General features: G+C 40.1%; 1 protein-coding gene across 6 annotated transcripts; it reads left to right on the top strand.

Annotated features, from left to right (window-relative positions):
• Positions 1-59,110: 59,110 nt before the first annotated feature.
• DYRK1A (dual specificity tyrosine phosphorylation regulated kinase 1A) lies at positions 59,111-199,726 on the top strand. 6 transcript variants are annotated; one of them, XM_060098484.1, is made up of 12 exons: positions 59,111-59,423; positions 110,568-110,653; positions 160,379-160,575; positions 166,789-166,908; positions 169,665-169,853; positions 173,264-173,411; positions 177,600-177,886; positions 180,451-180,597; positions 182,925-183,065; positions 191,293-191,599; positions 192,083-192,207; positions 198,639-199,726. In XM_060098484.1, the coding sequence occupies exons 2-12, from the start codon at positions 110,644-110,646 to the stop codon at positions 199,257-199,259; spliced, it is 2,292 nt and encodes a 763-aa protein (XP_059954467.1). In that variant the 5' UTR covers positions 59,111-59,423; positions 110,568-110,643; the 3' UTR covers positions 199,260-199,726. The 6 variants fall into 6 exon arrangements, with proteins under 6 accessions (XP_059954467.1, XP_059954469.1, XP_059954466.1 ...); XM_060098483.1 differs by lacking the exon at positions 59,111-59,423 and adding an exon at positions 60,772-60,862; XM_060098485.1 differs by lacking the exon at positions 59,111-59,423 and adding an exon at positions 87,134-87,453.
• Positions 199,727-221,546: the final 21,820 nt, after the last annotated feature.

The following is a 221,546-nucleotide window of genomic DNA, read 5'->3' as shown; positions in this document are numbered from 1 at the left end:
TCAGAAGTGGAAGGCAAAGGTCAGACCTCTCTGTGGGCAAGGTTAAATTCTTTACTACACAGATACACTCTTCTACAATAATAGAACCCCAATTCTTCTTCTTTCTTTTCTTTTTCAGCCGCGCCATGCGGCACGTGAGTTCTTAGTACCTGCAGTGGAAGTGCGAAGCCTTCAACACTGGACTGCCAGGGAAGTCCCAGAACCCCAATTGTTAACTGAGCACAAGGCACCCAGAATCCAGAATCCCAATCTCGACCAGAATCCCAACCTCCTGTGTGTCTAGTTGTGACGATGTGACTAAATTCTAGGCAAGGGGATCTAAGTGGAGGTGGTATTTGTCACTTCTGAAAAGTGTCCTTAAATGGAGACCATTTCTCCACCCCTCTCTTTCTTCTTGCTGCCTAGATGGGGCTTCAGGAGCTGTCTTAGCCCATAAGGTAAAGCCTCAGGTTGAGGATGGTGAGCAACAAGGTGGAAGGAACCTGGGTTCCTGTTGACTGAGGCACCCTTCATACGGCTGTTGAGAGAAAACATTATATCATGTTTAAGCCAGTGTTACTTTAGATTTTCTGTCATTTGCAACAGGATCTAATTTCAACATTTACTTGAAACTTACTTTCATATCGCTTACATCCAGGTTTGCAAAACTCTTTGCTCATCACTCACTGGATTCCATTTTTCTTTTTTTTTTAAAATGTATTTATTTATTTATTTATGGCTGTGTTGGGTCTTCGTTTCTGTGCATGGGCTTTCTCTAGTTGTGGCAAGCAGAGGCCACTCTTCATCACGGTGTGCAGGTCTCTCACTATCGCGGCCTCTGTTGTCACGGAGCACAGGCTACAGACGCGCAGGCTCAGTAATTGTGGCTCATGGGCCCAGTTGCTCCACGGCATGTGGGATCTTCCCAGACCGGGGCTCAAACCCGTGTCCCCTGCATTGGCAGGCAGATTCTCAACCACTGCGCCACCAGGGAATCCCTGGATTCCATCTTTTTTATTTATTTATTTATTTTTTTCTTTTTGCGGTATGTGGGCCTCTCACTGTTGTGGCCTCTCCCGTTGCGGAGCACAGGCTCCGGACGCGCAGGCCCAGCGGCCATGGCTCACGGGCCCAGCCGCTCCGCGGCATATGGGATCCTCCCAGACCGGGGCACGAACCCGTATCCCCTGCATCGGCAGGCGGACTCTCAACCACTGCGCCACCAGGGAGGCCCCTGGATTCCATCTTTAATCCAATTCACCCACAGGCTGTCAGATGCTCCCCAGTCATTTCCTCTCTGTGGTAACTCTTACGTCTCTAGGACGCTGGCCTTTATCCCAAGTCTTTATCACATCCAGGCATTTCACTTTCCATTTTCAGCTGAGGCATGAGGACAGGAAAGGGATATTTTCTGATTATATACTCATATTTTCCATGGCTAATTGATTGGTGACTAACACCTAAACTTTATATTTAAACTTACAGGTCAATTTTCTTGATACACCTTTTAAAAATTGAAGAACAGATATTTGCTTAATCAGAATGAGGATTTATAAACCTTTCTAAAACCTAATATTTGAATTTTATCCACATTTTATCAAATGTAGCAGTGTTCCCTATGCCCAGTTGCTTTGCACCATGTACACAGAAGGATATATGAATATGCAAGGATACAGCAGGATAAACACTAAGTTTTTAATTTTTATGATTTGGTGTTTTGTCATCCATTGTTCTTCATAAAGACTTCGTCCCAGCTTTTGCAGGCATCTAAGAAGTTAATCATTGAAACATAAAGGATGGGAGTTCCCTAGTGGCCTAGTGGTTAGGATTCCAGGCTTTCACTGCTGTGGCCCGGGTTCAGTCTCTCGTCGGGGAACTGAGATCCCACAAGCTGTGCGGTGCAGCCAAAAAACCCACAGAACCAACCAAATAAAAGAAAATAAAGGATGAACAAATACTACTTCTTAGATTATGAAGACAGGGATTTTATCCTTCCCTTATTTAAGAACAGCAGGACACTGGGACATTGTGCAATCTCTGTCACCTTCTTCACGGTCTACCAGTCTTGAAACTGGAGGCGGGCAGAGGGGGGAAGAAATGACACAAACCCAAAGTCTCACTTCTAATTTGCCTACATTAATGACCTGACTTTCTCATTTTCACGGTAGAAAGCGATATGTGTATATCTGAAATATAAAAGTTAATTTTCTCATTACTGCCCAGTCAAAATCAATATTTAAAACTTCAATATGTATCAATGATGTGATTCTTACTTTGCTCCATTACAAACTCAAGGAGAGAAAAGATGTATAACACCTGAAGAATGGAAAAGTCATAAAGCCTTAGGAAGGTTACCTAATAACCTTAGGAAGGTTGTCTAATAATAATTACTAGACAAGGACTTGACAGGGATTTGTGCCCTCAGTGAAAAAGGCCTCATGGAATCTTCTGGCTGAAAGGAACCTAAGGACTTAATGACATGAGTTTCCTCCAGATGAAATAACCAAGGCCCCAGCGAGATCAAAGTAGATGCCAAAGGTCACCTTGCTAATTTGCAGCAAAGCTGGAATCAGCATCCAAGTTGTTCTCAACATCCTATGTGTCCTCTGTGATGGTTACAGAAGTTTCATATCATCAAGGTTAAGATGAAAGACCTTCTCCTAAGCTGCAGATGTGTTTAGATGTATCCTCAGCAAACAACTGGATCCACTTAACCTGTGCTCTTCGGATTGGAAGGAAACTTGTATTCTGGTGAAGTAAAAGATTTCTGTCTCCAGAATAATACAAAAGCTATTTTCCTGCCAAACCAAATCAAACCAAACCAACGAAAGAACGTGTTGATGTCCAAAGTGCATCAGCAACACAAGCCAGCTAAGGAATAACACTAAAGTCATATCTCCTCTTGTGAGTTGTTCATTCCTTGTGGATGAGAATGACTCAACTTTGTATCTCCTACCCCACTGAGCACATGGTTGGTGCTGAAATTTCTTTTTAATGAATGAAGTATATAAATCATTGCTTTGTTGCCCTAGCATTGTACCCCTTTCAAAAGAAGCACTTAGTAAATAGGTGTCTAATTTCCTGTGCTGTCAGAAATATTGTTTAATCATACTGTTAAAAATAAAGACCTCCAGGGCCGACTGAACTAAATTCTCCAAACCACTAGATGCTCTTTCCTCTTTGGGCCGCTCAGCTGTGCAGCCGGAAATGGATCGTGGTGAGGGAGCTGCAGCTATTCCTCAAATACCCCGGAATGTTGGCTATGTCACAAAGTGTTTGGAGAATGCCTTGGAAGCTGAGAGAATATTTCCAAAGCGATATACACACAAAGATATTTGAACCAGAGAATATGCACTCGAAAATAGATGCATGGAGCGCATCCATAGAATACCAAGTGGGTTTTTTTGGGTTTTTTTTTTGCGGTACACAGGCCTCTCACTGTTGTGGCCTCTCCCGTTGCGGAGCACAGGCTCCGGACGCGCAGGCTCAGCGGCCATGGCTCACGGGCCCAGCCGCTCTGCGGCATGTGGTATCTTCCCGGACCGGGGCACGAACCCGTGTCCCCTGCATCTGTAGGCGGACTCTCAACCACTGCGCCACGAGGGAATCCCAGAATACCAAGTTTTTACCAGGTTTAGGAGCTACAGCCCATTACTGTGAGCCCAAGAATTAAGGTAACTGTAAAACATGTGTTTGCACTCAGGCATGTAGTTTTACCTTGATCTTCTTACAGTAAAATACGTATAAAATTGTGATCAAACTCATAGGCATATTATAAGTGATAAGACCTGATAAAGGACACTAGCATGTTTCAGGAAAAAAACCTGTAGAAACAATTATATCTTTTTAAAAAGACATACAATGATTTTTCACTGAAAACTAGGTATCTTTAGTTGAAATCTGGGAACACAGCTAAGTGCTGGGCCCACACCAGGAAAAATATCCTCTCATATTCTCTGCCAATTCACACAATCAAAAGGATGTGCACGTTTCCTCAACTGACAACACAGAGACAGGTAGGAATTATCTAGGTTTGGAGTTTCTAGTCCTGAGAAGATTCCCACCATATCAATGTGAAAACATGCTGTTTCAGAGAGTTGAGAGGAAATCAAGACACTGAAAGGATCGACCCAGTGGAATACTACTCAGCAATAAAAAGGAACAGACTACTGATCCACACAACAGCCTGGATGGATCTCAGAAACTTTTCACTAAGTGAACGTTGTCAGGCACAAAGACTGCATAGTGAAAGATTCCACTTATGTGAAATTTCTAGCAAACACAAAATTATAAAGACAGTGTAGAATGGCAGTTGCCCAAGGCTACGGGTGGGCGCAGGGAGCAGACAGGCAAAGGTAGCTTTTCAGATGCATGGAAGTGTTAGAAAAACTGGATTGCAGTGATGGTTCATAAATGTATAAATTCACTAAAACTCACCAACCATACCCTTATAAGAGTGATGTTTGGGCTTCCCTGGTGGCGCAGTGGTTGAGGGTCCGCCTGCTGATGCAGGGGGCACGGGTTCGTGCCCCGGTCCGGGAAGATCCCACATGCCGCAGAGCGGCTGGACCCGTGAGCCATGTCCGCTGAGCCTGTGTGTCTGGAGCCTGTGCTCTGCAACGGGAAAGGCCACAACAGTGAGAGGCTTGCGTACCGAAAAAACAAAAAAACACAAAACAAACAAACAAAAAAAGAGTGCTGTTTAAAATTATACTTCAATAAAGCTGTTTTTGTAAAAAGGAGAAATTAAGAGATGATTCTTTCAGGGCCAGCCTGTTGCACAAACAGGTTGCCTCACCTGTAATATTCATGGCAGCCATTGTACTTTCCAAATGTGAGAGGATCTCTCCAAAAGCGGTGCTTTGACATACACAGCTAGATATTGTTATATCAAATCAGGTTTCCAAATTTAGAATGTACAATTTCTAAGCATAATTTTTCGTATATTAGTATACTCACAGTACCAATGCCATGTTCAAGAATGTTAGTACATTGAATTGAGGGAAACAAACAAAAAGCTTCCCTGATTTGGGGGAACGGTGGTATGACTGGGAGCCCAGCTTCACGGGCTTTTCTTGAACCAGGCAGCTGTTTAGGGCAGCTCCCAGGGCAGGAGGAAAGGTATTTAGGGTGTAGACTTAAATGCCTTCACTAACAACTGTGGTATGCTGGCTACACTCATCCCGACCACCACAGAAATGTGGGGCAATTATATCAGGAAAATTCATCCTGTTCAAAGGGCAAAGGATGAATGGAACATTCTGGGGTCAACTTGACTGGTGTTTCTGTCCACAGCAAGTAGTACTCATACTTGGGTGTGCATCAAAAGTCTCCTGACTTGTTAAAAAGTCAGGTTTCCGGGCTGGGGCCTAAGGCTGCCAAACTGGGTGTCTGGGAAGGCAGGCCAGAGTCTGAATCTTGAATGAGCCCCCAGGTGATTTTTATGCTGATGGTCCTCAAAACACAGGTTAAGGAACACTGAAGAAAGAGAAGAAAAGAAAAAGAAAAGAAGAGAAGAGAAAAGAAAGGAGAAGAGAAGGGAAGAGAAAAGGAAGGCAGGAAGGAAGGGAGGGAGGGGAATAGGAGTGCCCCATGAAGGAGGTGAAGATGAAGATGAAGAAGATAAAGGCCTTGCTGCCTAGGTACCTCCGCTGAGTTTAGTCTTAAGTCCTTCTAAACCACCAGCTGTGTTTCATCTCCACATCTTACACGGTGCCCTCTTTACCTGTCTCTTAGCCCTGCTTTCAGGTCAAGGAGTCTCACCTGTGTTGGACTGGAGACAAATAGTAGTTAAAGCATTTTCTCTTTCATGTCCCCCACTGACCCCTACGGGACAAGACTGAACTAGAGGCAGATTAAGCCTTTGCTCACTGACCGGTAGGGTGGTCTTCACCTTGGGATCCCTGGCGAGGAAGCTGCAGGGGATTCTTTGTTCTGAAATGTTGCTGAGGGGGAAGGAAGCAAGAGTCGGCTGGATTTGATGACCCAGCCCGGAACAGAACCCTTTCCCTGGTGGGGACACCTGTTGCCACGTGGGGAGAGAGGAATGCCCTCCTGCCTGCACAGAGTGGTCCACGTGGATTCCTTAGCTCTAGAGATGCTTCTGCTTTCCATTCTCCTTGGCAACAACCCAGCCCGTGGATAGTGGCCCTTGGCTATCTCTGGGAGATTCTGCCCACCCACCAGACCACATGGGTACGCCATGTTTACAAACATGATAGCCATGTTTGTAACGTGTGACCCACTGGCTCAGTCACTGGTGATTGGACCCAGAATGGACACTTTACCCAAACTGGCCCAATCGGAGCCCCTTTTCCTGGAAACTTGCAATTATAACTAAGATATTCCCATCTCAGTGTGGGCTGGTCTCTCATACAGAGAAGGAGGGAAACTCAAGAACTTTAGCATTGCTTTTTTTCTACTCATGAGGAAGGAGCAGCCTAGAAATCTAGGAGGGAGAAAGGAGAGTTGTGTGATGAAGAGGACACCCCTGGGGTGACTGCATTTATTTGCCAGTTCAGTCCCTTCTGGGGCCCAGCTGACCTCCTGAGCTTCATTCAGTCCCCGGAGATGCTCCAGTACTATTGGAATAAAGGGTCCTTCTATGGTTCTTTAATCCAGCTCTGCCCTGCATTCAGAGTCCTCACGAATCCAGGTGCCATCATATTTCCCTTTGGCCATCCCTGTCTTTGTTTTAACTCACATCCCTTCCTTCTGCAGACAGGAAGGCAGGCCACATTGTCTTCCTGATGGTGCAAAGTGAGAGCTTTCCTCAAAAACTGATTTGGTTTGAATTACTGACTATAATATAATATGCTGACTGTATTTGAAATTATGAAATAATAATTAATTTTTAGGTGCAAAAATGGAACTATGAATATGTTTCATTTAAAAAAGCATCCTTGTCTTTAGAGTTACATATTGAAATATTGATGCTTGAAATGATATGATGTCAGGATTTGCTTCTAAACAATCCCACAGGGCAGGAAGTGGGTGAGGGCATAGATGAAACAAAGTTGACCTTGAGCTGATAATTGTTGAATCTGGGTGACTGGGGTTCATTGTACAAATCTGTCTATTTTTCTATATGTTTAAAAGTTTCCATAAAAAGAAATTCTAAAAACACCAATGGGAAGTTTTTCAGGGGATTACCTCTGAAATAACACAAAACTATCAACATTCAAAAGTAGGAAGAAGCTTTTTAAATTAGAGATCTAAACGTGTCACTCCAAAGGCAGTCACCCCTAATGGGAGTGGGTCTCAAGCACCATTCAGCTAGTGTGTGAATAAAAACACACCAGGTGTGTGTGTCCACCCTTCCCTTGAATGGAAATAGCAACTTTGAGTTTGTGTTCAATTCATCTCTGATGATGCAATCCAAGATAAAATATCCAAAGATCTATAGTTTTTTTATATTAAAAAAACTACACACTTCACTATATACTTAGTGGTTTCTATTTTATTAAAAAGTATTTGGTAGATTTAAAAGAAACATTATCTCAAAGTAGAATATTTTCCAAATAGGTTGAAAGCATGTGTGCAAGAAAATAAAGCATCTTGGATGCTCTCCAATAGCTCCAAAAGGCATCTTGTATCTATGCATACCTTCTTATTTAGAGCAGTGAGTAGGAGGTGGAGGTGGAGGATGCTTGTTGAGTATTCCAGAGCATCTGATTTCATTCTCTACATATTCACTATGGTTAAGAGTGGTCTTTTCCGGGGGTGTGGATTTGCGGAGAAGTATTTAAAGTTTAAGTTGTGATTGTCCATTTCACCTCCAACCCTACCCATTTTCAAGGTGGCCAAAGTCAGTTCTCTGTAGGAAAACCCAAGGGAACCATCTGTTCCTTGTATGACCCATTGCTGTCCTGATTATATGGATGCTCTCATGCTGTAGACACATTTTGGGGTGTCTGCCTGAGGCCAGGAGCCCCAACTGCCATGTCCATTTCTTTTCATTGCTCCTTTCCTCCATCAGCTTTATTTGCTCTTTCTATCCATTCAGGTTTACGTTGATTGGACTTTGCAACACTCCACTCCTGACTGGTTTTTCTACTGTAGGCTTTTGTTCTTGTAACACACATGTACTCAAAGCTATTCATCCTACTGCCTTAGTTATGGCTCCTTTGGTTCCAAGCACTGAAGACCCACTCTACTTCATGGAAATAGAAGTTCATTGCAAGGACAGTTTGATCAAAACATACTGGGATCAAAAAAAGGAAAGAAGGGCCTCCCTGGTGGCGCAAGTGGTTGAGAGTCCGCCTGCCGATGCAGGGGATACGGGTTCGTGCCCCGGTCTGGGAGGATCCCATATGCCGCGGAGCGGCTGGGCCCGTGAGCCATGGCCGCTGAGCCTGCGCGTCCGGAGCCTGCGCGTCCGGAGCCTGTGCTCCGCGACGGGGGAGGTCACAACAGTGAGAGGCCCGCATACCGCAAAAAAAAAAAAAAAAAAACAAAAAAAAAAAAAAAAAAAAAAAAAAAAAAAAAAAAAAAAAAAGGAAAGAAAACAAACAAAACACCCAACGAAACCCATTTCTACACTCAAGAGCTTGATGACTGCCTTCATTGCATCTCCAGGTGTTCATGAATTGAATGAGACTAAAGGTTTAGAATCACAAAGATAGCACCTAAAAATCTCCTTGTTAATATGAAATATTTATACCACAAAAATAAAGCTAATAATATAGCTGAGTCAATGAACCAATTAATAGTTGACATCAGTTTTCCATGGAGCCATATTCTTTCACAGTGAGGGTGCTATTAATAAGAAATAAAAACATAGATGAGGCCTCACATCAATACATCCCCAACCCAGGCTAAATTTTAATTACGTTCCAAACTTCAGACCTTAAAATAATATTTAATTTAAAATATTTTAAAGAAAAATGCAAAGGTCTTTCACACTACAATTTCTTCTATGGATTGTACTTCTATAGATGTGACTCACTATAAAATAAAGTATCATACCATATCATATAATTGTTTAAGACTAACACGGTAAAATTGCTTACGGTCAGACATAAGAAGAATTTTGTTCAACCTATTTAGTATGTTTGGACTATAACTTCGTATATTATATAAAGGACTTTTGAATATTTTTGTCCAGTACCCTCAGAAAGAAATACATTTGGATTGTTTTCACCTTTCAGCTATTATGCATAATGCTGCTATCAATATTTGTGTGTAAGTCTTTATGTGGACATATTGTTTTCATTTCTCTTGGCTGCCTGCCTAGCAATACAGTAAACCTTGAATTAAAAGTTATCCAAAACAATATTTAACTTTTTCCCTAAATATTCTGATATTTTCTATTATGTTCTCTCTCTGTCTTGTTTCGTTTTGGCTGCACCGCATGGCATGCGGAACTTCCCCAACCGGGCTAGACCACCAAGGAAGTCCCCTCTCTTTTTAATTTTTATTTGTATTTATTTTTATTTTTTTGCTGTACGCGGGCCTCTCACTGTTGTGGCCTCTCCCGTTGTGGAGCACAGGCTCCGGACGCACAGGCTCAGCGGCCATGGCTCACAGGCCTAGCCGCTCTGCGGCATGTGGGATCTTTCCAGACCGGGGCACGAACCCGTGTCCCCTGCATTGGCAGGTGGACTCTCAACCACTACGCCACGAGGGAAGCCCCTCTCTCTTTTTTTTTAAAAGGTGTTGTTATGAGCCACAAAGCTGATTTCACAAACCACTTATGCAAAGTGACCTGAAGTTTGGAAAACATCGCTTTATTAACAAATAATGACATAGAGTATTTAGTGATAACAAACATCCATGTAGTCACTGCATGGATTTGAAAAATCCTAACGTTTTGCTGTATCTACTTTAGATTATTTTTTAAATTAAAATATTGTAGCTGGAATCAAAGACCTCTTTGTACCCCTCTCAGGTCCAGTGCATCTTCTGCCTTCCCAGGAGCAACAACTATTCTGAATTTGGTGACTATTGTCCCCATGGCAGGTTTTCATGTAACTACTACAAATGTATGGATCCATAGCAATATATAACATTGATTTCCATGTTCATGAATTTAAAACAAATGTTATATTATGCTGCAACTTATTTTCTTTCCTATTATTGTTTTTAGGTTTTATCCATGCTGATGTAGTGTTCTAGTTCATTTAACTGCTATTATATTCTACTGTATGAATATTCTTGTGCCCTTTTGTCCCTCCCACCCTCCCAAAACTTTTTGAGACATTGATTAAAAGAATGTAATTATCGGGCTTCCCTGGTGGCGCAGTGGTTGAGAGTCCGCCTGCTGATTCAGGGGACACGGGTTCGTGCCCCGGTCCAGGAAGATCCCACATGCCGCAGAGCGGCTGGGCCCGTGAGCCATGGCTGCTGAGCCTGAGTGTCCGGAGCACACCCGCAATGGGAGAGGCCACAACAGTGAGAGGCCCGTGTACCGCAAAAAAAAAAAAAAAAAAAAAAAAAGAATATAATTATCACAGGCTTCCCTGGTGGCACAGTGGTTGAGAATCTGACTGCTAATTCAGGGGACACGGGTTCGAGCCCTGGTCTGGGAAGGTCTGCCGCGGAGCAACTAGGCCCGTGAGCCACAACTACTGAGCCTGTGCGTCTGGAGCCTGTGCTCCGCAACAAGAGAAGCCATGACAGTGAGAGGCCCACGCACCGCTATGAAGAGTGGCCCCTGCTTGCCATAACTAGAGAAAGCCCGCGCACAGAAACGAAGACCCAACGCAGCCAAAAATTTAAAAAATAAATAAATTAAAAGAAGGCTCAACATTAAAAAAAAAAAAGAATGTAATTATCAAAGTAGAATCTGATTTACATAAACAGGTCAGAGAAACCACCTGCTTTTCCAAACCCCTGTCTCATATATGTGAGGATCACCGTCAGGCACACAGAATTACCAGGACTATATTTTCTTTTTTTAAAAATGTATTGACTTATAACTCACATACCATAAAATGCACCCCTTTAAAGTAAAAATAAAACAAAACAAAATAACATAAAATTTAGTGTATGTTCATGAAGTTGTGTAAATGTTGCAACTATCGAATTCCAGAACATTTTTGTCATCCCCAAAGGGAAACTCTGCATCCAGTAGCTGTCAGCCCCAATCTGTTCTCCTTCCAGCCCCTGGCAACCACAAGTTGCTTTCTGTTTCTGTGGATTTGCCTATTCTGAACATTTCATATAAATGGAATCATACAAATATGGCCTTTTTGACTGACCAGCTTTTCTCACTTACCATAATTTTTTCAAGGTTCATCCATGCTGTAGCTTGTATTAGTACTCATCCCTTTTTATGGCCAATTAATATTCCACTGTATGGATATACCACATTTTGTTTATCTACTCATCAGTTGATGACATTTGGATTGTTTTCAACTTTTAGCTATTATGCATAATGTTGCTATCAATATTTGTGTATAAGTCTTTATGTGGACATATTGTTTTCATTTCTCTTGGCTGCCTGCCTAGGAATGGAATTGCTAGGTCATATGGCAACTCTATGTTTAACTTTTTGAAGAAATGCCAGACTGTTTTACAAAGCAACTGCTGCATTTTACACTCCCAAGAGCAAAGTATGAGGGTTACAATTTCTCCAGACTCTTGCCAACACTTGTCATTACCTGCCTTTTTTTTAATAACTATTCCAATGATGTGAAGTGGTATTTCATTGTGGTTATGGTTTTGATTTGTATTTACCTAGTGATTAATGATGTCATGCATCTTTTCATATGTTTACTGGCCATTTGTATATCTTCTTTGGAGAATGTCTTTTCAAGTCCTTTTCTCATTTAAAAAAATGCATTATTTAATTTTTTATTATTGAGTTGTAAGATTTCTTTACATGTTCTATATACAAGTCCCTTATTGGATATATGATTTGCAGGTATTTTCTTCCCATCCTGTGGGCTGTCTTTTGACTTTCTTGATAATGTTCTTGGAAGCACAAAAGTTTTTAATTTTGATGAAGTCCAATTTCTCTATTTTTTCTTTTGCTGCTGGTGCTTTTGGTATGGTATCTAAGAATCCATTGTCAAATCTAAGATCATAAATATTTACTCCTATGGTTACTTCTAAATGTTTTATAATTTAGCTCTTACATTCAGGTCTTTGATCCATTTTGAGTTAATTTTTGTCTGTGGTGTGAGGTAGGTCTCTAACTTCATTCTTTTGCACGTGACTACCTAGAGTCCCAGCACTATTTGTTGAAAAGACTATTCTTTTCTCATGAAATTGTCTTGGCACTTTTCTCAAAAATCAATTGACTTTAAATGTATGCTCTATTTCCAAACCCACTATAGCCTACAGTTGTATCTTGGTATCTGCGGGAGATTGGTTCCAGGACTCCCCTGCAGATACCAAAATCCAAGGATGTTCACATCCCTTTAGTGGGCCCTCCATATCCTCAGTTTCCAAATTTGAGGATTCAACCAATCAGAGATCCTGCACTAAGCTTATGATCCTCGGGTTGGTTGAATTCGTGAATGTGGAACCCACGTATATGAAGGGTGGTCTGCATTTCAATGAGACTTGGACCTCCGCTGGCTAATAAACCAGCTTATTAGGGGGAAGAGAAGACAATCAAAACCAGAGGCAACACACACTGCCCTGTGAACCACTAGGAGAAAAGTGCTATCAGTACGACCATTTCACAGGTAAGAGGCTCAGGGCGAATAAACAGTAGCTGTCGATGGAGCGGCGCTTTGCACCCAGTGCTGCCTTCTTGCAAAGCTGGGGTTTGTGACTCCTCTCCCAGGCTGCCTTCCCTCTCGAGGTCTATTAAGGAGGACAATAATAGAGAAAGCAGCTCATTTGGGTTGAACACTTTGTGCGCGCCATTCCTCACTTTGGGAGGCCCGTTGATTGGTAGGAAATGTTTCCGTACCCACTGCGCGAAGGAGGAAAACAGGCTCACAGCGCTGAGTTCTCCGTCCCCAGCCCCTCGCCAGCCTCCACGCTCCATCTCTTTCCCCTCGCATGCCCACACTCACCTTCTTGAGCGTTTGCTGCTGCACGATGTGGGCCTTCTTGGGTGCGACAACGCGACCACCCTTCCTTACGCTCAGTTCCCCCACCGCCAAGGTCCTGCTGTTTGCCTGCCTCTGTGCTTGGAATTTGCGCCGCCCCTGCGCCGAGTCCAGGCAGACATCGGAAGAGGCGGGGCCGTTGATTTTTATTTGTCTTTTAAAGTCATACTTGGCAAAGCAAAAAAAAATTTTTTATTGAACTATAGTTGATTTACAATGTTGTGTAAATTTCTGCTGTACAGGGCTTCCATGGTGGCGCAGTGGTTGAGAGTCTGCCTGCTGATGCGGGGGACACGGGTTCGTGCCCCGGTCCGCGAAGATCCCACATGCCGCAGAGCGGCTGGGCCCGTGAGCCATGGCCGCTGAGCCTGTGCGTCCAGAGCCTGTGCTCCGCAGCGGGAGAGGCCACAACAGTGAGAGGCCCGCGTACCGCCAAAAAAAAAAAAAAAAAAAATTCTGCTGTACAGCAAAGTGATTCAGTTATACATATATACATTCTTTTTTAATATTCTTTTCCTTTATGGTTTATCATAGGATACTGAATATAGCTCTCTGTGCTATACAGTAGGACCTTGTTGTTTATCCCTTCCACATACAATAGCTTCCATCTGCTAATCCCAACCTCCCACTCCACCCTTCCCTCAAGCCCCTCCCCCTTGGCAATCGCAAGTCTGTTCTCTATGTCCGTGAGTCTGTTTCTGCTTCCTAGATAGGTTCATTTGTGTCATAGTTTAGATTGCATATATAAGTGATAGGCAAAGTAAAAACTCAATAGCCATATACCAATCCACACAATTTGGTCAGTGTATTTTACTGGTCTCTAAAGCAGAAAAGTTTGGAAAATGCTAGTCTAATATCTCATGGTTATATGGGATTTCTTATCGTGATGTTAGATGTTACTTATCTGTTGCTTATATTTACTTTCAAAACTTAATGAACAGTCAGAAAAAAAGTGTGGATATGTATCATGTACACATATAGATGAAAAATCTGAAACTACCACCAAATAGAATTCAGGACCACAATGACTACTTTGCCTCAGGAATGTAGTAAGGTAAACTGCCACTTCCTCCACCCTTTGTGCTACGAGTGTTGTATATTTTTACTTCTATATATATATATATATATATATATATTTTAATGTCTGGACATTTCTCATCCGAAGTCCAGACTAGTTTGTTTCTTTTTTTTTTTAATTTTTTTTAAAATTTTTATTTTTTGGCTGCGTTGGGTCTTCGTTGCTGTGAGAGGGCTTTCTCTAGTTGCCGTGAGCGGGGGCTACTCTTCACTGCGTTCACGGGCTTCTCACGGTGGTGGCTTCTCTTGTTGCAGAGCGTGGGCTCTAGGGCACGAAGCCTTCAGTAGTTGGCGGTGCATGGGCTTAAGTTGCTCCACGGTATGTGTGATCTTCCCGGACCAGGGCTCGAACCCGTGTCCCCTGCACGGGCAGGCGGATTCTTAACCACTGTGCCACCAGGGAAGTTCCTACATATATTTTTAATTCCACACTACATTGTTATCATTATTGTGCTAGAGCATACATTCTTGTCATGTGGGGTAATTAGATAAAAATGCCTAAAAATGTTGCTTAAGAGGGTTATAATGAAAACCTTGAGAATCACTGCTCTCGGCAGCCAATTATATTTTAATGAAAATTTAATTATAGACGAAAATCATATTTAACTCATAAACGCATATTTACCATTTCCAGTGCTTTTTATTCTTTTGTGTGGACCCAAGTTTCCATCTGGTATCATTTACCTTCAGCCTGAAGAACTTTCTTTCTTCGATATTTTAGTGCAGGTCTGCTGGTGACAAATTTGGTCAGCTTTTATTTATCCGAAAAAGTTTTATTTCACCCTCATGGGGGTGTGTGTGCATTTTTGCTGGATGTAAAATTCTAAGTTGACAGTTTCTTTTTATATTTAAAGATGTCTTCCAATTGCCTCTGGCTTTTCTAGTTTCTGACAAGAAGTCTACTGTAGTATTATCTTCTGACTTTTTCTTTTTTCCTCTGGCTACATTTAAGATATTCCCTCTATGAGCCAAGATATGGAAGTAATCTAAGTATCCATCAACAGATACATGAATAAAGAAGATATGTACAAACACACACACACACACACAAACACACACAATGGAATACTACTCAGCCATAAAAACGTATGAAATAATGCCATTTTCAGCAACATGGATGGACCTAGAGATGATCATTATTAATTGAAGTAAATCAGACAGAAAAAAAACAAATATCATATGATATCACTTAGAAGTGGAATGTAAAAAAAATGATACAAATGAACTTATTTACAGAACAGACACACAGACACAGAAAACAAACTTATGGTTATCAAAGAGGAAAGGTGGGGTGAAGGGATAAATTAGGAAGTTGGGAGTAACATATACACACTACTATATATAAAATAGATAAACAACAAGGACCTACTGTATAGCACAGGGAACTATACTTAATATTTTGTAAAACCTATATAGGAAAAGAATCTGCAAAAGAATATATATATTCAGATATATGTATATCTGAATCACTTTGCTGTACACCTGAAACTAACAAAACATTGTAAATCAACTATACTTCAATTTTAAAAAAAGATATTCCCTCTATCATTTATTTTTAGTGATTAGATTTTGATACATTTGAATTGGTTTGTGTGTGTGTGGGTGTGTGCGTGTGTGTGTGCGTGTGTGTGTAAGTGAATTTTGTTTGGAGGTCATTGAACTTTTGGGGTCTATGTGTTTATAGTTTTCAAATTTGGAAAAATTTTCAGCCATTATCTTTTCAAATGTATTTTCTGCTTCCTACACATTCCTTGTTTTTTGGGTCTCCAATTAAATGTGTGTTAAATCAGTCTATATTTCCTGTAGATTATAAAACCTCTTTATTTTCCCCACCTTTCTCTCTATGTATTTTATTTTAGAGGGATTCTATTTCTATGCCTTCAAGTTCTCTGATATTTTCTTATGCAGTGTTTAATTTTGTGTTAGTCCAAGCCAGTGAAAAGTTAATTTCATATATTCCATTTCCATCTCTAGAAGTTTCATTTGTTTCTTTTTTATTTCTCACTTCATTATACACATTTATTCATTAAATTCTTTTTTTTTTTTTTTTTTGCGGTACGCGGACCTCTCACTGTTGTGGCCTCTCCCGTTGTGGAGCACAGGCTCCGGACGTGCAGGCTCAGCGGCCATGGCTCACAGGCCCAGCCACTCTGTGGCATGAGGGATCTTCCCCGACTGGGGCACGAACCTGTGTCCCCTGCATCGTCAGGCAGACTCTCAACCACTGCGCCACCAGGGAAGCCCTAAATTCTTAAATATAGTTATATTACTTGTTTTAATGTCCTTGTCTACTAGTTCCTTCATATCCGTCATTACTGAGTGCCTCCCACTGCCTGATTTTTCTCCTGGTTATAGTCACACCTCCCTTGCATATCTAGCATTTTTCAGTTGAATGGTGGACATTGTGTGTGTTACAAAGCAAGAGTGTCTGGATTGAGTTTTCATCTTTTAAAGACTGTTTCAGCTGGCAGTTAGTTTACTTGAGGCTATCAGTTCGATACGTTCAAGGCCTGTCTTTAAATTTTGCTTGACCCACTAAGAGTAGCCTCATTCCAGGACTCCTTCAGACCCTACACTGACCGTTACTCCTCTTGGGTCTCCACTGAATGTTGCCCATATTTCTACTCTGGCTGGACAGATGGAAATGTCTTCCTGCTCTGTGTGTGCTCTGGGTGTTACTTAGATTACAATTCTCTGGTCACTCTTTGTGGAGCTTCATGGGGATTCACTCTCCCCACGCGCAGTCAAGTACTCAGCAAAGACTCGGTGGCGCCTCCACACAGGTTGCAGGAGTTCTTTCTCTGCACAGTGCCTTCCTTTCCAGAACTCTTTCCTGGCTTCAGCCTTCCTGAACTATAATCTGTTTCCTTCAACTCAGCAAGGCTATCCTAACTTGCCTTCCCCCCTTCTCTGCACCACAGCTCAGAACAAGTTTGTCTTCTTTCTCCAAGGGCTCACAATTCTGCACTGTCTGTTCTGCGATATCTGACGGCATTTGGTTTATATATGTTTTAAAGTTTTCTAGTCATTTATGGGGGAATGGGAAAGCTAAACTGGCACCATTTACTCCATCATGGCAGAAAGCAGAAGTCTTATAGATTTTGATATACCACTTTAAAAAATCGTAATTTATACAGCACAGGGGATAAATCCAATATTTTATAATAATTTTTATTTTATTTTTATTTTTTGGCCACGCCACCCAGCTTGTGGGATCTTAGTTCCCTGATCAGGGATTGAACCTGGGGCCCTCAGCAGTGAACGTGCCAAGTCCTAACCACTAGACCCCCAGGGAATTCCCTACAATAACTTTAAATAGAGTATAATCTGTAAAATTTTGAATCACTATGTTGTAAACTGGAAAATAATATTTTATAAATCAACTATACTTCAATTAAAAAAATAATAATAATAATAAAATAAGAAGCATGATCTAAATAATCATTCAGGGACTTCCCTTGTGGTGCAGTGGTTAAGAATCCACCTGCCAATGCAGAGGACGTGGGTTCGAGCCCTGGTCTGGGAAGATCCCACATGCCACAGAGCAACTAAGCCCATGTGCCACAACTACTGAGCCTGCATGCCACAACTACTGAAGCCCGTGCGCCTAGGGCCCGCGCTCCGCAACAAGAAGCCACTGCAATGAGAAGCCCGTGCACTGCAACAAAGAGTAGCCCCTGTTTGCTGCAACTAGAGAAAGCCCGTGTGCAGCAACAAAGACTCACGCAGCCAAAAATAAATAAATAAATAAAAATTTAAAAAATCATTCTCTTTATAAGATTTTCTAATTTCCCTTGGAATTTCTTTTTTGATCTATTTTTTAGAAATGTGTTGCTTAATTTCCAACATATGGGGATGCTCTGTTTACCTTTTTGTTACTGATGTCTAGGTAAATTTCACTAGGGCCAGGGCACATTCTCTTTATAATTACTATCCTTTGAAATTTGTTGAGCTTTGCTTTATGCTCAGCATATTGTCATTTTTGGTAAAGATATTGTGAACACTTCAGAAGAATGGATATTTTATACTTAGTGTTATATACACATATATATAGATATATATACACACACACACACGTGTATACGAATATGTATGTATATACAAATCATGCAAATAAACTGATGTAATTAACTTATGTAGATCACTGTATATATATTTGCATCATTTGCTTTGCTCATATCATCTATATTGTTACTAATTTCTTATTTATGTCACACATTGTATTTTCCAAAGATAGCTACAAAAATATCTTCCATCCCACAAGGTATTCAACAATATATCCTGGCTACTCTTCCCATCCAGAGATGAGGTCTATCACTCCCTTTGAATCTAGTGGGTTTGGGATGACTTCAGCAATAGAGTATGGGAAAAATTTAACTGTATGGCTTCCAAGGCTAGGCCATAAGTGGTGGTTCAGTTTCTGTCTTGTTTGCTGGCACACTTGTGCTAAGAGCCCTGAGCTGCTACTGAAGAAGGGCTGCGTCCCAGGCCACTGTGCCATGGGGACATCAAGCCAAGGGGAAAGACAACATGCAGATGTTCTGGTCAGGAGTCCTAGTCTTCTGAGCTTTACCAGATTTATAAGTGAGTGGGTCTTCAGATGACTCCAGCTCTTAGTCGCTGAATCCCTCTAGCCTTAACATCTTACCAGCAGAGGCCTCAGACATCATGAGGAAGACACAGCCATGGTTACTGTGCCCCATCTGAATTTCTGGCCCACAAAATCTATTAGCATAACAAGAGTGTTGTTTTAAGCTGCTAAGTTTTGGGCTCATTTGTTAGGCAGCAATAGTAACTGGGACAGAAATGTAGGGTCTGGAACTGGGGTGCTACCCATAACAAAAAACCTAAAGCAGCCAGCATGGGCCTTAGGACCAGCACTGGGCAGAAGCTGGAAAGGCCCATGAGGAGACCATTAGTATAAACTTGAAGTCCCTTGAGGAGATATTGCTGTAGGTGGGAGACTAGGGAGGACATTATTAGTGGAGGATTAAAAAAGCAACACTTTTTATGTTGCTATGCTGCAATCCTTCTTTTTTTTTTTTTTTTTTTTTTTTGTGGTACGCGGGCCTCTCACTGTTGTGGCCTCTCCCGTTGTGGAGCACAGGCTCTGGACGTGCAGGCTCAGCGGCCATGGCTCACAGGCCCAGCCGCTCCGCGGCATGTGGGATCTTCCCGGACTGGGGCACAAACCCGTGTGCCCTGCATTGGCAGGCAGACTCCCAATCACTGCACCACCAGGGAAGTCCGCTGCAACCCTTTTTATGTAACTTCATGATATGAAGTTTGGCACACCTATACCCTGTGGTGATATAGGAAACAGAAAATACATCTCATAAACTGATGGATTTGCCTAAGGAGCTATCTGGGCAAAATATTTAAAGGGCCAAGTATTTTTACGTGGTCATAAATGATAGGATACAGAGAGAGGGCAAAAAAATTTTCAAGAAAAAATTTAAAAACTATAAAGGAGCAAGGATTATCAGAGCTTAAGAATAAAAATGTTTCTTATTCCAGTCTGAGCAAAAGATTCTCAAAGGCAGAAAGATAATTTAAAAAGATACGTGCACCCTTATGTTCATAGCAGCACTAGTCATAATAGCCAAGACATGGAAACAACCATTGACAGATGAATGGATAAAGAAGATCTGGTACATATATACAACGGAGTAGTACTCAGCCATAAAAAGGAACGAAATAATGTCATCTGTAGCAACATGGATGCAACTAGAGATTATCATACTAAGTGAAATAAGTCAGAAAGAGAAAGACAAATACCACATGATATCACTTATATGTGGAATCTAAAATATGACAGAAATGAACCTATCTAGGAAACAGAAACAGACTCACGGATGTAGAGGACAGACTTGTGGTTGCCAAGGGGGAGGGGGGAGGTGGAGGGATGGACTGGGAGTTTGGGATTAGCAGACGCAAACTATTATATATAAAATGGATTAACAAGTTCCTACTGTATAGCACAGGGAACCATATTCAATATCCTGTGATAAACCATATGGAAAAAATATGAAAAAGAATGTATATAGATGCATAACTGAGTCACTTTGCTGTACAGCAGTAATTAACACAACATTGTAATTCAACTATACTTCAATAAAAATAAATTTTAAAAAGAATGTATATATATATAAAAAATTTAAATAGAAATAAATTAAAAAAGAAAGAATCTCAGGGCAGATATTAAATATAGGATTTTGTCAGGAAAACATCTCAAAGTTTAGCGGTGATTTTATTAAATTCCCAATTGACCAGACTGCCTAAGGATTTAATCTTATGCCTAAATTAGTGTTTGTTTACAAATTAAAGCTCAATTTTAAAAATTAATGTTTTTTAAATCAAAGTTGTTAGATGCTTCCAAATAATGTTACTCATTTTTGTATATATATGCATAAAAAATTTCTAGAGGCATACACACTGACATGTAAACAAAGGATGCCTCTGGGATATAGGATGAAGAATATAGGAAGGGGAAACTTTTCTTTATATATATCTGTATTTTAAAAATTTTTTCAGTGAGAATGTATTAATTTTATAAAGGTTAATTTAAAATCCTTAATGAATGTAGTAACGTGTGGTTTTATGTTCCTGCCTCACCTGAATCTACAAAGTAGAGTTTAACCTTTATTTCGTGAATTGCCACCTTATGCTCTTTATAGTTTCATTATTTGCTCAATAAATATATAGATATGTGACTGGACTGAATCTATTCTGATGTGGAACATAATTTCAGAGTACTTTTTGCAACCAAACCCTTTATATAATATTTATTGATTTCTTATTTGTTTCTCTTCTAAACGTAGCATGAGTTGTTTTTTAAAAGAGAATGTAGGGCTTCCCTGGTGGCGCAGTGGTTGAGAGTCTGCCTGCTGATGCAGGGGACACGGGTTCGTGCCCCGGTCCGGGATGATCCCACATGCCGTGGAGCGGCTAGGCCCGTGAGCCATGGCTGCTGAGCCTGCGCGTCCGGAGCCTGTGCTCCACAACGGGAGAGGCCACAACAGTGAGAGACCCGCGTACCACACACACACACACAAAAACAGAGAATGTAGGCACTTCCTTGGTGGTGCAGTGGTTAAGAATCCTCCTGCCAATGCAGAGGACACGGGTTCCAGCCCTGGTCCTGGAAGATCCCACATGCCGTGGAGCAGCTAAACCTGTGTACCACAACTACTGAGCCTGTGCTCTAGGGCCCGCATGCTGCAACTACTGAGCCCATGTGCCACAACTACTGAAGCCCGAGCGCCTGGAGCCTGTGCTCTGCAAGAGAAGCCACTGCAGTGAGAAGCCTGCACACCTCATCGAAGAGTAGCCCCCGCTCGCAGCAACGAAGACCCAACGCAGCCAAAAAAAAAATAAAATAAATAAAATGAATAAATTAAAAGTTAAAAAAAAAAATAAAAGAGAATGTAAAAATTTCCCAATAAAGTTGTGAGAACATAAAGATGTCCTCTACTACAGACATTATTTGAAATCATTTTGAAAGTTCCAACCAATGCAAAAGGAGAAAATATATGAGGAGAAAACAAATGGTTATTTGTGGGTCATAGTGTTATCTACTCAGAAAATCTGACAGAATAAACTAAAAATCTATTGGAACCTGCAGTAGAGGTCATTAAGGTAACCAATCCCTAGATAAATACATCCCCATACCAACTACTAAGAGAAAAAAATGCTTCACTTCATTAAAGATGTTTGTCTATACTAGCAGTAACTAACTGGAAAATATTCTTAAAAGGAAAGAAAAAAATCCATTCCCAATAGCAACAAAAAGCTAAAGCAGAGTAAAAGTTCAACATCAAATGTGTGCAACCTCTATGAAGAAAACTGAACATGACCAAAAGACATTCAGAATATATAACCAAGGTATTTCTGTACTTGAATACGAGGGTCACATTTATTGAACACTTATTATGTGGCAGGCACTGTGCTACTCACTTTGTATGCGTTATCACGTTTAATTCTCATAATAGCCCTATGACATGGGTACTATTATCATCTCTGCTTTAAAGATAAAGAAACTGAAGATTCACGAGATGAACTGACTTGCCAAAGCAGAAGAGCTGTCTTTGTCTAGTGCCTGTTTAATCATCGTTGCCTCATGTTCCTGTGTCATTTCTCCCCAAATGGTCATAGAGTCAATGCAATTCCAAGCAAAATCTTAAGAAGAAGTGGTTTTTTTTTTTTTGGCTGCACCGCGCAGCTCGTGGGGTCTTAGCTCTCCAACCAGGGACGGAACCTGGGCCCTCCGCAGTGAGAGCGCAGAGCCCTAACCACTGGACTGCCAGGGAATTCCCAAGAGGAAGTTTTTTGAAACTTAAAACTTCATCTGGAAGAGTAAATGTTAAAAACTGCTAAGATGTCTTTGAAAAGAATACTAATGAGGAAGAAATTGCTCTAGTAGTTCTTAAAATGGACTACCAAAATAGTGTCATTGGGGCTTCCCTGGTGGCGCAGTGGTTGAGAGTCCGCCTGTCGATGCAGGGGATGCGGGTTTGTGCCCTGGTCCCGGAGGATCCCACGTGCTGTGGAGCGGCTGGGCCCGTGGGCCATGGCCGCTGAGCCTGTGCGTCCGGAGCCTGTGCTCCGCAACGGGAGAGGCCACAACAGTGAGAGGCCCAAGTACCGAAAAAAAAAAAAAAAATAGTGTCATTAAAATAGTGTAACAGAGGCAGAGAAACAAACTTATGTATTGACTTGATAATGTTGGTATTTCAACTTTGAGGTAAAGTAAATTCAATAAGTGGTATGGGGATAATTGGATATCCAGCTGGGAACTGTGTAGAATAGACAGCTTCTTCAAAAATAATAAATATAATGAAGTTAAAATGAATTAAAATTCTAAACAAAGTAATAAGAGTACCAACAGAAAATATAGGAGAATACACATAGGGATAGTCTTTCTAAGTGAGACATTAAACCCAGAAACAAGAAAGGAAAAAATATGACTGACTGGATTACATTATCATTTCTGGCTAAGAAAAAAAGCTCAACTTCCCTTCTGAACAGGAAAATGCAAATAAAAACAAGATACCACTTTCTCTCTTGTCAGGCTAACAATGTTTTTAATGGTACTATTTAGTATTAGAGATGGCATGGAGAAAATCCCTCTTTGTTGGTAGAAATGTTAACTAGCACAGCACTTTTCGAGGACAAACTGACATTTCTATCCAAAAATTTTTTTATTTTTCATTTTTTTATTGACATATATATATATATATATATATATATATATATATATATATATATATTTTTTTTTTTTTTTTTGGTGGTACGCAGGCCTCTCACTGTTGTGGCCTCTCCCGTTGCGGAGCACAGGCTCCGGACGTGCAGGCTCAGCGGCCATGGCTCACGGGCCCAGTCGCTCCGCGGCATGTGGGATCTTCCCGGACCGGGGCACGAACCCGCATCCCCTGCATCGGCAGGCGGACTCTCAACCACTGCGCCACCAGGGAAGCCCTATTGACATATATTTGATAGACAATATTGCATTAGTTTCTGCTGTACAGCAAAGTGATTCGGTTATACATATGTATACATTCTTTTTCTATATTCTTTTCCATTATGATTTATCAGAGGATATTGAATATGGTTCCCTGTGCTTATACAGTAAGACCTTGTTGTTTATTCAAATTTTAATACTCATTCCCCTTCACCAAACGAGCACACATTTAGGATGGTAGATTGACTATAGATATGAACGCAATACTGATGTATAGGGCAAAAAGAGAAAACTCTCTCTTACCTCATTCCAGAAGAGTTTTAAAATAGATACATTTTGATAAGATGGGATAAGACTCACATCTATCACACCTTTGTGAGAGACTGACTCTTTTATCAATTTACAATATTCATTTATCTCTTTGTCTTAATGTGCTTTGTCATCAAATTATATTTTATCTTTTATTAATATTGCCACCTATATTTCTTTTTAGTTTGCATTTGCCTTTGATCACCCCTTATTTTCAATTTTTTGTTAGTATGTGTCTTATGAATATGATATTACTGCATTAAAAAATTTTTTAATAGACTTTATTTTTTAGAACAGCAAAGTTTTAGCAGAAAGTAGAGAGAATTCCCACATACCTCCTGCCTCTGCTCATGCTTAGCCTCCCAGCCATCAACAACCTGCACCAGAGGGCTACATTTGTTACAACATGATGAACTTATACATGTTAATATCACTCAAAGTCCAGAGTTTACCATAGGGTTCACTCTTGTGTTGCACATTCTGTGGGTTTTGACAAAAATGTAACAACATATACCATCATTACAGTATCATACAGTAGAGTTTCACTGCCCTAAAAATCCTCTGTTCTCCATCTGTTTATCTTTCCCTCTCTCCTAACCCCTGAAAATCACGGATTTTTTTTTTTTTTTTAATGTCTCCATGGTTTTACCTTTTCCAGAATGTCATGTAGTTGGAATCATATAGTAAATAGCCTTTTCAGATTGGTTTCTTTCATTTGGTCACTCAGTTTGAGAATACTCTTTTTTTTTTTTTTTTTTTTTTTTTGCAGTACGCGGGCCTCTCACTGTTGTGGCCTCTCCTGTTGCGGGGCACAGGCTCCAGACGTGCAGGCTCAGTGGCCATGGCTCACGGGCCCAGCCGCTCTGCGGCATGTGGGATCTTCCTGGACCGGGGCACGAACCCGTGTCCCCCACATCGGCAGGCTGACTCTCAACCACTGCGCCACCAGGGAAGCCCGAGAATACTCTTTTTTTAAAAAAATAATTAATTGTGGTAAAATATGCATAAAGTAGAATCTACCATCACAACCATTTTTAATTGTACAATTCAGTAGTGTCAAGTACATTCACATTATATATATATTATTTTTTCTTTTTTGGCTGCGTTGGGTCTTCATTGCTGTGCATGGGCAGTGTGTGGGCTTCTCACTGCGGTGGCTTCTCTTGTTGCGGAGCACAGGCTCTAGGCGCATGGGCTTCAGTAGTTGTAGCATGCAGGCTCAGTAGTTGTGGCTCTCGGGCTCTAGAACGCAGGCTCAGTAGTTGTGGCACACGGGCCTAGTTGCTCCACGGCATGTGGGATCTTCCCGGACCAGGGCTCGAACCCGTGTCCCCTGCATTGGCAGGCAGATTCTTAACGACTGTGCCACCAGGGAAGTCCCTCATTCACATTATTGTACAAGCAATCTCCAGAACTTCATCATCCCACAAAACTGAAACTCTATATCCATGAAACAAGAATTCTTCATTGTCCCTTGCCCCCAGCTCCTGGCAGCCACCACTCTACTCTCTGTTTCTATAAATTTGACTACTCTAGACACCCCATATGAGTGGAATCCTACAGTATTTTTTTTAATGTCTGGATTATTTCACTTAGCATAATATGTTTGAGGTTCATCCATGTTGTAGCCTGTGTCAGAATTTCTTTTTAAGGCTGAGTTATATTCCATTGTACATATAGACCATATTTTGTTTATCCATTCATCCATTGATGGATACTTAAGTTGCTTCCATCTTTTTGTTATTGTGAATAGTGCTGCTATGAACATGGGTGTGCAAATAACTCTTTGAGACCCTGTTTTCAATTCTTTAGGATATATATGTGAAATGAAATTCATATTTTATGGCACGACAAGAAAAATTTAAACGGGAAAAAAATTTCTTTGCCCTTTGGCCTCCTCTCTCCCCTCTACTGTGAATTGTGTGTCTGCATTATGCTTTGACCAAACCTCCCTATCAGCAGAAATACCTGCTCGGCCATAAAGAGCAGCATTCTCTTAGTACCAACAAGACAACACTTTAAAGGATAACATTCCTTCTTAATCTTGTAAAGGGCCACTATGATCCATGCTGGACTACTCGCTAGCTTGTGTAAACTGTCAATAATATGTCATTTAACGTACAGCTGTCTGTCTCAGAAAACTTACGTAACTGTACATTGGCCCCTAACTGACAGAAAAGTTCTCAGAGCTTTCTGAGAGGCTGTTCCCAGGTTATAATCCTCAATTTGGCTCAAATAAAAATTTCCACTTCTTTCTTAGATCAACTGATTGATTTTTTGTTAACAATACCCAGAAGCAGAATTGCTGGATCACATGATAATTCCATTTTTAATTTTTTAAGGAAACTCCAGAATGTTTTACATACTTGCTGCACCATTTTACATTCCCAATAACCCTGCACAAGGGTTCTAATTTCTCCACATCTTCACTGTGACATCGTACTTTATAAGAAATATATATTTGGTCTTCGTCCACCTTTTCTGGCACAGAACTAAAATCTTTAGAACTTCCTAAGTGATGACAGCAGTATAGGGGTCTTTTGTTAAGCTAATGAGGTGACATTTGGACTCCACCTACGGATGGGGGCTGGTAGCCAGTGGAGTCAACCCGGGGATTAGAGGGTTGGAACTTTCAGTTTCACTGCCCCTAACCCCAGCTCCACTGGGAAAGGAGAAGGCCTGGAGGTTGGATAAATTGCCAATGGCCAATGATTCACTCAGTCATGCTTGTATAATGAAGCTTCCATAAAAACCCAAATGGATGGAGTTTGGAGAGCTTCCAGGCTGGCGAACACGTGGAGATTTGGGGAGAGTGGCGTACTCAGAGAGAACATGAATGCTCCGAGCCCTTTCGCCATACTTTGCCCTAAGCATCTCTCTTTCTTCTGGCTGTTCCCAAATTATATCCTTTTATATTTTTTATTTTTTTTTATTTTTTTATTTTTTTTTTTGCGGTATGCGGGCCTCTCACTGCTGTGGCCTCTCCCGTTGCGGAGCACAGGCTCCGGACGCGCAGGCTCAGCCGTCATGGCTCACGGGCCCAGCCGCTCCGCAGCATGTGGGATCTTCCCGGACCGGGGCATGAACCCGCGTCCCCTGCATCGGCAGGCCGATTCTCAACCACTGTGCCACCAGGGAAGCCCTATATCCTTTTATAATAAACAAGTGATCAAGTAAGTAAAATGTTTCTCTGAGTTCTGTGAGCTACTTTAGCAAATTAATGGAACCCAAGGAGGGGGGTGTTGGAACCTCCCATCTATAGCCAGTGGGTCAGAAACAGAGGTGACAACCTGGACTTGCAATTGGTGTCTGAACTGGGGTGGCAATCGATCTTGTGAGACTGAACCCTTAACCTGTGGGAGCAATGCTGTCTCTGGGTAAATACTGTCAGAACTGAGTTAATTGCTTGGTGGTCAGGCTGGAACCAAGTCCTCCCCTCCCCCGTTGGAATTGGATGCAGCTCGTTTTACTCACCAACACTTGTTATTTTCTTTTTCTTTCTTTTTTTTTTTTTAATTTTAATGTGTGTGGAATCTTTCCCTTAAATAGTGAGTTTAACCCATTTGCATTTAATATGGTTAATGATTCCTTATATCTTATTTTATGTTTTTATGTAAGTACACTTTAACGCTTTCCTTAACTTTTCTATTTTTTATTGGATAAATTAAATATTAAAAAAATTTTTTTATACATTTATTTATTTTTAGCTGAATTGGGTCTTCGCTGCTGCACATAGGCTTTCTCTAGTTGCAGCGAGTCGGGGCTACTGTTTGTTGTGGCGTGCGGGCTTCTCATTGCGGTGTCTTCTCCTGTTGCGGGGCACGGGCTCTCGGCACGCAGGCTTCAGTAGTTGTGGCACATGGGCTCTAGAGCGCAGGCTCAGTAGTTGTGGTACACGGGCTTAGTTGCTCCGCGGCATGTGGAGTCTTCCCGGACCAGGGCTCGAACCCGTGTCCCCTGCATTAGTAGGTGGATTCCTAACCACTGCGCCACCAGGAAAGTCCTGATAAATTAAATTTTCTTTTTTTATCTCTCCCCTCCCACCATCCATAGTTTGGGAAGTTATGCATGCTATTCCTATTCCTCTGTCGACAGCCCTTCATTTTTAAATCCTTATTAAAAGCTCATATTTACGGAATGCTTACTATATTCCAGTCCCTCCGCAGATCTTTTTATATTGATTATTTCACTTAATTCTTACAATAACTCTATGAGGTTGTTTCTAATGTTTAAACAAATTTTTTTATTTTAGAGTAATTTTGGATTTATAGAAAAATGGCAAAGACAGTACAGAGAATTCCTGTATACTCCATACTCAGTTCCCCTTATTACTAATATTTTCCATTAATGTAGTACATTTGTCAAAATTAATGATCTAATATTGATACATTTTATTAAATTAAGTTCATACTTTTATTCATATTGTAAGCAGATAGAGTAGGGGATCCCAGGAAAAGAGACCCAGGCAGGCATGGCTTTCATGACAGAAGAGAAGCCATTTTTTGCTTAAGCCATTTTGTGATCTAAGCCTGGCCACAGTGCTTTCCCTTGAACAGGATCAGTAATGAATGATCTTAAAAGGGAAATGAGAGGGCTGCCCTGATGTCGCAGTGGTTGAGAGTCCGCCTGCCGATGCAGGGAACACGGGTTCGTGCCCCGGTCCGGGAAGATCCCACTATGACGCCGAGCGGCTGGGCCCGTGAGCCATGGCCGTTGAGCCTGCGTGTCCGGAGCCTGTGCTCCGCGACAGGAGAGGCCACAACAGTGAGAGGCCCACATACCGCAAAAAAAAAAAAAAGCGGGGGGGGGGGGAAATGAGAGAAGGCAGGAACTGTGGAAAAGCAGTCAATAAACAATAGTTCAGGGACTTCCCTGGTGGTCCAGTGGCTCAGACTCCATGGCATGATCCCCTGGGTTCGAACCCTGGTCAGGGAACTGGATCCCACATGCCGCAACTAAAGATCCCGTACATCGCAATGAAGATCCCATGTGCCGCAACTAAGACCGGTGCAGCCAAATAAATAAATTTTAAAAAACCCTATAGTTCAGTGTTTGGAACAGAGTTGTATTTCCTCCTCAAGGGATATATGTAACAATCTGATACATACCTTTGAGTTCTGTAGGAGCTAAAGCCTGCATCCAGGTGGAGGATGGAAGGCTGATGTTGACCTTTTCTGACTTCAAACTACTAAAACTTGGACTCTGTGGTCCTTTGCCCCAATTCTATGCTGGATCCTCCTCTGCTCAAGCCCCTTCATGAATATGCATGTGCCCTTAGCTTAAATCTTCCCCAACTTTGCTGTTTAGGGAGACACTGCTTGGGGGAAGATCCCCGGTGTGCTCCTTACTTGCTGCAAATAATAATAAATCCTTCCTTTTCCTGATCTTTGCCTTGGTTGTGTCTTTTAGCTCAACACCCACCAAGAGGCAAACCCAGGTTCTGGGTAACAATATTTCTTTAATTTTTGTCAAATGTCCTTTATCTGGTGCAGGATACATTACATTTAGTTGTCATGTCTTCTTAGTCTCCTCTTGGCTGTGACAGTTTCTCAGCCTTTCCTTGTTTTTGATGACCTCGACCATTTTGATGAGATGGCCCTTAAATTTAAAAAAACCTTTTAAACATGCCTTTCTATAAGCATTTAGAATGAATCAGTATAACTTTTTCCTCTGGAGCAAGGTAAGATCTTAAGCATCTCATGTTTGTAGCAATACTATGAAATTTTAGTTCTAGTTTACCATTAACTTTCTTTTTACATTTTTCTGTTTTATTTCTTAAAAATGCTTTCTTAAATGTCTTAACATTAAGATTTAAGTATAAATTTTACTAGCATTTTTTTCACCACTTTTATATGTTTTGAATTTCCTTCTCTTTCTTGGATTCCTTGTTTTTGCCTGAAGGAAAATTTTTCAGGAAAAATGAATGGGTGATAAACTTTCTGAGTCCTACATGTTCATGTTCTTTTATCTGCAAAATGAAGATAATAATACCTATCCTGTAAATTGTTGGAGATTAGGTGAGGCAAGAGTTAAGCTTTTAGCAACATGTCCGGCACCTTAGAAGCAAACAATTAATGTTAGCCTTTGCTCCTATTACAGTGAGCATGGATTATTTTGTATTATAAAGAAAAATATACACAGACATATACAAATGAGGAAGTTAGTGGCAAGGAAGGTTATAATAAAGAAAGAGATTTGATAGAGCAATAGAGTAGGTGACGCAACCCCTGTGATAAGCATGATAAGTATGGAAAAAGCCTGATCATTTTTGCCAACCACTTTAACCTGGGTTATGCTGTCAACTATAGTCCAGAAAGCCACGTGGGTGTTCAAAGCCACACAGCCCATCTGTCCCCCCGGAGGTCACTGGAGTTTATCAGCTGTTGTGTACCCTTAGCATAAGTCAGGAGGGTTCTGGGGAAATGTCTTTCTAGTTACAAGGACTGACAATTTAGTTCAAAGATTAATAAACACAAAATAACACTTGAGAAGCATATGTCATGTCAATTACAGAATGTGTCTTCCAGAGGGAGGAAAAAAGCATCAGAGTATTCTTTCTACAAACCAAAATTTCTTCAGTTGATTCTTTGTTATTCACGAGCAAGGAGAGAGAACAAATTGTTATGCCTGACACCAGATTTCAGGACTGGAATTTTGTAGTGTGATTCATGTAGCTATATTTAATATTTGCAGAGTCACAGAGTAACTTCTGTTGGAGCCCAGGGATGCCTTCACCCTGGGGATCCCTTCTCTTCCAGGGTTCTGCTTAGAGACCCTTATAGGATGGTCTTGGTACAGCATAGAAATTCATTGCCCCCTTCAATGGCTGTCCAGTGATTCCATCAAGATCAATGCTTGCAAAACACATCTAGGCCTTTCGTTTTAACTTAAGAATGTGTTGCCTGTATAAAGATAACGTGTTTACCTCTCTTGATCCTGTTAAAAGTCTGTGACCAGTCCGGAATTTTTAATACCAGGGCCTCTGGTAGTTTCCTGTGCTCAGTGGGTGGAATCCTGGAACGAGAGGTATACACAGAAAAAGAGAAAAGAAGTCAGATTTTTTAAAATGTGTGGGTTTGTGATCATTAGGGTAGGATATTGTGCTTAAATCTTCTTATGATGTACTTGTAAATGTTGATGGAATAATATTTAAATAACAAAAGACATGGCTTCATCAACTGGTACTTTAAAAGCTTTCACAGGAAAGAGATAAAGGATAATGTGACTAATAAAGGAAATGCTGATAAAGTATTAAAAAGAACAGAACACTTCTGATGGCTTCACACTCCAAATGGAAGCCTGGGAAATAAGTGAACACAAAATAAAACAGCTGGGTGGACTCAAAGAAAATAAGAACGTTCCCCCCTCCCCAACTCTGTACGTTCCTCCAACTAGAAACTAAGAGGAAAAATAAAATTGCTCCAAATCATTATAAGGGAACATTTAAGAATTCTAATATTGTAAATAGACATTCAGGCTGAGTTTTCCATGCAAAGCTAGGACAAGAAATAAATCCTTAGGTATCAACTAAGAGACAAATACAGCAATAAGAATATTTTCACAGGTTTAAAGTAAATCACTAAAAAAAAAAATTGCAAAAACAACGTAATGAAGACATTTTGTCAGATGTCACATACGACAACACATACACATACCTGGCTTTTTCTGAGATTGAATGAGATATAAAGTACTTTGAAACGTAAAACGTTATTCAAATGTATGGCAATGTTAGGGTTATATGGGAAAATAAAAGCATCAGAACTCTTCTTCCTGCTCCCATTTCCCATTCCTTACATTTACCTTAAAATGCAAGAGTTTATTTCTACCCGAGAAACTTGACGGGCTGCCTAATGTAAAATGGGACACACAAAATCTGGCTTTTCCTTATTCTCTTATCATTCAGTTGTGAAAAGATTTGTTTCCCTGGTTGTCATTTAAAAATTGTTTTGGAGAGGTTCAAACAGATATAAAGTTAGAAAGGATCCTGTCACGAAGCCCATGGACTCATCCATCAGCTTCAACGCTTATTAGCTTTTGCCCAGTCTTATTCCATATATACCCCCCCGACTCCCCCAACTCAGACTATTTTGAAGCAAACACCAGACAGCATTATCATCTCAGTCAGAATTCCTAAAAGATTAAAAACTTTTCAGAGAAAATGTGAACCTTAACATCATGAGGGAGACTTAAAATAAGAGCAGTTCTTTAATTTCATCCCAAACCAGTCATTTCCTTCATTATCCTGTAATTTTTTTTTAACAAGTTGTTTGGATCAGGATCCAAAAAAGGCCTATTCATTGTGGTTGATTGATGTATTTCTTAAGATTTAAAACCTATGGGTGCTACACAACATTGTAAATCAACTATACCCCAACAAAAAATTTTTTTAAAAAAATCTATGAGTGCTGCAATGATCTTCCCTGCCCCGCTTCCTACAGGTCTGACCTAGGACTCAGCATTCCACTCTCTGCCTGAAAAAGGGCTCTATCTCTGAGTACCGTCCTCTTCCCTTCTATCCAGAACCCAAAGACTCTGATGATCTAGCAAAGATGTTAGGATCTAGGAGTGAATGAGAAAACTGTTTTAAAAAACCCCTCCAACATTTACTTGTCCTTACCCCTTAACGCGAGCCTGTACTGATCACTGGTATAAGAAATGTGGGAAACATTCTAGGAGAAATTTCTGTGTAAATGTAAAGTGGTATTGTTGGTAATGTTATCATTGCAGAATGTTTTAGAGGGGAGAGCTTTACACAGGAAGTACGAGCAAAATTGAACCATGAGCCATGTTATTACCTTCAGGGCATCCTTAACTTAAACCAGATAATTATTCACAGGCTCAGAAACCTCTGGGACAAGAATCCATGGCTGTAAGCCAAGAGAGAAAAAATTGGATATTTCCTTAATGCCCATTTAAGAGAGGGAAACAATTAGAGAGTAGATCATTTAAGTAAAGGAAGGTGGGGAAACACCATCAAGACGGTATCCAGCCAGTTATTCAATAGGATGATGGTACAAATCATCATGCAACAAATATGGTCTCTTGCTTACCCCAGAGTTTTAGGAATTGGCTCATTGAGTTTTTAGCAGTAACGAATTGGAGAGGTGAGTCAATCTATGCCTCCCACCTCTGTCCTTCTCACAGATGAGAAAATGGCAGCCTAAGGGGGCTATGAGATTTGCCCCAAGTTGACCCACTTAACTGCAGAGTCAGGGGAGAGACAAGCCACCTGAAGCCTAGTCCAGGGCTCTCTCCATCTCTTCTGCCTTCCTTCCATCAGGTTTTAAATTTTCTTTTTTTTTTTTGCGGTACGCGGGCCTCTCACTGTTGTGGCCTCTCCCGTTGCGGAGCACAGGCTCCGGACGCGCAGGCTCAGCGGCCATAGCTCACGGGCCCCACTGCTCCGCGGCACGTGGGATCTTCCCGGACCGGGGCACGAACCCGCGTCCCCTGCATCGGCAGGCGGACTCTCAACCATTGCGCCACCAGGGAAGCCCCCATCAGGTTTTGAGAGAGAATTTACAAAGTGTTTGCAGCAATTTGAAGGAAATAACACCAGCACTGAAGGTGCCTGAGCTCACCAACAGTCTTGAACCTGGAGATTCCCCTGTAGGAGAGGAAGGACTTTCCCCCCACCTTCCTAGGTTCGATAGCTGGGCCTTTGAAATAAACAGATAGCAGGCAGATTGTAAGCAGCAAAGGTGTACACACTTATTTATTTTTAATAGTATGTGCATGGGGCATCGCAAGAAGAAAAGTGAATACTCAGTAAACTGGTGTGATTTGAGCTTCAGTACCATCCACAGGAGAAGGGGAGGACGGATGTAGCCAACTTAGGGGGAGAGCAAAGGATTTTCAGGAGAGAGGAGGGGCCCTTAGAGGAACAGACGGGAGATATGATAGCTTCTGAGGACGTTTGCGTGTGGTGTTGACTTCTGGTCTCTTCTGCTGGGATAACGGTCAGTCTTCCCTGCTGCTGACACTTCGGGCGGGGACACTGAAGACATTTGAGTTTCTTTTGGAGAATCTGACTTTAGGCAGATAGAGGGAGCTCAGAGAAATCTTCTCACTGCGTGTGCTGTCTTTACAGTAGTTTCAGCTCAAAATAATCAATATCCCAAAGCACCATATGTTGGGGTGGCGTGTCCTGAACTCCTTCACTATTTACTAAATATTTGTTGAGCACTTCTGTGTCACAAGGATACTTGGGGGCTTCTTTTGCTTTTAACATCAGGCTTGTTTCTCAGAGTTCATGCCTCACACCTTATCATCAGGTAGATTACTCCGGAAGGCAGGGGGTTTCTGTCGTCCACTTTAGCACTGGGATTTCCATCACTGCCCCTTATTTGCTCTTCTCTGCACCATCCCCTACTGCATCTTCCCCTCACAACCAAAGACCAGCTTGTTCTGTGTGTTTGTTTTGTTTTGTTTTTGGCTGAGCCACGCGCGGCATGCAGTATCTTAGTTCCCTGACCAGGGATGGAACCCGTGCCCCTGGAGTGGAAGCGCAGAGTCCTAACCACTGGACTGCCAGGGAAGTCCCCAGGATGAACTTGTTTTGTACAGAGGGTGGTCACGTCTGGCTGGCAGGAAGGTAAAAAGAGACACCCCCTGGGTGTGCAGACGACTATCTGCCCCTGAACTCTTTCTTTGCTCACTTCAGAATCGTTGTTTGAAAGGTACCTTTCATTATCAACGTGGTCCAACCCCTTCTTCTTGTAGATAAGAACACTGGAGCCTAGAGAGGCGGCCGTCTGGCTCAAGGTCGCCTGAAGTGTCAATGGCAGATCTGGGCCCAGAAGCCAGGCCTCCGCATTTCTCTGTCTTTGCATCTTGCTTTATCACACAGGAGAATCAAATCTATTCAGCTACTAAGGGATTTGTGCAGAAACAACTTCCATTTGTGGTTGAGATAACCGACACAAGAATTTTCAGTAACAGAATTTCTTGGGTAGATGAGGGAAAAAATCCCCACTGGGACAAGTTTAAAATGAAAAGCTGTGAAAACGTATGCCTCTCTGAGAAAAGGTATTTAACCTGCTTCCTGGAGTGACTTGTGTTGGGAACACTTAGTAAGCACATGCTGACCCAATTAACACAGGGAAGGCATCAAACTCCAGCTGAAGGAAACCTAAGAGAGGAGGAATTGTCTTTTTCGGAAATGTACACAGGTACCATCTTCATTTTTTTCCGTTTTACTTTGTATATTAAAGTAATATACGCCCATAGGAACAGTTTCAATAGGAACCTTAATCTAATCATGAGGAAACACCTAGATGTGAGCCATTTTATAAGACAACTAGAGTCCTATCTTCAAAAAAGACAGTGTCATAAAGAACAGAAAAGTCCTAGTGGGGCAGAGATTATTCTATCATTTGAAAGTCCAAAGAGATAAACCATCCAAATGCAAACTCTGCAATCTGATTAAATCCTGGCTGGAAAAAAAGATATACAAACAACACTTGGGGGACTATTGAGGAAATTTGACTGTGGATTGTCTATCAATCCACAGAGGGGATCATTGTTAATTTCCTTAGATGTGATGATATTCTGTGTATGGAGGAGAATGTCCTTGTTCTCAAGAGACACCAGCTGGAGTATTTATGAATGAAGCTTTGTGATGTTTTCAACTCGCTTCAAGTGGTGCAGAAAAAAATGAGGGAGAGATAAAGCGAACATGGAATCCAGGTTAAGAGTATATGGATGCTACTTATTGTAGTATTCTTTAACTTTTATATAGATTTGAAAATTTTCAAGATAAAAGTCGGAGATAAAATTCTAGTGAGGGGCTTCCCTGGTGGCGCAGTGGTTGAGAGTCCACCTGCCGATGCAGGGGACACAGGTTCGTGCCCCGGTCCGGGAGGATCCCACATGCTGTGGAGCGGCTGGGCCCGTGAGCCATGGCTGCTGAGCCTGTGCCTGTGCTCCGCAATGGGAGAGGCCACAACAGTGAGAGGCCCATGTACCGCAAAAAAAAAAAAAAAAAAAAAAAAAAATTCTAGTGGGAAAAATCTCACTACAAAAAATGTGGTCTCCTGTTTCTGCCCACTTCCTGTTTCCCAGGATATCTGCTTTCAACATATTTAGTTGCTTATTCTGGTATGTACCTCCAAATGTAGAAATAAATGCAGATTCTGCTATTTCTAAAATTGCTAAATTTTAGATCTACCTAATAACTTTCTCATATGGTAGGTGACACTTTTAGCTCTTTTGTGGTGAGATCCATATTTGACCTTTTCACTCATGACTAAACGACATAAGGCCATATACTGATTAACAAGTGAGTATATAATGATGAGAGTTCCTGATTTGTAAAAACGACCTTTTTTTAATTTGACTTAATTGCTTTATTTCTTCAGTTGCTTTGCTTTTTTATGAACTATTGTTAAGTGTTTTCTCACCTAAAGATAACAGCTCTGTAAGATCCCACTCAAAGCTGTTTCCCCACAAATCATCTGTATTAGTTCCATATTCTTTCTGAGGACACCTGATGTGGAACTCTCCGAGCACCCATTTGGCTCTGGACTGTGTGCTCCGCAGGTTTGCTGCTCTGCAGTTAAATGGGACTTTCCTTCACCACCACCCTGCGAATTCCCACTGCATCTCTCTCGTGTTGCATCCCAGATTCCTGGATCCCATGTTTTCTTTGCTTCCTTATCTTATAGATATCTGTGTTTTGTTGAGAAGTTGAATTCCATTCCAACTCCTGACCCTTTGTAACCTTTTTCTCTCTAAAAATTCTTGGGATATCTCCTTCCATCTGATGTCCTGACATTGCAGCATGGTGTTCTTTGATGTTAGTCTTTTTCTATTCATCACGCTGGACACTCAGTGGAATTTTTCATTTGGAGACTTGTGTTCTTCACTTCTGGGAAAATTTATTGAACTATTTATTTACTAATTTCCTTCCTTTCATTTTCTCTAGTCTATCTTTCTGGGACTCCTGTCAGCCAGATTGGAGTTTCCACATTGAGCTTCTAATTTTCTTACTTCTTTTTCTCCTGTGGAACATATTCTTTTCCTTCTACTTTCAGAGAGATATCTTTCCGCTCTTTTACTATTTTTTCTTTTTTGCTATCATATGTATTTATATCTATCATATTTTCAGTTTTCAAGGACTTATTCTTTTTCTCCAATTAGTTCCCTTTTAAGCATCCTATTCTTGATTCATGGCTACAATATTTCTCTTATTTTTCTGATATATATTATTATTATATATTTTTTGGCTGTACCGCATGGCTTGTGGGATTTTAGTTCCCTGACCAAGAATTGAAACTGGGCCTTCAGCAGTTAGAACACGGAGTCCTAACCTCTGGACTGCCAAGGAAATCCCCATCTGATGATAGATTTTTAATTAAGATTTAAAATTTTTTTTAATTTTAATTTTTTATTGAAGCGTGGTTGATTTGCAATATATAGCATTTCCCATCTTATACAATATATCCTTGTTGCTTATTTATTTTACAGAGTAGTTCGTATCTCTTAATGCCCTACTCTTGCTTTACCCCTCCCTCTTTCCCTCTCCCCACTGGTAACAACTAATTTGTTCTCTATATCTGTGAGTCTGTTTCTGTGTTGTTATATTCAATTGTTTGTTTTATTTTTTATATTCCACATATGAGTGATAACATAGAGTATTTGTTGTTCTCTGTCTGACTTATTTCACTTAGCATAATACCCTCCAGGTCCATCCACATTGTTGCAAATGGCAGAATTTCATTCTTCTTTATGGCTGAGGTATATTTCACTGTACCACATCTTTATCCATCATCAATTGATGGACATTTAGGTTGATTCCATATCTTGGCTATTATAAATAAAGCTGCTATGAACATTGGGGTGCATGTATCTTCTCAAATTAATGTTTTCATTTTCTTCAGATATATACCCAGGAGTAGGATTGCTGGGTCATATGGTAGTTCTAGTTTTAGTTTTCTTTTCAGAAACTCCATACTGTTTTCCATAGTGGCTGCATCAGTTTACATTCCCACCAACAGTGTACTAGGCTTCCCTTTTCTATACATACTCACCAACATTTGTTATTTGCAGATGTTTTGGTGACAGCCATTTTGACGGGTGTAACTGATAGCTCATTGTGGTTTTGATTTGCATTTCTCTGACGATTAGCAATGTTGATCATCTTTTCATGTGCCTGTTGGCCATCTGTATATCTGCCTTGGAAAAATGTCCATTCATGTCTTCTGCCCATTTTTTAATTGAGCTGTTTGTTTGTCTTTTGATATTGAGTTGTATGAGCTGTTTACATATTTTGGATATTAACTCCTTATTGGTCATATCATTTGCAAATATTTTCTCCCTTTCATTAATTTGTCTTTTTGTTTTGTCAATGGTTTCCTTTGCTGTGCAAAAGTTTTTAAGTTTACTGAAGTCTCATTTATTTTTTATTTTTTATTTTTTGCGGTACGCGGGCCTCTCACTGTTGTGGCCTCTCCTGCTGTGGAGCACAGGCTCCTGATGCGCAGGCTCAGCGGCCATGGCTCACGGGCCCAGCCACTCTGCAGCACGTGGGATCCTCCCGGACTGGGGCATGAACCCATGTCCCCTGCACTGGCAGGCGGACTCTCAACCACTGCACCACCAGGGAAGCCCTCATTTGCTTATTTTTGTTTTTGTTTCTTTTGCCTTTAGGGATAGATCCAAAAAATATTACTATGATTTATGCCAAAGAGGGTTCTGTCTATGTTCTCTTCTAGGAATTTTATGATTTTAGGGCTTATATTTAGGTCTTTAATTCATTTTGAGTTTACTTTTGTATCTAGTGTGAGAAAATGTTCTCATTTCATTCATTCTTTTACATGTAGCTGTACAGTTTTCCCAGCCCCACTTATTGAAGAGGCTGTCTTTTCTCCATTGGATAGTCCTGCCTCCTTTGTTGTATTTTAACTGACCATTAGTGGGTTTATTTATGTACTGTCTACCCTGTTGCATTGATCTATGTGTTTGTTTTTGTGCCGGTATCATACTGTTTTTTCTTTTTTTGGCTGCGTTGGGTCTTCGTTGCTGCGTGTGGGCGTCCCCTAGTTGCGGTGAGCAGGGGCTACTCTTCATTGTGGTGCACAGGCTTCTCACTGTGGTGGCTCCTCTTTGCGGAACACGTGCTCTCGGCACACAGGCTTCAGTAGTTGTGGCACGTGGGTTCAGTAGTTGTGGCTCATGGGCTTGGTTGCTCTGCAGCATGTGGGATCTTCCCAGACCAGGGCTCCAACCCGTGTCCCCTGAAATGGCAAGCAGATTCTTTTTTTATAAATTTACTTATTTTATTTATTTCATTTTTAGCTGTGTTAGGTCTTCACTGCTGCGCTCTGGCTTTCTCTAGTTGCTGTGAGCGGTGGCTACGTTTTGTTGCAGTGCGTGGGCTTCTCATTGCAGTGGCTTCTCTTGTTGCAGAGCATGGGCTCTAGGTGCACAGGCTTCAGTAGCTGTGGCTCTCGGGTTCTAGAGTGCAGGCTCAGAAGTTGTGGCGCATGGGCTTAGTTGCTCCGCGGCATGTGGGATCTTCCCAGACCAGGGCTGGAACCCGTGTCCCCTGCATTGGCAGGCGGATTCTTAACCACTGCACCACCAGGGAAGCACCCACACTGTTTTGATTACTGTTGCTTTGCAGTATAGTCTGAAGTCAGGGAGGGTGATACTCCCAGCTTCGATCTTTTTTCTCAAGATTTCTTTGGCAGGGTGGGGAGGGATAAATTAGGAGCTTGGGATTAACAGACACACACTACTATATATAAAATAGATAACCAACAAGGATCTACTGTATAGCACAAGGGACCATACTCAATATTTTCAAATAACCTATAAGGGGAAAGAATCTGAAAAAAATAGATATATATGTATGTATAAGTGAATAACTTTGCTGTACACCTGAAACTATCACAACATTGTACATCAGCTATACTTCTATAAAAATAAATTAATTAGTTTAAAAAAATTGCTCTGGCAGTTTGGGGTCATTTGTGGCTCCATTGTTCTAGTTATGTAAAAAAATGTCACAGGTATTTTGACAGGGATTGCATTTAGATTGCTTTGCATATTATGGACATTTTAACAATATAAATTATTCCAATCCATGAACTTGGAATATCTTTCCAGTTCTTTGTATCATCTTCAGTTGCTTTCATCATTGTTTTATAGTTTTCAGAGTATAGGTCCTTCTCCTTCTTGTTACATTTATTCCTAGGTGTTTTAGTCTTTTTAGTGTAATTTTAAACAGGATTGCTTTCTTGCTTTCTCTTTCTTTTTTCTTTTTAAAAAAAATTATTTATTTATTTATTTGGCTGCACCTAGTCCTGGTGGCTGCAGGTGGGCTCCTTAGTTGCTGCTCCAGGGCTCCTTAGTTGCAACATGTTAGCTCCTTAGTTGTGGCATGCATGTGGGATCTAGTTCCCTGACCAAGGATCTAATCTGGGCCCCCTGCATTGGGAGCATGGAGTCTTATCCACTGTGCCACCAGGGAAGTCCTTGCTCTCTCTTTCTGATAGTTCATTACTAACGTTTAGAAAAGCAACAGATTTATGTTTATTGATAAAGTATCCTGCAATTTTACTGAATTCATTTATTAGATCTAATAGTTTTTTGGTGGAGACTTTGGGATTTTCTATATACTGTATCATGTCGGGCCTTTCTGGTGGCGCACTGGTAAGAATCCGCCTGCCAGTGCAGGGGACACATGTTCAAGCCCTGGTCCAGGAAGATCCCACATGCCACGGAGCAACTAAACCTGTGCACCACAACTACTGAGGCTGTGTTCTAGAGCCTGCAAGCCACAACTACTGAAGCCTGTGCTTCTAGAGCCCGTGCTCTGCAGCAAGAGAAGCCACCACAATGAGAAGCCTGCACAACACAACAAAGAGTAGCCCCCACTCACCGCAACCAGAGAAAAGCCCACATGCAGCAACAAAGACCCAACACAGCCAAAAATAAAATAAATAAATACATTATCATGTCATCTGCCAATAGTGACAATTTTACTTCTTCCCTTCCAATTTGGATGCTTTTATTTTGTTTTCTTTTCTGATTGCTGTGACTAGGACTTCCAATACTATGTTGAATAAAAGTGGCAAGAGTGGGCATCCTTGTCCTGTTCCTCATTTTAAAGGAAAGGCATTCAGATTTTCACCATTGAGTATCATGTTAGCTATGGGTTTGTTACAAATGGCTTTTATTATACTGAAATATATTCTTTCTATACCACCTTTGATGAGAGTTCTTTATTATGAATGGATGTTGAATTTTGTCACATGCCTTTTCTGCATCTATTAGGTTGATCATTTGATTTTTATTCTTCCTTTTGTTAATGTGGTGTATCACATTGATTGATTTGTGTATGTTGAACCATCCTTGTGATGCTAGAATAAATTCAACTTAATCATGGTGTATGATCCTTTTTTTATATATTGTTGAATTTGGTTTCCTAGTATTTTGTTGAGGATTTTTGCATCTATATTCATCAGAGATACTGGCTTGTAATTTTCCTTTTTTTGTAGAGTCTTTGTCTGGTTTTGGTATCAGGGTAATGGTGGCCTCATAGAATGAATTTGGGATTGTTCTCTCTTCTTCAATTTATTGGAATAGTTTGAGAAGGTTAGGTATTAGCTCTTCTTTATATGTTTAGTGGAATTCCCCTGTGAAGCTGTCCAGTATTGGACTTTTGTTTGCTGAAAGTTTTTTTATTATTATTATTTTAAATTCCAAGTTCAATTTCAGTACAACTGATTGGTCTGTTCAGATTGTGTATTTCTTCCTCATTCAGCCTTGGAAGGTTACATGTTTCTAGAAATTCGTCCATTTCTTTTAGGTTGTCCAATTTTTTGGCATATAACTGTTTGTAATATTCTTACGATTTTTTGTATTTTTGTGATATCATTTGTTATTTCTCCTCTTTTATTTCTTATTTTGTTTATTTGGGTTCTCTCTCTTTTTTTCTTGATGAGCCTAGCTAAAGATTTATCAATTTTATTTATCTTTTCACAAAACTAGTTCTTGGCTTCATTGATTTTTTTTCTTGGTTTCTTTTTTATTTATTTTCTCTCTGATCTTTATTATTTCTTTCTGCTGATTTTGGGCTTTGTTTTCCCTTTACTAATTCCTTTAGAGGATAGATTATGTTGTTTGCTTGAGATATTTCTTATTTCTTGAGGTAGGCTTCTATTGCTATAAACTTCTCTCTTAGAACTGCTTTTGCTGAATCTCATAGATTATGAAAAGTTATGTTTCCATTTTCATTTGTGTTGAGGTATTTTCTGATTTCCTCTTTGATTTCTTTATTGAACCATCGGGTTTTTAGTAACATGTTAATTAGTCTCCATATGTTTCAGTCTTTCCCATTTTTTAATAATTGACTTCTAGTTTCATACCACTGTGGTCAGAAAAATGCTTGATGTACTTTCTATCCTGTCTAAATTTGTTGAGACTTGTTTTGCAGCCTAACATGTGATCTTTCCTGGAGAATGTTCCATGTGCACTTGAAAAGAATGTGTAGGACTTCCCTGGAGGCGCAGTGGTTAAGATTCTACCTGCCAATGCAGGGGACACAGGTTCGCTCCCTGGTCCGGAAAGATCCCACATGCTGTGGGGCAACAAAGCCCGTGCACCACAACTACTGTGCCTGTCCTCTAGAGCCTGTAAGCCACAACTACTGAGCCCATGCACCCAGAGCCTGTGCTCCACAACAAGAGAAGCTACCACAATGAGAAGACTACACGATGCAACAAAGAGTAACCCCTGCTTGCAGCAACTAGAGAAAGCCCGTGTGCAGCAATGAAGACCCAACACAGCCAAAAATAAATAAAATTAAATCTTAAAAAAAAAGCTTATAGTTTAAAAAAAATTAAAAAAGAATGTGGGGCTTCCCTGGTGGCGCAGTGGTTGAGAGTCCACCTGCCGATGCAGGGGACACGGGTTCGTGCCCCGGTTCGGGAAGATCCCATATGCCGCGGAGCGGCTGGGCCCGTGAACCATGGCCACTGAGCCTGCGCGTCCGGAGCCTGTGCTCCACAGAGGGAGAGGCCACAACAGTGAGAGGCCCGCGTACCGCAAAAAAAAAAAAAAAAAAAAAAAAGAATGTGTATTCTGCTGTTTTGGGATGAAATGACCTGTAGTTATCTATTAAGTTCTTCTGGTCTAATGTGTCATTTAAGACTGCTATTTCCTTATTCATTTTCTGTCTGGCTGATCTGTCCACTGCTATAAGTGGGTGTTAAAGTCCCCTAGTATTATTGTATTATTGTCAATTTCTCCTTTTATGTCTTTTAATATTTGCTTTATATATTTAGGTACTCCTGTATTAGGTCGATATATGTTAACGAGTGTTATATTCTCTTGTATTGATTCCTTTATCATTATCTAATGCTCTTCTTTGTCTTATATTATAGACTTTGTTTTAAAGTCTATTTTGTCTGATATGAGTATTGCTACCCCCACTTTCTTATCATTTCCATTGGCATGAAATATCTTTTTCCATCCCCTCACTTTCACTCTGCGTGCGTCTTTAGCTCTGAAGTGAGTCTGTTGTTAGCAGTAAATAGATGGGTCTTATTTTTTTTATTTCATCAGCCATTCTATATCTTTTGATTGGAGCATTTAGTACATTGATATTTAAAGTGATTATTGACAGGTATGTACTTATTGCCATATGGTTACTTGTTTTCTGGTTGTTTTTTGTAGTTCTTCTCTGTTTTTTTCCTTCTTGTTTTAGTTTAGTCCCTTGTGGTTTGATGATTTTCTTTAGTGGTATACTTGTCCTCCTTTCTCTCTTGTTTTTATGTATCTATTGTAGGTTTTTGTTTTGTGGTTACCATGGGGTTCATATATGTTGACCTAAAACTATATCAACATTTTTGTTTGTTTGTTTGTTTGTTTCTTGCGGTACACAGGTCTCTCACCGTTGTGGCCTCTCCCATTGCAGAGCACAGGCTCCGGATGCACAGGCCCAGCGGCCATGGCTCACAGGCCCTGCCGCTCCGCGGCATGTGGGATCTTCCCGGACCGGGGCACAAACCCGTGTCCCCTGCATTGGTAGGCAGACTCTCAACCACTGCGCCACCAGGGAAGCCCCTATCAACTTGTTTTAAATAGGTAGTCATTTAAGATCAAACACATTCTTAAAAATATACATTTTTACCCCCTCCTCCACTTTTTGTGTTTTTGATGTCATATTTTACATCTTCATGTTTATCCCTTTATTAGTTATTGTAGTTACAGTTGATTTTACAGTTTTTGTCTTTTAACCTTTGTCCTAGAATATTTAAGTGGTTGATCCTCTGCCTTTACTATATATTTGCCACTTTGATTTTTGAAAAAAATACTCAGTAAAAGTAGTAGATGGGTACTTCCACAACATGATGAACTTAAATCTCTACCTATATGCAGCATGAAGCTTAACCTCTACCTATATGCAGCATGAAGCTTATTGCCATCCAAGTGGGGACAAGATAAAGATGTCCTGTATCATAACTATTACTTCACAGTTTTCTGAGGGTCCTATTTATGCAAATTTTATTTGTAGATTATATGATTGTTTATAGAGGAAGCCCAAGAGAATCAAAAGAAAAAGTATCATGAAGAGTAAAAGAATTCTGTGAGGGCTTCTCTGGTGGCGCAGTGGTTGAGAGTTCACCTGCCGATGCAGGGGACACGGGTTCATGCCCTGGTCCGGGAAGATCCCACATGCCGCAGAGCGGCGGGGCCCATGAGCCATGGCCGCTGAGCCTGTGCGTCCGGAGCCTGTGCTCCGCAGCAGGAGAGGCCACGACAGTGAGAGGCCCGCGAACCGGAAAAAAAAAAAAAACAAAAAAAGCAATGAATTCTGTGAGGTGGTTAGGTAAAATTTTAATATAAGGAAATTGGTAGGCTTCCTGTATACAAAAGCTAACTTAGCTCAAAGTGGTTTCTATCAAATGCTTTTTCAAAATCTATAGATATGGTCAATTATTTTTCTCTTTTAATATTTTAATACTGTGAATTATTTCAATAGATTTTAAAATGTTGACACACCTTTTAATTCCTTGGACATTGTAATAGTCATACAAGGTTTTATTTAGAATTCTTGTGTTGTCAGTCTCAAAAGGTATTTCTTTGTAGTTTTCTTGTTTATGCTATCATAGTTGGGTTTTTTATTGTACATTAAGCTAATATCACACACACACAAAAGGACTTGAGATTTCCTTCACTTTATAATCTAACAATTTGTATAGAATTGCAGTTATCCATTCCTTTAGGGTTTATTTGATTGAATCTCATGGTTAAACCTCTTGGCATTTTTCCTAAGAGGATTTGTCTGTTTTGGTTTCCTGTCTCTTATTAATGAACAAATAAGCCTTTCTGAGTCACTGAGTTTTAGGTATGCCTCCTGTAGACAGTTTGGCTTAGTGATCCAAACTGAGAATATTTTTTCTGTAGATACCACATTGTTGACTCCATACTATAAGCATACTATAAGAAATTAGTATATTTTCACTTCATTCATCTCCCCTGTCCCTTCCACCATGTAATTCTACTTAAGTTCAAGATTTTAAAAACATGTTTACCTTTATGTATTTAAATATGCTTATACCTCATTTAATAGCTTTAAATGATGTTATCTTTTTTTTTTTTTTTTTTTTTGCAGTATGTGGGCCTCTCACTATTGTGGCCTCTCCTGTTGCGGAACGCAGGCTCCAGACACGCAGGCTCAGCGGCCATGGCTCACGGGCCCAGCCGCTCCATGGCATGTGGGATCTTCCTGGACCGGGGCATGAACCCGTGTCCCCTGCATCGGCAGGCAGACTCTCAACCACTGAACCACCAGGGAAGCCCAAATGATGTTGTCATTTTATCTCTGGTTATAAAAAAATTTTTAAAAACCAATTTTCCATCTTCTTTCTACATTGCCCACACTTAGTTTCTAAGTTATTTCACTTCTATAGTCTTAAGATTTTTAGTGTTATTATTCAGTTTGGTATATACAATCTCTCTGTTATATTCTTAAATGGATTTAATGCTCATTAACGCTTTGTATGTGGTTCTGCTATCTCTTGGTTGGCTGAAGTTCATTCTGTGTAATTTCTTTAAACAGCACTCATGGGAACTACAGATCTAGGTGTAAAATTCTTAGGTTATGCATACTTTCCTTGAGAATGCTAGGAATGCTCATGGAATGTTACTGTGGAAAAGTCTGAGGTTGGAGATATATATATATATATTTCCCCCCGGAGGACAACTCCAGTTTATGCTGTTGTACCAATATAATGATGAATAATGTCCACCCACTTTCACTCACAGGTGTCCCAGTTAGGACAACAAATTATATGGTCACTCTACATATAGATAACATGATATTTTTACAGGATGTCTAAAGAATTATTTATCTTTGAAGACCAGAAACCTTAGAGATTATGTCTTCATGATTATCTTTTTTTGTGAGTTTTTTTCTGGAACAAGGTATTTCCTTATAACCTGTGGTTGAAATTCTCTTTTATTTTTGGAAAGTTGTCTTGAATTATATCTTTAAATATTTTTCTACACTCCTTCCTCCCTTGCTTTTTTGTTTTTTCTAATGGCATGAAGGTTATGCAGGTTAGATCTTTGTCTTCCATATGTAAAACATATTCTCTCTAATCCTTTTAAAATACTTATTCATTTTTATTTCATTTTTTCTTGCTTTCCTCTTTCCTATTCTCTATATGCTTTATTATGTTTTTCATAGTGTTCATTCTCTTTTGTGTTGCTTTTAATTGGACCTTCATTTCTAGGATTACTTTTTCAATTTCTTTTCTAAGCTTTCATTTCTTTGGCTTGTATGGACACTTCCCTGAGCTCTTACATGTCTATTTGTGCTTTTGTATTACAGAGGAAAGAGCCTAATTAGGCTTTTGTAATTCAGTTTTATCTGTTCAGAACCAATTTCACCTACTCTGTCACAATTTTCATCTGCTCCATGGCAGTATTTTTCTATTTAATATTTCTTATTTGCCATTTTTTTCTTTTCATCGTGTACTTATGGCACTATAATTACATAGATTCTATTTTAATTCAGTTTTAAATTATGAATTTTGCTTAAATAAACAGAAGTTTTTATGGACAACAAATTTCAGAAGGTTTAGATGGAGAGGAGCCAGAGTTATGTTCCGGAATATTAGACAAAGTGCTGTGTGCCTGAGTGTACTCTTTCAGCCTTTACTTCTCCAAACCAAATCAAAGATCAGCTCTGCATTGCTGTTCACAATGCTGAGTCTCTCTGCTACACCATCCTCACCAACAAGATGGCTCCTACAAATTATATGACTTTTCCATGTGATTCTTATTCAGTATCACACTCCTTGCTTATCAAGAATCTGTGTCCATTTAAACTATTAAAATCACAAAATGATGACACTGGAAAGAAAATCGAGGAAATACAATGGAGTTATACATTTCTTTGGTTTACCCAAAAGAAATTAGTAAAAGGAAAAAAAGAAAAAGAAACAAAGGGACAAGGAACAGACTGCATAAGTAGCAAACAAATAGCAAGATGGAGGCATAAATTCAGTCATATCAGACATTAAATTAAAATGGATCAAATTATAATTCAAAGACAAAGATCATCAGGCTCAATAAGAAAAGATCCAATTATATACTATTTCACAGAGTTACACTTTAAATATAAAGGCAGAGTTAGGCTGAAAGTGTTTTTCAAGTGCACATGAAATATTCACCAAAATAGACTATACATTGAGTGACAAAGCAAGTCTTAAAAAATTTCAAAGGATTGAAATCACGCTGAGAATTCTCTTACTATAGTGGAATTAAAGTTGAAATCAATAACAAAACTAAGTAGTTATCTGTAAATATTAAGCCACACATTCTTAACCCATGTGTTAAAGAAAAAGCACAATGGATTAGAAATATCTTGACTTGAAATGATAATTAAAATATAATCCATCAACATGTGTGGGGTATAGCCAGAGCAGGGCTTGACATATATTGTTCTAATGTGCAAACTAGAAGACAAGGTGAAAGCTAATAACCTAAACTTCAATCTGAAAAGGCTTAGAAAAATAAGAGCAAATTTAACCAAAAGTAAGTAGGACAGAAATACTTTTAAAAAGGCCCTAAATCAATGAAATGGAAAAAACAGAATGCAATAGACAAGAATCAACATGACCATGAATCAACATGATCAATCTTTATTAAAAGATTAAAAAAATAGTATAATGTTTACAAGACTGTTGAATAAAAATGAGTGAAAACACAAGTTATCAATACCAGTCATGAAAACTTAGATTTCACCACAGATCCTACAGATAAGGAAAGGATAATAAGAGGAAATTAAGAGCAACTTTATGTCAATAAATTTGACAGGTTAGATAAAATGGAGAAATTATTTGAAAAAATCAATTTATCAAAAACTGATACAAGAAGGAGTATAATCTCTGAGTATTCGCATATTGTTTAAAGAAATGGAATCTGTTATTAAAAACAGTCATATCAGACATTAAATTAAAATGGATCAAATTATAATTCAAAGGCAAATATCATCAGGCTACACCATCTATGTAGAATGTAAAATAGAATCTATGTAATTATGTAATCTATGTAAAATAGATTCTATGTAAAATAGATCCTATGTAAAATAGAATCTATGTAATTATAGTGCCATAAGTACATGATGAAAAAAGAAATGGAATCTGTTATTAAAAACAGTCCCTCTATAAAAACTTCAGTCCCAACTGACTTCACTGTTAAATTCTTTTGAAAATTTAATGAAGAAATGATACCAATCTTATATAACTCTTTCACAGGAAGGAGAAAAGAGGAATATTTCCTCACTCATTTTATGAGGCCAGCATAACGTTGAGAACAGAACCTGATGAGAACATTGTAAGAGAGTTACAGACCGATATCTCTGATGAACACAAAAATCTTAAACAAAAAATTAGCTATTATTAACAAAAAATCACTAGCAAAATAAAGGAGGAAAGCCATATGATCCTCTCAATAGATTCAGAAAAGTCACTCAGTGAAATTCAACACCTGTTCATCACAAAAACACACAGTAAAGTAGGAATAGAAGGAAACTTCCTGCATTTGATAAAAGTATCTGGAAAGCCTATGGCTAATATATGAAATCCTAGATCATGAAATACTGAATGCTTTTCCCTCTAGGATCAGGCGAGACAAAAACGTTTGCTATCACCACTTATATTCAACATTATACTGAGGTTCAAGTATGTACAATCATGGGAAAAAAGAAATAAAAAGCACACAGTTTGAAAATGAAGTAAAATATTATTTACAGATAAGTTGTGTACACAGAAGATCTAAAGGAATTTACAATCTATCAAAAGTAATTAATGAATTAAGCAAAACTCTGGGATACATGGTCAATATACAAAAATCAATTATTTCCATATGTTTGCCACAAATTAATTGGAAAATGAAATGGTAGGGTTAGAAAACTGCTCTAAGGAGCCACTCAAACATAACTGAGGACACTTACTTGACACTTACTTATTCCTTGCTAAAACCTGTATTGATCACTGGTATAAGAAACATGAAAGATATTCTAGCAAAAATTTCTGTATAAATGTAAAGTGATATTGTTGGTAATGTTATCATTGCAGATTGTTTTCGAGGGGAGAACTTTACAGAGGAAGTACAGGCAAAGTTGAACCATGAGCAAAGTATGTTATTACCTTCAGGGCATCCTTAACTTAAACCAGATAATTATTCACAGGCTCAGAAACCCCTGGGACAAGAAGCCATGGCTATAAGCCAAGAGAGAAAAAATTGGATATTTTCTTAATACCCACTGAAGAGAGGAAAAGCAATTACAGAGTAGATCATTTAAGTAAAGGAAGTTGGGGAAACACCATCAAGTTGGTATCCAGCCAATTATTCAATCGGATGATAGTATAAATCATGCAACAGATATTCTCTTGCTTACCCCAAAGTTTCAGGAATTGCCTCATTGAGTTTTTAGCAGTAATGAATTGGAGAGGTGAGTCAATCTACGCCTCCCACCTCTGTTCTTCTCACAGATGAGAAAATGGCAGCCTAGAGGGGCTATGAGATTTGCCCCAAGTTGACCCACTTAACTGCAGAGTCGGGGGAGAGACAGGCCACCTGAAGCCTAGTCCAGGGCTCTCTCCATCTCTTCTGCCTTCCTTCCATCAGGTTTTGAGAGAGAATTTACAAAGTGCTTGCAGCAATTTGAAGGAAATAACACAAGCACTAAAGGTGGGCAGAGATCACCAGCAGTCTTGAACCTGGAGGCTCCCCTGTAGGGGTGGAAGGACTTTCCCCCCACCTTCCTAGGTTCAATAGTTAAGTGGGTCAACTTAGGGCAAATCTCATAGCCCCCCCTTGGTTGCCATTTTCTCATCTGTGAGAAGGACGGAGGTGGGAGGTGTAGATTGACTCACCTCTCCAATTCGTTACTGCTAAAAACTCAATGAGCCAATTCCTTAAACTTTGGGGTAAGCAACAGACGATATTTGTTGCATGATGATTTGTACCATCATCCTATTGAATAACTGGCTGGATACCGACTTGATGGTGTTTCCCCATCTTCCTTTACTTAAATGATCTACTCTCTGATTGCTTTCCCACTCTTAAATGGGTATTAAGGAAATATCCAATTTTTTCTTTCTTTTTGTTGGAGCTGGTGTCTATCAGAGCCCCCTCCTCCCCCGCCCTGCCACAAGTCAATTGCTTGGACAGAGCTGGAGGTACAGAGAATGTCTTTTGTAACGTGGAATCGAAATCCAGGCATAGGAAGCAGATGAAGGAAATTTTAATGAGAAGGGAGGATATGAGAATAGTTCTCAAGAACTTAGTGAAGTAAAGAAGGAAACAAATACTTGTTGGATGCCCGCTAGGCTCCTGGTATTCTGGGCTTACTGCCACATGTTTATTTCTGAAATGAGACGTGGGAAGAGGCCTATTTTATGATATTCCCAAGATTTAGAACCTGATTCATTAGGTTAAAAACTAAAGGGACATAGGGTCTATTTTTTTCTCCTAATCACCAGTAATTCATTGTAGAAAATTTGAAAAAAGGCACAAAAAAGAGAAATACCACCTATAATTGTACCACCCTGTGATAAATATTACAAATATTTATTTTAATATATATAATTTTCATTACAAAATTGAAGTCATACCAAATCTACTACTTCATTTATTCTTTTATTATGTGTTCTATTTTGACATGATTTTAAAAAAATATATCTATTTATTGGCTGCACAGGATCTTTGTTGCGGCGTGCAGGCTCCTTTAGTTGCAGCATGTGGGCTCATTTAGTTGTGGCATGAGGGATCTAGTTCCCTGACCAGGCATAGAACCCGGGCTCCCTGCACTGGGAGTGCAGAGTCTTAACCACTGGGCCACCAGGGAAGTCCCTATTTTGACATGATTTGCCACATTTTTTAGTCAAGCCCCCACTGCTGGACATTTAGGTTGTTTCCAATGTTTCAACTTAAGGATGCCCTTGAGGGGAGTTGCTTGAAGGGTGGTGGGTTGGCCAGGGCAAGTGTTGAAAGAAAAGGAGACGTTTAGCCTGAGAAAAACTAGATTCAGGTGGGAAAATCACAGCTTTCTTCCAATATTTGAAGGTTGGTATTTGGAGGAGGAGTGAGACTTGGTCTTTGTGGTCCCAAAAGAGTGGGTGGAAAGCGTGAGGCGGTCAGTTCATGGTGTGTACAGTTAAGGGCCGCTTCAGGAGGTACTGAGTTTCCAGCTCATGAAGATGCTTAAACACAGACTAAAAATCACTTACGTTTACAGTAGAAAGACCTGAGAGTACTGAAAACACAGAAGAAGTGATTTATTCATTATTTTTTGAAGGAAAGATGTCATGGAAAAGACTTCAAAAGCAAAATTTTGGAGGCAAATCTCTTATTATTTATTATTATTTGTATCAGGGCCTAATATTTATATAATAATTTACAGTTCACAAAGTATTAGAAAGAATCCCCCTTTTAAAATGAGAGAACAGGGCTTCCCTGGTGGCGCAGTGGTTGAGAGTCCGCCTGCCGATGCAGGGGACACGGGTTCGTGCCCCGGTCTGCGAAGATCCCACATGCCGCGGAGCGGCTGGGCCGTGAGCTGTGGCCTCTGAGCCTGCGCGTCCGGAGCCTGTGCTCCGCAACGGGAGAGGCCACAACAGTGAGAGGCCCGCGTACAGCAAAAAAAAAAAAAAAAAAAAAAAAAAAAAAGAGAGAGAACAAAGTTAGGGATGCAGGCTTTTTTTTTGGTAGTAGTAGCTTTATTGAAGTATAAATACATACAATAAACTACACATACCTAAAAATAGATAAATAAAAATAAATAAATAAATTAATTAATTAATTAAAATGAGAGAAATTAAATTAAATAAAATGAGAGAACAGATTCAGAGAGGTTAAGTAAACCACCCAAGTTCCTACAGCAGGGAGGTAGTGGAGCTGGACCAGAGGCTCACGTTCACAGTCCCTACAACCGCTCACTTTTCCAGTTTCTGTTATTGCTCTGTTAAGGTCAGCAGTCCCTTCTTGAAAGTCCAGACTCACAGGACTTTGCCTGTGCCCTGCTTCACTGCAAGGCAATGAAAATGTCCCCAATGATTAATGTGAACAGAATGTCGCTGTACAGCTAACAGGTAAGGTCTCCTGTTTGTCTCTTCTACGCCATAGCAGCGACTTCACGATTAGGGGTCTGACAGGTGAGGGCGGGGCTCCTTCCCACTCTAACATCCTAGGATTCCATGATGTCTCAGAGTGCCTTCTGCTCAGGACAGGGCGCCCGTCCCTGGCGGTCGGAATGACTCTACCTGCCACATTATCCCTCTGTCTCATATATACCTTCGACCCTGTCAACTCAGACCCCCGGAACACTGGGCTTTGAGCCTCCACTCTATCTGTCTAGCTGGAAAGCACATAGCCCAGGAAATTATTCCTGTTTCTGGCATCCACCCCGAATCCTTGCCTTCCTCTTAGTGTGTTTGGGCTTGGCGCACTGAAATGAAATGTCAGATTCCCTTTTGGCTCCAGGAACTTGCCCAGCATCATCTTCCGGTGAGCGACTCCCAGATGCACCCCTGGGGGACCCTCCCCACCTGGCCTTTCTAGCAAAGTAAGTCAGCGGGTCCCATGATATTGACCCACTTCCCTGAAAACACCTCTGGGTTTATAACTCTCCCACGCAGGCTCCCTCCCAGTCTGCAGGAAGCCTGCATCCACCGTGGGACAGAGAGGAAGGCCGGAAGCAGATGGCCACCCCCTTTCAAGCCCAGAGTGAAGTGGGCTTCTCTTGCTTTTAACCATTTCCTGGTTTCAGCTGTTTCGCAATTCGATGGTGACTCCATTCTTACAAAAACGTTTACTTGGTTGCCAGTATATTTCAAGCACTGGGGGTAAAAACAAAAAGCCAGGTGAGCTAGGTCTCTGCCCTTGAAGAGCTTCCTTTCCTCCTGGCAGATGGAAAAGGAAACCTACGATGAAGATGCAGGAAGAGAAATGCTTTGATGAGGGAATGAGACCTTCCAAAAGAGAGAACAGTGTTCTGGGGGCCTCAGTTGGGGATGCCTCTACCAAGAAGGCCTGAGGGTCAGATCATGAGAGGACTGGGTGACAAACTGAGGAGTAGGAGTGTTATCCCCAAAGCAGTGAGAGCCCTTTAGGTGTTTAGCAGGTGATATTATACTGAATTTGAGAAAGAGTCCTCTGCGGCCCTGAGAAGGAGGGGGAAGGAGGAACAAGCCGAGAGGCTGGGAGGGGGCTTTTACTCTTTATGTCATTCTTTTCTGTTCTGTTTGGATTTTCAAACCATAAGCTTGAATTGTTATTTTTAAAATAAACAGTCATTATAATGGGATTAGTGGTTCCTTTTGTCTTAGTCTTTATACTCTTTATGTTATAGATTTAAAAAGGAAACATAATAAATAATTTTTGCTTTTAAAATTCTGGAATTGCTTTCAGACATGGGAAAGGACAGGCGTTTTTGTTGACCTTCACAAATGGTTTGGTTATTTGACTCTGCCCTTAAGCTGCTAATAGTACAAGCAGACAGAAGGCTGTTATTTTTGTGTTTGGGATATAGAAGCTAAAAGACTCAGCCACACAGAATTCCTGCCTAAACCTCTGTCCAGTGAGAATGCCCTAATCTATGGTTTCTCAAACTGGAGGTACTTGGGTGAGCTGCGGACTGTGCAGGAACACTGGTTTGAGAAACACTGATGAAATAGAACTAGCTCCATGGTAATCACTAACATTACTGTATCCCTTCAGTGGAATCTTCTTCTTCCAGCTTTGCCCTGCAACAATCTTTCCTCTGGCACTAGAGAAATTCTATCCATTTTAAGATCAGAAGAGAACATTTCCCACTTCTATACAAATCAATGGACAGTTTCTCGTAAAGTTTTATGATTGCCAAAAACCTCACGTAGGAAAATAGGATGGAAATAGCAGTAGATCATCATTCATTTAACAATACAAAGCAAAACAGTATTTATGGTATGCCAGATATGGTGATATAAAGATGAAAATATAGGAACCTTGCCCTAAAAGCACTTATAGTTTAGACATGCAAATACAATGTAATAAACTAATACCACTGCTATACCCACATAAATATCTTTTGCACTGAATTGAAGCAAACAGTGGAAAATAGCAGGAAATGGACATACCAAAAAACACTGTAGGAATATTAAATGAAGTCCACTACATACCTACATTAAAGCGCCAAGAAAATAGCCAAAATTCTCCAAAACTGTTGAGCTAATGAACCACTGAAGTAAGTGGCCTTTGTAGATTTCTGTGTCACTTACTTAATATTTAATTTCATGTACTTAATTGTTTTTCACAGTTTCATTAGGGTATTTTTCCTCAACCTGTTAATTTCAAGGAGGGTATTATATATATGTATGAATCAATATATTAAAGTGTATTTCTTTTCAAGTCTTGCCAAAATGTTGCAAAATACTGTTTCAAGATATCCCCAAACAGTGCAAATATCCAATTTAAACCACAATTTCACATTTTCTATTCAACCTTTATCTTGATGTCACAGAAAAAGAAAATGTTAATGATAATTCATGAAATAATACTGGTAAACATTCTTACAGGTTAGGAAAGTAATGAATATTGTATTGTCCTCCTTTTAAAAAATGACACCATTAGAACCCCATCTTGGGATAAAACAACCTTGTAGGCAACCTCATTGATGCTAGGATAATGGCAGCAGAGCATTTGGTCCCAGTGCCTGTTCAAGAGGAGGCAGGGATGCTGAGGGCAGTGAGGCTGAGAGCAGGAAAGAAGTCTGGGCTAGATCCAAGGAGAGATGGCCACAGGTAAATTGACTGTGGTGATGAATGTCTGGTGTTGATATCATATACTAGCCTAACAACAGCATATGGCCTGCGAGTTTTCTTTTCTTCTTTTCTTCCCCCTCTCCTTTCTCCTCCCCCCTTTCTTCCCTCTCTCCTCCACCTCTTCCTTCATCCCCTCCCCCCTTCCTCCTTCCTTTTTCTCCTTCTCCTTATTCTTTGCAGTAACTAAAAAAAAAAGAAATCGATAAAAATTACAATTGATATATATGACATTATATATTTCCTTTTCCCCCAAATAGGCATAGGATATACACAAGCAGGGCACAAATAGCTAATAAACATATATATACATATATACAAAGAAGATACTAAATGGTCAAAGAAATGCAAATTAAAACAAGAGGGTGTGGTAGAGTGTGGGAAAAAGCCATCTCACATACTACTTTTAGGAGTGCAAATCAGTGAAATCATTTCTGTGGGATATGTTCACAACATGAATCAAGTCTTTTAAGGATACATGCCCTTATACTAAGGAAATAACTAGACAGGCGTGTAAAATGTATATATGGGCTGTTTATGCAGCTTTATTTGTAATAACAAAAAAAAGAGGAAAACGTCCTTAAAAAAAAACTAGAGGAGCAATTAAATTAATTATGGTTCATTCAACTGATGGAATACTTGTAGCTTTTAAAATAACTATCTAAATTTCAATTGATTAACGCAGAAGTTTAGTCACAGCATAACTAAGTAAAAAAGGCAAAAGGCATAAAAGGTACTTCTGTATGTTGTATGTGTGTGCGTGAGCTCATGTCTCCCTAAGAAAATCTGGGAGGACTTATTCCAGTATGAAGCTAATAACAAGGTTTACCTCTGGGTGGTATCTATGAATAATCTTTACTTCTATTGTTTTCCATATTGTAAAACTGTCTGTAATGACCATATATTACTTTTATTTTTTGGCTTTGGACCTCCACTGTAGAGAACTGAGTGTTAACTTTTCGGTCCATTCAGCATACTACATTTGTCAGCTTAAATAAGGCCCCTCTCTTGTTTTAATTTATTTTGTTTCTTTTTAATCTGTTTGATATACATGAATTACTTTTAAAATCAGAACAAACAATAAAGCTTGTATGAGGGAACAATCAAGAACTTTCACTCAGAAGTCTGTGAGAAGGGCAAGGGTGTCCTCACCACTGTCCAGGCATGAAGTGTAAATTGTGCACCTTGTCACCTGGTATGAGGCTCAAAGATAGGATTCTTGGTTAGCTTGTTTATCCTTGGAATGTTTGGGTTATAACTCCCAGTGGGGTTCCAACTACTGAACTTTTGGGCTTAGTATGGTACACCACCAAGAGTGGTCATGAACAGATTTGGAAACCAGCAAAAAAAACCCCTGGCACCTGGACTTAGATCAGTGTATCAGTCTGCCGGGACTGCCATAACCAAATACCACCAACCAGGTGGTATTGTCTCACAGTTCTGGAGGCTAGAAGTCCAAAACGGAATCTTGTTCCAAGCCTCTCTACCAGTTTCTGGCAGCCTCAGGTGTAGGTGGCGTTCTCCCTGTGTCTTCACATCATCTTCCCTGTGTCTGTGTGTTCAAATTTTACTTTTTTATAAGGACATCAGTCATTGGATTAGGGCTCACTCCAATGACCTTATCTTGATTACCTCTGTAAAAACCCGATCTCCAAATAATCTTGCATCATTTTGGTGTTGTGGAAAGAACATAGGCTTTGCAATTACACATGAGTTTAAATCTTGGCTTTACCACTTACTGGTGGTATGACCTTGGGAAAGTTATTTAATTATTCAGGACTTGATTTCTCACTGGTATAACGGGGATGTAATGTTGCTGAGGTTTAGAGTATACCCTGGAATGTACTGGGTATGTGCAGGATGTTACCATCTGTGATTTGGGGGTCTTTGCTTGTAGATGTTAATTTCTATGACTAGATATATTTGTAATACATCTGTCAGTGGACCTGATGGGAAGATTGTCAGATGAGAGCAAGGATTTAATCACTGAACCTAGTCAAGACTAAACTGGCATCTGTACCAGAGTCCTTCCTGCCTACATGGGTTCACATGCTTGGGATTAGCATAATTCACAGGTTACTTTTTAGGTGAAGCCTGTATAAAACCATTTTACAGCATTCCAACCTGGACAGCTTATTTTATTGATCAACGTTGTTTAAGGCTGTCATACTGGGAGGAGGCATGGTGGTGGCGGTGGGGTGGAGGGGAGAAAGGGTGCAGCCTTCTAGATATGAAGACCAGCAATGCCTTCTATTACTGCATGACTATAAGCTCAAGATTCTGCTTCACCCTGATAACCTTCTAGATGGACTTGACTGAAGACAAGGGCACATTTCTTGAGACACTGTCATATTCTTTTCAGGTTATCTAGAAGATTACTTATGCAAGTTTCCTTCATTACCAGCAATAAACATTTTTTAAAATAAATTTATTTATTTTTATTTTTGGCTGCGTTGGGTCTTTGTTGCTGCGCAAAGGCTTTCTCTGGTTGCGGTGAGCGGGGGCTACTCTTCGTTGCGGTGCGTGGGCTTCTCATTGCGGTGGCTTCTCTTGTTGCAGAGTACAGGCTTCAGCAGTGAGCAGTGGCTCACGGGCTCAGTAGTTGTGGCTCGCGGGCTTAGTTGCACTGCAGCATGTGGGATCTTCCCGGATCAGGGCTCAAACCCATGTCCTCTGCATTGGCAGGCCAATTCTTAACCACTGCGCCACCAGGTAAGTCCCACCAGCAATAAAAAATGGACTCAAATTTAATTTAGTGTTAAAGGTTGCAGATGCTTAAGTGTCCTGATAGAAGTGAAACTGTGGTGGATGGGGGTGGGTTTGGCGGTGGGAGCCGGGAGAAGAGAAACAGGAGGGAGGAAGGAGTTGGTTGTATAGGTGGAAGTGTAAGTTTGGGCAGAGTCAAGATTGCAATCTCTCACCCCAATAGGGACACTCTTCGCCACTTCCTTCAAAACAATCGAGTTGAATGTGGACTTTAACTGCATTACTAATTTTGAAAAAGTCGGCACTCTAAAAGAACTTTTGATAGTCATGGCAACTTTTGATACCATGAGAATCAGTCTGAAGTAAGTTATTTGCCTACTTTTTGCCTAATTTATCTTAAGTTTAGTCTGGTTTCTTTCATGGCCTGTGCTAATTTGAATGGTTGCCTTAGTATATCAGGGTTCTAATAACTGTAGGAGGGAAACATTTGTTGGAAAAACTCAAGTGTCTTTTCTCCAGTCACACAGGCTAGAGACCAGTATTTATAACGGGGTTGTTTTTCCTTTTGATTTGTACTAAAAGATTAAAAACATTTTATTTATCGGAGTATAGTTGATTTACAATGTTGTGTTAGTTTCAGGTGTACAGCAAAGTGAAACAGTTAGACATATTCATACATCTGCTTTTTTTTAGATTCTTCTCCCATATAGGCCATAGGGTTGTTTTTCTTTACACCTGTAAGATTGTATCTGCAGCCACTGCACTTATGAACGGTTTAAGCTTCCGAAAAAATTGATACATTATCATAAGATTGCAAAAACAAGCTTAGAAATAAATCCATAAACTGGTGAATAAGAGTAAAATATTATGTATCATATCCTTTTTACCATAATATTAAATGCCATTTTACTAGACTTGATACAAAATATAATTTCAGACAGTGGCTGTCTACTAATTACATAGTAGCCAGCACAGCAGGGCTACTAGCGTACCTAGGTTTTAATGCCTGGGGAGCACACCTCGCAATATTTAGTCAGGAAGAAGGTCTAGATAAAACAAAGATAAACCAAGGCCAGAATATTAATAAATTGTGGGCGGATCTAGAATCTGGAAACTGAGACGGTACATGAAAAAGAAAATCAGGGAGTTGGACAAAGATACAGTAACAGCTTAAGACGATTAATTTTCGGGGAATTCCGACGGGGAAGGAAGGCTGTGCCCGGAAAGGCGGGAGGGGGGGCGGTTGAAATCCGTGGGAATGCCTGGGAGAGCCTGCACAGCCTAAAGTTTTTATGATGGCTCCGTCCATAATTTCTGTACGCTTGCATTGGCCGCCTCAAAGACCGAGAGACAGGATTTAATCAAGGTGTCAGCCGCAGGGGCATCGTGAATGCGGGCGAAGCGTCCGGAATTCCTGAGATGTCTGAAACGCGGAGGCGGCCTCTTCCCCACCCCCCGCCGCAGCCTCCGTGGGCATTTTCCGGCGAGGGGGGCACGCGAGCCCTTCGAAGAACAGCTTAAACCCGCGGACGTGCGCGGCTGGCGCGCTCCCCGGGGATGAAGGTGAGAACCCCCCGGCCCAGGCGCGCGGGGGGTGGGTTCCCCGGGTCCCCACGCGGCCTCAGAGTCCGGCCCCCCTCCCCCCGGAGCAGGCGGGGCTGCGGGCGCACGACGCGGAAGCGCTGGGCTGCGAGGGCGGTGGCGCGGGGCCCGCGCGCGCTCTGCGGGCCGCAGTCGGCGCGGGCGCGGCGGGCGCGGCGGGAGCGGGGCGGGGCGCGGCCGGGCGGCCGGGGAAGAGGCGGGCGCTCGCGCACAGGCCGGGCCGCCGCCTCGCCCTCCTTCCTTTTCCCCTTCCCTACCTCGGCCCGGCCATCCCCCTCTTCTCCCCTCCCCCGAGCGAATCACGCGCCCTCCTCTGACACTCGTAGCGGGCCCGAACTCCGAATTTATCCTTCACGTGACCTGAGGGGGGTTGGGTGGTTGGTTGGGGACGGACGGGGAGAGGGAAAGGAGGGAACGGAATCTGCCGTTACCCGAGCAACAGGCCCCGCCCTCCGGCTTGGGGCCGGGGGGCGGGAGGAGGACGTCTGCACGTCAGCCTGGGTTTTGCGTTTTGATTGACAGTTGCTATAGCGACCGGGTCGGTCCGTCGCCATTTTGTTGGTTGGTTTTTTTTTAAACCCTTTCGCTTCCCGCCCGAATAATAATAAAAAGCCCCATTGGAGTGAGGCGGGGGTGGCGGCGGCAAGAGCGGCGGGGGGATCCGGGGAGACTGCTGCCGTCGCTGCTGCTGATCGCGGCCCGGGACGGGCTCAGGGAGCGGACACCCCGAGCGGGGGGTGCGGGCGCCGCCGCCGCCGCCGCTTCTGCTGCTGTTCCTGCTGCTGCTGTTGGTGCCGCTGCCGCCGCCGGCGAGCGGGCGGGACCGGTGTGAGTGTGAGAGTGTGTATGTGAGTGAGCGTGTGCGAGGACGAGTGTGCGTGCGTGTGTGTGTGAGTGTGTGAGTGTCTGTCTGTCTGTGCGGGGACTCGGGGGCGGGCGGTTCGGGCTCTCCTGGCGGAGGAGCCGCCGCCGCCGCCGCCGCTCGGGCCCCGGCGCTTCTCGCTGCGCAGGTTTGGAGCGCGCGCCATTTTGTGAGATTTACAAAATCCTCCTCGGGAAGAAGCCACCGGCAGCGGCCGCGACTCGGCGCCCGGCCTCGCCGCCGCCGCCCTCCGCGCCGGGCCGGGCCTCGCGGCCCCGCCGCCGGGAGTCGGGGTCCGGGGACTGCGGTATTTGCCGGGGAGGGTGCTGTCGCCTCCCCGGCCCCGGGCGCCGCTGGAACCGCGAGCCGGAGAGAGACTGAGGAGGCTGCGGCTCGGCCGCAGAGCCGGGAGCGCCGGGGGCGGAGAGAGGAGGCCGGGGCGGCGCTGGCTGCGGAGGCCGAGGCGAGAGCGCAGCGGCGAGAGCCCGAGGCAGAGACTCACCGGAGGGAACGGCGCGAGCGCCCCGCCATCGTCCCGGTGAGTGTCCGGCCCGGCCCGGCCGCGGCCCCGGCCCCGCCCGGCCCGGCCCGGCGCCCGGCTCCCCCCGCGGCCTGCAACCGGGCCCGTGCCGAGGCCGGCCGGGCGGAGGGAGGGACCTGCCATTTTAGGAGGAGGCGCCGCGGCCCGGGGCCGGCCGCCGGGGGAGGGAACCCGACAGGCCCGGTCCCGGAGGAGAGGCGGGTGCGAGCGGAGGGAAAGTTGCGGAGGGTGGGAGATGGGGCCGCGGCCTCCCGGGAGCCGGGGCCTGGGGGCCGGAGAAAGCGCCAGACCTTCACTGGTCGCCCGAGCGAAGGGGAGGAGGTTGTCTTCCTCCTCCTCCTCCTCTTCCTCCTCATCCTCTTCCCCCAGCTCCTCCCTCGTCCCTCCTCTTGGTCCCCACCAGTGTGGGAACGGCCGGGGTTCTCCGCAAGGACAATGCGCGGGTTAAGAAAATGGGGCTGGCTGCCGGGCTAGGCGCCGTGGAAGGTCGCGAGCCCGGTCCCCGCGCGGCCCTTTTGGGGTGTGTGCTGGAGCCAGGGCACTCGGCATGCTCCGAAGTTGTGCAGTGAGTGCAAGTGAGCCCGGCCACTCGAGGTGGATTGATGACTTGTTTAGCAGCGGGAGGAATTGGTGGCTGAGGATGCGTAAATTATCATTGATACCTGGGTATTGCAACGGAACTTCACAAGTCTGTTAATAGGCACAGACCCACTGTCGTTTAGAGCCACCGGAGCTGCTGAATAGCTTCACACTTAGCGAAAGGCCCCTCCCTGGTCCAAAATAGTTAAAAATGGCAGAATTAGTGAGTGAGTGACTCTGACTCTGTGCCTGTCGTCCAACCCTTGGATGATGTGGATCTTGTAATCTAGGTGCAGTACTTGAATGCCAGCACCATTTGGTTCTTGAATTCCGCCCAAGTTGTCAGAAAATACACCTTATAACATTGTTTTCACACTGATTTAAAGATTAGGACGAATAGCGCCAGGCACTTTTCTTCAGGGCCTTATGTGTGTTAATTAAGTCGCTTATCCTCCCGGTAGGAACTGTTACCCATTTCACAGATGAGGAAACTGAGCGGTGACTCATCCAAGGTCATACAGCTGGGACCAGGAGTCTGTAGCCAGCCTGGGCTCTTAATCACTAGGGTATAACTCATTATTGTAAATACTGGCAAATTTTGGAGCGATCTGTGTGTAATGACTCAGGGTTCTAACCTAGAGCTTCTGTCCACGTATAGTGTTTTGCATGGAATTAACTTTGTGGTTTGCGGAAGCGGAAAGGAAAGGTTGAGGTGAGGGCCTCTGAATGAAACTAAGTAGTCAGTTTCTGTCCCCCCCCACCCCCCCCCCGCTCCCAAGCAAACTACGTAGACAATTTTTGAATGGAAGGAATTAAAAAATATTATTCAGTGAGTTTTTGTTCACACTTAAATTTAATTAGAGTCATGTAACTATTGATGAGTCATAAGAAAGTTTTGTGCAAAGTTATTTTTAGTTACTTTTTATCTTTGAATACTTAAGATTTTCTCTGTGATCCTTTACACTTTACATATACAAAGTATTTAAGAATGGATATATTTAATATTTTGATTTTGGGGGCGTTTTCATAATTCAGTGGAATTACCTTTAGCTTTTGTTTTGTAAACTTCTCATATCTTGATAAGTTACGAGAATATTTTTTTCAGCTAGAGTATAAATGTGGAAAGAGAATTAAAATTTCAGGTGCTAAGATTTTAAACGGAAGAAGATCGTTTCAAAGAGACTGCAGTTATGAAAAAAGTTCACTCAGTTATATTAAGATTTTTAGTATACATATGACTTACATTTAAAGTACCCCAGCGCTTTTGGAGGATTTGCCTTGGAATAGCAGTGATGTTTATGGTGGCTGTCCAAATTCATTTAGACTTCAAACCTTGCCAAAAAGTTGAGTCCTGTCAATGTCTACAGCAAGTTGTAATGTAAAACTGAGTATAAAAAGTTCATAAGCGTAAGCTCAGAAGTTAATTATCCTGGAAGGAAGGGTCTCTCCTGTGTCTGTAAGGTGAAGAGTCACTCCTTTGAAATCTAAAAAAGATTATGGATTTGAATAGAATTAAGTGAGTGGACGGTCCTTATTGGTAGGGGTGGGAGATGGACTGAGTGATCTAGTGAGATCTTGTGTTTGTTTGGAATATGGAATTTAGGTTTAAGATCGTTTCTTACATTTCTTTTAAAGACTTTTTGGTGGAATTTAATGGAAACTTAACAAACATACATAGTTACTGTGTCCTGGGGATTCAAAAATTGAGTTAATCCAGCCTCTTTTAAGGGCACTAACATTCAGAACGAATGAAGATGTTCCATTGTAATGCAGTGTCTTGTTTGGGAATGTAGATGTTAAAAAAAAACCTGGCTTAGAATTTTTTCCTCCTCTAGAATATTGTCTGATATCTGCCCCTTAGTTTCATTTATGGAGATTTTTTTGTGTGTATGACTTAGAGATATTGCGGTGGGGAGTGTGGTAAGTGCAACAACTGATATTTAAAGAATTTACATAGGTTTTTGTAGAGCTACAAATCCCCATGAAACTAAATTTAAGATAACTTGTTATAATACGTGGTGAGAGTGACCTTTGGCATATGTTTTGTTTTGAAACTGTGCAAAGAAAGAAGATGCTAATTTGTATTGAATCTTGGATACTACTTGAAAACAAAACAAAAAAAAGCTTAGAAGTTTAGAATGCCCAGGGATGTTTTCACATGCATGTTTATGCTTGTCAACTATCTAGTCATGGGGAGAAAACTTGAATAGAAGTAACTTTATTATGTGTGAGAAGGGAGTTAATTGCCTTCTACATGATCTTAAAGATAAGCTTAATAGAAGAGGGGGCTTCATTTGTGACTTTATTTGTGGTAAGGTGTGTGCCAAATTTTCTTTGCTTTAACATTCACTTTTGTCTCAAAGAACTTTCACATTTCCTACATGCCCACCCCCACCCCCACCCGCAAGCAGTTTCTCTTTTTATCCCCCCCCCCGAGAAAAACTTTATCTCAACCCAGCAGAACCCCAAAACTTCCAGAGTCTTTATAAAGAACTTGACTTTTCTCTCCCAGAATTTTAGTAGTCTTAGAATTTTGTTGTATTACTATCAGTAATTTAAACTGTGAGCTAAGAGTCACTATTTTCTGTTGAGTTTTTTGGTGGTTTTACCTCCAGATACTTCTGTGTATTTTCTGTTTAGAAGTAAAGATATTACTTGAAGCTATCAAACATGATCACCTGAAACTTGACACTATCACACTTTGCCCTGTAAGGTGAAATGCGTGACTTTATTACTTTTGTGTGAGCACCTTACATGTATACATAGTGGTTATGTTTTTTGAAGGACTTCTTACCGTATATCATTTTGACAATGGGCAATGTTTTGATGGCTAGAGAAATTATAGTAATTCATAATCCAGGGCATGCACAGATTTGGTTTAAAAATTTTGGGGGGGGTTTTAAAATTTGTGGTTAATTACTTGGAAAAATCATCAAATTATTTTAAATTACTTAAAATTTCTTCCCAGTTGTCTCTAAATAAAGAAATCATTTGAAATCTTGCCTTATGTCAATGCTGTAATGTTAAGCTAGAGCTGTAAAGTTTACCATTGGTTATGTGAAAGTGAAATGTTGACTTCACATGACTAAAGTAATTAATTTAAGGCTCATATTAGGCAATTAGAGACAAGTCTTGTTTCCTAACCTAGTGGCTACAGGCAGCCTTAGTTTCATTTTTTGGTGTATGAAAACAAAATGAGTTGGAAATATTGCATTGTATAAACCAGCTAAATGTTTTTAAAAAGTTATGGTTTTGCTTTGAAATCCTACTTGCAGAGTTGTATAACAAGTTAAAATTCTTCATTGGAGATAACTTATGGTACATTGAACATTAAGATAATGTAGTTCCTTGTAGGCATACTTTTTGCTAATACAGAACCATTTTGGCTTTTCAGCAATTGGTTCTTCTCCCAGAGCTATGTATCCTCTCTTCTAGAAGGCGACTTTTAAAAGTTTGTAATACTGTTAAAGTTTTGTTTGTTTGATGGACATGTGCCCATATCTGATATATAGTGCATAATAGTTTAAAATGTATCTTTACTCTTGATGAATTATTTTCAGTTTTATCTCCCCATAATTGGATTGCTTGTTCAAATTCATTTTGTGGAGAGGGGCTTAGTGAACTTGTTTAACATGGAATGAAACTGGTTTCAGCATCACTTCTATTTTAAATAACATACCTGTTCATTAAATAATCCCCTTATTTCTCTAAGTATATAAAACTTCGACTGGAAAGAGTTTATTATTTTTTTAAGTTTTATGGATATTGGTGGTTAAGGTTGGCAGTTCAGCACATGCATTTGGGTAAGAAGATGCTCAAATTGTGACATCTATCCAAAATCTGCTTGATAGCAAGTTAGAGAGAGCAGTTGAGGAAGCATGGTAACTGTGGAGAGAGTATTGGCCTGTGAGATGGTGCCAGGCAGAGCCTCCTGAGTCAGGCAGGTCTGGAATCTCAACAAGTCCTTCCACTCACTGGCAGTGTGGACTTAAGGCACAGTGATTTTGCTAAGTATCAGTTTCTTCATCTGTAAAATGGGGTTGATGATACTTACCGTGGGGTTCTTGTGAAGACTGAGATGGCACACATACATTTCTTAATAGCTTCTCCCTCTTTTCCTCTTCTTCATTTATACTCATCCTTATGGTCTCAGCATAAATGCTACTTCTTCAGAGGCCTTCCCCCAAACCCCAGTCTAAGTAGGATTCCTTGGCCATGCATTCTTACAGACTCTGCTTTTTTTGACAGCCGTTACTAAAAGTTGCTATACAGTTATTCATATGTACGCATAAGTACATGTACTCATTTATTGTCTGTCTCTCCCTCTCTCCACTAAACTGTAAGGTCCATCTGGACAGGAATAATTCTGTAACCCCAGTGCCTGGCACATAACAGGTGTAGCTAAATGTACATGTACATGGAACGGTGGAATGAGGAACCTGTGTGCCACATCCTGCCTGAGCACCACTCCTTAGTTCTGCAGCCTTGGGCAAAGTAGCTTCTGAGCTTTAGTGTCCTATATCCAGACGTGCAGAGCCCCCGCTGCCTTGCCCAGGATTTTGAGAACGTGAAATGAGATACTGTAATGAGGTGTTTTGCAAAAAGTGTAAAATGCCATATAAATGTAAGTGGTACAGTAGCAATAATTTCAGTAGTGAGGTTACCCAAGAATTTATAATTAGAGTTTCAGCTTTACTGAGCTGGTAAGTAGCTGTTATGTAATATTTATTAGTAACTTAATCTTTCTCTATGCATTAGTTGGAACACAAGATTGGACCTGTGTTCTGACTAAATACAGTGGCTTAAACAAGGAGTTTACTTCTCTCTCATATAAGTAGTCTAAGGCTGATGTGGTGGCTCCAAGATATAGGGGACCTTGGTTCCTTCCGTCTTGTTTTCCTATGCTCAAGGGGACACCATTTCCTGTATAGTTCAAGACAGCTCCTCACCACACTCACAGTCCAGGAACAGGATGTGGGGAGAGAACATCCCCTCTTTAAAGACAAACCTGGAAGTTGCATATGTGACTTTTGTTCACACCCATTGGTCAGAACTTAGGTGGCCACATGTAGCTGCAAAGGAGGCTGGGATATGTGGTCTTCAGTAGGTGGCTGTTTGGCTGAAAATCTGTTTCTACTGAAAGAAGAGAATCGGGGTGGGGGGGATTATGAAACATTGCCTGTCACACTTTCAAATGTTTTGGAAGAAACTTACAGAAATGAACTTTGAAAAGACAACTTATTGCACTAATTAATAAGTTTATATTCCATATTTGCTCTTTTGAGCAAATTACTCTTTTGAACTATGGTATACCAATTGAAATAGACTATCAGTACATAGTATATAGAGTATATACGTAGGTAGTCAGATTCGAAAAAATGTAACTAAACTTCTAGTAGTGAAGGAATTTTGGGTCACATTATTTTACTGACGGTATTTTCTGATAGAAACATGATTCTTGATTGCTGTGACTATTATATGTAAACAGTATTTGAAATCTAAGCTCTTGGATTTAGTTTTAGCAGTCCCCTTGACCGTTCTGTATGTATTTGTGCTCATATCCTCGGCAAGCAATACTAGGATATTGTGATTCAGTATCGCAATATCTTGTTAGGTTTTCAGTAAATGTTTGAATCACTGAAGTTGCAAGGAGGATGATAGCAGTGATATTTAAACATTTTCTGTCCAGTATCTTCCTCTTTATTTCATGGGTTTGACAAAAGAGGAAGGTCTAGGATTCTTTGAACTAACGTATAATTAGGTCAAGTAGAGACCTGAGGAACTGATGGGTCTCAAACAGTTTTCAGGAGAACTTGTCAAAGTTGTGGGATTCCCAAGCTCCGATACTTCTCTTTCTGTAGGTATGGGTGACACTGTAGAATCCCCTTTCTTAATTTGGACTCCAGGTAATCCTGATGCAGTAAAAACATTTTGAGAAACATTGACATAGTTCATCTCTCATTTTAGAGAAGGAAAGGGATGCAGAGAAAATAAGTGACTAACCAGTGCCTCAGAATAAGCAGGTCTGGGGGACTAGCACATGTTTTCCTGCTCTTAGTTCTTTGTTCTTTCTACAGAAGAGGGGACAGAGAATAGAGTACAACTGCACTTTTGATTTTATAGGAAGATCTGTTGTTTTCAAATATGTTGCTATTTATGTGTGAGCTCATTGGTAGTGAATGGTTGGCTCACTTACCTGTCTTCTTAGCCTCTTAGAAGCATAGCCTGAGTTGGTCAAATAAGTAGTTAAAGGTGGGAAGTTGAGGTTTTAATTCAGATGTAGTTAGTGTCGGTGCTGTAGTGGGTAGGGTAGGGTATCTCCAGCATTAGGGTAGATGACAGGTAGGTTTTGACCTGGCATGTTGAGAAGGAGCAAAGGGAGGTCATGTCCTCAAATGATTACTTTCCTTTTCTTCTGGTTTGCTTGCAGTTCTCACTGTTGAATTCATTCCTTTAGCTTAAGGTAAGAGCTGGATTCCCTGATTTAAAGTGGAAATATTCCCAGAGGAATATCCTTTATCTGTTACCAGGTTAACACTTTATTTTTATCATTTAGCTGGCTGTCATTTTAAACATTGGAGAGTAGCACCTGCGCTAATAAGAGAGCTTTTTGGGATGGGGAGGGAAGGGTCGGGCACATGTGCCCTTGCCCAAGGAAGATGAAGGGCATGTTTGAGAAATGTCTGCTTGTGGTGCAGTCCTGGAAGGGTTCATGGAGGCTTCTCTGGTGGCCGGAGGTTGGTAGCATTAGGCTGGCACTTGCTGGCCTTCTGTTGCTAAGGGTGTCCGTAATGGGACTGGATCATTTTGCTGAGGATCACTGGGCTTGATGGAATACCGAGTCATTGGAGTAGGAGTGTTCTCTTTTTCTGAGTGTTTTTTCATCTGTTTAGGGCTCCTATTTGAGCAGTCTTATATCAGACATAAAAGGTATCATTTTGATCTAGAGAATTTTAGTTCTTAACAATCAACAAGTTATGTATTTTCACGATTAAAAAAAAAAAAGATCCAGCCCGGTAGAATGGTGTCGCCCCGCCACCCCCCTGTGCTCCATAAGTAATAGCTATTTAGTTTTTCCTACTAGAAATGTTCTATACATATAAATGTACAACTGTATATGTAAGCATTTAGTATATACACGTCTGTTACAAAGCTGTATATTTAGTGTGATCCTTATTTTTTTTTAGTGTGACATTGTGTGTGTGTGTGTGTGTTTGTGTATCCACTCTGTGTACTTAAAATCAAAAGCAAATGGGATCATGCTAAACACACAGTTTTGCAACTTAAGCTTCTTGATCACCTTAGAAATATTGCCATATCAGGTGGTAGAGTTTCCCTGTTTTTTTAACGGATGGGAAGTATTCCATGTTATGGATGCAGCACAATTGAGTCAGTCTCCATTAAAAAGCATTTAAATTTTTTCCCCTATTTTTGCTATTTTTAAACAATGCTGCAGTGTACATCCTTGCACATGTAACTTTTCTGTGAGCGTTAGCCAGAGAGTACATATTTATAGGGGAAATTGCTGGTTCACCAGGTATGTGCACATTTCAATATGTATTGCCAAATTGTCTTCCAGAAAGTAGCACCAATTTGTACTTCATCAGCAGTGTCTGAGAGTGTATAGTTTTCCAAAATCTCACTAACGCTGGTGTTATCAAAGTTTTAAATCTTTGTCAATTTAATAGGTGAATAGTGAAGTCTAGTTGTTTGAATTTACATTGCTTTATGAGTGAATTTGAGCATCTTACGTTGTACTGTAAGTCTTGTACATTAAATAACAAAGTATTCATTCTTTGTTGTTTAGTTAAAATTGTTCTGTGATTTTCCTTTATTCTGTTGAATGAAAAACTTTCCATAAATTGTAAATGCTTATAAATAAATTTTAAATGCTTATAATTGTACATGCTTTGATAAATTGTAAAAGGGGATTCTTGTTCCTCTTCAACTGAGGAAACATTTGCCTGTCCTCTGTATAAGATATGTGAATTACAGTGGTAGAAACTTTGACTACAAAAGTGAATAAGGTTTGGTGACCTGTGCTGTTAGTGTTGAGATAGTTGTGTGTATACAGGCAAAATTAGCACAGGTAAGACCATGGCTGCTAACAATTAGAGCTACTGCCATACAGAGAACTAACTAGAAGAACACGGGGAAGTCAGACAGATCTGGGCATTTGAGCATGCCTTGTGGAGGAGGAGGGATTGGGAGCTTGGTCTCGAAGAATGGATGGGCTTTTTACAGTAGAACCTGGGGAAGTGACAGTCGGCTGGAAGAAGTCATATGGGCACCTGTGGTGGGTGTGCCTGGAGTATAAGAGTGTGTGTGTGTGTGTGTGTGTGTGTGTGTTATGTTGGGGGAGGGATAGGAACAATTGCAGTGAGAAATGAGAGTTGTGGGTCTTAAAAGGAATTTGAATTTGGGGCAGTTGAAGGTTTTTCAGCAGGGCGATGATGGCAGATCCATGAGTTAGGGAGATGACAGCCTAAGAAGGAAGGTTTTGAAAGGCTCATTCTAGGTGTACAGGCATGAGGAATAGAGAGGGAAAAACAAGACCAAGTTCGGAACATCTTGAGTTCCTAATAATTTAATTTTCAACAGAACAAAGTGAATATTTCTGGATTCAAATAGCATTGTGACCCAGGTTTTGGAGATAGGAGAGAATTCAGCTTTGGTGGCAGTATAGTAAAGGTCATAAGGAGTCGAGTCGAATGACTGGCTTAATGGGACAGTTGAGAATATTTCCTAGTAGGGTCCTGAAGGAACTGTGGAAGAACAGAAGATAGAATTATTATTGTAGTTCAAACCTTCCATTAGTGACAGGTGGAAATAATTTGTAGCACCATTAAAAATGAGCCAAAAAATGGGGCAGTCGGAGAAGGCAGTGTTAGAAGCTGTGATTCTGGAAAGGAACAGGTTGTATCATAGTTCACGGTTTGAAAAGTATAGAGTAGTTAAACATGTGAGGGTTGAATTTATTCTGAGTGTCTTAGTATTTTCCTGAAAAATACCATATTTATTCTGTTTATTTTCACATATGTCGTTATTGGGAGACCAATCATCTAAAAAGCATTTATCTTGTGAGGCAGATAGAGCTATTTATCGAGTACCTACGAGCGCCAAACATGGCACTAGGGCCTGGGAATCAATGCTCAAGTAAAGCCCTCGCCGTGTGTGCCATCATGGAAGTTAGTTGTAGCGGGGGATCTTTAACAGCTTGCTCCTAATCCAGAGTAGGCTTAAGGACTCAGTCGAGAGTATACATGAATTTTCATTAAAGGGAACACAGTCTATGAAATTGAGTAATGTTTGATGTTGCTTTTGAAGGTCAAAATTTTTGTCTCCTTTTAAGAGCCCCTTTGACAGTTAATTTTAGGTTAAAGTTTATTTGGATATAAGTAGGACTGCTGTCTTTAAGACAGGTACTGTCTGCTGAAAAATTTTTTCTGATTTGATCGTTTCTCCTTGAAAAAGAACAGCTGTCATCACAGTGGTGTGTTTTACCTCACCTTTACATCAAAGACATTTATTTATTTATTTGTTTGTTTATTTATTTATTTACGGCTGTGTTGGGTCTTCGTTTCTGTGCGTGGGCTTTCTCTAGTTGCGGCGAGCGGGGGCCACTGTTCATCGCCGTGCGCTGGCCTCTCACTGTCGCGGCCTCTCTTGTTGCGGAGGACAAGCCAAACACATTTATTTTTGAGAGACGTTACTGTGGTACAAAAGACTGTTTCATTAAAGTTTTCCAAAAGAGCAATGGTGAGGAAATTATTAGGATCTCAGCATATTTTGTAATCTAATTTCAATTTTTGAATTTCCCTATAGTGGTTCTGTGGTACAGTTCAAAATGTCAGTAATGCTAGGTAAATTTACCTAAGAATTGGCCTGAAGGCCCACAGCTACTCAGCAGTACTGGAGTCAGCTATGCAAAGGGAAGAAATTGAAGACAGAGTCTTAGGATTCATGGGAGATGTTTGGAAGAAGGCTGTTTGCTGAATAAGATAAAGATACAGACATCTGAAGTAAAGGATGTGGGCATATAGGGAAGGTCAAGGAATAAAATGCAATAGAATGGATAGAAATGGAGGAGAGATCTGAACAAATGGATGAACAAGAATTCTCAGTTCTTTAAAAAAAAAAAAAACCTCTTTAATGATTTATTGTGACTTCTAGGGGAAAGACTAGACTAGTCATAGGACCCCCTACCTGGATGACGTGGCTCCAGCTGACTTAAGCCGTCTTGTCTCCCATGTCTTTGCGTGTCTGCTTCCTGGGCCGGCCATCGTCCCTTCTTTCTTTTAGTTAACTTCTTTTCCTCCTCCATTTTCAGTTCAGATATTACTTTGTCAGGGAAAGCAGACCCCTGTCCTAGTCACCTCTTCTTTTTTAATATCTCATGTCTCCCCGTACTTCTCTTTCACAATGCTTATCACAGTTGGTCATTTTTTTAGTGCTTGTTTTATTAATACCCTCCAGAGAGCAGGAGCAGTGGTGTTTTGCTTCCCCTTGCATTCTGAGAGATTGGCAAGTGTTTGGCGTATGGTGAGTACCAGATAAACATTTGTTGAATGAATCAGTGAACTACGTTTTGGTCTTTACTAGTTGGTCTCAAGGACCAAATGATTACATAAGGGGAATGTACATTTGGAGTAAGAGTTGGACAGGGAATATGGGAGCCTTGAAGAAGAAGAAAAAGGTGAATCCTGTTTTTTTAAAAAATAAGCTTGGAAAACTCTATGTAGCCAGTAAAAAAACAGTTATTTACTCATGGATTAATTAGTGCATATGAAAATACCTACTAGTTGTTAGAAGTTCAGTGTTGGTATTACGGAGTTGAAAGGTTGTGCTTTCTCTATTAAAGGAGTACATAATTTTACTAGTTTATTGAAATAGATACAGTTCTTAGTTTCATTTGGAAGGGTTTTAAATTGTGGAGGGAATCAGGCTGGATGTTCTTTATGATTCTTAGCCAACAAAGTGAGGTTCATTCAATAATTATATCTGGAATGTCAATCCAGCATTTGCAGTAGCTCTTGGGTTCACATTTAAAATAAGCTCTAGCTTTGGCGTCATTTAAAAAGTGATAGAAGGGACTTCCCTGGTGGCGCAGTGGTTAAGAATCCACCTGCCAGTGCAGGGGACATGGGTTCGATCCCTGATCCGGGAAGATCCCACATGACGCAGAGCGCCTAAGCCTGTGCGCCACAACCACTGAGCCTGCGCTCTAGAGCCCGCGAGCCACAATTACTGAGCCCACGTGCCACAACTACTGAGGCTGCATGCTCCGCAGCAAGAGAAGCCGCCAAAATGAGAAGCCCGCGTGCGTCAATGAGTAGCCCCCGCTTGCCACAACTAGAGAAAGCCCGTGCACAGCAACGAAGACGCAACACAGCCAAAAAAAAAAAAAAAAAAAAAAAAGGTGATAAGAAAGTGGTTTGGATGCGTTTTGGCTTTACTTTTTCTTCACGGTTGGACAACAGAAGAAGAAGAATGATTGAGGGAAGGTTCGTTGTACGGATGGATTTTCAAAAGAATTGAGTCTTGTAGTTAGAAAATTACTGAAGCTTTTGATCTTGTCAGGTGAATGATCTTTTTAAAAGCTTAAGAGGGACTTGTTTTAAAGTAGTTCTGAAACCTTTCTCAGGGACTAGTTTCTGTAGTAAATATTTAGAAAAGCAAATATTCAGGTTTTATTTTTTGGCTCTTTGGCCCCTTGCCAGGCCCTTGGGACGTAGCTGTGAGTTAGGTGGACATACATGGTCCCATTCATGGTCATGAAGCTCTTCAGTACGGTTAGAATTCACTGTAGAGAACTCTAAAGGAAACATGGCTTGATGCTTCCATTATCCAGCTATCCATTTGTCCATCTGTTTACGTATTCCTTGAACTTAGTTCTGGTGGCAACATGTTAGACTACTTTATTGTTGCTTCATTTCTCATAAGAAAGGGGCTAAGGGGGATAACATTTATAATACCAATGTAAAATAGAAACTTGGATCTTCAGCTTGTTGGCATTGGCAGATTTTTTTAAAAAAAGAGATGTTCATGTAAATCAGTGAGTTTCTCTTATTAAAAAATAAACTATTTAATAATGGTAACATTATTAAATAATGCTAGTATTGATTGCCTGCTATGGGCCAGACTCTACATATTTATTATTAGTTATTTTAATATTATCAGCAGCCCTAGAAGGTGGTGGATAGTATCTGTTTATAAGTTAGAAAACTGAGATGCAGGGAAGTAAATTTGCTTAAGGTTAATCATGGTAGATTGCTTATGCTGCTTCCAGATAGTAAAAAACCCAGTGAACAGTTATGGGCCCTAAAGTTAAACATTCAGATAGAAAAGAAAAAGGAACATAGAGCTTCTATAACCCATTAATTGAAAAAATAGATAAAAGTTCTGGTGTGCTGGGATTGATGCTTTGTGCTACTGGTTCATTAGTCTTTCAGATAATTAACCAGAACATCTAATAGCTTTCTATGTTTGGGGGAATTCTTCACCTTAAGAATCTTGGTGGGGGCTTCCCTGGTGGTGCAGTGGTTGAGAGTCTGCCTGCCGATGCAGGGGACACGGGTTCGTGCCCCCGTCCGGGAAGATCCCACATGCCGCGGAGCGGCTGGGCCCATGAGCCATGGCCGCTGAGCCTGCGCGTCCGGAGCCTGTGCTCCGCAACGGGAGAGGCCACAACAGTGAAAGGCCCGCGTACCGCAAAATCAATCAATCAATCAATCAATCAATCAGTCAATCAATCAATAAATAAAACAGGTAACAGCTTTTTTAAAATGTCAATTTAGTATAGGTGCTATTCTAATGAAGGCCTTTTTATGCACTCTCTTATTTAATTCTCACACACAAAAAAAGAATCTTGGTGGTAGGTAGACGTCTTCCATTATGAAAGCCAGTTGCTCACTTTCTCTGCATTTTTGGGGGGTTAGGATGCAATCGTATGCCCTGGGACCTCCATTCCACTACCTCAGGAGCCAGTGATTTTCAGAAGCAGGCACTTTGCAGAGTCTGTGTTCTGCGGTGCGAGGGGGATGGCGGCCGCGGCTCTTCTGGAGGCAGGCAGTGGCCGATGCAGTTGTAGCAGTTGGTCCCGGGGTCAGTGGTATCTCTACCAATCCCAGGGACCGAAGCCTGTGTTGTCTCCACTGGACCAGATCTGTGGTGTGAATTTTCGGTGTTCTGGGTTATGTAGCCTTCCAGCCTGGCCCTCGGGGGTTTTCTGTGAGTCGCCTGATACACTTTAATAACTTCCTTTACAGTTTCAACAAAGCTAGAGTTAGTTTCTTTTGTTTGCAACTAAGAACCTTTACTCAGTTGATGCTAATTATGACAATAGACAATTCTAAGGAACTCTGTAGGGTCAGGGTTACTTGTATCTAGATTAGAATTTACTAAGTAGAAGAGTTCACAATATATATTAAGTGAAATACTCGTAAAACACTTTGCTTATTGATTTAATGAATTTGCTGAATTTGAGTGCCTGTTCTAGTCCAGGATATGTTCTAGGTGTTGGAGATACAGGAGTGACAATATAGGGAAGATCCCTGTACTCACAGAGCTTACATTCTATTGTGAAATGTAGAATAAGCAAGAAAGCAAATAACATAACTGACCAAGAGAGATACCTATCATGATAAAAATAAAGACAGGATAATGTGATAATGATGTGTGTGTGTATGTTTAGGAGTTGTATCTTATAAAAACATTTACTTTAAAATTGTTGTCAGGAGTCATGACTTCTGTTTTTTTTTTTTTTTTTTTTTTTTTTTTTGCGGTATGCGGGCCTCTCACTGTTGTGGCCTCCCCCGTTGCGGAGCACAGGCTCCGGACGCGCAGGCTCCGGACGCGCAGGCTCAGCGGCCATGGCTCACGGGCCCAGCCGCTCCGCGGCATATGGGATCCTCCCAGACCGGGGCACGAACCCGTATCCCCTGCATCGGCAGGCAGACTCTCAACCACTTGCGCCACCAGGGAGGCCCATGACTTCTGTTTTTGACTATGGGGCAGTAACATTCTGAATTTACCCTCCAGCTAGGAAACTGGACAAAATACATGGAACAACTGTTTTCAGATATTAAACAATAGGCAGTGCAGAACCACGATCCCTAACAGATGGGAAACAAACGAGGAGGTCCTGTGATGGTGCACCTTTCTGCCTGGAGGCAGATCTCAGTGCAGGGAAGGAGATCCCCCCAAAAGCCAGTGAGTTGAGGAAAGGAAGGTTGGAGTTGGCAGAGGCCAAAATGGTTCTGATTCGAGGAGCAGAGTTCTGGAAAGGAGGGAGTTCTGCAGAGAAAGAGGTCCATACACCTTCGTAGTGGTCCCCTTAAATGCCGACTGAATGCCCATCTGTGGTGCATGTGTGGGGTACAGTTTCATGAAGGAAACGTTTCTGGGGAAGGAGTCCACTGGGAAGCTGTAAGCAGAACCATTTTCTGAGCTCACCCAGGGCTGGAAAATATTTGAGTACTTTCTAGCCAAAGTAGAAAGATCTCATTATATGCTGTGTTGATTGAGAATCCAAAAGGGTCATGTCTTAATGGGGCTAAACGAGTCCTAAAATAAAGGTGACTCTAGATCCGTTTGAAAAAAAAATCTTAGAAACAAGCCTTAAAACGGGCAAACTACAACTGACCCTTGAACAACATGGTTTGAACTGTGCAGGTCCACTTAATATGTGGATTTTTTTCAGTACTACAGTACTACATGATTTGCGGTTGGCTGAATCCATGGATGCAGAACTGCAGATATGGATGACTGGCTGTGAATTTTATACTTGGAGATTTGACTGTGTGGGGCGGTCGGTCAGCACCTCTAACCCCTCTGTTGTTGAAGGGTCACCTGTAATTTGAAAGTAATGTAATTGCCAGTCATTGCAAAGGCCAATACTCTTTAAAGAAACGTAAAGAAACCCAACACTCAGCAGTGTAAAATGTCCAGCATCCAATCAAAAATTACTAGATGTAGGTTAATGTGACTTACGATTAGGATATCAGTAAATTGAAAGCAACCTAGAACTGACATGTTAGAATTAACAGGCAAGGACATGAAAGCAGTTACTGTATTCCATATGTTCAAAAAATCAGAAATTATGAAAGGTATAAAAAGATCCAAATAAAACTTTTAGAGGTGAAAACTAATGTGTGGAATGAAAAATATACAGGATGGCATTAATGGCAGAAGAGAAGATTAGTGAGCTTGAAGACACAAGAGAAAACTCAGGAGAAACAGAAATGATAGAGACAATGGAATTAGCAGACAAGGTTATTAAAAAATGGCTACAATAAAATGCAGGGTCAAATGTCAGATCACTGTGTTGTACATCTAAAACTAATATTTTATGTCAAATGTATCTCAATAAAAAATACAAATAAAACACAGGGTCAGATTGTGGTTAATGTTGACATCTTGGTACATGAGTTTTGCTTAAAAAGAGCAATTGTGACTGCTACCTGAAGCTGGCTTGCTGTGTAGTTAAGAGTAGTTGCAAATCATTATTTCAGCAAAGCACCAGGATATGGCGGAAGAACTTTATTGTGTAACAGGGTGTTATTTCTTGATATGTAACAATATTACCATAAAGTTAGAAACTTAAAAACAAGTACATTTATGGCCTCACAGTTTCTGTAGGTCAGATGTCTGAGCACAGCTTAGCTTAGCTGGGTCTCAGAGGGCTCTGGTCAGGTTGTTGATGGGGCTTTGGTCTCATCTAAGGTGTAACTGGGGAAGGTCTCCCCTAAGCTCACATGATTGTTGGTAGAATTCAGTACCCTGTGCAGTGTTGGATTGAGGGCCTCAGTTTCTTGCTACCTATTGGCAGACATCTGCCCTCAGTTCATTGCTGTGTGGTCCTTTCCAGCGTGGCCACTGCTTTCTCAAAGACAGTGAAGGAGCGAGTCTACGCACTAGACAGATACACAGTCTCATGTATCATAACTGCAGGAGTGACATCCCTTCACATTTCCTGTGTTCTCTTGGTTAAAAGCAAGTCCTAGGTCTTGGTTCAAGGGAAGGGTCTGTGGAAGGGCATGAACAGCAGGAGGCTGTGTTGTGGGAGCCATCTTAGAGTCTGTCACTTACAGTAGAGTGTAGTGGTAAAGAAATGCTGTACATTTGATTGGATGCTGTACATTTTTGTACATTCCCTGGAGTCTCTTCTAGATATCTGGCTTTGAATCCTAGCCCTGCCTTTTCCCAGCCATGAAAACTTCTCTGAGCCTCAGTTTCCCTGTGGGGATAATATATGCCTACTGTTTATAGCGTTGTGAAGAGTAATAGGTGCTTGTAAAGCACTTAGGACTCCATCCTACTAACTCCTAGTCATCTTCCCCATCTCAGTTTAGATGTCTGTGTTCAGGGAAACTTCCCTGACTCCTTCCAGTCTAGGTTAGGTTTCAGAACACCTTGAACTTTTCTGTACCACTGCTTCACACTGTTCCACCTGAGTTTTATACCTGTTAGGTTGATTTATTTTTGTATCTGTTTTCTTTAGACTGAGCTGCTGAAGAGCAGGAGTTGCCTCTGCTTTGTTCCCTGCTGTCTCTTCAGGGCCTAGCATAGAATCACAGGAGGGCCTGTTGTATAGGAAACTCCATAAACGTTTGCTGAATAACTGAAAGAATGAGGTTAAACTGCATGCACTGTTTCTCTGAAACGGCATTTTTAGTGTTACCATACTGTGTTCTTCCAAGTACTGGAGCAGTTAGTCTAAAAGCTACTCCCTCTGTTTCTGGGATGGTCAGGCTCTAGCATGGGAGACTGAGGCATAATAGTCTTAGAACTGTGATTAAAGAGGTTTGCAGAGTGGACGCTAAAAAGTGGTAAAAAAAAAAAGAGGCTGACAGTATTGAGGATACGGTAGTAAAAATCAGTCCTAGTGGATTAGAAGTAGGGTACTCAGTAGAGAGTTCCTCTTGCTGTAAACGTGCTCTGCAGATCACTCCGTGGTGTGGTATGAAGGAAATAAGCTTGGAGAAAATTACCTTCTTGGAGATCCCCAGTACACATTAGCATATTATAGGAAACCTGTTAACACAGTAAAGGCAATCTTTATTAAGCTCGCTCTGAGTACTTTATAAACACACACATATCACAACCTAGTAAGGTATTATTTTCAAATAACTGATGATAAAAATTAGGTTTAGAGGTGAAGTAATTTTCCCTAGTGGTTGGTGAGATACGATTCAAACCAGGTTCAGCCCTCACTCTTAGTTATTATTTTATTGCTTCTGTGGACTATGTTTTAGCAAATATTAATTTCATGAAAGCAGGAATCTTGTACTTTTTTGAAAAAAATTATTTTTTGGCTGCATTGGTGTTCATTGCTGCGCGCGGGCTTTCTCTAGTTGTGGCGAGCGGGGGCTACTCTTCCTTGCAGTGCACGGGCTTCTCTTTGTTGTGGCTTCTCGTTGCGGAGCACGGGCTCTAGGCGTGCGGGCTTCAGTAGTTGTGGCACGTGGGCTCAGTAGTTGTGGCTCTCAGGCTCTAGAGCGCAGGCTCAGTAGTTGTGGCTCACGGGCTTAGTTGCTCCGCAGCACGTGGGATCTTCGCGGACCAGGGATTGAACCCGTGTCCCCTGCATTGGGCGGCGGATTGTTAACCATTGCACCACCAGGGAAGTCTCAGAACCTTGTACATTTTGTTCCTCATGTATCTAGGACTAGAATCTTGCTTATCCCTTAATACATGGCTGAATGAAGGGTTTCTGGTATTATTTTAAACTGTATCTCAGCTTCCCAAGTTGAATTCCATGTAAAACTTGAAGAGAGTTTTGTAGATAGCAGCTAGTATAATCCAATCAGTGGATTACAACAGAAAGTAATTTTGTGTTTTCACTTTGCAGTGATTGAGTAGTTATGTCCCTAAAGAAGAAACATCTATGTAGTCTTTGACTCCTTGTAACTTCCTCTCAGTTACTTTTGAATTTACTCTATTACCCAGCCCTCTTGAGTTTTGTTTCTGAAACAGTCTTCAATTAAGTTCTTTCTTTACATTATTGTTAATGACCTCTCTACAGATCAGATCTTTAGTTTCTTTTTGCTTACTGCAATAATTTTTTTTAAGAATTACTTTTTAGTTTTAATATGCATATAATCAAAATTGAATACTTCCGAAAGGCGTGTGATGAAAAAAGCCTGTCCCCAGGCACACCCTTCATTACTCCAGTCCTGCTCCGTAGAGCGGTGCTTCCTGAACTTTTCCACCTGAGGGTCTGTATGGACAAAATAGAAGAGGCTGTTTGGGTGTCCTGAGGTCTTTAGGAGATCTTGGCACTTCTGGATCATTAGTGGCACTGTGTGCCATGCACACTGGCTGGCAAGCTCTGCCCCGTAGGTAATCACTTTTTCCTCAACTCTTAGCTGTTTCTTCTGCTGTTTATCTATTTCTAAATAATTTGCTTATCAGTTAGGATGCTTTTGGGTGGTAGTACTGAGACCACGACCCAAACTGGCTTCAGTGTAAATCCCAGTTGTAAGTCCAGAGGTAGGGTGGGCTCTAGGGCTAATTGGTTTTGCGGCACAATAATGTCTTCAGGGCGCCTGTTTTCTGTCTCCCCCTTCAGTCATTGGCCGGCTACATCCTCAGATTAATAAGATGGCTGCAGCAGTTTGAGGAGTTGTACCCAGATCCAGCAGTGTCCAGAGAAAGAAAATTATTTTTCTTGTAGCTGTATAAGAATATGGAAACTTTGCCTAGAAACTCTGGCAGACTTACCTCCTGGGTTATATGCCTGTTTCTGAAAGACTCACTAGAAAGGGAAATGGAATTACATTTAGACCAATTAGGCACACGCCTGGAACTGAGCGCTTTCGCTGAGAACATGCCTAAAGGGATGGGTTCTTCATTGAACCTCTCTTCATTGGGGCTTCTCTTCATTGTGGTGCGCGGGCTTCTCATTGCAGTGGCTTCTCTTGTTGCAGAGCACGGGCTCTAGGCGCACGGGCTTCAGTAGTTGTGGCGCGTGGGCTCAGTAGTTGTGGCACGTGGGCTCTAAAGCACAGGCTCAGTAGTTGTGGCACAAAGGCTTAGTTGCTCCGCGGCAAGAGGGATCTTCCCGGACCAGGGCTCGAACCTGTGTCCCCTGCATTGGCAAGCGGATTCTTAACCACTGCGCCACCAGGGAAGCCCTCATGGCCACTTTTAAAAAATTCATAATCCTGTCTACCCCTCTTCCCTTTGATTTTATACAAGCAAACCCAGATATATAATTTCACTCTTGAGTATTTTAGTATGTATCTCTAAAAGATAAGGACTAGTTTCTAAACTATAACCGCAGTAGCATTATCGTACCTTTAAAAGATTAACTAATTCTTCAAATATCCAGTTAAAGTTCAAGTTACCTCGATTGTCTCATAATTATATTTTTAAACAGTTCATTCAAATCAGGATCTAGGTAAGGTCCATAAATTGTCATTGACTGACAAATCTCTTAAGTCTCTTAATCTATTGGTGGTTTTTTCCCCTGTGAGTTTTATTTGTTAAAGAAAGTGTATCATCTGTCTTGTAGTCTTCTACAGCCTGGATGTTGTTGAATGAAACCCTGTGGTGTCATTGATGTGTTCCCCGTCCCTTGTAATGTATTTCCTGTATTTGGCAGTAAGATCTTGTTAAAATTTTGGTTTTTTCTTCTTTTTCTCTGTTTTTTTTTTTGAGAGGTGGTGAGTGGGGAGAATACTGCATGGGTGGTATGTTATCTTTAGGAGGCACAAAAATATCTGACTTCCTGTGATGTTAGTGGCTACTAAATATTAATATAGATCCATTAGTTTATTAGAAAATTTGGTCCTTTTTATATGAACCCTCCCACTTCCCGGAAGTTTTAAGGATCTGATCTTCATCTGTGGTGTTCTGAAGTTTTGTAGTGTTACCTTGTCTATTTTCTATCTGTTTACTTTTTACCCTTATGGGGAGATATTTTTCAACTTTTATTTTCCATCAGGGTATTTTTTATGTTCTCTGCTCCTCCCCCCACCCCCCACTAGCATTTTGTTTTGACTTCATGGTTACATATATTCTTTTGCCTCTTCAAGCACGTTCATATATACGGTTAATTGCCTTTTTTCCCCTTTCATGGCATTGTCTCAGTTTCCTCTGGATTCCTGTTTTTCTGCTTGTTTTGATTTCTGTCTTTGAGTTTTGGCAGCTTTCCTCAAATATCTGGCCACCCCTGGGCTGGTGGCTTATATTTAAGAGTAAGTTACAATAAAGCCGAAGGAAGCTCTTTGTGAGGTTGAGGCTTGTTCACTGAAGGCTTAGTGTGGTGCTTGAGGGACCCATGAATATGAGTAACCCTAGGGCTTTTACTCCAGGGCTCTTGGTGTCTCCTGATTGAAACTGTAAGTCAAATGCCTGGGGGAGAGGGAACGTGTATTCCTGTTGCTGATGTTCTGCAAGCAGAACTGGAGAAGGGGACTAGAGTCCACAGTTCCGTATAGAGACTCTTACTCAGTTCTGTTTTTAGTCTTCTGCCTCAAACCAATTCTCTGTTGTGCTTGATCTTTCAACGAGTAGAGCCTCTGCATTTTCCCCAGAGAGCCTGCATGCCTCTGGTCTATTTGGGGACATGATAGTTGCCAGCCTGTGTAGGGTTTGGGCTGCAATTTGGGGTTTTACTACATTTATTTTATATACTTATTTGTTAAAACGAACTCAGGAAAGTTGCCGGTAAAATACAGATAACTTTTATTTCCTGAATCTTTTGAGAGAGTTGTTGACATGATGTCTCTTTGTTGAATATTGTAGTGCATGTTTCCTACAAACAGACATTCTCTTGCCTGACAACAATACAACCATCAAAGGCAGGAATGTAACATTGATATATTACAGCTGTCTGATCCTTAAGCCTCCATTCAGGTTTCAGCAGTTGCCCCAGTGGTGTTCTTTATAGGAAAAGGATACAGTCAATCTAGGATCACTTAACACATTTTGTTGTCACGTCTCTTCAACTCTTGATCTAGAATAGTCCCTCAACTGTTTTTTCTTTTATGATATTGATATTTTTGAAGAGTACAGACCAGTTATTTTATAGAATCACTCTCAGTGTGAGTTTGTCTGATGTTTCTTTGTATTAGATGTAGGTTAAGCATTTTGCCAGGAGTATCATAGAAGTGATGCTATATTAATTTCATTGCATTTTGTTAGATGGTGTATTATTGTTTTTCTGTTTGTACTGTAAAAAAATTACCACAAATTTAGTGGTTTAAAAAACAGACATTTATTATATTACAGTTCTGGAGTTCAGAAGTCCAAAATGCATCTCAACTGGGCTCAAATCAAGGTGTCAGTAGGGCTGCATTCCTTTTGGAGACTCTACAAAATAATGTTTTTCCTTGCCCTTTCCAGCTTCTGGAGGCTGCCTGCACTTCTTGGCTTATGGCCCCCTTCTTCTCTTTTCAAAGCCAGCAAGTTTGGACCTCGTCCATCTCATGCTGCCATCTCTCCCTCTCACGCTTCTTCTCACCCACCCTTTCACTCTTAAGGACCTTTGTGATTACATCGGGCCCACTGGGATACTTGAGGATAATCTCAATTTTAAAGTCATCTGATTGGCAAATTTAATTTCTTCTGCAAACATGATGCTCCTTTGCCATGTAAAGTAACACGCTCACAGGTTCTGAGGATTAGGATGTGGACCAGTCTTGGGGCAGGGGCATTACTGTGCCTACTACAGGTGGCATATGATTTCATTTCGTTCCATTATTGATGACGTGTCCTTTGATCACTTGATCATGGTGGTGCCTTAAGGCTTCTCCATTTTAAAGTTACTTTTCCTCCCTCTTTGTAATAAATATTTTGTATAGAGATACTTTGAGACTGTGTAAATCTTCCATCAGTAATCAGACTTCTAATTTATTCACTTGTTTTATATCACTATGAGTACCTGATTTTCTGTTGTATGCAGTGGGTTGTAATCCATTACTGTAATTATTTATCTTGAAGCCTCACTTGTCCCCGATTTTGCTAGTAGAAGCCCCTTCCAGTTTGCGTCTATGTCCTTTTAGCATATCTCCATCATTGTTTGGAGCACTTTCCAGGCTCATCTTGAACCGCTATCTCAGCCTTGGAATTGGAATTGGCTATTTTTCCAAGGACCCCCCTCCCTTTAAAAAAATCCCTCTTTTTGAAATAATTGTAGACTCACAGGAAGTTGCAAAAATAATATAAAGTCCCATGTACCCCCTTCATCCAACTTCCTTCAGTGGAGTTTTGTGTAGCCCTACTACAGTATCAAAATCAGGAAATTTGATATATCTGGTACATTTCTGTTAATTGCACTACAGAACTACTCACTTTTCATTATTTTTTAAGCTTGCATTTGCGTGTGTGTATAGTCTTGTGTAACTTATCTATTCCACGTATAGAGTTGTGTAGCTAGCCCCACAATCAAGATAACAGAGCTGTTCCATCACTTTAGAAGAACTCTTTTGCTACCTCTTTGTATTCCCAACACCCCCCTCCACCATTCTGTTTATTCTCCATGTCTGTAGTTTTGTCACTTCAATATGTTATATGAATGGAATTATACAGTAGTAACCTTTTGAGATCAATCTTTTTCACAAAGCCTGATGCCTTGAGGTCCATTTGGTGTTGTGTATATCAATAGTTAATTCTTTCTTATTGCTGGGTAGTGTTCTGTTGTATGGATGTACCAAGTTTGTTCAACCATTCACCTATTGAAGGACGTTGGGATTGTTTCCAATATTTTGTATAATATTATGAATAAAACTGCTTTGAATGTTCGGGGACAGATTTTCATGTAAACATTGTTTTCTGTTTTTTGGGGTAGAAGTTTAAGAGTGTGATTGGTGGGTCACGTGGTGAGCATGTGTTTAGTTTGGTAAGCAATCACCGGACTGTTTTCCATAGTGTCTGTACCACTTTATTGTTCTCACCGGCACTGTATGAGGGATCCAGTTTCTCAGCATTGTCCCCACCATTTAGTGTTATCACTGTTTTTTATTTATAGCTGTTGTTACGGTTTTAATTTGCATTTCTTTAATGACTAACAATGTTGAACATTTTTTCATTTGCTTGCTTGCCCTCTGTATCTCCTCTTTGGTGATATATCTGTTCATGTCTTGCCCATTTTCTGATTGGATTTTTAAAAAAAATTTTAACTGCTGAGTTATGAGAGTTCGAGTTCTTTATGTATTCTAGATACAAGGTCTTTGTTGGATATGTGGTTCGAAAATACTTTCTCCCTGTCCATAGCTTGCCTTTTCATCCTCTTAAAAGAGTCTTTCAGAGCAAAAGGTTTGAATTTTGATGAAGTCCAGTTGATTAAATCTTTCCTTTATGGATCATGCATATGGTGTCAAGTGTGAGAACTCTTTGCCTAGAGCTCTGGTTCTTTTTCATGGAGAATGGTATTAGAAACCAAAACCTGAGCATTAGGTGTGCTTGTCGCTCTTAGGGTGTGGATCTTCTCCAGGTCTCAGTGGACATAGAGAATATGTGTGTGTCCTAAGCCTTTCCAGGTTTCAGGGTACATTAAGTATTTTCTTTGGTATCTCCAAGTGTAGACACTTACTCTGTGCCTTCCTTCATTCTCCTAAGTCTACTACCACTGTCTATGTTTTATTTCATTATCTAAACATTTGTCCATTACTTTCTTTTATTATTATTATTTTTTGACTTCTATACTGATTTTATTTTCAGTGGAGCTTTGTGAGAGAATAATTGTAAATGCATGGACTATCCACTGTGTTGAATGTGTACTTGGTGAAGCTGTAGTATTCCCTTTTCAGATCTTTTTTTTTTTTCAATTTTTAAAAATTAATTTACTTATTTATTTTTGGCTGTGTTGGGTCTTCGTTTCTGTGCAAAGGCTTTCTCTAGTTGCGGCGAGCGGGGGCCACTCTTGATCGCGGTGCGCGGGCCTCTCACTGTCGTGGCCTCTTGTTGTGGAGCACAAGCTCCAGACGCGCAGGCTCAGTAGTTGTGGCTCACGGGCCTCGTTGCTCCGCGGCATGTGGGATCTTTCCAGGCCAGGGCTCGTACCCGTGTCCCCTGCATCGGCAGGCGGACTCTCAACCACTGCGCCACCAGGGAAGCCCCCTTTTCAGATCTTCTTTGTTGTCTTTATTTTTCTGTTACACTTGTCAGCCTTACCCCCCTCCTGCTATAGCTGCTTTCACCCTGGTTGTGCTGTTTCGCCACAGCCTGTAATCATCTGTGATTCTCGTTTCCATGTAATGAAGACCAAGTTTATTAAAATATTCAGGTTCTGTTTATAGTTGGACCTCAGCTTACTTTTCCAGTCTTTTTATCTGCAACCCTACTGTATTTGCTCCACTCCAGAGCTATTCTAAGTAGCTTTCACTTCCCCACACGTGTTATGCTTTCTGCTCTTTTCCTCTCAGTTTTCCTTTGAGGCACGTTGTCTGTGCTAGTTTTACAGCATTTTCTGTAGAGCACAGAGCTTGGCATCTAGTGGGCTCTTGAGGCATTAAATACATAAACAAATGCTGCTTCCTCTAAAATAATACCACCCAAAGTTTTTATTGACCTATTATCATTTTCCAAATACTACCATACAGTATCTCATTTAATTCTCAAAGTAACTCTGTAAGCCATTATTCATCTTTTATAAATGATGCTGAGTGAAATGTCCAAGGTCATAACTGTAGGAGTTAAATTACATTTAACAAATGTTTGTGTACCTATTTTGTGACAGGCCCTGATTTAGAGGCTCGAGAACAAAGCAGGCAAATGTGCCCTTAATAGAACCAATATTAGAATGTTTTCTTTGTGGGGTGGGTTTTGGGGAAAGTCTTCCATAACCTTAGTTACTCATCTCAGATGTCATCTCTTTTAGTTTCTCCTAGCTCTTCTGGAAGGTGGCAGGAATTAGGTAGAAAGAATAGCTGTGTCTTCTGTGTTCTCGTTAGTTCCTTTTTGTGCACAGTTTTATTCTAAGTAGCATTTATAAAATCATTATTTGTATTTGGGGCCTTTGCTAGATTGAGCAGCTATGGGCAGGGATTGTTTTTTTTTCTGGTATCCAGGATGCCTGGCCCATAGTATATCTAACATTCTCAATAAGTGTTTGAACCTATTAATATGAAGTCTTACCCATGGTTGTCACTTACTGATAGCAGGTAACGGTACTTTTCATTACTCATTAATGCCTCTGTGTAAAAAACTCCACTCTGTAGCTTAGCCAGGAGGACATATTCTCAAAGAGGTTGTCTATAGGCAAGTTTTTTACTGAAGTTTAATAAACTATTTGTGGGTATATATACGTCTCTAGTCTGGAGATGGAGTCTTGACCCCCTTTTCTCCTCAGTTTTGACCATCTCGTAGGAGTCCTGAGTTGTTTGTTAAAGAAATGTGCTGATACAATATAAGGTGTCAGAATTTACCAGCCTTTTTCCAGTTCAAGAAGATAAATGATTTCAGATGTAGAGTGTTTACTTTCAGACATTTTCCAACCACATACATTGTAACTTTTCTTCCATGTTTGCTTGCATACAAAATGTTGAGGTTATCTATATTTATTTAATGAACCATGTCAAATCTCAGTGGCTTAAAACAACCAATACTCTTTTCTCTGCTCACAATTCTCCAATTTGGGCAGGCCTTGCCTCCACTCCACATGGTGTCTCCTGGGACTGGGAAGTCTGAGATGTTGGATTCCAGCACACGTGTGGTCTCTGAGGCAGCTTCCTCCTTGTGACTTTTTCATCTGGTTACTGTGGGCTTTCTCACAGCATCGTCTTGGGGTAGTTGAACTTCGTACGTGGTGGTGGATTCCAGAGGTGGTGACTGGATTCTGGAGGTGCCAACAGCGGAAGCCACTGGGACATCTTAAGACTTATGCCTGGAACTGGCATAATGTCATCTTCACCAGATTCTTTAGGCCTAAAGCAAGTCACAGGCCTGTCCAGATTCAAGCAGAGGGGACTGTACAAGGTGTGGACACTGGCCAGAGTGGTTTATTGGGACCGCCAAGGAACTTCCCACCACATGAACCAAGTATTTTTCTGAAGGGGAAAAAGGTGACTTTTCTGTTTTGTTTTTTTATTATCTAATCTGACCAGTTTATGCATTTTATAATGCACTGATGTCATTGTATTCCTTTTTGCTGTAACTACATTCAGATAGCTGTATAATATTAACATGACTTGTCTTATTCAGTTAAACTGTGGTTTGATAATTTTGGTAGGATTTATAAATACAGATTGGGAGATTGGGTAAAAGAGATAATGAGTACTTTATGGCCTTCTCAGCTCCAAATTACACCTAAGTTAAAGTACCATAGTACTAGATAAAAACCCTGAATATGTACTTTGTGAAATAAGTGACGTAAACCTCCTTTTGGGTCACATGTTACAGTCCATAAAATATCTCAAGCATTTCTCCAGTAATCCTGTGATTGTCCTTTGTACAGGAGAAAGAAGAAATAGAATTCACATCTCCTGTAATTGTAGCTTAAGACTTTTCTTTTTTGCCCCTGAACAGATCTCCTTAATGCCGGGAATGTGACAGTGTTTCATTTCATTTAAATAGTTCTCATATTGAGGTCATCCTGTTACTGGGCTTGGGTGTAACAGTGGAAATTTGTCTGAAACATTGTGGCTCATTGACCATATACATTGGAGTCCTCTGGAAAGCTTAAAAGAAATGCAGATTTTTGGGTCTACCCCCAGACTTAGCATATCCAAATGTCTGAAAAGGGGTCTGGGTGATGTGTAAAGTTTGAGGATCACATTTTTAGGTCCTGTGACACGCATTCTCCATGGGGGTGATATCACTCCCCAAGGGGGAGAACTTGTTCTTGGGCGTGTGGGAGTGAAAAAAATCTTAGAGATTACAGTAAGTCAGCCTTACCTGACAGAATCTTATTCCATAATATTTAACTTCTCTCATTAAGGAGAAATTTAATTTAACTAAAGTTTTCTTCCTGGTGATGGGAACAAAGGAGAAAAGGTTGAGAAGCATTGTTCTGTAAGGATTACTCCTGCACAGTGCCTGCCCCACGGCACTTGAGCCACCTCCCCCATCCCGGAACACCTTGGTATGGGATCTGGGTAATTTTTTTTTAATACTGAGGTTTTACCTGCACTAAATAGATTTCCTTCTAAAAATCCAGAGGGGGAAAGCATTTTACTCTATGGAGTTTTGCATCCAGGCAGATCGATCTTATCCTTATGGACAAAGCACTGTTAGAATGGACTCTGTTCTGGGATTTGGAAACCTTTTAGCTTTCTAGCAAAAGCTCTTCCTGTTCTTTAGCTTATTATCACATAGCTCACCAGGATCTCTTGTATGCCACAGGAAAGGAGGCGTTCCTGTCTCTCCTGGGAGTGAGGCAAGTTCCCACGCCTCTGTCTCCTGTATGGTGCAGGCCCCGGGGGGTCAGGGTGGGTGAGAAGGCAGGACCCCAGTGCCCCTGTTCTCTGGGAAGGACTGTAGGCCGAATCCTGTTACTTGGGTTTACTGACTTCTTTCTTTGCTTTGGACTGGGTACAAATGAAAATACTTTTTTGGGATGGGGGCTATTACAGGGCAGTAGCAGAAGCAGAAGAGACGTTTCTAATGTATTACTTTCTATAAGGAAAAACTTCAGATTTTGATTTGAGTATTTCTGGGTCCTTCAGGGTAGCGTTAACGTCTTTGTACTTGTTTTCTGTGTAATTTATCCAGGCTCAGGAGGGTTAAAGGCATAGTACAGCCAGAAGACGAAAGGTCTCTGTAAATCTGCATTCACCTGAAAACACATTGCTTGGCAACTGGCAGATGCTGGGGTAGATTATTTGTTGAATCAATGAATAAAATGAATCCAAAGGTTATTTTTAAAAGTGCAGTTCTTTTTTCTATGATTTTAGAATCCAGGCTTAACATAGTGTTAAAGGGAGAGTGACCTGGGAAGTTAGGAGTCCCAGGGTCCAGTGTTCTTCCTGCCATGTCTTTTAATCTCTAGACTTTCATAGATGATCTTTTAAGAGCCCTTCAGCATCCAACATTTTATTATCAAACACCTTAGAAACATCCTCAGCTGATGTATTAAATAGTTGCCAGAGGGGATTAGTTCTAGTCGTCACGTACACAGTGGCGTGTTAGGGTCCGCGGTGAAGCTGCTGTAGGTGGGAGCCAGCACTTGGATGGCTCTGAGAACACAGAACCATCTCGAGGAGGTGCATGGCCAGGTTGCTGGGGGTGCTGCTTCAGTGGGTCATCCAGAGACACGTTTCTTCCGCCTTGATCATTCACAGTACCCTAGGGGACGGTCCTCCTCTGTGTTGTCCTTGCCCCGACTCACAGGCAGGTGAAGAGACAAAAGTGTTCACTCCTTGCCTTAAAAGACCATAAATGTCACCCCACGCTTTTTTTTCACATTCTGTCCGTGAAAACTTAGTTGCATGGCCATACCCAGCTGCAAGGGAAGCTGGGAAGTGTAACCTAGCAGGGCAGTTGTGTGCTTGACTGTATTTATGGAGGAAGGAGATGGCTGTCTCTGCCACAGAGAGTGGGGATGAAACCATTCAGCCTTCTGAGTCGTACCCTTTTGGGGGAAGCGTTTTACTTAATGTTTTTGTTTAGCAAACATCTTACAATTAACACAAAGAGGAAGTAAATTATTTTGGCACTTGGATAAAAATGCTAAGTAGAGTATATCAAAAGGCAAGTTTTGAAATTAATTAGGACCATAAAACTAACCAGCTCTAACGGATTATACCTTTGTGTCCTCAGAGTACAAGCCAGGTAAAGAGTCGTTTCATCTTTGCTGCATTCTGTGTTCCTAGAAACACCTAGGTGCACATTCAGTCACAAGTGACATCTCAGTTTTCCAGAGGAGTAGCCCATAGTTCACTTCGGTAAACTAGCCCAACAGAAGGAAGCTCCTTCTTAAATACCATCAGGCCTCTTGGGCTCTGAATTCTTGCTAGTTTGTAAATTTGGCCATGTGTCAAAATCGCTTGGGGTCCTTGTTCAAAATATAGGTTCAGGCCCTATCCTCTGGAGGTTCTGATGGTTAGGTCTCTGAATCTGAATTTTTAACAGGCCCCTCAGGGTGACTCTGATGCAGCTGTCAGTGGTATGGGATGTCCACTGCTTTGGATAGTCTGCACCTCAGTTGCCTCACATGTAAAAGTGCAAAATTATGCCTACCTGGTTTCACAGGGTTCAGGGAGCATGATGTAAGTTGTACTTGAAATTGTTTCATAAATTAAAAAGTGTCATAAAAAATGTTACGTGGCATTATAAGTTAAGTCTGTGCCAGGTATGTGCTAATTTATTTGGTACATAAAGTTAAGTGCTCATATCTCCCTTTAGAAGTAAGCTGGGAAATTACTGTGAGATAGAAATCTAGACTTCTTGGTCCTTGCCTAATTGAACAGGGATTCTGGAAAAGTTATCTGCTCAGCATAACTACCAATAGCAGAACAAGGCAGATAATTTACATACTTTTGTTTTAACATAGTGTTAAGATACTGTATATCGACTTGATGGCTTCAGTTAAATACATCTTCATCGTCATCTGTGTGGGAAACTGTGCTCTGTACTTTGGCCTTGAATATGATATAGTCTCTGCCCATAAGGAAGTTACAACCTGGTAGAGAAGACGAGACTTATAAACAAATCACAATACCACTATTAAGAACATTTTCTTCTTAAGGGATGAATTCTACAACTGTTACAGGGCAGGTTCTGAATATGATATTCAGGTGCAGAGGATGGGAGAGCTCACGTAAGGTGAAGAGCAGAGCTTGAGACAGGAGTGACTTCCCTTTTTCTTTCTGCCCCAGAGGGACCAGCCTCGTCAGGTGCTAGGAGAACTCTTCTCTGTCCCCATCTGCAGTTGCCTGGACCTTGGAAGGCAAGTAACATGATGGAGAAGCTTGTGAAGGTTAAGGATACGTTCCCTTCTCTGAAGTAAAGGGAAGTGGAACTAAACGTGGTAATGCAAACCATGTGCTAGGCACTTATGTGTATCACCTTAATCAGTCCCAACAGTTCTGTGAGTTGAGAGCGGCCCTGTCCTTTAGTGGAAGGAGCCTGGGATTTTAACGCCTAGAAGCAGTTGGTAATGTTGGAGCCAAATCTGGCTTATGCATTGATGTTCAAGTAAGTGGCTTCTTCCTGGTGAAACAACTTGACAGGACATGTCAGACTGTTCCTTCCTTTCAGCATGTTAGGTTTGCCTTGGCTTTGACGAGGGCATGACTGCTGCTTAACCCACTGAGATATTGCGGATGGAGGTCTGGGGGTTCATTATTAAGCTGCAGAGTAAAGGAAGGGGAAGTGTGGTATAGCAAACATGCAGCGTATGGTAGTAGGGAATCTTGACAGGAAATATAAAGGCTGATTTATTTGGTAATGTACCAGAAGTTGGGGATAAAGTAGTGAAAAACACAAATACGGTTTGTGCCCTCATGTCATTGACAGCCTAGGTTTGACATTTTAACATTTGCTGTTTGTGATAGAACATGTGAAAGCTTTCTTGAACTGTTACAGGTCGGATAGCTCAGTAGTGGGTTTCACTGAGCATGCAAGTGGTGGGGATTTTACACTATATGTTTTCCAGTGGTTCTGTCTTTTTAAATCTTGAAGGGACTCACAAAAAAGCAGTAAGATTGCAAATCATTCCAAATGAGATGTTGACATAAATCAAGCATACTTTTCCACATCCTCCAAGAATACAAATACAGATTGGAGCATTGTTCATAGGTGACATTTGTAAATGTACATATTTTAAGAAGATTTGAAAATGTCTTTCTTACCTCTTTGTATTAGTTTCCTGTGGCTGCTGTAAAAAAAGCACCACAGAATTAGTGACTTAAAGCAACAGAAATTTATTCTGTACTTGTTCTGGAGGCCAGGAGTCTAAAATCAGTACCACTGAAACAAGATGAAAGCGTCATCAGGCCCAGGGGGTCTCTAAGAGACATTCTCTTGCCTGCCTCGCCTAGCTTCTGGCGGCTGCCAGCATTCTTTGACTCGTGGCTGCATCCCTCCGACCTCTGCCTCCATGGTCGCTCTGCCTTCTCCTCTTCTGCCGGTGTGTCACGTGTCCTCCTGCCTCTCTCATAGCACACTTGTAAAGGCATGTAGGACCCACCTGGATAATCTCCTCATCTCAAGATTCTTAACTACATCATAACCACACCTGTAAAGACCTTTCTCTAACTGTGATAACATCCAGAGATTAGGACGTGGATAGTTTTTGGAGGGTGACATGTTTTAGCTTACACTCCTATGCATTATTTGGAAGAGTAGGAAGTTTGCTTTTGAAATAGTAACTTTTAGATATTCGTAAGTATATTTCCAGCTAAAGTAAAAATTCATGATGTATCTTACATCTTTTCAACATTCGCTTGAGATTCAAGTTTGGGATCCAACTTGCGAGGCATTGCCCCCAGTTTTACCACCTCATGTATCATAACAATGGTTTTGAGCTATTCGTCTCTAAATAGTGGAGGTTATTGTTCTTTTAGAACTAGCTCAAGCTGAAAGTCATAATTTTTATCAGGATTTATTAAAAATGAGTCTAAATTTAAGAAAATGATACAAATTTTTGGCACTCATTTTAGCAATTTAGGAATTTTAATGACTGTGTGAGAAGGTGTGATTGCAGGAGGATAATGAAAAATAGACTATGATTATACTTTTCCTAAAATTGCTTGGTTGTATCAAACTTGAAAATGTGTTACAGTTGGACTTTTTGTTTTTTATTATGCTATACCTTATTTTAGCTAATTTTGGACTGATCATTTTGAATAAGGTATGAACACACAGTAAACAGTGTTGTTTAAAAAAGAAAAGATGGTCACACTTAGAATGGAAGGTACCAATGGAGGGTTTTTGCAGTCCTGAGCCAGTCATGAACATAAATGTATGTGTGTGTATTAATTTTAATACCTGGTTCTTTCTTGAACGTGCCTATTTTTTTTGTCACCCTTAAAAAAACAGACTCTCTTCTCTAATATCTTAAGATACATATTTGGAAGTTCTTTTCAGATAGTTCTATTATTTCTAGTTCCTTGGGTATGAAGTTTGGTTGTTTACCCACTGAGTTTCTCTTGTGATGGAGGGTTTCTTTGTGTGTTTGTAATTACTTTGTATGAGCTCTTCTTCACAGGAACTTCTGAAGGTGTTCTGTGTATCGAGGGAAGTTCATATCTGTGTTTAAATATTTAGAGTCAGTGACCCTTTCTGCTTCCCATTCCCCATTTCCCAAGTGTAATAACGGTAAACACTATCAAGCTGTTTACCTGCCTCCCACTTGGCGCAGTTGTTGCCATATTTTTTTCCTCCTCCATGTGTTACTCCTACATATGTTACAAGTTTATGATTTTAGCTTTAAGCACATTTTAAGCTCCAATTTATGATTAATTTTTGTTTTAAACAATAATCTTTAATTACAAGAAGGAAAAAACACTCATTTATGAAAATTTACCTACTTATTTAGCATTTCTGGCACTCTTCATTCCTTGTATAGATTTGTGTTTCCACCCAGTATAATTTCCCCTCAGTCTGAAGAACATTCTTTAGTGGTTTTTGTAGTGCAGGTATGCTGGTAAAAAATTCTGTCTTTATTTCACCTTTGTGCTTGAAGGTTATTTTAACTGGATATAGAATTCCAGATTGATAGTTGTTGTCATTGAGCATATTAATGGTGGTGTTCCACTGTCTTCTGGCTTCCTTGTGTCTGGTAAGACGTTAGTGATAATTACTATTTTGTTCTTTTCTCTGTGTATACTGTCTTTTTTCTCTCTGGCTGCTTTCAAGATTTCTCTCTTTATCTTTGGTTTTAAGCTGTTTGCCTATGATGTGCCTGGGTGTGGTTATAATTTGAGAGGTTTTTTTTTAGCCATGATTTCTTCAAATATTTTTCTACTGTTTTCTCACTGTCTTTTGTGATTTTATAATTTCCTTTTTTTTTGTAGTTTCAATTTTTCTGCTGAGATACTCTGTCCGTTCACACATTAAAGAGCAAATTGTTCCTTAAAGTTTTTGAACACATTTTCTTCTAATTCTTTGTATAAAATATCTGCTTTAAAGTTGCTGTCTGCTATATCTAACATCTTGTCCAACCTGGGGTTGGTGTTCTATTGACTCTTTTCTCCCCTTGACTGTGGATCACATTTTTCTGTTTCTTGTTTACTGAATTTTGATTGAATACTGTTTTTTTCTTCTTGAGAATGTTAATGTTTGTTCTACAAAGCTGGTTGGTCACCTCGAATTTATTTATGTTTGGTTTTGTATTTTATTACTCAAGATTTATAGAAAGTTCAAAGTTACCTCTGGCCCCTCTAATATGGTGGGACATGACTTCCAAACTGGGTCTTCCTGTGGATCTTGCCTGGGTTTGGTTTTAGACATTATTCGTTTTGGTCTGGAGTAGGCTGTACTCTAAAAGTGTGGTCCTTAGTCTTGAAAGGGGGGAAAGGATGTTAAGGTGTGAATTAGTAAGGGTTCTCCAGAGAAACAGACCCAATAGGAGGTATATGATTTAGTGTAAGAAATTGGCTCGTGTGGTTATGGAGTCTGAGAAAGTCCCCACATCTGCACTTTGCAAGTTGGAGACCCAGAGAGCTGATGGTGTAGTTTTGGTCGGAGTCTGAAGCCTGAGAACCGTAAGAGCTGATGGTTTAAGTTCTAGTCTGAAAACCAGCAGGCTCAAGATTCAAGAGCTGCTGTTTCAGTTTGAGTCCAAAGGCAGGAAAAAGGTTGAAGTCTCAGCTCAAAGCAGTCAGACAGGAGTTCTCTCTTACCTGTGGAAGGGTCAGCCTTTTTATTCTACTCAGGCCCTCAACCACTGGATGAGGACCACCCATATTAGGGAGGGCAGTCAGTCTGTGGATTCGAACGTTAATATCATCCAGAAACACCCTCATAGACACACCCAGAATAATGTTTGACCAACTGTCTGGGCAGCCCGTGGCTCAGTCAAGTTGACACAGTAAACCTCTGTTAAAGAGATCTCCCCACTGTGGCTGGGCAAAGACTCCAGAGTTTCCCATTCTCTTTCATTTCTGTTCTGCTCTCAACCTCTTAGCAGTCACTCTGCACTAAGCTTGTCTCACCTTGTCCCGTGTACATTCTGGTCTTCTTGGGACCCCTCTACAGACTTTTGGAGACCCCTTTCTGCATAGCTCTCCTCTCTCTCTTGCCCTGTCCCCCAAAGATTCCAGGTGCTTCAGCTGTTTGGAACTCTCATCTTTACCTTCACATCTCAGTAGGAACCCATGCTTTGCTTGGATTCTAGCTCCCTCCTCCATGTTGGGAAGTTGTCCCCCGAGAACCAGGGCAAAAAAATAGGGTCAGTGGAGGAGACAATTTTCTTTAAAAATTCTGTTTCCCTGATTATATTTCATGGAGTAGGCAGACTTTTTAATAATGTTGTAGTGATGTGGACCTTTGGATGAAGGTCAGGCCAGAGGGGTGGGCTCTAGCGTAAATTGTACCCCGCTTCCCACTTAGTGTTGGAACCATAGCCAAGGCAGATGCCATGGGTCGCAAGCTCTGCAGATGCAATGACATGGGGCTGTCACTCGTGAGACAACTCTCCCATTAGTGGAGGCCTTCATTCTTTCCTTCGTTTGCCACTTGTTCTCCTGTAACATTCTTCTTACTCTTAGTCCTATTTTCTTTAACTACAGGGAGCGAGGCAAAGTCAGTTCATTCCATCCTTGAGACTTGCTAAGTTATGTGGAGATGTCTAGTCACTGGTCCTTTAATCTTTCATTGTCTTGGCTGAACGTCCTTGGTACTTCCAGATCCCCACTCACCTAATTACTTTCTCAGAAGTTGTGAATTTTCACCGCCCCTCTTACGTAGATCTAGAAATTGAAAGAATTGTGAGCTTCAGAAGCCTTACCCATACTAAGACTACAAATCCAGGTCTCACCTGTCAAATTCTTGGAAAGATTTTTCTGATACTCCCTCTTCCTCAAATCTAAATTGGTTCCTCTCGTTAATTTTCTCTTTCAGCAATCTGTACTTCCCCCTCATAATCGTGAGCATGGTTTGTAGTTATATATATTAGTGTGATTTTGCCTGTCTCCCACGTTGGACTGTGAGTCCCCTGAGGGCAGACACAGCGGCAGTAAATCTCACCCGTATGTCTCCAGTTCTCAGCACTTATTTGTTGAAGAAATATGAATGGTAGATTTGAAACTGTCATCAAGTCATGACATCGTCTGAGTTTTAGGATATCACCTGTGTGTATGCAGTTATTTAAAATTATTTTTCGGTTGTTTCAATAGGCGTAAGTGACGGCATTCCTGAACTGTATACAGAAGTATGTATAGTTGTCCCTCTTGCGACTTTCTGTCCACTCCTGTCCATTCCTACCCAACCACCTTCTCAGTCCCATTGTCCTTACGACAGATACTGCTGTTGAAGGTTTGCAGTTATCTTTCTGGACATTTTCCTGTGTATTTCCATTTATATGAAAAGAAACATAAGTATGCTTATGTTGTTGTTGTACAGATATATGTTTGCCCATATTTCTTTGTAGCAATGGAGTTTGAATGCTCAATTTAAATGGCAATTAAGTATTATTTTGCTATTATCATTGGTTTGATAATCAGATCTTTTCTGATCTGTTTATTTTACTTTCACATACTGTTTTAAGTAAGACACATAACCTCTAGACCTGAGTTTCCACATCTACTAAAGGATTGATTTGAATTAAATGAAATTGAAGACCTCTTGCTCTCAATCTGATACTAAATTCAGTGTTATTGTATAATCCATATGTATTAGCTACCACAAAAAAAAATGTTATTCTTTGTAATTTTGAAAAAACAGGAAGATCAAACATCAGTTATGACTTTGGGTATCAAGAGGAAATTTTGGGGCAAGTTGTTAAAATGTTAAATTTTTTTTTTTCTCCATGACTGGCTAGAGAATGTTAGCTGCTAAAACTAGTAGTGGGATCCATCTGTCTTGTGGACTTCGGCACTAGGGAGTTTGTGCTTTATCGATCCCTCAGAGCTAACTGATGATGCCCTAAAAGGAATTTCACCCCAACTCCCTGAATTTTCACATCACAGCTGTACATTTATTAACACAATAAATGTCCCTGTGAAAAATTTTATAGGAATCAAAGTTTACATAGGTAAATCTTTGTTAGTGATTTATATAAAGCATTTTATGTAAAATAGTTTCCTAAGCAGTTTTAACCCCTATCTCCTCTCCCAAAAGAGAAACAAACAAAAGAATAAAAAAAAGCAAATTTTGCTTAGTCATGGTATGTTTTTAAGTTCTCTGTCATAGAATATCAAATCTTTAAATTTCTTTTAGTTAGCTGCTTTTGTCAAGTATCTCACTTATTTTATAGTTTAAAGAATTGTATTTCTAATACTTCTTTCATATATCACCACTTCTATTTAAAAATTTTTTTTAATTATGGAAAACTTCAGACATACATAAAAGTAGAGAATATAATGAACCTTCATGTCCCTGTCCTCCTGCTTCCACAGTCATCACTGTTTTGCCCACCTGGTTTGCTAACATTTTCAATATAAATAATACCACATTTAAAAATATTCTCTTTAGAAAAGAGGCTTGGTGTTTAAGAGAAAAAAAAAAAACCCTCAAAACAAGAAACAAAAACTATGCCCAAGCTTTATCTGATTATGGCTATTTATAGAGAATTGGTAATTATATAAAATACTTTTTTAGTTCATATACCATTCTCTGTATCAGAAATACTCAGTTGTGCCTTTCGCATTGAAATGAATTAGCAGAGTCATTTGTTCCATCATTAGATTGCAGGTATGACTTAACTGTGCTTATAATCTTGTCTTAAATATTTAAAAAATTTAACTCATTTGTTTCAACAAGGCAACCAAAAGCAGATATTTTTTTGGAGATGATGTAGTTTGATGATACTGGTTTCCTTTCCCTCCTGTATTGAGAGTCAGCTATAGTTGAGGAAGCTGGCCATCTGGAGGGTGAGTTGAACAGGCTGTTCCCACTTTCTGGGGCTAGGTGCTGTCAAGCATATAGTTTGTTAACTACAGTTGAAGGCAGAGTGGGGTTAGGGCCTTAATCATGGTATAAATACCGCTGTGGCAGGGTTGAGGGGAAGTGGTGTCTACTGTAGATGTTGTTGGTGGGAGACTTTCTGGAGGAGAAGGCATTGGTGTTGACAGGCAGAAAAGGAAGGAAGGCTCATGGAGTCTGAGCAAAAAAGTGATGTTGGGGGAATGAGCTTTGTCCCTCGTGGCTAGAGTGTAGATTTGGGGAAAGCATGAAGTAGGAAATAAGACTGGAAAGGTGGAGATAATAATGACAATATAAAATATGACAGTATGAAGAAGTGAACAGGTAATGAGCATTTACCGGGCAGTGCTTTAAATGCTTTACATGTGCTACGTCATCGATAACAGCACTATTTTATGGGGTAATCTTCACTTTGTAGATGAGGGCACTTAGTCAACTAGGAGTTTAGAACTTTGCGTGAGGCCACCTAGTTAAGTTGTGGAGCCAGGAGTTAAACTAGGGCAGGCTGACTCCGGAGCCTGACGGCTTTGGGCCTTGAACACGAGGTTAAGCAACACAAAGCACTTTTTGGGGGTCCTACCATGGACAGTGACCGAGCAGTATATTAACTGAGTTTTAAAAACAAAGATCTTTAATAGTTTATTTTCATGAGCTTTTCACCTTTACTGGAGTTTTAAAAATTGGAGGTACTTAAAGGTTGTTCCATAGTTCTGGCTTTAGCTAGATTCCATGACGACTTTTATGTTAAGATGGAGGCGGAATTTCTTGGACCATTTTTTCCTGATTATAAAACATGTGCATAGGGCTTCCCTGGTGGCGCAGTGGTTGAGAGTCTGCCTGCCGATGCAGGGGACACGGGTTCGTGCCCCGGTCCGGGAAGATCCCACATGCTGCGGAGCGGCTGGGCCCATGAGCCATGGCCGCTGAGCCTGTGCGTCCAGAGCCTGTGCTCCGCAACGGGAGAGGCCACAACAGTGAGAGGCCCACGTACCGCAAAAAAAAAAGTGCATATTTATAAAAGTTGTGATGCACTGAAAAGTGTAAAGAAGACAATAAAAACCATCCAGTCTTTTATTAGCCAAAGACATTCATTATTAATAATTTTATGTATTTTCTTCCAGAGTTTTTTCTATGCTTTTTTTTTAAACTTTCCTGAGACTGTGCTTTGATGAAGATTCTGAGTTCTTTCTGATAAAATATAATGCATGACTTTTTCCCTCATGTAATATAATTGTTTTAAGAACTCAAATGATTACACAATATTTTATCATGTGAATGTACAATAATCTTTGTCATCTTTTCTTTTGAAAATGTTGAACATTTTTATTGTTTCTGATTTTTTATTTTTGATGATGCACTTTTGTTTATAAATTTTGTATTTTTCATCATGAAATGTATTTCTAAAAGTAGAGATTGAATATGAAGCAAAACAGACTACAAGCAGAATGTGAATCAGTGTTACATGAAGAAAACTGTATGTGAATAATACTTAATACCGTGTATAGATTTGAAGATCATAAATTGAGAAATAAAGCATACGATTCGAGCAAGAAAAATGGACTGGGACTGGCTAATTAAATTTGAGAAGAGAGATTGAGTGTCTTGATGTTCAGCTGGAGAAGAAGCTGAGGAATAAGTCTCTGTGCATCTGAAGAGTGTTTTGTAGGCTTTGTATAGGTATTTTGTTTCTTCAGAGTGCATTAAAAAACATGACCTTAAGTTAGTATGGAGGAATTTAGCATACAGTTTGACTCAGGATTGAAAATTCTCGGTATAGTTTATCATGAGAATAATTCTTGGAGATGGGTAGATTTTCACTATAAATTTAGGATTTTATTCTACATAAGGAGGAAGGGGTGCTTGAGATGGCGATTTAAAGGTATAACTAGAACTTTATTTCTAAGATTTATTTTAACATTAGTTCTAGTTTTCTTACCTGTTGTATGTTTCTTTTTTGATATTTCAATATAAGAGCAGCACTACTATGTTAAAGTTTGCAGTTTTGATTGAAAGGACAAACCAGAACAAGAAACAAACAAACAAAAACTCCACACAGGCAGCTAGCAAAACAGCATGCCTGTGTATGTAATTGATTTGCGTGACTGTGAATGAGGTCCCCAGAGTTGAACATCCAGTCTAGTGAGGCCAGCGGAATTTGAAATATAGGTTGGGAAATGTTGACATTAACAAATCAGTCATATGTGTTAGGATTGTGACAGTGTGGCTGCTGATACCCCATGCCAGTCATTTATACAGAATTTCCATTGATCAAGAAAATTCTAGTTTAAGATTTTAAGGTTTAAGATTCTAGGTTTAAGATTTCGTTTCATTACAAATTGCACATTCATTTTAGAAACTTTAGAAGATACTGAAGATAAGAATAACAATTTCCTGCAGTTCCTCTCTCTGGAGATAACTACTATTTGCATTTTGTGTATAACCTGTCTTTTTTTTTTTTTTCTGCACACAGTTATTGTCTCCTTTTTATTTTTATTTTTTTTTTTTTGCGGTATGCGGGCCTCTCACTGTTGTGGCCTCTCCCATTGTGCAGCACAGGCTCCGGACGCGCAGGCTCAGCAGCCATGGCTCACGGGCCCAGCCGCTCCGTGGCATGTGGGATCTTCCCAGACCAGGGCACGAACCCGTGTCTCCTTTTTAAAAATGAATATATTTACATACTGCTTTATAGCCCACTTTTTCTATATAAGACAATATTTCCCATGTTGTTATTCTGTCATTCTAATGTGCTTATTGAACATCTGCTAGGCTATAATAGAAATATGAGATTGAGATTCACCAAGCAGTAGATACTATCACTTGAGTAAGAATATAACATAAATAATTACTAAAATATAGTGGTCGATAAGTAAACGCAAGTTCAGAGGAGAGATTGGAGTGACTTTAAGCTGGATGAGGGAGAATTAAGGTGGTCTTGAAGAGTGGATAGGATTTAGGTAAAGAAAGGGCAAGTTTTAGAAAGGGGGAATGATTTGAGCATTGATGCAGAAGGGGGTTAAGTGGCATTTTATAGAATGCCATGCTGAGCTCTGAGTTCAGGGCAATAAGATTTGATCTAATGTTCCTAAGTTACAGAGGTTGAAAGTCTGTGCTTCAGGGATGTATGTGTGGCAGCTAAAGGTGCGATGAAATGGGACAAGGGATGAGCTGTTTTTAAGTAAAACAGTTCCCAAATCTGGCTGTGCTCAAGAATAACCTGGAAGTGCTTGTTTAAAAAACAACCAGATTCTTGAGTCCTTCTCCACGCTTCCTGAATCAGGATCTTTCAGGGTGGAGTCTGCAGTCTAGTTTTGGCAACCTCCTGTATTGTTTCTGACATACTCTCTGGCCTAGGAGATGCTTAGTTTAGGAGGCCTCTGTAATAGGTGTGAAATAGGGACTGATATAAGGACATGGACCAGGGTGATAACAGTAGGCATGGACGAGAACGGAAAGGCATGAGGCATTTTGAAAAAAGATAGAATTTAGTGAGACCGTTTAGAGTAGCTAAAGAAGCCAGCAGTTTCTAGCATGGTTGTGGTGTCGGGGGCACGTGTAGAGATGGCAGTGTGGGCTGTGTAAGGAAGGGATGAGGATGCCTTTTAGGCCTAGTGAGTTGAGGCAGTAATGTGGCACTGCCCGCAGCATCCAGCAGCTGTTGGACTAGATACTGAGTGAGCGGTCAGGGTAGAGAAGAGAGTCTGGAATTATTAGTTCAGAGTAAATCTTTGAAGTACTTCTTTTAGAGGGAAAGATGTATAGAAAAATGAGTTGGAGGGGCCAGACGATGGAACTGGAGAGTAACACCTGAGTTTGGAGCCAAAGGTGAAAGAGACATGGAGGATGATTGGTACCCTGAAATACAAGATCACACATTTTAAGAATTTTTTAGGAGGTAGCATTTCTCTAAGTTCCACAAAAGTCTAGCAGGGATTTTGTACAACTAAACTCATTTTACTACTCTTAGTAATAGGCTCATTGGAAGAAAATGTAAGCTGTTAATAATAGTGTGTGCTTTTTTTTTTTATTATTTCTGGATCTTGTTTTTCTGTATTTTTGAAATTCAATTCTGTATTTTTGAAATAATTTAAAAAGTGGTTCGTAAAATTATATATAATTATATGTATTAAAGTACACATAATCAACTAAGTATATGTGTGCATGTACTTATGTAAATTAATTATATATAATGTATATTTTATAAATAAAATTGTGTATATATATAAAATACTTTAGAAACATACATATATATAAAAATACTTTAGACCATTCTATTTAGAAAAGTCAGTACTATCGGGAAGGAAAGAGTGAGCAGAGTAGCTTTTTATTGCATTTCTTAGAAACTAGTTATGAGAAGGGGTCGCAGACTATTATTGATTGAATGTATTCTTCCTAAGTGTCTTGTGTCTGATAGATATGCTTTGTTTCTGGAATGCATGCATGCATGAGATCACCCCAGATGTTCAGGTTAGGGAGGGACATGTCACGGGGGGTGACACTAAGCACTGGATCTCAACCTTGTTTGATTCTCAAAGCACCTAGAGGTCGTTGGGCCACCCCTTTTTAATTCCTCTTATGAGCAGGATCGATTTGAGTAATAGAAAGTTTGAGTACATTATGTGTAGGTGATATGAAGCAAGCGCATCGCAGAAGAGATTGAAAAAATTTGTTTTGTTCATATTACTTTGCTTTTAATTCCTATTTACAAAGGGTTCCTGTACTCAGTTCCGACATGTGAGGGGGCGTGTGTGTGTGTGTGTGTGTGTGTGTGTGTGTGTTTTTCACAGGAGAGGGGCTTTTTCACACCAGGCAGTTCTCAGATGGCAGCAGGGTGTCTGAGAATTCAGCCCAATTCTCACACTATCTACTTGGTAAAGGGCTCAGTCCTGTAAGACCCTCCACTTCTGACACCAAGCACAAGCCCAGGTTGTTACCTGGGCGTCTGACTGGCTACAAACTGGAGGTTCCTGTGACCTCCTCCTTAGGTTTGATTCATTTCATTCATGGCTCACAGAACTCACTTTTCTTTTTTTGGCCGCGCCTCGAAGCTTGTGGCATCTTAGTTCCCCAACCAGGTATCGAACCTGGGCCCTGGCAGCGAAAACTCCGAGTCCTGACCACTGGACCGCCAGGGCATTTCTCAACACAAGAATTTGTGTGGATTGGATGTGGGGTAAGCAATAGGAAAGAGATCCTAGATGATTAGGGTTTTAGTTTGGGAGATTGGGGTGTAGTGATACCCATTAACCAAAACTGAGAATACAGGAAGGAAAAGTGGATTTTTTTCCTGTCCTCCCTGGTCATTCCTCTTCTTTTTTGATCAAGAGAGAAGAGTGGGGAAATGACAAATTCAGTTTAATGTGGGGCCTGAGATCAGCGGCTTTGGAGTCTGGTTGGATTTGAATCTTATCTCTCTACAATTCGTCCTGTGTGACTTGGGGCAACTTCACTTCTCTGGGTCTTAGTTTCCTCACCTGTAAAACGGGTAATAGTGATACTTAACTTATGTAATTATTTATGGGAATTAAGTGAATTAAAGGAAAATGTTTATGTGTACATTAAATATAAGATAACTCATATGCAGTAATAACTGGGAAGCAAAATCAAGCTCAGTTCACTGGACTCTCAGAAATGTGGGCCTGAACCTTAAAGGAGCGAGGTGGGCTAGAGGCAAGTTGGTATTTTCAGTCTGCTTAATTCCACATATAACTAAGATAGTACTTAATGTTGCCTTTCAACCAAATCTTAGAAATGAGCCTTCTGGAACTTAGGTCTGCTTATGATAGGGATATTTCCTAGTATCTACTTTATATAGTAGTAGTCACTCTCCAGTAGTGGAAGTTAGGTTCCTGAAAAGTGCTGTGGTCTGAATATTAATGTTTGAGGAACTTGGAGTATAAGAGAATACATGCAGATATGTTGATAGACTTGAAGGTTGAAATAAACCTGTGAAAATCATTGTTTTCACACTCACTAAAGGAGACAAAGGATGACAAGCAAAATAAAGTATCACTGGTAGTTTATATGTTTTTTAAAAAATAAATTATTTATCTTGGTTGTGTTGGGTCTTTGTTGCTGTGCACGGGCTTTCTCTAGTTTTGGTGAGCGGGGGCTACTCTTCATTGCGGCGTGCGGGCTTCTCATTGTGGTGGCTTCTCTTGTTGCGGAGCACGGGCTCTAGGCGCGCGGGCTTCAGTAGTTGTGGTTCACAGGCTCTAGAGCGCAGGCTCAGTAGTTGTGGCACACGGGCTTAGTTGCTCCGTGGCATGTGGGATCTTCCCGGACCAGGGATCGAACCCGTGTCCCCTGCATTGGCAGGTGGAGTCTTAACCACCGCGCCACCAGGGAAGTCCCTATATGTTTTGAATTAGTGGTAGGGTCCCTGTACTTTTTTTTGGTCATAGCTTACTCCTAGAAACTTTTCAGTCTCTGCCCACCAGTCTTAAAAAAGATATTTGTCAATGCGTTACGCGTTAAAACAGATAATATGCCTATGAGTTATTTCCCTCCTGTTTTCCTGTATTTATTGCCATATACGAATACTCAGTGCCTAATTTTGTCTCAGTTTAGCACAGATACAATCCTGGAGAGGCCGGGTAACTTGGTGCTTGAGGTAGCAAAAATTGGGACAATATTTATTTAATCCACTCAGCTCTGTCTTCTTGAACCTTTCCTCTGGTGCTCACTCAGGATTGTGTTAGTTCTTTATGTACAGTTTCATGAGAAATCACATCCTTCTTCTTAAACCCATGTATCAGCTACTTCCACTTCCAGCGTGCCATTGGAGTCATAAATTCCAAGACCCAGGTTTTCAGTCCTTCATGTTCTTTTTATCTTGCCTGAGGCTTTAGTGTAAAAATAACTTATCTGCTATTGGTTTTTACACTCTTTTCATCTTGTCTCCTTAATTTTTTTGTTTTTTTTTTTTTGGTAAAGGGAATATAGAATGAACTGTTACATGCTGTAATCAGAATTTCTCTGCTAGGCTGACTTTTCAGGAGAGTTACTTCTCCATTCCCCTAAAGTGAAATACTTTATACAAATTAATTTACTGCTTATGAGCTTTATTTCATGTTTGGTAGGGTTGAGGCAGAAGAGTGGTGAGTCTAAAATCACACTAAGTCACCTAGATTCTTGTAGGTTTGCAATTTTCTCATAACCACTTCAGTGATTCCTAATGAGAGGCATCTTGGAGTGGTGGAAAGTAGTGAACTTTGGTGTGGGACCAGAGTTCTCAAGCTGTGCCCATAGGCCAGGCGGGTTAATCTCTCTGACCCTTGATTTCCCCACTGTTGATAACAGTGCCTACTTGTACGGTGTGTGTCAACATCTGTGAAGTGTCTCAGCTGATGGTGTATAGCAAATGGCTTTTTCCCTGCAGTTTTTACTCATAATTTCAATTTGATATCATCTTATGCTTTTTACTTTTTTACTTTTTTTTTTTTTTTTTTTTAAGACTGTGACTATTTCCTAGGGATCCTGGGGGAAATCATAAATGTTCCTGGTTTTTAGGATTTCTCTTGAAACCCCGAGTTAGTGAAAGGACTTTTTTCTGTGTATGCCATTTGATCATCTTATTGGGAATTAGAGTTATAGATTTTTTATTTTCCTTGTGTGTTAGGTATCAAAACATTTCCCCCATGACTCCTTTGGCTATTATAATTCTTGAAAATCTATTTCTAAAATTATCTGGAAAAAAGACATTTTCTTCTATCACTTCCTTGCTCTGTTAGTGTAAATGAGCAGAAGTTTATAAGGAAAGCTAGTCACAGAGTATAATTTTAAGATAATCACATTGTAATTTGATCCATGGAATCAAATTTTAGGTCTTTCAAATTAGTTTTCATTTTTTTTAACATCTTCATTGGAGTATAATTGCTTTACAATGGTGTGTTAGTTTCTGCTGTATAACAAAGTGAATCAGCCATACATATACATATATCTCCATATCTCCTCCCTCTTGCGTCTCCCTTCCATGCTCCCTATCCCACCCCTCTAGGTGGTCACAAAGCACCGAGCTGATCTCCCTGTGCTATGCGGCTGCTTCCCACTAGCTATCTATTTTACATTTGGTAGTACATATAAGTCCATGCCACTCTCTCAACTTTGTTTTCATTTTTGTAGCTTGTTATTTTATTTTTTGTAGCTTATTCTTAATTGGCATCTTCTGAACTATCAGAATTGTCCTTTTAAATCTCATTGTGCATTATATTTTATTTTTTCATGTGGGTTAAATTTTTAAAATTGTGAATATATGAATATATGAGAATATATATTGATATAACACGTAAAATTAAAAGGTCATAAAAAAAACTGTATACTTGTACCCAGATTAAGAAATAAAATAATACCTACCAGTACTTCTGAAGCTTGTATCAGACTGATTTTTTTCACCGGCTGCTTATAATACTTCCCTACTGCTTTAGTTATTTTGGAACTAGATACAGGGCTTCCCTGTTAGCGCAGTTGTTAAGAAACCGCCAGCCAATGCAGGGGACATGGGTTCGAGCCCAGGTCCGGGAGGATCCCACATGGTGCGGAGCAACTAAGCCCAGGCGCCACAGATACTGAGCCTGAGCTCTAGAACCCGCGAGCCACAACTACTGAGCCCGCGTGCTACAACTACTGAAGCCCGCACGCCTAGAGCCTGGGCTCCCCAACAAGAGAAGCCACCACAACGAGAAGCCCCCGCACCACAATGAAGAGTAGCTCCCGCTCGCCGCAACTAGAGAAAACCCGTGCACAGCAACAGACCTATCACAGTCAAAAATAAATAAATAAAATTATTAAAAAAAAACAAAACTAGATACAGTTTTTAGTTTTGCCTCAGTTCAAAACATTGTGTCGTTAGAGAATACATCAATACCTGCCATTTAGTTTATTAACTCTTGAGTTAATCTGGATTTGCCATATCATGCTAATGCATTCATTTCAATCATAGTTTTGCCACTCTAGTTTTTTTTCAGATTTGTAGTAATTTTATAAATCTCAGCATGACAGTGCTTTTGATTAGGTGTCTCGATATCCTCCCACCCTCTCTCCCCTCCTCTCATCTCCCCCACCCCTCTTGAGAAAGAGAGATAAGAGAGACACAAAGAGACCGAGTCTGATACCTTCCTGAGCATACCATGCATGTAAACTCAGCTTGTTGAAATTCTCTTATCCCTGCAGATGTGCTGTAGGTTAACTTTATGCAGTGATTTTCAGACAACTAAAAATTGGTTTGTAAGTTTAGCTTCAAAAACCACTTAAGCTCAGTTCCTAGATTGTTCATAGACCATTGTATTGCCTTGGGCAAAATGTGAGCTAAAACATACTGTAAAAGATTTTGAGGACTATGGGAGGATCATATGGTAAGGATAGTAGATGCTTTTCGTTGGCGTCTGATTTTGCTCCATAATTTGTGAATGGCTCCATTTGTGGGGGAAAAGATAAAAAATTCACTGTAGGTTTTTCTCAGAAAAAATGAAAATATGACTGTCTGGATTTGTAAGCTTCTTCTTTTTTTTTTTTTTTTTGTTTAAGAAGATGTTGGGGGTAGGAGTTTATTAACTTATTTATTTATTTTTGCTGTGTTGGGTCTTCGTTTCTGTGCCAGGGCTTTCTCCAGTTGTGGCAAGCAGGGGCCACTCTTCATCGCGGTGCGCGGGCCTCTCACTGTCGCGGCCTCTCATTGCGGAGCACAGGCTCCAGACGTGCAGGCTCAGTAGTTGTGGCTCACGGGCCCAGTTGCTCCGCGGCATGTGGGATCCTCCCAGACCAGGGCTCGAACCCATGTCCCCTGCAATAGCAGGCAGATTCTCAACCACTGCACCACCAGGGAAGCCCCTGTAAACTTCTTTAGAAAGAAAATTGTATCTATAATTGGCAAAGTACATTTGTTGTTCGCTGTTACCTACTTATTGTCATTAAAACTCACATCTATTTTTTGAAAAGTGACCAGCCTGAAGGATATATTGGAATAATCGCTAGAATCTTTATTTAAAGTAATCCAAGATCAAGACTTGAGGAGTTTATCATTTCTCAGTATATGATGGTTTAGTTGCTGCATATGTCAGCAGCAGAATTTGTAACTTACAGAAATTCTTTACCCTTTGCTAAAGGCTGCTTTTCAAATGAGTGTGATTAAATGGTTTTTTTTTTTCTCTAAAAGATGTCAGTTTTAGGGTGAGACCATTTTGATAATCCAGCGTCAGTTGCATTATCCATTGTGCCACCGGCCGACTCATCTTTTCCTATTGAAACCATTGAAGTTGGCAGGGCAAGGTAGCATTGTGACATCTTACAGGTGAAGAATATGATGTCAAGAGCCTGAAGGATTTGAAAATGTGCAGTTCATGGCAAGAGATTTAAAAACTCACATTTTCGTTTACCATAGTTTATGCTAGAATTGTAAAGACTGACCATTTATGAGGGGAAAATTATTAGAAAACTATGTCTTTGAAGTAAAAATCTTGAATCTTGATGATTCAAATATTATTTTTGTAAATAATACTGTTTTGATGCACTACTTTAATGTTCATCCATGTATCTGTCCATATCCCCTTTCCCACAAGTTGGGTACTAATTGGTCACATGCCTAGGGTTTTCCTTGATACCACAGCAGCATCTAAGCTGGAAAAGTGGTTCTCCAGGAATGGAATCTGGAATCCAGGGAATGATTTCAGACACAGGTAGTTCCTAATTTACAAGTAGTTCATACACGTAAACCCCTTCCCTGAGCTGCTCTTTCAGTTGCTGCTATTTGGAGTACAGAATTTGAGCTTTTAAAGAACTTCTGGGGTTCAAAAGTAAGTAGAAGCAGAAATAAGTGAAAAGCAGAAATATTTGGTGGCAGTAAATATAGAGTCAAATCCATATTATGACCCACTTGCATAAAAATGTTTTTCCTCAAACTATCTCAGTAGTTTTTAACATTATTTTGCAGCACTGTTAGAATTCTACCATTTAGGGGTTTATTTGGGCTAACTAGCTAGCATCCTTGTTGAAAACTGCAAATATTAAAGTGAATTATTTCAGCCCTGTTGATTTCTTCCTATCACATACCTGAAATGAAGTACACTGAGGCAATAGGAGCTTTGGGTGGTAATTTAGGAACATACTTAGGGGAAGGCATTGTTGTTATTAGCAGGATGATTGGAATGTCATAATGTAAAATTGAGGGAATTACAGGCATCAGGAGTTGAGAGAGTGCTAACAAGGGAAAACAACCTATTTCAGAATTTGTCCGGATAAAGAGAGGATCTAGAATTGGTTAAGTTTCTATGTTTCTTCTGCAGGGTCCCCCATGCCCATGGCTGGTGTAATTATCTTTTGGGTTCAATAGATGTCTTTTGGCTAGTCTGGGAACTTGGCCAACATAAGCAACATTGTTTCATTAGGAATAATACTTAGTTCCACAGCATCAATTTGAAAAATAGATTTTTAGACCAAACTCATGTATAAGTTAGGTTTCAGCCTGTGCTTGTCTTTGTCTTGTCTGTCATCACGTGCTCTCAGTTGACAATAGCTCCGAGGTTGCTTTTCTTTCCCATCAGTCATGGAATTTGCTGGCCAATCATAAAATAGCAGTGGAAGTAATAAGTAGGAAGTAAAGTGAAAGAATTACTACAGTAAGTACAAGAAGCCACTCGGAGAGCAAAAGAGGGCTTGTGGGCTTAGGGGAACAGTTGGTGAGCAGTGTCTCAGAACTTAATTTACCAGTAACATTGGTAGATTGACATGTGATCGTTCCTATAGAGTGACTTTCATTACCTCTGATAGTAAGCCATGGTGAAAAGTGAATTCACATTTACTGATTTTTGAATTGATGTAGATTACAAAATGTAGATGTTTTTTATTCGGATAAAATTACATAGAATAGTGTAATATTGACAGTTTATTTCATCCCTAGAAATGTGTGAAATTTTTGTTGGTGGTAGTCAGATTTTAAAACTGTTTTTCTCCCTGACAGTTAAATATTTTATATTTTATATATAATTGCTTTTCATTAATGAAAATTATTTTCAAGTAAGCTTAAATAAATGTGAGGAAATGAATTTGCAGTAATTTTATCTCTGTGTTTTGGGGATTGTATTTACATTAGATGTTCCTCAATTAGGGGTAATTGTCGTGCATCCTTATCTCTTATCATAATCTGTTTTTCTTCACACAGTGTTATAGTTTTGCTGCTGGACTCTTCCCTCCCTTCCCCCACCCCATCAGGATGATATGAGACTTGAAAGAAGACGATGCATACAGGTGACTCAAGTTTTGAAATACAGTAAAACTGTGGCTGTCTGAGAGAATGTGGGAACTGGTGGTATATTTTGAATGCGGGAGCTTTCTGATAAACAGCATTAGTGGGGAGAATTATTTAGATCAATAAATGCAAAGATACGTGGGATGTTTATTAAACTTGACTTTGGGAATCAGTTTGATAATCAGCGACAGATAGTGGTATTAATACAAATACAGCATAGTGATTGCTAGTACTTGACCTTTTCAAAAGGGGTGTTGGCTAATACTTTGGCGAGAATTGAAGTATTTCTGTTAAAAATAAATAAAATATTCACCTTTATGGCTGAATGCATGTTCCCCCAGATCCCTGTTAGAAGAGAGCAGATCTTTTAAAGGCATAGGGAGTAGATGTTAGTAGTGTGTCTTAAGTCTCTGACAATTCAGTTAAGGGTATTATACCCATATGTATGATTCCTTAAAAAATATGGTGTGGGATTTTGTTTTTTCTTTCCTGCCTCTCCATCCCTTCCTTCATTCCTCTCTTTCTCCTTTCTTTCTTCCTTTTCTCCTTCCCTTTTATCCTTTTGTCATTTGTATTTATACAAGAGAAGCAGTATAGAAGGCATTTTTGAAAGAATATTTTTGATTGCTTTATAATTAATTGAGGTGATCTTAACTTATACATGGAAAAATGGAGGCTTGTTCCATCTGTGGCTGTGTTTGAGCTCTTGAAAATGTAGTGTAGCTAATGGATGAAGTGTTACTAACTTTTAAACTCGAATGTTCTTAAATCAGGCCGATTAGGAGGTATTTTGTTGAACCAAGTGGCTTATATGCAGACCTGGTCAGAGATAGTCTTATTTGATTTATAAACTGTTTAAAAGAGTGATCTTTAACTGGAAAAGAAGTAACCACATAAATCTTGGATAGATGCTTAATTACTTTATTGGTGAAGGTGTTAAGGTTTTTGTGATTGCTTTTTATTTGGGTGATCTTTGTTTTCTAAAAAGAAAAAAATTACCATTTTTTGACTTCAGCTTGGGATTTTAAAAAATAATGTCTCAGGTGTGCCATTTTGTATGAAGAAATGTGCTTGAATATATATTAAATTTAATTATAGATCAAATCATATTTTACATTCATGAGGGACTCAAAGAATCGGATGATAATTCTTTTTTTGAGTAAAAGGTGTTTGAATAATTATCTCTGTAATCTGTCTCTCGGGTACACATGTATATTTGCCTGTACATATTAGAGGTACACCATGTACACATTCTGGCTGAGTGGCTGACAAAAGCAACGTGATGCTAAGGCTGAATGTCAGTGTCATAGAGGAATAAATAGGAATATTTACAGAAAAAATTATAGAATTTTATGAAGATTTTGTTGTCAGATTTTATAAGTTTGACCTTTTGGTGCAGGAACAGTTGCTCAGCACTGTCAGCGCCCGGATTGCTCCTTGGGCACTCAGTATACTGCACATTGGCTATACCAAGTAGATGCTCACTTTCACCTGAGGTCAGTAGAGGAACAAAGTATTTGGGGGGTATCTCATAGATTTATCCATGAATATTAATGATTTTGGAGATTTTCCCTTAAGAAATTTTGAGGTGGCAAAGTTGCTATTTTATTTCTAGTTTACCTTCATAAGATATGAAGAGTTTCTAAATAACTCTTTTTCTTGAAAGGCTTATGGATGAAATGAAATATCTAAAGAGTAAATCCAGTTTATAAAGGTTATCTAGTTAACTTTATGAATGCTAGAACACACAAAAAATTACAAATACTAGATTTATGATATAATCTAGTCTCTTACTCAGCCTCATAGTCTTTAAAAATTACCAACATTTACTGGCTTATAAAGGAAAAAACTCAAGAAGAAAGATCTGACTCTCTAATATACATATTAGCTGTTGGCGTATTTCCCTTTCAACAGTTTGAAAGTTAATAATTGTTTTTGAATGTAAAATTAACAGCTTTCACAATCATCATTAATTAATGAAGTTTGCTCTTGTTTTACTATGCACACATTTATTCTTCAACGGATAGAATTTTAACACATAAAAGCTCGTAAGGAGTTTTTTCATTGAAAGTTATTTCTAGAATGCTTTTGCCTACTTGAAAGTGAATATTGTTTCCCCAGGCATTCATGGTCCTGACTTTATGTTGGTTAGCTGTGATGATACCTTACTCTCTCATACCATTTCATTTTAGGTGCAGGTTCAGGGATGCTAGAAAGGACATTGAAGTATGCTTTGACTGACTGTCTTTCAAAAGCCACAGCTTAATAATCGATTTTTACTGAACAGCAAGCCAAAGTTAAACTTCAGTTTATCTCTGGTACGTGTGTATATAGGTGTTCCTGTACTTACTTAATTTGAGGGTATTTTTGCATATTTTAAAATATAGTTAGAATGTAAATAAGGTAAAATTAGATTATTTTTTGATTTTTGGAAAAAAATCATTTATGACCAAACATTTTATTTGGCCAACATTTGCTTTGTACCAGGTACTGTAATAGTGTTCTGCTCGTAAGGATCCCTGTACTTAGAATCAAGGAGCGCATAGGAGCACATTTCAATTGGAAGAGGGGGCAGATATATAACAAATTTTGCAGTGGATGTTTATGATAAATCTTAAACACTTGTCTGTGGAATTCAAGCCATCTAGAGTAAAAACAGAAAGCACTCCCTGGTTAATAGCACTTGCAGTAATGGCTTCACCTGATACCTTCATGCCGATGTTGTCGAAATCTACCTTTGTGTCCCACTCTTCTCTTCTGAGCTCCAGACTCGTGTAACTGCCTCCTACATGTCTCCCCTGCACACACTCCCTCCTCTCCTGTTTACCCCTGTTAACGATGAGTGACACCGTTCTCCCCAAGCACACTGTCATCTTGGGAACCTAGGAGCTACTTTTTACTGCTTTGAATTAAGCGATAACCAAATTCAGTTGATTTAGAATGTAGAAATCACTTAGGAGATTAAATTTGGAAAATGCACTGCCTCAGAGATCACTGTGGACATTAACATAAAGGCGTTTGCATTTTTCCAGTTTATTTGATAAAAGGACCTCACCTTCCTTTTATTTTTTATTTATACCTGTTAACATCCAAGGGAACATTAATGGGAAAAGCTGTTGGATACAGCAGTTGATACTGTCCTTTATTTGTTGGGCTTCTTTAACAACTGAAATTGTTTTTTAACAATAGTGATAAGCTAGTCATTTTAAAACTTGAAATAGTTCTAGAGCATACAGAACTGAAACTCTTTGAGGATGAATAACATTGGAAATTTGTTTATTTATTTTGAAAATCAATTCTTTTTTTATATAAAGTTATTTTATTTATTTTTGGCTGTGTTGGGTTTTTGTTGCTGCGCGCGGGGTTTCTCTAGTTGCAGCGAGCGGGGGCTACTCTGTTGTGGCGTGTGGGCTTCTCATTGCGGTGACTTCTTTTGTTGCAGAGCACGGGCTCTAGGTGCGTGGGCTTCAGCAGTTGTGGCACGTGGGCTCAGTAGTTTTGGCTCGTGGGCTGTAGAGTGCAGTCTCAGTAGTTGCGGGCTTAGTTGCTCCGCAGCATGTGGGATCTTCCCGGACCAGGGCTCGAACCCATGTGCCCTGCATTGGCAGGTGGATTCTTAACAACTGCACCACCAGGAAAGTCCCAGAAATTTATTTTAAATTCCGCTCATTTGTTCATATTGTCTGCCATATTTCTATGAATTTAAGTGCTTAAAACCATTTGATGTGGCAGAGTTTTAATTTTAGATTAAAATGTGAGTTTTGTAGGGCAAAGTTTCTATACCTCAGTGATCACAGGAGTATGGCATACTATTACAGAACAATTAGAAATCAGATCTGTATATTTAAATAAAACCAACTTCTGTAATTCCATTCATGTACTGGGGGAAATAAAAGGGTATGTACATTTTGATATTTGGGAGTGTATTGCCCATTTTCCTCCTTTTGGACTTGTTCTTCATGTGGTCCTGCGTGTCTGGTCTTTTTCTGTGTTTTCCCTCCTTTAGCTGTCATTCATTTCTTAACCCTGAGCGGTCTGATTTTGTGCTTAATAATTCAGTGAATTGATGGGTTTTGGTGAACGGTAAATCTAGTGGGTTTATTTTTGCTCTCAGATTTTAATTTTTTCTCCCAAGAAAAAATTGGTAAATACTTGTATTTACCAAGTAATACAGCATCAGTGAAAAAATTTGGAAATTTATAAGAATATAGGTAAGTGGAAGGAAACATACCCAGAGTTCTACTGCCCATTGCACTATGGCACTTTCCCTTCTAGTATTTTGTTTGCAAAGCTATTTTTGATTAATTAAGGTCATCTGAATATCTGTTCAGGTTGGTATGCTTGGGTAGAATCTATTTTTATGTTGTTTATATTTTCTCTTTTATTGCCTAGCATTATATTGTGAACATTTCCCTGTGTCATCAGAAACTTACTAACTATAGTGATCTGCTGTTCCTTTGAACTTGGAGCAAATTCAGAGCATTCAGAACTATAACTTTTTACAGGTGAATTATTTTAGAAATTTATTTTAAAGTATGCTGAGTTGAAACCATTTCTTTGTATGCTCATTTCCTAGTTAAGTTAGGTTTCTCTCTTAGACATTTTTAAAAAAAAACTTTTCCTTTTCACTTCTTTTTAAAGTACTGACATCTGTGCATGAGTGTTTGGTTGTATGTTAAATTATTTCCTTGTAATTTATTCCTAGGAGCGTAAGTATTAGGTCACAGGGCTTGGAAAATTTTAAGGCACTTCATACAGCCTTTTAGAAAGGTGTTTGGTAATATGTACCAGTTTATACTCAGTAGCATTAGATGAATGTTGGTCTTTTAATATACATTTGTGAGCATTGTAATTAAAAACAAGTTTCTAATTCAGCTGGCAAAAAGAAGAATCTTCTGTTTTAGAAAATATAAAAGTGTTAGTGTGTACTCAATGGAGGAGAAAGTTCAGTTGCTTCAGAAATGTATAAAGTGACAAAACTAATATAGTTCAGTAAATACTCTCCTCCCAGGATTCTTTCTAGCAAATGGTTGTATTTAATGCTTTTATGGCATTTGCACATGTTTGCTTACCAGTTTTTGGTCCCAGCTAGTCTGATTCTCAAAGTCAGAGAACCGTGGCTTATCCTGTTTGTGTTTCCTGTGTGTGTCTCGCAGGGTTCCTGTGACATAGAAAGTGCTCAACGAACACTTAGGAAAAAACCACTTTTTGTCATTCTACTAATGCCTAAAAATATCTTACTCTGAATGTCTGCTTTAATAAATTTCTTCAAATGGTTTTAAGAGTTCTGCATTATTTTCCATTTCCTTATCCTTTTATGTTTCATATTTTTATTAAGTTTCTGATTTCTAAGTGAAAGCAATTAATAATGATTACATCATATACGTATCTCATAAGAGAACATATGATATTTATAGAGAAGATGATGGGAAACCTGAGGTTAGCCATGTTGTAAAGTTGAATTTCTTAGACCCTAGTGCCTTTATTCAAGACCTAGGCGAAAGCAAATAGATTCATATTCATTATTTTAGATTTTAGGGACTTACTAAATGTACCTCCAAAAGAATGTTTGAGTTCTGGGAAGATGACAGCAGGGCATAGTTTTTTGAATCTTTGCAGTTTTCCCTAAAAACAGAGTAACCAGGGCTTCCCTGGTGGTGCAGAGGTTGAGAGTCCGCCTGCCGTTACAGGGGACACGGGTTCGTGCCCCGGTCCCGGAAGATCCCACACGCCGCGGAGCGGCTGGGCCCGTGAGCCATGGCCGCTGAGCCTGTGCGTCCGGAGCCTGTGCTCCGCAACGGGAGAGGCCACAACAGTGAGAGGCCCGCGTACCGCAAAAAAAAAAAAAAAAAAAAAAAAAAGCAGAGTAACCAGCACAGCAGAACCAAAAATTCACAGACACTTTCTATAAGACTAGGTGAACAGTATCACTACAAACCCTAATAGAAGTGGGTGGGGACAAATCTCCAATAACTACAAGACCTGCATGGTGTCAGCATTTGTACAGAAAGATGCAGAAGGGAGCAGCAGGAATCTGAATGACCTGAGAATAGGAGAACCCCAGGCTAGCTAACAAAAAGTCCCTGGAAAGTGTGGCAAGCAAGCTGGAGAACAGAAGCTAAAATTAAGAGATGTTTTTGAGTTCTCAGGATACCAGGGGCCCACAGTGAATTCTGTGGGTTAGATCCATCTGGTCCCTATGAATTTTCAAAACTTACCAGTTGAAGTTCCCTTCCTGGTCAAAGTCCTGCACTAAGGAGATGCTGCTGGCAATAGAATCCAAATTAAGGAGGATGAAGACAGTGGGGAAAAGGGAAAAAAGGACATATAACATTGGGGGAAGGTGAAAGTACAGGAGACCTCATTCATGAAACTATATTTCAGTGTCCTTCATTTCCTCTTCGTGAAAACAGAAGAGGACTCTTATTGAAACCGGAAAAGCTACTCCAGTTTCCTAAAAGTTTTTTATTTTACATGAAATAGAGCAACTGACTAGGATCACAGTCAAATTCCCCACAGAGCTTTTGTAAGAAGAAAGGAATAAGGAGAAAATAATATTTTTGCAGACAGTGAAAGCATACTACTAGAAAGAAATGTTAATGAAACAAATGAAAAATATAATCTAATGTTTCTAAATGAACTCAGAGAAATTTAGGAAATGGTACAAATATGGAAGAGCAACATAAATCTGAATAAGGAAATCTTAGAAATGTGATAACTAAGGAAAGAGAAATAAAAGAAAAAATCATTTAAAAAATGAAGTCTAAACTAGAAGGTACACAAGAGTGAAAAAACAGTAGAAAATTTCTTCGGAGAAACAAGATAAATAGGAGAAAAAAAATTTTGACAAAAAAGAATTAAAGAAAAATAAAGAATCATTCTAGAGAAAGTGACATTTACTAAAGAGGCAAGTTTCAACATACAAATAATAAGAGTCTCTGAAGAGGAACCAAAACCATGAAACTTAATAAGTTCTAATAATAATAACTCAAGTAAATTTCCTGAAATTAAAAAAAAATTGCCACTACATTTGAAAAGGGTATGTTGTATACTTGGATAAATCGATACAGAAACAACCAACATGTAGACATATTCTTTAAACATTATTGGACTTTAAAGAAAATTCTTCGGGGTATCTAGGTAAAGACCCAGTTCTTTAACGGAAGAATATTAGATTATCTGATTTTGATAGCAATGCTTTATTCTGGAAGCAATGGAGTAACATCTCATATTCACAAGGAAAGGAGATAAGAGCCACGAGTTTTATACCTAGCTAAATTGACTGAAGTATAAAGACAGCAGAGAAAATATTATGAACATGAGTATGAATTTGGAGGCTGTTCTTTGAGCACTTCTTAAGGAATCTACCAGAGACTAAACTTTGGCAACCAGAGATTGCAGGGACATTGATATAAGGGGAGCTTTAAATAGGTACTTGTGGAACTTAAAGAATGCTTATGAGTGAGCGTAATATGTAATGGCTAGATTCTCTGCAATGAAGATACAGTACAAACAACAACAGAAAAGGTAGAATAAAGTTTCTGATTGCTTCATTGTTACTAATGGGAAATAAAAGAATATTACTTCAAATTGGAGAAGAGGGAGGGGAGGGGGGAAGGTTACTAATTAAGTTTCAGTGGTATTCTAAGTAGGGGAAACAGTAGGTCATACTCCTTCACACCCTAGACACATAGTGAAAAGAAAGGAAAATAGAAGGGATTTGGGTAACCGTGAGAACAAAATACAAAGTTCCAAATCTCACTTTCTTCATATAGGGAATAGGAGGCATAATAATGGTAATAAAACCTCACAATGTAGTGCCGAGCACATACATAGCACATGCCTAATAGATGTGCTCTATTTTAATTATTATTATTCTCTCCCCTCTCAGTTATTACCATACTATTTATGAATATTTAGGGTTTGCATTTTCTTAAGTTTCCCCCTTATTTGAGAATTTGGCCTGTCTTCTCAAATTACATGTTTAATGTCTCAAATTTTATCAGACTTACAGTTAATTCAAATTCATCTCATTTACATAATTTAAAATTTGTGTTGAAGGACTTTTATTTATTAGGCATTGGAATTAATGCTGATTTTTTTCCTACTTATTGGAATTATTCAGAAAGGATTTACTTGCAGGAGCAGGGTAGATAAGGAAAAAATGTAATAGGGGTAAAGGGTTTTTTCTGGGAACCAAGTTATCTGAAAAGCTAATAACATTTTGTTTTTTCATAGTGATATACTTGACATGATTATCTAACATCCATTTTTACATAACTCTAGTAGAAAAAGATTTTGTTACAACGAAAATCTATTGTCGAAAGAGATCTGAAATACTTTAGTTTTCCCTCTTCCCCATTCAATTAAAACACAAAATGTAATTTTTTTCTCTCTTTGAGGGCAAGGACTTTTCTCCTATCCCTCACCTTTTATAGAAGTAAAGTATGTGTGTATTCGTGTGTGTAAATATTCTCTAACACAAATTACATATCATAAAACTCATCTTAGGAGTAAGTTTGAGTTTTGAGTGAATTTATACAGTTGTGCAGCTATTACCACCACAGTCCAGTTTGTGTGTGTGTGTGTGAGTGTGTCTGTGTGTGTGTGTGTGTGTGTGTGTATAATTAATTATTTTATTTTTGGCTGCATTGGGTCTTTGTTGCTGCGTGTGGGCTTTTCTCTGGTTGCGGCAAGCAGGGGCTACTCTTTGTTTTGGTGCATGGGCTTCTCATTGCGGTGGCTTCTCTTGTTGCAGAGCATGGGCTCTAGGCGCACCGGCTTCAGTAGTCGTGGCACGCGGGCTTAGTTGCTCTGTGGCACGTGGGACCTTCCCAGACGGGGGCTCGAACCTGTGTCCCCTGCATTGGCAGGCAGATTCTTAACTACTGCGCTATCAGGGAAGCCCAAGTTTGTATATTTTTAATTAAAAATAATTCAAGTTCAAATAGAACTTCTGTAAAGAAGAAAATAAAAATCAGCAGTAATCCAAATAATCAGAAAAGCACTGTATTTTTTTAGTTTATATACTTTTGCCTGTTATACCTTATGTACATGTGGCTCCTTCACACAGTATTGAAGAAACACAATGGGGTCACATTTTACTTACTTTGTTTAGTCTTCTTTTAAAATTTAAACATTTCTCCATCAATATTCTTTTATAGCATCATTTTTAATGAGTAATTGGTATTTTACAAATCAGTTAACTATTCCCCATTGTTGCTAATTAGTTCATGTTTAAGTGAATGTTACTGTGGTAGTCCTTGTGTTCATGTTTGATTTATTGCCTTAGGTCCAGTTCCTAGAACTTGCACTTATTGAGTTAAAGGATATGTGCTTTTTTAAAAAAAATTTGTTTTTTTTTTGGCTGTGTTGGGTGTTCATTGCTGCGCGCGGGCTATCTCTAGTTGCGGCGAGCAGGGGCTACTCTTCGTTGTGGTGCGTGGGCTTCTCATTGCGGTGGCTTCTCTTGTGGAGCACGGGCTCTAGGCGTGCGAGCTTCAGTAGTTGCAGCATGTGGGCTCAGTTGTTGTGGCTCATCAGCTCTAGAGTGCAGGCTCAGTAGCTGTTGCACAAGGGCTTAGTTTTTCCGCGGCATGTGGGATCTTCCCAGACCAGGGCTCAAACCCGTGTCCCCTGCATTGGCAGTCGGATTCTTAACTACTGCGCCACCAGGGAAGCCCCAAGGATATGTTCATTTTTAAGATACATATTTTCAAATGTCCTTTTAAGGGACAGTTTATGCTTTTCCCAGCTACACAGCAGAATTTTACCACATTCTAGAATCCTGAGTATTTAAAAATATTTGCCAATTTAATAGACAGAACAACTTAATATTTTAATTTGCATTTATTTGAATATAGTGAGATTGAATATGTTTTTATATGTTCTGTGAATTTCCTTTTAATATTTTTTGCTGCTATTTCTCTTGAGTATTTTTTTTTTTAATTTCATTTTCTAAGAGTTCCTCACTGACTCTGATGATATGCCAGGAACCATTCTAAATGATTTACATTTATTAACTCATTTTTTCTTGATGATAACTCTCAGATAGGTATGATGATTACTCTCAGATAGGTATGATGATTAACCCAGCCAGAAGTTAGGTAGCCTGCCCCAGGTCACACAGCTAGTCAGGGATGGAGCTTGGATGCAAACCCAGGAGCTTGACTCCCAACTCTTAACCAGTATATTCCTGCTTTGTTACTTACTTCTCATAATTTTGTAGTTCATATTTGTGTTTTAATTTAATTCATAGTATTATTTTATACAGGAGCTCTAAGTTTTTGTATGGAGGGACTAGGTCTTATTTATTAGTGTCAATGCCTGGAGCATAATCGATTCTCAAATATTTGTTAAACAAATGAGAATAAACCCATTAACAATCTGTTGGTAGTGGTGACCTTTTATTTTGTGTATTGTATATCCTCTTTTACAGGGATTCCCAAGGGCTTCATAAATAATTTACTCTTTGGTTTTGATAAGATACAATAAGCTTATCTGTATTAGCTTCTCTGGAAAGTCTGTGGAAGTAATTACTGCTTTAAAAAGGAACATGTGTTCTTACACAAGCAAATATGAGTGCTGAAGAATGTATATTATCGACAGGGATTTGAATTGTAGATTCAAGTGAAATGAAATATTTGTTTTGAGTGTAGGAATAATTTGATGGAGTTTGGTTTTTGTAGTTTTAGAAAATGGATAGACTTGGCCATTATTTAAAAGGCTTTTTGAATAAATTTTGGTTTATTTTGAGCAGTAAGATCCTCTAAAAGGAAAACCCAAACTAAAAAAGCTGATGTAAAAAGTTAGTGCTAAAGGTTTTGACAATGTAGGTCAGCTACTCCAAAGGTATAATTTAAGATTACACTTCTAAGTGCTTTTTCTCCCTTTTCGTTTGACATCAGGCTACTATTTACTGGTCCCTCTTTAGTTTGGTTGAGGCCTGGGGTGTCCTTTAAACGCTAGTCTTATTAAAAAGTGTAGAGGTCCATATTATTAAATGGATCTATGTTAGAGATTAGAGAGACACACAAATAAGTTTACTTCCATTTTTACACACTGTCCACAAAATATACATGGGATCAAGTACTCAAAAAGCAGACACTTGAAAATGTAAATATTTATCTTGTTAATAGAAACCTAGGTCTGCTTTGTATAAAGTTATAAAAGCTAAAAAAAAATTTGGTGAATGCTTGCCTTTTCTATAACCTCCTGGTTACAACCAACCTTTTTTTCCCCTACTAGTAGTAGTAGTTTTTAGCACATGCTTAACTGACATGTTAAAATCATATTTGTACTTTTCTTCTATATTAAGCATTAATTACTCATTAATTACTAAATTTATGGGCATATGTTAATAAACCTTAATCAATTCTGGAAGTAAAAAATGAAATATCAGTTTTCCTTTTCCTCATTCTCACTCATTAGTGGTAAAATGCCTTTTAATCTTCAGTTTTTAAATTCTTCCTTTGGTTACTTACATCACTTTAAATAGAGCAATAGACCTATTTTATTATTTAAGAAACTAATGGCTGTCGTCCCAGAAAGAGGAAATCGAATAGCTCTCTATGCTACCTTTTTTTCTGCCAATTTCTATTACTATTTTAAAGTTTTTCTGTTATTATGAAAATTTTATAAAATTGATTTAAACCTCTCTTTCTTGACCTGTCAGTTTTAGACAGTTTCTCTTGTTTTCCCCAAGATATAAAATGAGGGCTTTAGTACTCTTTCTTTTTACCTCACAGACAATGACTTTTACATTGTATGTAAGAATATACACGTAGATATCTTTCTTTAACTGCAATTGAGTTCCATGATTTTGTCTTGAGGTTCTGTTGAAAATTAAAAACAGAAAAAGCTATACTGGAAAAACCACATAGTGTATTAGAACCTATAGAGAGGGAGATGTAATACGATGTCACTGAGCTCCTTCCACTCACAGAAGAAATGTTAACACAAAGATTGGAGGTGTAGTGCAATGTCATGATGATTCTTAAAAATGATTTAATTGTATGATGTGCATTCAGTTTTCACTAGGAAAATTTTTTTTTAGAATCTCAGGTGCAGAGTAATTGTAATTTTTATTTTAATAAAAAAGATTTGTAACCCCTATTGCCCAACTCAAGAACCTGAACTCCCTCTGCCATTATCATCTTTTCTCCCAAGTGGGAGGACGAGTGCAGATTTGGCGTTTGTGGTGAGACACTGGACGGACGGCCTCAGTTCAGTGGCTGTGAATTGGGGTCCTGGCAGGAGGTTTCTCATCCTTTCATTTCCAGGGTGGGGGACCCCAGTGAGCAGTATGGAGTTGTGCTGCTCCTGTCTAGCCCTTCCTAGGCAGGTGGCTTAGTGTCTTCTGGGGCATTTCTTTGGCCTCAGCCTGGGGGTGACTGTTCATCTGTGTTTGAGTGTCTGAGTCTCAGTGTGTTGACTGTGTGGTAGACACTTCCTGGAGCTGTTGGGACAGGCTCACCACGCAGCAGGTACTTGTCTGGTAATCAAGCCCACTTCTGCCCATCCTTCTCGTCCAGTTTTCCTTTTCCACTCGGAATGGCACCTGCCACTTTTGCTGTGGTTCTTGGTGTCAGCTTTCAGCTCTGGGTCTTTCTGATACTCTTTGGATATTGGTATGATCCTCTTGGCCTTTTATCTTGAAGAAGTCTGTCAGAACCTTTGGCTCACTGGTATTTCTCCATCCTGTGCTTTAATGAATTGATTCTATTTTTGTGACTCTTGACTGCTGTGTTGGTGGATATTATGGAGGATATGAACCGGTATGCTTAGTCTGTCTAGTGCTGTAGATTTTCCTTTTAAAAGCACCTTCCACCCTCAATATAGGAAACTGAACTTCTGGGTGTGGCGTCGGTTCCTTCTCTTGCTGGTAGTCTTAAAGGATTTTTCAAGCATTACTCCAATTCTGGCTGTCCTTGGTCCTCTATTTACTAGTGAGTTCTGGTAGTAAATATGAAGAACTAGGTAGTGAGTATTCATAACGTTTTGGTGCCTTTTTTGGTTTAGGAGGGGAAGGAGGATGAAGATGGGGCCATTTCCCAAATGTGAATTAGTTGATCCACAAGAGTAGAGAATAGTCCAAGATTGAAAAATTTATGTCTATAATCCAGATTTAAATAACAGTTTACCTTCTATTTTTACAAGCAGACTCGTGAGAAGAGGGGAAAAAAGCATCAGGATTGCTCTTAAGTTGGAGAGAATCTACTGGACTTACTCTTTTTTTTTTTTTTCTTTGTGGTACGTGGGCCTCTCACTGTTGTGGCCTCTCCTGTTGCGGAGCGCAGGCTCCGGATGTGCAGGCTCAGCGGCCATGGCTCACGGGCCCAGCCGCTCTGCGGCATGTGGGGTCTTCCTGGACTGGGGCACGAACCCACGTGCCCTGCATCGGCAGGCGGACTCTCAACCACTGCGCCACCAGGGAAGCCCTGGACTTAATCTTTTGTAAAGGATGTCCAGCTAAACAATATGGTGGCAGCCTCACTTTATAGAATGAGGCATTACAAACTTGACCAAAGTAGTTGCTCAAAAATTTTTGAATATTGTTCCAAATTAGATGGCTTCAAATTAAAAAAGGAAAATTTTTTTGCCATTTTCCAAAACTATAAAGCTACATTGTATTTCTCCCTAAAATGCAAAATTGTTGGTATGGTGTGATTTGTCATTTGAGATAATCTTGGATGATTGGTTACGTGGCATAATAATGGTCTCTTACACATTGAGAGGATAGAGGCTGTTTATATGTCTTGAACATCATTAATTGCAGATGAGAAGTTACTAGTTATATATTCTAAATATGTTTCTTCTTAGAATATAGGGGAGAAAACATAACTGGAATACTATATTTTTAAAAAGTTAATGATTAATTGTATACTTAGAAAACTTACCATTTTCTTTACTAAGAATTCTAAAATACATATTTTATGTAATGAAGTTTCTAATTTAGTGAGTTAACTAATTTTAAACATTTTAAATGTTTAATTTCTGATTCTAAAAGTAGTAGTCATTGACGTTTTCCTAAACTTCACAATTTAAGTAACTTTTAAAAGAACTGCTGATAACTAAACAACATTTAAATTCAGGATGTTTTATCCTAGAGCATCTGTCACCAGGCAGATGATATTTCCTTTTGTCTCTAGGCCCCAAAGGAAAATAAGAATCCAAGGTTTTAATTTTTTTTTCTTCTTCAAGAATGGGAAAATTTTGTCCTATGAAAAGTGTTTAAGAGGTGGGCCAGGAAACAGCCTTTGTTTGTATGGAAAATGCTTTTTTTTTTTTTTTTTAACTGCTGTAGATTGGAAGACAGGCTGGATTAAGATCACTTAATCAATGTGATGGAAGTAAGAAAAGCTTGAACCTGGGAGAAATGACCAAGATACTAAAGATTCATGGGCAAGAGCAAGAGTATGAATGAAATTGGCTTAAAAATCTTTTTTGCCCTTGTCTTTAGGAATTAAAGGAGGCTTGTAAAGGGTTCCAAGTATTTAAAAAACACACCAAATGATATCTAAAGTTTGACCTGAAATGAGATTGCGTCTTTCAGGGAATGGATTAAATGCTTTGGGTTAGTGATTTTCAACCCTTTAAGTAAGCCTTGGTTAATAGATGCTTTTGTCACACGATGGCATGGAGCATGATTCTGAGCTAATCTTTTTTGAACATTTATACTTAAATATATTTTCATATGAACAGCAAACCATGAGACTTACTGGTACCTGACGGATATATTGATTATTTATAGATACTGTTAGAAGATTATTTGGGAGGGCTTTGATTTTCATCTGTAGGATCTTTTGCACTACTTTTCTAAAAGTATAGTTTGTTTATGGAACAAGGGGTTAGTGTTAGACAGTCTTTCAGGTTTCTTCCAGCTTGAAAGTTCCTCCCTCTAACAAGCTGACTGTGGTTTGTGGTTTTATTGGACTTTTAAAATGATTTTCATCCAGAACTGTTAAGTAGAGAGAACATGAGAAGAGATTAGGAGACAAGTATGGGTGATGGATGCTTGGAGATGGTGGAAAAGTGGCTTCGGTTTTCTTAAGGGGGAAGATAGTTTGCAGTGGTAGAGATAGGAGCAACATGCTGTTTTCTTTGACTCTGGTGCTTGAAATCTGTTCTTTGTCTTAATTCAATGTATTTTACAAATGCTAGCAGTCTTTCTGGAGACATTTACAGACATTCTGTGGGAAAATATATTTGAAAATCACTGACTTCTTGGTGTGGGATGATTCTGTACTCCCGTTTAGAAGGAGATAATTGCTAGGATAGGTGGGACAAGCTGATCTATTTTAAAATAAAACTGTATCTTTTATAAAGATACAGTTATAAGGCACAAATGGGAACTGTGTCTCCTTGACATGTTTCAAAGCATTTCTCTGAATATGTGAGATTAAAGAAATTTTCTCAACCACTAAGAGTTGTCAGGACACTGATGCTCTTTAAGGCTATATTTGTAGCTGTTAGTATGTACTGACAGAGTAGAAGTTTTTTTTTTAATGTTTTATTCATTATTAGACATTTTACATATGAATATAATGTGTTTATATTTTGCTCATATCTTGATCTTGGTTCCAAGATATGAGTATTATTTTCATGGTCCCAATTTGTGTATTCTGAGCTCTATAGGTTAACAATTAATGTGGGTTTTATTATTTTAAAATTATTTTGAAACTATATATTAACACATATCATAGCCAAAACCAAAATGTTATTTCTCTTCAGTCTGATAAAGCTTGTTTCAGACAGCTGTTATGCCCACCTTTTGTTCAGGCTTTCCGTAATAGAATAAAAATGCTTTATAGGATTTCTCTAAAATGAGAATCTATTTGAATGTATAGAAAGACATTTACATAATGCCTGCCTTTGAGTAGGTGGGGGAAAATGTTAAAATGTTGATGGCAGCTTCTGATAGAAAAACTCATAGCTATATAGTAAAAAGTTAAAATTACAATACATACACTACATTAACTGTACTCTGTGTGTATTGCCATTGGATTTCATTTGGAGTGAAAAATAGAATATGATTCTAATCCTTTACAGTTGCTGTTAATTTTGCTCTAAACCTGAAAGTGTTAACAGCAACTTGAAAATGTGACAAAGCTCAATTTCATTTCTTGTTTATTGCTTGTTTTCCTATTGGACAATTGGAAGTAGCTCTGCCCTGGCAACTAAAATAGGCTGTTTGCATAACCTAGTTTGATTGGCTAGCATTCCGACTAACAGTTCCAATCATATGGCGTCGGTTTAGTGGTAGGCTATGCTAATTAGCCGCTGTTGCTGGGGTTCAGGATGGTTTCTATGTGCTGTTCTGCTGCGTTGTGTTGCCTGGTGAGAGACATTGATAAATGAGCGTTTAATGATCTGCAGCAGTTCCCACTCACTGCGGGCAGGCGGATTTTAGAACAGAAGTGGAAATAAGGATTTAATTGCTTTGTTAAATACCTGTAACCAAAATATGTGTATTAAATTATAGAAGTTAAATTGTATAAAATCTTTATCTAATTAAATACTTTATAACAGAAAGGGAATAGCGTTGCCAAAATATAACCCAGGGAGCAGCGCTGAGCACAGGTTTTCTAAAACTCTATTCAGTAAAATTGATCTCTTTCTTTTCAGATTAGAAATAGTACCATTGCAAAAAGTAGCATATTGATATTTCTCATGATTTTGACCTTTTATAAAGGTACATGTTTGTTTTTAATAAATTGGTGCAAGCTTTGGGGCAGAATTTATCTTGTACTGCTCATGTAATCTTAGCAAATAGGAGCATAACTGGAACCCCCCTGTTCATGTTCTTCTGTTCACTTGGAAGATCAGGTTGTTATTCACCACCTCTTGTTATTACTATCTTTCTGATTTAAGTCAGATGTTTTAACTATTGCTTGTATTATACCATCTTAGGTTTACATTAAGTTTTTATTGAGTAGTTAGGTGAGAGATTCTGTAGGAAATTAAAAACTCAGTGCTTTGTTCAAAGAACTTAAGAGGTGAAGAGTAAACACATGCAAGGTTAGATGAAAATATAAGACAGTCATACAGAAAGTGCCATCAGTATTTATCTGGAAGAGTACAGGTAAAAAGAAATCACCAAGCTTTTTGAGGATAGGGACATGGGAAACGGGTTGAGTGGTCTGGGAAAGGCTTTTGAGAAAGCCCACAGAACTTTGTTAAGGTTTTAAGTATGACTTAATTCAAATAGCTGGAGAATAATAGGAAGGAAGAACATTTTAGTGTGAAGAACAGATAACAATTGAACAAAAGTAACATTCTGATATCATTGTTATCCAGTATAGGTGGTCACAGTGATTAAGGCTTCAGTGTCTTAGATGTTTCAGTGCCTGAGTTTCTAAGCCAGCTGGTGTTATTCCCTTAAAATAAGAACTGCTGTTTTACTGTTCTAGCTCTAATTTTCTTTGGCTTTTCTTCACTTGGTTTTGTGGCAGCCAGTGCCCTTCACCTTCTGTGTCTGTTGCTTAAAGCATAGGGCTTTGAAACTTTCTTTCCTCCCTTTTTCTTGGCCCTAAAGCATTGAAACACAAGATGGCACCAGAAATAATCCATTTGAGTTTTAGATGTCTATATCAAATTTTCTGAGAAGTTTACCCCTTTAATTGTTATATCTTTTATTTTATTTAAGGGCCTGGTTAAATTAGACAGACAGGCTAATTGGACAATGTTACAGCCTTGCAAAGAATGTAAACAAAAATTAAACCTTAATAGTTGATTATTATTTTTCCCAGGCATATTTACTGAAGATGTATATTCTAAAACAAATGTACACATTGCTCTATGTCAATTATATCTCAATAAAGCTGGAAGAAAAATAAATAAATAAAATAAAACAAACGAATAGAAATGCTTTATTCGTCCCCATAGTCAGAGAGACATAGGCTCCTGCACTCAGGGAGTTTATAATTTAATGGAGGTGGATGAGGTATGTCTTTATATAACTGTATGGTATAGTTATGCAAAGTGGTGAAATATCCATGCTACAAGAGAGGTGGAAATTCAGAACAGGGGGTGATCCTTTTTCGATTGGGACTAGGAAAACATTCTTGGTGGAAGTGGTGTTTCACATGGTCTTAGGAATGCTTATTTGCGCTCTGTATGTCGTCTTTGGTGAAGTGTTCAAATCCTTGTCCAACCTTTTTTTTTTCCTTCTTCTCCTTATTATTGAGTTTTGAGAATAACCTATTATGGATTCAAGTCCTTTAGCAGATACATGATTTGCAAATAATTTATCCTAGTCCATGGCTTACTTTTTCATTCTCTTAAACGTGTCTTGAAGAACAGATATTTTTAATTTTTATGATGTCTAATTCATTGATTTGGTCTTCTATGGATCATGCTTTTGGAAAACTTTTGCCTGATTGTCCCAAGGTCTAAAAAGTTTCCTTTGTTTTTTTTCCTCCCCCTCCAGATTTTATAGTTTTGGGTTTTACATTTAAGTCTGTGATCCATTTGGAGTTAATATTTGTAAATGGTGCTGCAAGGTGTAGCTAAAAAATCACTTTTTCTGCAAGTGGGCTATTTGAAGAAAGGACTATCCTTTCTCCAGTGAATTACTTTTGTATTTTTGTTGAAAATCAGTCTTCCATATGTGTGTGGGTCTGTTTATGGACTTTCTGTTCCATTAATCTGTTTGTCTGTCTTGACACCAATACCATATTGCCTTTATTACTGTAGCCGTATAATAAGTATTGAAATCTGGTAGTAGTAGTGTTAGTCCTACAACTTTCTTCTTTTTCAGAATTGCCATGATTACTCCAGGTCCTTTGAGTTTCCATGTGAATCGTCACATCATTTTGTCAGTTTCTACAAACAAGCCTACTAGGATGTGGGTTGGGATTGTGTTGAATCTGTAGATAATTTTGAAGGAAGGATTGACATCTTAAACAATATTGATTCTTCAGATTCATGCTCACTGTATATCAAGAAAACAGAAGCCATTGATTTCAGAACTTCTTTTTAAAAAATATTTTATATTTAGTTCAAATGATCTTTTCTATTTCCATTTATATATTTAATTCACACAACAGAAGTACTACTGGATATTATTTGCTATATTAGAAACAGTACTGTGTTCTTGTCCATTCCATTATCAAATGTCTTCTTTTTTAATAGAGGTGTTTAGTGCTATAATTTTCTATCTAAGTATTGCTTTAGCTGTTTCCCCCATGTTTTGATATAATGTATTTCATTTTCTTTGAGTTCAAAAAAAAAATTTTTTTTTTTTTTTTTTTGCGGTATGCAGGCCTCTCACTGTTGTGGCCTCTCCCGTTTGCGGAGCACAGGCTCCGGATGCTCAGGCGCAGCGGCCATGGCTCACGGGCCCAGCCGCTCCGCGGCATGTGGGATCTTCCCGGACCGGGGCATGAACCCGCGTCCCCTGCATCGGCAGGCGGACTCCCAACCACTGCGCCACCAGGGAAGCCCCCCCAAAAAAACTTTTAATTTGCTCTTTGATTTCTTCTTTGAGCCACAGGTGTTTAGAGCCATTTCTTCTTTGAGCTACAGGTGTCATTTAGTTTCTAAGTATTTGGGGATTTTCCATACATCTATTACAGCTTTCAGATTTCATTGCCGTCAGAAAACATATTTTGTGTGACTTGATTCCCTTTAATTTGTTGAGATTTGTTTTATGACCCACAATATGGTCTGTCTTGGTAAATGTGCTGTGTTGCTAGAAAAGAGTGTGTTCAGCTGTTCTTTGGTGGAGTATTGTCTGAGTGTCGGTTAGGTCAAGTTTGTGCATAGTGTTGTTGCTATATCCCTACTGATTTTCTGTCTACTTGTACTGTCGGTTATTGAGAGAAGGTTATGAAATTTTCTAGTATAATTGTGCCTATTTATTCTTGCAATTCTATCTTTTTTTGCTCCGTGTATTTTAAAACTTTTAAGAGGTGCATACATATTCAGAATGAATATATCCTCTTGATGATTTGGCATGTTATCATTATAAAATGACCTTCATTCCTAGTCATATATTCCTTGGGTTACAGAATACTTTGTTTCATATTAATATAGCTGTTCTGTCTTAATTTTGATTAGTGTTAGTATGATATATCTTTTTCCAACCTCTTACTTTTTTTTTTTTTTTTTTTTTTTTTGCGTTTCGCGGGCCTCTCACCACTGCGGCCTCTCCCGTTCAACCTTTTACTTTTTTTTCTTTTTTTGCGGTACGCGGGCCTCTCCCTGTTGTGGTCTCTCCCGTTGCGAAGCACAGGCTCCGGACGCGCAGGCTCAGCGGCCGTGGCTCATGGGCCCAGCCGTTCCGCGGCATGTGGCATCTTCCCGGACCTGGGCACGAACCCGTGTCCCCTGCATCAGCAGGCGGACTCTCAACCACTGCGCCACCAGGGAAGCCCAACCTTTTACTTTTAATGTGTTAATGTCTGTATTTGAAATGTGTTTTTATAGGCAGCATATAGTTGAGTCTTGCTCCCCCCCCCCACAAGTCTGCAAATCTCTGCCTCTTGATTATTGATATGTTTCAGTTTAAATCAGGCTGCTATTTATTTTCTATTTGTCCCCTCTGTTCTTTGTTCCCTCTTTTTTTTTTTTTTTCTGTCTTCTTTGGATTAAATGAATATATTTTATTATTTGATTTTTTTTTCTCCTTTGTTGGCTTATTCATTTTAACCCTTTGTTTTTTAATTCAGTGATTGTTTTTTATCTGATAACAGTCTACTTTCAAATACTACTACTTATATCACATCACATTTGGCATATTGACCGTACCATAGGATACTTTCATTTATCTTTTACTGGTGTTTTTACTGCTTTTTCACAGATTCTCTTTGTATGTATGTTAAAACCCCACACTACATTATTATTTTTGTTTAAACAGTTAATAATCTTTTAATGAGACTTAACTAATTAGAAAAATTCTCATACATTTGCGCATGTGATTACCTTTTCTGATGCTTTTCATTTCTTTGTCTATAGGTCCTGTTTCCATCTGGTCGCATTTTCCTCCATTCTCAGTACTTCCTTCAATATTTTCTGTAGTGCAGGTCTACTAGCGACACATTTTCTCACCTTTTGTATATCTGAAAATGTTTGCATTTTATTTCGTTTTTGACAGATATTTTCATTGGGTATAGAAATTCTAGGTGATACTTTTTTCTTGCAACAATTTTAAGATGTTACTCCACTGTCTACTCACTTGCATTGTTTCCTCTAAGAAATCTTCTTTAATCCCTATCCTTGTTCCTTTATGTATAATATGTCCTTTTTCTCTCCTGGCTGCTTTTAAGATTTTCTTTCTATCATTAGTTTTGAGCAGGTGGATTATGATGTGCCTTTGGTGTGGTTTTCTTTATGTTTCTTGCGCTTGGGGCTTGTTGAACTTCTGGATCTGTGAGTTTGTGGGTTTTTTAATCAAATTTGGTAAATTTCTGACTTATTTTTACAAAATTGTTTCTGTTCATTCTCTCCTCTCTATCAGGAACTTTAGTTACATGTATATTATGATATTTGAGGTTGTCCCAGAACTCAGTGAATGTCTGTTAATTTTATATTTTATTTTCTCTCTTTTTAAAAATCTGTTTTATTTTTTTCTGTTTTGACAGCCAGTTTCAGGTGTTGAATAGTCAGTTGGAATTCTGAAATACTTTTTATTGCTGTGTCTTCAAGTTCACTCATCTTTTTTTCCTGCAGTGTCTAATGTGTTTTTTTTAAAAATTTATTTATTATTTTATATTTATTTTTGATTGTGTTGGGTCTTCGTTGCTGCGTGGGGGCTTTCTCTAGTTGCGGTGAGTGGGGGTGACTCTTCATTGCGGTGCGCGAGCTTCTCATTGCAGCGGCTTCTCTTGTTGCGGAGCGCGGGCTTCAGTAGTTGTGTACAGACTCAGTAGTTGTGGCTTGCAGGCTCCAGAGCACAGGCTCAGTAGTTGTGGCGCATGGGCTTAGTTGCTTCATGGCATGTGGGATCTTCCCAGACCAGGGCTCGAACCCATGACTCCTGCATTGGCAGGTGGATTCTTAACCACTGCCCCACTAGGGAAGTCCCTCTAATGTGTTTTTAATCTTAAACAGTGTAGTTTTATTTATACAAGTTCAATTTACGTCTTTTAAAAAATATTTTCCACAGCCCTCTTTAACTATTTGAATATGTGGAATGTAGTTATAATAATACCTCTTTTAATGTCCTTATCTGCTAACTTTAACAGCTGTGTCAATTCTGGATCAATTTCCATTGATTGATTTTTTGTTTGTTTGTTTTTCTCATTATAGGTTATGATTTCCTGCTTCTTTTGCATGCTTGGCAATTTTGATTGTGTGCCAGTCATTTGTGAATTTTTACTTTGTTGAGTGCTGGGTAGTTTTACATACCTATAAATTTCCATGATCTTTTTTCTGGGACAGTTAGATTTCTTAGAAATAATTTGATCTTTTGAGTTGTACTTAAGGTTTTGTATGTGAGACCAGCACAGTGTTTAGTCTGATTGTTCCTCACTACTGAGAAGATAGTACCCTGTGTAATTTATTTAATGCTCTATGAATCTTGATGTTTCCCAGTCTGATTGGTGTGTATGTTGCCTAGCTTGCTGGCAGTCTTTGGCATGCCTTGACCTCTGCTGCATCACCCCGATCTCTGTCTTCATCTTCACATGGTGTTCTCCCTGTGTGCCTGTCTCTTTGTCCACATTTTCTCCTCTTATAAGGACATCAGCCATACTGGATTAGGGCCCAACCTGATGACCTTATCTTTACTAACTACATCTTCAGGGACCCTATTTTCAAATAAGGTCAGTTCCAAATAAAGTCATATTCTCTGGTGCTTGGGGTTAGACTTTAACATGAATTTTGAGGGGACACAGTTAAGCCTGTAACTGCCCCCCTCCCTAACTGCCCCCTTCCCCCAGTGGTGTTTCCTTGAATGTACCCCTTAAAAATTTTTTTTCTTTTTAATTTTTAAAAAAATATTTGTTTGTTTGTTTATTTATTTATTTATTTGGCTGCACTAGGTCTTAGTTGCGACATGTGCGCTCTTTTTTGTGGCACGTGGGATCTTTTAGTTGCAACATGCGGGATCTTCCTGGCGGCATGTGGGATCTTTTAGTTGCAGCATGTGGGATCTTTTGTTGTGGCACTTGGCATCTAGTTCTCTGACCAGGGATCCAACCTGGGCCCCCTTCACTGGGAGTGCAGAGTCTTAGCCACTGGAACACCAGGGAAGTCCCTGAACGTACCGCTTTTATGCTCTTACGTTCTTATCTATGTTCTTCCCTCATTGGAATGTCTCCTTTTCCTTTCCTTTGCTTATCTTAATTAAAAACTACCTACTAATCAGAATTAATGACTGTTTACCTTTTGTTATAAGCATTTACATGGCTGTTCCTTGCAGATACTTGCAACATTTTTGAAGAACTGGAGAGGACTCATTTTGGAATTGTGCCCCAGTTCTTTCTTTCCTCCCCAGTACCGCCTGTAGTACCTTATAATTAGTGGTTACTTGAATTGAGTATATTAATGAGTGTGTCTGAGCAGACAAGTTGTAGGTACTAGGCATTTTACGAAAGATTAATAACTTTAGGAAGGATTGGAGTCTGGACTTGGGGAAGCCATTTAGGAGGTGGTTATAGTAAGGAGCCATGCATTAGTTTATCAAACAAGTACTTACGGAGCCTACTAGGTACAGAACCCTTTGCTAGGTGTTAGGAATTGATAGACCTGTGAAAATTACAGAATCTGCCACTATTCTCCTGGAACTTACTGTCTATGAACAGTTACGAGGTAAAAGAACAGAGAAGATGGATATGAAGGAACTTCCTAAGGAACCCTAGCCAGAACTTAAAGAATGATTAGTCACGAAGGTGGAGGATGAAGAAGAGTTAAAGCAGCATGATGTCAACCCTGGATGAGTGGGAGAATATTGTTAGTGGAAATTTCAAGTCAGGCAAGGACATTCTTTTCTCAGGGGAAAAGGTAAGTTAGTTTGCTTCTGGATAAATAGAACCTCTAAGTAGAAATTGCAGATTGCAGAAAATTCAGAAATGAATAGTGAATTCATAGATGTCAGTCCGGTCTTGGTTTACCATGGAGAGGAGAGAGAGCATGAGCAGTTAGTTGAAGGGAGGGGCTGACAGGGCCGACAGCGGGGCTTTCCTGGGTAGGCGATATCCTGAAAATGTTTGGAGGGGGGAAGAGTGAGAGGGCTGGAGAACCGGGAGGTGACACTGTGATGATCGTTTCTACTGTACTGCTGAGGAAGCTAGGGCACAGGAAGTTGAACGGTGCTCAGGGGCACAGCTAGTAAGTGCTGGGGCTGGGATTCAAACTGGGTATCGCGGCTCAAGGGTCTGTGCTTCTAGGCACTACTCCACGCTGCCTCTAATATTTTTCTTTAAATGTACTCACTTATTTAACACGTTAAAGTTTTTCGTAAGGAAACTATAATACTATTACAAAGTTAGAACATCAGCCTCACTTGTCACTTAAGGAAGGTGGGAGTAAAAATAAATATAGGGAAACCAAAGCAATTCTGTTTTTTTTTTTTTTAAGATTTATTTATTTATTAAAAAAATTTTTTTTGGCTGCGTTGGGTCGTAGTTGTGGTGCACGGGCTCTTCGTTGAGGTGTGCGGGATCTTTCGTCGTGGTGCACGGGCTCTTCATTGCGGTGCATGGCCTTCTTTCTAGTTGTGGGGCGCAGCCTCCAGGGCACGTAGGCTCTGTGGTTGCAGCGCACGGGCTCCAGATTGCGTGGGCTCTGTAGCTTGTGGCATGCGGGCTCTCTGGTTGAGGTGTGCAAGCTCAGTAGTTGTGGCGCGCGGGCTTAGTTGCCCCGCGGGATGTGGGATCTTAGGTCCCTGACCTGGGGTCACATCCTTGTCCCCTGCATTGTAAGGTGGATTCTTTACCACTGGACCACCAGGGAAGTCCCAGCGATTCTGTTAAATTTATACAACTTACAGAATGCATACCTGAAAATAATGGAACTATTTATGATCAGTTAGTAGGTAAGGGATATTCTGCTGGATGTCAGGTTGTTTAAGAAAACAGTGAGATAAGCAACATACGTTTTTGAGCATTTATTGTGCCAAGCATTTCCTCTTGGTGTTGAATATATACTAGTGGATAAGACAGAGTCCTTGTTGTCATGGAGCTTATGTTCTAATGGCTAGAGATACACAGTAAACATCTAAACAAGTAGATGGTTGGGGGTGGTACAGTTTTTGCTAGAAAGGCCAGGGATGGTCTCTCCAAGGGAGTGCTTTACTTCAGTGTCATTTGACTTGTTTCAAATGAACATGTGCCTGTGGGATAGTCTAGTTGATAGTTCCAACCACAGTCCTGCATAAGATCTTGCATCATCTTGCCCGTACATACCATCGATATTTCTTGATAGTTAATGTGGAAGAACATTTTATACCTGAAAGTTTGAAAAAGTTTTCCTGAGCACTAGGCCTCTCAATTCACTCATTTTGCGTAAAATGGATTATACTGCACTTATTTTAACCATCTACTAAGTATTGTAATATCTCTGAAAACGTAGGCATAATAACTTTTTCTCTAAAGTTATTGAACTAAGTTGAACTAAAGTTGAACTAAAGTTGAACTAAGTGCATTACTATTAAATACTATTAAATACTCACTGTAGCGGGTGCAACTCAGGAAACAAAGCAGACAGGTTGCGTTTTTCAAAAATTCGAAATGAAAATAGCCTGTTCAGGTCCATGGGGGACTTTTAAAAAACATTTTAATTGACATTAGTTTTCTTTTCAATCGAGGAGTTAATAGGAAAATTGGTACTATTTTCTAACTATTAAAAATATTAGTATCCTGGAGTTTGAGAATTCATAGCACGAAGGCAGCTTTCAAATCCTTCATCTTTGAATCTGGGTGGTGGTTTAGGTTTACAAAGTATGTGTTCATATGTGTTCGCTCACATGACCCTCTCACAGGCGTTGGAATGACTCATCATCCCCCCTTGAAGGAAGGCAGCCGAGCCTTGAAGGCGGCCAGGGTCACACTGAGAGACAGTGGAGCTGAGGCTAGAACCCGCTTACTCTTCTTAGCACAGTGTTTGCTCACTGCCTGTCCTATGGCACAGGCACTGTAGACGTCACAACTAGGAAGGCCCGGCTGGCTCTCCTCCGTCTCGCTGTTGAAGCTCCGTGCCCAGGATGGGCAAAGGGAGTTGTCCCTCGGTGCCCCCTTGACACCTCTGCTGCACGGAGGTCTTGATACAAGTCACGGCGCCTCTGGTTGATACTAGTCTTATGACTGTCCCTCTTTGTTAGCACTTGTCCTCCTTGTCGGTGACAGTGACAGCTTGGGAGGGGACCAGAGGGCACTTACCATTTCTCTACTCTCCTAGTAGGAGAAACGGGTTCTTCTGTATCCCCTTCCTTCCTGTTAATCTGTGTTTGCGTCTCATGAGGTGAGTTGGTTGAGCCAGGCAGTGATGTTCTTTGAGTGCCATTGTGTGCCCATTCACTGAAGATATGTCAGTGAATGAAGCAGCAGCAGTTCCGTCCTTCAGGGCCTTGTGTTATAGTTGGGGTAAAACAGATAGTAACACAAACACATGTACTATATAAATAAATACATAAATACACAACATTTTATATTATACATGTAGATACATAACATACAGATATATAAGCATGTGTGTGTGTATAATTTTAGGGTGCCTCACACTAACATTTCTGCCTCTGAAGTCACAAGACCCCAAATCCAGCCTATTGCCTCTTTCTTATAAATACACAGCCACACTCATGGGTTTATGTATTGTCTGTGGCTGCTTTTGTGCTGTGAGGGCAGAGTTGATTAATTGCAGCAGAGATTGTGTGCTTGATAAAGCCTAAAATATTCACACTCTGGCTTTAAGAAAAAGTTGGCTCACTGCTTGCTCAAGATTTTGTCAGCCATTGTGCTCGAAGGTACTGGTTCAGCTTCAGAGCTAGAAAATAAAGCTTGATTTGGGAAGCCAACAGAGATGATAGGTGGTTGGAACTTTGGGGCGGAGAGGGTAGTTTCCATTCTCTAGGTGTGGGATCACTGTGGTAGCTCCAAAGGTGGAGGTGACTGAATAATTTGTTTTGAAGTAGGGAACCTATTATGCTTGCAGAAGAGCATTTATTGTTGGTGTTTTCTAGTAAGTGTGAATTGTATGTGGTGATTTAAAAAATGTGTATTAAAATGATGTAATAAGGACTTCCCTGGTGGCGCAGGGGTTAAGAATCCGCCTGCCAGTGAAGGGGACGCGGGTTCGAGCCCTGGTCCGGGAAGATCCCACATGCCGCGGAGCAACTAAGCCCGTGTGCCACAACTACTGAGCCTGCACTCTAGAGCCCGCGAGTCACAACTACTGAGCTCACGTGCTGCAACTACTGAAGCCCGTGTGCCTAGAGCCCATGCTCCATGACAAGAAAAGCCACCGCAATGAGAAGCCCGCTCACCGCAATGAAGAGTAGCCCCCGGTTGCTGCAACTAGAGAAAGCCTGCACACAGCAACGAAGACCCAATGCAGCCAAAAATGAATTAATGAATGAATGAATAAATAAAAATGATGTAATAAAAGTATATATAAATTAGATGATGGGAGTTACTCCTGTTACCCTAGAGTCCCATTCTTCAGAAATATTCGTTATTAAGGGCTGTTTTTTTTTTTTAAGATCGATTTTGATGTGGACCATTTTTAAAGTCTTTATGAATTTGTTACAATACTGCTTCTGTTTTATGTTTTGGTTTTCTGGCCGTGAGGGATGTGGGGTCTTACCTCCCGGACCAGGGATCAAACCCACACCCCCTGCATTGGAAGGTGAAGCCTTAACCACTGGACCACCAGGGAAGTCCCTTAATGGCTGTTAAGACATGGATTTTAACCTCTGTCTAAATATTCCCTTCTACCCAAGAGTTTTAAAAAAATTGATTTTCTGATTATCTTCTTTTACATTGTGACCCCTTAGTTGACTTGGCACCTCAAAATGCAAAGAATTAGAAAGGATTTTAATAGAAGCCTCCCCATCAGTTGATGAGTTGACATTGTAGATTTTTAAAATTATGCTTTCATGCCAAATATTAAAGTACTTTGTACTATATCATCACTGTTCTAAATCTCACAAATTTTAATCAAAATTCTCGTTCTAGTAGAGGGGCCCCATAATCTGATCACCTGGGAAATCTTTGAAAAATATTGATGTCTGGTCCCCATTTCAGACCTAAATGACTCCAGATCTTTAGAGGTTGGGATGTCCCCCAAGCGAGCTATTGAGTAGGTAGCACTTTGTATAATACAACTTTGTTTTCATAATGAAAATTTATTGGAAAATGGTAAGGTTTTACATGCTTCTAGTATATATAGTTCATGGTTTATCCTGGAAAAAAAAATCTGTATACTGAGTTTCTTTGAATTCAAATATTGAACAAAGGAGGGAAATACATATAAGACAGGGATTTTTTCATTTGATTTGAAGATTCACATTAATTCACTCCCTCCCACCCTCTGCTTTTGTACTTATTCATCAAGAAAAAGTCTACCTTCACAAAACCAAAAAGACATTTCTTAACCTTTGGATGGTAGCTTTGTATTAGCCCAGATCCTTACTAATGGGAGGTGGCATACATCTGATCACTGTTTTCAAACTGGGAAATAACGTTTCTTTTAAGTATTTACTAACCTTTCTTGGTAGATATTACTTTCTGTATTCATTATGGTAGGCTAACTGGTATAACAAACATACCCAACATTTCAGTGATTTTACTTTTTTTAATAATTTTTTAAAAACTTATTTATTTTTATTTATTTCAGGCTGCATTGGGTCTTCGTTGCTGCGCACGGGCTTTCTGTAGTGGCGAGCGGGGGCTACTCTTTGTTGCGGTGCGTGGGCTTCTCATTGCGGTGGCTTCTCTTGCTGTGGAGCACGGGCTGTAGTTGCGTGGACTTCAGTAGTTGTGACACGTGGACTCAGTAGCTGTGGCTCTTGGGCTCTAGAGTGCAGGCTCAGTAGTTGTGGTGTGCAGGCTTAGTTGCTCCGCGGCATGTGGGATCTACCCGGACCAGGGCTCGAACCCGTCTTCCCTGCATTGGCAGGCGGATTCTTAACCACTGCGCCACCAGGGAAGCCCTCAGTGATTTTAAATTAGAAGTTTATTTCTTGTTCATGTAGTAGCCCACTGACTGTTGAATCAGGGGATAACTGTTCTGCTCTGTACAGTTATTCAGGGACCAAACTGTGGACATTTTCCTATCTTACATGTGGTGTCTAAAGGTCACCCTGGGCTTTGGCATTCAGTCACTGGATTGGGAAAGAGCATGGAGGTTTACATGGGAGATTTTTATGGGTCAGACCTGGTAGTACCACACATCACTTCTGTTGACATTCCATTGGTCAGAGGTTAGTCACAGGGCCATGCTTGCTGCAAGAGAAGCTGGGAAATGACTGGTTGCCTCAGTAAAGGAAAAAAAAAAGTGCCTTTAGTTACCGATTAGTAGTCTTGTCCACGTGGCAAATGCAGCCACCATAAATATGACCAGCAAGACCTTGATTTAGTCTATGTAATTTTTTCTTTCATTGTTCCTTTTCTCATCCCCCCATGATTCTGCTAAATTACTTCCCCCACGTGCCCGCCCCCCCCACCACCATTTTGGGTGATTGTCCTTCATTGTTCCTTTATGTGTGACAGGGTTCTTGGATGCAGAAAAACTCATCCCTTCCTAATTTGGGAAGAAAATGAATTTAATGGAAGGCTATAAGTTAGCTCGCAGAATTGATTGGAAAGCTGGAGACTGTGCTGGAAAAATAAGTAGGAACCAAAGTGGCCGGCAGCAGAGGACACAGCCAGGTCAGGCCACAGGCCTGGTCTGGCTAGGATGCCACTCCTGGCACCTCGCAGTCAGTCGCCGCGTGAGCTTTGTCTGTCCCGTCCCCACAGTGAGTGTGCTGTCACCGTCGGTGCACCTTCAGAAGTGACTCCTCAAGATGCTCGCTCTGACTGTTCAAACTTGGGTTGCTAGCAAAGCCCTAGTTACCAAGGAGTGAGGAAGAGCGAAGTTTTGTTACTGTTCGGCTTTTATAGTAGGAGGCGTGGCTTTTTTTTGTCTTCTGTGATTTCCACAAACCGTGATGGGTGTCCAGAGACCAAGTGACCAAAAAGTGACAAACGCCTACTTTAGCCCCTTTTCATCAGGAGAAAATGTCCCATATTTTGGTGTAACATAGGAGACTGTTCCAGGCTTGATTTTGCCACTGACCTTTTTGGACAAGTCGTTAAAACTCTCTGGGTTGCAGGTGCCCCCTCTATAAATTGAGGTTGGGAACTTGTTGCCTGATAATATTTGTTCATCCCCTCACTCACTGAATAAAATATTTATTGAGTGCCTTTATGTGTTGGCTTAAAAGAGGTGAGTGAGAGAGACATCCTGGCCTTTCTTAGTTCAGTGGATGAGCACAGAAATCATTCTAATGCAGTTAGGGTGGGATGGCAGCTCATGAGGAGTCCCTTATCCAGATTAGAGGGTTGTGGGCAGGGGATTCCTGTATCTCTCTTTGCTTCATTCACTCATTCATTTATTAAAGTGTCTGCTTTAAGCCTTTGCATTGTTGTATTTTTGAGAATATGTGAACAAATAAGACCAGTCCTTCCCTCAAGGGTGCTAACTGTGAGGGCATGCTGATCACTCCCGCACAGAACACGCTTGCTGTGCTAACAGCAGAATAGTAGGAAAAGAAATGGAGCAGGGAGCAGCTCACTGTAAGATTCTGGGAAGGTTTCTAAGAGAAGATGACATTACATCTGGGTTTTGAAGTTTGAGTTCAAGATTTCTAGGAGCAGAAAAAAGAAGAGAGAGTATTCTAGATAGAGGGAAAACTTCTGCTCAGACACTGTCAGTGCACCTGAGAGAAAGGATGTGTGATGGGGGGACAGGATGGAGGGAATGGTGGGCAATGAGGTGAGAGCTGTAAACACTTCAACCTGGAAGCTCTGAATGTCTCAAGGTGTTGGGGATCTTGAAACTTTTTTAAGGAAGCAAACTTTGACAGCGGCGGGGAGAAGGCGCGGGTACTGTAGAATCCTCCTCAACACTTTCTTCTGAATTGAGATCCTGACAGAGTATAGAACTAAGCAGATGGGTTTGTGAGACATTCCTGAGGCCAAAGTCAGAGAATGTAGTTGGATTGTGTGAGTGTGTGTGTGTGTGTGTGTGTGTGCGTGCGCGCGCGTGCGCATGCGCGTGCACAGGGAGGGGAAATGAGACAGTGAATAAGGCTCTGCGGTCTCTAGCTTGAGTGGATGGATGGGGGGGATGCAGTTTATAGAAGTGGGTTGCCCTTGGCATTCCCCTCTGCTCCAGCCTGGGCAGACACAGCATGCCGTGCTTTCTAAACCGAGGTTCAAGTTAGCCTTGGAATCTGTAACAGTATGCGCTCCAGACGGCCACTACCAGTCTGTCTGAGTTTGTACTAGAGGGGAAACCTGGCTGCCTTTTCTCTGTTGTGAGGGATGGGAAGTGAAGAGAAGACACAGGTCCCCTCCACACCCAGTTTCTCTTTTCCTTGTCTTGTTTTCTTCAGAACACTAATCGGACATTTTTTTCTGATATTATCAAGTTCACTTATTGTCTCAGGGATCCTGCCCTCCCCCCACCAGCAATAAAATACAAACTCCAGGAAGACAGAGACTTTGCCCTTCATCTTCACATTTTTGGCCTGAATGCTGAGAACTTTATCTAGAACAGCACTGTCCAATAGAATATAATGTAAGCCACCTATGTAATTTAAGTTTCTAGGAGTCACAGTTTAAAAAATAGAAAAAAGAATCAATATTAATTTTGGTAATATATTTTATTTTACCCAATATATCCGAAAAATACTATTTTAAAGTTAAAAATTATTGAGAGAGTTTACATTCGGTTATTTTGTACTAAGTCCTTGAAATCTTGTATGTTTTACATTTGTTGTACATTTACAGCCCATCTCAGTTTCAACCAGATGCATTTCAAGCACTGAGTAGCCCTACCTGTGATTAGTGGCTGCCATATTGGACAGCTTAGGTCTAGAGCATAGTAGGGGCTCAGTAAATATTTGTTGAATGAATGAATTAGAAGATAGATTGGTTGTTAAGGGGGCATGTAGAATCCAGGAAGGATTTGGTTTTAACAGTAAGGAAATAGAGCATATTTATATGTTTGACAGAACTGAAAGCGAGAGGTAGATGGTAATAGAGGGGCAGTTTGATGGAGGAAGTTCCCTGGAGGAAGGCCCCTGAGGAGGTGGCTGGAAATGGGGTCTAGCAGCCCAGGTAGGAAGGATGAGAGATGTTCTGCTATCTTACCTCCTTTGAAGAGGTATGTTCTTCAATTATATTTTAAGAAACCCAAATCCAGTTTGTTGAGCATAAATTTCTAATTGGAGTTGTGTTATAACTATTTCTTCCCCTCATTTTAGATATTAGATAGTTGAGAGTTATTTAAAAAATCTTAAAAGTGGTTTCCCTAATGACTTAAAAAAATTGAATCATTATGTTGTACGCCTGAAACTAATATAATGCTGTATGTCAATTATACCTCAATTAAAAATTTTTTTTAATTAAAAAAAGAAAGGAAAAGAAAAACATCTTTTTAGGTGGGAAGTGGGAAGAAGTGTTATGGACATGTATCAACATTCTTTCTTTGACGTCATTCGACTAGAAAAAGAAGTATTTTCTGCGTTAAAATTAACTTAATCAAATCTAGTTTTTAGCATTGTGATTATATTTGGGATTAAAATTATCTGCATTGTACATGTCTGAATTTAAAATAAGGTTATTTCCCCCAAATTATTCCTCAGTCCTTGCATATTTGAGTTCTTAAACAGTCTTTCATATTGTCTCTTCTGTTATGGGGTATACTGTTACTGTTCATTACTTTATTTGAATAATAGAGGTCTGTTTGAGGGTGACATGTGAGCATGGGGGAACTGCTTTCAGTAGTAGTTTGGGATGCTTATGGAGATCGTTTGATGTAACGAATCTGTTCAAAGTGAGGCAGAGAAATTTAACACAGATTTTTAAGGTCATGATCTCATGTTTTCAGGTGTTGATGTTGTAAATAAAACTTTCAAAGACCATTTTTTAAAGTATTGTAATAAGTAGAAATCTTGAATATACCCGTAGAATTAATGGAAAACATCAACTCTTCTAATTTAAAAAGTTTTTAATCTTACTGTTACTTGGGATAATATATCCAGTTATAGTGTTGTACGGTCATTCAAAAAATGTTGCCTTTAAAACAGTTTAGAAGCTAAGATTATGTGCTCTGGGAAACCTAGGTGACTTTAAAGGAAATCTAATGAGGACAAGAAGCTGGTATTGAAGATTGGAGGTAGGCTTTTGACTATATTGTGATGGACACCTCCCATATGTATAGATAGATACGCACAGGCACACCTCAGAGATACTGAGGGTTCGATTCCAGGCCACCACAATAAAGGGAATCACGTGAAGTTTTTGGTTTCTCAGTGCATATAAAAGTTATGTTTATACTATACTGTCGTCTGTTAAGTGTTCAATAATAGCATTATGTCTTTTTAAAAAGTACAGGGCCTCCCTGGTGGCGCAGTGGTTAAGAGTCCGCCTGCCGATGCAGGGGATACGGGTTCGTGCCCCGGTCTGGGAGGATCCCACATGCCGCGGAGCGGCTGGGCCCGTGAGCCATGGCCGCTGGGCCTGCGCATCCGGAGCCTGTGCTCCGCAACGGGAGAGGCCACAACAGTGAGAGGCCCGCATACCGCAAAAAGAAAAAAAAAAAAAAAAAAAGTACATACCCTGATTTAAAAAATTCCAAAAAAACCCCCAATTACAATAGTAACATCAGAGATCACTGATCACATATCACCATAACAAACGTAGTAATAATGAAGAAGTTCAGAATATTGCAAGAATTACCAAAACGTGACACAGAGACATGAAGTGAGCAAATGCTGTTGGAAAAATGGCGCCAATAGACTTGCTTGACTCGGGGTTGCCACAAACCTTCAATTTGTAAAAATCACAATATTTGCGAAGTTCAGTAGAGTGAAGCGCAGTAGAACAAGGCACGCCTGTAGTCATGGTTCTGATTGGGAAATGTGAGCTCTTCTTGCTTTGGGGACAGTCGTATATTCCTGACTGAGGTATGCTCAGGCAAATGTGATAATGTCAAGGCTGGAAGTGACTGGGGAGATGGTTATTCATGGGTGTTCAACCTTTTTTCTGCCCAAGCATCCAGAGCAGGTTAAGTTAACACCTTTCAAAAACAGAGGCTTTCTAGGAAAATGCTTCAGAGATGGGGAAGAAAGGAGAGTGATGTGTATATTTTGAAGAAGCCCCAAATAGATGGTGATACTTCCTCTGTATGTGATGCAATAGGGTATGTGATGGGGTGGGGCTGTTCGTACAGGTGGCATGTTTTTCCCAGTGTCACGTAATTAACCTCTGAATTTGGACCAGAACTGTGGGCTTCTCCTTCCCAGGCCAATTTTTGTTTTTCTCTGCCACACTCTTTTCCTTCTCCTTTTATTGTTTTTGTACACTTTTCTCCTTTCTATTCTCAATAAAGTTTTAACTGTCACGTGCTTGATAGCATGAAAACTGCTGAGATGTACTAGGAAGCAGTCTTTGACCAAGTCATTACATTTAAGAACATGTGTTCATTCAACCTAGTGCCCTTTTCAGACTTTCTCATTGTCACCACTGTTTCCTAAGTCGCCTGGGCTCAAAACCACTGAGCCATTTTTGAAACCAGCTTGTCTCTCATCTTCCATCTTTAAACAAGTTTTTAAGTCCTGTCATTTCTATCCTGTGGTGTCTCTTCATACATCTTCCTTTTTTTTTTCAACGTTAATCTCCTAAAGGCTCTCACAGTCCTTTGCTCGGACTGTTGAAATAAGCCCCTAATTGATTTCTGCTTGAGGTTTCTCTCTGTTTCAATCCATATTACACATCAATTATGATAAGCTTAAATAATAGAACATCTGTTGAGCACTTACCACGTGCCAGGTATTGTTTAAAACAGCGGTCCTCAACCTTTTTGGCACTAGGGACCAGTTTCGTGGAAGACAATTTTTCCACGGACGGGGGGGTGGGTGGGACATGGTTCAGGTGGTAATGCAGCGATGGGGAGCGGCAGATGAAGCCTCGCTCGCCGGCCCGCCGCTCACCCCCTGCCGTGCGGCCCGGTTCCTAACAGGCTGCGGACCGATAATGGTCCGTGGCCTGGCGGTTAGGGACCCCTGGTTTAAAACATTGTCTTTGACTTTCATAATAGTCTTGCGGTTCAAGCACTGTTATTAACCCATTCTGCGGATGGAAAGGGAGGCAGAGATGGAATTATCCAGTCACTCAGTAGCTAGGTAGTAAGTGGCAAAATTGAATCCAGACACTCCAGAGTGTGTGTTTCTATAGTTGAAAACACAGCTGGAGTGCTGTCACTCCTGGCGCCCTTTCTCTGGCACCCTCTTACCTATTTTACAAAATCCAAATCTCTTTTCCTGGCAGAAGGACTCTTTGGTCCAGCCTGCCTTTCTGTCTGTAACCTACTCCTCTGTCTGTGTTCTCCAGCCAAACTTGAAGTGACATTTGAACCGCTGTCTGGAAGAGAAGTGGGAGTTGGTCAGGCAAAGTAGCGGAGTAAGGAGGGAGCGGAGGGTGTGCCTGGGAGAGCCGGGGCCTGGAGCCTGAGGGGGGGCTGCGCAGGCTGAGGCTGCAGGTGAGGGTCGGTCTGGACTGTGGCCCACTTCCAGGTCTTGTCTTTTTCCACAGGACAGTTTCGTGAGCTCTTCACAAGATTCATGGAGACTGAGAACTGGCTTTTTTAGGAAGGTACTTTTGTAAAGCTTGATGTGTGAAGTTTACCTGTTTTTCCTAGATTCCTTTAAAAATTCTCCTCTCTTCTGGCCACAGCCATCCATTTGGATGCATCCGTGGTGCATTTATTTTCACTTGAATTCAAGCAGGTTGTACCTGGGAAGGGACATTCTCAAGCAGGGTGCTCTTTCTCAGCCTCTATCTCTTTTCCCCGCTCGTTCAGTTTACCTTCACTCCTTTGCAAGGGAGGACCTAGCAGTCTCGTCTTGTAGGAGGGGTTTCTCGTGTCTCTTGAGCACTTCCCCACTCCTTCTATCTTTGAGGCGTCCCCTGGTGAGGAGAGTGGACTCTGCAGAGCCTGGATTGTGTTACCACTGACCAGCCATGAGCACGGGGCCACCACATTTAGGGCCCCTGTGCAGCTGCTGGACTTCAGTTTCTTTCTATGTAAAGTGTAGCAGATGCTGTAATGGTGCCACCTAATTCTTGGAGCTTTCGTGGATGTGAGGCATACTGGAACAAAACTTGGCATGGAAGAAGAGTTTAATGAATGTTGTTACTATTTTTTACTTTTATTACTTTTTCTTTAGTTGTGAAAAACTATTGACAGAGCATTCTGGTAAAGGGTCATACAAACCTGCTCTATTCTTACTGTTACTACTGAGGGTATTCTCTTTGGTTTGGAAAAATGTGCTTGTTTGAGAGGTAAATAATGAAATCTCATTGTTATTTACCTGTCGACTTACTTTTTGACTTCTAGTGAGTTTGAAAGTTTCCCCATATGCTTATTCTTGGTTTGTGGGAATTGCATCTTTTGCCTTTTTTCGGGGGGTGGGGGCAGATTTTAGTGTTTTTAATTGTATCGTTAGAGAGCTTTATATATTTAAGGATATTGTATAACACTTTTGGACAGTAACATTTTCCAGACTGTTTTCATTTGGCATGGAACTCAGATGCAAATTTTAAACACTTTTGCACAGTCGATATGGAAGAGGGAAAACTAATGATGAGCTCTAAAATGATGTATTTATTTGCTACATAAATATACTTTTTTTTTTTTTTGCGGTATGCGGGCCTCTCACTGTTGTGGCCTCCCCCGTTGCGGAGCACAGGCTCCGGACGCGCAGGCTCAGCGGCCATGGCTCACGGGCCCAGCCGCTCCGCGGCATATGGGATCCTCCCAGACCGGGGCACGAACCCGTATCCCCTGCATCGGCAGGCGGACTCTCAACCACTTGCGCCACCAGGGAGGCCCCATAAATATACTTTTAATGAAGCGTTCCCTTTTAAAATATTATTACATTTTATAACCTCTGTGAACAGTTAACAGTTTGCTCAGTGCTTAACTTTTAAAGTGTCTCTGGTCAGATAAATATCTTGCCTTTGGGGCATTTTGTAATGGAAAATCCCTGTAAATATACAGTGTTCTAATTGGAATCACAAAGCCAAATGATTGCCTCATTGGATAATTTTAAGTATTATGCTGCAATTCAATATAGGTACCCAACTAAGTACTTAACTAGATTTAAAAATATCTTGTATGTTTAACAGCTGTCTAGCTAGAATGAAAAAAGAGTGAGGAGAGGAGTTATGTGTATGGTTCTCCTCTTTTCCGCCTGGGATCAGAGAGGGAGAGAGTTTTAAAAGTGTTTTTTTCTTTCTCAGCTGCTGTTGCTGTGCCTGCTTTGGGAGAAGGCAGAGGCAAAGATGAGGGAACGTATGGGGCAGCTTTCTTTCCAAAGAAACTTTATGTGCCCGAAACTTAGTAGCATCTCCAGACACTTGTTAAAGTGGCATGGTTGTGGCATAGCTGAAGTGATGGCAGCCTGGGGTAGGTGACATTTCCGCCTGTGTTGTATTCCTAGCGGCCTCTCTCTGTGTTCTGATTCTTCTTCCTGGAGGGGAAGGCAGCTAAGCAGGCAGTGTTCAGCTTTTTAATAGCTTCATAATATTTCAGCTTTTAGATGTGTTGTAATATGTGGTTTCTCTTCCTTTTGTATTTCCAGGTTTCTGGAAGGCAACTGTAGTGTGTATAGGCCCTAGCAAAGTCATGGTCAAGAAATCTGAAGAAAAATCCTGGAATGGGGTGGGGGAGGGAGCATCTTTGGGTAATTCAGGTTTTATATGTATGAACATATTCATACATTATGTGTGTGTATATGTATATACATGTATATACTTTATGTGTGTGTAGATATATGTATATATAAAACATTTAAAGTTTTTTTAGATAAATAGTATTTTACTATGTTTTTGTGTAGGTTTTTTTTAAAAAGGAAATAAATTAGAATCTAACCACCATTTATTAAAATGTGTCATTTAAGCTCTAAACAGGGACTTTTGAGCACAACCTTTCCTTTCCTCTGGCAATGATCTGTGTAACATTTCAAATCCATGGCATTTTACAAAGGAAGGAATACTTTGCGTTTACGTGACTCGACAAGATGATGAGCCATCTCATTTCATGTATGAGGAAACTGACTTATTTGTTACCATGCTGCATTTATGCGGGTGTTACAGCAAGCGAGAGGAAGTCTTAAATCCTAGTTCAGTGTATTTCTATGTAACAAGCTTGAACTTTCTTGGTTTAGTTCTCATTTTACCTGTTTTATAAATGAATATGCTAAGTTTGCCTGTTACAGAGGAATCTGAATCTGAGATACGGAAAGCAGAGCTTCACAAAGGTGGTTATGAGCAGCTTGAGATCTACAGTTATCCCATCTGGATGGTTCCAGTGCTTTCCCTTAACTGTCCCACAGATGACTCTGACCTGAGAGGAGGTGAATGAAAACCCCATCTTCTGACTGAAAATAGGAAGTGGCGTTCATTGAATGCACATGTCACGTTACTGCTGGTTAGGCTGACTTTAACTGTTTCATGTGTTGTCGACTACCGCTAACCCTGTCTCAGGTGATTGTATTTGCTAAACCATAAATAAGGATATGTCATCTGACAAGTACTAGTATGAGGGACATCTGTCTGATAGCCTTGAGCTACATGATCACTGTCGTCCCTTCAAGTTGAAAAGGCACGCTAGACTCTCAGATCGGGCTTACCGTCTAACTGAATGATGATAGTTCCTTAGCTTGCTTGAAAGAATTGTTTCTTGGTTTTAACCAGTATAGTTTGTCAGTTTGAATGACTTACATCATTTTTGTAATACTTTCGGTATCTTTATTTATTTATGAAAGTTAAACTTACTGGAGGCCAGATGACTGCAGTGAACACGTGAACCCTTCAGTTAAACAAGCGTTTAGCATTTATACAAGCATTCTAGTCAGGACCCCAGTTATTTGCTCATTTTCTTTGGTATTAACCTGGATGCCTGATAGAGCAGCCAGCACTGTCCTGTGTAGATCTTCTAGATTCTTGAAAATACTTTTATTCTCACAGTGGTAGTAGATTGTTTCCTTTTTTTAGAATCTTGGTCTCCTTTAGCCCGATTAGTTACCTGTTGAATAAATCATGTTATTCTCATACTGTGGCTAGAAAGAAATGTATGTAAATTAGGTCCTGTATTTATAGGTGACACCGTTTTCGTACTGAGACACTGATATTGCCGGAAAAGGCTGCTGCAGCAGCCGTTGTCTCCGTGCTGTTCCCTCGTGCTGAGAGCTGGATTTTGCTCGTTCAAAAGGCATCTTTTTTCTGCCCCTCTGCAGGGCTGTCCGGTGAAACAGCATCTAAAATTAAACTGTCAGAAACAAGTTTGCTTTTTGTTTCCCCAAAGGACTGGAGTAGGGTGGGGAGGATGGGTTAGAGGCTATATAACTTGGAAACAGTAATGAGCCAACAAGGATCATGCAGCTACCATCGTGAAGATAAACTATTTTTTAAATTGTATTTCCTTCAAACTTAATTTGCCTCAAAAGCATGTTTGTGAGCATTTTGTTCAAGTGGCCATTATTTTGGTTGCTGTGTTTAAGTATGTTGCTTTCTTTAGCATGTAATTTTTCCAGTAAAATTTTAGTTTTAAGTTTTAGAAAAGTTTTGTTGAAGTCATTTACAATCAGTTACCAGTTAATCATACCTAAAAGTCAGCAGCTTGTATGTTTAATTTATTGTAACATAAAAATCTTTTGTGTTGGCATTTCTAAATCTCCTCCTAATGGCAGATTCATATTTATAAATTTGTGAATGTCTGTGCTCTTTCTATACTGCACAGTGAGTTGGTTAGGCAGCAGTTACTTACAGCATGTCTACTGCATGTTGAGCACTGTTCTAAGTCCTAGGGATTCAGTAGTGAACAAAGCTGGAGGAGGGCAGGGGGGAGTGTACGTTTCAGTAACATTATTGCACTGGGAGGTGGACTGGCTTCTCATCCATATCAGTCACTAAGTAGCTACCAGGCCAAGGTAGAAAATCACTGATCTTCATTTTCTTCAAGTGGTTGGAATTGATCTCTTGAAAGGTTTAATCTCGCTTCTAAAATTTCTCTCCAGACATTGTGTATGTTTACTTGTCTTTTGTTTCAGCCCTACCCCCCATTCCTAAAAATTAAGGGTTCAAAGGCTGCTTGACACCTGTTTCCTACTAAAGGGGGAAATTTTTTATTTAGATGGGCTTATTACTGATTAAACATTTTAATTTAATGGACAGTATAAGAAAAAAGGGATTTCTTTTTTTCCACTTGGAATTTTTTCATAGCTGCTGATAACCCATAAAATAACCAGGTAGTATTATCTGTTTTATTTATTTTTTTCTATTTAAACATATTTTATAATTTTAGACTATTGGGAGAAATACAAATTTACCCATATTACGTGTTATATATACTATGTACAGTATAATAATTATAGAGTCCGGCAGCTGTATCTTGAGTGGTTATTTTAATCCTTTTTGTGTTCCAGATGCTATTATTGAAAATAAGTGCTTGACATTTTACTTCAGCTATAAGAATTTGGTTTGCCTTTAGTAACTGAAAGGGTAAAGGACCGTTTACTGTCTTACTTAGGGCTAAGTAAGATTTTCTGTGATCTAGTTGAGGATAATCCGTCCATCTGTCCATCCATCCATCCATGCAGTCTTTCTCAGTGGTTGCTTGAGGGCTTACCACATGCATCCTTAAGTTATAGTGTCTTGTACTCTAGGCACGTGGGCTTCAGTAGTTGTGGCACGCGAGCTCAGTAGTTGTGGCTCGCGGGCTCTAGAGCGCAGGCTCAGTAGTTGTGGTGTACCGGCTTGGTTGCTCTGCGGCACGTGGGATCTTCCCGGACCAGGGCTCGAACCCATGTCCCCTGCATTGGCAGGCGGATTCTTAACCACTGTGCCACCAGGGAAGCCCTGAGCCCCCGTTTTAAAAATACTTCTTTCATCCTTACCCCCTTCAGCTTTCTCCCTCCCTTTTTGAACCATTTCTTCATGTTCTAAATATTCCTGATGAATTCAGTTCATTCTTTCACTGAACAAATATTTATTGAATGCAGGCCACATCCCAGGCACTGTTCTTAGTACTAACGATATCTTACTTGCGGACTTCCATGCAGTTACCCTCTTAATGTGTATTTTTCTTGCCAGCCATCATTAAAAGTGCAACTGGCTACTCCTTTAACGTTTTTCTTCTCTTTTGCTATGGGTATATCTTGTTGTTAGGGACCTTGCAGGTTTCTTCCCACTTAAGCTTGGTTGCCTTTCTGTCATTTCTTAGGGGATTCTGTCTCGGAAACTTGGCCTCGTAAAAGTTTCTGCATTTGAATGTCTTAGTTTTAATTAACTTGAATTATTTTCATTTACTTTTGTTCTTTAATATTGTTCTGTCTCTTTAAAATCTAATGTGGATTAATAACTGTCACAAGGATGGTCTCCTATCAGTATATTAATAAAAAAAAAATTCAAGTTAGCTACAAGTGGCGCTACATGTGGGTCTTAAATCAGAGATAAATGATTGTTACTTTCACTCCGGGTCTTCTCCCAGGCTTTTCTGTTTGGTGTTTCCTCTGTGTCTACTTCTGCCTCTGTCTTGCCGTCTCTCAGTCTCTGAGATCTGTTCATGGAATGTTTCTCTCTAGAATCAGTGCTAATCTCTAGTAGTGTTACGGTCTCTAGTTGTTAAAGTTTCTTTTTAGAACATAGTGAGGAAGCTGCTTCATTTTTAAAAATTTATTTATTTGTGGCTGTGTTGGGTCTTCGTTTCTGTGCGAGGGCTTTCTCTAGTTGTGGCAAGCGGGGGCCACTCTTCATCGCGGTGCGCTGGCCTCTCAACTGTCGTGGCCTCTCTTGTTGCGGAGCACAGGCTCCGGACGCGCAGGCTCAGTAGTAGTGGCTCACGGGCCCAGTTGCTCCGCGGCATGTGGGATCTTCCCAGACCAGGGCTCGAACCCATGTCCCCTGCATTGGCAGGCAGATTCTCAACCACTGCGCCACCAAGGAAGCTGTCTGCTTCATTTTTTAATAAACTATTTACCAACATTTTTATGAACTTTTAAAATTTATGAAGATATGCTTATGGTTAAAAAGATCCATAGAGTTCAGAAGGATATAAAAAATGAAGACAGGACCTTACATGCATACTTTTCTCCAACTTGCCTTTTATACTATTTGGCAGCAATTTAAAATATTACATTGGAGTTGAACTCCAAGAAATGATTTTGAAGCAGAAACTAACACACCCTTGTAAAGCAATTATACTCCAATAAAGATGTTTAAAAAAAAAGATAATTCTGAATTAGGTTTTATAAGTTTATCATTAAATTAAAATATCTGCTATTGCAACATGTATTTATGATACATTCTTGGGCTAAAATATTATTTTTAATTTAGTTGAATAAGGGTTATATATAATATGGCAGAACAGGTTAAATTAAACCATATGAAATTGCTGTTTTGTAGGCCAAAGGAGGTCTAATATCAGCAATTTCATATAGTTCAGCCTAATTCTTTATCATCATCTCTGTTATAGGATGAACTGAGTCTATTTCCTCATTAACATTTAGATTTAAAAAGGAAGATGGGGGCTTCCCTGGTGGCACAGTGGTTGAGAGTCCGCCTACTGATGCAGGGGACACGGGTTCGTGCCCTGGTCCGGGAAGATCCCACATGCCGCGGAGCGGCTGGGCCCGTGAGCCATGGCTGCTGAGCCTGTGCATCCGGAGCTTGTGCTCCGCAACGGGAGAGGCCACAACAGCGAGAGGCCTGCGTACCGCAAAAAAAAAAAAAAAAAAAAAAAAAAAAAGAAGATGGAAACTTCAGAAAGAATAAAAACCATGGTGATTTGCTTAATTATAAAATGAGGTTGACAAGAAATTCCCATATTAGTTTGTCTTCTTGGAGTCTTATTATAGGAGAGGAATGAATGAGTGAATACCTTAAATACTTTCTGGCATTGTGGGAGGAAACTAAACTTGAGTCTCTTTCTGGATTTCACACGCAGCAGTTGAGCTAAGAAAGGAGACAGTGAGCATGTGGCAGACACCACCTATATACCAGGCCTTAGTGCTAGAAGCTTAATCTTTCTTTCACTTCGTTAAGTAGCTGGTAATGTTACTAAGTAGTTATAATAGATTTTATAGTAAACAGATGAACAGATGGTGTAGTAAATAGCTTTAAAAAAAATCCCACAGGGACTTCCCTGGTGGCACAGTGGTTAAGAATCTGCCTGCCAATGCAGGGGACACAGGTTCGAGCCCTGGTCCTGGAAGAGCCTACAGGCCACGGAGCATCTAAGCCCCTGCGCCACAACTACTGAACCTCTGTGTCTGGACTACTGAAGCCCACGCGCTTAGAGCCCGTTCTCCGCAACAAGAGAAGCCACCGCAATGAGAAGCCCGTTCACCGCAACAAAGGGTAGCCCCCGCTCGCCGCAACTAGAGAAAGCCCACGCTCAGCAGCGAAGACCCAGTGCAGCCAAAAAAAAAATCACACAAGTGAAAAACATAGTTACTTCTTGTTGACCCACATTTAGATTACCTACAGCAAATTTTAAAGGAAAATCAGATTCTTTGTCACCCACCATACCACTCTTAGGACGGGAATGTGTTTTAGTCTTTAAAAAAAAAACAACCCACAAACCCCAAAATGTGGGGGAAAAAGCCTTATGGTGTATTGTGTAGTCAGAAAATAGCCTGTTTTTGGACTCTCTGCTACTTGCATTAGTTGGAAGGTAGCTTTCTTAAAATGAGCAGTTAAATTTTTTTAGATGTTATTCAAAGCAGCATTGGCATTATCTGGTGGCTTATTAGCCTCTCAAGCCCTACTCTAGATCTACTGAGTCAGTCTGCAGTTTTAACAAGATTCAAAGGCGATTTGTAAGCACGTTAAAATTTGAGACTCACTGTTATAGATCGTGGATGGCATTGTCACCCCCACAAAACAATGCCTTTGTTACCCCTCAGTGAGTGCTTGTTGAATTTAGTGCATGTAATTGACTAGATCTAGATTCAGAAAATGAAACAAGTATTATAGGAGGATAGTTGTAACAGTAATAGTCAAGCAGCAGCTATCCAGTTCATTGTATTTCTTTCATGGCTGTCTGGATATCAAAAAGTTATTGATCTGTCACCCAAAATGTATTCTTGAGTCTGATTCTACTCATGCTGGATGATTAGTCACTGTCTTGTGATCGTGTGTTTGTGGTGTGTGTGTGTGTGTACATATGCAAGTCAACAATAGTATACAAATTAAAGGAGTAATTAGATCTTGGTGAGTCAAGGATCTATAATCCATATTGTAATGTATAAGATAACTTAAAAAAATAATCTGCGTGCAAGGAGGGCATATAAAGTTTAATCCAGCAGAAGGTAAGAAAGGAACATAAAACAGTTGGAATAAGTATAGAAAGGTTATTAGTGTTCATACATGAATTAAACCCAACTGCATACTGTTTAACAAGAAACAAACCTAAAATATAAGGAAACAAAGGTTGAAAGTAAAAGGATGAACAAAAGACATACCACGCAAAGATTAAGAGGTAGGCTTGGTGTAGTCATGCTAATGTCAGACAAGGTGAAAAGCATTATTGGAAACAAACAGGGGCAGTTTATAATGATAAAAGGTCTTATTCATCAGGAAGGTATAAAAACTTTCAATTTATGTAATGCAGTACATGACCTAAATGGGAGATTTTAAGTATGGCTAACTGGCTAACTGGTGGAATAAGATAAGTACAGAAATAGAAAATACAAGTAAAAGAGGAATACTTAATAAAATTAATAAACCTTTGATTAGACTGATCACAAAGAAGAAAAGAGAAGGACTTTTTAACCAATCTTGGGTGAAGGGGCTGTCACTACAGTTATATCTACACTGATTGAAAGAGAGGATATCATGAAGAAGTTGATAACGATGCATTTGAAATTTAGACGAAGTAAACATAGTATTGGAAACATATAGCCTACCAAAATAGACACACCAGAAAATGTAAAATCTGAAGAGTCATATTTAAGAAATTTAATTGAAAAACCTACCCACAAAGAAAGCTGCACGTCCAGATGATGTCACCAGTGAATTTACTACAAAAGGATAATCATGACCAAATTGTATTCCAGGAATGCCGCAGTTGATTTAACATTCATCAACCAATCAGTGTATTTCACCACATTAACCAAGTAAATAAGAAAATGCATGTCATTTCAGTGGAGTTCAGAAAAAGCATTTAATAAAATTCAGCATCAGTTCACGAGAAAAAGGTTTAGCACACTGGGGCTAGAAGGGAGCTTTGTTAACCTGATAGTGGCTATCAGCTAAATACCTAGAGCAGCCACAATAACTGGAGAAATACAGAAACTTTCCTTCTGAGATTGGGTGTAAGACAGCAGAGCCTGTACCTCCTCCTCTAATCACCACTGTACTGAAGGTGGCAGCAAGTAGAATAAGGCAAAGTGAAGAATAAAGATTGGGAAGGGGGAAAAAGAAGACTGTTCAAGTGCCCGGTTGTGCTGGTAGCTACTTACTAAACAGTGCAGATAAATCCATCATTGCAGAACTTTCTGTTGGACAGCGCTGTTCCAGACAGTGCAGTTTCAACCAAAATCCCAGCATGTGTTTATTTGTCTTGGTAAATTTGATGAGCTAATTCTAAAACATAGACACAGAGAGGGCTAAGAATAGCCAAAACATTCTTGTAGAAGAAAAAAATTCTTTACTACATATTACAACTTCTGAAGCTATCATAATTTAGACAATGTTTGGTTCTTACACAAAGGTGTAAGAAATCTAGGTAAGTCTTTATCCCGCATAACAGAATAAAGAATCCAAAAACAGATCCAAGTATGTATGAGTATGTGATTTTTGATAAAGTTGACATTACAGGGCATTGGGGAAAGTTTCCTTTCAATAATTGGTTCTGGGTTAATTGGATGTCCATTTTGGGGGGAAATGAAACTTGATTGCTATCGAAAACACACAGAAATCAGATCCAAGAGCACTGCTCATCTTTAGATGTGAATGGTAAAACCCAACTTCTGGAAGATAACATAGAATTTCTTCATGACTTTGGTATAAAGGAAAGATTTCTTAAACAGACACCAAAGGTACTAATTTTAAACCAAAAGTTGGTAACATTAAGAGATTGTGTTCGTCAAAAAATACCATTAAGGGACTTCCTTGGTGGCGCAGTGGTTAAGAATCCATCTGCCAATGCAGAGGACATGGGTTTGAGCCCTGATCCGGGAAGATCCCACATGCTGCAGAGCAACTAAGCCCACGAGCCACAACTACTGGGCCTGTGAGCCACAACTGCTGAAGCCCGTGCTCTGCAACAAGAGGAGCCACTGCAATGAGAAGTCCACGCACCGCAATGAAGGGTAGCCCCCGCTTGCTGCAACTAGAGAAAGCCCGTGCACAGCAACAAAGACCCAACACAGCCAAAAAATAAATAAAATAAATTAGTTAATTTAAGAAATACCATTAAGAGAGTGACAGTGTAAACCATCTATAACCAATAAGGGGCTTATATCCAAAATATGTTAAAAAATCTAATTTTTTTAGGCTTTAGATATTTGTAAGAAAAAGACTCTCTTGATAGAAAAATTGAAATACAATCTGAATGGGCATTTCACCTAAGTGGATACCCAAGTGGCTGATAAATGAAAAGATGCTCATAGTCACAAGGAAAATACACATTAAAATCACAGTGGAGTACACACCTACTGCAGTGGCTGAAATTAGAAATACTGATGGTTCCAAGTGTCAGTGAAGGAATGGAGCACAGGGAATTTTCATAAACTACTAGGGGAAAAATAGATTGATTAAACAAACTGGAAAAAACCCACAGAACAGCATCTCTGTATATACCGAAAATCACTTAAGAATCTTCCTAGTGGCAGTATGCGTAATAGCTCTGAACTGGAAATAATCCTATGTCAGTCAAAAGTTGGGTGGATAAAGTAATGATAATGAACAAGCTACAGTTCATAAGCCTGACATTAAGCAAACAAACTCATTTATATGAAGTTAAAACTAATCTGTTTTTGGAGGTCAAGATACTAGTAACTTTTTTAGGTATTGATTGGGAGGGGCCACAGAGTGGTGGTGGGGGTTTCTGGAATGAGGGCAAGTTTTATTTTTCTTGTCCCACAGGTTCAATTGATGATAATTATTTAAGCTATATACTAATGACTTTTTTCTGTATATTGTAACAAGTAAGTTTAAACACAATATGTAATAATGACACTGATGATAGAAACAGAAGCTCATATTTTTTAAAAAGTGCATGTTATGTACCAGGTTCTATTCTGCATGTCAACTTGTGGTATCTCGTTTAAACTTTATAACAATCCTAAAGGAACAGGGTTAGTGTAATAACACCTCTGCTATAGGTAGGGAAACTAGGACCCAGAATGGTTAAGTCGTTTGCCATTCAGAGCCTTAGTCTTTTCACTGTTTACTGTTTATTTATAAGAGTTATTTATAGATCAAGGACCCCAGTTCTTTTCATATACATTTATATTCCTTCCCAGTCTTTTGTGTTTTTAACATGCAGATTTAACACACACACACACATATACACACACCCAGTTATTTGACAGTTAGGTTTCCAGTTTTTTGCTGTTGTAAACAATACCAAAATAAACATTCTTCCCTTACTATTTTTGTGCACATCATCTATTATTTCCTTAGGATAAAATTTTTTTTCACTGAACAAAGTCGCTCTGTGGAATTGGATTAACTGAATGTATTTTTAAATTATGAATAATGAAATGTTTAGAGAAGTTATCCCATCTGTCATCGCAGGAACATTGTACTTATCCAGCAGATATTTATGAATCATATACTCTGGGTCAGTAAGGACTGCACGCTGTAATGGAGGGAGATGGAAGCTAAGGTCTAAAAGCAACGCTAAGTAGGGGGTGAAGACTTGAGATTTGCGCCTTAGAAAGGTCACTCTAGCCATCTTATTGAAGAAATGCGGAGTTGCACATGGGCAAAGTAAAGAGAGAGATCTATTAGGAATCTATTTTAGTCATCTAAGTGAGGCATGGGGTAATGGAAATGAAAAGAGGAGATTGAGAGTTCTGTGGGAAGTAGAATCAGTGAGATTGGGCTGCCATTTGCAGGAGGCTGTCTGTGGAGGAAAAGAACTCAAACTTGACTCTCAGCTTTGATTCTGGTTGACTGCGTAGAAGACAGTGGCATAGTGGCGTTTGCTGTGTAGGATATAAAAGTGGAACTTATATTTTTTGGGGGGAATTGAGCTTTGTTCTCTTTAGTTTGCAGAATCTGTGCAACATTCAGGTAGAGATTGTATGCTCCGGAAGAAGGGTACTCGCCCCATCTTCCTTCCCATCTACTGTACCGTGCATTACAGTACAGTAATTGCAGTTGATATTAAGCCATCTACTAATTGCCAGAGCCGTTCTGAGTACTTTACATGTATTAAAGCACTTAACCTTCACCACAGCTGTTTGAGGTAGATATTATTATCATTATCAGGAAATTAGGTGTGCAAGGCCACACAGCTGGTAAGTGTGAAGCTGAAATTTCAAACTGCAGCAGCCTGGCTAAGAATCTGTGGTCTTCACTTTGGGGCCAGCAGTGTTGTGTGTTTCAAAACAAGCTGACTTCAGAAAAATTACTCTGGTGCTGAACAGTGTGGTGTGGTGAGAGTTTGCTGGTTTACTCAGGAAGACAGGCACATGTATTCTGGGCCAGTGTTGGTTGACCAGGGGTTTGTGCTTTGTTTTCTGGCTTTAGTCTGTGATTGCAAATTTGCAGATTTGGTTGAATATAAGAAGAAAAGTCTTTTTCTTTTCCTAAAGAAAAATTAACTTTTATTAGCTAGCTACCAAATACTTTTAGGACCAAAATGTTAATTTTCCATTTCTACTATGAAAATCATGACCATGGTCCCAGCCTACCTGTGGGATAATAATGGATCGTTCGTTTTTGTGGCAAGCTTGCCTGGTCTAGGTTCTCTTAGGACTGTGTCAGGAGAGTCCAGAGGAATACAGCAGCCTGTGAATTTGTTTCCATGTATCGTGTGCTCAACTTTTAATTACCTGTGTCAGTGGTGAGCACCATTAGAACAAATTTTTCCCCTGGTTTGGGGGATGCTAGGGCTATTGATTGCCGTACACCTGACAGGTACAAAGCAGCATCTCAGCAGTTTTCCTTTGAATTGATTTCTGAAGAGCTGATCTATTGGACAGGCTCTTTGCAGGAATTCAGAGATTACTTTTGCAACTTATGGTTCTCAATTGATGAAAATCTCATATGTAAAAATAAGTATGAAAGGTTGTTTCCATTGCTTTACAAAAAGATTTACTTAAGATTTTCTCTTAAAACGGACTTTTAGATATTCATTTTAATCACTATTATATTTTATACCGTTTATTGTACAACAGTTGTGTTGAGTGTCATACCCTTGTTTGCAGTTTGAAAGGTTTTTAATGTTATTGAACATCCTAAAGTCCTTATTTAGAGAACTATTAGATAAGTCAAAAGATACAAACATTAGGATATGAATGCATCCTTTAAACCTCACTTATTATCTTCTCGTAGGAGGAGAGACTTCAGCATGCAAACCTTCATCTGTTCGGCTTGCACCGTCATTTTCATTCCATGCTGCTGGCCTTCAGATGGCTGGACAGATGCCCCATTCACATCAGTACAGTGACCGTCGCCAGCCAAACATAAGTGACCAACAGGTTTCTGCCTTATCTTATTCTGACCAGATTCAGCAGCCTCTAACTAACCAGGTAAGTTTATGACGTATCAGAAATGATTTGTTGGAATGGTAATTTATTCATTAAAATGGTAAAATAGTAAATAGGCAGAATGCCTTAATGGTTTTCAGTTTACATGTCACATGGGATTCCGGGTGGACAGAATATGATATTAAGGAGTTTGCGTTTAAAAGTTTGTTGGGGTTTTTTGTTTGGTTTTTTTTTTTTTTTCTATGTATTTCACTTTAATTAGAAGAACACTTATAAACATAACCACAATCTCTCATTCTGTGATGGGGGAAAAGTTACTTCTAAAGAATATTAGTTAAAATAAAGAAACTTAAACCTTATTTTTATGGGAAGGTGGTTAAGTAGAAAAATATAAGTTATAGGAAAACAAGTCAGATTCCATTATAGGAAACTTAAAGAGGTGATTTTACACTGTTATAAACTACTTTAGTACACATTTATAAAAATAAATACGAAACTCCTTAAAATTAAAAAGAAAAAAATGTAAATTAACCATGCTGCTCATTCTAATATTCAGACTAGAGATTCAGCAATTTTCCATAAGATGGATAGTGTAAAGTGAATAAATGCTGAAATCTCTTGATATACATACACATATGCATGTGTGTATGTGTGTATTTTTAATATCTTCCTGAATTAACTGCATCCACCATGTTGACTTTTGATTTCGGGAGGTTTTTTTGTTTTGTTTTGTTTTGTTTTTACTAGCTATAGTTGTGGTAAAGTTTCTCCACTGAGACTGTGTGTGATGAGTGCTGAAAATGGCTGTTTTTCCATGTACTCAGGAATTTGGTTTGTCACTGTTTAGGTCTTTCAGTATGAACAAAAACTTAGAAAATTTCAAAGTATTTCTTATACTGGATTATTTGAAGGAAATGTGTTTTCTCTAATTCAATAATACCTGGTTTTAATGAGCTATTGGCTACAGTTAAGTAACATCATTATTTGAGGACACCCTTGTATGTATTATAATAAGATCTTGTGAATAGTTGAACTGACTTTACATTTATAAAATTATATAGCATGTGAATAACATTCACAGTTAAATAGTAAGATAAATTATGACAGGACATAAGAATTTGTTTTATGCAGTAAATGAGAAGTTGTATGTTTGAGAATTGGAGCAGTTGGTCAGAATTGGAAAGTGTTTAATTGTGTACCAGAAGAAAGTTCTCTGGACATCCAAAACGTAGTAATAGCACAGTCTTTGCACTGGACTTTTAAGAAACAAAGTATGTTTGGATTCATTTTCCCGCTTGTTCAAAAGCAGCCTATCAGGTAGGGTGTCTGTTTTTAGTCTGTTTTTACAGCTGAAGGGATTGAGCTCCCATTTGTGACTTCTCCAAATATGTAGGCAGTAGACTCTGGGGCCCAGCCCAGGCTTCTTTCTTCTTAGATACAGTGCTTTTTCAGTTCTAACACCTGGCATCTAAGGAGGGCTAGGAAAAAAATCCAGTCCTTTCAAGTTATTTTATGTTTGTATTATTGTAGTAGGTAATTTAGTTAGCAAAGTACCTATTTTTAGATACAACTAACATCTTATTTGAGGGCTATTTTCAAATAAGAGATAAGTTACTTAGTATTTCCATTGTAAGCTTTAAAATATTTTAAAAGATTCATATGATGTAAAAAGACTGTCTTTTAAGTAATAGTATTCAGCCAGATACTTCTGCCAAACTCCAGAAATTTTGGAACCTAATAAGGCAGTCAGATTAAAAGCTTACTTATAACTGAAGTGTAAAGCACTGAAACTGTGCACTGATGTGGCGTGGTCTGCCGGTCATAAGACATGGGCTCCAGGTCTTGACTCATGATCTGGTTGTGTGACTTGAGTCAGGTCACATGGACCCTTCTCTCTGTTCCTTGAATGTAAGATTGGGACCTTAGACTAGACCCTCCAGAAGAATACTCTCTAGCTCTAAACTTCTGTAATTTCATTATTCAGTTTCCATAATCATCCTATCAGTGCCTTTTAAGTAAGGTTTATTGTACAAGTAAATTGAAAGGAGATAATGTTTTATTTCTGGTAGTTAATCTTTCTTGTGTGAGTGTGTTTCATGTGAGTTTAAATAGTTTTGTTCAAAAGATAAATGCAGTAAAAGTAAATGTAGAAAAGTATGATTGATGTTCAGAATGCTGAGTCCCTCTGGGCTGTTACAGTTTTCACAGTACCTGTCATGGTTCTTAAGCTATGTACTCTGGATATGTGTTACATATGCTATTCAGCTTTATTAATAGCTCACAATAGCAAGAATGGCAGGACATGGTGTTTCTCATTCTCCACTGTATATATGAAAATATGAGGTAAACATAAATAAAATGGGTGGAATAGGTATTATTAAACTAGAAAACAATTTTTGAATAAAGTCCTGGTACTTAACACTATGGAATCTTTTCAAGAAAAAAAGATTGTTTTAGCTCTTGTAACTTCTCTAAGCAGGAGGTGTGAACTACTGCCTTTTTTTTTCTTTCCTTTTCTTTCTCTCTCTCTCTTTTTTTTTTTTTTTTTGGCTTTGTGATCTGTGTCATCATCACACAGAAAGGTCAAGAGATAGGAGCATGGGGGATGTGACTTTTTTTGGCTCCCGGAGCCTGAAGGCTGAGGCGGCAGGAGAATAGCTCAGCAACTTTGCCTTTTCAGCGAGGGCGTTGGGGGCGGTGTGGAGGCCGTGGTGGGTCTGGCTACCTGCAGTGTGGCTCAGGGAGCCCCTGGGTCCTCTGAACACTGTGGGACTTCTGCCCGGCTGCGGAAGGAAAAGAGGGAGCTTGCTAACATTACATTTTCCTGACTGTGTGACCATAAGAAGTTGGAAGTGGACAAAGCGTCACATGCTTAGGGCTGGCTTGAGTCTTAGTATATAGATTTGTAACTGAGTGTGTATTTGGACAAGTTAATTTTCTAATTCTGGATTGGTGCTTATGGCACCACAGTAATGAAAAGCAGAAAGTTTGGTTGCCTAACATGAAATCACAATGAAAGTTTGTGAAGGAAGGGTTGTTTAGTTTGTCGAAGTGAATGTGTTCTTTCCATATATTTTGAGTGCCTAGCCTGCACAAGGCACTATTTGAAGCACTGAAATACGGCCTGATCTAAAGGCCAGTTTTTTGTGGGTGGAATTCATCTGGTTTATATATACAGATGCCCCTGAAATAGTAACTTCTGTTGCCAGAAGAATATAAGAAAAGTAATGTATTTAGAATTAGCTAACTGATTTGGCCTTTTAGGCAGCTTGGCTAATTGTGGAAGAGGTTAGTTAGCAATATTGTGTGACATGCCAAGGCCATAGCACACACTCATATATTGAGTGCAGAAAAAGATTGTTAGGCAAAATTACATTCATATCCAACTTCATGCATGTCCTATATACATTTAATTTTTTTTTTTGATTGTGGGATTTTGGTGTTTTAAGCGAGCATAATTACTCATGGAAAGATGCAGTCACTAGTCACATTTTTTCCAATGTTTGAAATACCAGTGGAATTGTAAGTGGGCAAGTTAAAAAAGCATATTTACAGTTTTGAACATAATTAATTGTAATAAATGCATATGTTTATTTTATTGGTATTTATTATGTATGACTCAATTATTTTGTCCAACACATAGCCTAAACATGATGGAACAAGAGGATAGACTAGAGACCTAAACTTAACAGGGAGCTCCTGGCCCAGTGCTGTGGTTCAGACCATAGGCTTAGGTGGGAGACTGCCTTACTCCTCATCTCTGTTATGTACTGGCTCTAAGACCTTGGTCAAGTAACTTGACATCAGAGACTCAGATTTCTCATTCGTAAAATAGTGACGGGAACTTACGTTACTTATTCTCACGAGATTGTTGAGAGGATTACATGAGAGAGTAAACATCTGCATACTCAAAGCATAGTGTATAGCAGATATTTGCTGCTATAATCATTATTTTATTATTAACTACTTAAGGAATTCAGTTGTTTCTAGCAATAGTTACACCTTCTATCAACTCTTGTGACGAAGGTAAAGAAGTATTTCACTGGTTCAGATTTCATGAAACCTCACAGTGAGGCTACACCCCAATAGTCCAAGAAGGGTCTTGCCAAGTACGTTACCTGCTTGAAAACGGTCAGGGTCTTAAAAAATAAAAAAAGGAAATACATTAAGGGAAACCTCTTTCATTACCTTAAATGCTTATAGCATTCATTCACATGAAAGTGTTTGACATGCTTATTACTGATACTGTCTAGTCATTAAATTACGTCTCCAAGGACAGGTATAAGAACCAAATATTCTGTGAACCTAACTGTACCTGTTCATATTTAGAAAAATAAAACTATATGTATTTAATAAATTAATTCAGATGATCTTATTAAGTCTTACTATATTTTCAGACAAATAGTTATAATCATTGAAGGTCTTTTTCCCCTTAAACCTTATTTGGAACTTTAGGAAGGAGAGGATCATGGGAAGAGGTAATAATTATTAACTTAATACAGTAATTCAGTGAATTTACCATCCGGATAACAACTTTTTAGAGTTTGAGTATAGATTCAGAAGAAACTAATGTTAATACCAGTTTAAGGGGAAGTGCAGGGTTGGAACAGTTCTCGGAGCTGAGTTGCTGTTCCCAGGTTATAATCCTTAAATTTGGCTCAAGTTTCCACTTCTTTCATAGAACAAAGAGAGGGAGAGAGAGTACAGCTAGGTAACGGTTCTGATCCCACCATCTTTTCATACCTCAGGGATGGGGATTCTTTTCTGTTCTGTCCTTACAACCCTTCTGTCTTCTTTTTTTGTCACTGTGGGTTAACTTGGTTAATTTTCCCAAGACTCCAGACATTTCTGTGAGGCCTTAGTATGATGTCTTTTCTGTCTCTCTGCCCCTCAGACTGACTGACCACAGTGCCTTTGGAAGGGGCTGCATCAGGGGCTTCTGGCTCAGTTGTTTTGCTGGTGTAAATGTCTGCAGGAGAGCTAGACAGGAGCCCAAGGATGACTAGCGGTAGTGACTGAAGGTACCTTGGTGTCATTAATTGGTTTTGAGGATCTGTTGGTTGCAAGAAGCCCCTCTGGGAACTCCTTTGCTGAGGCTTGAGGAGTGGGGCGAGAACAGCCATCCAGGATCATTAGTATGCTAGTTGCAGCATTCCTGGGCGTATTTATGTTTGGAGGACGTTTGTGTTTCCTGCTTTATCCCCCGTCTAGCAGGAAGCTCACAGTTGAACCCTGACTGCTTATTGGACGATGAAAGAGACATGGGTTAGTTTTGGGGTGGGAGTATGGTTGAAATGAGTTTTTTAAAAGAAGAAAGTTTCATTAGCATTAAGGTGTTCTCTGGAACTTATTTGTGGTCAGCTCCTAGTGTAATCATAGGTAGGGTATTATGGCTTCACTTGTTTATTCAACAAATATTTATTAAATACCTACTGTGTTTCAGGCACTGTGCCTGCTATGTTTTAGGCAAAGGGAATACAACATTGAAGAAAAGAATCCCTGCCCCATATGGAGTTTTCCTTGTAGTGGAAGGAGAAGGAGAACAAACTAAAACCAGTAAATGAGTAAATGTATACCAGTATGTCAGGTGCTGAAAAGTGCTGCTGGCTGGGGGCACAGGGAATGTGGAGGGTGAGATCGGATGTGTTAAGGTGGAGGGCATGTTTTACCCAGTCATGTTAAAGAAGTGAGTGAAGATTTCAGCCTTGCTTAAAGGCAGGTGCTGGTCAGAGGGCAGGGTCTGGGGGTGTTAGGAGCTGTAGTTCTGCAGCACCAAGCTCCATCTCTGCTCCATGAGCAGCTTGCTTCGTGGTGCCAACTGGGTCTTAAACTCCTGTATTAGGAAGCTGAAAGGTGGGTTAGTCTTCATCTGCCTGTTGTGATCCAGGTCAGGCTTTAGGAATAATTTAGAAGAAATTTTTCCCTAGGCTAATTGTATGGTGGAGAAGCCCTCTTGGGCAGCATCATGCATGTCTCCTGGACCAGGGGTGTATCTGTAATCCTCTTGTTGAATTTGGGGAACAAAACTGAAGGCTTGGTAACTGGGCATATTATCTTCTAATTTCGTTTATTTGTTCCAGTGGTTGTCTTCAGTGGATTCCGGATGAAAGAGATGACCGAGAGAGCATGTATACTATTCTAATGTAGATGTCTTTTATTTTTTTTCTTTTTAAAATACGTATACACAGGTTACAGAAGAGGGAATTCATACCAGTACAGTATAGTTAAAGTGCTAGTCTTTTCTGTCTATTTAAGGTGATGCCTGATATTGTCATGTTACAGAGGCGGATGCCCCAAACCTTCCGTGATCCAGCTACTGCTCCCCTGAGAAAACTTTCTGTTGACTTGATCAAAACATATAAGCATATTAATGAGGTAAGACTATCGATTTGTTATAACAGCATCTATTTTGCAATAGAGCAGGGAAAAAAGTTATTTTGTAGCATATTTAAACATACTGAAATTATCTTTAACTCCCAAGGATTGTCATATTGATGATTACCATGAAGACTGGTAAGTTAGTGATTTATAGATAATAAAATTATAATTGTGTAAAACAAATAAGATATAGTAACAAGGACTGCAAAAAGTTAAGATAATTGTGGATAACTTCCCCTCTTTTTAAAGTTATATTTAATATATGCTGAGTTGTCATTTCTATAATAATCTCGTCTCCAAAACTTCAGGGGAAAGGAAGGTAATAATGATAATATAAAAGTATGAAAATGTTACAGAATTTTGCTTAAATTTTTACATATCTGTTTCTACTTTTACCATGGATGTCAGGAAGTTCTGAGATGTATTTAATGCCCAGTTAACAGGCATTTGGTCTAGTCTCTCTGATCCATCTATATTTATGTGGTTTAAAGTTTTCTTTTTAAATTAATGTGTGTTCTTTTATCTGTATCTTTTTCATTGTAAGATATCTGAAGGCCTTTTTGGTGGAAGTAAGTAGGATAAAAAACATGGACAGCCCTTTGAACTACTCACCTTTCAACTTGACTCTTTGCTTTCAAAAATTATTTTTCTGGTGTCTTAGACCTTTGGCTTGGTTGTTCCTTGCTTCTGACCCTAACTCTAGCTCTGTAATGAATTATTAAATGAGCTTTTTTGGAGAAGGGTGGACACGCCTGTGCTTTCTTTCCTCTTCCAGTGGGGGCCTACATCCTTTCACATTAAAGACTTATCTTCTACCAGCTTTAGAGCCATTTAACTAAAAAGATGTTCTTATGTGTGTATAAATTTTATAGCAGTTTGATGCTGTTTAATGCCAGTATTGTATTATTGTGGCAATGTGGCAGGATAAAATTGAAGTGAGCTCAATGAGGTGCATTTCTAAGTTGGATTTTGTATACAATTTATATGTTACAAAATATGTACCAAACTAGCTTTTGGTCATCTGAAAATATCTGATAAATTGTTGTTAACAATTGATTAATGTCAGTTTGTTAATATCTGATAAATCGTTAAACTGTTAACAGTAGCTTTGTTAAAGCTTGTTTTTAACTGTTTTGCTACCTTGTAAACTAGTTTTTCTGATGTTGCTCTGTGCAATGTAATTTATAATTTCCTCAAAGTTAGTTACCAATTACCTGGACTGTTGCCTAGTCCACCTATTATTTTTTACTAGTCTTAGAAACTATTTTATAAGAAAAACAGATACAAGGAAAATAACTCAATCTGTGACCAACCACAAGGTTTACGGCCTTTAGTGTGGGGGGAGGGGGCATGGCTGTTTTTCATTAATATGTTATTACAGGCTTAAGAACTAGGCATGTCTCAGAGGCCCTTTTTATATTAGCAAAACATCAGTTCATATATTATACATTTAAACTTTCATTTTTAAAATCTTTTGCTTTAGGATCAAATATAAAATTGGGATTGACTAGAAGGGGGCATGAGGGAACTCGAATATAAGGAGGATGAAAATGTTCTTTATTTTGTTTAGCATATGTTGATTACATCAGCATATACATTTTCCCCAAAGTCCTTCATATTATATACTTTTTTTTGAATTTTTGAATTTTATTTATTTTTTTATACAGCAGGTTCTTATTAGTCATCAATTTTATACACATCAGTGTATACATGTCAATCCCAATTGCCCAATTCATCCCCCCCCCCACCCCACCACCACTTTCCCCCCTTGGTGTCCATACGTTTGTTCTCTACATCTGTGTCTCAGTTTCTGCCCTGCAAACTGGTTCATCTGTACCATTTTTCTAGGTTCCACAAATATGCGTTAATATACAGTATTTGTTTTTCTCTTTCTGTCTTTCTTCACTCTGCGTGACAGTCCCTAGGTCCATCCACGTCCCTACAAATGACCCAATTTCGTTCCTTTTTATGGCTGAGTAATATTCCATTGTATATACGTGCCACGTCGTCTTTATCCATTCGTCTGTCGATGGGCATTTAGGTTGCTTCCATGACCTGGCTGTTGTAAATAGTGCTGCAGTGAACATTGGGGTGCATGTGTCTTTTTGAATTACGGTTTTCTCTGGGTATATGCCCAGTAGTGGGATTGCTGGGTTATATGGTAGTTCTATTCTTAGCTTTTTTAAGGAACCTCCATACTGTCCTCCATAGTGGCTGTATCAGTTTACATTCCCACCAACAGTGCAAGAGGGTTCCCTTTTTTCCACACCCGCTCCAGCATTTGCTGTTTGTAGATTTTCTGATGATGGCTGTTTTGATGATGGTGGGAGGTGATACCTCATTGTGGTTTTGATTTGCATTTCTCTAAGATCTATACCATCTCACTGTATATAAATTATACTTTAGTTTAGAAAATAAATATGAATCAGGTCCTGTTACTCTTCTTGAGTGGGAGACTTTGGCGTGGTCATGTAACATCTCCTATTTAAAAAATGTATAAACAGTATACTTCTAAAGTGAATTTTACTGTAGATATTTTTCATTTGTTATATATCAGTGCTATTCTGTAACTCCAATAGCAACTATAGAAAATTCTTTATTTCATTTTTGTGTGTGTTATAAAGAATAAAAATTCATCAGTTTCCTACTGATAGCAGATGTGTCTTGTATGTACTCGATATATGGTGCCTTCACTGCTCCCCATCCCCAATGATTTTTAATTGCACAGCTAACACTGTATTTTCTCATTTCAGGTTTACTATGCAAAAAAGAAGCGAAGACACCAGCAGGGCCAGGGAGACGATTCTAGTCATAAGAAGGAGCGGAAGGTTTACAATGATGGTTATGATGATGATAACTATGATTATATTGTAAAAAACGGAGAAAAGTGGATGGATCGTTACGAAATTGACTCCTTGATAGGCAAAGGTTCCTTTGGACAGGTAATTTAATGGAAGGTGCTGAATTTCATAAATTAGAAAGAACTTCTTAGTGAATCATGTTACTCTATCCTTTTCTCAGTAGTACACTTTTAATATTTGTAAATAGATCTAAACAACGGATATGTAAGTATTTGGATTATTATAGTTTTCTCTAAAGGTAAGAAAACTTCATCAGCTATAAAAACTCCATTAGACTTAAAAAAAAAAACTTCCTATAGCTATCAAGTAGTTATTTTACTAAGTGGTTGATTTTAATCACTAATAGACAGTATTGCCTCTTTCATATGGGGTTTTTAGTCTCTGGATGGTTCTTCGTTATGTATGATAGAAATAATTACCTTCCTGTCTGATACTCCTCCTCAAAGAGAAAAAAATTACCATTTTCAGCTGGCACAGCAGGTGTCCTCTCGCTTCTTTGGAGACTTGGGACACCAGGGGCTGTGCCCTGAGTTTGTCCTCAGCTCCTCTTCTAGCTCCATCCGGCCTCTAAGTGGGCAGAGGGTCTCCAGGGTCTCCTCTTAAGTCCTCACGGCATCAGCGTTGCTAATACTGTGATTGGCATTGTTCCCATGGGTAGGATTGTTCGGGCCGCTTCTACCCGGAGGAGCGAGGGAGGAACTCCAGTGCACCTGGTTTTTCTCTTCGTGCCTGGCCTCTTCTCTCCACCCACAGCTCTCTTCTCCTCACTTGCCCACCCTATCCCCGTACAAAGCACAAACCCTAACTACGTTAGCCTCTTACATCAGCTGTGCCCAGCCTAAGAGCTGTCAGACCTTCCTCCTTGCGCTTTTAAAAAGCTTTTCTCTGGCTGTGGATCCCCCAGCTGTTCCCAGGTGTAAATCTCCCTATCTTATCTCATCAAGTCACAGAGCCTTTCTGTTTGAGGTATGATTTACTGTTAATCCCAACCTCCTTTGCCTCGTAGCTTTTGTGCGGCGAGTCAGTTACTATAATAACTTCTAATCCAAATACTTCTTTTGACTTGGACAATATTTTGGATTTTGGTGGTGGTTTTTGGTTTTTCTAAAACTATGGAACCTGCATACACTCTTACTTACCTGTTCCTGCCCTGAGCGAAAGCAAAGTGTGCGTCTTTTCAACCTGTGAGGAAAAATTCATCATGTGTCAGTCTAATCACGCTTAGGACAAAAAGTATACTACAGGCCATTAGCAGCTACAGCTCTAGACCCAGACAGATGAAGCTATTAAACCTACAGGGAAATATGAACAAGCTTCTCAGGAGACGCCTAACTCTGGTGAGGCTCTCCCAGGCCCTGGTGTCCCACGTATAATATGTCTGCCCCGTCCATGATTTCACAGAATTTTTGTAATTATACATAATTCAGGGCCTTTCCCCTTGATTTGTAACCTCTTTTTCTCCTGAGTCAGGGGATTCTCAGTGTGTGAGGAGTCCTTCTTTAAGAAAGTATTCCTTTTTGTCAGAAGCAGCTTCTGCTTCTCTTGCAGAGCTTTTTAAGGAAAGGCAGTTCTGAGGCCTCCCTCTTAAATTAAGTAAGGCTGTGAACACCCTGGATAGAGTGATTGTCATCTCCACCTTCAAAAGTACACCAGCGTTTAGGCAGTTGCTCTCAACAGGACACTTTTCAAACTTCTGTGATGTCCACCATGAAAACTGTGGCTATACGGCCTGTTCTCTAAACTGAGTTTTCCTTAAATACTCAGTCTTTGAGCTCACCGTGATCTTTCCCCCTCCCCTTTAATTTTCTCATACTCTGATTCCTAAGAGCAAGTCAGCATAGTAAACCTGTGAAAACATAGGCCTATTTGACATCTAAATCCATTTTACCAGATCAGACTGACTGATGCCTTTCTCCTAGGGTGAGGTGTGTTCAGGGTCAGGGCCTGTCACTCACCAGATAAAGTCCTCCTTACCGAGTTGGTCAGATGTCCTCTAAATCCTCTGCCAGATCCTTGTCAAAGAAGCGGCTCCTTCATTTCTTAAGCCAGTGGTCATCAATCCTGATTGCACTTTGAAATTTTCCAGGGAGCTTTGGGGATTGGGGGTGTGGTGGGGAGGGGAGGATGGATACTTAGGTTCCAACCAATTAAACCAGAATCTCTGTGACTGGATTCTGGGCATTGGTATTTTTGAAAACACCCTACTGAATGTGTGATATTCAGGGTTGCAAATCATTGCTTTAGCATTGAGCAAGTTAACTATTTGCTAAGTCAGTAAATAGTTGAGTCCATGTTAGTGGCCTTTGTCCTGGAGACCATTAGGATCTGGGCACTGAACTGCAACTCTTGGTACAGTCAATACGGTCAGTGAAACAGAAGGATATCAGAAGCACTTGGTCAGATGTTTACATGGGTCGCCTCTGATTTAAAAGACAATAGATAGTATTTTTTTAGAATTGGGTGAAACCAGAGATACTGCACTTTTCATTCCAAGTTTGATTTCAGCTGAACGATTTATGATCTATGATTGACAATAACCTTGACTGATGTGATCTTGGACCATGCGTTCTGTTCTCTTCCTCTGATCCAGTGGTACTCAGCCAACACATTGGAATCACTTGGAGTTGTACCTGCATCTCTGTACTTTCTGAACATGCTAGAAAATGTATCTAAAACTATTATCTATTCAGACTATATGTACTATTATAAATATAATAATATTTAATCACTTATAGCAGTTTCTGATTTGTAGAGATATAGTTCTATCTGTGTATTTCCTAATTTTTGTATAAATTTATTAATAGTGTGAAACTTGGTTTAAATGAGTAAAATTTTAAATGAGAGGTGTGCATGGTGATTTGCACATGAATGTTTCAGTTTCCTTCTCATTTTAAAACTCAAAATCCCCTAATTATAGCATTTTAAACTTTTTTCCTGGTTATTTGTTTTTGATTTTTTTTTTATTGAATAAGTGTAAACTAATTCTTCTGGTATATGCCTAAGTTTTTATCTATGAAAATCTAAGTTACATTTAGAAAGTTATCTACATTTTTCAGATGACTTACAACCTTTTAAGTATCTCACACATATGCTTGGGATTTAAACCAGGTTTTTCTCTTATTAAAAGAATAGTTAGAAGAATTGTTTTATAATGTTATTTAGTAAGAAAGGTAAAAAGCCCCAAAGCACTTGTCAAGATTCATAATTTATTTCTGAAGGAGGAAAATAGTTAATCTGATTTTAAGAAAGTTATCTATTTTGTGGATGTTTAGAAATACTGTAAGGATGCAGAAGAAATCCATTTGAAAAATGACTTAAAGTGACAATAAAGTAGTAAATGGATGCTATTGAATGGAAACGAATAGGATCTCTTTTAATTAAGAAGGTCAGAAAAAGGGGAATTAGATAAATGTACAATTAAGCCGAACTGTAAACTGTTGTTAAATTGTTCATTAATGAAATAGGTATCATCTGTCTTTTTTCTTTTTTAGGTTGTAAAGGCATATGATCGTGTGGAGCAAGAATGGGTCGCCATTAAAATAATAAAGAACAAGAAGGCTTTTCTGAATCAAGCCCAGATAGAAGTGCGACTTCTTGAGCTCATGAACAAACATGACACTGAAATGAAATACTACATAGGTAAACAAACAAACAGGCAAAGAAGGCAGTGTGCCCTAACCCAGACCACAAATTTGAGTTAATTGTTATTTTTGTATGAATATATGTTGATTTTATCTTAAAGTGATTGGGTAAAAATTCAGTTATGTTGGAGGGCATAGATTTATATACGTTACTTGATCTGGCAGTAATATTTTAAATCTTTGGGAATGTGCATTCTAGGTGTATATTACAAAAACAAATGAGAATAGTGTCTTTTTGGGTTTTTTTTGTTTTTGAAACTTAGAAGCGTCATTTGTTTGCTTTAATGGTGCATGTTTATCTAGAGAGTCTACTTTGTGTTAACTTTAACCATTTCTAATATAGCTCAGAAATTAGAAGTGAGCTAATATGTTGTTAATGGTTACAGAACCATTTTTGGAATGTCTGAGCCAAGATCTCAGGTTCTTCCTCGAGAAATAATAGCCAACATTTCTTGAACTCCTACCATATTCCTGTGCTTTTCTTCCATCATCTGTAATCATAGCAGTCCTGAAAGGAAGGTGTTAAATCCTTATATTACAGGTAGTTTGTACAAAGAGTAACATACCCAAGGTCCTAGGGCTCTTGGAGCTAGGGTCTGAACCTACCTCTGCCTAACTCCAGAGCTTGTGTTTATTTCATTGTCATATGGTGTTTCTTCTGAATACAAAAAGAGGAGACAGAAGAATTATGAAAATAGTTAAGTCTAGGGCCAATTGATACATGGATAAAACATCTTCTGATTATACATTCTTTAATACTACTCTTAATCAACTCTAAGACACCAACATTTTATGTGCCACCAAGAAATAAATTGCTGCCAACTGTAAAAACAAGATGATGTCAATTTTAAGATAGAGACCTTAGGATCAATTAATTACAGACTTTTTTATAGGCATGTATTAGCAACTCACATTCAGAAATGCTAACTTTACCTGAAAAACATATGAGGTTAAGTTTTACTAGTAAACTCCTTTTTAAGAAATGAGGGGAGGGCTTCCCTGTTGGCACAGTGGTTGAGAATCTGCCTGCCAGTGCAGGGGACCCGGGTTCGAGCCCTGGTCCGGGAAGATCCCACATGCCGCGGAGCAACTAAGCCAGTGTGCCACAACTACTGAGCCTGTGCTCTAGAGCCCGTGAGTCACAACTACTGAGCCCGCATGCTGCAACTGCTGAAGCACGTGTGCCTAGGGCCCGTGCTCTGCAGCAAGAGAAGCCACAGTAATGAGAAGCCCGTGCATCACAACAAAGGGTGGCCCCTGCTCTCCACAACTAGAGAAAAATCCCATGCGCAGCAACGAAGACCCAACACAGCCAAAAATAAATAAAAAAATAAATTTATTTAAAAAAAAAGAAATGAGGGGAGGGCATTATGGTTCTTTAGTCCCCCCCAAAATAACAGAAACAAAAAAATTGATGTTTAAAGGTGTAAGGTTCACATATTCAGATTAGATTTCATTTATGAAACACCCTTCATTCCTCATTGTTGCAATAAAATGAGCTTATACTCTTTTTTTTTTTTTTTTTTTTTTCTTTTTTTGCGGTATGCGGGCCTCTCACTGTTGTGGCCTCTCCCGTTTCGGAGCACAGGCTCCGGACACGCAGGCCCAGCGGCCATGGCTCACGGGCCCAGCCGCTCCGCGGCACATGGGATCCTCCCAGACCGGGGCACGAACCCGCATCCCCTGCATCGGCAGGCGGACTCTCAACCACTGCGCCACCAGGGAGGCCCATGAGCTTATACTCTTAATTTTTCTTCCTTAGTGCCTTCTCTGTAGATACCTGATATAACCCACAGTAATAACATTTGTATTTCACATCTTTTCACACTTACTGCATGTTTGCTGTTCACTTTCAGTTACAACTTAGTGTAAAGTGAGCACATTTCCATTCAAGGGTCTGAGGAGGCCAAGAAAGACATTCTAAGGATGCTTGACTTACGGGCTCTAAACATACCTCCCTTTTTCTTCTTTCTCACTCTTGTTTTATTTTGAATTTTTGCTTAAGTAGTAGAGAAAATGTTGATAGCATTACTACAACAATTTATTTCTGCCTTGTTGAAAGAAAACACGAAATGTTAGCTACTTGGTTATGTTATAATAATGGCTGTCATTTTTGTTTTTAATAAACTGACTTTAATGATCATTAATTGCATCAGTTATTACAGATATTCTTTTGGATGAGATTTTTTTTTTAAAGGTTCTTATTTAGGAAGAAGGTGAATTCATGCACAGTGTCTTAAGAAACTGAGTTTCTATATTGGAAAACAAGCAAAAAGAACTTTAGATTTAGACACAGCCATGGCAGTAGAGTTGATACATTAAATTTAAGGTGTCTGGAAGTTGTATTGCTCTTTTATAGCATAAATAACTTAATTTTGAAGTGATTTGATCAATATAATTTTGTCTCATGAGTTGTATAGTCTTTAAGTCTTTGAACTTCTAAACACTTACTTTTTTACCACATAGCATGATTTCTTATCTGGATTGTTTGGTACCTGCCATGGTCTAGTTAAAGGAACAGTCAGTTCAAGTGTAGGACAAAGACTTGCCAACCGTCCGTTCTCCCCAGAGTTCAGTTTAAAAAAACTGAACATACATACTTGTGTTAGAGCTTTCTTTGACAATGTCTTTAGTGCTCAGCACATTATAGATACTTAGTAAATGAATGATGAATTAGTGGACTTGAGTGGATTGAGCTTCCATTGGAAGAACATTCTAATCACAGCTTCTTAGAGGGATTGTCATAATCACGTTTGAATTCTGACATCAGTTACCTTTTGCATTCCTTTTGCGGCTGCTGCTTAACCAGGTCAAAACTCTTGTTTGGACCATGTCTCTGGGGTGTCTTATGTCACATGAAGCTATGTTCTTAATTTTAAACCTATGAACTCAGTGATTAAGAGTAGATGTTATACATTCTTATGTAACTGTTGGTGAGAGTTGAGCTGTACTATGGACTCCTATAGAGCCATGTAGTAGTTGTATTGTGTTATTTATCGTAATTTTAGATCACGTGTATCAGGAATGATCTAAAAGCAATATTGACATGCACTGCTTCCAGGGAGACAGTTCAGGGCTACTACCAGGACAACACAATGTATCCCCTTTCTCAGGGACCAGACATTGAATACTGTCCTAGTTATCCCAGATAAATCTGTAAAGAAACCTCTGTTTTAAGTGATACTAAAAGACCAAAATGAAGGTAGGTAGCCTTGACAAATGGTTGTTTTATGTCATTCCCGTTGAGTTATAGGTGCTCAGTTTGGTGTGTGTAAGAATTTTTACACTGAAGCGCAGTTCTTTACTTTATTGAATGACTTCATCTGATGTGAAGTCAGTGTTAATACTTAGAGCACAACTTTTCGAAGCAGTTTGTCGACTATTAAGCCTTTTTAGAGGATCAGTAGTGATACCAAGTAATGTATTCTATTAGTCTTTCCCCATTCATAAGCCTACTCATAATTTCTTGTGATTGAGCTTTATTTTGAAGTTCTCCCAAACCTTCAGTCTTGGACAGGATGTCCCATGTACCAGTTTGATGAACATAATCAGATGCCTTGATTATGAACTCTAGTACCTTACAATGTGATTTTCGAGCCTTTGCTGTATTTGCCCAAAAGAAAAAAAAATCCGTCTTCCTTTGACAGTTGTTTCAGAAAATTACTAGTGAAATCTAAGGCTCAGCAAAGCAGATTGTGTATACGTATCAAAGCCTTCCCAGAAAGGGCTGCCACGTACAACATCGTCACAAGCTGGACATCCCAGTGGGTGGAGCTTAGATGAAGTTGTGAGGTAGGGCTTTCAGGGAGTACAGCGTGTTTTCTCTTACCAGTGACGATAAAATTATCAAAGTATTCTCAGTACTCTTTGTCAGTTTGCTACTTGTGTTTTCATACCTGACTTAATTTTTTTTTTAAGCAAGGCATTTTGGTGGTACTTCTTGCATTATATTGCATATTGGCAGACACTGTACACTAATATATTAATTCAGCAGATGAACAATTTAGATATTCTTAACTGATTAAAGAATGTGCTGTTTAGTGCAGAATGCTGATCTCCAGATTTTAGCTTGATTTTCACTCTGCATTTGACATTGTCACGTTACAGATTGTTGGAGCGTTCATATGCATGTTGTTCTCATTTTATTGGTATGTATAATTTAAAATGAAACTTTTTTCTCTTTCAGTGCATTTAAAACGCCACTTTATGTTTCGAAACCACCTCTGTTTAGTTTTTGAAATGCTGTCCTACAACCTCTATGACTTGTTGAGGAACACCAATTTTCGAGGTGTCTCTTTGAACCTAACACGAAAGTTTGCACAGCAAATGTGCACTGCACTGCTTTTCCTTGCGACTCCAGAACTTAGTATCATTCACTGTGACCTAAAACCTGAGAATATCCTTCTTTGTAACCCCAAACGCAGTGCAATCAAGATTGTTGACTTTGGCAGTTCTTGTCAGTTGGGGCAGAGGGTAAGTATATTTCAGGACTTGTGAATTAAAATTAGAATTAGGTTAAAACAGTGTAAGTAGATGCTTGAAATGTTATTAATCTGTATACAATTTGGAGGTAATTACAGGATGGTTATCTTTAAAATGCAGCACTTGAATCACCTTGTGTTGATACCTATTTTGGGAAATACCTTTTAAAATGCAAATAGTAAACTTTGGATTAGGAGGTATTAGCTTTTTAAAGTTTACCTTAAAAAATTATGTGTATGCTAAAAGTCTAAGAGAAAAGAGGGGATGGATATATTAAATATTAGGTGATTTGTTGTAACTGTATTTCCCAAATAGATGTCCTTAGTATAAATTTGGGGAAATTCCAATAATAGAACATTGACTCCTTGCTGCAAAATATTTCTCTAAATATAGGTCGAGATAAATGTTTTTCCTCAAAAGCTGATAGGTAAAAAACAATGCAGGTAATTTTACATTACACACAGTGATGCAGTGTAAATTACTAGGTTGATAGACATACTTGTTTTGATAAATAAGTTTAAATCTTTTTTTTGTTTTATAAATTATGACACCGAACTAGTTTTCTTTAGAGTGCTAAAAACAGACACGTCCATAGCAATAAATAGATTTAAGTTTAGCTGATTTTAGGAAAGCAGATTTTTCCTACGGATTTTTCTAGCATTATGAAAGCTACTCTAACAGTGTTTTGCATATAAAATAGAAGTTATAGGATGTTCTCTTCTTGAAACCAACTAGGGTCACCATTTTATAATACTTTATTCATTTAAAATGTTGTTCCTATTTACTTGTAAGTATTGAAACTGCATTTCTTTAAAAAAAAAGGTAAAAACATACCTAACATGGAGATATTCCTATTTCATATTGGCTTTCCATTTCTTGTTTTTCCAAATTAGTGAAATTTCCTATCCAACTTTATTCCAGCTTTTAAATACAGTAGGTTAATTTAATCATGAAGGTTTATGGTCAGTTAACAAGATTGTCTTTTTGTTATTTTCTGCAAATTATCTTACGGTAGCAACGCTACATTGAAATAATTTTTTAAAATGGAAGGAATAGGAAGCAAAGTTTGCCGTTCCGGATGCCCCTGAAACTCAAAAGATGCTCATAGTTGTTAATAGGGCTAAAGTATATTGTAAATGGAAAATATGTGCCCATCTTGAGAGTCCTTTGAGTCGATTTTAGACTTGTAAACTGTTTTCCTATTTAAACCAGATCACATATGCCGCCGTGATATCAAGCACGGCTGTCTCTCTCCAGCCAAAGTGAAACAGCTATACCTTTAGCTCAGTGAGGTTTTAACTCTGTGAGTGTATCAGAATCCCATGGGAAGTCATTTCCAAAACAGACATGCAGTGGCCCTATTCTAGGTCTGCTGACTCAGTGTTAGAAGGTGGCGGGGCAAGTATGTTTCAAAAAAAAGTTTCTCAGGCGATCCTGGCGCCCAGGCTTGTAGATAACCCAGCTGCTGCTTTAAGCAGCTGGATAGGTAGGTGACAAACTTCCTTTCTCAGTAGTCTCAGTAGTAGCGAGTCTTTGGGACTTCGCGATGCCACTGGCTTATAAAAACTTGGAAATGTAACACTTCTTCCTGGTCCCCTTCAGTTAGACTTCCTTCACTCTGAGCAGGCCTTAAGGTTGGGCTGACCTGCTTGTGGAGGCATGGGATGGTTCTCAGATTTGGCTGGAGTTGTGGAGGTCACAGAAGCTTTCGTGAGAAGCGGCTCCATGCTGCTGGCTGCCTCGTTTGAGTGTTAAGTTAGGAAGTTTGGGTAGGAGGATTTTGTTTGTTTCTCTCCCTTTTTTAAGTAAAACTACCTTTGCTTTTGTAGTATTTCTAGATATAAATTTTAAATGGCCAGGTGAAGATGAATTGGTCTCTGAAGACATCTCAGACTACTTCATCGAAAATAATCCATTTCAAGATTTCTTTTTCTAAGAAGTCTTAGAATGAGATGGAGGAGGACAGGGTAGAGAAGTGATTAGTCAGAAATGACTCCCAATTGAATCTTTATGTGGCAGTGTTTCTAGATTTATCTGTGAGACTAGTACAGTACAGATGTCTGAAATTTCAATTACATTGTACTGAGTTTGATGCTTTGAATTAACCTGAAAAAAGTCTTCCCGGTTAATTTAGATACAATTTAGCTGTTAAATTAATGGTAAACCAAGTACCAGCCACAGCAGGAAAGAATAATTAATAGGGAGATAAATTGTTCTCAATAATATTTTCTTCTAATAAGGCATAACTGTTTAAGATATATCTTGGTTACCGGTTAGGATTGAACTAAATGAAAGGGCTTGAATTATTTATATATATATATATATATATATATATATTTTTTTTTTTTTTGCATTTCACAGTCAGATTTACCACTCCCTTGAAACGTTTAGTTCTTTAAACAGTATTCATAGTCTAATGTTGAAATCAGTAAATGGAACTCTAATAACCCAGTTATTTTTTGCTGTTAATATTAGACTTGTGTTCTTAATTCATTGTTGACCACAGTTAAAGAAAACTTATTTTGGAATTAATACTATTTTGAAATATATTTCAGATATACCAATATATTCAGAGTCGCTTTTATCGGTCTCCAGAGGTGCTACTGGGAATGCCTTATGACCTTGCTATCGACATGTGGTCCCTTGGGTGTATTTTGGTTGAAATGCACACTGGAGAACCTCTGTTCAGTGGAGCCAATGAGGTATATGATGGATCGCTTTAAAAATTCTGTTTTTGTTTTCAGTCTCTGACAGTATAATCTGAAAGTTGTTTTTAGGAAAAGATGTCTATTTACCAACTTTAATCATTCAAGTGTTAGATCAGTTTTGAACTTATTTTATCCATTTCTAATTTTTTTTCAATTATGTACAGTGAGTTTAGAATTATGAGATGGGAAGCGAGATCTTTCAATCTGCCAGTGGAGGAGAGCAATAAATTAGGTTAGAAAATGTTAAGTATTTTGGTATAAATTTTACAGATTTTAAGTATAAGAACAGAAAAAGATGATAATGAAGAAATGAGGACCACCCTAAAAACAGTGTAAACGTGACTGTAAATTTTGAGAGTATGATTTGAAATTAAAGTAAATGATGACTAGTAGGGTTGATGAATATTTGATCTGAATAATTCAGGGTAAATTAGGACTATAGAATTTTAGAGCGAGTCCACAGGTGTTCATTCTGTGTTCTTAGAAGAGTTTTGAAGGTCAGAGGCAGTGCCTGGGAGGAGGGAGGGCAAGGGAGAGGGAGGCCAAGCTCCCTTACAGTCAGAGGAATGGGCTTTCATTGGTTTTAAAACTATTTGCTTGTTGGGATCCTGTTGTGTTTTGTTTTTTAAAGAAAAGTTAACCATTGCAGATCGTGATCAGTCCATTCGTTTATACGTGAGAAAAGAAAGACTAATGAAATTTCATGACTTGAACTGGGTTCTACAACTGTCAATAAATAGTGTCAGAAACATGTTCCTTCCTCCTTCCTTTTAATTCACTTCACTCTAGCCAGTGAGCTGCTCTTTGGCAGAGCTGCCATAAGTGTGTCTTTAGTTTTCTTTTAATAATAAATAATATAAAGGTAATAGTACCTTTTTCGTGGGCTTAAACAATATCAGGAGCATCTGAAACTTCAGTGGCTTCCATCTCACGCATGGTGAAAGCCAGAGTCCTTTTGAGTAGCTTGAAAATCCCTTACTCCCTCTGTCTCCTGTTCTCTCTCCACCTCTCCCTGCTGTCCTACCCCCCCCCCCCCCGACCCACCGCCGTCTCTCAGCCCAGCACACACAGCTCTCTCTCAGGTCCCTACGACCCACAGGCCTGTACCAGGGCCTTTGCGCTCCTTCTTTCCTCCGTGCCTGGAGTTCTCTTGCTCCCGCCCTCGCGGCCTTCATGTTTTTGCTCTCATGTCACCTTCTTGGGGAAGCCTTTCGTGACACCCTATTTTAAGATGCAGTGCCCTTCTCACTCTCCATCCCCTTTTAATTTTCTCCATGGTTCTTAGTGGTCAACTGATACGTATTTGCTTATTATGTAGTTGCTTCTTGGTGATCTCTTCCTCTACAACACAAACTTTTGGGCAGGGATTTTTGTTTTGTTTATTGCTGTGTTCTAGTGGGCATGGTTTCCAGCATGTAGTAGATGCTCAGTATTTGAGTGAATTAATCTGCACTTAAAAAAATACTTTTATTGGGTCCACACTTTTTTTTTTTTTTTTTTTTTTTTTTTTTTTTTGCGGTATGCGGGCCTCTCACTGTTGTGGCCTCCCCCGCTGCGGAGCACAGGCTCCGGACGCGCAGGCCCAGCGGCCATGGCTCACGGGCCCAGCCGCCCCGCGGCATATGGGATCCTCCCAGACCGGGGCACGAACCCGTATCCCCTGCATCGGCAGGCGGACTCTCAACCACTTGCGCCACCAGGGAGGCCCGGGTCCACACTTTTTTTTTTTTTGGTGGTATGCGGGCCTCTCACTGTTGTGACCTCTCCCGTTGTGGAGCACAGGCTCTGGACGCGCAGGCTCAGCGGCCATGGCTCACGGGCCCAGCCGCTCCGCAGCATGTGGGATCTTCCCAGACCGGGGCACGAACCTGTGTCCCCTGCATAGGCAGGTGGACTCTCAACCACTGCGCCACCAGGGAAGCCCTGGGTCCACACTTTTAAGCCTTTGGGGTTTTTTTTTTTTTCTCTCTCTGTGTGATTATTTAGCTAAAATTCTCCCAAAACTTAAACTTTAAAACTCCCTCCAATCATTTCCTTACTCTCCATTGTATCCATAACCACCTGCCATCCCATGGATGTACGTGTTTGCTTAATTGTGTGCCCTCCCCTCTGTGGACTGTGGGACTCAAGGAAGGCGGGGACTTGATCTCTTTTGTTCATTATTCTATGCTTACTGCCCCGAGGAGTGCCCAACACACAGGAGATGCTCGATTGATTTATTTCTGATTTATGAATGAATGAATGAATGAATGAATTGATGAGCACAGGTAGGATGTCCTACAGTAGAAATTACAGGTGTTTTGTTTTTATTTTTAATACAGGTAGATCAGATGAATAAAATAGTGGAAGTTCTGGGTATTCCACCTGCTCATATTCTTGACCAAGCACCAAAAGCAAGAAAGTTCTTTGAGAAGTTGCCAGATGGCACTTGGAACTTAAAGAAGACCAAAGATGGAAAACGGGTAAAATAGGGAAATAATGTTTTGGGCCTTTGGTATTTCTTTTCCTGAGCTGTCTTTATGTAGCGCTTTTTGTATTTACTTGAAATCAGCATTGCTGAAGTCAGTTATTAACAGTAGTTCCATTGATAACCTAGGTATATATTTTCTTCATAAGTTGATTATAGAGTTTGACCCGAACTCTCTGTATGGACCAGTGTTTGCTTAGTGCTCTTTAAGGCTTCATTTTGAAACTGTATGTCTGCCTTTTGAGGTAGCTGATCAAATCACCATGCCTTGTTTCCACAGTAGAATTAGTAAGTTTGACCTTTGTTTCTCATAGTTTGAGTATATAGTGAAGTCACAGTTAACAATACTGCAGCTGTGAACAGTGGAAGTCATAATTGCAGTAAATGGCTCTTTTTTTTTTTTTAAGTTCAGATGAGAGAAAAGGATTCTTGACTTAAGCAGTTTGTGATCAGAATATGAACTGACTAAATGGTCCTTTGATAGATTTCAGATTCCTAGCTTGGGTAACAGGAGTTTCACATCTCCAAAATCTTTAAAATTTAAGTGAGGTTTTTAACACGTTAGGTACGTTTTAGTAATCTTCTTTTATCTGAGAACTTTTTTCAGAGACCTAAACTGTGTCAATTTAATAGAGTAAATGATAACAGTTTTGCATCTTGATTTACACCTTTGTTTTATATATCTGAAAATAATCATATGTTTTGTAATCTAGCTTGTTGCTAGTATAAGATGAAAATAATCTCTAAATATGTGATTGTATGTGATACATATACCAGATACCTTGTGACTGTCGTTTTTGCATTTTCAACACTTAAGAGATTTTATTTTTGCTACACTTTTTATTTTGCCCTTGCGTTTTAGCAATGCTGCCACCAGGTGTCATTTCCAGGGAACTGAAGATGATGCTTCTGTGCTGTAATTCACCTTCAGCTATGGAGTCTTAACTTTTAATATCAAATGGGTTTTTTTTAAGAATATTAAAATATATATATATATATATATATATATATATATATATATAATTATCTTTCACAACTGGTTTGTAACTTACTGCATTCTGCCTTATTCTCTGAAGTTCCAGGCAATGTAATATCCGGCAGCTAAATTATGCCTACTCCCCATAAGGAAGGGATGGAAAATACCAAGCAGACATCCTGAATCCTTTTGCCTTTGTCCACAAAACTTTATCAGTCATGGCCCCTTTTCCCATTGAACCAAAACACCCTAGGAGTCCTTAGCTTCTGCAGCATTCAAGGTTGCTCCTACCAGTTGACTTTAATGAGCATGGAGGATGTGAAGCCTTCTTTATGTTTTTATCTCTCTGCAGTACAGGCTACCACTTCTTTTTCCACTTGGAAGTTTTTTTTTTTCTTCTTCTTCTGCTATTTTTTTTCCTTTTTCTAAATGAAACATTCATCTCATTCCATTTCCCTAATCTCTGCCTTATAAAACCACAGTTAAGTCACAATGAATTGTAACCTATCATTTCTCCAAAATTCAGGCATAATTATTTTAAATTGTTTAGGGGGGACATTTCAGAAAAGAGTAGTTAAATCTTTTCCCTTAAAATTGAACGTGAGTATCTTGACCTACGTTTAATACCTATTAATTAACCATAGATTATTTGAGATTTTCTTTAGCTGCAATTAAGCAACTGACTTAAGAAACTTTATTTTTAAAAGTGTAAGATAATTACTTCTCTTTAAATAGAAATAAATCTTCAGCAACAAAAAAATCAAATTCAGGGCTTCCCTGGTGGCGCAGTGGTTGAGGGTCCGCCTGCCGATGCAGGGGACACGGGTTCGTGCCCCGGTCCAGGAAGATCCCACGTGCCGCGGATCGGCTGGGCCCGTGAGCCATGGCTGCTGAGCCTGCGCATCCAGAGCAATGGGAGAGGCCACAACAGTGAGAAGCCCGCGTACAGCAAAAAAAAAAAAAAAAAAAAAAAAATCAAATTCATAACCAAATGGTTACATTGTAACAATGCACTAGGGATTTTAACCATAAGTATAAACAGGTATGCATGCACTATCATTGGATATATTTGTTTGCTTTATTTCCTTAGTGATTTTATTTTTACTTTTAATTTCTCATTTTATGTTTCAAGGACCCATTTTAGCCTCCTAGTAATGAAATCCATACCTACTATCTATTTTTTTCCTTTGGTGGGGAAGGGGGATGAAGAATTAAGAGTATAAACGATGCTGTTTTGTTGAAGTATAATTTATATACAGTAAGATGAGTGTTTTAAGTGTTCTAACTTTGTAACTTTTAAATACAACAGTATATATCCACTACCTAAAACAAGGCATAGAGTACTTCCACCACCTCTTATATCCTTTTCTGTCATCTCACCCTCAGTTTCTGATTTCTGTCATCATAGGTTAGTTTTGACTATTCATAGGAAAGATTCATGTAAGTGGGATCTGTATAGTATTTATTACTTTGTTTCTTTCACTTAACAGACATTGTTTTTGGAGATTCATCCATATTGTGTCTCAGAAGTTACTCCATTTTATTGCTTCATAGTATTTCATTGAATGGAAATACTGTATTTATATTTACCTGTCAGTGGATGTTTGGGTTGTTTCCAGTTTAGGACTATTATGAATAAGGCTACTGGGAACATTCTTGTATCAACTTTTGTACACTTAAATTTTCATTTCTCTGGGTTCACTACTTAGAAGTAGAATTACCAGATCATAGGGTGTATGTGTGTTTACCTTCATAAGAAAAGAGCAAACAGTTTCCCACAGTTTTATCATTTTGCATCCCCACGGGGTATGAGAGTTCCAGTTGCATGACATCCTCACCATTTGATGTGGTTGGTCTTTTTGATTTTAGCCATTCTAATGGGTATATAGTGGTTTTCATTTGCATTTCCCCATGACTGATGATAGTGACCACCTTTTCATGTGCTCATTAGCCATTCATGTATCTTCTTTTGTGATAGTCTTTCCAGTCTTTGCCTGTTTGTTATTGGGATGTTTAACTGTTGAGCTGTAGGAGTTCTTTTTTTTTAACATGTAATGGATATAAGTCCTTTGTCACATATATGTCAGTATTTATTCTCAGACTGTGGCTCGCCTATTTCTTTTCTTAGTAGTAGTTTTTAATGAGCAGGAAATTTAATCTCTTTTTTATGAATAGTGTTTTTTGTATTCTAAGAAATCTTTACCTTCCTCAAGTTTATGAAGATACTCTCCTTTAAAAATTTTTTTTTAATTGAAGTATATGTAGTTGATTTACAATGTTGTATTAGTTTCAGATGCACAGCATAGTAATTCAGTTATACATACATACATATATTCTTTTTCAGACTCTTTTCCCTTTTAGGTTATTGCAGAGTATCTAGTATGTCCCTGTTGGTTACCTGTTTTATATATACTAGTGTGTATATGTTAATCCCAAACTCCTAATTTATCCCTCCCCCATCCCTTTCCCCTTTAGTAACCGTAAATTTGCTTTCTATGTCTGTAGGTCTATTTCTGTTCTGAAAGTAAGTTCATTTGCATCTTTCTTTTCCTTTTTTTTTAGATTCCACATATAAGTGATCTATTTTTCTTTGGCTTATTTCACTTAGTATGATCATCTCTAGGTCCATCCATGTTGCTGCAGATGGCATTATTTCATTCTTTTCTATGGCTGAGTAATATTTTGCTGTATATATATATATATATATATATATATATATACACATACACCCCACATCTTCTTTATCCACTCATCTGTCGATGGACATTTAGGTTGCTTCCATGTCTTGGCTATTGTATTGGGTTGGCCAAAAAGTTTGGGTTTTTCTGCAAGATGTTACGGGAAAACCCAAACGAACTTATTGGCCAACCCAATAAATAGTCCTGCAGTGAACATCGGGGTGCTTGTATCTTTCCAAATTAGTTTTCTCTGGATATATGTCCAGGAGTCAGATTGCAGGATCATATGGTAACTCTCTTTTTAGTTTTTAAGGAACCTCCATACTGTTCTCCATAGTGGCTGTACCAATTTACATTCCCACCAACAGTGCAGGAGGGTTCCCTTTTCACCACACCCTCTCCAGCATTTATTATTTATAGACTTTTCCATAATGGCCATTCTGACTGGTGTGAGGTGATACCTCATTGTAGTTTTGATTTGCGTTTCTCTAATAATCAGCGATGTTGAGCATCTTTTCATGTGCCTGTTGGCCTTATCTTTCTTCGAGAATCTTTACATCCTTACTTTGTGTCTGTGTATATTTGTTTTATCAATAACTGAGAGGACTGTTCATCTTTAGTGATACTGGATTTGTCTTAATCTCCTTTAATTGCTTTATGTTTTTTGAAGCTCTCTTAATAGGTATACCTATTTAGTATTGTTAGGACTTGGTGATAAATTCAGTCTTTCATTACCATGAAATATTCCTCTTTATCTCTAATAATATTTTTGTCTTTAAGTCTACTTTGTCTAATATTACTCTAGCTATACCAGCTTTTAAATTCTTAACATTTTTATAGTGTTGTTTTTTTACCCTTTTACTATAGTAAACCTGTTCATACTTTTGTATGTAAAGTATGACTTTTGTATACAAAATGTAGTTGAGTCATCCTTTTTAATCTAGTCAAATAGTATCTTTCTTTCACAATGAATATTTAACCTATTTAATTATTCAGGGGGTTGGGTTTTAGACTTTTGCCTTATTTGTATTCTATTTCTTTTATCTGTTCTTTGTTTCCTGTTCCTTCTTTACTGCCTTCTTTTGAGTTGAGTACTTTTTGGTATTTTATTTCACCTTTTCTTAAGTGATTGCTTAACTATTCTTCTGTGTGTAATTTTTAGTATTGCTTTTACTATATGCATCTTTAACTTACCAGTTGAACTTAACAAAATGTTATATCACTTGATAAACCGTGTGATAACCACATGCTTTCATCTAACCCCTTCCGTCTCTTGTCGTCATATATCACTTACACATGTTATAACCCTCACAACACATTGACTACTTAAATTAAAAATGATTTTTAAAAGAGATTTAAAAACACATAAAAAATAAAATTAAAAGTTCTTTTCGGGAATTCCCTGGTAGTCCAGTGGTTAGGACTTGGAGCTTTCACTGCTGTGGCCCCGAGTTCAGTCCCTGGTTGGGGAACTAAGATCCTGCAAGCCCAAAAGAAAAAAAAAAGTTCTTTTCTTTTTACCCATAGAATTTTTCATTTCTTTTTGCAGTTCCTGACTTCAGTCTTGTATTAAGTTCCTTCAGCTTGAAGAACTTCCTTTAACTTTTTATTTTATAGTGAATAACTTCTGCTGATGAATTCTCTCAGCAGTTTATCTGAAAATATCTTTATTCACCTTCGTTTTTGGGAAGACATTTTCCATGGATATGGAAATTTCAAATTGATATAGAATTTTAGGTTTACGTTTCAGCAAAAGAAAATGAAGTTGTTTAAATATGTTAATGGCATTGTTTTCTGTATTACATTGTTTCTGAAGAAAAGTCAGTGGTTTTTCTAAACATTGTTTCCTTTATGAAATATTTCTCTCTCTTCCCCCTGGCTGATTTTGATGCTTTTTTATTATTATTATAATTTAAGACGTTTTTATTTGATTCTCACAATAAGAAGATGACGATAGGTAGTAATAATAGATATTCTTAGTTCCATTTTTACACATCAGAAAACTGAGATTCAAGAGTGTTAAATAAATTCTTTGGCAACCACAGCAAGGAATGGTAGGGCTAGAAAGCAAGCTCAGGTCTTCTCAAGCTGCGCTTAGCACACTCTCACGCTGAGAAAGAGAACTTGGGGATATAACAAAGAAGGAAAATGCCTTTAGCACAGGGATCTTCTGTGGAAGAGAAGAGTAAAGAAGCAAGCAGTTTGGGTGACACACTCAAACATGACATATAAAAGCTGGTATGAATTTTGTAGATCTTTTCATTCAACCTCTTTTTTTTATGTTTGATTTTTCAGCAGTTTGACTATTAGGTTCTTATGTATAGTTTTCCTTGTATTTATTTTCCATGGAGTTTGCTGAGTTTGTTAGGTCTGTGGGTTAATCTCTTTCATCAATTTTTGAAAGTGCTCAGACATCATCCTTTCAAATATTTGTTCTGCTTCACTCTCTCTTCTGCTAATTATTCAATTAAATATCTGTTATAGTGCTTACTATTAGAGGTCTCTGGATTATTCATTTTGTTTTCTTTTTGTGTGTTAGTTTAGATAATTTCTTTGCTCTGTCTTTCTAGTTCACTGATTGTTTTTCTTCTGTTGAGCCCAGTCTGCTGTTAAAACCATTAAATGGATTCTCTGCATTTTTTTAGTTCTAGTGTTTTCACTTAATTTATCTTTAAAAAAAAATAGTTTTAAGTAACACCCCCCCATCTATCCACACGTTACCTAACTTTTGAACTAAATTCTTTTTATCATAGTTATTTTTTAAAATTAATTAATTTATTTTGGCTGTGTTGGGTCTTTGTTGCTGTGTGCGGGCTTTCTCTGGTCGTGGTGAGCGGGGGCTACTCCTTGTCACAGTGCACGGGTTTCTCGTTGTGGTGGCTTCTCTTGTTGCGGAGCACGGGCTCTAGGCGCATGGGCTTCAGTAGCTGTGGCACATGGGCTCAGTAGTTGTGGCTCATGGGCTCTAGAGTGCAGGCTCAGTAGTTGTGGCGTACAGACTTGGTTGCTCCACGGCATGTGGAATCTTCCTGGACCAGGGCTCGAACCCGTGTCCCCTGCGTTGGCAGGTGGATTCTTAACCACTGCACCACCAGGGAAGCCCCATAGTTATTTTAAAATACCTGTCTGTCAGTTTCAACATTTGGGTCATTTATATATGTGAGTTTTCTACTATTTTTTTCACTTCATAATGGACCCTTTTTGTTTGTTTGTTTCATGTGTCTGTAATTTTTTATATGTATGTTGGACTTGCTGTATTTAAGAACAGTTGAGGTGGAAGTAAGTCTTATTTCCCTTTAGAAAGAGGCATGCTGCTTACTCTGTCAGGCTACTAGTGTGATGAGACTGAGTCAGTTTCATTTGTAATTTAGCTGAATCTGGGCTTTGTTTTGTTTGTTTGCTTGACTTAGATTCTATTTTCCACTGTCTTCCTAGATTTTAAGCGGTGTTTGGTAACTGGAGAGATCTTTTATGCATTGTTGCCCAGCCAGCAACCCGCTGCTAACTCTTGATGCATCGGGGTGATCTGTGTCCATACTGCTGCTCTGGCCCCAGCTCTGCAGCGCCCTGTGTCGTCTGCCTGTCCCATCCTGTGGCCCAGCCACACGTGGCTGTTAGAAGTTGGTTGGGAGTTGGGCTGGACTCTTCTTAGTCACATCTGTGGCATTTATTCCTTCTCCCACCATAAGTCTCTTCTTTCCTAGGAAAGACTCTTCATTTTCTAGAATTTAGTTAATCTGGTTTCTTTAGTCCTCAGCTCTCTGATAGGTTTTTAAAAAGCAGTGATTTTGTTGTTTGCCTGCCTGGCTTGTTCTTGATTTTAGAGTAAGAGCGATGGTCTCTTGCAAATTTCTACATTGACCTAGAAGCAAAAATCTAGTGATACTGTTCTGAATAAATTCAGTATTCATAGGGATTTTACTGTTATCTGTTAAAATGAGTTCCCAGAAAATCTCAGCACATGTTAAGGCAACTTATTATTAAACATATTTTCTATCAATAAAATGAGGCATAAATAATTTACTTCTGATTTTTTTATCTGCATATGAGCAGGTAGGGTTAGACCCATGATTCTTTATTAGGAGTGATCTTTAAAGCTTTAATGAGCCACTGTTACTGAGTAAGTGCCCCTGAGTTCACAGGTGTATTGGGCAGAAAAGAGGTTCACAACCACTGGTTGGCACGCTTCCTCTGTAAAGGGCCCTATAGTGAAGGTGTTGGCTTTGTGGGCTTCTGTTGAGTATCCTTACTTGGTTTTGTTTGTTTTTACAATCTTTAAAAATATAAAAACCATTCATAGTGGAGGCTATATAAAAACAGGCTCTGAGCCAGGCCATAGTTTGCTGATCTCGATAATCTTTTTAGTCATTTCTGGTCTCAAAATTGAATTTCTGTTAACTACAGTGTGTTCGGAATAGTATGTGTGAAAATACAGAGGCTCTAACTATAAAGCATTCTTTTTAGTAAAGGCCTCAACATTATCATACATGTAAGCATATTTGACATTATGTAGGCTTTTACATATTCCATCAGATTTAGAGAAAGCCTTTTATCTTTTTTCTCTTTAGGAGTATAAACCACCAGGAACCCGCAAACTTCATAATATTCTCGGAGTAGAAACAGGAGGACCTGGTGGGCGTCGTGCTGGGGAATCGGGTCATACAGTAGCTGACTACTTGAAGTTCAAAGACCTCATTTTAAGGATGCTTGATTATGACCCCAAAACTCGAATTCAACCTTACTATGCCCTGCAGCACAGTTTTTTCAAGAAAACAGCTGATGAAGGTACAAATACAAGTAATAGTGTATCCACGAGTCCTGCCATGGAGCAGTCACAGTCTTCGGGCACCACCTCCAGTACATCTTCAAGCTCAGGTCTGTTCTTTTGATATTATATTAGGCTTTGAAATGTTTCCTCTTTTCTTTACAAAGTGGGGGTTATTTTAAAGTTTTTGGAAGTTTGTTAATGGGTGGGAGGAATTATTTTTCCCAAACCTATTCTTTGTGGCTAGTAAAAAAATTCACCTCCCCCAAAGCTCTAATACTTAATTATGCATATAATAAATTCTGCTTGGAAACAATACTCCTTATTAGCCAAATTTTTAAATTGTTTTTAAAATGGAAATACTTGGTTCACATGCTGGAGTTTTCCCCTGACTTAACCAAACTTGGTCATATTTTAGTTCAGTGGTTGATGTGAAAGAACATAGAGAATGGGAAGCCTTCCTGGTATACTTTCAGGTTAATACAGATTTTTTTTGGTGACTCACTTCCCATTTTAATGTTATAGTTTTAGGATATATACTTGAAAAAGATTAACTTTATACTCACAAGCTGTACCGTGTTGTGATACTTCAGGTGGATCATCGGGGACGAGCAACAGTGGGAGAGCCAGGTCGGACCCAACGCACCAGCATCGGCACAGCGGCGGGCACTTCACGGCTGCTGTCCAGGCCATGGACTGTGAGACACATAGTCCCCAGGTGAGCAGTCACACAGCCCTTCATTCACGCCCTCCACTGTGCCAGGGGTACCAGTGTTGGATGCCAGGTGTTTTTAGAATGATAACGTCATTTACTAAAAGGTTCATAGCTTCCTTGGTTGTAAGGAATTCTAACTTATACATCCTTGCAACTTTTTCCCTCCGCGTTTAGAAATAGCTACCGTTTATTGAGTGCATACCAGCAGTTGCTCCAGGTGTTTGTTTATCTTGTTCACTCCGGCAGCATTTTGAGCCTTGCCCTGTTTGGATTTTCATTTTACTTTGGGAACTGTGACTTCAAGGTTTAGGGAACTTTCCGAGGTGCATGATCTTAATTACTACACTCCACTGCCTCTCGTGATCTGCTATCACTGATAGTCCTAGATTCTGAATCAGTTTGTGGTTTGATTTTCACCTCCATTTTTTGTTTTGAAGGTTTTTTGTTAAAGAGGATCTAATTAAGTAAATTTTTTAAGGGGTGAAGCAGATGATGGTAGTCAAAATATTTATTAAACACTCTTTGTAAAATAATAAGTTAATGCATACTGAGTACTGCATTATGATGTTTACCATGAGAGGCAAGTATATTATCTAATGAGAAATAAAATGGAAGTTGATGAACATCACTGCCCATTCTTGGGACTGGGGCAGCTGAGTGCTGGTGGAGAAAGGCATACCTGTAGATGCCTTGTTACCCCTGTTAATTCGTAGTCACCAGCATCTACTTGGGCAAGCGTACATGTTTCTCAGGTCATCTCATCGTGCTCCCATTCTCTTCAGTAATTGCTTCAGCCTCTTCTACTCTTGCTAGAAACCTTTGCCTCCCCTCCTGTGCTCTCCCTCACACCTCACTGTGTAAGGAACAGTCCTCAGAAAGGAGCGCCTCACTGCGTGTCACCAGCCCCCTCGCCCCGCCGCCGTGTGTGCTTGTCCCCTTTCTCCCGCCCCTTGTCAGCAGGGGCAGCAGCTCCTGCCTGGGTCCAGCCACCTTGGGCCCTGCCCCTCTCCTCCCACCTGCACAGGACTTGGCCCTGCTCAGCCACTGGCCCCATGTCCTCTGCCCGCCTTCTCCCCGTCAGCACCTGGTCATCCCCAGCTCTCTCCCATGGGAAGCAAAACCTTTCCCTGGCCCTTGTCTTCCTCGCCCCACATTTCTGCTACTATTACTTCACCCTTTAAGAAGTCTTCAGCTGCTCCAGTTGGGCTGCTTCCCAACTCAGGAAACTGTTCCTGTGGAGTCACAGTGGTCATTACTGAGGAGCCTGGCGGACACTCAGTCACTTGTCTCTCTCTGGTCCTCACTCACGTTGACACAGCCCTGGCCTCTCCGTGCCTTTTTTTTTTTTTTGCGGTACGCGGGCCTCTCACTGTTGTGGCCTCTCCCGTTGCGGAGCACAGGCTCCGGACGTGCAGGCTCAGCGGCCATGGCTCACGGGCCCAGCTGCTTCGCGGCATGTGGGATCTTCCCGGACCGGGGCACGAACCCGTGTCCCCTGTATCGGCAGGCGGACTCTCAACCACTGCACCACCAGGGAAGCCCCTCTCCGTGCTTTTGTAGCACTCTCCTCTGCCTTCCCGGACAGGATGGCCCTCATACCAGCCCACCCCCTTCCTTCACTGTCTCCTTTTCGGATTCTCTTCTCCCCCTTGGCCATGTAAACGTGGGTGGTCTATGCCCTGTCTCTCACCTTAAACACTTCCTGGTGACCTCACCTGCTCTTACCAATGACTGCAGCTACCATCTCGATGTCGGTCACTTTACCTCTTTATTTCTGATCTAGACTTCACTCTTGAGCCCCACGCCTTTATTTCTAATCATTTACTATAAATACCGCTTTGGAAGTCCCTACAGCATAACACTACAGATGCATCCTATAAACCGATGTCATCATTTTCTCCTCCGCCACAGCTCATCTCCTTTTATCTGTATCAATACAAGTGGCCCTGAATTTACCCATTTGCTCAGGTCGTACACCTGGCACCTGGGGAGTTCATTCTTGACTCCTGTCTCCCTCACCCCACACCTTGAATCCAATGGTAAATAGTATGGATTCTGAATATCCTACATATGTGTCTGTTCTCTCTACTTCACCCCCTTGGTACAATCATCTCTAGCTTATCTTGCTCTAAAGATTATTCCAACTGGACTTCCAGCGTCCAGTTTCATTCAGCAGTCCACCTCTGTTCTCTTCTCTGCAGCCAAGTGAATGTTCAGTAGAGCAGTCTGATCCAGCTCTTTCCCCTGCTTTCAACCAGTTTCTGGCTTTCCCTTGTACGTAAAAAAAAATTGCGACTTCTTACAAAGGATTCAGTGATTTCTGTCATCTGGCCCCTACCCAGGCATCTTTCCTCCTCTTCATTCATTCTGGTCTTCCTGGAATTTTTTTTTTTTCATTTTTCAGACTATATACCATGTTCCCTTTCACATTTCTCACATTGACCGTGCTCAGCCTGGAATAAGCTTTTCCTCCGTCTTTGCTTTGGTAACTACTGTATATCCTTCAGGTCTTAAATATCACTGCCAGAGGCTTTCCCTAATTCTTTAGAATGACCTTCCTTCTTCCATCCCTTACTCCCAGTTTCTAAATTAATATTATTAGTTTTATGTAGTCTTTCTGCGATGTTTTATACATATGCAAGCAAATACGAATGTATATCCTTCACCTAACCTTTGTACACAAATGGTTAGCATACCGTGCACACTGTTTCACATCTTGTTTTTTTATTTTAACATGTTTTACATATATTTTTAAATATATATTATGGAGCTCTTTCTGTATCATATAGAGAGCTTTTTCATTCTTTTTCTTTTGTTTTTAACAGTCACACAGTATTCCATTGTTTAGATATTCCAAGTCATTGCAGTAGTTCCCTATTAATGGACATTTTGCTTATTTCCAGTCTTTTTTACTACTGCAAATAATGCTATAATAAATAACCCTATATATAAATCATCCACACACATGCAGTTTATATGTGATATGAGTTCCTGGATGTGAAATTGCTGGGTCAGAGAGTAATGTGGTTTGTCATTTTGATAGCTGTTGCCAAATTACTCTCCATATAGTTTTACCAGTTTAGCCTCCCACTAACAGAGTTTGGAGAAGCAGTCAGTGTGACCACCTTTGGATCAGTCTGAACTGAAAAACCTGGTATTGGACAGAGTATAGTTACATTTTGCTTATTCCTTCTTTCCATGAATTTAAGTAGCTTCATAGTTTAAGAGCCATTAGTATTTTCTGAGAACTTTCTGCCTATTTTTCTACTGGATTATTTTCAATAGTATTTCTTGAATTTTGATTCTGAGACCACCTTTGTTGAGTGGTCTTAATGATCTGTGCTAGCCACTGGTGATAAAGACACAGACTTTGCCTTCCTAGAGCCTACCGTGACACAGAAAATAAATAAAACGAATCAAATGAACAGAAATTGCAAGTACTATTAACTGTTAAAAAGAAAATAAGACAGGATAATGTAATAGAGAATAGTGATTTGTTGGGTGGGAGGTATTAATTCATATAGGCCGAGCTGATAACAGACCCCCCAAAATGTGGTAGCTTAAAGAATATGAAGTTTCTTTTTTATGTAATAGTCCAGAGTGGGTATTCAGGTTAGAGGCGTGGCTCTCTCCCACATCCTGGGTTCCTACCATCTTATGACTGCCCCATCCCCAAGGGCCTAGTTGTCTGCTGCATCTGGCAGGCAGAAGGACTTGGGATGTATTTTGTGGGCCAGATCTGACTGTGACATAGGAACCTTCATTCATATTCCATTGACTAAAACAGTCATGTGGCCATGTCTAAGTACAGGGGAGGCTGGGGAGTAAGCGTAGTGCAGCCTTGTGCTCAGGAGGAAGAGTATGTTTTTTGAGGACAATTTGGAATCTCTGCCACAGAAGTTGGGGGAGCATTAGCCAGAGTGGTGAGGGAAGACTCTGGAACTGAAATGCTGAGAAAGAATCATCCAAGCAGAAATTAGAAATCAGAGCATTCTAGGCAGAAGGGAACAGTAAGTACAGACCCCCTGAGGCTTTTGAAAGATGTTGACTAGGTAGAGGAATAGAAGGAAGATCCTGTGTAGTAGGGACTTAGGCAGCAAGAGGAAGGATGGCTAGAGGAAAAGGTTGGAGAAATGAGCACTGGCCAGATTGTTTATGGACTTTGGATTATTTTTATCCATTCATCCATCAATGGACACTTAGGTTGTTTCCATATTTTGACTATTGTAAATAATGCTGAAGTGAATGAACATGGGGGTACATACATCTTTTCAAGATACTGTTGTTGTTTTCTTCATATAAATACCCAGAAGTGGAATTGCAGGGTCATATGGTAGTTCTGTTTTTAATTTTTTGAAGAACCTCCTCCATACTGTTTTCCATAGTGGCTGCACTAATTTATATTCCCACCAAGCAGTGCATGAGGGTTCCCTTTTTTCCACATCCTCACCAACACTTACTATTTGTTGTCTTTTTTGATAATAGCCATTCTCATGGGTGTGAAGTGATATCTCGTTGTGGTTTTGATTTGAATTTCCCTGATGGTTCATAATGTTGAGCTTCTTTTCCTGTACCTATTGGCCATCTGTACGTCTTCTTTGGAAACATGTCTAGTCAGATCTTCTGCCCATTTTTCAATCAGATTGTTTGGATTTTTGCTGTTGAGTTTTATCAGTTCTTTATATATTTTGGATATTAGCCTGTTATCAGATAATATGATTGACAAATATTTTCTCCCATTCAGTAAGTTGCCTTTTCATTTTGTTGATGGTTTCCTTTACTGGGCAGTAGCTTTTTAGTATGATGTCGTCCCATTTATTTATTTTTGCTTTTGTTGCTTTTGCTTTGGTGTCTGATTCAAAAAATCATCACCAAGACCTGTGTCAAGGAGCTTATTACTGCCTATGTTTTCTTCTAGGAGTTTTATGGTTTCAGGTCTTACATTCAAGTCTTTAATCCATTTTGAGTTAATTTTTGTGTTTGGTCTAAGATAGTGTGGTTGAGTTTCATTCTTTGGTGTGTGGCTGTCTACTTTTCCCAACACTATTTATTGAAGAGACTGTCCTTTCTCCATTGTATATTCTTGGTTCCTTTGTCATAAATTAATTGACCATATATGCGTAGATTTATTTCTGGGCTCTCTCTTCTCGTTCCATTGATCTATGTGCCTGTTTTTATGTCAGTACCATACTGTTTTAATTGCTATAGTTTTGTAGTATAGTTAGATACCAGGGAGCATGATGCCTCCATCTTTGTTCTTCTTTCTCAAGATTGCTTTTGCTATCTGGGTTTCTTTGTGGATTACAAATTTTAGGATTATTATTATTATTATTTTTGGAAAAATAACATTGTAATTTTGTGGGGGATTGCACTGAATCTGTAGATTGCTTTGGGTAGTTTGGACATTTTAACAACATTGATTCTTACATTCTTCCAGTCTGTGAGCATGGACTATCTTTCCATTTATTTGTGTCTTCTTCTTTCAGACCTTCTTCTTCTACAGGTCTTTTAGGTACCTCCTTGGTTAAAGTTATTTCTTGATATTTTATTCTTTTTGATACAGTTGTACATGGGATTGTTTTCTTTTTCTGTTTCATTATTAGTGTATAGAAATGCAGTCGATTTTTGTGTATTGATTTTATATCCTGCAACCTTACTGAATTCATTTATTAGTTCTAACAGTTTTCTAACGGAGTCTTTAGGGTTTTCCATATATAATGTTATGTCATCTGCCGGTAGTGACCATTTTACTTCTTTATTTCCAATGTGGATGACTTTTTTCTTGCCTAATTTGGATTTGTGTTTTAAAAAGACTGTTCTTGCTACTCTTTGGAGAATGGTTTGGAAGAAGGCAAGGATGGAAGATAGGAATTGATTTAGGAGGCTGTTGTATTAGTCTAAGCAAGAGATGATAGTGACCTAGGATAGAGTAGTCGTGGTGGAGATGGAGAAAAGAGGCCAGATTTGGGTTCTGTTTTGGAGGTAGCTTTAGTAGTACTTGATGATTGTTTGGATGGAGGAATGGTTGAGCAGCTAGATGGGTACTAGTGGTTCTATTAAAACAGGAAAGATTGGAGAGAGGAGGAGCTTTAGGGGGAAAGTAAAGAATGCCTTTTGGACCTGTCAGAAATATTTACTTTCTGGCCCTTTCCAGAAGAAGTTTGCTGACCCCTGGCATAAACAGTGCTCCCAAGGAAAGAAAGTGGCAAGTAAAATATATGAGTATGGGTGTAACTTGCTAAAAATTGAAGCTTTCATAATAAAATATTTTTCACTCTTGAACACATTTGGAAGTTTGTGTTAAAGAACTGTCTAACACATTAAAGTTTCAAAACCCTCTAACTAATGTAAATGCTAGTGTTATAACTTTTTATTGAAGATTAAAGCTTGGAAACGGTACTCTTAATAAATCGTTTTAAAATCTGTTCTTACAGGTGCGTCAGCAATTTCCTGCTCCCATTGGTTGGTCAGGCACTGAAGCTCCTACACAAGTCACTGTTGAAACTCATCCTGTTCAAGAAACAACCTTTCATGTAGCCCCTCAACAGAATGCATTGCATCATCACCATGGAAACAGTTCCCATCACCATCACCACCACCACCATCACCACCACCACCATGGACAACAAGCCTTGGGTAACCGGACCAGGCCAAGGGTCTACAATTCTCCAACAAATAGCTCCTCTACCCAGGATTCTATGGAGGTTGGCCATAGTCACCACTCCATGACATCCCTGTCTTCCTCAACTACTTCTTCCTCCACATCTTCCTCCTCTACTGGTAATCAAGGCAATCAAGCCTACCAGAATCGCCCAGTGGCTGCTAATACCTTGGACTTTGGACAGAATGGAGCTATGGACGTTAATTTAACCGTCTACTCCAATCCCCGCCAAGAGACTGGCATAGCTGGACATCCAACATACCAATTTTCTGCTAATACAGGTCCTGCACATTACATGACTGAAGGACATCTGACAATGAGGCAAGGGGCTGATAGAGAAGAGTCCCCCATGACAGGAGTTTGTGTGCAACAGAGTCCTGTAGCTAGCTCGTGACTAAATTGAAACTTGAGTTTGTTTCTTGTGTGTTTTTATAGAAGTGGTGTTTTTTTCCAAAAAACAAAGTGCAAAGCTGCTTGAATCAGAAGGAGATTAACACACTGAACCGCTACAAGAGGGCAAAGCTGACTTTTTTTTTTTTTTTAACTTGAAAAGATTGCAAAGGGACAATGAAGTTTTTAAAAGAGCCATGTCCAAACCCATCTTCACGGATAGCTCAGAGGTGTCCTCTTTTTGCCTCCCCCATTTTAACTCGCCACATCCCAGTCATAGTGGGGTTTTTGTCTTTCTCTTCCACAGAAGTTGTTGTTCAGATGTTGGTCTTAATCATTTGCCAACTAATTTTAAAATAAAAGGCACTGCACATAATTTGCATAAAGGGCCCCATGACGGTGTTTTTCCTTCCATTTTTGTTTTTCCTTTTTTCCTTCCCGTTTTTGTTTTGTTTTCATTTTGTTTAGGGTGGGGGGTGGGGAACTTGGGTTTTTAAATCCTCTAAACACACTTGGGCACGGAAATGCAGTACTGTAAGGAAGAGGGACCTCCAGCTCACACAAACATCACCTTCAGCTGTGTGGAAGGGACGGTTGTATTGGAGTTTGTAAGGCACAGTAAGCATGCTGAGTGGCGGGCTCAGAGCTCTCCTGTCTGAACCTACTGAGGAGCAAAGCAGCAGTTGCCTGGGACCCTGTGGGTCTCCCGTTGTTGAGGCCACAGTGAGATAGTGATGGAACGTGACTGGTCTCCTAACCAAGGTGCACTGAGAAGCAATCAACGGGTCAGTTGTGGCCAGTCCCGGGGAGGTCTGAGTGGTGGTCTTTGGGATAACCTTTGGCCTTATGGATTTGGACTCGAAATTAGAAGAGCCTACCATTTCAGATGCAATCACTTTTGGACATGCTTTTGCAGACAGTCCTTAATGCTGAAAACACAGAGAATGGGTAATTCAAGAGGCCTTTCTTTTAAAATAGACTTTTGTGACCCACTAATTGTAAGGTATTGCAAGGTCACTTTGCGTGTGTCATAAAGTTGACTTCCTTATTGGTTGAAGGTCACAGAAGTAGTGGTTTGCTTTGATGGAAATAGCTACAGCTGTGTCCCTTCCTGCTTTTTACTTTTTCTTTTGCTTTTTCTCGGCACGTGGTATCTCCACCATTTCTTCTGCACAAAGATGTCTTCTGTTCATCCTGAACATTTTTAAAAAAAAAATGCAGAATTTTATGTGACTGCTTTTTTGCCTCACAATTATGCTGTGAATTTTACAAAAATTTATTTTCTTTTTTGATAATTTATTGTACCAAAGCTGTTTTTATAGCACATAGATGTCTGTAACCAATAATGTAGCAGTTCTGCACTTTGACACAAGGTGTAACTAGACCATTTTTAAATGTCAGTTGAAAATTATGGCTGTACTATTGCTTAAACAAAACTGGAACTGTTGTTGAATCCATAGCCAATACATTTACAGCAATCTGTGTACTGAACATAATAGATTGACATCTAACTCAAGATTACAACAGCTGTTACATCCTAAATGTGTTCAGGCTTCTGAAGGTAAAGGGACACTGGATCCAGAAGCTGTGGAACCAGCAGTTGATTCTTGTATTCCTGATTAACCTACTTGTAAACTTGAAAGCAAGACCTTGATTGCACCAACAGGTCCAAAATATGAGCACGAGTAAAGCAAAACTTTGATGCATGACCTGAAAGGAACAGGCTGGTGTTTAACAGGTGCCTAGTTTTGAGATTATGCTGCCTTAATGTAACACAGTCTGGCAGTTGCTAAATTTGTGTTCCCATTTTAAATTGACCAATTTTATGGTGTTAAACTTTTGAGCGGTTGAGTTGGGAGAATGAAGATTAAGGAATTTACCTGTCCGGGATCAAAGAAGCCTAGAAAAGAAGCAGTAATCTACCTCTGCCGATAACCCTGTTCAAAACGACTCAGCAGAAGCACCACATTACTTTTTATTGGTCAATTCCATGTGGCTGACTAGATCAAGTTTTTCTGAACAAGAGCAGGTTTTTATATGTAAACAGTGACAGAAGAAAAAAGGCTTAAAACTATGTGAATGGAAACTTGGGAATATCAATTTTTATAAACCACAAAAAATTTTTTGGTTGTTAATCAGGAAATCCATATTTATTTTGTAATTAAATGTCAAGCCTGTGGATGGATTTTTGAACTCGGTAGTTCATAAAGTTTACAGTGAATAAAAGGACGTCATCTTGAGTCTAGCAATATCAAAAGGAATTCAGTAGTTACTGCTGTTTAGGAATATAAGGTGAAGATACATGGGTCAGGTCATTTTTTTCTGTGCTGGTTGCCACATCTTAGCAAGCACCAAAAAACGAAAGCAGTTTTTAAACCGCAATTTACATAAAGGAAGTCATAAAATCCAATGCTTCTGCATACTGTGTTATGTTACAGTCCAGTTTTGTGTGCTTTACTACACGGTTTGGTTACAGGACTTCTGTGCATTGTAAACATAAACAGCATGGAAAAGGTTAAATACCTGTGTGCAGATTGTAAGATCTGGTCCGGACTTGCTGTGTATATTGTAACGTTAAATGAAAAAGAACCCCCCTTTGTATTATAGTCATGCGGTCTTATGTATGATAAACAGTTGAATAATTTGTCCTCAGACTCTTTACTATGCTTTTTTAAAATTAATTTAAGAAAAATGTAAACATAGTCGAAATCTTTCTATGCAATTAACCTGGTCCAGGTAATGGTCTGGTAGGTATACTGACTATAAGTTTAGTCAAATGTGTAGAAAGGAAAACAGTAGTTACATCAACGTAGGCTTCAAAAATCTTGGAAAGTAAACATTGGAGGTTTAACAGACCATTTTGATTTTTTTAAATTGTTTCTTTACTTGATATTCACAGTTTCTCTTTGATTCAAAGTGCTCATAGTCCGTAATGTTTAGGATGGATGTGAGAGTTAGATGATTTTCTCTAGGATTTGACCTGCTTGGAAGCAAGAGGAAATACAAATAATATCGTTCCTCTTTCCCCAGATCCTTGATGGGGGCCTGTCAGGGACTTGATACAAGAAAGTCTAGAATTCCTGCCACAGTGAATTAATCCTAACCTAAAGTCTCCTGTTTTTTTAATAAGTTAGCCTGTATACATTAGTATACATTAAGGTGGCTTTCAGAAGGCAAAAAACTTACTGTAAATTTAAATGTGATTTTGTCAAGTTCAGATTGTCTACATAAAGTGCACTTACCACATGTATGAAAGAAACTTCCTTTAGTGTTTTTCTTAGGATAATGAGCATTTTATAGGTAAGTGGCACATTTTGTATATCAGACTCCAAAAAACTTAGGCTTATTTTTATTTAATGAATATTAGAACTATTGATACATGTGAAAAATCATTAAGGCTACAATAACTATGTAAGGCCCACAAGATGACTACTCTGTTTGCTACTGTATCGTCTTTCCCAGCTCCTGTGTTGTTAAACTTACTGTTACAATAAGTCTTATAATAAGGCAATACAGTGATGAGATAGTAAAGGCTACATTTCTTCTAGATCAGTTCCCCGGTTTCCTTTCGGCCTGCCTTTGCTTCGTTAGCTCTCAGAATACAAGTTCAGTACTCATTTTTATATCCATTTTTGTAGTGGTGACCAAAGCTAACATCAGACGGTTCATTCCAGATACAGAACTTGGTCTTAGTGCCATATATGAAAAAAAAGTTTGAAATTTTAAGATTAGGGTTAGGAGAAAAACCGATCGGTATACGGAGTCTATTCAGATTTCTTAGAATCCTTGGGATTGCTCAACATTGGGGAAGCCTTTGGTGTCAGGAAGTGCAGAGTAGAAGGTCTCATTTTCTTAACCATGGATCTCCTTCCCTAGACTTGTTTCCTAGGGTGAAAACATACATCAAGTAATTTTTAGTACAAAGAACAAGAAAACCCTAAGAACATAGCTTACTGTATCCCTCATCCTCCCTCATAATGCACAGCGGTAACCTGGCTCCCCGGCCCCGAGAACCATCACCTGGGCTTTCACACTCTAGTAGTCATTCCTATATCCCTGTGTTTAAAGCACTCGTTATTTTTTTGTGGAAGACTCATTTAGGATGGTAAGTAGTCTTGTCGGTTTGTGTGTTTTTCTTTCTCTTTGGCACTATGTACAGCCAAGGTCCCTGGTTTCAGCTGCTCACAGGAAAACATGATAAAAGACCTAAGGTGTTCTTGCATCGTAATTTTTGGGGATACCATTCACTTTAACACAGAGAGGGCCCGAGGTATTTGTCGTCAGTTTTCTTACCTGAGATCTTCAAAGACGAAAGTATTTCTCCAACTAAAACACAATGATTTAAATGTGTACCAGATAACTAGGTAGAGCCCCACAGGTTTCAGTATCAGCTTCTTTACATGAATATGGGTTTTTTGTGTGTGTTTTTTTTGTTTGTTTTTTTTTTTTGCGGTATGGGGGCCTCTCACTGCTGTGGCCTCTCCCGTTGCGGAGCACAGGCTCCAGACGTGCAGGCTCAGCGGCCATGGCTCATGGGCCCAGCTGCTCTGCGGCATGTGGGATCTTCCCGGACCGGGGCACGAACCCGTGTCCCCTGCATCGGCAGGCGTACTCTCAACCACTGCGCCACCAGGGAAGCCCAAAACACAGGGTTTTTGTTTCGTTTTTTACATAATTTCACACCTTGAGGGTATGACCTTTTATGAAAGAGAGTGGTGGGAATGACTAAGTTTCAGTCTTGGCATGTCATGAATTCCCTGCCACCTGCAGCAGGACTTGGGGATGCTGCTTCTGAGCAGCGAGGAGGGAAGATGAATCTTCAGTTCGCTTCCTTGTGCCTTAACTGGATGTCATTGTCCAGTCTCAGCTGGGCTCTGAAGGAACGGGTACTGCGGTAGGAATCTTGTTGGCTGGTAACACGCAGTTTAAATGTGCGGCAGGAAAAATGGGTGACAAAGCTCCTGGTGAAGGATGGAGGAGGTGGGCCGTAAGTGAGCGCACGCCCGTTCTGGATGAAGGTGGCGCCCCCTTGGGTGATGCAGGCTTGGGTGTGGTCAACCGTGTGCTCTCAGATCTAGAAAGATACTTGAGGATTTTTCAGGTTGCAACATGTAGAAAGGCCATGTAGGAATTATATACATTTGTCTGTTTTAAAGACCACAGTTTATTTAAATTACTTCTGTAAAATTGTATTTTATTGTAAATTTTACTCCCAATATTTACTCATTAATCACTATAGTTGCCTCAGGTCTTAAGCTGAAGCTGCAGTCAAAGGGGAGGAAACAGACCCAATAGAGGGGCAGGCCCTGGGTGTGTGGCGGTTCTTCCTCAGGCAGGGCCAGTGACACCAGCCGAGCAGCTGGGCCTAGGGCTGGGGCCCAGGGAGGTCTGTCAAGAAGGAACAGCTTTGCCAGGAGAGTGTTGAATTGGTTAAAATAGAGCCCAGGGTGGTGAGTTGGTGAGTCACCCTTGACTCACTGTTGCATAGGAATGCAATAGCAGGCTGGGTGAGGATGGGGCTTGTCAACTCCCTGGACACTAAGATGACTCCTGATGGTGTCAAAGGATTATTTATGTTTTTAAAGATCTAAAGCACGATGTAGTGAAATAGTGACCCTAAGGAGAAAGTCTTTTCACGTACATTGCGGGCAAGCCCCGGTCTGTTGAAGAGGTGACGTCACACACGGGATCCTGAGCTGGGTGAAGTAGTTGACTTCAGGCACTGCTCCATTAATTGCCCAGCAAGTCCGTAAGCAAGATCTAGGGGAAAGAAACGGTGTGTTTGGTGAACCCTCGGTGATCTTACCAAACTTAAATCAGTGCTCATCAATTTAAAACGAGTTTTCAACCCTGCCACACATCTGACTCACCCATAGAACTTTATAAAATCACAAATGGGCTGATCATGCTCCCAGAATTTTTGATTCAGAGAGTTGGGAGTGAAGCCTGGGTCTCTGCTTTTTAAGTGGCTTTACAGGTGACTGTGCCCTTGTATAGGATGACTCGGAGGGCCCAGAGATAAGCTTGGCTAACCGGACAGGAGTCTGAAGAACGTTTTAAAATAGTTTCATTATTGAAGTGTATATAATTAAATATATATCAATGGGTAATTAAAATTCACAACTTAGCCTGCATTATAAAATAATATAAACAAACCTCTAAGAAAGGCAAAAATAGCAGATGTAAGTGTGTAAACCTTTCACAGTTTGTTTCTTGTCATCTTCCTTTTTGGAAGGGGTTGGTGTGACATCCTATCAGTAGCTCTCAGATGTCCCATGAGAATGGCACATGTTAAGTTTATTTCCCAGAGATGGGGCTGGGCCGTGCTGCTTCACACCTCAGTCTCACGTGGTCTTTGTTGGTCCAGTGGTGGATTCTCCAGGGCATGAGCCACCTGGCCTGAGCGTGCAGACATTCCGGAGGGCTCCACAGTGCAGTGGCTGCGGTTTTCAACTCTAGAATCAGGTTCAAATCCTTGCTATCTGTGCTCTTACCCTGGGCAAGTTGTTTTACCTCTCTAAGCCTCACTTTCCTTTTTTTTTGTTTTTGGTAAAATGGGAATAACTGTAGTATCCACTCTGGGATTTTATGCAGGCTTCACTGAGATAATGTACATAAGAATCTTAGCACAATGTAGGAAGTGCTCAATAAATATAATTTGTAACTAGAGAGCTTGAGTCCACAGTATGAATGGATCTACTTCTATATAAATTTAACAAACATCCTATGGGAAACTGAGTGGTGTTCTCTATGAATGATTAAATAGGATTATTTTCCAGTTTACTTTTATTTCTGGAGTCTGTAACTGGATGTTATTCCCTTACTACTTGATTTTGCTACTGCACAGTACCTACATCTATTTTAGAATTTTGAGGTTGTGTGTTTTGTAGTTTGCTTTGATATAATGTGTGATATTTAAATGTTTTATAAAGGATTTTTCTCTAACTTACAAAAAGCTGTTTGGAGGCCTAACTATGGAAAGGGCCCATTTTTTAACAAGCACTGTCATTCAGCCTGGCTGTCATGTGTCCGCTGGCCTCTCTCCACGTCCCTTTTCCCACCTGAAGGCATATCTTACATTTTTAGCCTTCAGAGATTTGGCTTAGGGAGAAAGGTTCCCAAAGTTCCCAAGTTCATAAACAGCGATATAATTGGGGAAGCTTTCAGAACTTAGTTATAACCCACGTTAAAAGCTTTAAGGAGCTAGCTGCTGCTCAGTTATTTTGTTTTTATTCTTTATTTTGTTCATATGTTAGAGGACTCTGTACCTCCACCAGCTTGGGGGCCTGTAATGTGACCCCTTTTCTCTTCCTCCTTTCCTCAGAGCAAGCATGAGGACAGAAACGTCTTAAGACAGAAAGTCTGTTCCTTCGAGTTAGAACGTGTGTGTGGTTGACGTTACCTCCCAGAAGCACGTGCATCACATGGCCTGTGGCTGCAGCTGGATGGAGCTCACGATGGATCTAATAACGGATTTAAATATTTCCCTGAGGTAGATAAAATGCTTTGGGGAGATAAGAGTTCCCCATGATCCTAAATTTCACATACAATGGACAGCCTTCTCGTAAACCGAACTGGGCTGCTTTTGTGCCTCTTAATAGCTCTCCGTCTTTCCCTGACCTGCTGGCACATCTCTGCCCCATGGACATGCCTTTGGCATGAGGGCCTGGCCAGCAGGAGCCCTGGTGCTGACTGCACACCTCAGATCAGAGTAGGATGGGGGTGAATCTAACTAAGACTGCTGTCAGACCTGAGAGATGCTCTGCCGTTTGCAGGGGGGCTCACACGGCCTTCATCACCACCACTCTCTGACTCAGTACGACTGTCGCCCAGGTCCTGCCCCTGGCGTGGGGAGGTGGGCGCTGCTGAGACCGTGGACACTTTTCTGAAGGTGCCTCCTTCCTGCCCACGTGTAAGGGCAATGATTTCACATCTGCACTGGTCCAGGAGGAGTCAAGTTAGGGCTTGTCCCGTGAGGCGTCCCCCGTAGTCACCAGCTGCGGTCCTTCTCCACAGCTCAGCTTGCTCTGTGGGTGAGGGCCCTGCCTGGCTTTCACTAGGAGCGGGGCGCTAGCGGTCACTCCCCTCACGGGTCAGATAAAACCGGAGTGAACTTGAAACATCTCCCCTGCTGCCTGCAGAAGACACTCGGAATCAAAGAAAGCAGTCAGTACCAACCCTGGAAGTAGAATTTATAAATGGGAAGTCCTACTCTGAAGTAAAATGTCTTACTAGCTGGAGGGAGCGGGTATGTCTTGAGGCAGGTGACATGAGGACTACCTGAGAGAAATGTATCATGACCACCTGTCATGTGCAAGGCACTTGACTACGTCCTAGGGGTGACGCCAAGTCCATCACTGTTCCTGGGGGTGGGACTCAACTCCAGCTGAGCTGAGTGTTATTAGGGTCAGGGTGTGAACAGGGACCCTCTTCTGGTCCAGGGACTGGAGGGGGTTAGGCTCCCTGAGGGTTAGGCTGCTAACCTAATGGGTGAATGGGAGTTAGCCAGGTGGTGGTGGGAATGTTCTAGAATCTCGAAGAAAGAGTATGTTCAGAGCCTGACGAAAGGAGGAAGTGAGAGGCCTTGCAGGTATCTGTTCCTAAGTGGATGGAGTCCAGAGCCGCTTAGGAAGGAGAGCTGGCTGGCAGGCCTGGGGTGTGGATCCGACGGAGTGAGGGGTGGGGGGCGGGGGGCGCGGGCGGGAGTGGAGGCGCTGGCCTGAGCAGCTTGGTGGCGGCCGTGCTGTCACTGGTATCGGGAGCCTTTGAGGTAGAGTAGGTCTCCTACACCGGCTCCCTGCGGTTCAGGACTTTGAGTGCTGAGGGCTTCCAGGACATTTAAGTAGGCATGCCAAGTAGATCGTTTGATGTAAAGGGACAGGTCGAAGGGGTGAAGGTGAGGCCTGGGGCGGTAGATTTTGGTCCTTCTGTAAGCAGGTGATGGGGGCTGAGATGACGTAAGGGAGGTGGGGGGAGAGTCCGGGCACTTTCACCAGAGAAACGGGTACGCTCGGAAAAGTAAGAGCCCACGCCTGCCTTGAGCCTTCGGCTGATTTAGGACTAGCGAGGGCAGAGAGGTCATCTAGGCCCTCGCCACCTGGCGCAGTCTGGGGACTTGCAGCATCAGCATCGCCCATTCTGCCTGTTAGAAACGCAGATCCTCAGGCCCGGCCCAGACCTACTCAGAACCTGCGTATTAACAAGGGCTGTGCACGTGCAAGGGTGAGAATCACTGGGTGAGGTAGAAACCTTGGAGGAAACCTAAGAGTTGAAGCAGCTTGTTCAAGATGCCACACCTGACCAGTGACAGCCTCCAACTTCCAGCCCAGGCTCTGGCCACCACGATGACCTCGACTTTTGGGGTCACATAGCACAACCTGCAGCCGGATGATCCCTTCAGCTGCCTTGACCATCCGAAGCGGAGTTACTGGTGAGACTAATATCAATTCATGTAGACTCTTGGCATATGGGCTGAGTGAGCTTGGTGATTCTGGAAAGACTGCGTTGTTCTCATGAACCACGACAGGCATGGCTTTCCTGAACCTGGAAATGTGGAACACGTTTATCTCTGGTTGTCTTTTCATTTAACTATGTAACTAAAATAGCTCCCGGGAGACTCTGAGGAGTGAACGCGGAGACTCTGCTGCTTCCCCTTCTTCCTCCTCTAAATGCTGTCCCTTGTCCCTGTTCCTGTCTCCCAGGGTCATTTTTGTTCCTTCTGGTTCCCAGGGTCCAGCATTCTTCTTCCGGCTTCACCTTGTCCCTGGCGGTGTTTCAGGCTGGTGTCTGGGGTGTCGTGTGACAAAGTCGGGAGCCCTTCACCGAGACTGTTTCTCCCACGTGGCGGCCATAGGCCCCTCTTGTCTTTCCCACCTGTCCACCAAGTCCAGACAAATTGTGCAAATCCAGATTGTAATTCAGGCCCCCAGCCCATGCCTCTGGGTTAAGTGAGGCTCTTGAGGACTCTCTGAACAAAGGTAAAAATAGAGTTGTAAATGGAAGAAAAAATAAGGAGATTCCTTCTGTTTTAGTGATGATCAGGGAAGCCTTCCCTTTTTTCTTCTCTCTGAAGCATTTCAGCTTGCTGCTGTTACTCACGTTTGCCCACATGCAGCTGGCAGCAAGCCCTCAGCACATCTTTCCAGGGCGGTGGGCCCCTCAGGAACAGGAGACTCCGGAAAAGCAGGGATGACTTTGGCCTCTGCTTCCTGTCTGTCGCCAAAGATTAGGTGTTGGCAAATTACAGCCACCCTCCTGCTTTGGTATGGCCCGCCCAGCTAAGAGTGGTTTTTATATTTTAAATGGTTGAAAAACATCAAATGAATAACATTTCATGTTGTGAAAATTATATGAAATTTAATTTAATTTAAATTTCAGTACCCATAAATGAAGTCTTATTGGAACACCACCACATTTTAAAATTTGCATTTTGCCTGTGGTTGCTTTTTGCTACACTGGCAGCGTTGAGGAGTTGCCACAGAGAGCATGCGTGGCACACTCATTTTGCCCTGCTGTTTGGTGCCCTACACGTGGCAGTGACAGTTATAAATCAACAGTATTTTCAGTGCTGCATATTTTACCATGCCACACATTTGTTTTTTATTACCAGTGTGGTCATTATGTCAAAACAAGAGAAGGGGAAAGTGGATTTCAAATATCACAGCTTTGATGGAGTATGGGTTATTTTGTTCCTGAATTAGGTGGCAACATGCGATGATATGGTAGCTGTCACATGACAAAGAATACAATATATGTTGGCATTACCAGTCTAAACATCCAACAAATGACTTCTAACTCACCAGAAAGCAATGGTCAGGAAAATTAGAAAATTTAAAATTGAATATCTAATCACAGAATTCCTTTACAGAAATAAAAATTGAAAAGGAGGCTGCAACCAAAGTCAGTTCCTGATTGGCTCATTTATTAGGCAAGCAAGGAAAGCCACTTACCTATGGTGGGTTAATTCAATCGTGTGTGATGTAGCAGCTGAAGAAACACCACCAGGGACAGTAAGCCTGTTTAGAACTACCAGCCTTTCGATGATAACAGTTGCTCCAAAATTTTGCAGACAACAGGAGTAACATCAATAGTCATTTTAAAAAGAAAGCAAATGATTTTGAGTGTTTTTCTGTGACTCTTTGTACAAGAGTTGATGTATGTTAGCTTACTTGAGGAGCCTGTGCTAAGTTGGAAATTAGCCTTTGTGCATACCCTGTGGTGTAACAACTACAGGCAAAACTATTTTCAAAGTTGAGAAACTGAGTACAACCTGAAGTGGAATCTGCTAAGATGTGCTACAACTGATGGTGGAAAAAATACGTGAAGAGTAGAAAAAGGATTAACAGGACAAACTTACAATGCTTGTGATAATATAAGGTGTTAAAGTGTAGGGTTATTTGTTGTATTATTTAAATCAACGGATATGTTGTGGAAAATATTTGAATCATGTGTTATTGAACCAATATTGTCAACAGTGAACTTTAGTTGCTGTTGTGGACTTACCTGGCAACAGTTCCATGAATTCTTGTCAGAAATAGTAGCTGAAAGTCCTGACCTGGTCTATAACACAGCAGTTCAATGGTTCAGTAGTCGTAAAGTTTATTTCAATTTTTGACCTCAGGACCAAGACTGAAACTTTTCTGAATAAGAAGAACTGCTCTCAACCACTATTGTCAAACACTGACCAGCTTTGGAAATTAGCTTTTGCTGCAGATTGATAATGTTTCTTAATGAATTCTATCTAAAATCACAAGGGAAAACTGTTTATACATGGAATTCACACTATGGTAAAGTCATTTCAACAAGAACTAATGTTGGGATCACAACTAATGTTAACATGTTGTCAAAAGTTGAAACAAGAAGCAAGAGTTCCATTATTCCCACACACGTTTGCAGCAGGTATATTATCTGAGCTCATACTACATTTCCAGGAGCCGTTTTTAGACCTTAATGTAAACCCAAAAGAAATGTGCACATTTCAAAATCCATTAACTGCAATTGAGGAGCTTCCACATAACCTTCAATTGAAGTGATTAAACTGCTAAAAAGCAAACATCAAGAGAAAAATCTAATAGAATTCTATAAATGTCTTTCTTTCTTTTCTTTCTTTTTTTTTTTTTTTTTGCCACTCTGCACAGCATGTAGGATCTTAGTTCCCCAACCAAGGATCTAATCCATGTCCCCTACACTGGAAACATGGAGTCCTAACCACTGGACCACCAGGGAATTCCCTATAAATGTCTTTCAAGCGATAAATATGTGCAGTTAAAAATTTTGTGCTCATCGACTGATATCAGTATTGGGAAGTACCTATCCGTGGGAAGACATTTTCAAACATGAAATATGTAAAACCTCATTACGAATCAGCATTAACATATAAAAGTGTGCAATTAATTTTGATACTGATGACTAGCTTTGAACTTCAATTAAGTGAAATGTTATCCCCCCCAAAGAATTCAAATTATTCTTATTACTAGACCTGTATTACACAAAATTATACTCAATTATTATTATATTTGGCTTTCACCAATTAAATTTTTTTTGTTTATTATATAAATTACTACACAATATCCTAGAGTTTTGCCTCTTGGCCCAGAAAATCTAAGACATTTAATATCTGGCCTCTTAAAAAGTCTGCCTTCGGGACTTCTCTGGTGGTGCAGTTCTAAAGAATCCACCTGCCAACGCAGGGGACATGGGCTCGAGCCCTGGTCCGGGAAGATCCCACATTCTGTGGAGCAGCTAAGCCCATGCACCACAACTACTGAGCCTGTGTTCTAGAGCCCACGAGCCACAACTACTGAGCCCGCACGCCTAGAGCTCATGCTCTGTCACAAGAGAAGCCACTACAATGAGAAGCCCGCACACCACAACGAAGAGTATACCCCACACGCCGCAACTAGAGAAAGCCCACACGCAGCAACAAAGACCAATGCAGCCAAAAATAAATAAATTAAATAAATAAATAAATAAATAAAAATCTGCCTTCTCCTACAATAGATGGAGCAAAGAGAGAGTAAGTGGATTCAGTCTCCAGATGAGTACACCAAAAGGCAAGTTTGGGATGGGGGTCCAGGACCCTCTGGCCCTACTCCCAGAAACAATCTCTGCTCCCCAAAGAGTCTTTGGGCCATGGTCTGTTGGTACAGAACCAGGCCATGATGCAGAGAACCACCAACGGGACAGCCCCGTGTCCAGCAGCAAGGAGTGATAAACCAGTTTGTGGCTCAAAGCTTGTCTGCTGACAAGGTCTGTCCTCGGATGCCTGACCTCCACTAATCAGTTTCCCTGTGCAAAGGCGTTGAAAGGTTTACCTTTTCCTCCTGATGCCAACTGGTTTTCTGGTTCTCTGCAGACTTCAACCGGGTGTCCAACAATTCAGTTCAATTCTGACACTGTCTACGTGGAGTTAGCATCAGATTCTGCATGTAAAAGGGTTCAGTCCCACAAGACTGCCCCCACTTCAGATGCCAACCACAAGTTCCCAAACTCCTGTGCTTCTGATCGACCAGGGTACTCAACTTCTCTGGGTCTCAGTTTCTTCATCTGTAAGATGGGGATGAGACTATTACCCACCCTGTAGGTTATTGTGGGATTAAATACATTTATATTATATTATAAATAATCTTAGAACGGTGCCTGGCACATAGCAGAGCTTAGTAACTGTCAGTTCTTATTAGTTGTTCTAGCTGCCCAGAAGGTAAGGACTGTTACCTGCAGCTCAGTAACTGGCCTAAGGTCACAGAGCTATTAATTTTGGAGTCCGTTTTCAAGCCTAGGTTTTCAGACTGAGCGAGTTCACTCACCATTACCCCAAACCGCCTCCCATCCAAGCCTCCACCCCGACTCCAGCTCTGTCGCTTGCCTCCTATGCCCCCGGTCCATCACTTACCTGATAGCATTCTCACAGACAAACATTGACCTCCTCCCTTTAAAATCCTACCCCATCACTGCCAGGATATAATTTAAGGTTCTAGAAAATTCATTCAAGAGCTGACACCCATCTGCCTCACTGAGCCACAGTCTCCTGTGTTCCAGCTTCACCAGCCTCTCAAATGTGCCTGCATCAGCCTTTGCTCCCAGCCTGATCTTCTGTGATGCCTTCCTGGTCCCCGCCAGTGCCCCCTCCCTCCATGACCCAGGGTCCTGCCTGTGTTCCACGGCTCCTGTGTGCAGCCCCAGACATCGACCAATGTGTCAAAGTTAACAGTGTCTCTCTGGCCAGCACCTGGAGGGCAGGGCCTGCTTCTCCTTCCTCCTCTCTCTCCAGTGCTTGGAGTAACGTCAATACAGGATGCGGGATGCATGTGGAGTAAAAGAATGAATGGGAGCATTTGCTTCCTGGAAAGGAAGAGAATATGGCCGGACCCGTTATGTCTCTTTCCAAAAGCTTTTTGAAGTTTGTGTGTTTGGGACCCCCTGAAGCAGGAAGTTGCTCACAGAATCACGGATGGAGAGACACCATGTCTCACTCTTGTACCTGGCAGAACATTCTCAGGCCAGAGAGAGGAATCAGCTACCTCTACCCCTCTGGCTTTAGGAAAACAGAGGGGTGCTACACCTCCATTCATGGTGTTGACTGAAAGAAAAACACACAATGTAAGGATTATGAGTTAAGTTTTATTCAAGGATCTTACTGAGGACTATAGCCCAGGAAACAGCCTCTCAGTAGCTCTGAGGGGACTGCTCCAAAGAGGTGAGGGGAGAACCAGAATATACATGATTTTTGGCTCAGGAATACATGCAGTCAAGCACACATCTTGGTAAAACACTACTGCTAGTCACAAGAAATAGGTATCTCAGTTAATGATTTTAGTGCTTTTCTATGTAGGGGAAGATGCAAGAATCTGGGTTCATTAAAGTTCTTTCTGAGATATACATCCATCTATCTGAGGGGTATGTTTTCTCCAAAGCACAGAGTGCCTCTTCCTGTTTTCTGTCCTGAATTTCTTTCAGGGTGAACTGTAGGTCCCGACGGCAGTGACTAAGGACTTAACCCTTGTAGAACTGAATGGTGGGTACCATTCTTTGTTTTACAGTGGATACCACCCTGGGGCAGATTCTTTTTGTTTCGTTTGCACAGATCGGAAGCTTGGGGCTGGGGGCCATCGAAGGCTCCTTTGTGCATCCAGCATCCAGGCTGAGCAGGGCTGGGTGGGGCTGGAGTGAGGGTGACATGCCAGCTATCAAGAGGCCAGGGTAGGGGTGCAGGTGGCTTGAAGGGGGCTGGAACAGGCATTGGACCACAACCAAAGACCGGGAAATGGGTGAAGGAAAACAAAAAAAAATAGGTAAGAATTGCACCAAGGGAATTTTGTTTTTTGAACCTGAAGACAGTTTTTAAAAAAGAGACAAGTTTCTTTGGGTCTCTGCGTATTTAATAAATGGTTATATGTTTTATAAGCCTAAATTGCTAAAAAAAATCTGTGGTGATGGAAAGTCTGGGCTTGAGAAGTGTGCCCATCTGGGTCCCAGGTGATACTCTTCCTTTGAGAGACATGGAACAGAAGCCCAATGTCACCACATAGACCAGGGTCACAAGAGTAGCATCAGGGTTTTATAAGATGAAAATAAACCCTATTCACGGTTAGATATATAAACCTCCGGTTGGGGGTTGACAGCAAGGGTTAACATACTGTCAAAGGAAACGTCTTGGACCTTAAAGCTACCTCTAGAGCACTGACGGCTCAGTCTTTCTAGAAAGGCCCACGGCTGCAGGGGACCAGCTAACTGCCCATCTGTGATGCTTCGGTCAAGCTGAGTGGTGACGTTTGCCCTGGAAAGGGCGAGTCTGCATCTTCTCTCCTTTCTCGGACTAACTTTCAACCCTGAGAAAGGGTCTTTTTTTTTTTTTTTTTTTTTTTGCGGTACGCGGGCCTCTCAGTTGTGGCCTCTCCCGTTGCGGAGCAAAGGCTCCAGACACGCAGGCTCAGTGGTCATGGCTCACGGGCCCAGCCGCTCCACGGCATGTGGGATCTTCCTGGACCGGGGCACGAACCCGTGTCCCCTGCATGGAGCAGGCGGACTCTCAACCACTGCGCCACCAGGGAAGCCCAAGGGTTTGTTCTTGTGTGACCAAGTTCTCCCAAGACACAGCAGCCTTGGGATGAAAGAGGAACAGTGGTGAGAAGACAGAATCTCTCCAGTTCCGCCCCGCCCCACCCTTCCCTGTCCACGCCCAGTCCTAGCTCTCCCCAGGACCTGTGGAGCGTGATGTCACAGTCCTCCTGCTGCTGGAATGGCCCGTCTGCAGGCATCCTGGGCTAATCTCCAGCGGGCCCTGAGAGCACTGTCTGCGCATCCCTTCCCTTTCTCAGCTCTGCAGAGCTGAGAAAGTGGGGCAGCCCTTTCACCCCAGTGCTCATTTTCCCAGGGCTGCCCTGGGCCCCCAGTGCTGGGGGGCTGGGAAAGCTCTGGGCACGCCCCACTGCAGGACTCCTTCCAGACAATTCCACGGGTTTGTTGTCCTCAGATCTGGCTTCTGGGCCTCTATGTCCTCGGGAGGAACTATTTCCTCATGCCTTTTGCAAACCCCCCCGGCAGCTGCCCTGGCTGGCCTTTGGGGCCGCGGCAATCCTTAGGTACTAAGCCACATCAGGCACAGCTGAATGTGAATGTCCACTGGTTAGAGTTTGATTTGGGTGCCATTTGGGGCATTTTCTAGAATGATATTTTTTATGACAAAATTCCAACTATAGTTTCTAACTGCGGTAAGGACAAAAAGGCAATGAGCTTCCCAAACTAGAAGCATTCAGAGACTTTTTGAGTTTCTATGATAATATGCCAAAAATCACTTCAACTTACCTTTTTTTTTTTTTTGCTGAAAACATGATATTTCACTCAAATTACTTCAGTAATTTGCATCTCTAAAAAAATGACAATTTCCTGCTTAGCCAAGCAAAATTAACAGTAATTCCTTACTGTCATCCAATATCAGGTCCACAGTCAAATTTCCCCATTGTCCCCCAAATATATTGCACTGCTGATTTGTTCAAACTAGGATTCAATCAAGGTCCAGACATTGCATTTAGTTGTTGTGTTTCTTAAATCTCCTTAGATCCAGAAGTTCGTTCTCTATATTTTGGGTGATAGAACAGTTTTCCCCACTCTAATATGTTTAATAGTTTCATTTTTTACATTTAAATCTTTGATCCATTTATAATTTATTCTATTGTATCTTGTGAGGCAAGGATTCAATTTTGTATTTCCCCAAATGGCTATGTGGGTGTTTCAACACCTTTTATTAAAAAGTCCATCTTTCTCCCATTAATTAAATATTTCACATGTATCCTTTGTCATATGTTAACTGTCATAATTGCTCGGGTCTTTCGTACCTTCTAACGTGTTGCATAGGGTGTAAGCCTACCCATATGCCACAAGCACACTGTTTTCACTGCAGAGGTTCTGTGGCATGTTTTAGTGTCTGGCAGGCCAGTACCCCCAATTTATCACTCTTTTCCTCACAGTTTTCCCAGTTATTCTTGCTGGTTTATTTTTTTCCATATGACTTTTCAAATAAATATATCTAATTTCAGAAGAAAATTCTGTGAATGATGAATTGACTTGGGAAGAATTGATTCCCTTTGATGTTGAGTCATCTTATCCAAGAACATGGTCTGTCTTTTCATTGGTTAAATCCACTTTCGTGTTTTTCAGGAGTGTTTTAAAATTTTCTCATAAAAGTTTTACACAATTCTTTTAAATTTTATGCAGAGGTATTTTTCCTTTTTTGTTTGTACTGTAAGTGGGATTTTTCTCTTCCCTTATATCTTCTAATTGGTTATTATATGAATATAGGAAGGCTATTTATTTATGGTATTTTAATGTTAATTTTATATCCTTACTAAATTCTCTCATTTTTTTTTTTTAGTATATTGTCCATGGACTCTTTTGTATTTTTCTAGTATGTAGTAAAATCATCTGCAAACGGGGATATTTTATATTTTCTTTCCAGTGATTATCATTTTGTTGTTCTCTTATCTAGTGACATTAGCTAATAATTCCAGTGCAGTTATTGGAGTGGTAGAAAACATAGTGGGCCTCCTTGTCTTACTCCTGACTTTCTTTATAATTTGTACAGTTGTACCAGTTATCTTTTGATTAGTGTTTTCATAATATATCTTTTACTATCCTTTTACTTTCAGCCTTTCTGTATCCTTTTGTTTTCTGTCTTTTGTCAACAGCATAGAGTCAAACTGGACATATTTTTATCCACTCTGAAAGTCTTTTTGTTTTTAATTGGACTTTCAATTCACTTAGATTTAATATAATTGCTGATGTATTTGGAATTGTACATTGATTCCATATTAATTATATGTTAGATTTTAGATTTAATATAAGAATATATTTGGAATTATACATTATTTAGAATTATATTACCTACTCTTTTTGTCCCCAGTGATTTCTATTTCTACGTCATTTTCTTCTTCTTTTGGGTTGATAGTATATTTTTCAATTATCATTCTATTTTCCCCATTAGTCTGGAAGTTATCCAACACTCCACTTGTCTTTTAGTGGTAACCATAGAGATTAAAATGTGTGACACTCATTTATCTAAGGTTACTATTATAAAAGCACTTCACCCTCTTTCTAGACAATGCAAGGATCTTAGAATATTTTTAACTGTACATACTTCTCAATTTACATGATATGATTATCATATCTGAGCTCTGTCTATTTTTAGGCCACAGTAGATTTTATTGCTTTCTATGAAGTCAGCAGTCGGTAGGATTTACCCACAGTAAGATTTACACTTTTTCATACTCTTCATTCCTTCCAGCAGCACTAATTCATACTGAGCGAACTAAATGACTAATATGAGATCGAGCGTTTATTTCCTTTTGTAAGGAGGGAAAACAAAACTTCTTAGTTCCAGTCTAACCGCCCCCTCATTTGCCAAGTTGCCAAGGTCCTAGCTGCATTCAGCATAAACTCTCAGCAACAGCCCCAGGGTATGGATGGATACATTTAAAGCGTGTGGGACCTCCCTGGTGGTCCAGTGGTAAAGACTCCGTGCTCCCAATGCAGGGGGCGTGGGTTCTACCCCTGGCTGGGGAACTAAGGTCCTGCATGCCTTACAGCGTGGCCAAAGGTTAAAAAAAAAAAAAGTGTACAATGTGATTAGTTTCAACGTATGTATACACATGTGTAACCACCACCGTTGTCGGATAACCGTTCCGTCTCCTCCAAAACCCCAGTTCCCAGTGTGACTCCTCCTTCGATCTGCCTGACCCGCTGATTTGCCCAGAGCGTTTAATCGGTTAAAACAACCTTAAGATGTAAATAGGAGAATCAGTTCCTGAGAGGACAGACAAGAAAGGCACAGTGAGGAAGAGTGACAGGGACTGGAGAGACTTGCTTTACCGGATGGCAGAAGGTTCTGTAACCACCGCAACCAAATCAGGGTCTAGGAACAGACCGCGAGATCCGAGGAGGAGCAGACAAGCCTGAGATACGGCCCACTGTCTATGGATGGAATTTTTTTTTTTTTTTACATCTTTATTGGAGTATAATTGCTTTACAATCGTGTGTTAGTTTCTGCTGTATAACAAAGTGAATCAATTATACGTATACATAGGTTCCCATATCTCTTCCCTCTTGCGTCTCCCTCCCTCCCACCCTCCCCATCCCACCCCTCTAGGTGGTCACAAAGCACTGAGCTGATCTCCCTGTGCTATGCGGCTGCTTCCCACTAGCTATCTTCCTTACATTTGGTAGTGTATATATGTCCATGCCTCTCTCTCGCTTTGTCACAGCTTACCCTTCCCCCTCCCCATATCCTCAAGTCCATTCTCAAGTAGGTCTGTGTCTTTATTCCCGTCTTACCCCTAGGTTCTTCATGACATTTTTTTTTTCTTAGATTCCATATATATGTGTTAGCATACGGTATTTGTCTTTCTCTTTCTGACTTACTTCACTCTGTATGACAGACTCTAGGTCCTATGGATGGAATTTAAGACGTGACAAAGGCAGTTCTCTTCAGTGGAAAGGATTTCCTGACGCGTGCATGTTCTCAGTCTCAGGGGCTGACGTACGTAGTTATTTTAACACAACATGGACACGGTTCGAGGATTTACAGGATCAGAGGAGGAACAAAGTGGGTAATAGAGGATAGAACACTTAAGAAGGATTTTGAATGAGAAACGAGTTTGTTCAGGGGACAAGGAAGTCTCCTTTTGGACTTCTGACCTCCAGAACTGTAAGACGATCCACCTGTGTTTGTTAAAGCCAGTGAAGTTGTGGTCATATGTTACAGTAGCCACAGGAGACCATGCAGGCCAACTAGATCAGGTTGGTGGCGCCTCAAGTCTGAGGGGAAGATGGAGGCGGGGAGGCAGACTGGGGTTTGGGGCAAGACCAAGGGGCTTACGTGACAGGGTGGCAGTGACTCCCGTTTTGGGATCATCACGCTGGCAGGAGGGTTTGGAGGCAGGCAGCGAGGGGGTGTATTCTTTGTTCTACTCAGATGACGTTTTCATCTCGGTGACCTCACTCTTGAGGACAGCCTCTCAGGGGACGTGTTAGTGGGTATCGCTGTCACGGTACACTAAAGGTCACATGTGCTTTTCTGTTTCAGGGTTTCTGCCAAGTTTCTCTTGACCTCCCCCTTTGACAGGCTGGTTGATTCATTCAGGCGTCACGAGGCAGAAGAGCTGTGGGCAAGAGGGAGCTCCAGGTGAGTCAGGCCGCCAGGTGGAGAGGATTCAGGTGGAGGGTGACGCCGGGAACAGCAGAGGCCACGCAGGAGGGACTGAGGGGCCCCTAGACACATCATCTGTGACACTTGCTGCCCATCTTGGTCGGAAGGCCACGCCTGGCTCCTCTGGGGGCTGTTCTTTGACCGTCACCTCTGCTGTCGTCCAGGGTTTCTGTGCATGGAAACCCCTTTACTGAGGTAGCCCAGGGGATCTTGTGACCGAAAGAGCTGAAAACATTCTGATTATCATTAGTTATTATTGTTATAATAATCATTATATGTAAATCTCTCATCTAAAGTTCATCTGACCCAGTTTAATTAATTCCAGGATTCAGGTCAACGCATGGTTATTTTTGTGTGTGCTCAAAAGGGTGTTTCTTGCAGATGGCAAGCAACATGAGTGTTTGCTATTTGGTGACAAATGGAGCTCAATTAAAAGCCCTGTCACTTTCAGGAGTGGCTGTTTTGCACAAGGGTCATTCGCCCAGTCATGGTGGACAAGGACCCACGCTTGTTAAGAGGTTGCTGTCTTTAAGCGAAGCCGAATTCCCACTACGCTCCCCTGTGCATGGTGAGATCTGAGTCCACTGGACACGAGGCGCTCCCACCCCACCCCTCCTGACGCCCTCCAGGCAGCCTTGGTGACAGCCGGGCACTGCGACGGGTGCAGCGGTGTCCTTGTAGGTTCTGAAGCACGTGGTGGGGAAACAGCCTGTGCCGCCCAGACCTTCAGATTCTCTTGATAGATGAGAAGGGAAAAGCTTTTATAAGATAACAAATTAGGATTTCTGTGTTGCCATCTGTGATCTGTTAGATGATCAAGAATGTACATTTCCCTTCCTCCCAATGCGTTTCTGGGTGTCTTTTGAGAAAATGCAAGAGTTGAGGATTTTGTGTCAAAATTAAAATCAGTGAAATTCATGGTAAAGCCAAATTGCACCTCAAAAAAGCTATTAAAATGTATTATATTATATATTAACACTTCCATTACCCTCAAAAGTTCCCTCTTGCCCATTTGCCCATTTTGTGGCTGTCAAGAGTAGTTAGAACTGGGGGGTGGAGGTGAAAAGAGGGGAGAAGCTGAAGGCACAAGAAGGGGCTGTGGGTGGGGACGGTCTGCTCATGCGTATGGTCTGAGGGTCCCCGTGCGGGCAGGATGTTTCCACGGGCAGCCTGAGGTTCTGTCTTGTCATCCTGAGTACCTGGGAGGGAAGCTGAGAAACAAACAGGCAAAACAAGGTTAACAAAGTTCTTCCATGTCAGTGGACAAGGTAGTGGGACCTCATTTTTACTAAGTGTTATTGTCATCAGTGTTGCCCTGGGTGCACTGTGAACGCAGAGGTGTGTATAAAGGCCTCCTCTCTGGTCCTCTAAACCAGACTCTCCTGTCGAGCCTGTAGTCCATCACCTCCCCACCCTGGGCTCAGGGTGCTGGGGGGACCGAGCATCCTTCCCAAAGACTCATTGACTTGTTGCCTTTGGTTCAACACAGACCAGACTTGCAGCCAGTTTGCCTTTGAAGGGAAGGTGAAGACGTGGCTTCAGGAGTTTGCTGAGCAATGACAAGGCTGTTAGAAAGGGGACACTGAGAAATTG

The sequence above is a fragment of the Mesoplodon densirostris genome, chromosome 5, assembly GCF_025265405.1.
Source record: "Mesoplodon densirostris isolate mMesDen1 chromosome 5, mMesDen1 primary haplotype, whole genome shotgun sequence".
Classification (NCBI taxonomy): Eukaryota; Metazoa; Chordata; class Mammalia; order Artiodactyla; family Ziphiidae; genus Mesoplodon; species Mesoplodon densirostris.
This window is presented reverse-complemented; position numbering and strand designations above follow the sequence as displayed.

Excerpts from the sequence above, each read along its gene's own strand:
- DYRK1A (XM_060098481.1), top strand. The coding sequence starts at position 148,193 with ATGTGCCCGAAACTTAGTAGCATCTCCAGACACTTGTTAAAGTGGCAT. Across the intron at positions 166,909-169,664 it reads CATATAAGCATATTAATGAG|GTTTACTATGCAAAAAAGAA; the intron begins GTAAGACTATCG and ends TTCTCATTTCAG. Across the intron at positions 191,600-192,082 it reads CAGTACATCTTCAAGCTCAG|GTGGATCATCGGGGACGAGC; the intron begins GTCTGTTCTTTT and ends GTGATACTTCAG.